General features: G+C 34.3%; 1 protein-coding gene, 1 long non-coding RNA gene and 1 pseudogene across 3 annotated transcripts; 2 read left to right on the forward strand and 1 right to left on the reverse strand.

Moving 5' to 3' along the window:
• Nucleotides 1–6,829: 6,829 nt before the first annotated feature.
• LOC119870085 lies at nt 6,830–38,171 on the forward strand. The gene is made up of 3 exons (XR_005353016.1): nt 6,830–6,957; nt 8,947–9,108; nt 38,045–38,171. It is a non-coding gene; the product is annotated as an uncharacterized LOC119870085 (long non-coding RNA).
• Nucleotides 38,172–69,885: 31,714 nt separating this feature from the next.
• Nucleotides 69,886–146,102, reverse strand: LOC100686966 (annotated as a pseudogene).
• On the forward strand, nt 135,879–230,385 carry CDH19 (cadherin 19). Of its 2 annotated transcripts, none has more exons than XM_038525832.1 (12): nt 135,879–136,063; nt 159,273–159,571; nt 162,825–163,119; nt 176,911–177,021; nt 178,416–178,580; nt 185,017–185,198; nt 185,736–185,989; nt 190,077–190,198; nt 199,491–199,612; nt 221,765–221,882; nt 223,795–224,046; nt 226,698–230,385. In XM_038525832.1, the coding sequence occupies exons 2-12, from the start codon at nt 159,380–159,382 to the stop codon at nt 227,186–227,188; spliced, it is 2,304 nt and encodes a 767-aa protein (XP_038381760.1). In that variant the 5' UTR covers nt 135,879–136,063; nt 159,273–159,379; the 3' UTR covers nt 227,189–230,385. The 2 variants fall into 2 exon arrangements, with proteins under 2 accessions (XP_038381760.1, XP_038381759.1); XM_038525831.1 differs by having other exon boundaries at nt 135,880–136,063; nt 176,902–177,021.
• Nucleotides 230,386–245,298: the final 14,913 nt, after the last annotated feature.

Below are 245,298 nucleotides of genomic sequence, written 5' to 3' on the forward strand. Positions count from 1 at the left end.
CTAATTAGCTGAGATGCTCAAAAACTTTTATCATTAATTATAATGCTGTATGGCAGTTAGGTCACTTTTAAAGGAAACCAAATATATGCACAGAATTCCAAATGACACATGATGATATGAATTGTAAAATCTTCATCTTCAAATTCTTTTCAATCTGACCTTCTAACTTTCCTTCTACTTTTAATGATAAGAAATGGGGGTAAGAGCACACTCATATAACCTCTCCATTCACTGTTTCCCCATCTATAGCTTTACTGAGCTATAACTGACATACAACAAACAAGGAAAAAAAAAAAAGGTGGTGAGCTGATGGAGGTGTTAGCTAACTCTGTGATGGTAATGGTTTTCCATTAATATAAGTATAGCAAATAAACATGTCTCCGCTCACTTTCTACAGAAATAAGACACCTTTCTAAAACTTAAAATGACAGCCTTTTACATCAGTTAGAAAGCCCTTTCTTAACTACATTTATATTCTCTGAAACCATATATTATAAACTCACAAATAGAAGGTGATCTCTGTCTTCAAAAAAAATGTAGCTATAACATATACCAATTTTTTTCATATATGTAGCCAAAATTATACAATTAGTCATCAGTAATTAAGGTTTATTTCAAAGCAAGCAGAAAGATATCTTTCAAAATCTAAATTATATTCTTTTCTTTAAAAAATTATATTACTTAGAATTAATTTAGTCACTGGAACAATTGTAGCATATGTCGTCATATTTTGATAGTTTAAGAAGATATTTGTAGTTTAGGCTTGTGCTTTGATATAATAATTATAAAACAATAAGTTATTTACTGTAGCTTTTAGGACAACACTTGAAGTCAGAATACATTGCCCTCAACATTATTTAAAATAACATCATTGGGATCCCTGGGTGGCGCAGCGGTTTGGTGCCTGCCTTTGACCCAGGGCGCGATCCTGGAGACCCAGGATCAAATCCCACGTTGGGCTCCCTGCATGGAGCCTGCTTCTCCCTCTGCCTGTCTCTGCCTCTCTCTCTCTCTCTCTCTCTCTCTGTGTGACTATCATAAATAAATAAAAATTAAAAAAAATAACATCATTTACTATAGAACACTCAAGTGTACAATGTGCAAGGATCATAGAATTCTTCTGCTTTTAGTCATCAAGAATCAATTATCAAAAAGAAAAACTTTTTGAAAGATTTTATCTATTCATTCAGAAAGAGAGGCAGAGACACAAGCAGAAGGAGAAGCAGCCTCCCTGTGGGGAGCCTGATGTGGGACTTGATCCTAAGACCCCAGGATCACGCCCTGAGCCCAAAGGCAGATGCTCAATCACTGAGCCACCCAGGCGCCCCTGTCAAAAATTTTTATACAGTGAATGTAATTATAAGTTTCAGAAAGATTGTCAATATCAAGTTGAATTTTACTGTCTATCTTTGTTAGTGGTGGTTTGTTACAGATTTTGTGTATGTATGTGTGTAACCAAGTTTGTTCTTTCAGAGAGTCTAATTCAGAAGATCTCTAATGAGACAGGATAAGTCACGTGCATTTTATAAGTTACTCAAGTAATTAAAGTTGTCACAAGTCTGGGAATTTTACTGTATGTTAAAAAGAAAAATCAAGATTACTAGTATTTGTGCTTTCCAAATGTTCAGGTTAATTGAGTTTTTATTTGTAAGCTTTCTTGTATAAACAAATATATTTGATTTGCGGGGAAAGCACTTTTTCTTTACAAAAGAAACTTTCTTTTCCTGCCTTTATTTACTAGGCATGCCTCCTTTAGCCTTGGCATGCAAATTATCCCTCAGTGCCTGAGTAAAGAAAAATTTAGATCTGCATAAATTGGTGAAATATTTTCTTTCATTGGAAAACTTTTGAAGTCCTGAACAAAAGTTAAATGGGGACATCTGATTTGTTTTGAAATTGGTTACTATAACATAGTTGGATTATCAAGAATAAAACCTAGAAAAAAACACAGAATAATTGCATAACTAATGAAAAAAAGATAACATAGATATCTTACAGTTACACCTTATTTTGCCACTAAGGACTTGAGCAGAAAACCCAGCAAGAATATAGTCTCTGCTATCTTTATATGCAATTTGACCCTGAAATGGTTAATTATTGTCTTACCATTTCAATGATAAATTAGACCTTATCCTTTAAATTATAATCTACTAATTTACATTATAATTTATTATTTTAAAGTGAACTATGTTTATCATCTTAAAATGGACCAATAAAAAGTCCACTTAAAAGATTTAGTGTGAAGAATATATGGCAGTGTATTTGGGTGGTTATCACAGTGCCATTGTAATAGTAAATCCTCATTAAGTAGTTATTAAGAACCAGAAAACAGTCATTAAGTTAAATGTAATTAAAAAGAAGTAAAATATGGCTTGTTTTAGAAGAACCCCTCCCAAGAACATAAATCCATTTAAATTGCTATTCTTGCTCATTAATGACTATATAGAGTCATTATATAAGCTGTGTCTGCAAATAAAATATAAGGCACAATATTCAAACAATTTTAATTCATCTTTATTCTATAAAAGCAGGGGAGGGGGGAATAGTATCATTAAGGCAAAACTAGCAAGGTGTTTGATGAGAAAGTAAGTGTAAGAGACAATATGAAATCCGCAGCCAAAGCTAATTACAGTTAAGTCAAAGAAAGAATGGCTCAAAAAATTGAGAGATATAAAAGAAAATGTAACTAATTCCCAATTGACAGTATTAATATAAGAAAGGGATAATGGGAAAAAGAAAAGAAAGGGATAATGGGGAAAGCAGTGTAGGTATGGCAGGAATAAGCACATTATCAATAAAAGATCAGGTTTTCAGGAATTCGGATTGGGATTTTCAACATCTTTTGTTATTTAATATCAAGTATATTTTGTAGTATGTGTATCTGCATGGCACTCAGGGTATTGTCACTAAAATAAAACACATACGAAAATATTAATAACTGTAATGGCTCACATCGTGGGATGGGCTATGATGCAGCTTCCAAGCTCTTGATTAAAAATGCACCACTCTCTCTTTTGTGTGCTTTATTTCTCTTTTTGCTAAAGAAAAGATGAAATACTGCTTTTGGCAGGAAATATTCACTATATCTGCCAAAACTGCACTTGGTAGACAGCAATTCACGTAGTAAGTATATTTTTATGGATAATTAGTTGATTGAATGTGTGAATTAGAGGCTTTTTAATATTCATGACTAATTAGATCTATGAATATTTTATTAATTTCTGTTTTGTTTGAAATAATGATGCTACAATAACATAGAACCCAAATACTTAACATTAATAAACTGTAAGTAATAAGTCAATGGCAATTCTGTGATTAAGTGTCACCCAAGGCTTCCTTGACAAACAATGTAATATGCAAAATACAAATACTGTGGCTTAGGTATGGAGAGATGCAATCTATTATTTTCCTTATAAATCAGAAAACCTAGATGTAGAGCCACCTTCATTATTTTCAACACATTTTATAGAATCCAATGATTCTAAGAAATCAGGCCTGCTTTTTGGTAACAGAATCCACAGATGGGCTTCATCAACCTGCTTTAAGACTGATACACCTATTTTTTAGGTAGACTTTCATTTACTGAGTTCACATATTGCCACAATTAAGTTTGTATTCAAGCTCTAGTGTCAAAATATTGTAATCGTTTATTCACTTTTGTTTTTTTGTTCACTGATCTGTATGCCTTTAAGGACAGACATAGCACATACATTATATTTTGTTTTTGCTTATGTCTTTACTGGTTTAGCAGAGTAAGTCTTATATGAATAAAGAAATCATTTATTCCAAAATTCTTACTGTTCTCAAAGAATCATAAAAGAAAGATTGGTATTTAATTCCAAATACCAAAGCATGGGAGGATTAAATATTATTATAATTACCTAATTTCTTCTAGAGTCCTACCAAAGAATCTTTTGTACGGTAGCCTTCTCTTTCAGATCCATGCCTCTTTTTTTTTTTTAAACATTTTTTTTTTTTAAGATTTATTTATTTACTTACGATAGACAGAGATTGAGAGAGAGAGGCAGAGACACAGGAGGAGGGAGAAGCAGGTTCCACGCCAGAAGCCCGATGTGGGACTCGATCCCGGGACTCCAGGATCGCGCCCTGGGCCAAAGACAGGCGCTAAACCGCTGAGCCACCCAGGGACCCCTCCATGCCTCTTTTATACCTAATTGTAGCCATAGCTTCTCTGCCTTCAACCACAGCAACTTTTGAACTACTGCCCAAATCCGAAACAACCACAGCAGGAATCTAAGCAGGTGCATTTAGTGTGAGATAGGGAAACTGAAGGACATTTTTCATAACAATCTGTTTTGTGCTCCTTTTCCTACTTCTACTCTTGCTTGGACCTGCACCGTCACCCTACTTTATACATGCCTTGTAATGCAAACAGCATATGTTCTCCTTGTGAAGGACTAGGAATTAATGATTTTTCTAGAACATATAACGTCTAAGGAAGGTCCAGTTGAGAATGACTGAAAAGAAGCTATCATATACATCTCCCAGACCAGAGATGCTAGACATCTCAATTCTAGACATCTCATCACCAGACATCTAGACGCCAAGGCCCCCTGGCTCCAAGGAATAATACCTGGGCCCTATTTTTTGTTCTAAGTGATTCATAGAGGCCTGAAGGTATGTGTATACCAAACCACCATCCCTAATAAAACACCTTCAGACCCTGAACAAAGTTGAGACTCCCTCTTTTCCTTCCAAGTCTCCTGGATGCTCAGTCTGTCTGTCTCTCTCTATATATAGATTTCTTCAATAAATTCTACTTTCACCTCCTGCTGGCTCATGTTTGATTTCCATTTTGCACAAACCCAAGGACCCTCTTGGCTGGTCCTGGGGGAACCCCATTGGGGTCCTCACACCTGACCTGCCTGCATTAGTTGTTCCCCATGGAGATGGAATCTCTAGTCATTCCCACCGAATTGTCAAAAACAAATTGTTGAAACATTTGAGGAGTTGAAAATAACAGCTCCACTAAAAAACTGTCTCTGTTTAGATCATTCATGACTGTCAGTATCTACAGCAGGAATATTTAACAGAAAGCCTAAATTTTAAAATCTAAATGGACTAACCATTTAAATTAATATGCTTTAGGTGGTTATATCAATTTTTGGACCCCAATGAAGCTACAAAAGTCACATATTTTTCAACATCTCTTCTCCATTTTGACATCACCTATTGACTAATTCAATCAAAAAAAGAAAATAAGCATGATGAGCAAAGTTCAAAATTAATCTAAATCTTTGTGTCTTACATTTTGTAAAGAAGAATAGACCTTTCCTCAAGATCTGTAAATATTTCTTCAGTTTTTGAAATGGTTGTTGTTATAAATGTGTTGATCAGTAACAGGGAGCCACTCTCTCAAGTCACATTCAATATCCACTGTACATGTTTTATGTTTGGGCATAGTATTTACTATACTATAAACATAGTAAATAAGAATAACGCCATCTTCTTGTGGTGAGTATGGATACAGAATTCTGGTTGATTGCTATAAAACCTTAGTTATTGAAATTTCTAAGATGCTTAAAAAATATAGTACAAATGTTATAATTTAAGAAATGAAAGTCTAAAATAATTCAGTATAAGCTCCTTCTCTTCCATATATTAGTATATAAACAATGTTAGCTATAGTAATCAAAACAGCACATTACTGGCATTAAAAACACATAGACCAATGGAATAAAGACCCCGGAAATAAACCCGCGCATACACAGTAAGCGAATATTTGACAAATCACCAAAAATACACAACGGGGCAAGGATAGTTTCTTCAATAAATGGTGCTGGGAAAACAATATCCACATCCAAAAGACCAAAATTGTACCCTTGTCTCACATCATACACAAAAGTAACTCAAAATGGGTTAAAGACTTAAACGTAAGGGCTGAAGCCACAGAACTCCTAGAAATCATAAGGAAAAAGCTTCCTGATATTAGTCTTAAGGCTTTGCTTTGTTGTTGTTGTTGTTTTTTTTAAAGATAGGACCCCGGGGATCCCTGGGTGGTTCAGCGGTTTAGCGCTGCCTTTGGCCCCGGGCGCGATCCCAGAGTCCTGGGATCGAGTCCCGCGTCGAGCTCCCTGCATGGAGCCTGCTTCTCCCTCTGCCTGTGTCTCTGCCTCTCTCTCTGTGTGTCTCTCATGAATAAATAAATAAAATCTTGAAAAAACAATTAAATATAAAAAGGAAACCTATGAAATAGGCAAACATTTGCAAACTATATATATATATATCACATATATCATACATCAAATCACATATATATAAGATTAATATATTTGGTTATTATCCAAAATATATAAGGAACTTGTATAATTGTTACATTAATTAAGCAAGGAGGCCCTGAGCCTGAGCTGGCTTTAACTCCTCAGGAAGGAAACCCAAATCTCAGCCTGTAAAAAGCCTCGGGGTCAGAAACCCAAACACTAAGGACAACCAATCAAACAAACGGCGTATTAGGATTTAAGCTAGAGCCGTTCAAAAAAACCTTACTTTGCTTCTGCCTTTTTCCCAGAACAGCCTCCGGAGAGGCTCCGGACTGCAGCCGGCCCAGTGTTGATCCAGATGTGCTCATGGAAACTCTTAGAGCGTTTAACGTGCCTCAGTTTATCTCTTCGCAGGTCTGGCACCAGGAGAACACGCCGAACGGGCCCCCCAACCACACCCAGGAGCCGAGGGAAGCAGGTGCAGGCGCCCGGGCCGGAGGGCTCCAGGCCTTCCCGGTGCGGCCTGGATCCCAGCTCACCAGCTCCTGCAGCAGGAACTGGTCTGCAACCGGCTGAAACCGGCTGGAGGCTGACCTAGCCTGAGGGGCTGGTCTGTAACCAGCCAAACCCGGCTGGAAGCCGACCGCGTCTGCTGTGGGACCAGGTCCCGCCGAGAGGCCAGAGGGTGCAGGGTCAGCCGGACCCCTTAGGAAGCGTCCACAGAGCCAGGTCTCAGGTGAGTGACATTTGGATGGAGGCACAGCAGGAGCTTAACCTGCCTCAAAACCCTGAAGTACAGGTGCCCCACCGAGAGCTTCGAACCTCCTAAGAAGCGGGCACCCGATGGAGGCGAACCGGGCTGGAGCCCCACGAGCCAGGCCTCACCACCGAGGCAGAGGGCATGTTAGTGGTACCCACCCGCCCACGTATGGCACCCCGGGAACCTGATGGGGCCACTAACCCTAAACCTGACCCTACCCTGACCCTAACACTAACCCTGACCTGACCCTAACCCTGACCCTGAACCTAACCCGGACCCTGACCCTGACCCTAATGCTAACCCTGCTGGGGCCTCTAACCTGAACCCTGACCCTACCCTGACCCTGACCCTAACCCTAACCCTACCCCTGCTGAGGCCTCTAGCCCTAACCCTAATCCTGACCCTAACCCTAACCCTGACCCTGAACCTAACCCTAACCCTAACCCTAACCCTAACCCTACCCCTGCTGGGGCCCCTAACCCTAACCCTAACCCTAACCCTAACCCTGACCCTGACCCTGAACCTAACCCTAACCCTAACCCTGCTGGGCCCCCTAACCCTAACCCTAACCCTGATCCGGATCCTGCCCCTGACTCTAACCTTAACCCTGCTGGGGCCCCTAACCCTAACTCTGACCCTAACCCCCCTGCATCTGGCACCCGTGGGAACCTGCTGTGGCCCCTGACCCTGACCCTGACCCTAACCCTAACCCTATCCCTATCCCTAACCCTAACCCTAACCCTAACCCTAACCCTGAACCTAACCCTAACCCTAACCCTGCTGGGCCCCCTAACCCTAACCCTAACCCTGATCCGGATCCTGCCCCTGACTCTAACCTTAACCCTGCTGGGGCCCCTAACCCTAACTCTGACCCTAACCCCCCTGCATCTGGCACCCGTGGGAACCTGCTGTGGCCCCTGACCCTGACCCTGACCCTAACCCTAACCCTATCCCTATCCCTAACCCTAACCCTAACCCTAACCCTAACCCTGAACCTAACCCTAACCCTAACCCTGCTGGGCCCCCTAACCCTAACCCTAACCCTGATCCGGATCCTGCCCCTGACTCTAACCTTAACCCTGCTGGGGCCCCTAACCCTAACTCTGACCCTAACACTAACCTTGACCCTGACCCTGACCCTAACCCTAACCCTATCCCTATCCCTAACCCTAACCCTAACCCTAACCCTAACCCTAACCCTAACCCTAACCCGAGGGCAGGTTAGCCGCCCCCCCCCCCCCCCCCCACAATCTGGCGCCCGTGGGACCTGCAGGCAGCCGGGAAAGGGGCAGGACCTGCTAAGGGGAAGCGTCAGCTCTCCTGGGTCTCCATCCTCGGGGCCTGGGGAGGAAGGGAACAGGTCACACGGCCCTTCTGTCCACATTGGCTGGGGAAACACTGATTGGGTCCTGTCTCTCCCAGGGATAGCTGTTGCTTTTTTGTTGTTTTTGTTGTTTTTCTCGTCTCCTCTTGAGAACCTAGCTTTGGCAACTGTCAGCTTAGGGGACCCCAGAATCTATCCAAACAGAAATGTGGTTGCACCCTACTTGGGGCTACGTATGGTTGAGCAGAAATGTGGCTTGCACCTCATTTGTGGTTTGGGTTCTATGGACTATGCCAGCTCTCGGGAATTGTCTGCTTCCTATCTTTGGTTATCTTTAAGAGTAGCCTGGATCTTGGAAGAGTGTCCTTTTCACCCTTTTGGAGGACCCTCTTTGCACCTATGGGTTTGGATGTACTGCCAGGAATATTTACTGTTGGTCTAGGCTGAAACCTAACAAGATACTTGAAGCTTGTTGTCATTGTTTAAAAGTATCTCTACGGTGAAAAACTGACCAAATTGGAAGGGGGTATTTGGGATCTGATGGGAGCTTGTTATTTATTTTTTATTGAGGTATGATTGACCTGTAACATTGTATTAGTTTCAAGTGTACACTGTAATGATTCGCTGTTTATACACCCTAGGAAATGATCACAAATCTGGTTACCATCCACCATGTAAAATCACGATTTTTTCTTGTGATGGGAACTTTCAAGATTGACTCCCTTAGCAACTTCACATATGCAGCTCATCATGCTATCAATGACATCCTGATGATGATCAATGACATCCTGATGATTTATTCTGTAAGTGGAAATTTGTACCTTTTGACCCCCTGCACCCATTTTGCCCCTCCCCCAAATCCCCTAATCTGACAACCACTAATCTATTCCCTGTATCTATGTGTTTCATTTTGTTTTGTTCACTTGTTTTGATTTTTGGATTACACATCAAAGTGAACTCATATGGTATTTGTCTTTCTGTGGCTGACTTCACTTAGTATAAAACACTCAAGATCCATCTATGTTGTCCCCAGTCCCAGGGGCAAGATTTAATTGTTTTTTATGGCTAGGTAAAATTATATATATATAATTAATATATATATTTATTTATTTATAATGTACATATGACTATATAATATGTAATAATTATGTAATAATTATATATCACACCTTCTTTATCCATTCATCCATTAATGACACTTAAGTTATTTCCATATCCTGGCTATTGTAAACAAATAGTGCAATGACATAGGTGTATATCTATCTTTTCCTAATTAGTGCTATCGTTTTTTTAGATAAATGCCAAAAAGTGGCATTGCTGAATTATATTGTTCTATTTTAAATAAAATTAAAAAGGAATAAATAAATAAAAACTATTTTAAGTTTGTTGATTAAAGGCAGGCATACCTTTAGAATGATTATCAGCATTAAATATAATATTTTCATTCTATCTAGTTTTACTAAAAGTCAAATAGGCTTATGTTATTGGTGCAGATCCTATGGAAAATATTATGGAGGCTCCTCAAAAAATTGGAAAAAAAATAACTACCAAATTATCCAGCAGTCTCACTTCTGGGTATATATCCAAAGGAAACAAAATCAGTATTCCAAAGAGATATTTGCACACTATGTTTAGTGCAACATTATTCACAATAGCCAAGATATGGAAACAACCTAAAGGACTTTCTGAAAATACACACATACACAAACACACACAGCAGTGTGAGTCATAGCTCTTCCATATATTAGTGTGTAAACAAATGAAAGTTATCTGTGAACTTCAATTTTCTTCTTTCAACCATGTATGTATAAATATTAAATGTGTATTTTGGGTCAAGTATATTATTTAAGGCAGATAGAAAGATGTATAGGAACGATACATTCTCCAGTCCTAGTCAAACCAAACCCAATACAACAATCACTTTATTTCTTTCAAAGAACCTGAACAGATTTCACTTATTAATTGCTAATTTTAATTCCAGTTTTTAATTATTTAAGTATTTTGTGTATTTTATTTTATCAAACATAACGTGCCGTTTCTAAAGAGAGTTACACATTGCTTAACATTAGAGTTAAGCATTTCCCCAGTACTTCCTTGACAACTAGTGAAAAGCATATTTATTGTGACATTATCATTACCTCATTAAAAGTTTTTATTCATGGTCTTCTAATACTTTGCATAACTGAAAGAAAAACATCAAAATGTACTTGGGGTTAAAATTTCTAGGCAGAATATAAAAATACAGAAATAGTCTATGTGAATATTTAATTTTTAGAGAATGTTTGCCATCAATATTAGAACTATCTATGCTTGAATTTAATGTTGACTTGATCGACTCTGTAAAAGTAAAAACTAAAGCTGATATTAATTTTTTGCTAATTCTGTTATACATGCAATTCATAGATTTCAAGAAAATCTATTAAAGTTACTTTATAAGCATTTTATTCCCCTTTTGTAACAAGGACTTATAAATTCCAAAGCTATGTTTCACATACATTTATAACTGTCTTAATTTATAGAGTTTGAGAAGAGAGATTTTCTATCTACATTTGGAAACCAGGGAAAAATTTTATAGCATTAATCACATTAATGAGTTAAGACTGAGAGGAATTCTGCTTACCTGATTGTTTCATCATGGAATTTTCACTATTTGCATTTGTTTCTGGTCAATATCTGCTGTCTATGGTACTGAGAAACCTTATACAGCCAGTAATGGTCATGCAATGATTCTGAACTGATCCAGAAAATTTGATCCAGATTTTCCTTTGTCAGCATATCAGAGTCAGGGGTATCTCTTAATCTTTGTCCTACATGGACCTAAGCAATTCAAATAACTTTGTTGCCTTTATTTTATCAGAGTTTAATAAAAAATTGAAAATTATTTTCATTTTCTGCCTGCCAGTACTCAGAGTATAAAATATTTTATGAAGTGAGTGGTATAATGCGTCATTTCTCTGTTTTTATGTTTTATAACATTAATCCGGGCAGCCCGGGTGGCTCAGTGGTTTAGCGCCGCCTTCAGCCCAGGGCCTGATCCTGGAGACCCGGGATCGAGTCCCATGTCAGGCTCCCTGCATGGAGCCTGCTTCTCCCTCTGCCTGTGTCTCTGCCTCTCTCTTTCTCTGTCTCTCTCTCTCTCAGTCTGTGTGTGTCTCTCATGAATAAATAAATAAAACCTCTTTAACAAAAAACATTAATCCATGCAAATGCTGGTATTTCAAAATGTAAAACTCTTCTGTAATTCTGCTTGGTAAAATACTGGAGATAAAGAACCTTGGTTGGAGAGGGCGACAGAAATAAGAGCCTTTTTATATCAAGTGCTATCTGAGGTGCTATCCTTAATTTCTCAAAATCTTTCCCTCTACATTTTTTTTCATTGTCAAACACCTGACTATGAAGCTGCAGTTGAATTTTAAAAGTTTTTAATATATTAATTGCAAACTTAAATGTTTATTAAAAGCCTCAGATCAGGGGTCGCCTGGGTGACTGAGTCAGTTAAGAACCGTTGGCTCAGGTCATGAGCTCAGGGTCCTGGGATGAGGCCCCAGGCTGCCGTGGGCTCCCTACTGAGCATGGAGTCTGCTTCTCTCTCTCCCTCTACTTCTCCCCCACTTGTGTTCTTATGCTCGCTCGCTCTCTCTTTCTCCCCCCGAAATAAATAAAATCTTTAAATCAATAAATAAAAACCTCAGATCAAACCATCTTTAAATTAACTGCAGTAGTACAGTTGTTTTTGATATCCAAAAAATTTTGCACCATAAATTTTATCCCTGTCCTCCTGGAAGAAGACAGCTATAATCTCTTTGATTGTTGCTTTCTAATACAAAGTGAAAATTGGGGTTATAATCCTTCAAGTGAACAGCACAGTTGCTCTAAACCTTGATAGAACAAGATCTTACTGATAGTATCAGTCACGTATTTTAGGTAATAGATCCACAATACTCTTAAAATGCTCTATACCTATAAATCACAACAGAAAAAAAAGTATTTCTGTGGGCATGTTTATACTGAGTATATATGTGTGTAGATATGAGGTTATTTGCTTGTTTATGTACTTGACAAATAATCTGGCCAGGCTGCTTCTAGAATTCTCTTGTTTATTTCAAGATTACTTAGGAACAATATGTATCTAATTGATTATGTTCTGCATCCTTATCATTTACAATTGGTTTCCTTTGATAGTTGAATACAAATACCTAGAAAAAAGGAGAATGCTACACTTATAAAGCTTTTCTTCCTTTAGTTCTATTCAGTTACTACCAAAAGACATTTTTCGTACATTATAATGACAGCCTACAATATCCCAACACAGATTTCCGTATTATTTTAGCAAGCATTAAATGTTTGCTTAGTTCTAATTATTTTAATAAGATTGATTCAGCTACTATATCTTTTGTGGCTCTTTTGTTGTTAGATATTTTTTTTTTTTGAAAATAAAGTGCACTATAGGAAATTGATTTCAGTTTCAATAGAAAGGTACCTAATAGATATGCAGACAATGAAAAAGAAAACTAAATTAAAAGATCCATTTTGAAGACAAAGCTTGTCTTTGAATTCCCATTTATAATCCATTATTTTTATAACCCTGTGCCTCTTTAACGAGTCTGAGTAACAGTCTGTGAATTTTGCCTGAAATCTGGTTCAAATGCTTTTCACATTTGAAACATATTTTACAACTGTAGAACTCAGTTAAACATATTTAGCCACTAATCTATATCACAATGTACATTGACCATTAAATAGATCTTAGATAAAATCTGGGGTGATTTTACTTTAATCGGTGATTCTATAAATCCAGGAATTAAATAAAATTGGATTAAACATAACAAGTATTAATAAGGAGTAAGAACAAGTGAAAATAAATTATTAAGGGGAGAGAGAGAGAGAGAGAGACAGTGAGATAGAGTTCTTTTACATTCCAAAGAAGGAGTCTGAATTTCAATAAAGGTGAGTAAAATGTAATGTAGCAAGAACTCTTCACAGACCTTTTAGCATTCAAATTATGACATGCATGCTGCATGGTGCAGTTTTACAAGCCTGCAAAATAGTAACATTAATGGCCCAGCATCTTTAAAAATCATAAGTCTGCAAAATGATTCACTTGCCACGCATATTGAATATTAATAGCATCAAGTAGTTCTGTTTATTAACCTTTTACGTTAATGGTCAGAAATGAAACATGCTGAGAACAATTGCACGACAGAAGGGGCAAATGTTTCTGACGACTGTTGGGTTTCATTTGACAGTTAATAAAAACCATCAAGTACATATTATGTTAGATTAGCCGAGATCTGGATTCCATATGACAAGTCATTATTATTAAAGGCAAATGGAGGGTATTTTCAAATACACCCTGGAGTGAACTAGACTAAAATATGATGGTGCACTCTTGAATGTCAAGGACATTTTGTGCAGTGTATAATGGAAAACCACATGTAATGTGCAGTTTGGGAACTATTTCATGTTCCTCTGAAGACCTCAAAGCATCACACTGAATATTTTATTGGAATCTGTCACACTCTACTATAGGTTCAAGTGCATAACAAATATTTATAGACAATCATCATTTTGATGACAGAGAGAATGTGTCAGAGCTAATAGCATATGAGTAAGTGTGTAATGTCATACTCTTTCTATTCTCTCTTCATTTTCTTTTACTTAAAAATAATCAGCCCAGTTTTACAAAATCTATAAGTCACTCCCTGTTAGAAAAGCAGAGTTATGAATGACTGGGTGATTCTTCAATAATGTAGTCAGTGATAACCTACGATTCTAATTGTGCCTTCCTAAATGTCAGTTATACTCATTAGGAAGTGTGAAGACCATTGGGAGAAGGACGGTTTTGTTTAAAGAATGTAGAACTTTTTAAAGTATGCAAATATTGGTAACCTAAGAAGTAAGTGCTTTGTTACAATACAGAAAACCTAAAATTTGACTGGAGATACAGTATTGTACAAGTATGAGACTTTTTGTTTATAAAAAGAGCAAAGAACTTGGAATCAGAAGACCCAAATGAGATTGTGTTCTCTATCTGCTGTTTAATATATGACCAACCCTAAGTAAATGGCTTAACTTCTCAAAACCTGGTTTTTTTTTTTTTTTCAATTAATCTCAATTCAACCTACCTCACAAATTTGTGCCTATAAATACATGTAAGTGAGAAATTTTATAAACTATTCGAAGTTAAGGAAAAGAAACAAACTGTTATTTTTTTTAAAGATTTATTTATTTATTTATGATAGACATAGAGAGAGAGGCAGAGACACAGGAGGAGGGAGAAGCAGGCTCCATGCCGGGAGCATGATGCGGGACGTGATCCCTGGACTCCAGGATCGCGCCCTGGGCCAAAGGCAGGCGCCAAACCGCTGAGCCACCCAGAGATCCCCAAAATTCATTTAAGTAAGGGATGATTTGTGAGCAAGGGTCATCTAAATTGGAACTCCTTGACTACTAGTTGTGTACTTTACCAACTAGTTGAGTTGATTTACCTAGATAAGTAAAGTTCTGTATTTCCATAATTATATACCTAAGAGGTTCAGTGTTATAGTTCTGTTAAGCCACTAACTAATAAGACTCTTGATGCACCCCTATGAGGAAATTTTAGAACAAAACAGCATGTTAACCTGGTATGTGTATCACTCTGGGTTCTCCACAGAAAAAGAACCAATACGATACATATATGTAGGATTATTATAAGGAATTGGATCACAGGTATGGAAGCTAAACAGTCCCAAGATCTGCAGTTCATAAGCTGGAGACTCAGGAGTGTCAATGCTATAGTTCCATTTGAGAACCAGAATAAGTGATACTGTAAATTCCAGGCCAAGTCTGAGTCCAAAGGCAGGAGAAGACACGTGTCCCAGCTTTTATTTAAAAGTAATCAGTCAAAAAAAAAAAAAGTTAATCAGTCAAATTTTACATAATCCACAAGTCACCCCCTATTGGAAAATTAAAATCATGGAAAAAAAGCAAACAAACATAAAATCATGAACTACTGGGTGATTTTTACCCAGTGAAGCAGTCCACCAATTCAAGTGTTAATCTCATCCAGAAGCACCTCACAAACATCCCTAGAAATAATGTTTAACCGAATGTCTAGGCACCCTATCCGGGCGAAGTTTCAGTCAAGGTGACACAAAAAATTAACCATCACAGTAAGGACAAAAGTAAGAAGAATTTAAGACACAGCATTGAGAGAGGCAAAATAGTTCAGGACTAAGGAAAAACAGAATCCAACCAACAATATATGCTCTACTATCTTCAGTTGTAAATCGCAAAGACATTGCATTTTTAATCTCTCCTATAGAACCCTGCCAATGTCACCACCAGGCCTGCCCATACTACTTAAGTATTGCTGTGTCCCTTTTGATTTTATGTTTACTACCAACACTCTAATTCAATTGGCCATCATCCATTAATTAGACCCAGTGCCTGTGCCTTTGACCTAGTTTCCTGTGTGACTCTTGCTGCTATAATCCATTTTCTAACCATCAGCCAGATTGATTTTTGTAACATATATATCGGATTGGTCAATTAAAGTAATTAGTGCAAGTTCTCCATTGTACATAGAACAAAATCCCATAGTCCTATAGTGACCTACAAGAGCCCTGAATGAACTGGTTGGTTCTTACTTTCCTCTCAGACCCTATTTTATACTTAATAACTCTTGCTATGATAATATTAGCCTTCTCTTTTTTGGGGGGAAATTCTGCAAATTAGTTCTTGCCTCAGAGTAGTTACAAAAGGTGTGCCTTTTCCATGGAATGCCCTTTGCCCCATTCATCCCTAAGCTAACTCCTTTCTATCTTTAAAGGCTTAGCTAAAATGTACTTTTTCAGAGAGACTGCCTATGTCAACATTTTCTCAAAGAAATTTCTTGTTTACAGTTTGTTTATTTTTAAAGGTTTTATTTATTTGAGGGAGAGAGAGAAAGCAAGCCTAAGAGCTGGGGGAGGAGAGAGGCAGAGGCAGAGGGAGTAGCAGTCTCCCCACTGAGTACAGAGCCTGACTTGGGGCTTGATCCCAGGGTCCTGAGATCATAACATGAGCCAAAGGCAGACACTTAACTGATGGAGCCACCCATGTGCCCCTAGTTTACAGTTTTTATTGATCACTATGAGTTAGACACTGTTCATAAAGAGTATTAATTTTTCCAAATTATCACTTGCTTCCATTGCCAGTTTTTGTATATACCCTTTTATAGTCAATTTGGACAGGTAGAAATAGATGGAAACTAGTAAAGGGACACCTGTGCTATAATATCATCTCTCTTTGCTCTGTACTAAGTTGGCACTAACTCTAGTAGCAAATGTAATATTTCACCATTAGTATGAATATTTTGATATGACAGCATGGTCATGAATAAAATGTTGATTTCACATTTTCTTTAGTGTGTAAGAGGCAAAATTTCATAAATATTTTACCATTCATCAAAGTGAATCTTGACATCAATTTATTTCATAATTGAAGTTATTTATTTTTTTTTATAATTGAAGTTATTAACTAACTTCAATATATAGCATTCTAGTAAATTTTCTTATGAAATAAAATCCAAATGAGGAAAAATAACTGAAAATGAGAGCAAATATCTATTCTGAATCCATAATTATCATCGGTGTGTCTAACGGAGCTGTATCTTGTAAGTGCCTTTCTGGAGCTGCTTTTTCACAAATGGGTAGAAGTAAGTGGTGAATGTTCATTGAGACATAAAACTTTCACTAGTAAGAAGTCATTTGGACTCACTGCAAACTCAGGACTTAATTGTCTACACAAAACTATGCACACACTTGATGCCGGCTGGTAGAAATTGTGAACTAGAACCCAGCAGGTTTGTTTATTTAAAGGATATAAAGACAAAAATAATGTATAGGAATAGTTGTTTTAATGGGCCAGGGATTCAATATGAAGGAGAAAAAAATGGCTCTCTAGAAGAGGCACATTAGGATAAAACATTATATATAGAGAGACACACATATATACATACCTGTAGAGTAAAACTCAGTCTGATGTGGATTATATGTTTACATAAGGAAGGTACTTGAGTGATAAAAATCAGTTTCCCTTAATCTTATATTTCAGTTGTCATCGAGGTATGCCCATAGAAAAAGATAGAGTGTATTCCAGTTTGTAATGACAAGATATAAATGATTAACCCTAAATGATGAGGAAAGTTTAGACTATATAAGAGAATAGGAATACTCCAAGAAATAAGTGAAATTTCTGAAGCATAAGAAGATGTTACTTTGTTTCCTATATCAGAGGGAGAAAATCCATTGGTTCAGTTATAAAAAAAAAAGTTCAGTCAATCAGAGCATAACAGCCTTTTATAATATTTATCTCAGTGTGGTACAGAAACAATTTGGGTTTTAGATTTCACAATGCCCATGTATTTTTATATATTGCTATTACAAGTAATCTATTTTGTAACATTCTACATAAATAATAAGCTGTAACTTTAAATTCATTGTTTCCCATACTTGAGTTACAAGTTCTTTTAATTTGTTGATGAAAATTGATGGATCAAAATGGAATTTTGATGCTAAAGCCTCAGGTCATAAAATGCTTCATTTACATATCACATAGAATAGCACTTTCAATTTTTGCATTATTCTAAAATGTAACTGAGTATAACAACATTATTCTTTGCTGCAATGGAAGTAGCACAGTACATTAGCATGATTGTGGATTGATTAGATTTCATTCTACATTGATGAGTCAAAGGAGACAAGCAAAGGAAAGTGTGCTGACTCTGAATTTATGAAATGGTGAGTAAAACACTGTCCGTTAACCAAGCAGCAGTGAAAGTTATTTCGAGTTCCCTGAGAACCCATCCTAAATTCTGCATTGTAACTACCCTAGGACAGTGAACCCTGAATAAAATAAAATCATAAAACTTGTATATCTCAATTACAGTGATGAGGGGGTATTACTTCAAAGAAAATAATGTTACCATTTATCTCAAGGAAAACAAAGTACGTCAGTCAGCTTTACCATGAGATACTGAGACGCTGTGCTAGGAATGTGATACAGAAATCAAAACAGCACGACTGATATTTTGCTGATCTCAAATCTGCATGAATACAAGGCTACTCTAGTTTACATTAACATTCAGTAGTAAATTTTTGAACACTAATATATGCCAGCCACTGTGTTAGGCTCTGAGGATACAATAGTGAGCAAGGCTTTTTTCATATTTTATGTCATTGTCAAGTGTGACTTAATTTCTCAGCAAAAATTGACGATTTTGGCACCTTCTTTTCTATGTTTTTTTCTCCTTTGGCTTCAAGGTCATGGCAATATCTTGTTTCTTCCTCTAATGTCTCTGACTTTTATGTTACTGTCTCAATAAATATTTTCTTCCTCTTCTCCTAATTTTAGACTTTCCAGAGGTTTTTCCTCAGAATAGCTCCCAATAGTCATATATATAGCTTTGGGTCCTGATCTATGTCTCAGGCTCTGATTTACTCTTGATATCTTTACCCAGATATATGACTTAATGGCATTCCAAAAGTGTGTGTGTGTGCGTGTGTGTATGTGTGTGTGTGTATTTCCCACAAAACGTGTTCTTTTTAGTTCTATAACTGGCCCCAGTAACTTTTCATTTGCTTTCAAATCTTCACAATCAGCTTTGTATCTCAACCCTCCCCCATTCATTATTTACTTATAATTTTTTTTCCAGTTTTTTTTTGTTGTTGTTGTTGTTGCTGTTTTAATTTTTATTTATTTATGATAGTCACAGAGAGAGAGAGAGAGAGAGAGAGAGAGGCAGAGACACAGGCAGAGGGAGAAGCAGGCTCCATGCACCGGGAGCCCAATGTGGGATTCGATCCCGGGTCTCCAGGATCGCGCCCTGGGCCAAAGGCAGGCGCCAAACCGCTGCGCCACCCAGGGATCCCTATTTACTTATAATTAATTGTTATGTGTTGTAAATATCATCTAATTTCCACTCTCAAGGACTCTATGCTAATCAAGTCTTAAATAGTCTCACTTCAATATTTAAGATACTAAAATATTAGCGCTGCATTACAGATATTATTTCTTCCACCTTTGATCTGGTCATCTCCACTCTTCATGTATGAAACCCGAAGGTAGGCACCTGGGTAGCTCAGTGGTTGAACTTCTTCCTTTGGCTCAGGTTGTGATCCCCAGATCCTGGGATTGAGTCCTGATGGGGCTCCTCGCAGAAAGCCTGCTTCTCCCTCTGTCTATGTCTCTGTATCTCTCATGAATAAATAAATAAAATCTTAAAAACAAAAACAAAAAACCAAGGTAGTCATGTTCCTTCCCTGAACTTCTAAAATACATTTTTTTTGAAAAATGAACTTATTGGTGCCTGTCTCCTGAAATAAATGCTGTTTTCATTATAGCATCTAAGACCCTCTGTTTTATTATTATCCTGTGTTTTACAACTCACGTTATCAAGAACTGTGAGGAGTCTGAAAGTTTACCCTTATTTCTAGTAGTAAGTTAGCCTGCCACAGTTCCACATGGATGCTGGAAGAAAATGCATAATTCCAGGGTCAGAGAAGAGAACTTATTACTCAGGGCACAGCAGGGAGCATGAGTTATGTTTCTGTGCCCTCCAAGTCCCAGGGCAGAGGTGGACAGGTCAGTTGGATGTTGTGCACACAGGTGGCTTGCATCATAGCAGAGAAACTCTTGAGTTTAGGAAATCTTGAGGTTTTTAAGGAGGAAATACGAAACCTGTCCATACTTTGCCTGAGATAACATAGTGTCTGTCCATCTCAGTTAGAAAACAAATCTGTTCTCTGCCCTCAGTGGGAGACAATATCCTTATCTTCTAAGGATAGTTGTTATATAAATATCTTCAAAGGGATAGGTCAGAACCCAAGAAGTTAAAAGACATGAAGAGCTGCAAGGACCTGCTTAACATTGTCTACCAACACATATATTTCACTCTATTATCTCCCTCTCTGTGAACTCTGATTTTATACTATCAGGGATGCTTGTTAAGACAGAAATTAAATGTGACTAGTGAAGTAGTGAATTGTTGGTGTGATAAATGTAAATGTAGCAGCCAGGGTTTCTTTGTTACTACCTGAGTCACTTGTTTTTCTGTTTCCCTGAAAAGCTTAAAAAAAAAAAAAAAAAAAAAAAGAACAGCCTATTGACAACAAATATATCATTCCTATTTAAAATTGCATATGAACACACACACAAGTTATCCTTTAGTTAATTACAAGGTCATGGCAGGAGTAAGGGTAGAACAAGGCAAAATATGGAAGCCTGATGGTACCAGCAGCCCTGCCATTATCCCCATCAAAAAGCAATGTGAGATTTTGTTCTGGGAGGAGAATGATCAAAGAGACCCGGAAGACTTCTTGAAGAACAGTGATCTTTAGTCAAGTGACAATAGCCAACTTGAGGAAATCTCTATAATTAGGAAAAGGAAAACACATATAAAGCCGTATTATTTACTCTTACCTCCTATTCCCAGTTGTAGATTCCTATAAGCCCAATCTAATCAGAAGCCAGAGGAAATGGGAGCCTATGAGTGCAATCCCATAGATGAGTTGCTCAATCCATAAATGGTAGTGTTGGTTTCGCATTCCAAGGCATCCATGTGCAAAATATTTTCCTGTCACATGCAGATGACCAGCTTATGCACTAAGGGGATGGTGAAATATTGATAGTTCAGTTGTTTGAGTAGTAGACAAATGAGCATCAACCACAAGATCATTCTTGAGTCCATTTATTATCATGCATTGTCTTTTTCTCTGCTACTATTGCCTTTTTGTAAATAGACTCGCTGGGTGGTTGTTAATGGTAACTTGACAAAGCTGTTGACTTAAATTCACAGAGAAGGTAACTATTTCCCTGATTATTATAAGCACCCACTCTTGGAGATGCCCTGTAGGTTGTATTTATGTAAAACATGAATATTTGTTCATTTTATGTTGTTCCAAGAATTCCACCCAATATACTTAATCCACACCTAATAACCGCTTTCTCCCAGTCCCTGACTTTCCTGCCAATCATTAATCATCCATTAGTCAATCTACTGCTATCTGTGAATTAGACTGTTCTCATACATAAAGGGCACAAACAAAATTCTATTCATTGGGAGACCATCACTGTGTTTCAAGGCTATTCTTTATTAAAGCAAAATCAGCACTTTTTCTCTAAAGATTCTATTTATTTTTTGAGGGAATGAGCAAGAGAGACAGCACAACGGAGGGGTGGAGGGCAGAGGGAGAAGGAGAGGGAGAGCCAACTCTGGGCTGGATCCCAGGACCCTGAGATCATGACCTGAGTCTAACCGAAGGCAGATGCTTAACTGAGCCACCCAGGTGCCCAAATCCGCACTTTCTACTGCAGGTCCTTACCAGCATATCATACAGATCCCTCTGTTTGATGTTTTTTCCTCTTTGAACTTGCTCTAAGTATTCAAAGTAAAGTTACAGATATGGGTAAAAGATGATATGTTGAAGTAGTAAGAAAAAGGGTCATCCGTCATGCAATTTGTGGGTACTTTATGGATAAACTCAACTTTTTCCATCTATATAACATGCCTATTTTATAATAAAATACCAGTGCTCTGCATGTCCAAATATGTGGTTCCGTGGGCCAGATGATATCCAATGTGTGATTGACAATTTCAATATTGCATAGTTATATTTTGTCCTATGATCACATGTTCAGCCTCCACTAGGACCTAGGAGTTGGTCTAGAATTGCTTTAAAGTTAAATATTAACCATCAAATGAGGGGTTAGACTTAGGAACTTGAGTGTACTTTGTGATTGTCCTGTTAGGACTCCTTGCCAGGACTTTATTCTGCATTTCTGTCTGCCTCCCACATTGTTGGAACTGTTAGGTCATAAGTTCCAAAAGATATGGAAGCTCATACCAGTCTAGATTTTCTGTGGTGTCTGTCCATGCTTTGGTTCTCATTTAAAACTGGCAACCTTGCAGGTCATTGTGCATGTAGCTTCTAGAAGCAAGTTCATATGTGATATATGCTGCCTTTCAAATCCAAAGAGATCCACTAAGAATTGTGTCTTTCATCATGGTAGGTAGACACAGCAGCTCGGTTCTTATTTTCCAATGGTATCCTAATATTCATACCAGTAGACTCCCTAGAAATGTCACTGGATTTATCTTCTACCTTTGGTCAAACATACATAGATAGGCCCTCTAAAGCCCTTCTACTCTTTGCTGACCAGGTCTAAATAGCATAATGTTATTAATGTTATGGATCAGTGAATTTTTCTGTGGTCTATCTGAATGATAGAAGCTTCTATTAAATATATCATGATGATGAGTAGGAGGGTTGACCTAGCACTGAGTAATATATTAAAAATATACTCTTGTCCCTGTCATGAAAATGAAAGTTTTGTGATCTCATTGTTTGAAATGGAAAAGAAAATACCAGTGGAAAGACTTTATACCAGCTGCTACAAATTGGACTGATTTGCTCCAGTAAAGATACCACAGCTTCAACCAAAGTTGCGATTGGCAGTACCACTTAATTAAGTACTCGATGATTGGGGATCCCTGGGTGGCTCGGCGGTGTTTTTTTTTTTTTTTTTTTTTATTGTTTTTTTGGCTCGGCGTTTTAATGCCTGCCTTTGCCCCAGGGCGCAATCCTGGAGGCCCGGGATCAAGTCCCGCGTTGGGCTCCCGGCGTGGAGCCTGCTTCTCCCTCCTCCTGTGTCTCTGCCTCTCTCTCTATGTCTATTGTAAATAAATATATCTTTTTTTTAAAAAAGTATACAATGATTTGTCATTTTCTTTTTTTTTTTTTTTTGATTTGTCATTTTCTACAACCTATCTGAATTTCCACAGCCTATAAGAGAGAAGTTAAATGGAGTTGTGGCAGGAGTCACCAGTTCTGAATTTTTTAAGGTCTCTATTAGTTTTATTAGTTTTTATAATCAATCTGGACGTTCAGAATAGTTTTTTTTTGTTGTTGTTGTTGTTGTTTACTATTTGTCAGGAGTAGCCAATTCTCAGAACTGCCTCTTAGTCCTTCCCACATTGATAGAACTCGTTTTGAAACCAATAAAATTACTCTGGTACCTATAAAATATATCTATTCCCACTGTGTATTCTCTACCAGGGCACTGACCATAGGATAGGTCTATAGTCCCACTATATCTACTATTAGACTAATTTGGGCCAAGACACAATTAGATGCCTGACCTCTTCCTCAGCCATTTGTCTTCATTAATTGTTCCTTACTCTGAAATTAATATAAGGACAGGCCTAATATTAATATCAATATAGAGTTACCCCAGAGGTTTGTTTATTTCTGCATTTGTAGAAAACACTCATTCTTTTGAAAACTTTAGAGTAAATTCCTGCTCTATATCTTTCCCCTCAGGAACTCAGCCTTCCAATCAATGTAGAATCTAGTAATCTCCAAAGTACTTAAATTCAAGAACTGAGTAAGACGCAGTATATCCCCATTATAGTGACAGTAGTTATGCACTTGCCCAAAAGTCTTAAAAATTTTCCTTGTAAGTACGTCATGAAAATCATAGAAGGCTAGGCAATAATTTAATTTGTAAGTGATCTGAAGAAATATTAGCCACAAGAGTTCCCTGTGCATCCAAAACTCTGAATCCTATTTCAATCCTGTGGTTTATTGTAACAGCCTTGTCTCTGATGCTGAAATACCAGCACCTGTGTCCACCGCTATGGCATGCCTTCATTTCCAGTGAGATCAGGAAAACTAATTCCATGTAGCATCCCTCCTTCCTATCTTTGGTTTATGGAATTCATCCATGAACACAGCTGAGGATTAATTTCATTAAAACTTTGTAATACATACACTCGGAACCTATGCTTTGCTCTTAGCCATATTAGGACTTCAAAAGTTAAAGGTCTCCTTACAAACTTTGTCTTCAACGTCTTTCCTTAACAACTCATTTTCCCTGTGTCTGCTACCTCTGACTACAAAGAGACTGTTGCCTTAAAAACTTAGTACCACTGCCACTTAATGTCACACTGCCTTGCCTTCCAAGTGCTCTTCATTCCATATTATAGCCAGTGATATTCTGAATAATTTTGTTGGCATAGTATGGAATAGATTACATACGTTTTATTTACTGAAGCACAGAGGTTAATTAACTTTCCTTTTCTTTTTTCTTACAGCATTTACTTTAGAAAACTTCTAAGTAATCTGTCTCTTTGAAATGTATGTCAATATTTTAAAAGCTAAATAAGCCTCTTGCCAGGTTAAAGACCCAGAAATACCTTTATCATGGATCTGAGAGTCATGGCTTTGAAATATATCCATCAAAAAAGATAGTGCAACTGCTTTGCCCAGTTTCTGAGGGAAGGTAGGAGCTTGGCTTCAGTGGGATACCTTGCTCCAAAACTACCTCCTGTCATAAAGGCATGAGAAGTGTAATTCCCTTTTTTTTTTTTTTTTTTTTTTTGATAAAGCCATTTAGCTAACACATATGGCCACTCCAATTACCACACAACTATAGGATGGACTGTGTATGGCAATGGTGCTGCTCAATCCTCTTACTTGGGGGAATGGGTATTGTTTATCTTGAGAATGTATAAGTAATGGGCTAAAAGTCAGAGATAACTACTTCCAGGGCATTCAGAGTCTATTTCTTTACCACTCCCATGTTGCCACTGTTGAATTCCCTTAGGCTGGATAATTCTTTGACCTTCATGGATGGGAAGGTTTCAAGACAGACAGTTGACTGCTTCCTAACAATAGGTGGCTGCTCCAGTGAGTAATTGATAATTGAAAAAAAAATAAAGGAGATGTGGACTTATTTTGTACACAGAGTTTGTAAAGTGACCCACACAATCTAAACCTAAAAATATCGCATTTTTTTCCTCTCTAGGCCTTTGATTATATTTGTTCTCTATCTGGAAGGGACTTATATCTCCAGGTTCTTATAACAATGACATTCTTTTATTGATGCAAGTCTTAAATAATTTTGATAATTTTTAATAATAATTAATAATTTTTTAAACATCAAAAAAAAATAATTTTTTAAACAATTAAACTCTATGTGAAGCTTCTTCAGGTTGCCGACTGGGATGTGATCTTTCTAACAAGACCTAAGCATACAGTATAAAAATTATCTATTTACTGCTTTTCATAATCAGATAAAATCAGGCTTATTTATCTTTCTGCATCATGGGAAAAAGTATCCTTAGAGGAGCCTTGATAATGTCCCAGAAAGAGGAATAAGGAGGCACCCATACTAGAGGTTTGAGTTTGTCCTAGGTGATTTTAAGAAGGGAACTGGGAAGCATGAACCAGTTTGGATTAGACAATGCAAGAAGTGGTAGCAATTTATAAAGGGGTATTTTAATTTTTATTCAGGATGCAAGAGGATTAAAGGGGAGCTAAATTTGTTGGCCAGAGGAGGGGCATATTTGGTCATTTTGTGGAATCATGGCAGCCTTGGCTAAATGTCGTTCTGAGCCTAGCTTATGTTCTGCTGGGAACAGCAAGGCCTGATGCTCAACAAGCCTTGTTTTCACTTTCTTTGGTTGTCGGACCCATTTCACCTTCTTAATTATAAACCTCATTTTTGAAATAAGGTATTTCAAGTGTTTAAATTAAGCTCTCATAATTATAATTAGCCATGTTCTTGCAGACTCTATAGTTAGGTTCCTAATCATGATGTCCTTTAGTATGTATTTCTCTCTAGGTTTGCTTTACACTTCCCTGCTTAAACCAACCAGTTCCCTGTTTTTGACATGGTGAAATTGTCCAGATAGTTAAAAAAATCAAAGTTCTGTAATTAAAAATTTTTAAGTAATTTAACATTTATCCTAACTACTTGGACAAAGATCTTATCTTTGTCATAATTGTTAATGTACTCTACATAGGTATAATCAGATATAGTATAGGAATGGTATACTATAGATGACATATAATGTATTCATTACAGCTTCCTGATACCTACTATAGACAAGGGAAAAAAAGATACATGTTCTATTTTTCTGCTAAGTATATCCAACATCTTGATCAGTATAATGGTTTTGGGTGGTTGACAACTTGATTAATCTGAGCAGTCTCTGATCAGAAACACACTCAAACTCTTTTTACTCTGAAGGATTTTCTGTCTCCTTTGTGGATAAGATCAATCAAAACTGGGATAAATTGAGTAGATTTATCATGGAAGAGCCATATCTTGGTACTGAAAAATGCTCTGTCTTTTCCAGCTCACTTTAGACATCTCAGAGAATGAAAGGTAATAAAATACCCTTTAAAATATCTCAGAATTGGATCTATATTCTGTAATTTCATATAGTCAGCAAAAAAAAAAAAAAAATCTGGAATAATTCCTGGTCCTTTCTTATTAATACTTACATGAGAGAGACTAGCACAAAAATATACTATCTTTAAAATATTATTGTATACAATATAAAAACCAAAGGTTTTACTCAGTTTTTTCCTTCAGATAATTTGTTTTGTCCTCTTTTTCCTATTTCTCCTTTAACCACTACATTCTAAAGATATAAAACTGCTCTCGTTTCCTGACCACACCATCTTACCTGTCTGTATCATTCTCATTATTATTCCTTTCTCTGCAGAGCTCCTTTTTCATTTTTCATCAGCCAAATTTTACATGCCTTTGAAGATTCAAGTCTGATATTACCCTTTCAAATGCACAGCCCCTGGATGTATCTGGATATATCTGGTTCTTTCCCTACTGCCAATCGCATTCATATTACCCTGGCATGTTTTGTCGGCATGCTTATTTCTATGCTACATGTCAAGTAGCTTGTCTGATTTGTTTATTAATTTATGGAATCTCTAGGGAGATGCACAGTGCCAAAAAGAAAAAAGGCACTCAGATATTTACACACTTTACTGAAATCAACCTCTCTCAATGCATATTTTACATGCATCTATATGTGTACCTATCATTTCCTCTATTAATATATTTAATTGTACACGTTTCATAATAGAATCTAGTCATTTTTTTTAAGTTAAGGACCATTTTACCAGCATAGCACTTGCTGGAAAACATTGTATGCCCTCAACATATATGTTACATGAACTAATGAGGAAAGATGAACAATGCCAGAATTATTGAAATAATGTATAATTATAAAATTAAAAGCTAAATGAACTGTTTGAGGAATTCAGAATTAAGAAAGAAGCAATACTCAGAATTAATGAAATAATTTTCATGAAGAAAATCAGAATAGAGGCATTTTTGGTTTTGGTTTTGTTTTATTTATAGTTTTTCCATTCCATTTCTTGTTTATTTTCTCTTTCTTCCCCTTTTGAATAATAAATACATGGGAGACAATCAGGAATCCAGCTGTTTGAATTCAAAATGGAATTTAGTTCCTTTGGACGTCAGTTTAATCACCAGTTGAATGAGAGAACAGAAGTAGATTTTATGTTAAGTCCCTTACTACTCAAACCTTCTGTATGTCTTCACCCCACCTCATTTTACCACTAGTAGCTTTGGTAACTGCCTAGAGAGCCATTTTTACTTACAAGAAAAAAGAGAAGAGGGACACATAAAAACTGTACCAAAAAATTCTGGGAAAAAATAGAGAAAAAGGAGATAAATCTGTCTAGGTTTATTTACAGTTAGTGCATTTAAATATCAAAATCTGCACATTTATCTTCCTCTTGACAATTAAATCTTTAATAACACAGTCTAAGCATTTCTTTCTTTTAAGCCAAGTAGGACATCTCTTTCAAACTAATGCTCATAAACTATTCTGGTACATATTTATTCTACTCAAATAAACTACTCAAATTTGCATCAAACTAAAAGATACAAATTTCTCACCCAAATCTTGATCCTAAAATCAACATATTCGTGAACTTTGACTGTATTGGCATCATCTCTTAGTAAAAAATATGGGAAAAATATTAATGACATAATCTTCCAAATATCTTTATCAAGTTATCTCAAAGTTCTACAAATAAAGGCAACTTTTATTTACCTGTGCATATATATAACTTTAGGGTATGGGGAAAAGTTTTGTCAGACTGAGTGTATTGATGATACTGAGGACTACCACTTGACTATGATCTGGTTACTGTACTCCCAGTTTCTGTTTTACCTAAAAATAAGAAAAGCAGATGTCTTTCGTGTTATTTATTTTATTGCCAATGCTTATGGTCCCTCAATATAAAAGGAATGGAAATTAGATTTCTCATCACTAGCATTTTACGATGGTAAAATGGAAGAGGAATAAGAACTTGTCTCAAAAGTGTGCAGCTCCACCGGAGATGTAGGGTTATAGTTTTTCTCCAATCAGGGTAGAAGGGAAATATCAGACAGCTTGTCCCAAAGCAGTAGCTACAAGCTTCACTGAAGACTATGGACTCTATTATATGAAGCAAAAATACAGCCAGTTCTTTTTTTGGTAATACTCAGCTATGTTTGCTTTCCATTCCTTCTGAATCAGTTATACCTATTGAAATGCGAAATCAACATAAATATTGATATAACAAAAGGGATTGTACTAATTTGTTAATAATATTCATGATTATATAATATATACTTTTACGATATGAAGGAGGGATGCCTGGGTGGCTCAATGGTTGAGCATCTGCCCTTGGCTCAGGGCGTCATCCCAATTTGGGGGTCGAGTACCACATCAGGCTCCCTGTAAGGAGCCTGCTTCTCCTCTGCCTATGTCTCTGCCTCTCTCTGTGTCTCGTATGAATAAATAAATAAATATTTTAAAAAAATGAAAGGTAAAGGAATCCAAATTCTAAGGAGTTTCATCTTCAACACTCCTAGAACATCTTGCCTACACTAAGAACGTAGCATATTATCATTAAAACCATGCTAATGGCATGGAGATCTGTGAGTCCTTTTCAGTAGAAAGGGACTTTGCTTCCAACCAATACAATATTGGAAGTATAGGATATGTTCTTGGGAATGAGGGATGGGAATCCTAGTATTGGATCCAGAAAAATAAATGGACTTAACATTAATGGATTTGGTTTCAATTTATATATATATATATAGAAAGTTAATATATATTAAATATATAGTATGTTTAAATATATATAAATTACATATAAATGTTAAAAAATGTATTCATTTTCTTGATCCCATAGATGAAATGTTTTCTGTGGTCCCTAGTGGTGATTTCCTTTAGAGACAATCAAGAGTATAATGGAAAGCACAGTTTAGGAGAAGAAAGTCATGAATCTCATTCTTACATTTCTACCTTTCATTGCTTAGTTACCTTACCAACTTAGTTGCCTTTCTCTACCATGGCTTAAAATGTGTAAGGAGATTATGAATCATTTAGCAAGAAACTATTAAGATTGAAGTAAAACTATATGCTCTATCTACCATAATTCAAAGAGCATGAATAATCAATATGGTTAAATATCATATTTAAAAGGAATTGCATATTTTTCTTGCTTATTAAATATATTGCTTCTATCAAAACCTACTGACTTAGGGAATTCTATTTATTCTTGAAATATTCCAATATAACTAATAGATTTTAACTTCTGATGTCAAAATTCTTCTGTGTATAGTTATTAACACATTCATAAAATAAGAATTGAAAATTATTTTCAGTAAACATAAACAATAATATCAATAAAGTAAGTTAGTATATAGAATTCATATTAAATGTCATGTTAATGATTATAATTATCACATGCACACTTAAATGATAAATGTATATAAGGTTATGAATATTTTGTGGACAAATAAAATACAAGTGAATTTGATGACATAGAATCTGCATGGAAGTATTTTCTAGGGTAAAAAATCCTATAGTTACTGATCAAAAACTGTATCAATATTTCACTAAGACCGTGTATGAATCATATAAGCTGTATATTGAAAATATACAGTTGGATTCAGTGACATCTTTACATGGCACAATAATAGAATAGACATTTACAAACTTGGGAAAATTATACTTCCTAAATTTATCCTTCAAATATAACCTTGCTACCTTCTTTCAGATTTCCAACTGTTTTTATCTTTTTTTGCAAAATCTATTAAATGTGTATTATTCTTTTAAAAATGACTTTATAATAACATTCCTATAATGAGATGCATTTCTTATAATTAGTATGATTTATTCATTACAATTAATATATATTCAAAATGTAATTTATAATGTTGTTAATGTAGTCTTTCATTATTAGTTACTATACATTACTAAAGTTATAAAAATAAGCTTATGAAAGGATAGAGTATGTTTTATCTACTTTTTTGTAAGTTCAAATTGGGAGAATCCTTGATCTAGTATTAAATAAATATTACAAATTAAGTAATCATTGAAAAGGAAAAGAAAATTGCAGTTCAAAATTAGATTTATGATTTACCTAATAATAAATATAAAAGTGCCATTTAAGATACCCATCATTATTTATCTCAAAAGAACTCTGTAAATGGTTATTAATGTCTGTTCTAAAAAGTAAGCCAATGCAGTATTTTGCAGATTTTTATTGTCAGTATCCCTAGACATTAACTGCTAATATCGTTCTTACATTTGTCCCCATTCTTTAAAAGTAGCCTATAATATGAATACTCTGCATACTATAATCAGTATCTTTTAATGACTTAGAATTTCAAACCTATTTAAAATCAAAGAAAGTAGTACCAAGATGATCTGGACTGAGAAACAATAAAACAACAATAAAACAATAAAACAACAATAAAACAACAATAAAACAAAACAAAAGAAACAACTTTCAAACACTATCTTATATTTTTTAAGTGTCTATTTTTACATAACTCCAAAGTAAGACCTTTATAATCCCATGTTCTGATTATCTATTTTTTTTCTAAAACATTACTTCAATATTGAGTGTCTTAAACAGAAAAAAATTATTTTTCATAATTTTTGTTTTCATTTTTATTTTGTTTCATCAAAAGTCTGGGCATTTCTCACATAGTCATTCTTTTGTTCCACATGGCATTGACTGGGGACACTTACTGGAATTCATTTGGCTGATGGACTGGTATAGAGGGTCCAAATTGGCTCTGTTCACATCTTGGATGCCTTGGCAGGGCTAGCAGGAAGGCTGAACTCACTTGGACTATTGATTGGAGTCACTGACGTGACCTCTTCATCATGGCACTCTCAGGATAGTTGGACTCTTTGGCAGCCTTTGGTCTTTGAGCTACTGTTCCAAGAGACAAAAGCTGCCAGATACTTAAGATCTAGTACAGGATATTGACAGTGTCACTCCTATAGTGTTTTATTTGTAAATCAGTGACAGAACCAGCCATCACAGAGAGAAAAATAAAACTCTCTCTCTCAGTGAGAGAAGTAGCAAAAATGGGATGCCTGGGTGGCTCAGCAGTTCAGCGTCTGCCTTTGGCTCAGGGCATGATCCCGGAGTCCCAGGATTGAGTCCCACATCAGGCTCCCTGCATGGAGCCTGCTTCTCCCTCTGCCTATGTCTCTGCCTTTCTCTATGTCTCTCATGAATAAATAAATAAAATCTTTAAAAAAAAGAAGTAGCAAAAATACTGTGACTATTTTAACATAATAGTATCTGCCCACTCGTTATAAATTACTTATACCACCCTCACATGAAAAATAGACTTGGTGGCCTCCAAGCCCCCCAAAAGCTTCATTACATTTCATCATTGGTTCAAAGATTAGGATCTCAGCATCCAAATCAGTTCTAGATGCAGATGAGTCTCTTCAGGTTCTGCTAAATATATTTTTTTAAAGATTTATTGTTTATTCAAGAAAAGTGAGAAAGAGCAATGGGGAGGGGTAGAGGGGAAGAGACTCTCAAGCAGACTCAACACTGAGCACAGAGCCCCCTGTGGGGCTTGATCTCAAGACTGCTGAGATCATGACCAAAGCTGAAACCAAGAGTCAGACATTTAACTGCAGTCAGACTGCACCACCCAGGCACCCTATCAGTTAAATATTCATGAATGTAATCAATTATAATAAATCAAATAAATTTTAAAGTTATTATACTAGGATTATATAACATGTCTACTTTTTCCTAGGTCACACATTTAATACAGCTCAGCAGAGATTCTTGAATGTGGTTATCTATAACATTTCTGAGTTTGTACTAAATCACATATGTGTTTTCTGAGATTCAGTTCCTTGAATACAATTTCTCTTGAACTGAGACCTGCAGATTACAGATATCTTACCTACAGATTACAGATAACCACCCCCCCCCCCCCGTGTGAGGTGGTTTAGTTGACCTAAAAAGTTTGTGGGATTTCTGTGAACTGAAATGTCATTTAATTCATTAGACAACTCCCACATATTTTATTTCACTCTTGACTCTTTTATACTTTGTGCTGATAGTTTAATATGCAAACAACACATTTAGTTACTTAAAAGCCTTTTTTGTCTGTTTAAGATTGGTTTAATAAGCATACTCTTGAGATTCTTAGAAGCCCAACCATGCCTGCACTTCAGTCTTTTCAAAATTTCAATAAAGGATCTTCATGCCTCAGTTTTGAGATTTTAAATTTCAGTCTAGGTTTTATTGGAAGTGCTATGAATTTGACCTTTGTCTTGAAGCCCTTTTTTACTTGAGGAGCTTTTATTAAGGGAGAGTAGTCATGAAAAATTGCTTTAATTTGATCCCATTAATCCCTTAAGTATCTTCTAAATTCTGCTTAAAACTAATCATTTACTTTATTTGGCACATTTTCTGACTAAACCTCTCATATATGCCTAAAATAACTAGTGTTTTCAACATGAACATTTCCTTAGCCAAATCCAACAGATCATCAGATACAGCAGATCATCAGATATATTTTCTACTTAGCATATGCTACAGATGACCATGTTACTGAGCTTCCTGCCCATTTATGTAGCCTCCAGTAACAACTTCCTTACTATCTTCTCAATTCTCATTAAGAATTTACTGAGGCCTGGGCACCTGGGTGGCTCAGCCAGTTAAGTGTCTGCCTTTGGCTCAGGTCATGATCTCAGTGTCCTGGGATCGAGGCCCACATTCAGCTCCTTGCTTAGTGAGAAATATGCTTTCCCTTTTCCCTCTGCCCCTCCCCCCACTTTTGTGCACATGTGCGTGCATGCACACTCTCTCTCTCAAATAAAAAAAGGGTGGAACTCACTTGGACCATTGGTTGGAGTGACTATACATGGCCTCTTCACCATGGCAAATTAAAAAAAAAAAAAAAAAAAAAAAGAAGGAATTTCCTGAGGCCATTCAGCATTTCTGTGGTCTGCTTGACCCGCACTCCCAAAGCCAATGCCTTGCACATTTGTTTTAGTTAAAACAGCACCACACTTCCAGGTAAAATATGTTGTATTAATTATCTATTGATGAGTCACAAATTATTCCAAAACTTAAGAGACTTAAAAAATAGTACTTTCATTATTTCTGAAATAGCTGTTGGTTAAAATTTCAAATTGAGCAAGTTGTTGACTCTAGGGGAATTAACCAAAGCCACTTTGTGGTATTAATCCAGCTGATGGGGTGGTTTAGAGGCCCCTAAAGGGCTTTCCTAACACATCTTGCACATTTACAGAGGTTGTTGAAGACTCCGATACCTTTAATCAATGAAAACTTTTGGTAACATATTTGAGTTTTGGATTAGTGTGCTATCATAGGATTGCCAAGATATATTTTAATAGTCTCTTCTTTACATCCCTCTTAAAATGTATTTGTGAAATTGAAAGTTAGTTTGTGAAACTAACTTTATTTAGTTAAATCACATGTCCTCAAAGACTGTTGAGAGTGTTAGGTCCAAGTAATAATGTGGTGAGTGAGTGATTATGTGAATAAAGGACTTTGACTTGACTTGAAATGAATTCTAATAATTTTTTCCCATACCTGTTTATAATATTTACATTGTTTGTTTCTATTTTTTAAAGTCATAACTAGATTTTGGAGAGAATATCATTTTTTAAAGATATTTATTTGAGAGAGAGAGAGAGAGAGTAGTAGGAGAGACCTTAAAGGTGGGGGGGTGGGGGCAGGAAAAAGGAGAAGCATGCTCCCACTGAGCAGGGAGCAGGAAGCAGGGCTTGATTGCAGGGCCTTGGAATCATGACATGAGCCGAGACAGATGCTTAACCAGCTGAGAAACCCAGGCACCCCGTATTTTAAAGATTCAAAAATGAGAAATCCAGTCTTTTCTCTAAGAGTCAGTACAACAAAAGCAAGTTTCTAAGAAGCACTGTTTGTAGAGAGGAAGCAAAGCCTCACCTCTTATCCACCTTATGTTTTCAGCTGGAGCTCTTTAACAAAAATAAAAATTAATAATAGAAAAATAAGTGGTTTATTAATGCATGCAGTGCACATCATATGAGAGAAACCTAAAAATAAGAATAACTCAAAGTGTTGGCCTGGAACTCTGGTTTATATAGCATCTTCAACAAAGAAAAATACATTTGTAGAAGAATGACTGGACAAAGGGTAGCAATCGTAGGCTTCCATGAGTAGAAAATGGTGGGAAGATAAAGATATAGGATGGAACTAGTGGAGTAAGTTTTGGTTTTTGTTCGTTTGTTGCAAATGAGCTGATAAGAGTCTGTGTCTAATAAAAGGAGAATTCATTTCTATCTTTAGGTAGAAAGAGAAGGTTGAGAGAGGTTTCCTGCATTTTTTGCTTTTCAATTGCCTTTAGCTGAAAATAATTTCAATGCCAAAGTAATGTATTTTTGGGAGTGGTGTATATTCCAATTTTTCATGTTTTTTTTTTCTTTAAACTTAATAACCTATGAAAGCAGTATGTTTTTAAAACAGGTCTTATTCAAAGAAACGAATGAGTTTTGCTTGTCTGTTCCAGAATTTCTTTGTAAGAAGCTCAGCTTCATTACTCTGTATGACAGAAAGCTAGAGTTCTTGCTCTGAAATTTTGCTTTCTAACTAAGCTCTGGTGCTTGTACTTAGATCATATGTTATATATTTGCATGAGTTTCAGCAGAAACCAATAGAGACTATGGAAGAGCATGCTAAATAAAAATAGAAAACAAAACATTGGTACTACACCACTGTTTGAACTCTAGGATACATAAACTACAACAGTGGCAGGTTTATGCCACTAAATGGGCATAATATGCATCTTGTGGTTAGAATTTCTGTATTTGTATATGGCTAGCAGCAAAGTTATGCAAATAATTCAAGTCTCAATTCTTTTCCTGATAACACATGGATTGAATCGTAATATGCATAAAAGTTTTCCCTCAGTCATAGACCTTTCTCTCTCACAAGAAGCACAGAAGCAAGTCTAAAGCTAAAAGGGAGAGCAGTTGGATTGAAAAAAATGATAATCAGAATCAGTGCCACAATGACAGTTACGTATTTTGGAGTTAAAAGGCTACTATGATCTAATAATATGGAGGGCAAAATTAAGCCCTATTTAAAAAGGAGTTAGGTATGCAAATTTGGGGTGCTGCCACAAGCTTGAACAGATGTTTGAAAATTTAGCTGAGTGTGTTTATTCATTCTAAATATGTTTACATAATGTATTGTAAGCTATTTTCTCAAGCACATTTGCATGGAAATGTATGTGTGGCCCTGATTCTGCCATCTTTAATCATGTAAAACTGCCACTGGCTTCTGGTGGAATTATGCACATGTCAGTTGTGGCAATATCTGGCCTATGGAGAGGGTACTGCAATCAGTGGAGCAAATGTGCCTATTACCTCCACGAGTTCTGTTACACAGTAGTGGGTGTAGCCAAAGATTGACAGGGACTTCATAGGTCTGGAAAGGAAATTTATTGAAACTGCTCTGAGTTACTCAAAAATTTAATTATTAAATCATATACACTTGAGTTGTTTCAGGTAATTAATGCCATACTCATTGTTTTTCTAAATCTATTTCTTTTTTTAAAAAAAAAGATTTTATTTATTTATTCATGAGAGATACACAGAGAGAGGCAGAGACACAAGCAGAGGGAGAAGCAGGCTCCATGCATGGAGCCCAATGTGGGACTTGACCCCAGGACCTCAGGATCACACCCTGGGCTGAAGGCAGATGCTCAACCACTAAGCCACCCAGGCGTCCCTCTAAATCTAGTTCTTGGGATCCCTGGGTGGCGCAGCGGTTTAGTGCCTGCCTTTGGCCCAGGGTGTGATCCTGGAGACCCGGGATCGAGTCCCACATTGGGCTCCTGGTGCATGGAGCCTGCTTCTCCCTCTGCCTGTGTCTCTGCCTCTCTCTCTCTCTCTGTGACTATCATAAATAAATAAAAATTAAAAAAAAAATAAATAAATAAATAAATCTAGTTCTTATGCTAAATTTCTTTCTTGGTGTCCTTTCCCTACTCTCACCCACACACATACATCCTATATGTCTCTATTAATGACTAGTAGAAAAAAACACACTGATTTAGAGGATGTCAAAAATACTTATAGATGATTCTCTTCTTTATATTTTATACAGAGCATTGACAACAAAACAGATCACATTTTGGCAAATTTTTCCTCGGATTTCAAGACGCTTACTGTGATAGGTTAAAGCATTTTATCTCTTCACATTCACTTTTTTAAAGTCTGGATAATCTGTACTCTTTGGTGATAATTTTTAGTATTGCAGATTTTTTAAATTGCTAAATTCATTTAGTCAATAAAAAATAGTACCTTCTATGTGCTAGACACTTTTATCCCCAGGGTTTCAGGAATGCATTGGTGAATGAAATAGAGAGAGAGAAAAAAAAAAAAGTCTGCCTTAATGAAGCCTATGATATTTTGAATAAGGGTACAAAGACATGAGACAAATTAACATAAGGAATTATGATGATAAATTTTATGAAAGAAGAGTACAGATGAACTTGAAAAGAATCACTGGGAAAACTTAGTTTGAATTAGGGCATCAATGTAATCTTCTTGATTTAGTGAACTTTAGGCTGACACCTGAAGGATAAATTTAGATATAGACATATGGAAAATAGGTCCAATCTTCCATGCAGATAGAACAACATATGTAAAAGTTGTGAGGTGAGAAAATTCTTGGGGAATTGAGGAACTAAGGAAGCAAATGTGAATTCTAAGTTCACTAGAATGGCCAGAATAGTTAATAATAGATTGATAGACAGCAGCCTTAATACATGTCCTCGTGATCCTGTTCCGGCATCTGAATTTTACCTGAAGGCAATGGAAGCCCACTAACAAAGCTGTTAAGTAGAAATCTGGCACAATTGGATTGTCATTTTCAAAAAAAATATGTGTGGCTGATGTGTTGATAACCGATCTGTGTTTTATAGGATTAGAAGTAGGAAAATCAGTTTGGTAGATATTGCTATCCTAATGATAACTTAAGCCAGTATGTAGAAATAGCCATGAAATGAAGCACATTGAATTCAGAAAAATACTGAAGTGAACGTGAGCAGAGCATAGTGATGTAACAGATAAGATAAAAAATTCAGAAGAGTTCACATCATTAGACAATATACTGCATTAAGCAACTTGGAAGATAAATAGAGGCCTCATTTAGTGAAAAGAGTCAAACGGGTAAAGAGTTCAAACTTAACCATGGTTTCAGTCTGTAATGACATATTGAAGCAAAATATTTTAAAAAAAGCTTAATATGCACATTTGGAGCATAGGAAGACTATCTAGTTGGAGATTTGAGATTTAATATCATTGGCACATAGTGATTGAAAATCACCTGGAGGGAGAAGAGTAATGGGCTGTTTGGGATTGAATATTTGTTTCTCCTTCAAATTTATATGTTGAAGCTTAAATCCCCTATGGTATGGTATTTTGAGATGGGGCTTTGGGAGGTAATTAGATTTAATTGAAGTCATGAAAGTGATCCTCATGATGGAAATAGTACCCTTTTAAGAGACAGGAGAGCTAGCTTTCTCTTTCTCCTCCAGGTGGAGACACAGCTAGCGGCAGCTATGTGTAAGCCAGGAAGAAAGCCCTCACTGGGAACCCAGTAGGCCAAGCATCTTGATTCCAGCCTCCAGAACTATGAGAAATAAATGTCTGTTGTTTAAGCCACCCAGTCTATCCTGTTTTGTTATAGCCACCTCCACTGACTAATACATGGGCCCAGTACTGATTCCTGGGAACTCCAGCTCACAGTGACATTTTTCTATTCATAGAATACTTCTTAAACCAATGTAAATCCTATTTTCCGTATCTTTTATAATATGCACCTACCTTTTATTATCAGAAGATCCTGTTAAATTTGACTTTCACTTCAATTATCACATTACTCTTTAGTACATTATAGTTTATTCCCTTCCCAAAATATCAAATTTCTATGGTTCTCGTCATTCTGATGATTATTTTTTCATAATGAAGCTTTGAGTAGATATGTGTGACACCATTTCAGCCATCTCCCTAACTTGCTTTTTTCAGCAAACATTTTGTGCTGATGTATTTTTTTTTAGTCATTTTTTTCTCTACTGTATTTCATTTTTTCCTCCTCCTCCATTTGTATTCTCCCTGCTTCATTTGAAATCTTAGTTCTCAGAAGGTAAATTTATCATTCTTTAAAATTTTTAGAACATGCCTATTGGTACATCTTTTTAGTAAGAATCCACATGAGGGCACTTAATAAGTAATTTTTGGTTAAGACTTATGGAGCAGCAATACAGAGAAAAAGGCATTCAAATAAAGGAAGATAAAGTAGAAAAAAGTGAGTAATAAAAGAAAATACTTGTATCTAATTAAGTAGAAATGTGTAGCATTCATATGTCTTATCTGGAATTTAAAACTTTATGTGTAGGATATATATCTTTTTTTAAGATATAAAGAAGAGTGATGCTTAATGAAAAGGGATTATTATCTAGAATAATAGACACACAAGGCTTGAAGAATGTCTACATTATTCACCATTATCCTTAGGAAATAGCATACTTATGTCGATGCAAAAAGAAAATTATTTTTAGTTGAATTTTTAATTATTCTTATGTACCTACATTAACCAAGAATTCATAGATTTGTTTAGATGCCGTATCTCCTCACAACAGTTTTAACCATATTTTTTACATTAGCTCATTTGAATGCTTTAGAAAGGAATACTCTTAGATGATCTTTATTTAGTTACATTTGCCATGATAATGGAGTTTCTTTATATACCTAGTTAGTTTACAAGTATTAAGTTTTATTGAGATAACTTCCTTATAGGGATCCCTGGGTGGTGCAGTGGTTTAGCGCCTGCCTTTGGCCCAGAGCATGATCCTGGAGACCGGGGATCGAATCCCACGTCGGGCTCCCAGTGCATGGAGCCTGCTTCTCCCTCTGCCTATGTCTCTCTCTCTCTCTCTCTCTCTCTCTCTCTCTCTGTGTGTGACTATCATAAATAAATAAAAATTAAAAAAAACTTCCTTATATTATTTGAAATAATCGTACAATTTTTCTCTTTGCTCAGAGGTTGTGAACTTATGTCCTACCTTCAACCCTGCAAAGGTAAAACAACAAAGTCTTTGTCTCTATTAAAGAAAAAAAGAAGAAGAAATAAACCAAATGAAAACCAAAAGTTAAAAAAAAAAAACAAGCAAACAAACAAACAAAAACTAACAAAGCAAAACACAAATATTAGATCAGTGTATAGCCAAGTCATACACAATGACCTAGCCATTCTGGGACCTTCATCTACATCTCAGTCCTCATCTCTCTAAAAACCAGTATTTTATTTCCTAATGTTCTCTCAAATTTTGTTTTGGCTATAGTTATTATTTATTTACTCCAGACCATTGTGTGTGCATGTGTGTGTGTGTGTACATAAGTGCACATTCCACCGTGCTGTGTCCTGGCTCCTGCTTATTTCTTTTAAAAGTCCCTGTTCCCCTTTTTCTAAAGTTTGTGCAGAATAACTATTATGGATTACTTTGAAATGTGAGGTGAGAGTAAAGCACAGATTAAACTATTTGATCATATACTCTTATTCCAAATTAATCAGACTATTTTGAAGATTAACCATGTAAATACTACAGATCTCTAACAAAATGTGTAGTTGTATATTTGATTAATGCAAATACAGTTGATTTGGGACCTTAATTACATCGGCATAATCTCTTCCACTGTCATATTCTAAGGGCTAGAAGCAAGTTACAGGTCTGCCCACATTTAAATGAGGGATGATAGGAGGTGTGAACACCAGGAGTCAGGGACCAGAGGCCATCTTAGAATCCTGACCCTCACAATGGATGAGAACACAGGGTAATTGGTGGAGTTTCTGTCTGGGCCAGTTATTCCCCACTTTGCCCCAAACTTGGTCAGCACAGTAGTTTTCCCAGGTCAGGGCATGCTCCCCAAAATGAGTAACTTTTCCATCAGATGGCAGTTACTTGATTTGATATAGAGCATGGAAAACTCCTTGTCCATAGGCATTGGCAACAGGAGAATCAATCTCAGTGTCGAAGGGTGGGAGAGAGAAAGCCAGTATCTCAGTGAACCTGAGGTGGTAGCTTTGGTTGGACACGCAACAATCCAGAAACTGGATAGAAATTTAACAGGAAGAGCCAGGAGATGAGTCTGCTCTAAGAAGCTGGGGTAAACTCACTGCATAGACTTGTCTTTTGAAAGCTGCATGCTCATTCGGAGAATAGATTGGCCCACTGTATACATTCCAGACTGATTGTGAGAATGTGAACACATGCAGAGGAAAATGAGAGGAACCAGCAGAAAGTAAAACTGGTCAGTACTGAAAGCCACCTGGTCTTTGAATAGGCTCCCCACACCACACTTGCATCAGTGGGAGAAGAGGAGGGATACAAGAGTTACTGGCTCAGATGTTTGAGTAGACAGCTGACAAAGCTAAGCAGACACAGGGGAGACTCCAGGAAGACACGCTTAAAATAGTAGCAAGAACTTTCCAAAACTGATGTATGGCATAAGTGGATATACACTGAAGAGAGGACACATTTCACTGGTTTACTCCAGGCAAGTTACTAAATAAACAGGCACCCAGGCTATCAAATAAACAGCAATGACAACAACACTTAAGAAGGAAAAAGGAATGCAAAATTGTGCTCACATAGTGTTTAAAGTGTCCAATTTTCTACCAAAATTACAAAGTGAACTGTTTTTAAAAAAGATTTTATTTATCTATTCATTGAGAGACACAGAGTGGCAGAGACAGAGGCATAGGGAGAAGCAGGCTCCATGCAGGGAACCCAATGTGGAGCTCAATCCCAGAACCCCAGGATCATGCCCTGAGCTGAAGGCAGACGCTCAAACACTGAGCCACCTGGGTGTCCCACAAAATTAACTTTTGAAAAAAAATTTAAAGCTATCAAAAATGCTATGGAGTAAGGAGAGAGTAATTGACCTCCTTAACCAGGGATTTTTCTATTAAGAAACATATAAAGTAAGAGTTATAAAACACAGGGCAATCAGACCACCAAAAGAAAGATTAAAAAAAAAAAAAAGGTAAAATAACATAAAGAATAGGCTAATATAAATCAGTCATTAAAACAAGAATTGATTAATTTCCAATATTCAAATACGAAATTTTTCATATAGTTTAAAAAGCAAAAAATATGTACGGTTTTTGTAGATATAAGATGTATATACAGGGATGGGGTATCATATCTTTCTACATGCAAGCCATCATATATATCTACATACATACATATATACACCAGATAAGGGCTAAATAACATGCTTAATATTGATTAGCATAGTTAGCATGATTAGAATGTATGATTAAGAGCATTAAATAAAATAGAGAAATAGATGAGATTAAAAAAGTCATACTTCTATTGTTGACTCTCAAATGATTACCAATCGAAACACATTGATGTAGTTAAGCCTGTTAGACTTACTAAAATATGGAAGAAAACCAGCTGACGTGGTCTCAGTAGTATCTCCAAATAGGAAAATTATGGGAAGGTTATTATAGGATTTTAGGACTTATGTTGGGTTATTTTAAGGTCTTGCAAGCCAGGAAATTCATTGGGATTGGACAGTGTATATAACACAACATCTTTGGATTAAGACAAGTCTTTAAGTCTTAAAGAGCAAGATGTTTTAGTTTGAATCAATCTTCTAAGCAAAGTGTTTCTTGAAGCAAGAAGGTCGTATTTTTATGCTTAGACCTTCATACAATTGAACTTAAGGACATAAAAGTATGGCTGGTACCAATTTGTGTAAGAAAGGAGTGCTGATTTCATTGCTCACTACAAAGAAGCTATTAGATATTATTAAATTTTTGTATTACTAATTTTTTCCAACTGAGATTATATAGTCTATTGAAACATTCATTGAAAACTAAAAAAATATTCTTAATTTAGTTCAGAAGGAAAATACATATAATTGTTTTTTAAAAAATTCTAAGCACATGGGGATCCCTGGGTGGCTCAGCGGTTTAGCGCCTGCCTTTGGCCCAGGGCACGATCCTGGAGTCCTGGGATCAAGTTCCGAATCGGGCTCCCTGCATGGAGCCTGCTTCTCCCTCTGCCTGTGTCTCCTGCCTCCTCTCTCTCTCTCTCTCTCTCTGTCTATCATAAATAAATAAATAAATAAATAAATAAATAAATAAATAAATAAAATCTAGTTCATTTAAAAAAATTCTAAGTACATTATCAGAATACAATGCAAAGTTAAATACAAATGTAAACATCGATTTACAAAACACTGAAAACTAAAACAGGCAAATCACTCTCCTGGTGAATATTTAAATATAAAGAGCCCCCATAAATAATACCTCTTTGATTAACAGGAAGTTAATACTAATTCAAATAGTGAAAGAGAATACTACAAATCGAAAACTGAGCTCTGACAGTTCACAAAAACATGCATATACCTAAATTAACATTTCATAAAACAAATTCAGAATATTTCCTTCTTTTATGTTTGTGTTTCTAAGAAAGAGTGGAGAGATTGCTATGAAGGCTTTGGATTAAAATTATTTAGATAATAGTAAAGATATAAAGTGATTTCAGAAGCATTTAAGTTATAGATTATGTATTATATATCTATCCATCAGTGTGGACATATTTCCCCAATATTGGTATCTCTAGCCCACCAGCTTTTTGTTTTTTTAAAGATTTTATTTATTTATTCATGAGACACACACACACACAGAGAGAGAGAGAGAGAGAGAGAGAGAGGCAGAGACACAGGCAGAGGGAGAAGCAGGCTTCATGCATGGAACCTGATGTGGGACTCAATCCCGGGTCTCCATCATCACGCCCTGGGACGAAGGCAGGCAATAAATCGCTGAGCCACCCAGGGATCCCCACTCACTCAGCTTTTATGCTTTTGTAATATAAATATGATCAAAACAATGAAATGTAGAGAGATTCTATAAAGCATTCTGAAAAGTCCATTGGCTTCATGAGACTCTTGGTATCTATTTACTGTTCTGGAGCCAAATCCAAAGCGCTTTGAGTGTGATGATTTCCTCATTTCCCCCCCAAAAGCAAGGCTCTAGTTACCACCTGGATGTCCTACAATTTAGCCCAATTCTGCCACTATCTACCAGAGCATCAGATTCCATAGTTTAAAAGGCCAATCTCTCAAGACTGATCCCTTCCCCCAATTCAGAAACCAGCTCTTTTTGGGTTTTTATTGAGGTTTCATTTTAAAGGTAGGATCAATTAAATCACTATCCATGGGCAACTGATTCAAACTCCAGTCCCACTCTCTTACCTGAAGGTCTGGAGGATGGGACCCAAAGTTCCAACCTTCTCTCACATAGTTGGGTCACCTGACAGCCAGCCCCTTCCTTAGTTGGAGTCCACAAGTCATCTCATTAACATAGCAAGAGACACCTTTATGGTTCTCCCTCAGAAGGTAACAAAGGCTTTTAAGTACTCTGCAAGGCATGGTGGACAAAGACCAAATATATTTATAGTTTAATTCTAATTATAAATCAAAATATCACACTATTTTATTTTGCTCACAGAATGAAAAATCATAGTTTTTTAGTAAACCTTTTAAAATAAGAAAGAGCATATGGCTAAATCATAATATGAACACATCTCTGAAATGTTTAAAAACACTGAAATGACAATGATGTTTATATTTTATTTCAAACAATTAAATGAAACAATTATTTCTAATAACAGCAGTCTATTACATTTAATTTTAAGTAAACAGCAAGTATGGTACTGAATTATTTTATGAGACTATAATCCTGTTCCCAAACGGATATTTTAAGAAGCTGAGGACAACTCAACTATCCTGGTTAAGAAAAAAAAATGATTCCCTTATTAAGTTGTACAAAGTGTTAATATGCTTTCAAAGCATGGGGTTAGTTAAATGGTAATAATTGAGAATAAGTACATCTACTATTAATATAGAAATACAATATAGATATATCTGTTGAACAAAAAACTCTTAAATTAATGCAAGCATGTCTCATATCTATCTGCTATATGGCTCCTCCATGTCCACTACAGACTGGATTGGATTAGAATAAAAAAGGGTTAAATCTAACAATTATCCCTAGGTTTCTGACTTCCCAAAGATCAAATGGAACTGAGCACTAGTAAGCAGGTAGTTGAGGAGGTGAATTTACAAGAGAACAGAAAGCCAAAGATAATGTTGAGTCAAATAGACTCCATCCAATTCATTCCTATTCTTTTTGAGTGAAGAGTTTATAGAAATGACTTAAATTAATCTGTTATCCTTGGCAGCTGTTAAACTTCCCTTGCTCAAATAAGGGACATTCATGTTAATTTCCAGTTCCCTCAGTGATTTTGTGGAACAACTACATTCTCCTTTTGCTGTCAATAATTTTGAAAAATTGTTAATGCTGAAGAAGAATGGGTACCATTTTAGACACTTTTAGGATTTAGTTTAACAAGGAGCACAGAAAAGCATAGAAATGGAAAGGAACAAAGATGTGTTGAATATTAGGGGGGAATGGAACAGGATATAAAGAAAAAATGCTCAAAAGGCAGTATATAAAAGATTGCCATGCGAAGTAAGATTAAACAAGAAGAATGCACAGTATTCTTTTACACTCTTTATCTGTAATATAATATAAGGAAATACAATTTACATTTGCTGGATTAAACTTGCTGCTTCAAATGGTCAAAATCTGAAATCTGAGATCTTATTTTTTGTACAATCCTTTTTCCTCCATTCCTTCTTTTCATTTTTAAAGAGACATTTTTAGAAAATATAATGGACTGTTATATTTTGTGAATTCGTAAGTGTGTTCTGACTGAAGGTGGCGTTATTGGAGTAGATCAACTCTTTTTCTGATTCCGAATAAAATATTTGGCATACTAGCCCAAAGTGAATGTAGGAAAATTTTGCTCTGGGCCCTTTCAGAATTCATCTTTGGTATCTACTCTCTGGGCTTTACAGGACAAGTTTATAACAGAGAAGGAGCATTGTACTTTTCTTTCCAAGGTAGAGGAGTTAAGGGGCATGCCTGTAGGTTCTCTGGTTTGGGACGTCATTAACTTTATATAGGAACTCTGTTACACATAAGGTTTTCAGTTTTTTTATTGTGATAATCAAAGATAGCAAACATTTACCAACTTCATTTTTTAAAGGAAATGTATTTTTGAAAATTCAAAATAATAAATAAAAGGAGTAAAATAGAAACGATTTTTATAGCTAATTCATTTTTGAATACACATTGAAATTTAGGAAAGATAAACTTACAAACTTGAAATTAAGGATGGCTCTTTAAATTGAATGGCACTTGACCTCGTGCTGGGTTACAATTGCCAGATAAACTATGGAACTCCAGTTAAATTTGGATTTATGTTCAACATTTGGAACATATTTATGCACAAAAAATATTATCTGGTCATCCTCCTCTATTTTTTATTAAATCTGACAACTCTACTTGGAGTGTAATTTAATCATGCACCTACCAACCTTTATTTGCAGTTAAGCATTTGAAAATGATGAAGATATAACACAAAGCAGAACTAGGCAGATGAACAGTCAACAATCTTACGAAATGATTGACATTTTTTTCTAAAATGATACCTTGTATTCCCAAATTTCTCTCTTTATATACATTTTGAACTTGCTTTTCATATTATTAGAGAAATTACATTTTCTAAAACAAATAGCTGAGAAATGATTCGAAATAAGAATTTAGTAATATGATCTGATATAAAACAATTATATAAATCTATTTTCAAATTTATCTTAAGAATAAATGTAGACAAAAAATAAAATAAGTAAAAGAATAAATGTAGACAACTATGAATTGAATTTTGAAAATATTCCTTTTTCTTTACATCCTTGCTAACACTTGTTTTTTGCATGTTTTTATCTTAACCATTCTGACAGGTGTGAGGTGCTCTCATTGTGGTTTTGATTTGCATTTTCTTGATGTTCAGTGACATTGAGCATCTTTTCATGTGGTTGTTGGCCATCTGTATTTCTTCTTTGAAGAAATGTGTGTTTACGTTTTCTGTGCTTTTTTAATTGGATTTTAATTTTTTGGTGTTGAGTTGTATCAGTTTTCTATATATTTTCAATGCTAACCGTTTATCAGATATGTTATTTGTAAATATCTTCTCCTATTCACTCAGTTGTCTTCTAGTTTTATTGATTGTTTCTTTATTTTTATATAGTCCGAGTAGTTTATTTTGCTTTTGTTTCCTTGCCTCAGGAAACGTATCTATAAAAATATAGCTGTGGCCAACGTAAAAGAAATTACTGCCTGTGCTCTCACTTAGAATTTTTCTGATTTCGGGTCTCACATTTAGGTACCTAATCCAATCTGAGCTATTTTGTGGATTGTGTAAAGAAGTAGTCCAGTTTCATTCTTTTGCATGTAGCTGTCTATTTTTGCCAAGGCCATTTGTTGCAGAGACTACTTTTTCCCATTGCACATTATTGCTTCCTTTGCTGAAGATTTTTTTTTAAGATTTTAGTTATTCATGAGAGAGAGAGAGAGAGAGAGAGAGGCAGAGGCACAGGCAGAAGGAGAAGCAGGCTCCATGCAGAGAGCCCAACGTGGGACTCCATCCCGGGTCTCCAGGATCACGCCCTGGGCTGAAGCTGGCGCTAAACCACTGAGCCACCCAGGCTGCCCTCCTGGGGAAGATTAATTGATCATGTAATTGTGGGTTTATTTCTTGGCTGTTTTTCTGTTCCATTGATCTGTGCCCGTTTTTGTGCCAGTATCATACTGTTTTGATTACTGCAGCTTTGTAGTGCCTCTTGAAATCTGGGATTGTGATACCTCCAGGTTTGTATTTCTTTTTCAAGATTTTTTCACTATTTTCTTTTCTCTTGATGCTTTTAAAATTCACTGCTTTTTGCTATTTTAATTGCTTTGTGTCTTGGTGTGGATCTGTAAGGGTTGATTTGGTTGGGGTTCTCTGGGCCTCTTGGATCTTAATTTCTCTTTCTGTCCCTAGATTTGGGAAGTTTTTAGCTATTATTTCTTCAAATAAATTTTTCGCCCCCTTTTCTCTCTCTTCTCCCTCTGAGATCCCAAGAAAGTGAATATTACTGTGCTTGATGGGGTCACTGAATTCTGTAAGTGTACTTTCATTTTTATTATAACTTTTCTCTCTCCTATTCAGCTTGATTGCTTTCTGTTGCTCCATTCTCCAGGCCACTGACCTGTTCTGTTTCCTATAATCTACTATTTATTTCATGATTTATTTTTAATTTCAGTTATTAAGTTCTTCATCTATGATTGGTTCTTTTTTATTTTAAGATTTTATTTATTTGTTCATGAGAGACACAGAGAAAGAGAGAGGAAGAGACACAGGCAGAGGGAGAAGCAGGCTCCATGCAGGGAGCCTGACATGGGACTTGATCCCCGGTCTCCAGGATTGGGCCCTGGGCTGAAGGCGGCGCCAAACCGCTGAGCCACCCGGGCTGCCCTATGATTGGTTCTATTTTATGTTTTCTCTCTCTTTGTTAAGGGTGTATTTGAGGTCCTATACTCTTTTCTCAAGTTTAGTGAATATCTTTCTGACAATCACTTTAAATTCTCTGTTAGGTATATTATTTATCTCCATTATGTTTAGCTCTCTTGGTATGATTTTGTCTTGTTCTTTCATTTGAGACCTATTCCTCTGTCTCCTCTTTTTGTCCAACTCTCTGAGTCTGTTTCTATGTGTTAGGAAAGTCAGCTATGTCTTTTGTTCTTGAAAGTAAACAAGGCCTTATGAAGAAGAAGTCTTGTAGTGCCATGCAGTGCAGTGTCCCGTTTACAAGAACCTGGTGTTGCAGGGGTGTCTCTTATGTGTGTCACTTTGCCTTATGGGTGAACTGCTTTTGTCTTCAGTCTAGTTGTCTATGATGGGCTTGTTTTGCCTGTTGTGGGTAGGCATTGGTCCCTGTATTGTTAGTGGGACAGTCTGTGCCTGCCTTGGACTTTAGTTGAGTCAGACCAGACATTTGCCATAGATGTAGTTGCAGCCAACTGCTGGGTGCTTTGCCTCTGTTGTCCCCTGAGTTTTTGTCACTGTGTGGGACCTGTAGTCAGACCAGATGTCTGCTTCCAGCCCACTATTGGGGCCACAGTTGGACTAGTTTATGTGGTTATTTTACCATCTCCCTGAGACAAGAGGAAGTTTGGAATCATGCTGGTCCCTGTTGGAGCTGTTTGCACCCTGACAGGCTTTTGGCACAACTTTGGATGGGTTCCAGCCAAGGCCATATTGGAGGAGGCAGGTCTACAGGAGAATGAAATGGGGGGAAATCCAGTGTTAGCTAGATTTGTGCAGGTCTGTTGTCGGGGGATACCTGGAACCAAGGCCTGGCTGGAGGGGCCTGCTAGCAGAACACAGGGATAGGGTTTAGTGTTAGCAAGTCATTTCAGGGAATGTTAGTACTGCACTGGTGTCTCACTGTCTAGGCTGGGGGCCAGGGAAGGGAAATGGCACCAGGCAGTTCCTTCATTCCTGAAAAATCTGCCATCAGTCCTGGCCCCTCCAGCATAAGCCCTGAAATTACTAGGCAACTCACTCTCCCATATACCCCCTCGTGTTTTTCAAACTCTGCTTTTATGCTATATCTCTAAAGTCCTATTTGTTGTATTGTCTATTTAAGGGAGGAGACTCAATTTCCTATTATCCTCCCGGCTCTCCCAGAGCCAAGCCCACTAATTTTTAAAATTCCAGGTTGAGTTAAGCCTTGCAGATTATAAGAAGTAGTGAAATTATGCCACTGTGATTTTCTTGTGGGTTCCTAGTGCTGAGGTGCTTTGTGTGAGGGTCTGGTCATTTGCTTTTCCATGTTCAGGGTATCTCTCCCTTCTGTAGATAGTCCCACGAGTCCATATGTCTCCTGAACTACATCTCTGCCCTTCCTATCCTCTTGGATATGGCCTCTTCTCTACATTTAGGTATGGAGTGTCTGTTCTGCCAGTCTTTGGGTTGTTTTCTGGGTCATTTACTCTGACATGGGTGTTATCTAGTTGTATCAGTGAGACAAGGTGAGCTTAGGGTCCTCCTACACTGCCATCTTCCCGGAACGTTGACAGATACGGGTTTTGTTTTGTTTTGTTTTTAATAAACTAATAATACTATGAAAAAGGCAAAAGAAAAGAAAAGTCAGAAGCAAAGAGAAATAATTTTAAAAGCTAAAATATGCTCAATCTTTTTAATAGTAATATAAATTCAAAAAATTAAAAATAATAAAATTATAAAATTAATAAAATTTTAAAAAATAAAAAATAGTAACATAAATTTAAAAAAAGACTTTGGTTTCATTACAGTATGGGGAGAGTTATCATATATTGAAAGAGCTCAAAAGGTGGGGGATACATGCTATTAATGTATTCAATAGATAATTTATACAACTTATATTGAAGATGTATCTGACAATAAAAACAAACAATATATGCCATTCAACTCACAAATACCTTATCTTGAAATATATCCTAAATAATATGAAATGATGTACCAATATACATGAAAATAATATCCATTGAAGAGTGTTTATACTAAACATTGAATAGAGGTTTTATTAATTTATTAAATAATTTGCAATATCTTTTTTTAATGATATTGCATGCAGACTCTATAAAAATTAGAACTAAATGTATTGACATGAAAAGCAACTGGTGACATAGTATATAGTCAGATACAGATAGACAGATTGAGAGTAATATAATATATATACCAGACTTAGGTTGTTCAGTTGGGTTGGTAGAGATCTAGTAAACAGTAGAACATGCAAAGGATGCACATAAAATTATGTTGTAAGTGAACTAGTGCAATTTCCCAATTCTTTTCAAATTCTTCAATATGGTGGGCTTCAATTTTGGTGAGCAATGTCTTTGGAAAGAGAAGAGGAAAGAAACCACATGTTTATAGTTTCACAAGTTTGGGCTGGTAGTGGAATAAACCTAAGCATTTAAGTATCTCTCTGCTGATAAATTCATATCCTTTTGGAGTAATAATTTAATAGTTCTGTGTACTGTGCTTTCCCTTATTCCTGTATCATTAGTCATAGAAATCTGGCCAATGGCCTTCAGCAAGGCTATATTTTTATTATTTTGTTCAAATACCAAGTGATGCATTTGGCTAAAGTCTTCTTTTGCTCCAGAGAAATATTTTTGAGTCTATTATTCCTTTATCTTTGGTGGGGGTTATGTATTTGCACCTCAAACATCTTTTGGTTCCTCTTTCTCTGCTGCTATGAAGGATAGAATAAACTTTGGGAATCATGTTCCAATAAGAATCATTGGTTTTGCTCCGCAGAATGAGCTGCCCACTTGAGTGCACTCAGATTTTTTTTTTTTTTTTCACTTAACCAGAGATCTGAAGACTCAGGCATCCCACTCAGGGGCTGCTTTCCCAATATCAGCTGTCATTCAGAATATGCATTAATTTTCAGCATTACAGTCTTCTATCATTTCCTCAAATGTGTGGTCTATTAATTTTCATTATTTTTCTTTTTCCCCTCCTGAGCAAACTATTTTGTGACTATTGACAAACATATTCTAAATTTATCTGGAGAGACAAAAGGCTCAGAGTAGTCAACACGATATTGAGGGAGAACAGAGTTGGAGGGCTGATGTTATCAGTTAACTTCAAGACTTCAAGTTAACTTGAAGTTAACTTCAAGACTAAGAACCGGTGGCTCAGCGGTTTAGCGCCACCTTCAGTCCAGGGCCTGATCCTGGAGACCCCGGATGGAGTCCCACATCAGGCTCCCTGCATGGAGCCTGCTTCTCCCTCTGCCTGTGTCTCTGCCTCTCTCTCTGTGTCTCTCATGAATAAATAAAATCTTAAAAAAAAAAAAAAGACTAAGAAGCTACAGTAAACAAGACAGTGTGGCATTGGTAAAAGGATAGACATATAGATCAATGGAACAGAACAGAGAGCCCAGGACTAAACCCATACAAATACAGTCAAAGGAGCAAAGACGACAGAATGGGACAAAATGGTCTCTTCAACAAATGGTGCTGGAACAACTGGACATATACATTTAAGAAATGAATCTAGTCACAGATATTGTGTGTGTTACCAAAATAAAATAAATATAGATCACAGACCAAAATGTGACATTCTGAAAAAAGACAGCCTAGGAGAAACCTAGCTGATCTTGAGTATGGTGATGACTCTAGGTCCAACACCAAAGACACAGTCCATGATAAAAATAGATGAGATATACTTCATTAAAATTGAAAATTTTTTGCTCTGCAAGAACCATGTTAAGAGAATCGGAAGACAAATCACAGACTGGGAGTGGGAACCTTATTTGAAAAAGAGACATATGATAAAGGACTGGTATCCAAAATAAAAGGAACACTTAAAACTCAACAAAAAGCAAGTTAAAGATGGGCCAAAAACCTTAAGAGACACCTCACCAGAGATGACACACAGATGGCAATTAAACACGAGAAGATGCTCCATATCATATGTCATCAGGGTAAGGCAAATTAAAACAGCAGTGAAATACTACTGCACACCTTTTAGGGTGGTCCAAGTCCAGAATGCTGACAACACCAAATGCTGGCAAAGATGTGGAGCAATGGCAACTTTCATACATTTCTGGTGGGAAAGCAAATATCACAGCCATTTTAGGAAGAGTTTGGTATTTTCTTACAAATCTAAACCTTATGATCCTGTAGTTGTGCTCCTTAATATTTATCCAAGGAATTGAAAACTTATGTTTACACAAAAGCCTGCACACAGATAGTTTATAGCAGCATTATTCAAATGTCAAAACTTGGGAGCAATCAGGATGTCCTTCAAAAGGTGAATGAATAAACTGGTACATCCAGACTGTGGGATGGTGTTTAATGTTAAAAGGAAATGAGCTACCAAGCCTTGGAAAAAAACATAGAAGAACCTTAAAAGACACACTACTAAATGAAAGAAGCCAATCTGAAAAAGCAATGTACTAATATAATTCTAATTACATAACATTTGAAAATTTAAAAAAAAATGGAAACATGGAGACTAATAAGATCAATGATTGTCAGGGGTTAAGAGGGAGGAAAGGATGAATAGGTGGAACACAGATGATTTCTGGGGCAGAGAAACTACTCTCTATGATACTGTAATGGTGGAGATATATATATATATATATATATTTGTCCAAACCTGTAGCTTTTACACCAAGAGCGACCCTGAATGTAAATTTTAGACTTTGGGTATTAGTGATGTGTCAAGGCAGGTTCATAAATTATAATAAAAGTACCACTCTGCCGTGGGATGTTGATGGTAAAGGAGGCTATGCATGTGTGGGGGAAAGGGGTAGATGAGAAATCTCTGCACCTTCTCTTCAATTTTGCTGTGAAGCTAAAATTGCTTTATAAAGTCTTTAAAAGTATATTAGCTATGGGTAAATTTGAAGAAAAAAAAACTAGAAAAATGTAAAATAAGAATTTGTGTTAGATTTTAGTTATAGTGTCCAGGAAAATTAAAAAGAAAGAAAAAAAAAACACCTGGATATTTGGGTAAAGTTCAGAAAAACATGAGAATACTTATAATGGTAAAAATACTCTTCTAAGAAGAAGAAACACAATACACCAAGGCTCTAAGATAGTGGCTTTCAACAAGAAACTACTCTTGTTGAAACTCTAGGACATTTGGCAGCGTTTGGATGTAGTTTGTCACAGAACGTAGGGTAGGGCTTTCTTCTAGCACCTAGTGAGTACAGTCCCCTATGACAGAACAGTCCCCTATGACAAAGAATTATCCAGCCCAAATATCTAGTGAGTAATGCTGATGTCGAGAATTCCTGCCTTCAGATGATAATGTGTCTGTCCTTCTCAAAATAGCAAGGAGACTGGTGGGGCTGGATCAGAGTGAGAGGAAGAGTGAGAGCTCTAGAACATGAGAGAGAACATTGAAGGAAAAGGAAGCACACCCTCTTGAGAGAGGGGCAAGGACTACACGGTTTGCAGCAAAGTAGTGCCATCAGCCTACACATCAGCCGACACAGGATCCATGTGCTGGAGGAGAAAGTCGGCTGTGCTAGGTGGCAAGGGGAAATGTGGGCAGCCTATGTAAGAGGCCATCTACAATAACCCAGGCAAGCAGTCATGGACCATGCTATAGCAAGGGGGAGATGAGACGTGGCCAAAATTTGAATACATTTTGAAGATGGAAAAGATTCCTTACCATATTAAATATGGGGAGAGAAAAAGAGAGAAAGAAATTGAGATAAGGAAAGAAAGAACAGCAACAGCAAAAGCAAATTTGCTGTTGCCTGAGATAGGAAAGCCTCTGATGGAGGTACTGACTGTCAGAAACTCAGTTCTCTGCATTAGTTTTGAAATCAAATCTATCTTTACATCAATATTTGAGTTCCTATGATTGTGCCTGTTTCACAAGTTTGAAAACATCTAAGAAAGAAATTTGGGAGTTGAGTTGGAGTGTGGGTGTCTAAATTATTTGTTATAAATACAACAGTTGCAGAAACTGGAGATATTTAAATAGTGAAATTAGAATCCATAGAAGAGAACAGGTAGATGCCTCTTGATTTTGATAACCTTCTATTTGGAAAAAGGACAAAAATTATTCAGGAGTGTCCCACAAGACAGACTTTAGAACAATGGGAGGAACTTATAAGATGGCAGATTTTGACTCAAATATAGTTAAAAAAAAATAAGAGGAGGAGGAGAAGGATGGGAGGGGAAGGCGAAGGGAAAGGGGGAGAGGGAGGTGCTTAAAAATAATGGGACAACCAGTTAGTGAGGTCTTTGTTTGCTATTAGTAGTTCATGCTAAATGTGAATGATTGTCTCTCACAAATATTCTTGGATTGGAAGAGATAGATTTTTAACATCCTATTCACTCAAAGTATGAAATAGAAAATACCTTTTACTGCCATTCACTATTGTGTTTCCAAGCCTTACTATTAATACAATCTACTAATGCACCACACTCAGGTCCTTGGCTGTCAGTGAATGTGGAAAATATGCCAAATTGTATTCAACAGTATTTATCTACGCTGAGATTTACTACATGTTAGTATGAGTTCCAGTTTTAGCAAATGACTCAAGTTCAATAAACAGCATTAAACTATCTTTTCTTGACTCTTAGTGAATTAACACAAATCCTTTTATTCATAAATATGCACAAAGCAATGATAATTTTCACCCCAATATAATTACTAGTGCAGTTCTTTTCCCAGGTGCTATTGTTAGAGAAAGTTATACCTTCTAGACTCAGAACTGTCTGAAGAAATCCATTTTGTTAGTTGTCTCTAGTCAGCAGTATTTAATATTTTTGGTCAAAGATAAATATTATCTGGAGGGCATTGTACACTTTGTTCTTGATTTTAAAATGTGCAAATATCACAAAAAAAAAAAAAAAAAAAAATAAAATGTGCAAATATGAGAAGCTAGTGTCTATTTTTTGCAATTACTAACTTTTTCTTGAATGAGAAAGATATGATTACAGCTAAATTTCCTAACATTGTCAGTTAGGAATTTAGGAATGCCTGAAGCAATCTGAAACTACTTTAGCTGCTTTGGGCTATTTTAGAAAATAATTTGATACATTTTTTTGAGCATTCCAGAGGGGTATGACCTTTTTCTTTAATGGCTGCAACTTGAATTCTTACCTGTACTTTGGTATGGAGTTTGGTATAAAATATGAAGAATATGTGAAGAAATTAATAATTAATAACCATCAGCATTATGATTTTCTTTTAACACTTAAGAGTTAGTGGTAAAGCGGATCTAGATTAAGAAGCTATTGCTTCCATTATTTTGAGGATGTTTCTCCTTATATTATTTCCTGAGCATCTTGATCTGCACTTAGTTTTTCTTCTTTAAAATCAGGACTATAGTTGGTGATAATAGAAAACTTCAAGCATTTTTATCAGCTTACACTTTGGCAGGACAGGCTGCTGTGACAGGTAAAGATCCCCTCCCAAATGCTGATTCTCCTTGCACAATTGGTTCATCATTTTGACAGAGAAATCAACCCAAAAGGCAAGAAAACTATTTTTGGATGGTGCTAACTTTTTTTTTTCTTTGACAGCACATACCATCATTGTTGTCAAAACTGCTTGGAAACACAGACACAAACCTATTGTATATTTTTGTTTTATTTGGCAGCGTCAGAATAGTTGATATTTTACAGTAGCTTATATCCCTAGCTTATTCCAGTAAAAACTTCTCACAACAGACAGTAAGCATTCACATTAATAATAACTCTACAACCGGGAGTTCAAATTCTAACTTTTTCTTCAAATATGGAATTTTAAACAAAAAACAGTGAGTAAAGAATTGGGCTACACAACTTATACACTAAGCAAAGAAACTTTTTGTGGACTTGCATAGGTAATTCACCTCTCTGTGCCTATTTTCTCATCTGCAAAAAGGGATAGTCATACTCCTTCTGTTAGTCACAGGGAAGGAGCACACAAGTAATCATATGTGAAGGTGCTGACAAACCAGATGTGTCTTTATGAATATAAGTTGATTAGCCATTATCAATATATTACTCTATATGATATCTCTCTTTTCATTAAGCCTAGACATAATTCTAAGGACAAAAGAGCCTTTCTCGTTGGGTCAATCTTTGGGCCCCCCTTTTATGCATAATGGAGTTAATAAGGGGACCCTGAAAAATAGAGAAACCCAAGACAACATATTATCCTACAGCTAATATCACTTAAAGAAAAGAGGGTCAGGGAGAGAACAACTTAAGAGGAATGGAAGGAAAAGTGGGCCGTGTGTGTGTGTGTGTGTGTGTGTGTGTGTGTGTGTGAAAGAGAGAGAGAGAGAGATTGACTTGTGGCTTTGTGTGTGAGGGACGAACTCAGAGCAATAAACAGGGCCAAGTTGAGGGTCTTATAAGGGAAAGGAGTTATGCAAGTGTAAGGTCGGATCCTGTCCTTAAGTAACATTTCAATATTTTGTTCATCATGGATTTTTTTGCATTAACTTTGATTTTTCAAGACTGCATTGAAATAAATAGGATGTGTGTTTATTATTGAGATTTTTAATGCCTATTTAAATTTTTTATCTGAAGTCTTGACTCTTGCCTCCCCCTCGTCTCTGCCTCAATTTGGCAAACGGAGATGCGGTAGGGCTTTGGAAGTTTGTTTTTTTTTTTTAATGCATACAAGTAATTGAAAACTCTGCTTACCATTTTCTCATGGACTTAGATAAAATTTTGTTTCAGATAATTTTGGGGAGTCAGGCTACAATTTCTTTGAATGTGCCTCCTTTTAAAAGTGAGGTCATAAACCAGCTTCTTGTTGTTGTTGTTGTTTTGTGTTTATTTTTTTGTAAGAATTTGCATAGGCTATAGTAAAAACTCTAATTCAGAAATCAGAAGAAAATCAAATGCTATACTTTCAAGTTACATAATATTTTTTGGTTATTAAAAGCTAATTGTGCCTTCTGAGAAAAAGAAAGAAAAGAAAAAAGAGAAGGAAGGAAAGAAAGAAGAAATGAATTTCTGTAGACAAAGAACTTTATGTGATACAAAAATATAACATAAAAATTCAGAAATTAAAGTTAGAAAATCATCTTCACTATTCAGGCAGTTGCATTAATGACCAGCTCAACTGGAGCAAGAGGTACACATAAAAGGGGTCTATGATAACATATATATGAAAGAGAAATAATTAGGATATTTCATATTTTTATGAACAACTCAAAACCCTAAATGGTGATCTGGAATTAAAATGTTGAAGGTTGAAAAATAATTCAAAATATATTCAGGAATATCTCCAATTATCTTGATTTTTCTAATACATGTTCACAACTGGCCAAAGTCTCAGAGAGAAGATAGAGATCTCTATCCATAACGGAGTTCATGATAAAGGGGTGATAGCACAGAGATCACCATGCATCTTCTCCCCTCTTAGTCAGAGCTACACATTAATGATTTAATTTCTCAACTTGTAGCTGGCAACCCATGCAAGATTTCATTTTTAAAAAAATCTTCCCTGAATCTCTTCGTAAAAGCTGTATCTTTGAAAAAGTTCAGGATTGTCCCACGATATTTCATTTTAAAATTTGAATCATGCCATTTTTCAATTTCTTTTGAAGTATCAGAAACTTGAAATAGATTGTACACACATTTATTTTGTTTAATTAACATGTGTGTCCAAAAATAGCATCAGATGAGAAATTATGCAATTGCACAGTTAAAGGACATATTCTATCACTCTCATTCTATGAGTTTCACAAAATGTTGAGACATTGAATTTATATTTGGTTTAATGCTATTAATAGCACTACTTTTTCTAAGTTCTTAAAATAGACTCATAAGAATCTAAAATCTCAGAGATAAATATTAAAGTTTAAACAAAAAAGAAATTGCCCAAAGAAGCTATCTTTGATCAAACATAGTTTTATTCTCATTTGAAAGACTAAATAAAAGAATTACAAAGGAATACAGCAACAGACTAAATGGAAAGAATTTAACAAGGGATTTTATTTCCAGTGGGTTTGAAGAACAAAGGATGGAGGTGTAAGTTTTAGACATTCCTTTGCTGATATCTCATGATTCATTTTTTTTCATGTGGACAAGAGAGATTCTTTTTTTTTTTTTAATTTTTATTTATTTATGATAGTCACACAGAGAGAGAGAGAGAGGCAGAGACATAGGCAGAGGGAGAAGCAGGCTCCATGCACCGGGAGCCTGACGTGGGATTTGATCCCGGGTCTCCAGGATCGTGCCCTGGGCCAAAGGCAGGCACTAAACCGCTGTGCGTCCCAGGGATCCCGACAAGAGAGATTCTATATGATTCTGACTCATTGCAAGACTCCTATAATTCCATGCAGAGCATCCCATGACTCTAAGCAGCCCTGTTCCTATCCTGGCATCACCAACAAAAGTAACACACTAATAGTTATGCCTCAATTAAAAGATGAGGTTTGAAAACAGCCTTTGATAGATTTACTGAGTTTCTAAAGGGACTCTTCAGTATATTTCTTGACTTTCTAAAGGAAAGATGGAGAGAGAAAGAAGAATACAGTGGGAAAGAGGATGGGGAAGAGAAGAAACTATTGGAAAAAGATTGAGGGGGGAAAGGCAGGAAAAGATCAAGAGATGAAGAAGGAGACAACTGAAAAGTAAAATTAGTTTCTTTAGCCATCTTGGATGTTTCATATGTTACTCTAGAATCATTTTTGACTTAGCAAAAAGGAAAAGTCACTAATTGTCAGAAAGAAAGAGAGAGGATGGAAAGAGAGAGGGAGGAAGAACAAAAAAAAAAAAAAAGGAAGGAGAAAGGGAGGGAGGAAATTCTTCTCTAGATGTTCACCAAGATTAGATTTAAAAATTCAAAAGTAGTTGGCTCATTTTGTCCTCAGTTGAAAGCTTCAGTGTTTCAATTCATTTTAGAAGAAAGGAAAACGAAAGCAGGTAGTAGGATTCAAGCAATTCTGGATCAAAGCTCCACCTCATTATTGACAATGGAAGTTCAAGGTTGAAATGGAAATAGCTTATAGATCCACCCCACTTTCTTATCACATATTCTGTATGGGGTGTGTGTGTGTGTGTGTGTGAGAGAGAGAGAGAGAGAGATATGTTTGATAACAGTCTAAGAAATAGATAAAAACTGATACTTTTTTTTTAAGATTTTATTTATTTGTTTATTCATGGAGGGGGCAAAGGGAGAAGCAGCCTCCCTGTGGAGCAGGAGCTGAATGCAGGATTCGATCCCAGAACCCTGGGATCATGATCTGAGCCAAAGGCAGATGCTTAGCCCAGCTGCTTAGTCATCCAGGCACACAAAAGCTGATAATTTTCAAGTTCTTAACATTAATTATTTAACTTTAAGAAGAAGGTAAGAGTATTATCCCCATTTTATAGTCAGAGAAATTCAAGTTTAAAAGAAATAACTTGTTCATGGTCACAGAGTTATAAACTATCAAACTAGGCTTTAAATCTAAAGTTTTCTGACACTGCGTTTATTTAGCACTGCTGCACAGTTACATTTTCATTCCTATATCCAACGCACCTTTTTCATTTATTAACTGGCATTATATCTGCAACAGGTGCATTGGTGGATCATGTCCTCCTTCTTGAAGCCCTCATTTCCCATGATTGGCTTAACATTTTTCTCTCTTGTGAGTTTCTTTTTTTTTCTCTCTCTCTCTTTCTTTCTACCTCTAGGCTTTCCACCCCCAACCCCATGGCCTTTGTTATGTTTATTTTCACTATAACCCAGGATTCTCTTGCAAGCTTTTTTTTTTTTTTTTTTCTCTTTCTACACACACTATTACTTGGTTGGAGATGTATCCCCTTCTACAGTGCACATAGAAGTGCAGTTATAACTCCCATGCAGAGATTCCTGACTCTCTAACTATAGTCCATTTACCTGTCCAATATACTAAAGTTCTTGAATTTGCTTTCTTAGGCATCTGAAATCCAAACATCAGTGGAGTTATTTTTCACTCTAAACCTTTTGTTGCAGTTACATTCCCTATATCAATGATGGCTATTAGCTCACAACCAAATGTGGGAAGTTGGCCATTATAACTTCTGAATCTTTCATCCTAGCAATCTTTGGTGATTTTATTCCTTTGTAGCCTTAAAATAAGTGCTCTTTTGAAAGGCATAGTAACCTCTCCTAATTCCTATAAGGACCAAAGGGAATATTTCTCAAATGTAGTATGTGACCTATATCATCAAAGCCAAAGGAAAACTACTTTTCTTTTTCTTTATGGGTTTTTTTGCAAACAAAATTGAAGTGCAGACTATGACTTAAATGAAGGATCTTTGTAACAGCTGGAAAACTCAGTAACTCAAGAGAACAGCAGTTTCACCTCTGGTTTCCTCAGGCTGCCATTTGTTGCTTGGATACATGCACATCTTTGTTTCTGACTGTGCTCTCAATGTGAGTCTCCTGTCTAACACCCAGCATGCAACCAAGAAATGGAAATGTGGTGCTAGCATTCCAGTAGTGGGGTGATATATAGAACTAGTGTCTTTGACTTTCTTAACGCTAATTAATTTCTTTTTTAAGGGCAGTTGTAGACTTTATAGAGCCTGAAAACTGCTTTTCAAAATGTCCCTATTTCATTGATTTGAAAATCTAGAGAAAGCATAACTCATACACACAAACACACTCACACACTCATCCTTCATCTTCCACCCCCTGAGCCCTACACACACAATTGCTAGGAAACAAAGAGTGAGTAATATAATCAACAATAGACTTGACTTCAGGTAGTTGAAATTATCTAGGGTGGCAAGCTGTGTTTTCAGTATTGGCTGGTGTATCCAGTAGGCATGGGAAATATCTGGAAATCATATTAGCAAGGAATAAATTGTTGGTGGGATGGAAATGCAGATTATTTTTATGACTTGCTCCAAAATATTTCAGTAGTCTAAGAGTCAGATCTGTTCCCTAGTCATGAAAGCTCACTCCACAAGACAGAGCAGAAGGCAGCATGCCATTCTAGCAGATGTCTTACTTCTGCAACAAATATGTAGTACGAACGTGAAATAGGCCTTGGGAGGTATCCTGATACTGCTGACAATAAAAAAAAAAAAAAAAAAAAAAAAAAACTTTGTTCTGGGAACACACATGTTTCCTTATTTGGTTAGGACCAGTTTCTGTGAGGATTTGGTGGTCTGGGAGGAAGTGGCTAATACCGCTTGCCCATCAGTTCATCAGATGTTTCTCAATATCACCTATGAATAAAGTTTAGATTCAAGCTGTGGTTCTCAACCCTGATTCCTGGCTGCAGCATTTGACAAAATTAATGGAATGTTTGTCAGTATCCTCCGTTGGACCATATGTGCCTTGATGATGGAGACTGTGCTTAATTAATCTTGGTGTTTCTAGAATCCATTACAATGTCTGAAACACATTTGGCATTCAACAAATATTGCTATCCAAGGACATTAATTCAGCTGATGGGAACTTATTTTCAAGCAAAAGTTTTGACTTTTTTGAGTTATAAATAACTGCAATTATTTAAAAAATAATGCAATTATTTTAACAATAAAAGGGTTATTCTCAGCTGAAGTATTTAAATATTGAGGAAAATTAAGTAGTGTATTAGTTTGCTAGGAACGTCAAAACAAAATATCACAGACTGGTTGACTTAACAAATTTATTTTCTCACAGTTCTGGAAGCTGGAAATCCATAGTAAGGTGCTGGCGGGTTTGGTTGCCCCAGGACCACTATCTTTGGCTTATTGACAGCCACCTTGCTGTGTCTTCACATGGTCTTTCCTCTGTTGCACATCTCCCTGGTATCCTTTTCTTATAACAACACCAGTCCTATAGATTCAGGCTCTTCATTAATTAAACTCAAGTAACTTTATTCCCTTTTAGAGACCCATCTCCAAACACAGTAGGTTTAAGGGTTACGGTTTCAGCACATGGATTTGGGGAGAACAAAATTCTGTCCATAATAAACAGGATAATATATTGCTCTTAGTTTGCTTCAGACTTATTTTTTATTATTTTATTCATATTTACATCATGCACAAGTGAAATATTTTTACCTCTCTGTGTAGAGGTAGAAAAAATATGCTTCAAAAACTTTCCATCTGAAGACACTGTATTTGCTACAGTTCTTTTATCATTTTATAATAAATATGGTTAAACAAACACATTTAAATCATAGGAATATGTGATGTCCAACAGTGAATAAAATTTCACAATGTCTATATTTGGTAGAGGGGATAGAAACGAAAGGATGTGACATTTTAAATCCAATGTATCCCTTTGTTAAAGATGCTTTATATTACTTTTCATAACATACCCTCTTGCCAAAAAAAAAAAAAAAAAAAAAGCTTTATCTTTGTCCTGAGTTCCACATATAAAAAAAGGTCTGCTTAGGTATCTTCAAATGTGACTCATGCTATTATTTTGTGATATCAATGATATGTGACATGTTAAATTGCATAACACTCAAAGCAAGTTTATCTTGACATTTATGAGTAATGACATTTACAGAGAATAAAAAAATGAAATAGCTTATTGTTTTGTTTTCTCTGATTTCAGAAACATTATTAGAGACTTCTAAATCAATATAAAACTGGGAAACACAGACATTTAGATATTGAAAAATCTAAATGGATTTAGTATGCTTAAACTACCAAAACATGTATTGCATCCCAGATTGTGTTCAAACAAGAAATTGTGGCTTAAAAAAAAAAATACAAGCAACAAATGTACAAATGGAAGATCCATAAAAACTTTAATTTGTGATAATTTTCAATATATGTTCAGTTGCAATGTCTTTTTAGGTGTCATTCAAACACAGCTATATCTAGTCATTGGTTTGTCAAATTTTGCATTAGGTTTCTTAATTACTTCTTAGGGATTTTCAGAGGATTTTTTGAAAACTAAATAAAAGTGTGCATGAGTGAGCTAATTTGTAAGAGAGAATTTTCTAAGCAGCTATGTAGTTCTCTAGAAGTAAACTAGATCACTTTGGAAATAATTCACTCTTGTGTAGATGTATGAAATCAACCCAATCTTAAATCTATAATAAATAGATTAAAAATAAATCTACAAGAAAATCTTAATGCAGCAATTAATAGGCATACTCTAGAATCATTTCCACAAAATGAAAGGAAAGTAGATGTTTTTGATACTGTCCTAATCAGTATTATATACATTATTACATTTTCTATCTGCAACAATCTTTTAATGTAAAATGTAATATCCTTAATTTGAACGATAAGACATCATGGTAAATGTGATTCTTAAATATCAACTGCATAGCTTATGGAAAGGTGAATTGAGAGTCAAACATATCAAACTGAAAAGGCAGTGCATTTTATATTAATTTTAATATATTTATGATTTGTGCTGGGCAGATTCGATAGCAATATGGCTTGGCACATGACATACCATTTCAGAGAATTAGACTGACTCTCTGGAAAGCATCATATTCCTAACCAGCAGCCCAATGCCTGTCCCCAGTTTTAGTAGAAATCACAGTCCCCAGGAGAAAGAAAACAGTGTGCAAGACACAATAAAATAGCAAATAAACAATTGTATGTATCTATTGCCTTTCCTTAACTAAACAGTGAAATTCTTCTCTCAGTTTAGCATCTGTTAAGAATAATTAGTTTACAGTGAATACAACTTCCATTCCTATGTTTCTATCTTCTTAAACGCATGTGTCTCTTCCTTGCTCTAGCACTCCTTTGTAGTTAAAAAATTATTTACCAGTATTAATAGTTACTTAAAATATTAACTGTCTTGGTTTCTTCTTTCAAGTTCAGAAAACACGATCTTCCTAAAGATTTAAATTTGAGCCTTTAAATCAAGGATATTATTCTTTTTTACTGGCTAGAGATTATTATGTACATAATCATTGAATTACTAGTCTTCATATGTGGTAATTAGAAAACTATCTTTTTTAGAAAAATGATACCTGATGATCCTGTTATATCTTACATTTCACAATAAGATGAAGTTGATTCCTGCCACTGTTGAATGATAAATAACCTTCCTGAAAAATCAGGATCCTATTTAACAAGTGTTCCAGATGTCATATGTTGTCTGAACAGGCAAGAAAAATTGCATTTTCTTTTTTGTTAGGAGACTTCAGTGGGATGATACTGAAGTTTTTAGCAACATGAATGTAGCTTATGAGTTTGGAGAAGGTAAAATTACTAGGCAAGTGTTTTATAAAAGAAGAGCACAATGCAGCCTTTGAGGAGACTGTTGTGAACTGAACCTGAATGGCTCTATGTTCCTAACTTGCTGATTTGGAAGTATAAGGGGTTTAGATCACAAAAATGGCATTTTGAAACAAATTTGCCTTTATACTCTCTGGTCATAGCCTTGGGATATGAATCATTTTCCAAGCAACATTCCAAAATAAGGGAAGTGTTCACCACAAGATGGAAAACAGAATATAAAATGAGTGGAATGATAGGAAGATGTGTTGAAAACATCATTTTGTGGCTCACAGCCTGTTATATGGTTCCTCTTTTCTGTCCATGTAAAACATAAACATATAGACTGGAAAAAATATGCCCCCAAATACTAATTAACTCTATGCTACCTAAAAGAGAATGATGTAACAAAACTGATGATTGAACATTAATGTAGCAAAAGCAAAAATAATAAAACCCACAAGTGGAAGAGTGTGTGGGTGGGAGAGTTTCCTCATGAATTTCCTGAGCTGCACTTTTCCCACCTTTCCCTTACAGCCTGTCCTTTCCTATTAGTTGTCTTGACTTTTCTCTAATTTAGGGCCAAACCTTTGATATTAAAGAGAGGGAAAATGAGGCTGTATGACAATGCAGTAGTGTGGAATAATGGAAATCACATAGAGAGTAAAATGAGAAACTAGAAAAATGTTTGCTAAGTTATCCAGATTTACCTATTGACTGGCTAACAGATTAATTTAGAATACATGGGTCTTATTTCTAATTATTTTGCCAGCTAACACTGGGAAAACTCCATGAACCTCATCAACGTCATTTTTTTTTTCATCTGTGAGTAAAGAGTTAAAGTTATGGTCCTTGAGATTCCATCCAGGGAAATATTTTATTAAGATGGCAAATAACACTATGAACCGACATTAATTTGAAGTGTGACCTATATTATGGAAAATTACAAATTCCACTAAAAATAGTAAGGAGTGTCTCAAATGATAAACTGAAATAAACAGAAATATCTCAGAGTACTGTGTGGCTCAGTGGGTTAAGCATCTGCCTTCAGCTCAGGTCATGATCCCAGGAGCCTGGGATTGAGCCCCGCATCGAGCTCCCTGCTCAGTGAGAAGTCTGTTTCCCCCTCCCCCCTGTGCCACTCCCCCTGCCTGTGCTCTCTGTCAAATATAAAATAAAATAAAATAAAATAAAATAAAATAAAATAAAATAAAATAAAATAAAATAAAATAAATATCTCTCTTGTTTCCTTTATTTAAATATTGCTCTGAGGAAAATAAAGGTGAAATCTAAATTATATTCTCAAGAGAGTACATTTTATTTTTATTTTTTTTAAATATTTTATTCATTTTTAGAGAAGGGTGAAAACAAGAGCATGTGAGCACAGGGGAGAGGGAGAGAAAATCTTAAGAAGACTCCACCCTGAGTGGGGAGCAGGACATGAGCTCAAGGTAGGGCTTGATATCAAAACTCTGAGATTATGACCCTGAGATCATGAGCTGAGCTGAAAGCAAGATTCGGATACTTTAACCAACTGCTCCACCCAGATGCCCCCAAGTACATTATAATCAGAAATTATTTGAGACCTTAGAGTAGCCAGAGAGATGGACCAGGAATAAACAAAAGATAAAGTATGATCATAGCAAAAGTGATCTTGATACTATACATTTCCCTAATAAAATATTTTGCTAAAAAATTACACAGGTTGGTGGATGGGTTAGGATAATAATCTCAGAAATACTGCATCATAGGGCTAGACATATAACAACGAATACCAACGACAAAACATTTTCTGAAAGTGGAGACAGAGTTTTATTTTTTGCATGTATTAGCTATACTTTGGTTTCTTGACTGTGACAAATACTTGTGGTACATCCAGTCTGGATGTATTTTGAGCATAATGTCTATTACAGAAATGTTCTGTTTTGAAATACTGGTGCATTTATAAAGATGTCAACACCAACTACATGTTCATTAGTTGTTCCCCATGAAATACTATTCAAATCCTTCAAGAAAATAGGTGTGAAAAACACTTGATACAGGAAAATAAACTTGAATGTAATAAAAATATAGAAGGTGTTTCATCATATGCTCAGTCAGTGGTGTATCTTGCATTTTTCAAGGCAAGAACCATTGTCACATACTGTTCCCTTTGCCCAGCCCCCATATTGCCAAACTGTGCTTGTTTCTTTCTATATCCAATTCCTGCTCTGGAGACCAGAAAATCATCATTGTCCTCAAGGTGCCTTCATATATGTAGACTCTCAGCTACTTCCATGACAGTGTCCTTCAAGAGTATCTTGATCTTTCCCTAGGGACTGCATGGACCCTTTTGCTACTAAGATTCTTTAAGTCTGAATATGCTTTGGTATTATTTTTGGGTCACCTTGATCTGGGCTAAAAAATCAGATGACTCATGATCTCTTAGGCACAATACAATATCTGAGAAATCTGTGAAATTTGCAACCCATTTTTCAGTGTTAGATTTAGTTTTTATTTTCTCCATTGCCGTTGTTTCCCTTGCATTTCATCATTTTCTTTTTTTATTCTTATGGTCACATATATCACATATTCTCTTTACATCTAATATATTCATATACACAAGCACATATACATATATAATTAATTAAATTTATCGTATATATTAATTTTCAAAATCTGCTTTCAAACTCTGAAGCTGAACTTGTGTTCATCTTCACAAGTATATAGTGAAACACCTCTGTACAACTCACTGAAAAAAGAATAGTCGAGATTTATTGAATCTTACCCCATGTGAGATGTGTACTAAGTGATACTATTGCCAGTTGTCAGGTCGAGTAAAGCTTTGCTAATGTGGCTTAAGGGCAGGTGGCTAGTAAAGAGGAAGCAAGATCTGAATGCCATCTGTTAGACTTCAGGCCAGGACATTTCACTGATGTGCAAATATAAATCTATCGCTTTATATCATTCTGTATATTTATGTGTCAAATGAAAGGATCAGAAATACAGAGACCACACTTAACTTGGTTAAGTTTTGTCTTGCTTTTTCTCAGTCATTGTGAATGTGTGCTTCTCGATTTATGGTTTGTTCTAGGTTTTGTGTATATGAATTTGATCAAAAGTGCACAACCTAACATACTAGCAATGTGAATGGTTATCACCAATGCACTGCATATATGAATGCTCTGTTTGCCTACGATGTCTAACCATTAGTCAAACAGTGACCAAGATTTTGCTCCAGTCACACAGAAGCCCTTTATTTGCCTTATCAGATTCCTCCATTGCCTACTTGTGCAAGAAAAGACAGATCAGAAGAGGACCTTGACTCCCAGTGACTCAAATCTGTTAGGAAAGAAAAGATGAGGCTGTAGATAGATGAAGGAATTAAAAACAAAACAAAACAACAACAGGCACAAAATCCACAATAGAATAGTATAGTAAATGCCTTGGGGGAAAAGCAGGTCCCCAAGGCCACACCCTCATCCCTCATCCCTCAGGCCCTTGCCCTGGATATTTCAATTCTGTAGTGTCTGACACTGCTGCTCTAATTCCCACATTCATCTCCTGCCATATCCTGTTCCTGAGTGTAGAAACTATAGCAGAAGCTATATTTCCAACCACTCACTTTGAACTATCATCTCAATCACACGAGCATCTTATGTCATTTCATTCCACCTGTGAACAACCATCCTAAAATAAATACATCAATAAAATGCTAGGCTAAAATAAATTAAACTAACATAGTCTGTCAGGCCCAGCTTTGGGTTGGCAAACTGTCTTGGAGTGTCTACCCAACCCCGATCTACCCACCCTGGTAGAGTGGCTCAGGTTCTGGCATAGGAAGTCTAGGAATCAGATGGGTGAAAGATCACCAGGGGCCTTCAAATGCACCAGTTTACATGATCCCTCTCTAACAAGGGCATCAACTTCCCCCAATTATCTTCAGGAATCTTTTTTTGTCATAGCAATACTTAATTATCATTATGCTTAAAACACACACCTTTATTAAAACTATTTGTGTAGCAAAATATTATGCTGGGGTTACCCTCAAAGCTTTCCTTTTGGTTAGATCTAGTAGATTCTCTCTTTTGTGTTCCTCCCATAGGACCTGTCTCTCCCTGTGTGTATGCCAGTTGTGTCATTTACCAAAACATAGTGAGATCTTATCTGGCCTGAATTTCTTCCTTTGTAAAAAGGCTTTGTGGGAGTAAGGACGACTTTCATTCATTTTTGCATTTTTAACACCAAGACCAGTGCCTGTCACTTGTTGGGTACTCTAAAAAGCTTGAATGAACTATACTTGAATTTAGAAGGAATCACTGTTATCTTCATGGTATTTCAGAGACTCCTCTCAGTTTTTAATGTTTGCTGTGATTTTTAAACTACATTTCAAAAAACTGTGACAACTCTGTTCTTCAGAAAAAAAAAAAAAAAAAAAAGAAACTTCTGTAAATCCCCCATCTTCTACAATAAACAGCTGTTCAAACAGCCTTGTGAATGAGCTGCTCCTTGAGCTTTGCTTACGAAGCTGCCTACCTTTGGCACACTCCTTGTATTTCCACTCCACTTCTGATTGAGATGTGCCAGCATGAACTATCTCCTCTTATTGAGTCCCAGCAGTTAACAATTATGCCACATGGCTTGATTTTTTTTTTTTTTTTCCAGTCTTCTGTCCAGCTTGTAAAACTTCAGGACGGTACTTGCTGAAATTGACTGTCAGTGATATGTCAGTGATAGCTTCACTCACAAGAAATAGGAACAAATGTACTAACCTCTGAAACTGTGTTTCTGACTCACCTGGTTTTTAGCGTTATTGTGAATTTCGTTCATTCTGGAAAAAAAAAAAAAAAACATGAGCAACTGTAGTGAATTTATGTTTTTGATAAAACATTGCTTACTTCATAGGAGAAGGCATTTTCAGTTAAATTATTGTCATATCTTCATTTAGAATCTTTGGATAAAATGACATGGGAAAGGATGTTCTCCCCTCATAAAGATTCTGACCACCTATTGACAGTATAACCTGAGGCTGAGAAGACAATAAAACAATATTAATGGGATAAAGGGAACAGTTATTTTTCAATGTAGCAAATATTGACTTTTTCTATAGTTGTACTGCTTTATGTATCAAATAATGCATTCACAGTTCCATTTCATTTTGCAATTTAGAGATAGAGATATTGTAAAAGTTTCTCAAAGGATACAGGGAAGCCTCCTGGACCCCTCCTAGGCTCCCCTCCTAGGAGAGGTTTCCCACCTCTCCCCTACTTCCCAATCCCTGCCAGAATTTCATCCTTTCTGCTTTGTACATGGTCACATTTTATAAGACTCATGATTTTCAGTTTTCCTCAGTGTATGCTCACCTTTCAGACTAGAGTTCCTACTATCCTAAAGGACCTGGGTAAATTCCACCTCCATTCCATCTACAGTGTCAACTTTACTTACCATTAATATGCTTAAAATAGTTTTAAAAGGCAATGATGTCTCGCATGCTTAAAGTTAGAAAAAGCTCTTCCTAAATGCTCATATTTCATATATTGGGCAGATTGAGGGAATAGTACTCATCAAGACAAATGAATATGACTATTAATATTGAATAATATGGCTTGTGGAGCATAAAATATTATAAATTCATTAGTTTTCCATTTTCCTTTAAACCTTATTTAGTGAAGGAAACACTTAATCCTCTCTCAAATGAAATCTCAGCAAGCCCTGTGAATTTATAGCTCAGTCTGAGATAAACAGGATGAGCTGTTTCTCCCAGTTTCACCTCCAGTTTTGGGAAGTGAAGAAGGTATGATGAGATTCAGCTCCTTTTCACTTTTTCCCCTTCTTGCAAAGGGCTGTTTCAGGCCATTCTGGGGTAAAGGCAGGGAGAAGCATGGTGAATGTCCAAGTGTTCTCTTTTATGCCTACTGACTGTCGGCTCTAAAAAAAAAAAAAAAAAAGATAATTTAAATTTTAAATTATTAATTTGTAATGCTTGCATTTTCTATGTGTCTAATATTCACTGATTAAAAAATAGTAGATTATTTCAAAGATTAATTGTGCCAAACATTTCAAAGAAGAAAAAGTAAACACTGTATCTTTCCTTTTACATTTAGCAAATTCTTCCCTTATTTTACTGTCCCCCCACTCAACCAGTGTTTCTGTGTCCATTCTCCTTACTTAATTTTGTTTCAGACCTCAGTTGCTTTTATGGCTGTGGCCTTTGTTCCCTCAACTAGAAAATCACTCTCCTTTTCTCTTAGGCTCTTTACCCATGTGTAAAACTTACTGGCATATGGCCCAAGAGTAGGCTGAGAGATTGCTTCTCAGAAGCACTAGATAAGATAGGATGATCCGTGGTAGAATGGAACTAAATTGGGGTGTGTCTCAGAAAAATGAAAATAGATTATATTTAACAGACAGGCAATAAGGAGCCATTCTACATTCTAATGCAGGAAAAAGTTTAATCTTCTTAGATTTTAAATAGAACTCATTGTTGAACCCTTATTCCTTGAATGTTTATAAGAATTTACTTTTTTTAAAAAAATTATTTATTCATGAGAGAGAGAGAGAGAGGCAGAGAGAGAAGCAGGCTCCATGCAGGGAGCCCGCCCAACATGGGACTCGATCCTGGGTCTCCAGGATCACCCCTGTGCTGAATGCAGCACTAAACCGCTGACCCACCAGGACTGCCCTAAAAATTTACTCTTAGTAATGATGTTAAAGTTCTATTAAAAAAAAGACTTTGCAGCCTTAAAAAAAAGTACTGACAAGAAACAAAGACCTTTATTAAAAATGTATGATGTCTAGTGAAAATTTTATTTTATTTCATTATTTTTATTTTTGGATACCATTAGTGTATTATAAAAGAAATACATGGATACTATTTACATGATGAAATATTTTACATATTCACTGAAATGGGCAGCTTCCTGTGATGCCATTTCAATAATGATTTATTTCCATTTACATGCTTTCCAAGAATGTCACCATCTCTAAATAAGAAGTAGTCTTTGCCATCTAGAACTCATTTGGTGCTTCCATATTCTGGGGGAACTTTATCTCCAACTCTCACACTAACTGTTGATCTCTCCCCCACTTTCCTGTAGAGCCCTATCCAACAGCTACTCCTGTTGCCCACAGTACCTTTGCTTGAGATTTTTCTGGAAGCATAATGCCTCCTTTGGCTACAGTTTGGCTGCATTCCTTTAAACTAAAACTCCGTGAAAGATGGGAAGAAACTTTCTAAATATCTGTCCTGCTATGACTCTGGAAGCCACAGTTTGAACTTTGCGCTGGAGCTGTGCCCCCCCACAAGGTCCAACTTGTCTAGTGAAAATTTTAAAAGGTATTATGACATGAAGTAATTTATAAAAGGTAAATGCAATTCCCTGATGCTGATTGTAAAATATGCAAATTATAAAATCCAATTTCTTTTCTATTTTACTGTTACTTCAAAGACACAGAAAATAGATTCATGAATTATGAGAAGTAATTATGAATCTGCTCCTATAATTAAATAAGCTCCTCCTATCTTATTTTTCTTGACTACAAAACACATATAAATCCACATAGCCATTTATTGTACCCAGAAAAATTGACACACACACACACACACATCCCTTTGTATAGTTTATTGAAAACATCTCATGCTGCATTTGTTTTTTTTTCCCCAAAATTCTTACTAATGATAAGATCATTACTTTTTTCTTATATTCTATAAGAATTTTGAAAGGTCTCTCAGGTTTAGAGACTTTGCTCATTCTTTCTGTGTCCTGGTAAAAGAAAGACAATCCTATTTATTTAAATGAGAATTCTGAGACCTCAAATAAAATTGTATAATTTCAGTCTCAGCTTGATTTAAATCCATAATATTCATTACTTGTTTATTTAATTGGTTTATAGTATTAATGTATTGTACCATACTATGTGATCTAAGCACTCCTTAGGTGCTGATATTTACATTTAGAAATAAATTTACTATAGAAGGAATATGAGGAGTGGTCAAGGAGGAGAGAGGGAGAAGTCACGTGAAAAAAACAAATGTGTTCATTTAAAAAAATGAAGGGACTCTACCTCCTTCAAATTCTGCTAATGGATTTAATTGAGATGAAGAATGCAAATTTCCCATTGGATGTGGCAACTGGTAGAGTTGCAGGGGAGGGTAAAGGTGGGAGAAGGCAAACCTGACTGGATCCAGTTTAGGAGAAAATGGGATGAAATGTGCACCAAGGGTAAAGGCAACTCCATCAAGACATACTTACACAGAGAGAGCAGGGCACTGGGCAGTATATGGAGGGAGATGTCAGGTCAAGGGAGGATTTTAATATAATATTGAGATATAGCATCCTTATATGCTGATTTGAATGTTCTAACAAGTGATAAAGGAAAAATTGTGGCTTATTTCTGGAGTAATTTTTTCTTATAGATGATAATTGAAATCCATTGCAAAAGTGCAGTACTTAGCCTTATATATGCAGGACAGTTATTCCATTTTAACAAGAGGAAAGACAAAGTATGTGAGTCTCAGGCAGAGTGGGAGATTTAATGAACCATTAAGATGAACCATTGGCAAGATGAACCATTCCCTTTGGTTGCTTCTCTTTCCCTAGTGAAATATATCAAGGACATCTGTGAAGATGAAAAAAAAAAAAGAGGCTGTGATGGAGAGTGTTTTGACTAGAGAAAATTAGTAGGCCTATTCACCCACACTGAGAAATTCTGGTGATAAATTTATAGTGAGATAAGGTAGAATGGTTAACATTCCACTTTGAACTCCTCAAATACAGACATTGAGTAAATGGAGGTAACTTTCAAGGTAAATGTAAGGGGGAGGGGAAAAGGAGTTGAAGATGTATGAAAAGGAATGATTTAATTTCAGAAGGCTTGGAATCCCAGATAGAAAGGAGGACTATGGATATATAGTAGGAAGGAGATGAGCAGTGAGTAATGGGTAGGCCCGATGGACTACAGGTCCTCACAGGGACAAAGAATGTCGAGAACTTTGTTATTTGAATTAATTTTAGCACTGCATCTTAATTTTCTGTTGACTTTTTTAGGTATGACGGTTGGCATTAACTTTTTAATTAATTTTAATTTTAGTGATTCTTCTAGGGGTGTATTATGCATTCTTAGTACCAATTCTTAGTCCAATTACAGTTTTTATTATAATATTTTATATAAAGTAGAAAAAACTCAAAACAATAGTTTCTGCTTTTCCACCCTACATACATATAATATGCACATATATGTATATATAAAATGTCTACTGTAACTATTGTGATATAGTTATAATATTTTCTTTCATTATTTTATGTCTAAGAGTAGCTTTCTTTCGAGATATGTCCTTGAACTTTTGTTAGGTAGCTTATGGTTTTAACCAAATTTGGGAAATTTTTAATCATTGATTCTTCAAAAATTTTTGACCTCTTATCTCTTTCCTCGACTTCTATTGTTCATGGAGGCTTTCCTCTTTTTTCACTTCAATCTTCTATTTTTTCTTTTTTTCTGAAAGTCAAATAACATCCATTGGCCAACCTTCATGTTCACTGAGCCTATCTTTTGCCATTATTTGTCTGATCTTAAGCCCTTTCAGTGAGTTTTACAGCTCAGATATTGTAAATATCAGTTTTACTTTTTAAAAGATTTTATTTATTTATTCATGAGAGACACACACAGAGAGAGGCAGAGACACAGGCAGAGGAAAAAGCAGGCTCCATGCAAGGAGCCCGATGTGGGACTCGATCCCGGGTCTCCAGGACCAGGCCTGGGGCTGAAGGCGGAGCTAAACCGCTGAGCCACCAGGACTGCCCTAGAATGTTCATTTCTTCATTTTTTCCTTATCACTCTCAGATTCCCCATCAGTTCCACAGCCATATTTTCTTTTTAACTGTTTAGACAAAAAAATAAATTACTTCTAAGATTTTGTCTGCTAATTCCAATATCTAAATCATCCTGGGGTTGGCTTCCACTGAAAATCATCTGTCTCACTTCCAGAATTTGTAGCATGTGAGAAATGCTAGAAATATACAACTACTATTCCAAAAGTCCTTCTGGAAAGCAGTGTCCTAGGACATTTGCTATTAAGGATGCTATTTTACACAACTTATCAAGAGTTGATAAGTTGAAGGTTTTGGATCAACAAAGAATAGGATTCTTAAAGATTTGTAAGGGAAAGGATTGGTTCTGATGGCATGGGGAGAAATAATCAGGACTATTATAGTTTCCTTTTCTTGACCATGTTCTTTTCCAATATTTGTAATTTAGAAAACTTACTGTTATAATTCCCAGTGACTTCATGACATGGAAATTATGATCACACTGGCTGACTAAATAGCAAAAGTATTTGAGTTCTTAAGCAACAAAGACCTTACTTACATTGATGTAATTGCCCTTAGTAGGAAAGAATGGAGTACTTTGTAGGACAAGCATTGTTTTCAAATAAAACCAATGAGAAAGTCATTTACTGACATATATAAATTAATGGCTTCGAAAGTACAGTTCAGAACATGTTTTGTTGAGAAACATTAAATGACATTTTTTGATGTTTTAAATAGATAAATTTCAAGTCATTAGTTCACCTAATTTGGCTGATATAATTTTCCTTGGGAACTTTGAAATGTTGTCTTTAAAATCAAGAGAGAAAAGAGATTCATTTTTTTCTTTCAAACTCTGTTATAATAAATAAACAAATTCATACATACATATATGGAGTGCACATTTGATTTCTCTTCATAAAGAGCATTTTATTATAATTCAGATACTAAATGTATTGAAAAACACATGCAGTCATAATTTTATAATATAGAAGTTAATATTATGAGGTAGAATTTATGCTTGAGTTTATAGAATCACAAAATTTGATGAATATACCTCAAACTTCACATACTATCCAAATATGTTTATAGTTGTCAACCTTTAACAGGGAATATATTGGTTGATATAATATGTAAAGAAAAAAATAATAACAACAAAGAATCTTTCTTGCCAATCAATGTATGTAAAAAACAAGCTCTTACATTAGAGAATAGAAAATGTGAATGAAATTTTAAGTCATCTTTGCTTAATTAATGAAAGGAAAAAATATTTTTAAAAAACACTAAAATCATTTTAATTTTTACCAATGTGTTATATATATATGTATAATAAGTATGCATATATATGATTAGAAATATATAGATGATTAGAAATATGAATACCTGAATATAATATAATATTGTGAATATGTGTATTTTTATGGGTAAATATTAAGGTTTTAATTATAACCCAATAATGTATTTTTCCATTTCTTAAAAATGTTGCCCCTAAAAAAAAAAAAAAAAAAAAAAAAAAAAAAAATGTTGCCCCTATATTTCTCAATACTCCCCCTGTGAATTAAACTATAACAAAGAAATAAAATAAACACTACAAGACTTTAGGTCTTATATAAAGAATGTACTTTAAGTCACTTTGTTAAAATGATTGGGGAATGTAAATGTTGTTAACATAAGTAAACTCGATTGTTAATATTTGAAATGAAACAAAACGAACAGTAGTATCACATATTTTAATGCCCATTAGAGCCAGGAAAGATATTGAAAAAAACTTGACAACTGCCCTGGCAATGGCACCAATCAGATCAGAATTAGTTCACCATCCAATCAATATAGACACATGAACTGATTAGAGAAGATGCTGGCTGGCAAGAGGTGGCCAGAATATCCTGGTTTTTCAGCTGTAATTTCATTACAAAAGTACTTAAGTTATAGATTCTCTTTACAAAAACGTGAAAAGACCAGGGAGCATACCCAAGAAATAGTCCATTTTTTTTAAGCATAGAAAGATAGAAGGGAATATTTAATAGGAAATAATCATTCCTAATACTCTATATTGAAAGTTTAAGGTTTTGTTTATTGGCATCTCTGATTGTCAAGTCAATTTATTTTAAATATGCAAATATATACACAGATGAATATACATATATATATAATTTATATTAATTCTCCAAATTCTATTTATATAAGCATATGATCTGAAGAGATACTGGCCCAAAAGAACAAGGGCTGGCTGCAAGTGACTGGAACACCTCTGTTATTATTTATTTATTGAATATTAGCCTAGTGCACTAGATATAGTTACTCATGTGTACATAAAGCAGTTAAAACACATGAGATAACACTAAATGTTACATAGGGGACTATGATGGGGTGATGTGGTAGCAAGGAGTTTGAAGGCTAAATGAGGCCAAGTGGTCAGGAAAGATCTCAGATATGATGTATTTATAGGATGTTATACTCAGTTCTTACCAAAATTTATTTAAAGACAGTACCTTGTCACTAATTGCTGAGATTACCAAGACTATCACCTGAGACATCACCAGATTATCTTTCTTCAGTTCTGAGACTTTATATTGGCACATAATCGTGAGTTCTGACATTTGTTTAATTGCTTTTAACTGTTCACCTTGACTGCAAGTCCCAAACTGGACCTTCTTCTAGGATATCATGTTGGTTGTACTTGCTCTCTGATTCTGGACACTACCACCTTGTTCATCTGCTCCTAGTTCTTTTTTCATATATTATCTGTTACCATTTCTGTCTTTATGCTGCAGCTCAAAATCTCTTGTCTTATTTTATATCCTGAAGTACAAATCTATGAAAATGCAGAGTTCATGAGTTAATAGTGAGGTTGTTTTTTTTATTGCTTTTTTTTTTTTTTTTTTTTTCCGTATTGGATTCAGTCATAAGTTTGCCTTTTATTTTGGGAGTTCTTTGTAGAACCTGAATATTTTCCCATTCTTACATGACTCACACAACCAACTACTTTCTGCAGTAAAATGAAGTATTTACAAACACTTTCTGACATTCTTTAGTGTTTGTCTTCTTATAAAACTGATGATTTGGGCTTTGATTGAGAACATGTATTTTGCAGTCTCCTTTTGAAGTAACTACCTTCCTGGAAAAGTTCTACTCATTTATGAAAACTACTCAAATATAACCTTCGATCTAATACTGTCACTTAGTGATACTGAGGTGATTCTTACTTTTGTTTGCGTGGTGCTCTGTAGCTAGTAATGTCCTACTTCAGTTATTTCATTGTCATAATTGTTCATGTCTATCTCTTCCACTCTTCTGTGCTACCCTAGATGGAAGATTATATTGCCTATTTATCCTTGCATATCCTTACTACTGTATGAAGTTGGAAAATCAAGGCTATTATTCCTCTTCATAAGGCTCACTTGAAAGTGCATTCTGGGTGTGGGGGGTGGGAAGAGTGTTATTTTATATTCATGGAGATGTTCTTAGCAAAAAATGGAAACTCAAATACCACATCATCCCAATGTATATTACTGGAATTTCATGACTATCTCTTTTTTTCTTTGGTATGAAAATTTACAAAGATATTTTTGAGTGTTCATAGTAAGTTATACAACATTGGAAAATCTATACAACATAGCTAAAATTAGACAAAACACTTAGTAAAGAAACACAAAAATGTAGAATAATTGCTCTTCTTGTTGTTGGTGTAGTTTTACTAGCACATAACAGACTAGACTTTATTATAATAACAAAAAAATAAGGCTGCAAAAAATAATCTTATGACATGTTTTGGCTACTTAAGATCATTTATTTTTTTAATTAATTTTTTTAAGATTTATTTTTATTTTTTTATGATAGACATAGAGAGAGAGAGAAGCAGAGACACAGGCAGAGTGAGAAGCAGGCTCCATGCCAGGAGCACGACTCAGGACTCGATCCCAGGACTCCAGGACTGCACCCCGGGCCAAAGGCAGGCGTGAAACTGCTGAACCACCCAGGGATCCCCTCTTTAAGATCATTTATTATTTGATTCCCAAGATTGTTTTTATTTGCTCAGAGGGAACTTAAATTTAATTACTCCAAATTCAAGTTTAAGGAATAAAAAATAGATTAAAATGTGCCAATTACTATTAATTTAGTATATATTAATTATATGGGTCATATTTAATTTGTAGTGCTTTTAAACTTTATCATAGAAAATATATTTAATTCCCTGAAAACTTTTTCTAGCAATCAGGTATTTTCTAAGTGTTCTGGGTAAAAAAGAGGAATGTAGAGAAGAGATAATTTTAAATTATGATTTTACCATGTTTGAGGGTTATTAACGGTCTATCAAGATAGTTATGTACATTTACTACTTACCACTAAAAAGTGCATTATCAGAAAAATAGTAGATGCAAAAGAAGAAAACTTATTTTTAATACATTTAGCATCATGAAAGATATGCAGATAAAAAGTTATTTAGCATCATGAAAGATATGCAGATAAAAAGTAACTAGTATATATTTGCTTTGTTTTAAGCAGTTGATGTAATGCTATTTCTTCTATCTGATAATAAAATTCACAGTTTTAGCAATCAAGGTCATTATTAAAATCACAATAATAGTATGTAGTGAACTGAATTAGTGCATAACATGTCACTATTCTATATATTTGTCAGATATATATGTCAGATTTTATATATTTGTATATGTGTACATATATATAATTATTACTTTAAAAATTTACAAGTTACAATTTATAGTCTCTCTATAGTACTGGATGTTTAAAAAATGTTATTTACTTTACTGGTATGTGTTATAGTACTTCAATGTTTAAAAAATGTTATTGATTCTCTAAGTACTTAACCAGGAAACAACTTTAGCATTGCTAAGAAAGCAATTTACTGAAATTTTCTGCAAGAACCTGACTGAATGACATGAAGCCAGTGGATCCATAGGTGATGCATTAAAAGTCTAAGGCTTTTCTTATAGTTGGAAGTATAAGCATAGCTGTTGGAAAATCTTGCTAAATTAGGGCAACATAGAATATTTTTTCAAAACAGCAAAACCATGCCCTACAAAAATATATTTTTGCTGATAATATTTAAATGTACATTTAAACATTTTTTCACTTTCTTGTTAAACAAAAAATAAATAAATAATAAATGGCACAAAATAAGAATTAAGCTGTCAAGCCATGAGAAGACATGGAGGGACCTTAAATGCAAAGGAGTAGTGAAAGAAGCCAGTCTGAAAGGCAATGTATTGTGTGATTCCAACTACATTTACATTCTGGAAAGTCAAAATGATGGAGATAGATCAGTTGTTGCCAAGTGTTAAGGATAGGGACGATGAAAAAATGGACTGTAGAGGATAGTTAGGGCAATAAAACTACTCTGTATGGTATTATAATAGTGGTTACATATCATTATACCTTTATCCAAACTGAGAGACTATACAACACCGAATGAACCCTAATGTAAGCTGTGGACTTCATGTGATAATAGTGTCAATGTAGGTTCATCATTTATAACAAATATGTGTACCACTCTTCTGGGGGATGTTGATGTTGAAAATACTGTGAGTGTATGGGTCTAGCAGTAGATGGAAACTCTATACTTTCCATTTAATTTTGCTATAAACATAAAACTTATCTAAAAGGGGTGGGGGAGGAATTTACAGAATGGGAGAGTAAGGAGTTTAATTGGCCTTCTCCAGCTCTACCTCAGGGCTTTATTTGGGGCAGAAATGACCCGGAAGATGGGGCTCATATTTCCTTTCCAGCTTTCAGTATGAGACTACATTTTACTTTGTGAGGACAGGCTGTCTGCTTTCCTCACCCACTCAGCCCCATGAAGCAGACTTTATGTCAGTCAATCATGATTGAAAAGATTGTGTTTCTATCTCTCTATCAATCCGAGATAGATTTTAAAACAAAAGTTTTGCTAGAGATAAAGAAGTGTATTTCATAATTATGTGTGTCAATCATCAAGAAGTTACAATTATAAACAAATATGCATCTAAAAACAGAGTCTTAAATGCAGAAAGCAAAAACTGACAGAACTGAAAAAGATAAACACAGAAATCAATAATTATCATTGGAGACATCAATACACCACTTCCAATAATGGAAAGGACAATGTGGCTGAAGATTAACAAAGAAGAAAATGCCTTAACACTATAAACCATTAAGACATAAAAGACATCTGTAGAATTCACCACTCAAAGCAGCAAAACCCCCATTCCTCACAAGTGCCAATTGAACATTCTCCAATATAGACCATATGCTAGAACTTAAAAGAAGTATAAATAAACCTAAACAAATTATATTTTGCAAAATATATCCTCTGACCAAAATGGAAATAAATTAGAAACTAGTAACAGAGAGATATTTGGGAAATGCACATATATGTGGAAAATAAATACACATCTAAGTAACTAAAGGACCATAGAAGAAATCGTAAGGAAAATAAGAAAATATTTTGAAGGAAACCAAGAGGAAAACACAACATACTAAAACTGATGATATAAGGAGAATTTGCCTTGCAAGGAATTTATAGCTCTAAACATTATATTAAAAAGGTTAAAGGTCTCAAATCAGTAACTTAACCTTCTAAATTAAGAAAATAGAAAAAGAAGAGCAAACTAAACTCAAAGGAAACATAAGGAAGAAAGTAATAGAGGCGAAATAAATGAAGTAAAACAAGAAAAGCAATTGAAATAAATCAAAAGCTGAATCTATAAAAATCAATAAATTGACAATCCTGAGGTAGGTTGTGCAAGAACACAGAAGAGACTCAAATTGCTAAAATCAGGAATAAGAGAGGTGACATCACTATGGAACTTACAAAAATACTAAAGGATATGAACAACTTCTTGCCAGTAAAGGAAAGCAAAACCAAACTAGAACAGAAAATGCATAAAACAGGAACAAATGCTTGGACATTTGAGTTGGGCATGCAGGCTCTGTTCTCTGTGGCTTAACTCTAATAACTACTTAGATACAAATGTAATATTTAGTCCTTGATAAGCTCTACCTCTAACTACCTACTATGACTTGTACTGTCACTCGGTTCCCTCTGTAGACTCACTATTGCCAAACTCACATCTAGTTATTGCTAGATGAACTTAAAGTAGGCTAATAAGATAAATATTTGATGTGTCTGTCAAAACAGGGCATGTTTTGGGGTGTGAAAGTCATTGCTATCAAAAGTATATGGATTCTATGAAAATAGCAATGACCGTTCCAAAAGCACTTATCAGCAATGAGTTTCAAGGCAACCTAATTGTGTAATTATGGGTTAGCCAAGATGATGGAAATGTTTATTTAGGTGGACTTTCTGATAACTATTAATAGTTTTAACTACCTTCTTCAGTAGGCACTGAACTAACTTAACCTCCCTATTTTCAACCAGGGGTAAATGATTGGAGCAAGTCTATGCTCCATGTTGAAAAGAAAGAATTGTATTAATCTTGTACGAAGCTAGAGAAATTTATGTAAACTCATGCATTTAAAATGCTGAAATAGCACTCCATCATGTCCTCTGCTTGCAACCGAGGCATAGATTCAGAATCTATCAAACTCAATAGCATACAAATAGACACAGACCTTTAAGCTTCAAAATTGGTGGAAGTACCAAAGTATTTCTTAGCTTTAACTTTAAATAAAACTGCATTATATCTGCTAAATGCCAGGAATCTTTGAAATTCCTAGAAAAATCAGAAGTTCTTTCAAGCCTGTGTAGAAAAATATTATGCTTTAAGAGATCATTTTTCACAGTCCCGAATCCCCCAGTGAGATGCTGTTTTCTTCAGATAAAATTCTAATAATGTGTTCTCAACCTTAAAATTAGCTTCCTTCAATGAAATTTTCTTTAAGTAATCATACTAAACAAGGCACAATGAGAATAGAAGTGGATCATACATAGTTATATGTGGCTTGTATTTTATGTGAGTCAGATACTAGATAAATACATCATATCTTTTTCTTTTCATATATGACCAATGCTTTTTCATCCCAGAAATCCTGACATGTGTTTTAATACCTGGTGGTATCTTTCCAAACACACTTTTGAACTGAGCTGCAGCTGGAAATCTTTAAAAGCAAAAACACAGACAAAAACTTTCCTTAGAAATGGCAGGTACCTATTTTTGCTTTTAAAATTATTTAAATTTATTAAAGTTTTATCAACCCTTCATTTTCGTGTTATGTGAGATATCAATTGTGAGAGGATTTGTGAAAGTATGCAAAATGATTGGCATTTGTAAAGGGATAGACGTCTCTTTGCTATTTGACATTGTGGTTGTCTTGTGATAACAATTTTTATTTTGGGACTATATAAAGCATAAGTTTAAAGCATCCAAATAAATCTTTACTAAGTATCTGTTTCTTTCTTTCTTTATTTATTTATGATAAAGAGAGAGAGAGATAGAGAGAAAGAGGCAGACACACAGGCAGAGGGAGAAGCAGGCTTCCTGCAGGGAGCCCAATGAGGGACTTGATCCCAGGACCCCAGGATCATGTCCTGGGCCGAAGGCAGGCGCTAAACCATTGAGCCACCCGGGGATCCACAAGTATCTCTTTCTGAGATGAATACACTTAGATATTCTAGTTTCAGAGACGAGTGGGTCATACTACTCTTGGCTGAAGAAGGTGCATTAATGATATGAGTGAAGATAGATTAAAAATCACTTTGCAGTTACTATTTCATTCCTTTATTATATATTTACCAGACGCTATGGACAGTTTTTTGGGTACTGAGTATATAAAGTCAACCACAGTAAATTACATCTTAATTAAGAAAAACAAACAATAGGCAAATCTTCAGAGACATAGATATAAATAAAGAGTAGCATTTATGAAAATAAGTTTGAAGATAGACATGGAAATATGAAAACACATAGAGGTGGATGTAAAATAGAAATACGATTTTAGTAATGGTGATTGTCAGTCTGAAAGACCAGAGAAACATGGAAGTCAGTTCTATTATGTTTAATAATTTTCCTTTTCACAGAATTTTTTCTTTATTATGAAGTTAAGTGTTGCCAAGGTGAATTACTAAAGAGAATTTCTAAAAATATTACAAAAGGTCAAAGAATAAGTGAATCATTCATATACACATTTGTCATTTTTTCAAGTTGTGCAAAGATGGTATAACCCTGCTCTTTTAAGTAGTTGTGTCGACTTTTGCCTTTCACTTATTTAGTCTTTATTATACATTATATTTATGTCCTACTGCTCTGCCTGCTTCCAAGCCATAGGAGCTTTTTTGACCTTTACATCTCATCTGTTTTAAATCCTATATCATACCTGTTTAGCACTGAACATGTTTTATATTCAACGAATATCTGATGAATTTAGTCAAAATGATTTTAATTAAATCTACAAACCTCATTATTACTTGAAACATTATGGAAAACAATTACAGTAAGCTTGGAAAATACACATAAAACTCGTTTTTTATTGGTTATATAAAATATTACTTCAAGTATTAAGGAAATTGTAAATTTAGAATTAATTTTAAGCAGCCATTACTTCAGATTGGTCCCCAAATTTATTTCTGAAAACATGGTGACATTTAAGCAACACCATTGTCATCCTATAAAGTAAGTACAGAGGGGCATCTGGATGGCTTAGTCCGTTAGGTATCCAACTCTTGATTTCAGCTTAGGTAATGACCTCAGCTTTGTAACACTGAGCCCTGTGTCCAACTCCACAGTCCATGTGGAGTCTGCTTGAGATTATCTCCTTCTCCCTCTACTCCTCCCCAACCCCCTGTCTCTCAAATGAATAAATAAATGTTTAAAAAAATAAGTGGAGAAGTTTGTCCTTTAATTGCTTGTGATTAACTTGGGACGTAAAGCCTGGATAGCTCAGTCTGTAGAGCATTGGAGTCTTAATCTTTAAGATGTGCTGACACTATTGTGTAAATCAGAGAAGTCAACCATATGCGAAGAACCAAAAAATATTAGTAACCATAATATCATTGAAGATGAAAATGGAAGCTATGTTCTTACTGTGTTTACTATTCAGGATTCAAAAGAGGGTGCACAATTCTTTAGAATAACATTCACCCATATCATCTCTCCTGGCAGTGGAGAGGTGGAGTGTACAAAAATTAAAAAGCCATTTGTTACCAGAAATCAACAGGCATGAATAACATCCATCAAAAGGAGAGATGCAGGATAAACCAGAGCTGGCAGAAATAAAGTTCTGCACAGATTGTTAATGTTTGTTATTAAATGTGTTAGCAGTACTATTTATTTTGCTGCATTTTTATTTTTTACGTATTTGAGAACAGTAAATATAAACAGAAATGTTAGTTGAAAATCTATATGTTAAATATTTTTTTAAAAAATAAGTTACTTATAAAGCATGTCTGGCTTAAAAAAGAAAGAAAAAGTGTACCATTAAATAGATATCAGTATTTTAGGAAATCATGGAAAGAGATAAGGATCTCTGCTTTTTGTTTTCAGAAATCAACCTTGCTTTTACTAGATTTAAATTTGTATTTCAGTGTTGCTTTTATTTTGAGGACTAGGACAATAACATTGATTTGACATTTTGCTCAAAAACTTCAACTTCATCCCATAAGTGGAGCAATGATAGAACAGAGTGATCCTGTAGCAATTTAAAATTGAGTTTAAGAAGGGAAGAGAAGGAAAAATAAAGGACTGCAAATAGGAAGATAAAAAGAGTTGAGACAGCTGAACATACCAGCTGACCACCTTCATTTCTAATCTCGTTATAGATTTTTGCCTCTGAAATGAAAATCCCAATGAAACAAAAAGCAAGCAAAATAATGAAAACAAAAACCATTTATTTTTCATGTGACTGACAGAAATCTAGCATTCCTTTAGGAAGTTCATGAATTGCCACTAGATCCAAAGGCAATATTTTATGTAAAGGGAAGGATAAGTCACAAACGTGGCTTAATCATCATTTTCATATGAATAAGTGGCTAAGGCATCATTTATAGTTTTTGAAGTATGTCATACATATGAACACTTCTGTGATGGAACTGTATGAACATGTAAATGGTTCTAGAGAAGAATTGCGAGAGGCATCAGTAGACCTTAATATATGTTACCGGTCCACAGATCTATTTAATTCTTTGCATAATAGGACTGTTTGTGAACATGAAACAGAAGACAGATCTCCAATAAAGAGAAAAATAAATCATAGTAGTGAAACCAGTATATTGACATAAGGTTATACTTCCTCAGTTTAGAAAGAAATTAAAGCATTTATCTAGGATGATCTCTGTGTCAAAGATCTCTCCATTTCAGGAAAAAATCCAGTGTCACAAGTAATCCTAAATCACAATCATTGTTATATGTATACTGAATATTTCACAGAAATTATTTAAGATTGTTGGATATACAACAGCATTATTTCCAATTAATATCTGAAATTGAATGCGGTATGTGGAAGATAAATAATACTTCTCAAATAGCTTAGAAATTATGCTATGGGGATCCCTGGGTGGCGCAGCGGTTTGGCGCCTGCCTTTGGCCCAGGGCGCGATCCTGGAGACCCGGGATCGAATCCCACGTCGGACTCCGGGGGCATGGAGCCTGCTTCTCCCTCTGCCTGTGTCTCTGCCTCTCTCTCTCTCTCTCTGTGTGTGACTATCATAAATAAATAAAAATTTAAAAAAAAAAAAAGGGAATGATGCTATGTTTCCCTGGTTGAAAATTTATGCAAACTACCTAGCTTGTCTGACTTGGCATAGATGCTTACTGAATGTTAGTCCCTTCGTGTTAACTTGCTAAATTTAGCATGGATTTCAAACTTCATGATTTGTGTCCATCAGTCTTATGGCCTTATGCTCTATTCACAGAATCCAAAATACTGAGCTACTTGCATCTGTATTTATTCAGTTAAAATTAGGGAACATTCATGTGTCTGAGAAGGAGAAACTGAGGTAATATGTTTAAATTAGAAAAGCAGGAGTTGAATAGGTGGATTGAGGAGGGGAATGGACTTTTGTAGTGGTATTTATAAGCAGTCAGAGGGCACTAAACATTAAGAAGAATTATACCTAAAATGTAGAGCCAATTAGAATGAATAAAAAATAATTTATTCAATGCACGCATTTGCATTTATTAGCTTACTGTGTCAGATTGGTGTGAAATCTGTTACTTTATATGTGATCATTAAAAATGGGAAATATATCAGAAGAGTAATGAAACATGTTGATTTTCACCAGGCAGGGTTGGCCAGCATTGTGCCGAATTATGATTTTCATTAGGACAGAAATCACACAGACAGCTAAAACACTCTTAGCACTGTTTTATGATAAGAAATGCTAAGTACCTGCAAATGGAATCTCTCCCCCAAATCTGGCACCTGAACCTTGTTGGTCTGGTATGTACTTCCTTTAATTTCAGACCCCAACTTGGAGCTTTGATTCATTTGCCTTGTTTCAGGGCTCTAAGAAACACATTGCCAAGATTTCCACCTTTTTGCTTAGCTTAGTTTGAATATCTGCATTAGCATTCTCCAATGTCTTGAAGAAGCTCGAGTGACTTCTCCATACACCAGTTGTTGGTGTTGGTAGTGTTTTGGTTGGAATTTTTCATACGTTTGAGAATTTCAGATTTTCCACTCCAATTCCATTTTGCCCATAAGCTTTGCATCCTGAATAGGTTGCAGATAGGTTGTATCTGAATTGCAAACAGCAGTAACTCAATCAATGCCTTTGGGCCCTTTTGATCCACACTCAAATATGATTTAGAAGTATCCGCAACTTGTACTCATGTAGATTGGAACTTATAACAAAAGTCTATGAGTGTCACCACTCGGCAAGGTATTTAGCATCTAATTTGTTTTGCTATTTTATTTTATTTTATTTTATTTTTATTTTATTTAACTTTTTAACAGAATATGTCCAGGTACAGTGGTGTGGCCCAAGCCATTTGAGAGACAGTTATTTCTATTGATTATTAATTGAAACTTCTCATGACTGAAATGTATAATATAATCTTGAAACCTGAAGAATGCATAGTCTTGGGTGATGCTAGAGAAAACTCTAATAAAAAAGGTGATGGTCCCAAAGAGCTCCATGATGAAATGGAATTGCTTTATATAGGAATGTGCTCCAGGACGAAGGCAGTGAGGTGCTCATTATATATATGAGCAAGCTATTGACTTTGGAACCACCTGAGGAGCTGTTTGATCCTGTTGCCACAGTGGAGTTTAGCTTTCAATTGTTCAGTCTGAGAGATTTTTTTCAGGAATTTATTTAACAGAAATGAAAGCGTTTTTAAGATAGAATTAAAGAAAATACATATAATATAAATATGTATTTAAATATGTATAATATAAATATATATTTAAACCCCAGAGACTCAATAATATATTGCTCTTTATTGAACTTTAGGAATATCCTTTTTCTAAAGACGTCTTCTCCTTATCATCTTTTATCATTTGCATGTTAACCCTCAACTTTGTCCTTTACTATGGCTTACTATTACATTTCTTTTTAGCTTATTAACAATAATAAGATACCGGGGGAATAAAAGAAGTTTAATATCTCCCAATGGAGCTTATAATACTGCTTAAAAAGTACTGTGTTCCATCTCTAGTTCACTCATGCACTCATTGTATTCATATCCTGTTCCACCAGTTACCGGTCTCCACCCTCCAGAGGACCCCATCTAGAAATTGTTCAATATGAAATTTAAGGATTGTAGATAAATAAGAGATAAAACTAGCTATTAATTTAATTATTCATTAGACATTTCCTTTTGGATGTTGGAAATACTGAGAGGTAAAGAAAGAAAGCACATGTTGACCAAAAATATTGGCAACCTAACTGCTATCAACATACTATGAATTTTGGACATTATGATTAGTTTCATCTGCTGAAGTAATCTAGCATTCTGTGACATGCAAATGCTAATAAATGAGCCATTTATTTTTCTCAGGCTGCCACGTGCATACTGACAAAGAACATTTGCCATTATTCTTTTATTTTTTCAAGATTCTTTGCACACAAAATGCCAAAGGAAATAATAGTGCTTGACCAAGAAGTTAATTTTTTTTTTTTTTACTTTGAAGGGATAAGACAAAGCCAATAGAACTTTTCTTATAATTAATGTAATTACAACTCTAACTGCTTTGATATTCTTGGGCAAAGCAACAGTGACCCTACCAGAATTATAAGAATGTTAAAAAGTTTTATATGCTGGCCAACATATACTATTACATGGAAAAGAGAGATATATTTGGGAGAGAAAGAGATTCTTCAAGTATTAACCAAACTGTTTTAGTTGGGCAAAGAGCAAACTCAAAAAAAATTTTATAGGACAAATCAAAATATCTATTTTCCAATTTAACACTTTTTAAAAATTGGTCATTGTACCTGCAAAAGAAATATGTGTTTTTTTTGTAATAATACAAATCTCCAAATGTAGCATAATTTGGAATTCATCTTTTTCTAAGTCCTAGATCCGAGAGCATTAACTATCCTCTTTGTGATTCACTCATGTAAATGCTGTTCACCACACCGAGGGAGCTGATCTATATGTCTGGTTCTGTTTGTATGAGGTCAAAAAATTTTGCATCAATTATGCATCTTTAAAGCAGCACCAATTTGTCCATTAGTTCACTGGTCTTTTATTGCAATAGGTACAATACATTTTAGGGAAGTTTAATTAGTAAAATCGCAAAGAGCATTTTAATGAATCGTCCAAAATATTATATTTAGATTGCACAGAGTCTCTAGAAGACAAGTAAAACTGGTAGTTAGTGCATAAACAATTTAGTGACATCTGTGAAACTATACTCTTATTTTCTTATACATGGTAAGGCAACAAAACCCCATTAAAATGGATTATAGTATCTTGTGACTCAAACTAAAGTTTACTTTCTGGATTTCTTGCTCAAAAAATAATTGGAAATCTAAACTCTGGAAATGTTCATTTATAAAACTAAATATATATATATATACATATATATATATATATATATTTCTGGGACATCTTTTTCTATTTACTCTTAATTTTTTAAAGATGTGGGGTTGGGATCCCTGGGTGGCGCAGCGGTTTAGCGCCTGCCTTTGGCCCCAGGGCGCGATCCTGGAGACCCGGGATCGATTCCCACGTCGGGCCCCCGGTGCATGGAGTCTGCTTCTCCCTCTGCCTGTGTCTCTGCCTCTCTCTCTCTCTCTCTCTCTCTCTCTCTCTCTGTGTGTGTGTGACTATCATAAATAAATAAAAATTAAAAAAAATAAAATAAAGAAGATGTGGGGTTAAAGATCAAAAGCAGCAAATAATGTTCTTTTAATAATAGCTTTACTGAGTCACACTCTAAAAGATGCATAATTCCGTTTGAAGTGTGGAATTTAAAGTTTTGTTTTGTTTTCTTTTACTGGTAATTCATAGGGTTGTGCAACCATCACCCAAATCAAAGTTCAAAACATTTCTGTCTGCCTGAGAAGAAACTCTGTACCCATTACAGTAATTCCCCAAATCCTCTAGATTCCCAGATCCAGTCCTAGGCAATTAGTAATCTTTGTACATCTGCCTATTCAGAACATTCTCTATAAATGGAACCACACAGTAAGTGGCCTTTGTGACTTTCTTCTCTCACTAAGCATAATGAATGTTTTAACATTCTTCCGTGTTGCATTTCACTTACATTGCTGATTATGTATGTATGGGCATATGACATTTTATTTATCCATTCTTCAGTTGACAGTTATGAAATACACTATGATCATCATGCCTCTAAAGGTGTGTGTGTGTGTGTGTGTGTGTATGTGTGTGTGGACATACCTCTTCTTTGTCTTGGATGTGTACCTCATATTGTAATGCTGTGTTTAACTGTATTCATTTTTGAGAGACTATTTCCCAAAGTAGCTGCACCATTTTACATTCCCCCAGCAGTGTAGAAGTGTTCTGTTTTCTCCATGTCCTTCATAACACTTGCCATTTCCTGTCTTTTCTATTACCACCCTTGTGTGTGGTTATGGTTTTTACTTGCAGGTCCTAATAACTAGTAATGTTGAGTATTCTTTAATGTGAGTATATAGCATTTGCATATCCTATTTGGAGAAATGTCTATGCAAATTCTTTGTAAAATTCTTTAAACATTCTTTGTTTAAATTGGGTATTTGTCTTTGTTATTGAGGTGTTATTTATTTTTTGTCTTCCAGAAACATGTTGCTTTTCAAACGTATGATTTTTTTTTTTAAGGTTTTATTTATTCAGGAGAGACATAGAAAGGCAGAGACATAGGCAGAGGGAGAAGCAGGCTCCCTGCAGGGAGCCTGATGCAGGACTCATCCGAGGACCCAGGGATCACCATCTGAACTGAAGGCAGATGCTCAACCACTTACCCACCCAGGTGTCCCCACAAACTTATGATTTGCTAATATTTTCATCATTCTGTTATTTGTCATTTCATTTTCTTAATGGTATCTTTTGAAACACAAAGTTTTGAGATTTGATGTAGTCCAATGAATCTGCTTCTTTTGTTTCTTATTCTTTTGTTCTAACAAACAATTGTTTCACTTCAAATCACAAGGATTTATTCCTGTATTTCCTTCTATTAGTTTCATAGTTTTAGCTCTTACATTTAGTTGTTTTATCCATTTTGAATGAATTTTTATTTTTTTTAAATAGGATTCTCTCTTTTTTTCTTTTGCACATGGCTATCCAATGGTCTCAGTATCATTTCTCAAGACTACTTTACTGTACAATGAACCGTTCAGCATGCCGACCAAAAATTAGTTGGCTGGCCATAAATGTAAGCGTTTTTATTTGTGGACTCAGAATTTTATTTCATTGATTTATATGTCTAACTTTGAATCACTATCACATAGTCTTGATTACTATAGCTTTGTAGTAAATTTAGAAATAGAAAGGTTTGAGTCCTCCAACTATGTCCTTTTCAGGAATGTTTTAGCTCTTCTGGATCTTTGCATTTCCCTATGAATTTTAGGATGAGCTTATATTTCTGCAAACAGCTGGGATTTTGATAGGAATTTAATGAATTTGTAAAACAATGTGGGGGAATATTGCCATCTTAATATTAAATCTTTCCATCTTGATGGGGTTGGCTTTCCATATATTTAAGTTTTCTGTAATATCTTTCAACAATGACATAGTTTTCGATAGGCAGTTATTTTGTTGAATGTATCCCTAAGTATTTTATTCCTTTATATGTCATTTTACATGAGGATTTTAAAATTCCATTTTTAGAATATTTATTGTTAATACATGGCAATGAACTATGGGAGGCTTGAGGAATGCTTTCACAACTGCCCCATATTCATCTCTGATTGCTTTCGAGTGGTTGGAGCCTATCACAAACAGTGCTCCAGACCCCCAGAGTTGTCTGTGTTCAAAGACAGGCAAGTCTCTGCTGACTCTTTTTCTGATTTCTGTATTAAACTCCTCGGTGCTATCTTTAGCATTATCATAGGGCTACCAGGTTCTCTTAATTGCTCTATAGTGATCTCCATTGTTGCCAGCAACAGTCAGGCTAGGAGTTTTTAATTCTCTGTTACAAATAGTCCCCTCAGGCAGAGCTGCAAAGCTCTTGTTCTCTCTTTCAGCCTTTGCCCCAGCTGCAGGGGGTGGGATGAGGCCAATCTTGTGCTAAGCTTGGATTGACCTGCCTATTCCACCCTATGAGTGAAGGGCTGGGTGGATGAAGTGAGATGTGGAGATGGGAGACAATTAAAAATACCAGCAGCCTGCTTTTTCTTTGAGCAAAACTTTAGCCCCTAAGAAGACACTGTGTATGAGAAAGAGCACACAACTAGCCCGCTTGTGCCCACAGAGGAGTATTCTGGGGATAGCTTTAGTAGCAGCATTTTGTCGTGGAGGGTGGTGAAGCAGCATGCTGTGAGTCACATGCCAGAAGTTCTCATTGTTCTCATGATTCAGGAGATTTTCATCAATGAATATTTCCCTATTTATTGTATGCCATTAGGACAATTTCCAGAGACTTTAAATGATTGATTTTTAAGTTAGCCTAAGGAAAATATCTACTGGGCTTCTTACTCCATCATTTCAAGAGTACCACTGTTTCCCCTATTCTTCTCTAGGGGAGTTTATTTAGATAAACTGATACACTGACAAAACTGTCAGGGCTTATTTCACACCCACATTTCAGTTGGGATGATTTCCACACAGAAGCCACAGAGAGAGTAGCACTCTCTAAGAGATTTTAAAAGAGGCAAAACTTTGGAGACACTAAAAAGTCAGCTGTCCCCAGGGGTTAGGATAGAAGAAGGTGTATAGGCAAATCACAGAGAATTTTTAGTTCAGTGAAACTACTCTTAAGATATAATAATGATGGATACAAGTTGTTATACATGTGTCCAAACCCATAGATTGTACAACACTGGAGTGAACCCTAATGTAAACTATGGTGATAATGGGTCAGTGTTGGTTCATCACTTGTAACAAATGCCCCATTCTGGTGGGGATGTTGACACCGGGTGAGGCTGTGCCTGTGGAGAAGCAAGGGATATAATATAGGAAATCTATGTACCTTTCAGTTTTGCTGTGAACCACAAACTGCTCTAAAAATGTTTTTAAAAGGCTATGTCTGTATAAAGAATTATAGGCAAATATTCATAGCAACTTTATTTATAGTAACCAAAACTAGAAACAATGCAAATATCTGTCCATAGGTGAATGGCTAGAAAAATCCATAAAATGGATTACTACAGGGCAATAGGAACTGCCGACATATGCAACCACATGTATGTATCTCAAATTAGTATTCTGAGTGAGAAAGAAGCCAATTGTCCCCCATTTGTCTCCCCAAAATAAATCCAACATGATTTCATTTATATGAAATTCTAAAAATTTAGAATAGCCTGCAGTGAAAGGAAGCATATTAGTGATTGTCTGAGCCTTGGAGCTGAGGAGGTCTGAGAATGATTACATTTTGGGCATGATGAAGCTTGGGCTTGATGATATGCTCATCATCTCAATTATAGACTGGCTTCATTGTATGTATGTGTGTAAATATGCATATATCCGTATACATGACTATAATATATGCCTTAAATAATACAGGTTATTGCATGTCAGTTTTACTTTGATTGAAAATAGAACAACAACAAAAAAAGCAGAGGGACACGGACATTTCATTAATGTTCTTTTAGATTCTGAGGTTCTTCTTTGCCTAAATTGAGGCTATGGAATTAAACACATGCCTCTTTATTTGGCTCCTCAAACAAAAGTGGAACTATCTTCATTCCACTGATGATCTTGAAGTAAGTTGTGGAGGCCGAGAAAATTAAGGCCATTCCACTTTAAGTTCAGCGTTAGCACAAGTACAGCCATTCCAGGCCCCTGTGAATAAGAGCTGAACTTTACCTTACTTCAGTTACAGGAAAAAACAGCTTACAGCTTAACGCCCTAAAAAGCCCTATATTAGAATGAGAACAGAGCCCAAACCAGTGGAAGGAAGCCCCATATTAGAATGAGAACAGAGCTAATGCCCTTGAAAGCCCCATATCAGAATGTAAACAGAACTTGAGAAATTCCTCCCCCCCTTCTGCAGGTCCCCTAGACCAGCCCCTAACACTCACCTGGAACCCACCTCGGGGTCCAAGTCCCTGCTTCGCTGTGTCGGGTATACTTGGACCCAAGCTCGAGCTTGTAAATAAACCCTGGTGTGTTTGCATCGGTGTCGGCTCCTTGGTGGTTTCTCGGATTTGCAATCTTGGGCACAACAGAGTTAGCTATGTTCTGAGGAGCGTGGGCCTCTAGTGTTCTTTTAATTTGGCATAGGCTGGATGACACAGATGAAGGTTAGGGAATAACAGGAACATGTGGGAAGGTCTCACCCCTGCAAACTGAGAAATAAAAAAGGTGGCACTGAGCCTTTGGCTAATCTTCTAGCCCTATCCCTGTATATGAGGAAGCTCTAACTTGAACAAGCTCATTATTTTAATCAGTATCACAGAAGTATTTAGAAAGACTCGTTAGTAGAGCACACTTCCTGTCCTAGGACGCAGGACCCTGTCCACACCGGTGACTGTACCGAGAGAATGACTACCATTCATTTTGTGGTATCATTGACAATGTCAACTGCCAGCCACCATGCCCTTCTATAAACAAGAGCTGTGTTTTGTTTCCATCAATGAAGAGGAATTGATGGTGTTAAGCTACATTGGGAAATAGAAAGGATTTGAAGTCAAAAAGTGACCTGAAAAAAAGTGGTGAAGAATAAATGAAGGGAAGGTTAGAGTTATCAATACTGTGTCCAGAGGATAAATGAATGTTCCATTGATGGGTCTGACCAAGACCCCTGAAGGACAGATGATCAAGTTGAACCATCCCACATTCTGAAATCTTCTGAAAATTCTCTTTAATTTTCTGGACCTTGACCTGATCCATCAGACTTTAGAAGTTATAGATGGCCCTGCCAAGTAGAAATCTTTAGACTGTGGTATAGCCCTAGATGTTACTTGAAAAAAAAAAAAAGAAAAATCACTGCCTCCTGAAGGACAAGCATTTGATGAAAACCTTTGACTGATTTTATGAAGTGGAACATGGCTATCAGAGACTCAGCCTTCCTTCCTCTTTTGCTTGATGGTAATCCATAGGGAGGCATCCGAGTCTTGGGAAGTCTTTGCATATGTAGCAGAGATCCTGCAGTGCTCACCTTACATGTGCTCACCTTAAACTCCTCAAAAAGCATAGCAAGACTATGGCTGTAACACAATTATTTGGCGTTCAATAGAATTTTATATAAATATATTCAGAATCAGTGTTCTAAAAGCGTATGTATTTTTCTGTATTTGGAAAATTGAGCTAAATAGGAAGAAATATTTAATTACCTATTAACATGCGAAAAATGTCACCTTCTCCGAGCTTGTACTTTTTACCATTACACTGCTAACATGGAACAATGTGAGACTTTAGAAGTGTCATAGGGGAGTTCTCACAAATTAGCTGTTGACTCATGAGTATTTCAATTGTATTTCCCATATACTCAAAGTGAAATAATTGCTTACTTCAATAACATAATTTAATAATGTCTTATGATTTTTTTATTAGATTGTTCCTATAAAATTAAATACCAGTCAGATCTTCCTAGTTAGTTATAAGTTTAAATTTCTTGACAAGTTAAGAATTAAAATTATATCATGCTTTCTTTAAAAGCCTTTGAAATTTAATTTATTATCTGTAGACACATTTGTCGCATGTCTGAATCAGTGATATATGTTCAATTAATGTTATACATATAGTTATGCAATAAAATAAAAATTAGTCACATTACATTTCATTGTCAGACATTGATTTTAATATATACATTTTAACATTTATTACAAATCAATAAATTCTGCAGTTGATTTAGAGAAAATCTAAATTGTTTTAACTAGACAAAATAAACTTCATGAAGTAAGAAAACATTATATGGAATATTTAAAAAGTTAATGGAAATACCTAATGATTTTTTTTCTACCTTAAAATATGATTTTTTTCTACATAACTGGACATTATTCTGAGAGACTTTATTTTTATTCTGGGAGAATTTTTTTTTTTCATTTTATTTGTGGATTAGGTAAAGGACATGTAAAAGGTTACAAGAGGAAATTTTCATCTCGCTGTCCTAGATCTAACTCGTCAAGCATTTAACAGATACAAACAATGGAAGGAGGCAAAATTATCCTTTAAAACTACAAACAGACTCTGGAAAGACAATGCAGAACAGTCAGAGCCTCAGCTACTCAATCACTGTGAACACATTTCAGTGCTCTCCAATAGTCATGAGATCTACAACAAATGTCTTAGCCAGATTATTTATCATTCTTCTACAGTACAGAAATCACTGTCCATTAAGTCAACAAACTGGCCATGCTACATTTAAATAAATGGATGAATGAATGGATGAATCAGTAAATAAATAAAAAATTAAAGACCAAAATAATTGATAGGGCATTCAACCCTCATTTTTTTTTTCCTTGCCTCTTGTATCATGAGGCTTTTGCTTAAAGTATAGTATCAGTATTTTGATTCCAGCATGTAAATCTAAAAACAGCACTTAATAGCCCCTGGATGGGGCAGCCCGGGTGGCCCAGCAGCTTAGCATCGCCTTCAGCCCAGGGTGTGATCCTGGAGACCCCTTATCGAGTCCCATGTCAGGCTCCCTGAATGGAGCCTGCTTCTCCCTCTGCCTGTGTCTCTCTGCCTTTCTCTCTCTCTCTCTCTCTCTCTCTTTCTGTGTGTGTGTCTCTCATGAATAAATAAAAATAAAGTCTTTAAAAAAAAATAGCCCCTGGATGGACCAGGAAATTTGCACTAATCGAGCATATATGATCATAGGGTTTGAGTAGAGGAAACAGCTAATTTGTTATCTAATATTAAATTAATTCACATCCTTGCCTGTAGAACATATAGGAAAGAAAGAGAAATTGTGGTCATAAATGATGAATATACATATATTGGTTTATGTATGTATATAGATGTATATTAACATATATAAATGTAACTAATATGCATAAAATCAATATAGAAAAGTTAAAGTTCTCAGAATATGTTCCTTCTTCCCCACTGATCAGAGAAAAACCTACTCGTTTGAAATATTAAAATACTCTCCCAATGACTATAAATATATTTTGTCAAACACTTTTAAAATAAATCACAAAATCCTTTCATGCAGCAGTATCCCATTCATATCTACCATTTAGTGACTCAGACCTGTGTTTTGAATACTCATATTACAAAATACCAGATGAAAATCTAGCATGGCCAGTGAGTGAGTTACTAAAAAAATTAACTTCTATGTTTTATGTGAGAAATATTGCTTGCTCCTTTTCTGTGTGCTACTCTCTGGGAGAGTTTGTTTGTTTGTTTGTTTGTTTGTTTGTTTTCCCTTAATAAATAAGAATATTTTAAATGATGGTGAATATTAGTTCTGAAGAGAAAAAAACAAAACAAAACAAAACAAAAATTGAAGGAGTATAGCTACTCCCAGGAAGATTTTCAGCATGAAAAAGCCAAGAGGGATTTTGAGAAGACAGCTGATATGTATGTGATATAAAGAAAATGGGAATAATTAAATAGGAGATAGGCATGTGAAATGATGATTTTTGAGTGGTCTGCAGAAACACTCTGTGGCATTCTAAGAGCATGAGTTAAATTGTTGGTTTTTATAATATTTCTGAAGATTGATTGTCTTCTCTCTTGATAAAACAAAACAGACAAAATTGATTATATATTTATGTTTAGATTTTGATACAGGAGTTCCACTCAGTGTGTTGGGTTTCATATAAGGTGAAAATTTAGTGGAAAGTCATCAATATAACTAACCACAAGTCTCTGATAGAATATGTCTCCCCTTAATTACACTTACCACAGGCTATACTTTAAGTCTGCAAAGCAAGTGTCACAGATCTATTTCTATGGCTGCATTGTTTTGAGCCTGAGTTTCCTGTGTTCACATTGATAACTGTGCTGTCTGGGAACAGGAAGTCCTCCTCTGCTGCTTGGAATTGCTCTAATTTGTTCTGGTAATGGGCACCAGATGTCAGAGTATAAAAGGAAGCTGGACCAGGCAAAAAGATTGCCATTCTGACCTTCTATTGAATTCCAGAGCTCTTGCCCTTTTTTGTCTTCTGTGAAAATCAAATATTCACAAACATACTGAACAAAGTGGGACAAGCAGCCTCCCTCCCATGGAAGCTGCCACAGCGGAAGAGCCATGGCTGCTTGGCACAACCCTGGAAGGCACAACATCTGCCACAGTTCTCAGCCATCCTTCTTTTTTTTGGGGGGGGGGGGGTTGGGGGGTAGAAAGAGGAGAGGCAGAAAAAAAGCATAAGGAGGGAAGAAAAGAACCTGCATCCTCCACATCCACAGAGACATCCTCTGTGTAAAGACTGCTACTTCTTCAAAAGTACTTTCACTCAACTAGGTCTTTGGCATCTCCTTTTTAGTAAAGATGAGGAATGGGTCTGGGGTTTCATTTTCTTTTGCCTTTTATTTTTCAATAACTAGAGTGCTAAAATTCTTTTTGCTCATATAATGCATATGTAATTTATTGCATTTGTCACTCCATTTGTCTTGGTAAAATGGTTTAAATCTGGAAAAGTCTCTACAGAGTAAATCAAAGTGAATATAGTCAGATGCCTGCTGCTGTTGATAAGAGTACAAAGTGGTGATAAAGTCGATCAGCTAGTATGGGATTTACATGTCTGAGCATTTAAATCTCATTTTTGTTAACTGATTTTCTACAGGTTCACAGGGTTCCATGCTATTCATTTTCTATTTCTAATGAACTTTATATTCTAAAAACTTTCAAACGGCTGGTTTTTTTGGTATAACAGGGAAATTTCTGTTTCCAAGTAGTGTTCCTACAGCAGACGATTTTGTTATCTTTTATCAAGGTATAGTTGAAGGAAAGAAATGCCATCCTTTAGGCATTTTGTTCTTCTCAGGAAAAAAAGGTAATAATAGAAAAAAGGAATTAACTGTTTACTCTGTTTATTGACCCCTTGTCATCTAAGAGCATTTAATAAAATCTGAAATTTCAGATAAAGATCTGAAATTTTAATTAGCCACTATTTTTATCTTAAATTAATTATCCACTACTTTCTTCTTAAAAGGAAATTTAAGGGTTATGAAAATGTTGCTGTTCATATAAAATACAGTACACTTTCTTTAATGAGGCTTGTCACAGTTGCTGTTTTCCTCTTTAATTTTTTCTCCCAAATGTCAGAAGATTCAGGTATATTTTAGTTTTTCCTGAGGTTTTTAATAGTTTTATAATGTGACTTCTTTTCCTATAGTAACTTGTTCTATTTAGGATATCTTGGAAAAATAATAAATATTCTCTAAATAAAGATACTAAAAGCCTCTATACAACACAATTATCCCTGTTGTAATGCGAATAGTACTCATTGATAATGTTGTAAAATTGTAATTGTTAATTATCATTTAGTAGACCCCCACAACATCCAGCGGCACCTCCTGTAGCTTGCTCAGCACTATTCCTGTAAAACAAAAACAAAACAAAACAAAAAAAAACAACAGCAACAACAAAAAACTAACCCATGTGAAGGGAAACACAATGGAGTGTCAGAGCCCTGGCAGGATAGGGATAGGAGCAAAACTGTTCCCAAACAGTTCTTGTTGCTTCCTTGACCTCTTTGACACTAAAATTTCCCTATCTTTAACATAAGACTAATATTTCTTATTTTGTAAATATTTATATGATATATTTAGAATGTGCTTGCAACATAGTATACACTCTAATGAATTTTATTGGAAAACATACTATATTTCAGTGCATTAGCTTAGTGATCTCAGCCTATTGACTGAATTGATACTATTAATTTTGTAAACTTGATAAAAGTTTTAATGGCCATAAGTGATATGTATACAATTACTTATTGGGCACTTGGGTGGCTCAATGGTTGAGCATCTGCCTTTGGCTCAGGTGGTGATCCCAGGGTCCCACACTGGGCTCCCCGCAGACAGCTTGCTTCTCCCTCTGCCTATGTCTCTGCCTTCCTCTCTGTCTCTCATGAATAAATAAATAAAATCTTAAAAAAATATATTTAAAAAACAAAAAAATATTTATTAACAATTACACAGTGTTACACCCTTTCTTGCATCTCTTAAAGCACATTTAATTGACTGAAATTAAATTCCACACCCAGAGGCCACACTGTCTCTTTGGAATGCAAAGAGAAAATGGAAAAAACCAACAGATTTCCCTTCAGATTTCATAGCAGACGGAGCTTCCTGAATCCAAAAATTTTTAATCATTTTAGCCATAAGGGAAGATCCACCGAAGTAAAGTTAACCCGGGTTTTTTTTTTTTTTTTTTTTTTGGCTCTCATTTGCACTATTCTACTTTTTTTGACTCATCTGCACACCATGTCTGCCTCTCAAACACCACACACAGCATTCCTGGAACTGACCATTCCCTATTCCATGCTTCTCAGGTCTTGCCAGTAATTGTTGTTGAGTGGGCAACTGGTGTTCATCACCCTGTATTTTAGACTCTTTTTTTTTTTTTTTTTTTTTTTAATTTTACTCTCAGGTAATGATTATTTTAAGAGGCTTGCTGTCTGTCCCAGGTTTCTCTCACTGCAACAAACAGACCAACTGCAAGTAACCTTGCTTGCTTATGCAAAGAGAATATCCATATGTTGAATATGCTTTTATGATTTTCCTCATTTTTCTCTCCCATTAACAATCACTTCTGTTGGGAAGAAGAGAACCAGTAGGAAACAACTAACTTATACAATAAATTTATTGCAACTAAATTGATCTACTGAGAAAGAAGCCATAGATCTTCAAGACTGACATAGAAACAATGGAATGTAATGCATAGATTTACACACATACAGAGATGCTAATTTCACCAGGTGGTATCTTGGGAAAGTTTCAAAATAATATAAGGTCGGGATCCCTGGGTGGCTCAGCGGATGGGTGCCTGCCTTTGGCCCAGGGCGCAATCCTGGAGTACCGGAATCGAGTCCCACGTCAGGCTCCTGGCCTGGAGCCTGCTTCTCCCACTGCCTGTATCTCTGCCCCTCTCTCTCTATGTCTATTGTGAATAAATAAATAAAATCTTTAAAAAAAATAAAATCACATAAGGTCATTTTGGTAAGGGAGCATTTGGGAGGTGGCAAAGGGTCATTCACTTAGAGAGAGTGCTTTTATTTATCACCTGCCTTATTCCCTTAGTGCCACTTAGTTCTAAGACCAATCATGCAATGAAAATTTTGTCTAAAAAATATTAACCATTGTTTCTCTGCCCTGTCTTGTTATAGTCCTTTATCTCCTAGTTATTTTTTTTAATTTTTTTTTAATTTTTATTTATGATAGTCACAGAGAGAGAGAGAGAGGCAGAGACATAGGCAGAGGGAGAAGCAGGCTCCATGCACCGGGAGCCCGACATGGGATTCGATCCTGGGTCTCCAGGATCGCGCCCTGGGCCAAAGGCAGGCGCTAAACCGCTGCGCCACCCAGGGATCCCTATCTCCTAGTTAATTGAAAAAAAAAAAAACAAAACAAAGCAAACATAGAATAGTAGTAAAAATAACTGATATGTGAAACTGCATCTGCTTACCAGTGACAAAAACACAGCGGTTTCTTCTCCAGCTTCAGCACAGAAAGATCTACCATTAGCACTGATTTCTGAATTCTTAAAGAAAAAAAAGATGAGACTACTTCTAAAAATACAATCGCTCATTAAAATTGAAAAAACACACTATATTATGTGTGTAGGAGCAATCTGATTCAGAAATTTTCTCTTACAAATAGTGTATGCAGCAGAAGGCATTGGTATAGATAAGCAAAGTGATAGAAATTAACCATCGTTAACCCTGTGTAGTGGAAACAATAGTAAGTTTGGATTCTGGATTCAGCTATAAAAACCCTAAGTGTATGCTCTTGAACACATTACACGAAATCTCTGGTGAACATTGCTTCATATGAAAAATGAGAATGTTAACATTCATCCTTCCCTTCTCACAGCATTTGTTAGTATCAATTTACATAATTAATGCTTTAACTTTCTGTGTTTTTTAAAAATAATTTGTTTGGTTTCTATAGCAATACTAGTTTAATATAGGGGGCTATTTTATTTGTGTATAAGTCTGAAATAATGCACTTAATTACAAACTGAGTCATAATTAAAACTGTCATAGGGAAAACTTGTCAGAGAATCAGTAGATTAAAAATTTTTTTCTCTATTTTCAGTAGGAAAATGTTCCCCAGTTAACCTGTACTTGGCAATTGCCATGTTTTCTTTAACATAATACTTCTTCTTAAAACCCTGTTTCTCATTGCAATAAATGCTTTACTTCTAACTTTCATTCTCCTTTCTGTAGGCAGAAATATTCTTATGATTTGAGGACTTTCTCTAAACAAACACAGATATCCACTGTGTGGATATCTTCAGAATAATGATGGAGGAAATTGCTACCTTTGCATAAAGATTTTTTCCTCCTCTCAGAAGGCTTAGTTATAATGCACTTTTATCATATAAAGGGTCAAAAAAAATCATATAAAGGGTCATAATGATCTATTAATGTTTACTGATAATGGTTTTATAATCAACTCAGATAAGGCATTAACACACAATCAGGAAATAATCCAGTTTTGCGTTTTGGCAATCACTTTGACTCGAAGAAAAATGCATGGTTTTGTTGGAAGATGTGAAACATGGCCTATACCTTAGAACTATAACACATGATATAGGGGGAATAATAATAATGCTTCTCCCAACCCATCACCATGGAAATAAACTGAGGAATGGATATGTAAGAATTGCATTCCTTTTTCAGGATTTTCTAGCTTGAGTTTCTTGTTAAAAAAGAAAAAGTAATTTTAATTTTCTTGCAATGACATTATAAAGTTAACATGGATGTTGTTTGTGGCAATATTTTTTCACCTTCTCCTACACTCATACACATAAAAAGACATGTACTCCTACCTGCAACAAAAGAAAATGGGCACAGCCCTCTGCACCTCCCCATCCCCATGCCACGACCCCCCAAAAAAAGAAAGAAAGAAAATGGGCACAATGCCTCCAGAAACAGAGATAAAATAAAGAGACTTCTAATTTGGGCTCCCAAGATAAGGTCAGCTTCACTTCTTTCTTTCCCTTTTGATAATAAATTACATAACCTTGTCCTACTTGGCTTTCCATCACTAGCAAAGTAATCCTGAATAGTTCATTTTTAGACAAGAAACTCTGCTGCATGCTTGGAAAAACAAATATAAAAGGCCTAACTTTTGGTGTTATGTGCTCATTAAAGTGATTATTTATAAAGATTAATTGTCGGTATTTATGTCCTTGGGTAAGAGATAAAGGGAATAACGTTGATGCTTCACAAGAATTAGAGAAAGCCCTGAGTCAGTCAGGAGCCTCTGTGGAAGATGTGGGATTTTATTTAAGCTGAAATGATGTGAAATATTAAGATTAGAAAAAAAGGAAAGATTTATCTTATTCTTGAAGTAGGACACTTAGGAGTACAGTCTAATAATAGTATAGAAGGATTAGGGATGCTTCACAAGGATTCCATGGCAACCATGGCATCTGCTGTAAGGAAAGCCTGAGGGAAAGAAACCAAATATTCTTATACAAGTTTGAGGTTACAGGACTCCTCCTCAGAAAAGATGGGCCTCTGTGGAGTTTTAAGGATCTCTGCATAGCCAGGGAGCTGTGGATATTTACCTTAATTGTGAAAGAATTGGGAATAAGGACTCTCTCCTGGAAAGGTACTGCTCATTAAGGCACTTGGACAATCTTGGCTCTTCTTGAATGTGAATATATAGCCTAAGTTTGTTTTAATGAAGGGCATTCAGGATTGCCATGGTGCAAGGCCAGAGTGCAAGCAGAAGGTAAAGCATATGGGTTAGAATCGACCAATCAGGGCAGAGGGATGCAGATGGGACCAGGTACATCAGGTCTAGCTGACGGAGCACAAGTCCAGAATGAGATTAGCCCTTTTGATTAGTTCACAGGGTTATGCCACTGAATTACTCAGTGCCAATAAACCAGCTATAACTCATGTCTCTCTTTTCAAATGGGAGATTCTGAAATTTCTGTTATCTCAAACAAGTATACTTGTAATATTTGATAATATTAAACTTTCTCATAGTATATTCCCATTTGTGAACATGCCCACATATATAATTACTGGCATGATATATACATGTATATTTGGTTGTGTTATGTTAATACATAGACAAAATCTGAAGGCCTTTTTTTAAAATTTTTATTTATGATAGTCACACAGAGAGAGAGAGAGGCAGAGACACAGGCAGAGGGAGAAGCAGGCTCCATGCACTGGGAGCCTGACGTGGGATTCGATCCCGGGTCTCCAGGATCGCGCCCTGAGCCAAAGGCAGGCGCTAAACCACTGCGCCACCCAGGGATCCCCTGAAGGTCTTTATAAATATATTAGTAGTGAGCTATGAGAGCTGGAATTATGGGTTATTAGCACTGTATTCTTCATAGTTTTCTCTATAAAGAAAATGTTTACAGTAAATATATATTATGTTTACTGTCATAAAATATATTCTCTTTTCAAATCTGGCAATATAATTAATCTTTTAAAAAACATAACTAAAGAAATGCCTGCGTGGCTCACTTTGAGTGTATGCTTTTGGCTCAGGTTGTGGGTCCTGGGGTCCTGGGGTCCTGGGGCAGAGTCCCATATCGGGTTCCCAGCAGGGAGCCTGCTTCTCCCTCTGCCTGTGTCTCTGCCTCTCTCTCTGTGTCTTCCATGAGTAAATATATAAAATCTTTAAAAAATAACTAATATTAATGATGTGCAACCTTGAGTCTTGAATTTGCATTCATTCATACCTATGTTTTCCAGTAACTTTAGAGATTCTCCAGCATCTCACAATAACACTATATATAAAATTCCAGTATGTTATCTAGCACTTAGTAGGTTCTCAATAAATATCAGTTGAGTCTATTTCCAAATAAAACTGTACTTTTAGATATAACAAGTTGCTTTTTTCTTAACTTTAGGTTCATATCTAGAAATTGCATAATCAAAATTGATATGTCTAAAATACATAGAATCCATTTATTTCTTCTATGTTACTTCACGCAAAATTATAGCTCCCAGTCCTCTCTGCAGCAGTGACTAACATCTGGAACAGGCTTTCTCTATCTTTCTGCATTATTGGAGCTGCCATTTCAAATCCCATCTAAAACCATATCTTTTTCTTTCTACTTCTATTATTGCATCCCATAATTGCATTATTTAACTCTGTCAAATGTACTAGGATACAGTTTTCTATGAAAATGGCTTGCACACAAATACAATGCAGTAGCATACTATTTTGAAATTAATTTCCTAGAAATGACTCTCCCAGAGTTAGACATAATCTTGTGTTTATTAGTATTCAGTAAACTAGCCTAATGCAAGACAAAATATTTTAAAAGATAGATTTTTTTTTCCGAAACACTATACAGGTGAAAAGAAAAGACACATTGCTTAATCCATAAATGTTTTTGATATAGTATTATGTTGATGTGTCTGTGTTCTGACCACATACATCAGATATTCATTTGGTACTTAAAGATAGAACTTCTAATTCTAGACTGAGAGTATTTAGTTTTGAGAGAAAACACAGAGAATAAAAGAATCTCCTTGTATTCCTTTTATTGTTATATCTATCATATTGTATGAATTTTATCCAAGATAAATACTTTTCAAATCATTAAATTTGTAATGTGGGAATAAACAAAAATGATCCAAATGAGGAAAAAAATAAGCAAAGGCTATTCATTCAGAGCTTGCTATAGCAAGGCAAGTAAGCCATCATCATTTGCATCTGGCAGAGACCTTAAGGTACATAGGGTAGTGGATAAATTTTATAGGAGCATAGAGTGAAGGCTCCAGGTATGCTCTGATTAGAAATCATGAGGAAGCTATAGGTGAGCTCACCAGAGCAGGACAATCATTCTAATGGCTGGGGGAGCATACTTGCCTTTCTCTGGTTGGTCCTCAGTTGGAAGCATGACCAAACATCAGCAAGCTGTCAATCACTGGCCATGTTCTAATCTTCTGGATAGATCATTGCCAAGGTGGTTTGGATTCCCTGCTGGCTGTGCAGAAATTGTGGGTTGAAGTTTATTATCATATGTGGTCTGGCCATCGTATATTAGTATATTCAGCCTCTCAATTTTGAATATAATTGAGGAACATACCAACTTTGAAAATATCAAATGATAAATATTAATGTTTAAAGAAGGCTTTTCTTGTGGAAAGTATTTTGAGTTCATATTTGAAGGAATAGTAAGAACTAGCAAAATTAAGGGAATTGGGTCAGGAAATGGAAAGGAGCTTTTGAAACAAAGTGAAGAGTATTTGCAAAGACTGTGAAATAAGAATATGCATGGAATGTGAATAAGCAGAAAAGCCTCAGAGTCATATTTACAGCAACTCAAATTTATCTCCAGTGAGGTGGCTGAGATGTGCTGGAACTAGACCTCTTATGGCATCCTGGTAAGAGGAAGAGTCATGCACAGCAGGATTGTAAGCATATGCCTAAGAGTACTGAGAAGCCATGGAAAGGACTGGACAAATTAAATATCTTTTCTTAAAAATAGACTTTTTTCTATTCTTTGAAGAGTGGATTGAAGAGGAACATATAGAGCAGCCCGGGTGGCTCAGTGGTTTAGTGCCGCCTTCAGCCTGGGTCGTGATCCTGGAGTCCCACGTTGGGCTCTCTGCGTGGAGCCTGCTTCTCCCTCTGCCTGCGTCTCTGTCTCTCTGTCTCTCTGTCTCTGTCTCTCTCTCTCTCTGTGCCTCTTATTAATAATTTTTTTAAAAATCTAAAAAAAAAGAGGAACATGTATTGAAAGCATTTAAACTCTTACAGAACATTTGACAAAATATAAGAGGCTAAACCATTACTAGTGGAAAGGAGAGGGATAAGTAACTTAAAATAGTACTTCTTTAATACCAGTGGAAATATGAATGCACTACAGATGTTAAAAATACAGATTCTGTTTGGACAGGTCTGGCAGAGGGTCCTGACATTATACATTTCTAACAAGATCCCAAATGACACTGATACTGTTGATCCAAAAACTAAACACTGGTATTTGAGCAGCAAAGGATTCTGAAACAAAATTCACTGATAAAATAATCTATCAAAACATGCACAAAATTTTAAGTGAAACAATAGAATGCCCTTATAGTAATTACAAGAGGGAGAAATAAAAGGAAAGCTAATTGTAATCAAATATTAATTTCAGTATGAACGTATTTGGATATGACCACGGTAGAAGACGTATCATCATTCTGTACTAATAGTTAAAGTCAGTGTTATTGTCAGTTACAAACACAGACAGAAATAAGCATGCTGTTTTCACAATAAATAAAACCTTCAGTGTTGCCATTATTGACCAATCTTTATAATAGGTGTGGGACATTCGATATATTTTGCACGTCAGAGGCAAAGTCTTCATTCTTTGTACTGCAGACATGGAATATCCATGACCCTAGTCAGATATTCCATTACTAGCCTTATTTGTGGAGACTTTGTTTCCAGGATTTTGTTTTGTGTGTGTGTGTGTGTGTGTCTGTGTGTGTGTGTGTGTGTGTGTGTCTGTGTTTGTGTGTGTTTTAATTGCTAATACAAATAATACCGCACAGAAAATTGAGAGCACATATTTGCTTGTAGCAAAAATTGCTTTGTGAATGTGACAGATATTGTCAAATTATTCCCACAAAGTGGTACCAATTTATGCTTCCATTATCAAACATTTTATATTAGAGGACAGCCTTTATAGTGTTTTCTTTTATATGTGGTCCTGTAGCAACCATGACGATCAGGGAAATTGACACTGAGATAGGACTTGGGACAAGTGGGATATTGAGCCATGTCACGATCCAGAGAAAGAACATTCCAACAGGTTAAAACAATTGCAAAGGCTCTGAGGTGGAAACATGCATAGTGTGCTTGAGTAATAGCAAGAGGCAAGAGTTAAGCTGGGTGAAGGAGGAGGGAGCATGACCAAATGGAGGTTGTAAATTAGGCAGAGCCAGGTCTCTAAGGTCTTTGTAGGATTTGAAAAGGACTGTGGACCTTATTCTGCATGTATTGGGGAACTAATTGCTTTGAATGTCATCATTGGCATAGGAATCACCAGTACCATTCTTAATATTTTTTTTTCTAAAGTCATTAAAAGTCTTTTGAGAATTTTGCTTCTAATTATGAAATCATAGGTCTTACTTTTACACATTAATATTATTTACACTTACAAAATTTCTTGATTTTATTATTAAAAGCAAAAACATTTGACAATATTTTTTCAACTCCAGGTAGCCAACAATTCACCCAGAAAATGTAAAGACTCTTGATAATATACAAGGATTTATTTTTGGTACCCCCTTAGGCCCATGTATAACACTACTTCATTTAGCTTGTACAGAGTTAACATAAAACTATGCAAACTATTATGAACATATTTTATTTACTTTTTAAAATAGAAATTTGATACATGCAACAGAATGCATATTATTTTATAACTTTTGGGAAATAAAAATAAAATGAACATCAGTAATTTACAACATAAATTAAGAAAATATATCATGGATTTTCACCAGGACCTCCATCTGATTCTCTAGCTCACTAGAATTTTTGTCATTCTCTATTTTCCTATTAGTTTTACAACAAATCTTTTATCTATTATAACCATGCTTTTTATTAATATTTATATAGAACTTTTGGGATGTGCTATCATATTGCACCTTGCTTTTTCAACTTAATATTAAATATCTAAGATTCAGCAATGTTATGCCAGTTTAGTTTTCACTAATACAAAAAGTTCAACATGTGGATCAGTGAATATGTTATGAAAAGTTAGTAAGACCACTTTCATTAAGTTTTCTGGAACTTTTGTCTGTTTTAGATGGTCCATAAATACCAAACACCTATCAATCAGAAAGCTCCTTTTCAATGCCTTACTAAAATGAACAGATCTGCCTATGTGAGGGGGGCTGCAATTTTAACTTTCATTCAATGTCAATTTAATTTCAGATTCCTTCCCACACCCAGTTTATGGTTTGTACAAATTACAGCATTGATGTGTTTGCTAGGGTAATGGTGATGATATGTCATTAATTCCCCAGAGGGTATCATATTTTCTGAACACATGGTGTAGGGAAGGTCACATTGAATTCATCCATCTTGCACTACTAAAAATAAGCTATCGCCACTAAGCTGCTATAATAGAGAGAGGGTACAGAGCAAAGCTGTGAGCATACTATCATGAGGATTATATTTATGTCCTTTTATAACTTATCACAATTAGTTTGCACTTAGATGATAACTTCATAAAATAGGGTCGTATTCAATTTTGATAATTTAAGAAAAGTAGGATAAAGAACAAAGAGCATTGACTAATAAAGTTTTCTCACTATATTTTAATATTTCTCTACTTAGGTAGAAAAAGACAGAGTGACTATTTGTCACTTGGGCTTTCAATCCCAACAACAGCAGATCTCCAGTTATGTCCACAGGACTGCTGAGTTTCTCTCCTGGTCAGAGTCTAAGTTGCTTATGCATTTGGCATATATAATATATTGCAATTCGGGAATTTAGGAGGTCCTTGTTGGCTTGCACATAGATATGATCTAAGTTCAATAAAGAGTGTTTGAAAAAAAAAAAAGAGAGTTTGTAATGGTGCCCCAAGAACATGAATTACTGCAATTCCCCCCAGGAGTCGTAAATGTGCCCCTGCTTCCCCTAGAGATTAAGTAGTAAAATTCTTGGTCAGATTTTCTTCTTAAGATCGAAGTGTATGACATTGGGATTACACTGTTGCTCACATCAGAAATTTCAGTGTTGGCCTCCAACTTACTCCTCCCTCACTCAACTTCAGACTTCAAGGATTTTGAAAAACTGACAATTTTATCCCCAGTTTTTTTTTTTTTTAAGATTTATTTATTTAGGGATCCCTGGGTGGCGCAGCGGTTTAGCACCTGCCTTTGGCCCAGGGCGCGATCCTGGAGACCCGGGATTGAATCCCATATCGGGCTCCTGGTGCATGGAGCCTGTTTCTCCCTCTGCCTATGTCTCCGCCTCTCTCTCTCTCTCTCTCTCTCTCTCTCTCTGTGTGACTATCATAAATAAATAAAAATTAAAAAAAAGATTTATTTATTTATTCATGAGAGATACAGACTGAGAGAGAGAGGCAGAGATACAGGCAGAGGAAGAAGCAGGCTCCTCACAGGGAGCCCAATGCAAGACTCTATCCTGGATCATGGGATCACAGCCTGAGCCAAAGGCAGGCACCCAACCGCTGAGCCACCCAGGCATCCCTCTATCCCCAGTTTTTGAGAAAACTGGAGCTTATTGGATACGAGCAAATGAGGATATACTAGGAGGCTCGTTTTAGGTGTGAATGCTATAGCTTCAAACTCTACTTGGTGATGACTATAGTGTGATACAGGCGGTGTCAGTGTGGTGGTAGTGGCTCCTAATACTTCTGTGGCCATTGTAGGTCTTTTTGTCATTGTTTGTGCTGGTCTTCCTTAATATGAGAAAGCAGATATTTAAACCAACTCCACACTATTCTGCTGTTATCCATGCAGTGTCACCATGGATAGCTATTCTGGGAGATGTAAGGCTTACACTTGTCATGGGTACTGTGAACATAAACAATCCTTGGGCTCCTTTTTTTGTGAGTCAAGTTTAGCTTCCTATTTAGGTTGCCCTGTCTCAGCATCCCCATGTCTTGTGGTGCTCAACCAGGGAAAGCCTACCATTTGCAGATATGCTTGTGTTGATGGTGTCTCTGTGAGTACCAAGGAGAGCTCAAGTGTGACTCAGAGGTAAGGAAAAGGATCAGTTGAACCACAAAGCCAACAGAGAGCAGGTGGAGACAAAGAAATGATTGAAATGGAGCCTGGTGTTTGGAAAATAGAGTGATTCAGGTAGAAATACAGTTTATCTCAGCAAACCCTAGGTGGCAAGGGTATTTATCCTCTCTGGTTCTGCAATACCCTTTTGGGTACTCTACCCACATCCCATGAACTAAAAATTTTCCACCCTGACTGTTGGGACACAATATCTTCCTGACCTTATGTGAGTCCTGTGCTCCTTGTGGGTTATTGTCTATCTGGCATTAGGACATTTCTGGTCACACATACTCTACAAGTCCTCAGCTAAAGATGCATGAGAACCTCCAGTAATAAAACTGGGCACTGTTAGAGCTTACCTCAGTTTTTCCCCTCTCTCAGATATCACTGTCCTGTGTTGCCTGATGTCTAACATCTGAAAACCTTTGTTTTATAGAGATTTGTCCTTTACTTTTAGTTCTTTCATGTGTTATAATCAACCCAGCTTCTATTACTTTACTTTGAAATATGTCCTAGAATAGAGTTTAACATATTCTACTTTGGCTTTAAAACATTCAAACTTTGCATTTTTCCAAAGTTTAATAATCTATGTTATAAATATAAACAAGAGCAAGACATATCGCATGCCTTTGGAAAAAAAAATGGAACATGCTATCCAAAAAATAATTTATTGGTAAAACCTGCTTTTCAACATATATTTCCAATTCCTTCATGTTCATTTTAGGTTAATTCATTATCATTTGCTTTCTGAAATATGTAAATACATACATTTAATTTTTGACTTATTTCCTTCTTAGTTTTGCATGCAACATATACATTTAAATTTTCAATATAAATAATTTATATACCTAAATTAAATTGGTCAATAAAGCAATAAGAGGTAGTCCAGAAATGTAATCCTCTCAACTATCTATAACATGGATTATCAATAAATGATTTCAAATATTTTATATGTTATTTTTATGAATCTTAATTCCAGATTAAATATATCTGTATCAATTTTCAAATGAATAAGACACATGTGGGAAACCTATGTCTGTTTCAGTTGCATAAATTTAGAGTTTATTTTTCCATGTTATTTTTGGTATCCTGAATATTCTTCCTTGATTATATTCCTCTATAATATTATATCTTTCATTAAACATCTATTGTATCCTTGAAAATAGTCTGTTAAAATATTACACATGCATGTATTTTCAAAGTTCAATCTAAGGACAAAAAAATAGTGCTTTAATTGTTCAAATATTTAACCCCCTTAAATATAGAAATTTATATAGTGAAAGAAGGACACCTGGGTTGCACAGTGGTTGGGTGTCTACCTTGACTCAGAGCATCATACCAGTGTCCTGGGATAGAGCCCCACATCAGGCTCCCCACAGGGAGCCTGCTTCTTCCTCTGCCTATGACTCTGCCTCTCTCTCTCTCTCTCTGTCTCTCATCAATAAATAAATAAAAATCGTTTTAAAAAAAGGAGAGAGAGAGAGAGAAAGAAATTTAAGAAATAATGCATATGCTACATCATGAGGAAGGTATTACTCTAACCTAAGCAGTGGCTCTTACATAAGAGTGATTTTGCTCTGCAGATGACATATGCAACATTTAGGGAATATTTGGTTTTCATAATTGAGGAAAAGAAAAAGGTGCTACTGGTATTTGGGATAGTGGCCAGTGGTACTTCTAAGCATTTAACAATGCCAGGATAACACCTACAATGGAAAATTATTTAACCTCAAATGCCAGTAATGCAACTCTGGCTTAGCACAAATAAACAGTAGTTTACAATCAGTTATAAATATGATATCAAGTGATTAAGGTTAAGTACTGCTTGCATGGAATTTACAGTTTAAAAACGTATTTAATATCTGTTAATTTATGAATTTATCTTAGCCTTCCGAAGTGAATATTATTTTGGTCGTTTACACTGAAGAAATATTATGAGGAACTGTAATCCAAACTTAGTTTGAAAAGGAGCAAATTTTTGATAATAAAACCCACAAAAATCAAGTGAAAGAAAAATGCATAAGTGGAATGGTTCTAGACCTATGAGAGAAATTTAACTTAGTTAAATCACTCCCCAAAATGAAAATTCTATTGACATATAATTTCACAGGCAAATTCTTATAATCACTTATTATAGAAATAAGTTAATCCTACACAATCTTTTTTTTCTGAATTCTGACAAGGAGAGAACACTCCTCCGCATTCATTTTATTTGATTGTTATACCATTACTGTAATTCAGTAACATTATTTTGGACATTTTCTTAGCATTTTAAAAAATATCTCTGAGAACTTCTTTTGTTTTTGTTTTTGTTTTTGTTTTTGTTTTTGAGAACTTCTTTTAAAATAGAGAGCAGTCTTGGGGCACCTGGGTGGTTCAGTTGGTTAAGCCTCCGACTCTTGATTTTGATCCTGTGATGGAGCCTTCATAGCGCTCGCTAGGTGCTAGGTGCAGAGTCTGCTTGAAATTCTCTCTCCCTCTCCCACTGCCTCTCACCTTGCTTGCATGCAATTGCACATTCTCTAACTAAATGCATACATACATACATACATACATAAAATCTTTAAAAAGTAAATGAAGTAGCAGTCTTACACTTTTAAATAAATTTGTGCTCCTATTTAATCATTGGAAAGCATCTATTTACAAGATTTCAGTGAGTCAAGAATATTAACTGCTGAACTTAAGCTCACAACCTGATTGTACTAGTGATGGAATATATTTAAGTTAATGTTTCATATGATCCATATTTTCACCATGTTTATTCTTAATATGTTTAAGTATATTTTGTCACAGCCCTCAGTATCTGGCTTAATTTACAATTATGTTACGGTTCTGGTGTGAAAACATGGTCAAAATTATCTACTTTTCCAATTTTATTATAATTGGCAGCAATAATGTTAAAGATAAAATACAGAAACCCAAAACTCTATCCCTGGTTGAAGATCAAATATAAAACTAAATAAAACCCTGCACTAGCAATATATTTCCTTATACAAACTCACACAACAGTGATGAGAATATTAATAATAACGCAAGTAAGATCAGCAATTCATTCTTCTTGGTTTGTTAAAATTTACATTTTCTTCACTACATTTGGAAAAAAAATCTGAGTAATCTTCTAACAATTGTATTGGTTTCTGGTAATAGCCATTCAACTCTTTAATTGCCCATTTATATAAAATCATTTGCTACCACCCACTGCAACTGTTTTAATAGACATTCAGTTTTAATTATTCTCTGAAAAAAAAATGTTTTCAGAATTCTGCCTACCACATGGACCTGTCATGGTTGGGGTGAGAAAGATAAAATAGAAATACACAGCAAATTTAAGAATTCTATTTAAGAAAGAACTGTGGGTGAACTTACTGGCTTGTGGATCTAAATAGAATCAAAGAGAGCACATGTCAACTTTGGTTTTGAGAGAGTTGTAGTGTTATAACATCCACCAGCACCCCTCTCAAGCCAGCATAAACTGTGACTATTTAACACTTAAAATGTCCCTTTGATCTCCAGGTGACTAGAGGCAACAAATGAGCCAAGAAAGCCGCTCTGTCCCATGCAGGTATATTCTCCAATCTAATTGAAACATGGTCCGGGAGAATGATGGATAAGAAGAGACTGCTAGGGTATGATGCCAACATGTACAGGAAAAAAAATCTGATTGGTGATCTCCTACCTAGGGGACAGAATTAAGATCTAACCCTGAAGCATGTCCCATCTCCAGGTTAGGGCTCTTGTCATGCCCACATGGGAGAGTTCAGCATATCAGTAACTGCTCTGTGCACCTATTATTCTTTCCAAAATCAAGAGTGTACTGCGGGCTCTGTGTCTATCCTATCATTAAATATCGTTTCTTTGAGCTTTGAGGAAACTTGTCTTTCTACTGTGTAGGTCTCTATGCTAAGAGGAGTCCCATTTGAATATGATTAAAAAATTAGATATCACTATCATTTGAACTGAAAATACAGTAACTGGATAGAATTTTGCATTGTTTTTTAGAAGAATGAGTGAGTGTGTCTGCATATACTAGGGAGAGGAACCCAACTTTGGAAGCACAAGGAGACAGCCTGTGGTAGTCTTTAGGGCTGTCCTTCTGATATTACTGACTCTTCTTCTAGAAATCTAATATGATTTCACTGCCCTCTTCATTGAAGGTCCATAAAGTGTAAGCAGAAGTGACATTTGTCAGGTCCAGGTGGAAATTTAAAGAACCAGTTGGACAACCTATCCATCTTTCTTTACTCAGCCCTGACAACGGTCATCGATTCAATATAGTGTCTTCCTTGATAACTTGAGTTCTGGAGTAAATATACACAAAGCAGAGTCCCAGCTACCCTTTAGAAAATGTGGGTTTCAGAGAAAGAATCATTTGTTTTTAAGCCACTGACATTATACAGGTTGTTAAAAAAAAAAAAAAAAAAAAAAAAAAACAGCCTGATTTAATCTATCTCAATAGATACAACCATTTACTGAAAATTACTCACTAAGCCCAGGAAAAGAAAAAAGTACATATCTTTATTCAATGTGCTATTTTCCATGTTAATTAATTTAGGCATTAGTCATAGGCAGGATGACTTTTTTAATCCAGTATATATCTCTTTCATTATCATCACATGCAGAAGAAACTGTTAACATAGGACCCATTATTTTTTGTGATTTATATTAAATGAAAATACGGTTTTAGTAAAGGGGAAATTTCCCTATGAGAAGAGGCTTAGCATAGTGCACTGTGGGCTCGAGTACAAACAAGTATCCCTGATCTTATGTATACCGGTGCAACTTCGCAAAAATATTGGAGTAATACATTTTGCATATATTTCTCCCAGTGACAATGTTGTTTTAGACACAAACTACATAGATAGTGCATTTCCCATTTAAGTGTGTTTCCCAGTGAGAAGCAATCAGTGAAGCAATTGTTATCTTGTTGCAAAAATACCTACCAAGAGAGTTCAGAGCAAAAAAATATAGCTTGCATTGTAGCTATCAATTTCATTGGTGAAAAAAACAACTACTATTCATTGGTTTAGGTTAGAAATGCTTTTGCTACAGATTTTCTTAACATGAAAATGTTCTTGGGATTTTCTAGAAGATGTATTAGAATGGAAAAAAGTAAGCGCTTGGACATAAATCAATCTCTACAAGTTAAGTTGCTTCCTAGGAACTGAATCTATTATTTATAGTATATAGTGGAAGCAAAAATTTAGTAGGACAGATCAAAACAGTTATAAGTAGTGAAGATAATTTACTTTATCAGACTATCAGCTTTTTAATTAAAATAATATGTTTCTCCAATAAAAGCATATACCAAATAATATTTTAATTGACCAGATATATAACATTAAAAAGTCTTCAACTGCCCTCTGATTTAGTATATTACAATTACATGTGCATGAGGTTACAATTCAGTAGCATTACATAAATTCACTGCCATGAATGTAATTAATATCCCAGATTTCATTTTTTCATATGGACTAAACATCAATTTTATCTGAACATGAAAGGGAAATGTGCTAGAGAGTGTGTGTGTGTGTTTCCCCCACAACTTTGAAATAATTTTCTGGAGAATAAATTTTATTTTGATTTTGAGTATTGACATTAGATATAATGTTAATATATGATTACTTAAAAACAAACAGAATGTTAGGAAGCCTCAGAGTGCATTATGTTGGATTACCCTGTGATGTTTCCCTGTATAAATGCTCACATGGCCCACTGCCAACCTTATAAAAAGTAGTGTTATTGCTTGTTACACAGAACTGCCTTTATCACATATTATAAGCTTTCATATTTTGGGTACTTTATTGAATATAAAATATTCAACTAAGTCAAGTGCCTCTTATTTAGTGTAAAGTTCAAGTGTAAACATCAACACTAATGAATTAAGACATTCATTCTCATATGCAGAAACTTTGCTTTGTGTATCTTTGTGAAGTGCACTGTAATCATTTTAATATGAAGTGCAAGTTGTTAAAAGTACCATTGACTTCAGAGTGAGTGCTTTTGACAATACTTGCTATCAAACAAAATTACAATAAATATACAATTGCAGTACAGGCAAAAAGAACTTGGAAATAAAATCTGGATCAGGGAAGCCGGGTGGCTCAGTGGTTTAGCGCCACCTTCAGCCCAGGGACTGATCCTGGGGTCCCGGGATCGAGTCCCGTGTCGGGTTCCCTGCATGGAGCCTGCTTCTCCCTCTGCCTCTGTCTCTCTCATGAATAAATAAATAAAATCTTAAAAGAGCTGGATCAGAAGTGGAAGAAGCATAAGATGGCCTGTTTAGAAAAATCTATGTGCTTCTCTTCCTGAGATTCAAAGAAGATTTTTAGATTTGTTAAGTTTATTGTTCCAAAATTCTAATCCCATAGTAAAATTTCTCTTTAGGTAAAGACATTTTCATAGCTTATACATCTTTTATTTTAGTCTTAAAACAGGCTTAACAGGAAACAGCCTTTACTGCCTATCCACCTCATGCTTCAGCAGAAAAAGTGTGTCAACCCTGTTGATGCACTAGAGTTTTGAATTGAACGTGATGATCAGTAGTAGCAGAAAGTAGAGGCAATAAGGGTGGGAAGTCCCACTCTCCTGATGGAATTTTCAGGTGAAGATGATGTGTAAGATAGAGGACTATGAGAATACATTCTGGTTTCCCTTTTTTAGGCCATGTTACTCAAATCGTAAGTCAAATAGTGATCAAGTAAATGACTTGATTTTTTGAATATCTGCCATAAATAATATTTGATATTTAATACTGATATTTAATATTTAATTTGTGAGCTATACATTTTTGATAGGGGGAAATAACGGGCTTCCTGCAAACTCTAACTCTATTGTGGTGGCTGTGAAAATCCCCCATATGATTTCCTGCTGTGCAGGAACACAGTTGACTGGAAGCCCCCACTAAAACTCTCTGGGCTCTGGATCCACCACCATATTAGTGTCAAGTTCATGATTATGTGAGGCTACTCCCAGCCAGTGACTGACCAAGGCAAAGCTCCTAGTACAGACCCATTTTTGTAGGGCTCCATTTGCAGGCTGTTCTGAGTCAGAGACCTCCCAGGAGCTCAAGCAAAACTTTGCCAGAATGGTCCTGCAGTCTTCAATTTTTACTATGACAGTAGTTTGCTAAATATTTGTTAAGTGCATGAATAGAACAATTATGACTGTGGGCAGCTGAAAATAATACAAAGACCCAAACAAAGGGGAAAGCTAAGGAACTTAAGGGCGTGTACTTAATAAAAGGTTCTAGAGGCATTCAAAAAAATTATCACTGAGAAACCTGTGTGGTAGTATGGGGAAATATTTAGGATATATTAGTAGGTTAAAAAATTCTGTGTAAACTTGGATTGCAACTAGGCAAAGATACAATTCATACAGCCAGAAATTAGAAGTAAACAAAGAAATTTGGAAACTTGCTAAGGTAGTAGGGACTGTGGGGATTTTGTTTTTTACTCTTTAGAAAAAAAAAAAAAAGGTAGTTTTCTTTTATTGAGTTTGGAGTGGTTTTTTATGCAGCAAAATAACCTGGAAGAAGACAAGGGAAATATTTCATTTATCCTGCTGCCTATGTTCAGTGCGCCAGAAGAGAAAGAATAGAAGTTAGTAGTTAAAAGAGTTATTTTCTCCTACTATCCCTGGTGGGTGTTGTTTGCAGTGGTAAATAGAAATGGAAAAACAAGACACTTTTGTACTTTGAGAAATTCACAAAACTCTATAAAGCACATTTTGGAAAAGGGAAGGCCCCATCTGGCCAATGCATGTTATTCTCCATTGCTGCTATTTTGGACACTGTTAATATAGTCAATGTAGTTAATTCAGGCATTGAGTGACAAGACATCATGTCCTGGCTGATTTCATATAAAGTCTGACATTTGAGGCATGGCACACAAACTGATACCTAGAAGAGTGTCAGGAATTAGGCAACTGCATGGAAGAATAATTTTTGCTCAAGAACATCATCTTATTTTTCACGGTCCTGAAAATACTGAAGATGAGTAAGATAACTTTCATGTTCATAATGACACAATGAACTTTCAGGAAAAGAAGAGGGTGGGCTTAGGCTGGACACAGGGGGACTGCACACATCATGGCCCTAGTAGGGAGACATTTCACTTTGGTAATGCACTGCATGTTGATAGGGAACTTCCAACCTATGGTTGTATGTGAGGATATAACATAGGAAGTTCATGTTTGAGGGTGTGATCTTGTTAGAAAGAAAGATCTCGGGGCACCTGGGTGGCTCAGTGGCTGAGTGTCTGCCTTTGGCTAAGGGTGTGATCCCAGGGTCTTGGGATCGAGTTGCGCATTGGTCTCCCCACAGGGAGCCTGCTTGACCCTCTGTCCATGTCTCTGCCTCTCTATGTCTCTCATGAATAAATAAATAAAAATAAAAAAAGATCTCAAGCTCCAAGGGGCTGGTATCTGCCTACCCTTTAGAGATATAACTCAGATCTACTTACATAGCCAGAACTGTTAAATGACAATTGTGAAGAAGATACTGAGCCTTGGTATATATGTTTCTCTTCAACTCAGAAGCCACATTCCTGGATGTAGAGCATTTTTTTTTTTTTTTTAAAGAAGGCCCTGCAATATAGTGGATTCCTTCTTAATCTGTCAGTAAATGGAACTAAGTGATTTAACATATAGTGAATCTCACACATTTCCATTTTAAGTATATAACTATAAGGAGCCTCACTGTCAGTCTAGTCCATTCTGTTCTTTCACTCACATCGGTTGATTGTACCCTTCTTTTGCTTCCCATTTCCTTCAAGCTACCAACCCATTTCTTCACTCTGTAGGCAAAATTCCTCAGAAGATGCACTTGTAAAAAATAACAATAATAATAATAATAATTAATTAATTAATTAATTTAACAAAAGATGCACTTGTATTTACTCTTCTCTTATTCAATTCAATTGACTGACAGGCCCACTACACCATGAAACTCTCTTGACATCATCAGGAATCCTTTTTTTTTTTTTTTTTAATGTTTTATTTATTTGAGAGAGAGACAGAGACAGAGAAAGAGCACAAGCAGGGGGAAGGGCAGAGGTAGAGGGAGAAGTAGGCTCTGCTGAGCAGAGAGCCTGATGTGGGGCTCCATCCCAGGACCCTGGAATCAGGACCTGAGCCAAAACCAAAACAACTGAGCCACCCAAGCACCCACCCAAGCACCCCAGGAATCCTTCTGATGTATGTAGTCTATTAATAGTGTCTGACACTGTTTTGTAATTCATTTTACTCTCAAGACCCTACTCTTTTTAACTTCTAAAAAACTCATTGGACACTTGCCCTCAGTATTCCTTGCTAGATCTTCTAACCATCACATTCTCTATTGTTGGGGAGCCCCAAATCCCGTGAATCTCTTTTCATCCTACATTAATTTAAAAATGTATCTAAAGCTACAGAAATAGGTCAAGTCAGAATAGGTTGCAAGTGGGGCAGAAGGATCATACTGTTTGAATCATGGTTTACATAATATTCATAAATCATGTTCTTTTTCTCTCCCATGTCAGCTGTCTTCCTAGCAGTGTTGTTACGTGAATTGAATTTGAGGACTAAGCAAGGTGACTCAAATGATGGACAGTGCCTGGGACTAACATACACACTCTTTTTATCAGAGAGCTTCAGGAACTTGCAAACCTAGCCTTAATGGAAGGTGCCAATTAGCTTGTACTTTTGTGTGTCTTGAGTAGAAGACAATTCTAGAAAAAAAAAAAAGTAGATTCTCCTAAAAGATGGCAGATTTCAAACATCAAGCATTTGGAGAGGGATCCCTGGGTGGCACAGCGGTTTAGCGCCTGCCTTTGGCCCAGGGAGCGATCCTGGAGACCCTGGGATCGAATCCCACGTCGGGCTCCCGGTGCATGGAGCCTGCTTCTCCCTCTCCCTGTGTCTCTGCCTCGCTCTCTCTCTCTGTGTGACTATCATAAATAAATAAAAATTTAAAAAAATCTTTAAAAAAAACATTTGGAGAGTCTCATATACCTCATATATAATGAGTACCTCATGAATATTGAGGTCTCTGGTGTCTCAGGACACTTAGTATATTATCAATACTAGGTCCTTATTGGTCCTTACATTTCTTATATCTGGGGTCAGCACATATTCATATACTACTTTATTTCACCATCCAGGTCTCAAAAGTTACCATTTTATCATATCTTACATCCTCCTCAAATTATTCCAATAACTCAAAGCAACTTGCTGAATTTGTTTTCATGCCTGTCCTTATTTTCTTGTCTTCTAAAGAAATGAATATTTTCACATAAGGCAGTAATCACATATTAAATCTTTATTTACATGTTTTTTCAGATACAAACAAAACATAGCTTCAAAATGATGTTTTCTCTCTCTTTTTTAAATGCTTTCTTCTATTTATTTTATAAATCTTTCTAAACTGGAAGCAATAAGAGTGAATGTTTCAGGCTATGAGTTTGAATAAGTGAACATAAATGATAAGATTTGCAGGACTCTTCAGGGAAGTTAGCCCTTCAGATTCATTGAATCATCCATTCAACAAATATTGGCTTAAGTCCTACAATCCAAAGATGTGGCTGAGATAGTATAAAATGGAAGGAAAGTGAATTGGATATATTCTCTCCTTTGAAGTTTGGCAGAGGTTAATATGCTGTGAATCAACCACATTGTTTCCTCCTCTTAGGAATACAAGGAGGCTATGCTTCCCAACCTCTCCAATTATGCTGGGGCCAAGGGACCAAGTACTTAACAATGAATTGTGAGCGAAAGTGACATGAGCCATGCCAATTCCAGGCCTTGACCCTAAAAAATATTCTGCAAAACCATGTATTTTCTCTTACTCTTCTGCTATATATATAACTTAAGTTATTTAAACGTTTCCAGAAAGCAGAGATGCAAGATGGAAGCAACTTGGAGTCTTGAGTCAGTGTTTGGAGAAGAGCTGCTTAGGAGAGCTTTGTGAGAACACAAAATAAATCCTTCTACATTCAGAAGAGCCTCGTACTAAATACGATTACCAATAGATATGTTAATGCAGTAAAGAAATTGAAGTGCAACAATTCTGTGTAGAAACAATACTGGCGAATTGAGAGCAGGGAGACTGCTCTGCAAGATAGGACTCAGATAAGAATACATGGAGAAGATGTCATTTAGAAGTGTGTTTGACAGATTTGGACAATAGAAATGGGGTAAAAAGCAATGCAGACAGTTAACAGTATGAAAAAAAACAGTATACTGGAAAACATTAAATATACTGGAAAACATTGAAGCTTCTAGGAGTCAGGCAATTGCAAGGAGATACGTGTAGAAGTTGCAAGTGTAGTATTGAATCCCAGAGTATGCTTTTACTTTGGATTTTCTAAGCATGATTAGGGTGGTATTGAGAATGTTTGAGTAAGAGAGTGAAGATGTCAGAATTATAGTTGGCCATAATAATCTCATACTCTTAGGATGAATTATCCTATTTGTGGGACCCAGTGAAAAATTAAAATGCAGATCTTCTTGTTCAAAGATTATTGATAATTTAAAGATGGCTACAGCAGGCCACTGCACTGAGTTTGAGATCTTTCTAAGAAAAGGCCCCGTGGGACTGTACAGGTTACATGTGCCTGAAACCATGTCTGCACACTTTAATTACTAGCTATGGTGGGAGGGGGAATATGATGTGTGTAGATGGAATTACAGCTAATGTCAATGCATATATGTAGAAACTTTTCACAAGTCTCAGAGAAAGAGCAGTATTTATTAGTAAAAATTATTTGATAAGCCACTGGACATGAAAGATGTGGCAAATAATACGAAAGCCAATGTCTCAATATGAATTTTTACTACCAGTGTAAAAAAAATGTTTCTAATCCATACATATATGCTCTCCCCACAGTGGAAATAAAATCCATGGCTTTAATATGGGGAGAATAAGAACTACCTGCATGCTACAGGTATAAAATAGAACCTCTAGTTTCAGCGTATTTAGATTTTTACTTTGAGTTACTTAGCTGATTAACTGACTACTGAAATCCATTTCATTCCTTTTTTTTTTTTTTTTTTCATTCCTGTCTCCCATGTTTGTCTCAACTAGTAAATAGGAAATTCTACAACATTTATAAGAGGGTCAGAATTGGGGGATCCTTGGGTGGCCCAGTGGTTTAGCACCTGCCTTTGGCCCAGGGCGTGATCCTGGAGACCCGGGATCGAATCCCACATTGGGCTCCCGGTGCATGGAGCCTGCTTCTCCCTCTGCCTGTGTCTCTGCCTCTCTCTCTTTCTCTCTCTCTATGACTATCATAAATAAATAAAAATTAAAAAAAAAAAAGATGGTCAGAATTGGTGAGAGTTGCTTTGATACTATGGGATGTCCTGAAGATAACCCTTTGATGTCGTGAAGGAAAGTTCCTATGATTATCTCTTACATTATTATCATCCCAGATGAATCTGTGGGGCTAGTCATTCCAACAGACAAAAATCTAGCTCCACTATGAAAATAAAGTATTGAAAGGAGAACATACATATACATTAGAGTTTCTTTTGTGCTTTACAAGAGAATATTTAATTTGGGTTTTTGTTGTTATTGTTATTTCTTGATGTATCAGTCTTACAAAATTGTATTTTTGTTTTTTGTCTTGTTGTTGTTTCTTTCTATATCAGTCTTGCAAAATTGTATTAGGTGTGAATAATGCAAGAACTTAAAAATATAACTTGAGGTAAAATAAACATAATTTCTCCATATGTCCTCAATCCATCATAAAAACAAATATAAGGTTGATCATATAAATTGTTAAATGAACAAATCAATTCAGAGGAAGTATGCTTTGGGCAGAGAAAAACATTATAAATATTAATATTTTCTACTGCCATATTGAAAAGTCTTACGTTAGCATAAGGTTCCTTATTTTTATATTTTAATTCAAAATATACTTTGAATTCTTTTGTTGTTGTTGTCATGACATCTTTCATTTCTGTCTCAATCACTAATACACTATCATTCTTTGATAGTATTATGGCACATAAAAAATACAGAAGCCAAAGGGCTGAATGATTTCCATTTTTTTCCCAATGCAAAACTTCATGACATATAAAAATAAAAGTTCCAGAAGCCTTGCATTTCATTAGGATAGATCCAGTAGAGCAATTAATAGTGACGTTTTTCTTAACATCTAGCAACATTTCTGAATATGACTTGATAAAAATTGCCATAATAGGCAAAACGGTAGCCTTTTTATTCCTTTTATTCCAAAGTACAAGTCATCTTACCTACAAAATTACTTCTGGTGACACATGTTTGTCTACTCTCCAACAGACTCTGACACAGCACATTTATTTCATCAAGATTGGCAGCATAGTATTCTGGTTTGGTCGGTGATATTGAGTATTTGCTCTCTCTCTCTCTTTTTTTTTTTTTTTTGACACCTTTTTTAGAGAAGTTTTATTTTCATAGCAAAATTGGGAGAAAGATACAGAGATTTCCCATATGCCCTGTCATTTTACATGTACAGCATCCTGTGCCATCAGCATCCCCCACCACAGTGGTATGTTTGATACAACAGATGAACCTGCACTGATGCATCATGATTACCTAATAGCCACAGTTTATAGTAGAACTCACTTTTAGTGTTATATTCTGTGAGTCTAGACAAATGTGTGATAACGTATATCTGTCATTAGAATATCCAAGTATTTTTACTGCCCTAAAATTTTGTGTGCTTTCTTAATGTGAGCTTATGCTCGCTTCAGCAGCACATATATTCTTAATGTGAACTAGAAGAAATTGTGAGGACTATTTCTTCCTTATTTAGGGTTTTACTTCTTTTGTATCTACAAAAATATTGTTTACTTTCAGTGTTAATTATGAAAGAACGTTGTTTTCTCTCCCTCTTCCATTCAGTTTTATTTAGTTAAACTTATAGGACAGTGTTTTTTCATTGTGTTTACCCAATACTTGGCAATTGATCATGGGAGTATGTTATCCTTTGTAATATTCAGAATAACTGAAAATACTTTCTTATGTCAATGCATCATCTCTACTTCCAGAGCCCTACTTTTGTAGTGCAGTTTAAAAACACAAATGCTCCAACAAAGACTAATACAGAAGTGAATGGGCTTATCCAAAAAAAGTTTTTCAGATGGTGAAGATTATATTAAAATCTAAGGAGATCTCAAAAAGGAAAAAAAAAAAAAGAAGAACCAGTGGTATCTGATAATTAGACAAGACTTGGGCCTTATGGCATGCTCATACTCTAATGTCAGGTAGGATAGAACTAGGATTTATATTGTCAAATTGAAAAATAAATCCAGACTTATATTTAGAGAAGACTTTACTAAAGAGTAGGATTATAGTAGTAAAGAGCATGCTCTGATTTTAGAAATTTGCCAGTGTCTCAAAATCAAAAAGAAAAAGGCCTTTAAAAGAGAAAAAAAAAGAAAAAGTAAAAAGAGATAAGGAAAGATTAACAGATATTTTTCTGGGAAAGTTTGCTAGCCAAGGGGTATGACTCTTCATTGTCAGCACAGTACTGTACAGAGTCCTCACAGTACACACCCCAAGAGGTATTCAGAGAAATGTTAGTATGAAAGCACCCTGAAGTATCTATTATACAGTCTGAAAAACCGTATGCAGTAGCTTATCTCTAACCATAGATACATAAGAGGAAGTCTGTGTTTAAAGACACAAAACTAGTTTTAGATATATGTAAATGGTACTTAAAAGGTCTTTATTATCATTGTTATGATTATTCCATAATTTACTTATATTATTAATATCCAAATCTAGATTTGTCTTCTATCCAATAATTAAGAGTCATTTGAAAGCAAACCACTTATGTCTGTCCTATTCACTCTTGCCTGCGCATGTGTGTTTTTAACTCCTTAATCACCCTCTACACAATCTCCAAACATTTTGATTACCAGTATCGTGCTTCCTAAGCTTGAATTCTGATTCTGTCATTTATACCCTCTGCAACTTTCAGGATGTGACTTGACCTGTATTCTACTCAATCCTAACATGGGAAAAATGTCTACCTAATAGGGATATTATGATGATTAATTAAAATAATTACATGCAAGGAACACATAAGAGCAACTGAGGTAAAATAAATATTAATTTATATCCTCCCTATCTGTAGGCTCATATCATTTAGCATATAAATGCAGGCAAATTTCAAGTGCCAGGATTCTAGTAATTTAATCCAACATTGAATAGTTGGGCAAAGCCTGCAAATAATGACCGTTAACTCTAAAATTAGAATAAATACATAGAAAATCAGACAAGAGATTTGAACCCCAAAATAAGTGACTATAGAATATAAAAGTAGAATATGGTATTAAATGTTCATATTGAAAAAGAATGAAGGTGTAAAATTAATGGTGTAAGTAACCTATTTAAGAGATCCCTCTAGGGCTCCCTGGGTGGCCCATTTGGTTAAACGTCTGACTCTTATTTTTGGCTCAGCTCATGATCTTGGGGTTGTAGGACTAGGCTCTGCACTGGGCTCCCTGCTGGGCATGAAGGCCACTTAAGATTCTCTCTCTCCCTCTCCCTCACCTTGTCCCCTGCTGCTCACATGCAGTCTCTCTCTCTCTCAAAATAAATAAACAAAATTTTTAAAAGATGAGAATGATAATCAATAAAATAGAAACAATAAGGAAAATCAATAGAAACAAAAGCTTTTTTATAATATTGGTAATATTGATAAACTTCTATTTATAATGAGAGAAAGAGAGCATAATTTCTATAATTTATATTACATTGGAGAAGAAGAAGATACGTCCTTAGAGATTCTTTGAATAGTAGATAGATCATGAGCATACCTTGAATGCCAACAACAAAAAACCGAATGCCAACAAACTTGGCAACTTAATGAAAAAAATTTGATTCATTTCTCTAAGTACACAGATTATTCAACCTGGATTGAAAGGAAATAGAAAATGTTTATAGTTTTATATCTACCCTTAGAATAAAAATTTACCCACAAAAAAACTTCACACTTATATAGGCATCAAAAGATTGGTGATTTTTATCAAACAATTAGGAATAAAGTGTACCAATTATGGACAAGTTCTCTTTCCTAGAGAAGGAATGATCAATTAGCAGCTCCTTTTTTGAGATCAATTCTACTCGTGATAGGAGAACATGAAAAAAAATCACAAGAAAACAACATGACATTATCATCGATAAAATCCTTAACAAAATGTTACCAAATCAAATCTCTCAGTATATAAAAAAAATCTTACTCCATAATTAACAAGTAGGATTTGTCCTAGGTCTGCAGTTTGTTTTACATTGGAAAATCAATACATGTAGCTCATCATGTTGAAAGAACTAAAGTAGGTTAAACATTTGATCATTTCAATGGGTACAGAAAAAACATGTGGCAAATTACACCGTCCGTTATGGTAAAAACTCTCAGCACATTAGGAATTAAAGGGTACATCTACAACTTAATTATGAAAAACTTAATATTCTCCCCTTAGACTGCAATATGACAAGAATGTCCACACCCAGAATTTGTATTCTTCAGTATACTGGCTGTCTGACAAGTGTAATAACGCATGAAAAGAAATAAAGTATTCAAAGATTTGAAATGAAAAAGTACAAATATATTCACAAATTAATCATTTATGTTGGAAATTCTAAGACATCTACAAAAAAAAGCTATGAGATACAATGTCAGAACTATATAACTAGTATAGACAGATTTAACAAAATATATTCAAGACTGATTAACAAAAATCGCTGAGATAAGTTAAAGAAGTCCAAAGAAATGGGGACTTGTGCTATATGCTCAGGTTGGGAGATCCAGTGGTCAGTGGTGTTATAATTTCAGTTATTCCCATGTTGATTATAAATTCAGTGACATCCCTTCCCCAGCATGCCATTCCCTTCTCTTCCTGCCTCTTCTATTATATTTTCATCTATCCCCATACTGAAAATGTAGTACTCCCAGCTGCCCTACTTCATTTCAATTATTTTTGTCACTCTTCTCACAATTGGCCAATCTAGGAACTTGTGGGAAGCCAGTCTACCTCTTCCTCTTACTTACCTACATCAGTAAATCTCCCATTTGTAAATGATAACTATCTTCCCAAGTTCTTTTCATCTCTTTGACTACTGTCTTCACACAAGTCTTTATGTTTTACCCATTCTGTGTGGGAATTCCTCCATGTTCTTCCTCTGTTTATATTTTCATGCTTAACATTTCTCAACATCTTAATATCTGTGTGCTATTTTTTTAGACATTCTATTAAGATATTATTCTTTGTCATGGTTTTATACATTAGATTACCTTTCTTGATGTGAGTACGCTTACTTGTTCATCAAGCTTAACAGAAGCACCATCTCTTTTGGAAAGCTTTCCAGACTGTCTCCATACTCCATCTGGAAAAAAAAAAAGTGTTAGTAGATTAAACCATATATTTATTGTTTTTGTAGTACTCTATGATAAATCTATTATTAAATCTATCACAGCGCTTATCAGAGCATAAGAAATGCAGGACCCTTTAACTAATAGATGCCATGGTTCTTTATTTTTATTTTCTTAACTTACAGTGCTTTATTAGTTTTAGGCATGCAATATAGTTATTCAGCCATTCTATATGTCACCTAGTGCTCATCACAAGTGTGCTCCTTAATCCCCATCACCTACTTAATCCATCACCCTAGCCCCCTCCCCTTCCAGGTAACCCTCAGTTTGTTCTCTATAATTTAGAGTCTGATGTATGGAACTTTTGAATCACTGTATTGTACACCTGAAACTAAATAACACTGTATGTTAACTAACTGGAATTAGAATTAAAAACTTAAATAAAAAGTGTCTGTTTCTTGATTTGTCATTCTGACTTTTTCCCCCTTTGCTCATCTGTTGGGTTTCTTAAAGTCTACATGTGGGTGAAATCATATGGTATCTGTCTTTTGCTGACTTATTTTGTTTAGCATTATACTTCTAGTTCCATCCATGTCATTGCAAATAGCAAGATTTTATTCTTTTTATGGCTGAATAATATTTCATCTTTATCCATTCATCCCTTGATGGGTGAATGGACTGTTTCCATAATTTGGCTATTATATGTAAAAGGTGCATGCATTCCTTTGAATTAGTGACTTTTGTGTTCTTTAGTTAAATACCCAGTGGTACAATTGCTAGATCATAGGACAGCTCTATTTTTAACTTTTTGAGGAAACTCCATACTGTTTACCAGAGTGACTGTACCAGTTTGCATTCCCATCAACAGTGCAAAGTGTTGTTCCCTTTTCTCCACATTCTCACCAACACCTGTTGTTTCTTGTGTTGTTGATTTTAAGCATTCTGACAAGTGTTAGGTGATGTCTCATTGTAGTGTTGATTTATGTTTCCTCGATGATCAGTGATGGTGAGGCTCTTTTCATGTCTGTTGATGAAATGACTCTTGTAGGGAATTGGCCAACAAGAGGATTTTGGTTTGTTTTTATCTACTTACAGCACAGTTCAACATACATAGTAACACTCAATAAACACTCTTTCAATGAATGAATGTTGTCTATTCACTTTCACTCACAAATATAAGACAGTGTGATAGAGTGGAAACTGTATCATTTCTGGCATCAGACAGTCAGAAGTTTGATATTTGGCTGCAAATCATCTAACTGCATGACATTCTCTGAGTTTTAATTTCCTCATGCCTTTTAAGAGGATAAAGAGAATAGCAGCCAGCATATATCATGACGCCTGACAGTTCCATGTCACCTAAAAGTGTCATAGCATCCTTTAACCTGCTCCTGCTGGAAGGGGATGCTCTGATAATTACTGTTCATTGGGTACAGCACTGTCTACTCATTTTATCACAGAAATTCAGACAAGGAGTATGAGTCCAAAGATAAGTGACTACAGGATCTTTGATGATGTACATAGAATACATAGAAATTTTAGAATTCAAATATTTTTTGAAGATTTTATTTATTCATGAGAGACACACAGAGAGAGGCAGAGACACAAATATTTAAAGTTTTCTTTAGTAAAGGGGGATTGTGTTACTGTAAGTACAACATAGACTTTGAGGAAGTCAAAAAATACTCTGACTTTTCAAGACCTGGCTCTGCTGTTTGTCTTGTGCTTTTCTCAAATGTAGTGAGGGCCTACAACTACTTGGCAGAAATGTTTTGAGAATTAAGTAAGATTATATATGTATTTCTACCACAGTAAAACTATCACATATGTACTATAAAATGGAATAACTGGAGTTTCCCATTTCTTTTGCAAAGTGGAACCCTCTGAACCTGATACAACACCCTCTAGTTCATGAGCACATTTTTGCTCTTAACCACACAAAGGGTCAGCCACATTTGTTTGCAAAAAAAAACTATTTGTGCCATGGTTTCTTATTATTGAAAATATAGATCAACAAAGTATTACAAATGACATATGTCTGAAAGGTACAAGCCATGTTTTTTCTATTAAATCTAAGATAAATTTTGCAGAAATATTTATTAAAATAAGGTGTTAAAATGCAATTAAGGGTATGAATGAAAACACTTTAAAATAGATATTTAAAAAATCAATTAAAACCAAATAGGGAAAATTTATGTCCATACAAAAGCCTGTACATATATGTTTATAGCAGCTGTATTCACAATTGCTGAAACTTGGAAACAGCCCAGAGGTTCCTAAGTAGGTGAAAGGATAAATTAGGGTGCATCCAAGACAATAAAATGTTATTCAAGGACAAAACAAAATGAGCTATCAAACCATGAAAAGACATAGAAGAATCTTAAATCCATATTGGTAAGTAAAATAAACCAATTGAAAAGCCTTCATACTGTATAATTCCGACTGTATAACATTCTAGAAAAGGGAAAAATGTGGAGACATAAAAAGATCAGTAGTTGCCAGGAGTTAAAGGGGAAGGAAGGATCTAAAAGCAGAGCATAGAGGATTTTGGGGACAGTGAAACTACTCGATATGATGCTGTAATGGTGGGTACATATTATTGTATATTTGTCCAAACTCACAGAATGTACAACTCCAAGGGTGAACCCTAATGTAAACTATGGGCTTTGGGTAATTATGATGTGTCCGTGTAGTTTCCTTGATTATAACACCTGTACCATTCTGGAGAGGGATGTCGATAATGGGAAAGACTGTGCATGTGTGGGGAACCAGAGGAATATGGGAACTCTCTGTATGTTCAATTTTGCTTTGAACAGAAAGCAACTCTAAAAAACTAGTCTATTATAAAAAGGATTTTTGCACCTCTATGTCTCCACATTTCTGTAAATTCTCTCTTTGTTCTTAAGATACAAACTGGAAAACAGACACATGATGAATATGCTTTATGGAAAAATATGCAGAGACTCATTCTGAGGGTATTAGTTCCAAGAAAATGCCTTGACATCCTACACTGCAATATTTATATATGTGTATATAATATACACATATATTTTAACTACATAGAATATATTTAAGTTATTTTTAAAAACTGTTTTATTCCACCATATTAATTCATTAACTCAGTGACAAAATAGAATGATTGCTACTACATAGAATTTTATATATTTATGTGTGTTTATAAATACATTTATTGATCAAGTATACATAATTTAATTTTAAAGTAAACAGTGTAAACATTTGAAGTCACTGTATCACATGAATATAAAGCAGGAGTTGCTAAACTCTTCCTGTAAATGACTACATAGTAAATATTTTAGGTTTTGTAGGTCAAGAATCTCTGTTGCAAATACTCAACTCTGCTATTGTAGAATGAAAGCGGCCACAGACAATTTGAACAATTTGTAAACAAATGAGAATGGCTCTATTCCAATAAAACTTTTTTTGTGTGTTTGTTTGTTTTTAATGAAACTAGAAGGCTAGGCAGATTTAGCACATGGCTCCTTAGTTTACAGATTGTGATGTGAAGAAAGTGTGTTGTTTAATTAATATTAAAATAATATTAATTTCCAATGACTAGGTTACATTAATTATTTAAGATTTATTTATTTACTTTATGGAGAGAGAAAGAGAGCACTTGCATTCATGCATGCATAAGCAGGGGTAGGGGCAGGAGGGAGAAGGAGAGAGAATTCTCAGGTAGACTCCCCACTGAGTGGTCAGCCCAGTTTAGGCTCAATCCTAGGATCCTGAGGTCATGACCTGAGCCAAAAGCAAGAGTTGGCCACTTAATCCAACTGAGCCACCCATGTGTGCCTAATTTAAATATATATCATTTAAGCAGGATTTTTCTTTTCATAGATACATGCAAAATCTTTCATAAATTGTCAAAATGTCTTAGAGATACTATTATATTTCAGGGAACTTTAGCAATACAAGGATGTCTAGTTGTATAGTAAAACTTAGTCTGCAAACAGGCTGTTATTTTCTAAAATTCTCCATAATCAGCTCTTGACAAAATAACGCATATTTCACATTTCATCACGTTTTCAGTGAAGCTTGATATTCCCTGTTTTCCCATGTGCTTCTATCAGGTTTTCGTTTTGGTTTACTCCTGCCTGATGCTTTAAAAATTATTTGTGCTTTTTTATTTTCAAGAAATGATTTGGTCAGAGCCTTATTTGCCTTTGTGCAACTATAACCTTAACACAATATCTTGCAAAAGTAAAAATGATAGATGATTAACTAATAGAGAGACATAGAGCTAGGAATCAGAGGTGATGATTCTACATTTCTGGGATTATATGTCCATATTTTAGGTTGTTGATGTAGTGCCAACTAAGTATGTTTTTTTTTATAGAATGGGAACCTTTGTTATTTATGTATTTATTCATTTGCCAATTTTCTCTGTTTCGATTTATGTTATAGTTTAATCAAACAAAATTACTCCTTGGATGCAGAACTCCAAAGCAATGTCTGCTCACAGAAGAAAACAGTAACAAAACAAAACAGAAAACAAAAGAAAAATAAGAAAATATGGATACATATGAACAGATAAATTTTAATTATATCAAAGTAAGGGCTGCTGCAACTATAATTTAAAGGATAAATCTTCAAAAAAAAAATAAAGGATAAATCTTCTAAGGCACTACAACATGTTACCATATTCAAAAAAAATGTTTCTTTACCAGGAGCCAAGTTTTACTGAGTTTGACAAAAAAAAAAAAAAAAAAAAAAAAAAAAAGTTATTATTTGAAGTATATGGATTAGCTAATGTCTTGTTTATGTTGTTTTAATCATTATTTCAGTTTCTCCCATTTATCATTGTGATATATGCACACTCTTCAAACGAGAAGGGAAGTATAGCAGATTAGACTATTAGTAAAGAATAACATCTATAAATCATGCGTAGCAGAAGTTATTGTTTTTATTTTCAACTTTTTACACACAAGTCTATAGTGAATACCATTGGTTGCCAATTACCCCACCCTCATTGGGGGAAATTACCCTGTTTCTCATCCAAGTAGTTCTTACTACCAAGTGTGGGAGTTACTTAATGGTTCTCAGCATTTCTCTTTGGCATAATTTGTTCAGATATGAGGACAAATAATTATTTTAGTCAATAGGACAAAAGCTGAGTGTTTTAGGGACTCTTGGGAAAAGATTACTCTTAAGTGTAAGAAGAGAGCAAACAAACCTGGAAAACTAATAGTGTGAAGTCACCAGGTCAATTAACCCTTAGTCTACTTTATCTTTTCTATGTATGTGTAATATTTCTTTACTATTTAACCCTTTTTGGACATTTTCAAATTTTTTCTATCTTCACGTATCCTGAGGTTTTTTTTTTTTTTTCCAAAACCATCATGAATAAAATTTAATTTGAGAAATGGTATGCCCCAAGATGGTGGTGATGATGATGTAGACTTTATATGCTACCATCCTGACCACAGCTGATTGGACTAAGCCTACCTATCTAATTGGAGGGACCTTAATAGAGTATGCTGTGAAGTAAATAGATCTGGTTCATCCTCTAGGGACAGGTCAGAATCTGAATAACGTGATTTTCATCTTCTCTCTACTGTTAGATCTAAGCTTCATTAGCTGATCCATTCTTTACTTAGTCAATAGATTTACATTACTTAATTATTTGGTTTAAAAAAAGAAATCAGAAAAAAAATAAAAAGAAGAAAAGTAATCAATAAATCAATGAGTCGCTCTTTAGAACATTGATGAGTTGAAACATTTTAATTCAGATTTTTATTTAGATTAACTCAATGCAGTCCTGGCTAACAGCATCTGGAACATCACGCTCTGTTTCTCAGCCTGCTGGCAGAAGGCATTTGTAGACTCTACTCAGATTGCATGGGAAAGCTGTTAATTGTTTACCAGAATGTTTCTATAAATTTCTTTTTTTTAAAGATCTTTAATTTATTTATTCATGGGAGACAGAGAGAGAGAGAGAGAGAGAGAGAGAGAGGCAGAGACACAGGCAGAGGGAGAAGCAGGCTCCATGCAAGGAGCCTGATGTTGAGACTCAATCCCGGAACTCCAGGATCATACCCTGAGCTGAAGGCAGTCACTCAATCGCTGAGCCACCCAGGCGTCCCTGTTTCTATAAATTTCTCAGAATGTTTCTCTATATATGAAACAGGATCAATGTCTCAGGCATTATCCACCCCTTCCTCATGCTTATGCTGTGGTGTGGAGAGCTCCAGTAATCCAAGTGTAATGGCTTTGACTCTCATATGGGTAATGATGCACTTAATGCAGAGACTCTCCATTCTTATACTGTCATGTTCCATTCAGTATTCACAATTTCTTACTCTTTCTACATGTGGGAAAGATTTCATGTACTTTTCTTCCTGGTATAAGAAAAATGCACTTCTGGTAATCCCTGAGTTTTTATGGTGACTAGTCCCATCAGTCCAGCCGGTATACATTCTTGGTTGTGGCATAGATATAGAGACTACTCGATTCCAGCTAATCTGATGTTAATCCTTCTTACCCTCCAGGGAGGACAAACATTTCTTTAGTAATTTAAAGAACTTTGTCTCTAATTTTCTCTTTCCTTCTCCTGCTGCCCCTCCCTCCAGTTCCTGTTCTCTCCCTCCTCAAAAAATGAAAAAAACAAAAACAAAAAACTAAAATACTTTGTGTCTATATTAAAACCAAATCTAGTTGGTCACTTTGCATAGGTGTTTTATGATATATCTTCCACTTAAGAAAATTGCAAATCTATGTCAATGGTATTCCATTTGAAAACATGTAGTTCCAAACCCTACATTCTTCAGAAAATTTAATCCTGTTTCAGTGTAACTTCTGCCATAGTGATTATCCATTTACCGATACAGCAAGCAGCATAGCCAATGCTGACTTGCACTTGCACACTTACACCATATCATAAGCCTTGGATTGTGATGAACATACTACTCTCAGGTTGAAAAAGTATAGTTGCAACCCAAAGCAGAACTTCAAGTGATATCAAGACAGGAAACAATATCCATAAAAGGTTAGATTTGTACATAAACACTAGAACACGGGTGAAACTAGAGGACATTATGCAAATGATAGAAGTCATTCACAGAAGGATAAATACTGCATGATCCCACTTATATGAAGTTTCTAAAGTTGTCAGACTCATAGAAGCAGAGAGTAGAATGGTGGTTGACAGGGCCTGGGCAGGGAGATATGGGGAGTTGCTCAAGGGGTATAAAGTCACTATGTAAAATAAATACATTCTAGAGATTGGCTGTACAACATCTTGTCTGTAGTTTAGTATACTGTGTTATGTACTTTAAAATTTAAGAGGGTAGATCTCATGTTAAGTGTTCTTAACACAAGTTTTAAAAAATGCTTGAGGGAAAAAGCTTATTTTTGGTTTTGACTCACGTTACAGAGGCATCTAACATGTATTTAACACATGATAATTAATTTTATTTTTGTGAACTTAAATATGAGGTAAGCAAAGTAGACATCACATTATCAAATTAGTTACCACTGGGATTAGTTATAATCTCTTTCCTCCTATCCTTCCCTTGTTATGATAAAAACAATGAACATGTATATGGTCCCAATACTGTAGAATGCAAGTATCCTTCTGGAATCTGTGGTTGTCTCCTCACAATAACTGCATATGTAAACCTTAAAAATATTGAGTTTTTGAGACATAATCGTGGATGTAGCACTGTTTTATGTTAGGTACCGTTCATGTATCTGAATCTCTCTGATTTGATACAAAAATAATTTTAACTAAAAACAGCTTTGGTAATCAGCAGATAGCTTACTATTATGTATCATAATAAATAAAATTATAACATAATTTAATTACAAATTTGATTATAAATTTAATAAATTATATAATTTAATTTTATATAAATGTAATAAAATAAGTCTATTTAGGTAATAAATAAACCAAGGAAAAGAAAAGGATTTTCATTTAGACATTGCCCTCTCTTTCTGTATTTTCCTTGATTCCTGAGTAGAAAGACTGAATTAAGCAGCAGCCAGAAGGCATAGATGCAGAGTGGAAAAGCTCTTCTCTTTTTTAGTAACTTTTGTGCCTGTTTTAAATGATCATTTGTTTCATCAGCTAATCCCCAAGTAGAGGGCATGTCCTTTTCACTTGTAGGATTCTCTTACAGAAGTTGAATTCCCTCCTTATCACCTCAAGCCAATAAGCACTTTATTTTCCTTTTGCTTGTTGTTAGGGAAAAGGAGAAAAAAAAAAAAAAAGCCACTCATACCACTTGCTGGAGCTCTCTGCATTTTAATCCCAGCCTATGAACGGACATCAGAGTGCCCTTATGATATTTTGCACAAAAGGCTCAGTGTTCATGGCTGTACTCAGAGGACCCAAAATAGCATTCTGTAAGCAGTGACATACTGGTGGTCTGGTACTAAAAGTGCAAGCCTCTGTAACTCAGAGCAGTGTGACACATGTCAGCTTTGATGAGGAGTCTGTGAGGCAAAATAAGAACCCTCTCTACTACTCTTCCTCATGTGTTTATCATGAATTTTGAATTTCAATTTTTGCAGAACTCCTAGAACTTGAAGATACACAGGTAAGAACGGCATAATTAGGCCTATTTAAATATATAAATTACCTCAATGAATATAGGGCCAAAAAGTTCTTGAGAAACACTTTGTTAGTTTGTGCTTATAAGGGAAAAAAATTCTAAAAAATTTTAACTCACAATGTGTATATTAAACTATCTCTAAAACAAATATTTGTGAGAAAAACTTGCCATATCTACAATTCAGATTGAAGAAAATAAAAGTTGCTCGTATCCAGAATATTTAAACACTAAATTTCTTGAGAAGGATGTATCACTACTGTTTCTTTTTTTTCTCTAGGATTTTGATTTTTGACTTACTGTGTATTTATCTCTGTACTATCGGCTGCTCTGAACAATAAAGTCACCTTAAAAATATGTGAAAAATATAAATATTTTTAATGCAATTAATTATTTACTTCTTGGGAAATAATATTCAATGTGGGGCTTTCTGCATATCTGAAGAAAGTTAAATGTTCTTTGAAGGACAATCGATTCTCAAAGTTGATATAATTATTTTATTTTCTTCCTCTTTGTCAGTTGTTTTGACTATCAAACATTTTATTGAATTTAGAAAAGTCGGAAAGCAAAAGAGCTTAAGTAATTAAGAATATAATAATAATAATAATAGTAAACCTTTGAGCATTTTATCAATATAGACAAATACATATTCAAACATGTTCACATATTAATTTGCAATGAATTATATCCATCACATGTATTAAAAAGGTTAATTCATCAGACACACAAAATATGAAAGACACAAAAGTGTAAATAAGGAAATGCAAATTGTGAAAGATATTTAATATTGTTTCAGTTTTAATTTATTACAAGTAAGTTTAATAGGATTACTAATTTTAATAAAATATTCCATGTAAATTTGCCAAAAGGATTTAGTAAATCTGTAACTACCATATAAAAAAACACATGAAGGTAGCAACAAATATTTCTAAGTAGAATGGCAAATGTTTTCTTTATATAAATTCATATTTTAGATCTAGGAATTCATTTTTGAACTAATATATCTATAGAGAAGACATCGTTTATGTAAAATATTTACAAATGTAGTAATATATTTTTATTTTGGATAAATTTGCAATATCAAGTAATGTGGTAATATACATATAATTTCCTTTATTCCAAATTCTAAATACTTTAGATGTTTAAGTATCACACATTATAATTTTTAATTTGAAAGTATTGAAATTTTAATATAATGTGGACATTTCTGTTTACCAGTTGTGTAACCAATAAGCATATTCCCAAAAAAGAATAAACATTGGGATCCCTGGGTGGCGCAGCGGTTTGGCGCCTGCCTTTGGCCCAGGGCGCGATCCTGGAGACCCGGGATCGAATCCCAAGTCGGGCTCCCGGTGCATGGAGCCTGCTTCTCCCTCTGCCTGTGTCTCTGCCTCTCTCTCTCTCTCTCTCTCTGTGACTATCATAAATAAATAAATAAAATTAAAAAAAAAAGAATAAACATTACAAAAGGAAAAATCTAAAATTATTCAATTTTTACAAAATAATCATTTTATGAGATCTAGAAATCACCTCTAGATGACTTATTCTACTTAAATGTGTTTTCTGCTTTACCCAGGTTTTTTTTTTTTTAAGATTATATTTATTCATGAAAGATGCAAGAGAGAGGTAGAGACATAGGCAGAGGGAGAAGTAGGCTCCCTGTGGGGAGCCTGTGTGGGACTCGATCCCAGAACTCTGGGGTCACATCCTAAGCCGAAAGCAGACGCTCAACCACTGAGCTACCCAGGTGCCCCTTTACTGAGGTTTTATAACAATGACTGAAATGTCTTATATTATTATGTAAATTATATCTGTATTTTCAGTTCTCAATTTTAGTAATTCTTTATTTGTGCCCCAATAAAATATTGAAATATTTATACTTATACTTTTATGCTTAAACCCACTTTCTCTCTACCTTTCTCTCTCTCTCTCTCTCTCTCTGTTTCTATTTCACACACAAACTGTAGAAGTGTTAAAGAATATGTTATCTATTTATATGTTTTGTTTTGGTTTGTTTTCCCCTTTGGAATCTTTATAATGTGCTTTTCCCTGGGAACTTTTTAAAAAATTAGTTCAATTAAATTATCATAAAGTAAGATGCTTGAGAATGATTTGCACAAATGCTTCCCATTCATTCTTAAGAAATCAGACCCATCCTCCAGGAATTTGCCATAATCAAGATATGTATAATTTGATGAATGATAACAGATAAGTAAATATAAATTGATATTGAGGGACCCCTGGGTGGCTTAGTGGTTGAATGTCTGCCTTCGGCTCAGGTCATGATCCCAGGGTCCTGGGATTGAGTCTTGCATCAGGCTCCCCGCAGGGAGCCTGCATCCCTCTCTGCCTATGTCTCTGCCACTCTCTCTTCATCTCTCATGAATAAATAAAATCTTTAAAAAAACCTAATATTGAATTTTTTGACACACATGCTCTTAACACGAACCCTTTAAATATTATTATATTCAAAGTGTTACAGAGTGGTATTTAACATGTTATTGAGTAGTAATATAATAGAAATATATGTATCACATGATTTAATAGGATATATTGGTCTTTTCATATACCTTTCTTTCAATTGAGTATTTATTGCTACTGAGAACCATGATCATAAATATGAGAAAATGGAACTTTTATATTTTGTGGTCATGACAATTCCCTCTGATATTTATGATCTTCCAATACCTGTATCTTTGCTTTGGCATAACAGATTGAGGATGAAAAATAAACAAACATGAAACTTAATAACCCCACATGAATCCTTCCTTTCTAGCATTGATTTTGACAGCTCTCGGATTTGAGAAATGAGTGACTTTTGCTAAAGTGACCAGAAAGATGTTTGACACTTTTTAAAAAACCTATGCCATTAGTTTTCAACTCTCATCACCACTCACTAGAAAAAATCCACCTAAAATGCTCTAAAACTACCTTTTTATAACTTACAACAAATCAGTTTCCTTTTGAAATGATGCATTCCATCTTGAAAATTCTGATATGATCCAGTAAGAGCATTCATGTCTCACTTTAAAAACCACTTTAGAATTAGTAAAGCAGAAATGTTTTTGTCAGAAATTCATTGCACTACTCAATAAAAGACATTCAGAATCATCAAAGAATGTTTTAAAATTAAAGGAAAGCATATAGTAGTCAGAGATTTTGCTTTGACATACCTAGTCAGGTTTGAAATGTTAGTATTGGACAATGACGTATCAACATACAGGATCAGCATATCCACGTTTTATTTGTTCATTCTAAGAACTTACATGATAAATGAACTTTGTAAATTTGTAGGGTGTATATTAAAGTGGGAATAATTTTGGCAGTCAATTATGGCTTAAAATAACCTAGGTAATTTTCTCTATGTGCAAAATTTAGAAATGTCATTTCTGTGGAAATGAACAAATTATACATAAATCATAGAAAAGAAAAATGCCACCATTTTTTCTGTCTTTAAATTGTACTATAGCTACATTGTTTCCAAAAGTTTCAAAAGTTTGCCACTTATTTTATTTTTTTCGTCTCTAGCAGAGACTTTTTAAATCTCTAGTGAAGATTCTATGACATTTTTTTGATAAACAGAGAATTCTACTAAATGCAGAGAGAAACATAAAATGTAACTAGAACATTAAAAAGATAAAGAGAACAGGATATAGATGCATCTTTCTAAAAACTTTTTAATGGTATTGCAGTTTGTTATTGAAGTACTTCTTGATAATGCTTGAAAGTGCTTTTGAATTGTAAAGCAAAATATAACCTATTATTTACCTATAATACTGGTGAAAAATAAAGAGGCCATAGCACCACTTTTCAGGTGGATATAAGTCTCCTAAATAAGGCTGTTGCCTTTGTGTCTATATAAGACATTGGTGTTTCTTTGGTATTTCCTCTCTTTTATCCAATGTCTGTAGAGTATAACAATTCTATAGGCCTATCAGGATTTGACTCAAAATGATTGGTTAGTAATAAATGAGCATGTATGATAATACAATATTACTCAGCCATCAAAAAGAATGAAATCTTGCTATTTTCAATGACATGGGTAGAACCAGAGTGTATGATGCTAAGCAAAGTCAGTCAGAGAAAGACAAATACCATATGATTTCACTCACATGTGGAATTTAAGAAACAAAAGAGATGAATGTAGAGGAAGGTGGGTAGAAAAGAAAAAGAGAGGGAGGCAAACCTTAAGAGACTCTCACTAACAGAACAAACTGAGTGGTAAATGGAGAGAGGTGGGTGGAGGATGGACTAGATGGGTGATGGGTATTAAGGAGGGACTTGTGATGAGCCCTGGGTGTTGTATGTAAATGATGAATCACTGAATTCTACTCCTACTCCTTAAAACAAACAAACAAACAAAACAGTTGTGCCAAATTTTTGACCCAGTAAGCCTCTTTTCTGGAACTTTATCATATTAAATAATCTAAAAGTACATAAAGAAGAATATCTGGAACAAAAATAATTATAAATGATTGAGTAACATAACATGCTCTATATCTTAATAAAATAACATATAGCCATTAAAAATACCTTCTTAAAGTCTGTTAAAAATGGGTAAATGTGTTTGCATGCACAGATATATGTGTGAGTATTTGTTTATGGACAGATTTCAAATATATATATATAAATTTGATTTTTTTATAATATAATAATTTTAAGACCACACTAATTATTTGTTAAAACTCCATACCATTTTATTATTTCTTGTCCCTCATATTCTTATTTTTAATTTTTTAACATTTTTATTTTTATTACATTTAGTTAACATTTAGTGTTATATTAATTTCAGGTATATGATATAATAATTTAACACTTCCATAAATGCTAATCACAAGTGCATTCCTTAATCCCCATCACCTATTTAACCCATCTCCACACACACCTCTTCTTTGTAACCATCAATTTATTCTCTATAGTTAAGAATCTGTTTCTTGGTTTGCCTCTCTCTCTCTCTTTTTCTCTTTGTTAGTTTGTTTTCTTTCTTAACAAAACCACATATGAGTGAAATCAAATGTTACTTGTCTTTCTTTGACTTATTTCACTCAGCCTAATATTCTCTAGCTCCATCCACATTGTTGCAAATGGCAAGATTTCATTCTTTTTTTATGGCTCAGTAATATTTGTGTGTGTGTGTGTGTGTGTGTGTGTATCACATCCTCTTTATCCATTCATCAGTCGATGGACACGTGGCTATTTGCATCATTTGGTTATTGTAAATAATGCTGCTATAAACATTGGGAAGCATACATCCCCTTGAATTAGTATTTTTAATTCTTTGGGTAAATACTGGGCAGTTGTTGGATTGTAGGGTAGTTCTATTTTTCATTTTTTGAGGAACCTCCACACTGTTTTCCAGAGTGGCTGTACCAGTTTGTATTCCCACAACAGTGCAAGAGGGTTCCCCTTTCTCCACATCCTCGTCAACACCTGTTGTTTCTTCTGTTGTATGACATTTCATGTAGTATATGATACATATATAAAGTTACTTATATAAAATTTAAATTTAAACTATTTTAAAGATATGGAGCAATGTTGTCATTGTATGAGTATGTGTATTAAACCAATGTTAAAAACATGCAGCTCTTAAATCATAAATATTATTTCTATGAAATTATGTGACTTTGTATTATCATTGAGCATTTGAATTATAGGGAAATAGAAACAAACAATGCACTTTTAACACTGTATATATGTGAGCTAAGTACCCAAATTTTAGTAAATTATTAATTAGCTGCTTTCTACATATTAAGAAACAAAATGATGTTAGGGTTGCAGGATTAAAAAATATAATGAGGGATTATTTCATGTAAGAACATCATCTCTTCACAGAACATGTTAACTCCTTCTACACATTAAAGGGAGTGACTCATAGTCCACATAATATAAGTTTCAGGGAAAAAAAGACATCTTGTCAGTCAAAAGTCAATTCATTCATTCATCAGATTATACTGAATGCTTTTACATTTATCTGAAAGGAAACTTGTCTATCTTCTCTGGAATCAATTACAAAGGAATAAAAAATTTAAAGAATCTATTTCAACATGCTTTTTAAATCCATTCATATCTCAAATTAATTATATTCAAGTTGATTTTTCTTCCTGAAATGTATATGTATTTTAAACCCATCCCATCTCTTGGAGATACACTTTTTTCTAGATTTACATATGTATCTCTTCTAAATTTTCCTATATACATTTTATTTAGAATTAAAGTGATATACCCAATCTCTTATTTTGGGAATTAGGGAGTAGGAGTTTATCTACTCTGTAAGCATGACATTCATGTTAAAGGGATGTAAAAAAAAATCTCCCTCTTGAGATGTTTCCAATATTATATTTACTAAAGTACATTACTTGGCCATTCTTTTTACACAGCTAATAGCATACAATCATAAAATGATATCCTCAGAATGTAAAATAGTTGATCAAATATTCTACTAAACTAGTCCATCTGGTTTGAAATTTTGTCTTCAAATTGTATTCTTATGACCATAAAGTCTAAATAAACTCAACAAGATTAACTTTAAAAATGTGAACTCGTCAAAAATAATTGTAGTCTACTAAGTTATTTTAACTTACATTCCGAAAGCAAAAACATAAAACAAATGATATAGATTTTTTTAAGATTTATTTATTCATGAAGGACACAGGTAAAGAGGCAGAGACATAGGCAGAGGGAGAAGCAGGCTCTCCATGGGGGGGCTTGATGAGGGACCGGATCCCCAGGATCCTGGGATCACGCCCTGAGCCAAGGGCAGATGCACAACCACTGAACCACCCAGGCATCCCTAGAATTTTTTATTTGTATGTTTTATATAAAGAAACTAAGAAAGCATTGAGTTTTTTATTATACAATTTGAAACTCAATTCCTTTTTCACAGAGGTGTCTGTGCAAAAATATTTTGTTCCAAAATAATTATATATTTTCATTTATTTTTTAAAACCTGTCCTTTGAAACATACAATCCATATTATGATCCAAAATTTATTATAATTCTACTCCAAACTTTTTGTGGATAACTATTGAAATACTAAATTAAACTCCTTACCAATTCATTTTTTTTCAGTTTTGAAATTGATTTGAGTATCATCCTAACACATGAAACAATCTAAGAGATTAAAAATGTGAAATTTCTTGAATTTATTCTTTTAATTTTCAAGTCAGTGAAGTGTAAGGAAATGATTATATTATTGCTATTGATTCATCACAATGAACAGAATTTATATACTTTGGTGCTTGGTCTATTTTTTTCTTTGCAACATCTTTGCTTATTGCTCATTTGTCCAACAAACAGAGTCTCAAAAACTGCATTTCTATCTTAAAACATTTTTCCTTAAATCCAAACTGCCCAGTGAAGAGATCTCTGCTTTTCCTCTGTTAAAATTTACTTTGAATGACTCATCTATTTTTCGAACTCATCAGTTCTAGGCTCTAATCACTCTTCAACCCACTCTCTTCTGCTTTAATCCCTCCTAAAACTTCTCTTTAGCTATTCAGCAAGATGTACTACTTTTTGTTTGTTTTCTTTTTAATTGACAAATAGTATAAAAAAAACAAATCTGGGCACTTAGGGTGCATGTTAGTTTTGGTTATAGGTAAATTACTTAACAATATTGGTATGGCCTTTTTTCAAGACAAGTTAAGAACGATAGCTATTTTCATGTGCATTTGTTAACATTGATTTTTTTAAAAATTAGATACACTCATTATGGAACTCTCCTTTCCCGATACCATGAGTGTTGTCAACGACTAAATCTTTCTACCATACAATTCTCATTGTCATAATTCTGTCTAGTCTCTTTAAACATTTGAGTATGTCAAAAATTAAATAGCTTCAACTATTAGTTTATATTTTTATGTGATAAATAATACATTGGTAGACAACATTTTGCACCAAATTTTCTAAATTCCAATTTATTTCCTTAGTATAAAATTTCAGACATGAATTCAGTAGATAAAATGGTGTGAGATCTTTAATGCTCCTGAAACATATTTTCTAATTTAAAAATATCATTTAGTTTATCTTGCTGGTATGGGAAACAATTCATGAGAAGAAGTCATGGATTAAGAACTTGGAGGTTATAGGAAGTGAGTGCATATATTTGCGAGACTAAGAGGTAGAATTGACCATAGATAAAGCTTGAATATGTACAGAAGGTAAAATAAAGAGAATGTTGAAAGGGGATTCCTTATTCAAGTGTCAGTTTTTGAGTGGATACTAGTTTCATTCAGTGAGAGAAAAAAACATAATGATGAACAGGAATGAGCAATAAAAGATAATGGTTTATTTTTGGGGTATGGACTTTGAAATGCCTCTTGGAAAGTAGGTCTATAATTAAAGAAAGAGATAAATATGAACTGTTGAGACTCTTTTGCGATATTTTAGCATATAGAGATTAATTGTAGACATAAAATCCGCAGATATTATCACACATATAGAATGGGCAAAGTATTCTGAAGAATGGAACTCTAGTATTTAAGGAAGAGAACAATAAGATGAAATAGAGATTCTTGAGGTGAAAGAGGAATTGAAAGTGTGTAGAGCTTTCCAAGCCAAAAAAGAGAGAAGTTTTAAAAAGGGAGTGCAGTTATGATGAAGGTAACAGTGTGCTATGCCACTATAAAGTTGATTTCAGAAAGGAAAGAAAAGATTTTATTGAATTTTGTTAAAGAAATAAAGGGGAGCCCTCTTGACCTGGATGGATGAGTGAATTTTAGTACTGGGGGGAAAAGCCAGGTTGCATTTTCCATAAATTGGATGAGAAAATGTGGAGAGAGTGAATGGATGTTTATTCTGTAATAATATTTCCTTTCCATATCTTTGAGTTTTTTTATGTTGTGCCTTTTGAATTAGTCCTCTAGTAATCATTTTTATCATATTTTTTTCTACCTATGCCTTCTTTCTTCTATTAAGATTTTTCTTCAAAGTTACCTTTCAAAATTTCCTCCTATACACACCTTTAAAAAGTAGCCAGGAATTACAATTCCTGTTCTCTAAATACTCTTTCAAGCTATAATTCTTTCATCGAGGAAGTATCTTTTATTTATCTAAGGAACTTTTGGTTTTCTTTCTTTTTTCCTTTATTTCTTTATATTTGTTGTTGTTGTTGTTGTTGTTCTCAACCTGGCATTTGTTTCTGCTTATTTTCAGTTATATTTTTATGCTTTGTATTTGACTTGGACTTTTTCTTTCAACTGGAGTCTTTTCCCAAAAGGAACCATAATAAGTAACGTGAAAATTGTTGGGAAGTCTTATTGTATGAGTGGGGAATAGAGACTGAATACTTTCAGACTTCATAGATATTTTTCTGGCAATGACCAAGGTGATTGATTTAAGGATCCTCAAATATCATTACAGTTTTTGTCTTGAAGCTATATATTTCTCTATTCAATGAAGTTGAAAGGTAGACAGGTAGGTAGAGAGAACTTCAAGTTATAAGATGATAGAAATTAACTTTTCTATATTTAGATGTGACAATGGACTTATAATGGTTTTATCCTTCTGATATCTCTGAAGTGTCTTAGGTCCTGTGACTTATTATGCACATTTCTACTCCTGTCTCCTACCAGATCCTGGCATTTCACATAATAGAAACTGTACACATTAGCCTTGGGTGTATTAACCTGAAATCATTTGTAATCGTTAGGAAATGTTTCCCATTCCCAATTGCTTTGAGTCAGAAAGAGCTTTATCCTGAATGATTTAAGCATAATGCATATTGACAGTTATTCCTTTGATTTTTTATTCTTGTAACAGTGAGGACTTACTAGTGATTCTCTTCTGCACTTTAGGAGGTGATGAATTAGAATTTTCCAAAGAAATTTGAGATTAGAAATATTTAAATAAATGCCATGTTTTTATGATATAATAATAACTACCTTTATTGAACATTTAATATGCTCCACATCCAGCTTGTTATTTTTGTGTGATTTATCACAGCATACCTAGAAGTTAGGTATGTTATCTCATTTTGCAGTTGGAGAAACTCAATCTGAGAATGTTTAAGTACTTTGACTAGTGCCATGCCGCTATAATATTATAAAGACACAAATCTTTACATTTTATGCAGATTCTCCTTAATGCTAATCGTTAATTTAATATTAAATGAAGATTTAACTAAGTAAAATAATTAAGAAAAAGAACCAGATAAAAATTATACTGTTCATTTGATTTAATTCCTATTCTCAATATGTATTACTTATAAGAACCATCTATTGCAGGTATAATGCAACAACCAGAACGTTACTACCATAAGATCAGGGCATAAAGTAAAAGTCTGTCCAAGAACCCATGCAAATTGTTCTCTTGAAGAGAGAGAAAAACAAGTTAAGGTGGGAGATATGAAATTAAGTAATCAAAATGGCTATGTTATGCTCCTGCACTTTGCGAAGCAGTCTCCAGATAGGTGACTCCCTCATATAGTGTCCTATAGGTAACATAGAGTGTGCCCAGGACCATCAACTGAGCTGTGGCAAAATATGAAAAATTCTATTTATGTTGATATTTTACCTTATACTCTTGTATTTCGATTTTGAGTATGTTTTTATGAAATATCTTTATGGTGGTAAAAGTTGTAGATGTAAATGATTAGCATATAAATACATATTACAACATTGAAGTTCATCCTAAGCATTTTTTCCATATGAGAATAAATATGAAAATTTGGAAACCCTGGCCAGCATCTACCCATATATTTCTTTTCCAAAATGGTATCCATATTCTAGAAAATGGTTCCTGCAAAGTTAAGGGTACCAGCTCTGGAGGAAGTAAACTGCTTGGGTTTAACTCCAGCCTGGCAGATTCTTACATGACTAAGCAAATCGAGTTAACTTCTATTTGCTCACTCTCTGCATTTATCAAAAATAATGGAACATATACCATAGAAGTATTGTAAGATGAATCAGTTAAAAATGGCATACTCTTTGTAAAGTAATAATCAAGAAAAAAGCTCCCAATACATGTTAGACAAGATGATGATGATGATGATGGCTGGTGGTGGTGTTATCCTTGGACTACTTGCCTGGAATCACTTTGGAGCTCATTATGATCACCTAAATGGTGAATAAGAATCTGTGGAGTATGGAATCTACATTTTATTTGGCTTTTCAGTTAATTCTAATGTGAATAAAGTAAGTAAATCATTTCTCAGAAATTGAGGGACTGAATCAACCAAGTTATTATTTATTCTTATTTAAATAACAAAGAATTCTCCATATGCATAATAAAAATTTTAAGTAGAAAAATGTAATCATGTCTAGCACGAAATAATAGTTTTGTCATGTTTGCTCATGTTTTAAAATAATAATTATTACTATAATGTTTGCATGGTAGCTAAAATGCTTTAATATTTTAATCAGTTCATATGAATCAGGTACTGTGTCATACATTTTTAAATTTTGCATTGATTCCACACACACACAAAATCGAGTGTATGACTTTAAAATTTTTCCATTCACTAAGATTTAGGTCTTTAAAAAGTCATGTTTATATTATGCGTTTTTCAATACAAAATTATATTTTCCACATCATTTGGCAGTGGTGCTTACTAAGTATTGCTTTTGACGGTAGAATACATTTATTGCTATTAGAGTTATAAAGAATATGTACTGAAAACAATTGATAATTGGAGAAAGGAACATTTAGATGACATATTTGACGCGGTATTATGTAGCTACTAATACAACATCAGCAAAAAATGTCAAATACGGTGCAACTGTGTCTTTATTTACTGTAGTAAGCAGTAGCTAAAAAGATTTTTAACAATTGAAAAACAAAATAAGATATGCAAAATGGAAATTGAAGACCAAATAAATAATTTTATAATAAATTCTCAAGGTGGTAAAATGCATTGTTGCTAAGAAGAAAATATTTTTTTCTTGTTTCTATGGTGATATATAAATTCAATTTGCCAGATATCACTTATGTGATGAGAATAATTAACTGATAGGATTTCATGTTTATCCAAACAATGTTTTGGGAGGAAATGCTTCATTTTACTGTGATTGTGGAAATTTGCACTCTACGTACATGGTAACTGGTGATTTTGTCAAACTGCCTTGATCTATTTCTGGATCAAGAAATCTCCAAAAGAGGAGTGTCTGGGTGGCTCAGTCAGCTGAGCATCTGACTCTAGATTTTGGCTCAGCTCATGATCTCAAAGTTGTAGGATTGAGCTCTTCATCAGGCTGCTTATGATTTTCTCTCTCTCTCCATCTGCCACTCCCCCCACTCTCATTCTCTCCGAGATAAATAAATAAATCTTTTAAAAAAAGAAAGAAATCGTGAAAGTGTACCTTATTCATCATTCTTTGAAATTTTTACTTTCCTAATTTTTTTTAGTTAATTTTAATTTTGAAAATCATTACTTATTGGTTCTATACTATCTGAAAGCTGTGACTTCATTCGAATTAAACTGATAATAAAAGAAATGTGATATACATATTATATTCTAATTGGTCAATCAGTGGTACATCTGCATGAATTATAATTTAGTCTTCAACCTGTATAGAAATCACATATACACACAGGCACACACCAATGTGCGTAAGTCTTGAAATAAATGAATTGTTTTACTTATTTAGACAAATTTTTCGTTTGTGTAATGCAACTTTGATTACTTCTAGTCATAAAAATTAAAAATGAATCAGATTCAACAATTATAAAGATAAAATCTACTTGGGATCATCTAAAACTAAATCTACTCTCATAAAGCATACTACGGTGACCCAAGTCATGACAATTTCTCAATTCAATTTATGTAGATATAAGATCCTAAGGTCTAAAAAGATGCTGTCGGAAATAAACAGTAGAATAGTTTTGCATATGATATTAACTGGAAATCATCATATGCTTTATAGTCTATATTATGTAGCTTATAATTTATATTCTGTGTAACATATTTATACTATCTACAACATATATTATAGAGAATACATAATATATGAATTATACTTTATATATTAAGTTTTTATTATGTATTATATACATAGAGAGCAGTGTGTATACACTAGGAATGCAAGAATGTCTCAATATTATTGAATCTATTCACTCCATTCTGTACCTTATCAGACCAAATGAAAAGAAAGACACCTTGTGGTAATCTCAATTCATAATCTCAATTAAAAAAAAAAACATAAAACAAAAACTATTTTCTTCATTTTAAAAAATATTTATTTATTTATTTGAGAGAGAGAGAGAACATGTAAGTGGGAGAAGGGGCCAGAGGGAGAGAGAGAATCCCTGAGCAGACTCCTTTGCTGAGCATGGAGCTTAACATGGGGCTGGATCCGAGGACCCTGAGATCATGACCTGAGTTGAAATCAAGAGTGTGACACTTTAACCAACTGAGCCACCCAGACACCCTAACAAAAACTTATTAAAAACTAGGAATAAAAAATAACTTATTTGGCTTAGTAAAGTATATGACAAAGCTCACAATATCCCACTTAATGTTTACTAAAAGCCTTTCTATGTGAAAATTGGGAAAAAAGTGAAATTTTTGAAATTTTTGCATGTATGTATGTATGCATGTGATGAACTTTTAAATTATTGATAATTATTTATTACTTGGTGTTGTGAGATTAGAGAGTCCTTGGTTATCTCCCACTGGATCCCTGTGCCCTTGACTTTCCTTTTTTAAGATTTTATTTATTTATTCATGAAAGACACAGAGAGAGATTGAGAGAGAGAGAGAGAGGGAGGGAAGGAGAGAAACAGGCAGAGGGAGAACCAGGCTCTATGCAGGGAGCCCGACGCGGGACCTGATCCTGGGTCTCCAGGATCACACCCCAGGCCAAAGACAGGTGCCAAACCACTGAGCCACCCAGGGATCCCCTGCCCTTGACTTTTCAAAGTTTCTTCTGACATACAACTCAAGCATATGCTTATAGGCTCTGAGTTTAAAATTGGAAATAGAAATCTACAGGACTGAACATACAAGTGTCCACCCATAATAATTCAACTAATCTTTCCTGAATTAAATAAGCTGAATTGAATCTATAAGTCAGATAATTATTAGGAGATTACGATTTAACGGTTGGGTTAGTGGGCAGGAGAAGGAAGAAATATAATTACTAGTACTATTGGAGATTTAGGTCTATCTATGCTTTAGTCTTTAGACTATCAACATTAAAATGTAACAACTGGCCAATATATGAATCACAAGGAAAAATTAAACTCAGTAATGAAATATTTTAAGTATTTGCTTTAAAACTCTTGAGGAGGGAACCTATGTGGCTCGGTGGGTTGTGTCTAACTCTTGATTTCAGCTCAGGTCATGATCTCTGGATTGTGAGGTCAAGCCGAGTCGGACTTTGTGCTCAATAGGGAGTCTGCTTCTCTCTCTTCCTCTCCTTCTCCCTCTACTCCTCCCCTGCTCATGCTTGCACTCTCTCTCTCTCTCTCTCTAAAATAAATAAATAAAATCTTAAAAAAATATAAATAAATAAAATTAATCAGAAAATGGTCAATAAATTTAGTACCTAAAACTATGGAGCAAATATCCTAGGAAAATCAAGACAGTGTTGAACTAGAAGGAAGAATTATGCAGGCCATGGAGATTTGTACCTTATTTACCCTTAAAATGTTACCTTGGAAATGGCTTAACTTGGGCAGCTGTCTGGAATAATGTTTTTGAAATTAATATGGAAATGTACTTGTCCCTGAGCACATCATATTTCTCCTCAACTCTGACCCTATTCGACTTCTTATATTCTTTCAGGTTAGGTATTTTTGCCTCTTTTATTACTCTGACAAGACTTTATTCCAGCTATTATCTGTAGCTGGCCTTTGTGAGTCCTTTTTTCTCATTAGTTTATATAAGCTCACTTTGATCTTTCTTCTCTTCTTAAATGGAGGTTAATAATTAGTTTTTCACTGAATTACAAAGAAAATCAACAAGAGAAAACATGAAGTACCTATGAGGGCTCCAGGAATATAGTTGGGGGTTTTATTAGGGTACTAGGCTATGTAGCCAAGTAACTACCCAGTTTTCAGTAACTTCACACCACAAATATTTAATGAGAGTTATGGGGGTACAATATTCAGTTCCACACAATTGCCAGTGCCTTAAGCTTTGAGTCTCTACTGTCTCATAGCTACAGCATCTGATTGCCAAAAGAAGGTAGGGATAAAGACAAGGCCTTTCACTGCTTCAGTTCTGAAGTGATAACCATCACTTTTACTTATAAATGGTGAAGAAGCTAATCACATAACCCTGCCAAATTGTGGGAAAGGTATTGGTAAACAATAGTATGTCTCCTACAGTGTTCAAAAATTGTTACTTCTTTTTATTACTCTCTTATGTCTCCTCCATGCCATTTCAGTTTACTAATCTTCCAGAAAATAGGTATGCATTAAGAAATCCTAAAGAATTAAAGGTAAACTTTTCTTAGAGCAACAGGATGTAAGGGAAGATACCATGATAACAATGACAATTCTGAGTATGGAATCACCAAGTGCCCACTTAGAATCTTCACCTATAAGTTTTGCCAATAGATACCTCAGTATTTCTAAACCTACCTTTGACATTCCCTACACAGACAATGTGTCTCGAAATTCAGCTGGCCATCAAGTTTTGTCAATGTTGTTTCCATGTTATTTATTGATTCTTTTACTTGCGTTATCTCTTTCTATGGGCCATGATTAGTCCGAGTGCTGGGATACATCAACACCCATAAGTGAGTGATAAACAGCCTGGGCCCAAGGCAGTAGACCCAGGGAAGCAAAATTTCAATGTTTAGAATTGCAAATGTTTTTAGCACTGATGAGAAGATTAAAAATATTTAATTAAAAGCTAACATAATATTAAATGATTAAAGTAAAAATATATATCTGTATAAAATTAAATATAAAGATAGGCATGAATGTGGGAATTAACATAATAGGCAAGACATATTTCCCAAGATATTTCAACTGAAGCAGTTCAACGACCTGTCATTTTCCAGCATTAATATACTTGCTTTTGTTAAGTAGGTAGACAAGGTTTTTTTTTTTTTTTTTTTAAAGATTTTTTTTAAATTTTTATTTACTTATGATAGTCACACAGAGAGAGAGAGAGAGAGAGAGGCAGAGACATAGGCAGAGGGAGAAGCAGGCCCCATGCACCGGGAGCCCGACGTGGGACTCGATCCCGGGTCTCCAGGATTGCGCCCTGGGCCAAAGGCAGGCGCTAAACCGCTGCACCACCCAGGGATCCCACAAGGTTTTAAATGGATTTACACAAATATACAGTACCCTTTGAGGCAGTGTCTATAACATAAAAAAATTAGACTTTGAGGTTAGTCTGTAACCTGTCACCAACCCACCCATGCCACTGCTCTAACAGTAATTATAAAGGGACTTATGGGATAAAAGAGGACTTTTAAGAGACATTTCAAAACCTCCACTTTTTTTCCTTTTAGAAATATATAACTCCTTGAATTAAGAGAGAAAAGAATCCCTAAATACTTCCCCTGTAATAATTTAACCACTCACAGCTCCAAGAGCTGCATTTTACTATTTGTTTCACACTGAAGTTTTATAAAATTTGCTTGCTTCACACATTTGGATCTTGATATCAGAAGTTAGATGTGCTTGTTTGAGTAAAGAACAAACTGAGGATTGCTGGAGGAGAGGTAGGTGGTGCATGGGCTAGATGGGGGATGGGCATTTAGGAGGGCAGTTGTTGGGATGTGCACTAAGTGTTATATGTAAGCGATGAATCACTAAATTCTACTCCTGAAGTCAATACTACAGTATATGTTAACTAACTAGAATTCTTAAAATACTTAAAAATATAAAAAATATATTGACAAAGAGAAATGTTTTACCTTACTTTTAAGTAGCATTTTAGAAACCATAATTTTGAGAGTTTTCCTTTATTCCCCAAGCTTTAGAACTTCCCGACCATTGCAAATTATTAGTCTTTTGATACATCATTTTGACCAAGCCACTCACAGTTTTCTAAAGATGGAGACGTTATATTAATTGCCATCTGTTTTTCTCTGTGAGAAGCTCCTTAGTTGAGCTTAGTTTTAGCTTTCCAAAGCCTTCCAGAATATATTATATTTTTATAAGTTTTCACAGATGGAATAATTATCTTTATGTAACCAAGAGGAGGTCATAGAAAAGACAATTCATAATTAGATTCAGTTACAAACTGTATAAGTGCATAGATTATAATATTTTTCATCCCTTAAGTCATAATTAGTCTTCTTTGAAAGCATAATTGTTCTGAGTCACACTGGGATCATTTTCAGCCTATATATGTCCATGCAATATCACATATTATTTCAAGCATGACAATGTTTATTTGTCATAGTCACATAGTCATGCTAGAAAAAATGACATTTAAATCATTTGAAAATACGTGTGGAACACATGCATTAGGGGACATGTATCCTACACTATTTGTAGTAGTTATTTATAAAGTCTTTTTTAATATGTGTGTTGTTTGAAGAAATAACAGTAGCTGAATATTTAAAGTTTAGAAATAAGTCATTAGATCTCCCCCCTGCACTTATAGGTAGCTATTTTTGCGTAGTTCAAAACACTTACTTAACACTTAATGTGTGTCAGACAGTATCTAGGCACATTAACTCATTTAATAAGATAATTCCATGGGATAGGCACCAATGCTGACCTCATTTTTCAAATGAAATGAGTAGGTACCCAGAGGTCAAACCTTTTGTTAGATCATACAGCTAGGGGGTGGCAGTTCTTCCGTGACCCCTCACTCCACCAAGCTGCCTATGGAACATTTCATCTCAACAAATTTGGGAGGGTAACCCCAGAGAGGTAGTTAGTAGTGATCTCTTGATCTTCACTATGGTACTAAATAAACTTTGCTTTCATAAAATAGTTTGATAATTTTTATATAATTATGTGTAGACATGTATTAAATATTAAAACATGTAATTTAGATGAGGAAAATTTTAATTCATTTAGAATTTCTCGATGCAGGTATCTGCATTTGAGGGCATCCTCTTTCAGGCCTTCTCTGCATTTGTCAACTTTTTGTTTTTTTCTAAATTAGTAGAATCATTTTCTTTGTATTTATTTCTTTCACCTAACAAAGTGTTACAGCCATATTCCTATAACATTAAGTGCCTTTACAACACCACACTTAATGGCTGAGTAACATTATGTTAATACGAATTTTGAAATTTGTTTTTATTCACTTGTTTCTTTGTTAATTGTAAGACCAGTTTTCTGTGTCTCTCCAAAAGAATAGTTTTAAAGTGTTCAGGGAATTCCTGGCGTGTTTAAGTTATACAGTGAAACTAAAAGCGTGGATAAATATATCTGGATTTACCTCCTGGAATGATGAAGTGATGTTAGAATACTTTAGATATTAGAAATAAATTATTGCTTTCTTTTTCTTTTTTTTTTTTTGCTTTCTTTTTCTATGTTATTTATTTTTACAAGAACATTAAGAGCAAAAGATTTTGCTAAAGAAAATATTTTACAGGTTTGACTGCAATCACACAGGAAAAATAAGGTCAGAAATAGTGTGTGGACATGCAATGGCCAAATTAAAATCATCATTACTAAAGTGGCAAAGATATAATTAACTCCTATACAGATTAATTGCATTGGCAACGTATAATGAAGGATACTATCCAAAAAGCATTTTAGGCAAATCTTCAGTGCAGAAGCAGGTAGTGATTTAGCCTTGAAATAATGAGAAATCGTGTTTTGGTAACTTGTGGAAGGCGGAAAATAGTGGGATACCAGATTTTTTAAAGTGATATTTTGCCAGTGGGTGTTTCATCAACTGGAACCTGTCTCTTCTCATTCGGGAATATTTTCACATTCAGGCTCAATTTTGTCAATGCTTAGCACTGAATACAGTGCTTATTAATCCACAGTCCTCTCCACCGCTGAGAACAGAGTTCACACTAGCCAGCTCAGGGATGAAATGGCACTTTTTACTCCACATCTTAGGACCTCTCACAGTGAGTAGGGAAGGCTGTAATGCCAGAGGGGACTTGAGAGGCTTTTACACAGGGATTCTGACTTTATATTGCTTTAGTGGTAGCACAATGCTATCATTTGTGCCAGTAAATATGTAAAATATATGTTTAACGAGAGTTTATAAATGGGATAGAGAAAGATTGTTTTGCATTCTATGTCTACAGAGAACGAGTTGGCACATGGTTTATTACAAATTTTAGTCCAGAAATATTGTTTCTTCTCACTTATGTATGCAAGCTATATCCACGCACATTTCTTTCTATATTTCCTATTAGCGATTCTGAGAAAGCCATTTAAAAGCCTTTATGTATGGTGTCACTCTATGAGGATGCCAAGTTTCACTTGATTTTTAAAAAGATCACAAATAGGATTAAGTTTCTATATTTATCCCATCCATGTTTTCCTAGCTTCAACTTTTATCTTCCTCCATACAGACACCAAATCCACCATTCTGACTTTTTCTTCCCTGTATTTGACCTCAAGAATCTTTAGAACAAGGGGAGAAAATGTTCTAAAAGGAGATAATAGAAAACATTTTATTATGTCTACTTTCAAGACTGGTTCAGACATTAAAGTGCAATTTCTATGTATTTAATCCATCTAAATAAGGTGAACTATCAGTGACAGATATCATGCATGTAGTTAGATATCTACATGTTTTCTTTCTTCCATTCAGTAAAACACAGCATATATTCCATGCCCTTAAGTCTGTATTTCCAGTCTTACTTCTACTGGTAAATATCTATTTGTTACTAGACAGATCACTTAATATGCCTCAATATAAATTTCTTCATATGTGAAGGTAATACATTACAGACAATACATTTTCTAATATTAAAATTATATAATCCTATTTGGATATAATATCTTGATGCATTTTTTAAATTTTTATTTATTTATGATAGTCACACAGAGAGAGAGAGAGGCAGAGACATAAGCAGAGGGAGAAGCAGGCTCCATGCACCGGGAGCCCGACGTGGGATTCGATCCTAGGTCTCCAGGATCGCGCCCTGGGCCAAAGGCAGGCGCCAAACCGCTGCACCACCCAGGGATCCCCTTGATGCATTTTATAATAGTGTTATTCAAATATTATTTTGTAATTTTGTGTTAATAGAAATGTCACTTAATTTTTGTATGTTAAGTATATGCAATTATGCAATTAAATATAGTTCACTATATTTTATTTAATATTTTTAAATATGGCTAGTTATTGGCAATGAGGTTAAATCTAAACAAATTAACATGAGACACACTGTTAGCATTTTTTCCATATTGAAATATTTTGCATGCTTATATCCATACATTCAATTCATCTAACTGGAAAACATAACCAGGATTGCAGATGCAGGGTGGAAATGCCATTGCTTTTTTTTTTTCTAGGGCCCTTTTTAGACTAATTGATAGCATTTTTCCTTATTAGCTCAGACTCTGCCTGAATATTTCTCAGTCTGGCACTGCTGACAGCTGTCAACACTCTTCAATCAGAAGTGGACCATTATTTGAAACATTTTTTCCCTTCCCCTGAAATGTATGACCATTATAGACAATTTGGCATCTAGAAGAGTATAAACAAAGCCATAATATTTCAGAATTTAGACATACCTACTTCTACCATTTTTGTTTGTGTATTCAAATAAAAGGATACTCCTATCTGCTTTGTAATGATTTAGGATTGTAAAATAATGATAGTTTAACTTTTAATTTTAAATTTAATTGTAAAATATTTCAGTTATATGCTTATTCTGAAAAAAAATCTAACATATGGTAGAAAAATCACTAGGATTTAATGAGTGTTATTATCTGGCATATTTACTTGAGATTGTTTAGAGGGAGAAAAATGTGACAGATATTTCCAAACTTCAATCTTTAAGCCATTTTCTCTCCCTACTAACATGGTAATTACCATAATAAATTTTGTATATCATTTTTCTTTTCCTAGACTTATTTTACAGAATCTATGATGACAAAAGTTTTATATGGCACCATCTTATAGTTTTGAGACATTTTATAATTGGTATCCTATAGTACTCTGATTTGAACTTTATTTTTCCATATATAGTTTTCAAATTACCGAATTTATATTTGCCTCACGGGGACAAATGTGAAACTTTCTCTAGGTATAAAGCAGTAAAAAATTAGCTGTTAGTTTATAGATTCAACTAATTTTTAAATTTAGTAGATTTGGCAAAACTATTCCTCAAAATGATTGTTCAAATTTTCAATTTCATCAGCATTGTATAGGGGTTCTGTTTTTTTGTGTGTTCTCATCAATAGTTGATATTAAACTATTTAATTATTTTTGTCCACCATGGTGATTTGAAAAATACAGAATAAATTGCTATTTTTGTTATAATTTATAAATTTAAAATTTATAAATTTTAAACACAGGGGAAGAATAAAATAATAGCTATGCAAGTGCTCATGACCCAATTTCAAAAATTAATTATCAAGCCTTTGCCTCATGGTTCCTACTGTTTCTGAAATGTTTTTAAAAAAATTCTAGATGTCATGTTATTTCCAATACCAACATGCTTCAGTATACATGACCAAAAGTAGGGTATGTAACTTATATAACCACAAAGAAACTTCTGTAACTAACAAAATCCATAATATTTTCTATCATCTCAAGATACTGAATCACCATATTGGAACTTTACAAATTCATGAAAAAATATAAATATAAAAATAAATTTGTACAAATTAAGTTCTAGACAATGTTCTGATTTTACACTTGTTCTTGTATGTTTAAAATATCTTTTAATCTAGAGCAATATCTTCCCTAAAACTCCTCACTTCTTTTCTAGATGAATGAAAATATCATAATAGAAAATGACACAAATGCATTACCCAACATTATAATTATACTTTACACTACTGTTAGTGAGAGTTTTACATGTTTATTTTTTTGAGTTTTACATATTTATACAAAATAGCTTTCTCCTTAGAAAACTGAACTTATTTTGAATATTTTCAATATTTACTATCAAAGGTATATTTTAGCAATTTCTAAGCAACAGACATTATTTGAATTTCAAACTCTCAACATAAAGATGAGATTCATCTTCAATTTTCACCTCAGTTGAATTTCCTCATGGTCTTCCTTGAAGGAACTCAGAGACACCATGGAATCCTGATTTATGACAATGTGTCCTTTCTTATTTAGGTATTTTTAATGACTCTTTCTAACAAGAGTCAAAGACCTAAAATATCTCTTGGAGGTTGTTCAAAAATACGTGGAGAAGATTCAACGTGAGATTGTAGAGAAAACTAACAGTAACAGGGATCTGGCTTTTCTGTCGATTATGTAGTATTAAACTACATCGTAGATCTGACAAAATTATTTTTCTTCATAAGTCCCAAACAAACAAATCCAATTTGATTATATGGAAGTGCTAAGTCAGTGTGTTAAATGCAAAGCTATTCAATTTCCTATAAGGGGGAGAATTACCGATCATTTCAAAGAGAGTTGGTATGATCAATATCAGATAAATGGAAAGTTTTACATGTAAAATTCAGCGGTTGAAGTTTCTCTTTTAAGATTTCAATAATAGAAGATATCTTTTATCTCCATCTTATATATTATAAATGATCAGCCATTTTTTCCCAGGCACTATATTTTGCATTTATTTCCTAAAAATAGTATCATCTCTTTGTTAGATGAAAAGCATTTCTATTCATATGTTTCATAATATAAAATGGTAAATATCTTACATGGGCTTTCTATTCACAGTGTGTTTTATAACATCAGTATAACTGATTATAAATCCCCCAGGTTTCAAACTGAATTGTCATTTTGTCTATTTAATACTAGATAAAAATAATATAAATTGGGAAATTGGATTAGGAAATTTATTGCTATTTAAAAAAGGAGAAAGGTCACATTTTTTCCTTTGGACTGACTATTGAGTTTTACAGCGATAGAATGGAAGAAGTAAGCAGGTTAAATTAAAGGAAAAGAAAAATCTATCTCAGTGTCAGCTATCAATCAAGGAGATTGCCAGACCAACTTTTCAACCTTCAGGCAGATTTATGGCTACAGCTTAAAATGGACAAGACTTGACTAGAAGTTTCCAATTATACAATTCAAATTATTGCTGAGCTACAAAATACAACTAGCTTAATTGGAGGATAAATGTATATTCCTTTTTTATGATTGCAAAAGTTGCACCCCTTCTTTGGCAATTATGTAAGAAAATGTTATTTTTAAATGTAAAATTTTGTTTTGTTTCCTGTTCTTTAGGACTATGAAAGATACCTAAGACTTAAAAAGATTCAAAGAAACATACAATTTTTGTTTGCAACTACTTTTTCCTCTGAAGAATACCAGTTGGAATAAAAAAAAGCAGAATGAATTATTGCTTCCTGCTACCTTTAATGTTGGGAATTCCTCTCATATGGCCTTGCTTTACAGCGTCAGAAAGCTCTAAAACAGAAGTTAAGCACCAAGCGGGTTCTCATTTAAGAGTGAAGCGTGGTTGGATGTGGAACCAGTTTTTTGTACCAGAGGAAATGAATAAGACTGATTATCACATTGGTCAGGTACTGATTTTATGAAGGTGTTACAGGAAATAACATTATATAACTCTAAATGAATGGGTTGAGGAAGTTTTAGGGCATTGGATGAATTCTACATTTCCTCAGGGGAACCCTTAGAAAGCTTCAGACATGGGCCTAATTAATTGTTTCAGATTTTCAAGCATGTAAAATATTTGCAAAATGTGAGGAAGAAGAAAAGCTCTGATTTTCAAATTTCACCTTTGTCTCTCACATGGAAATACAGCCTGTATTTATCAGCATCTGGAAATTTGATGGTGTTATTTTTGGTAATGGATCAAAGCAACCACACTGAGAATAATAACATTTACCAACAGTATTTAGCCTGATTTTCTATTATGCTCAGTAGGTGTTGATTTACCCATCATTAATTTTTCATGAAGCAGATTAATACCAAATCCTTTACAGCTAAGTAGCTTCAAGAGCCTACACACTTCATTTGATTATGAAGTATAAAGAATAATTATCTTTACTTTCTTGTAAGAATATATATATATGTTTTTTAAATACATATTTTAAATTTCCTTAGTGAGATAGAGAATCTCCTATTTATGTTTTTGGTTTTTATTATTATTCAATTTTCCTTAAACAGAGGTAATTACAATTCCATGTCCTTTTCTGTGAGGATCTTTCTCTAGATGAATGATCTGAAATAAGTTTAACCGCTAATTAACTGGCACTAAAATTTAATTGGGCCCAAAGGGTGAAGCACTCAAAATTCATTAACTCCCATTTCCTAGCCCTTTCAGGAAAGCCACCGTGTTAGTGTGATGTCCACATTCCAAAGGAGTTCATCTATCCCATCCAGCAAATGTACACATGTATGTTCCACTGAAGGCTTAGATGAGGATCTTAGGCAAACAGATTTCAAACCTTTGTATATGTATGTGTGCCTGCTATGAGTCATATTTCTCATCTTTTTATTCTCTAAGATGACTGCAGGTAAATCAGAGGCAGGGTGGCACAAATGAGGTCCATAGTTAAGTGTCTGCTAGTGAACTGAGTCTCTGTAGCCACATTTACCGTGAACTCCACAGAGCACCATCTGCTCTCCCATCAATGAGCGGGGTGACAGACTAACAGAGCCTGGTGGCTTCTAGTGAATAAGGCTCTCCAGGGAAGTGCATCAATACAATCAGAGCAGAGACTACCTCCCTGGCTGACTGTCACATTTTCCAGTTTTTGTTTTTGTGCTCCGGGCACATCTCCTGTTTTCTTCCTTTCACAGAGTGATTGGTTTTGCCTATTTCTTTCATTCTGTAAAAATACTTAGGAAAATATCCTAACAGATGGTTTCCCCTGAAACAATGTCATCAGTCTTAAATAACATACAGATAGCTGGTTTAAAAGAGAGTAATAATGAATATTTAGGTGTTGTAATTAAAGAAGTGGTAAAAATAAAAATGTAGCTCATGTGTCCAAGATGACTTTCTTTTTGAACTATATGTTAACAGAGATTAAGTTTGCAAAGCACAGTTAAAAAAAAAAAAAGGCATATTGACTTGCCAAATCAATAGTTAATTGCCTAGTTGAAAAAAATATTTTTGAATAGAAATATAGAAAATATCATTAATACAGAATTTGTGAAATTAAAATGTGTTTAACTTATGTGTTTTGTGACATTAAGTGGCTCGTGTTTAAAAAGTAAGTTAATGTATATATGTATATATACACACATATATATATATATTGCCTTAAATCTGAGTCCTAAAAAGATTAAGTTCACTGATCTATGAACATTATACTGTGCATATACTTGGAATACATTTATTCATTACTAAACTTGATTTATCATCATTCTAATATTGAATGAAATTTTTATACCATAATCAAAATTATATTTGAAAAACATAAGCCATAACTTGACTTTCGTTTGATATACTTATTGGAAGGGACATTTGTTTCCCTTAATATATTATTAGAAATTTGTAGAAATTTCTTTTTTTTATTATGAGTAATGAAGAATTATCAAATTAAAAGAGCTATAGCTCTTTTATTATCTCTTTATTATTATTCCCAATCTGTTTCTTTCAATGAATAGCAGTTTTATTCAACATATTATTAAAATAAGTTGTTTTAGATGTCTTCAAATGTTCTATCCAATCACATAGAAATGTATTAATTGGTCTGTTGTACCTTGAGCTATCAAAAAAGTTATGAATTTATTTAAGACTGTAGGTCTTTGATTACCTTTGTAAATTTTCAGAGAAGCTCTTACTTTGAAGAAGGACATATTCATAAATTATGAATCAAGAAAATTGTGTATTCACAAGAATTAGAGGATTATGGCATACTTCTCTTTATGGAAAACCAATTTAGATTTGAAAAACCAGCCAACCAATGCTACCTGTATCATAATAACCCTTGTTTTTATATATAATATTCAAAATTCCATTAACACTATGAATGAACAAATTTGCTTTGCTTTTAAAAAAAATAGTAAAAAATAAAAATAGTGAGGGCACAAGAAGAAAAGATATATTTGAGAATTGAATAGAATATGTTGGAAAGAAAGAGATCTAATTTGGCAAAACTCAGAGCAGTAGAGACTCTGGGGTTAGGGCCTCTGTTGTCCAAACCATAAACCTATGCAAATATCATGACTCTGTGAGAGTTTTAAAAAATTTCAGTCTCTCTCTGTATAAATAATTATATCAATAATATATTTCTCATGATGTAATATGGATTAATTGGAAAATCACATATAAAGCAACTTGTAGATTTTATGGCATCTTATAAATGCTAACATGGATGACTGAGGCTCTTCTTATCTTCTCAACATGCTCCCTATTTTCTTGGTAATATTTTCATATTTCCTATGTGTTTTTAGCCTAGAGACAGAACATCATTGTTTAAATTTATCCTATCTGTCTCTAGGTCCCAATCTAATACAAATATTTGAGAGTATGGTTTCAGTGACTAAGAATAAACATGAAACAACTTTGTCGTGCATAATTTATGTAAGGTACTTTGTTTTTCAATTATTGTAGTGTCTAATTAGAATAATCTATTTACAGTAATAAATTTGTATAATGATTTACATTGAAATTTCAGACTCATATGCCTGATGATAAAATTTAATCTTAAAATTAATATTTTACCTGATTTAATATACTGTGGGAATTATATGGAGTTATTAACTTGGGGAAAAATTAAAAGACATGAAAATAAAATCGTTAAAATTGATTTGTCCATTTAACATGTCTGGAAACTAAATTATCCCTCTTTGTACTTGCAGCTAAGATCTGATCTAGACAATGGAAACAACTCTTTCCAGTACAAGCTTTTGGGAGCTGGAGCTGGAAGTATTTTTGTCATTGATGAGAGAACAGGTGACATATATGCCATCCAGAAGCTTGATAGAGAGGAACGATCCCTCTACACTCTAAGAGCCCAGGTAATAGACAGCACTACTGGAAGGGCTGTGGAACCTGAGTCTGAGTTTGTCATCAGAGTTTCGGATATCAATGACAATGAACCAAAATTCCTAGATGAACCTTATGAGGCCATTGTACCAGAGATGTCTCCAGAAGGTATTGCATATTAATTTACATCAAAGATATATTAACAATGACAACAGATTTAGAATTTTGAGCTTATGTTTTGGAAGTGAATTATTTAATTATTCACCACTTGTACTTCCTTCTACAAACGTGTTAAGTAAAATAATTTAAAAATCAGACTATCATTTAAATTTTATAAACGATGGTACTATATATTAATACATTATTTGTCTTCTCAAAATACTTGTCTTCAAGGCAATAAAAAAGCATTAAACAGGGCAGCCCTGGTGGCACAGCGGTTTAGTGCCGCCTGCACCCCAGGGTGTGATCCTGGAGACCCAGGATTGAGTCCCAAGTCCAGCTCCCTGCATGGAGCCTGCTCCTCCCTCTGCCTGGGTCTCTGCCTCTCTCTCTGTGTCTCTCCTGAATAAATAAATAAATAATCTTAAAAAAAAAGCGTTAAACATGTATGTTTTAGTGATTTATAAAATTCTTTCACTTAGTCATTTATTAGTTTCTCCATTTCAAAAATTTATTTTCCAAAACAAGATATAATTTTGCATCTTAAAAAAAGGCACATAAGGTCAACCTGAAAAATATGTAGGTGCAAGTAGTAGAAGCCAATTTGTAAGACACAAATACTATATGCATCAAAATCATGGAATATAGACTAAAAACAAAGTGGTTGAACACCTCTGTGCAACTGTATTTACTTTCAAAGTTCCTTTCAATTCCAATGTTATTTTTATAGATATTTTAAATATAATGCATATAGAAACAAGTGCTTTCCATATGACATAAGAACTGAAAGCACTGAAAATAAAAAAAAATGTGTTTCTAGTAGACAGGAAATTATGGTGTAGCTATGCAAAATTTGTCCAATCATTGAGCCAGAAAATTTTGATAGTACAATATATAATAAAATTAACTTCATAAAATTACTTAAGTGTGATAAATTCTATTCAGTAATGGTCATTTTTAATTATGCTAGCATGCTTTAAAATTGCTTTACCTAAACATTTGATTTATTAGCCACCAAATCTAAAAATGTATATTGTATTGTATATTTTTCTGATTCTTATTAACATTTCAAGAAGCAATTTAAAGACAACTTTCTACATGGGTTCAGAATATAGATCTTTGCGGCATAAACAAATTCAGCTGTGAATATATATCAGGACCAATTATCATTAGATGTAAATGACACGTTAATATTGTTCTATTTGGTAACTAGGCAATGAAATATTTCTTATTTCTACTCCATCCCCCTCCTCCTCATTCACTTCCTCATGCTACTCTTCTTCCTCTTAGACAGCATACAACATGGACCTAACATTTACTAGAAAAATTTTTGAATTGTAACTTTGGAAATAATTGCTAGTACGAAACTTATATTTTAGTTAAATCACACAAACAGTAACTATTTTAAATAAGTTGATATTTGATACTATATGTATAAAAGTTAATTATGGGTGAGGTATGATGATGATTAACTGACTGGAGGAAGTGGAGACATTTTAGGAGATGATATTTGATTTGAAGTTGATTACAAAGAGTCCAGTCATGTTATGTTCTAGGAAAATATTCCCATACAGTATCAGGAAGATTGCATATATTAATATGGGAGTTATTGTCCTATAGCAAACATGTAGGCATAGCAATATATGAGATTCCCATATAGACATGGCAATGAATGTAAGCAGAAAAAAAGCATGCAGGATGAGTTAACTGTTAAGCAAAAGGGGATTGACTGGTAAATTAGGATGATTGACCTTGGCCAGTGATGTGGGAAAAAGAAAGACATGAGAAGAAATGTTTCAAAGGAAGACATCCTGCAACCATATGGAATACTGCTGTGAGGTTAAATAAAATCAAGAAAATGTGGTGGCTTTTGCTTTGTCAAGCTGAAGGCTCCTAGTGATTTTGGTAAGAGTCATTCACTTGAATTTATGCAATTGCAATATTTTGGAGCTCATTCTGTTGCAAGAATGGATGGAAAAGAGGAGGTTACAATGAATTTAGCCAATTTCAAAAGATGTTATACTACAGGGAGAACATAGAGATGTGGGTAGAGAGAGATAAAGAAAGAGGATTTTTTGTTATCATTAATCATTTAAAAATATGAGAAGTTTAAAAGCACAGTTATATACTATAGGGAATGATCCAAAAGAAAACTGTTTTCAAAGCAAAATAAGAGAGCTCTAACTATTTTTGAGAAGGGAAAGACCCATGGAATCTAGAGCAATAGTAGAGAAGACAGATTTGGGTAGGTTAACACTTTGGTTGATAATAACCAGTTAATAAGTGTTTCTATCCATTAGGTATGAGACAAAGGTAATAATTGAGAGCAAAAGGGGTAGATTTTTAGATAGAGAAAAGGGAAAAATAGCCATTTTTTATAGTTGGAGAGTTGAACCACAAAGGAATTGCAGTATGTGCGGTACAGTTTTTGCATCATGGCATTGAGTATAGTCACAGGACTGTGGGTTGATTCAACAAAGATCACAAAACATTGGTTTGTTCTATTTGGTGTTTGGCTAACGCAGATCTCTTTGCTTTGTAATTCAAGATTCATGTATGTATTAACCTAGTTAACTTGTGTAATTAAGTACATCCTGTAGGACTGCCCTCCGGCTTTGGGCCACGTATGGAATCATACTAAAATCAACAAGCATTTTTTATTCCTTTCAATGGGCGGAAGTGACCAACAGAAAAATAGTCAGCTGTTATTAGAAATGTTATCTTATATAGAAATAGAGGAATACCCCATTGCTCTGAAAACTATGGTGTAGATGGTTTCCCTATGAAGCATTCCTGTAATTATAAACTTTGTTTTGAAGAAATCAATATTATATGTGATTTTTCTGTTTTCCTAAATCTCAATATTTATATAATGAATAATATGAATTGTTTTACCTGAATATATAGTTAACTTTTCATGCTCTTCCCATATCATTGCCATTTTGTAAGGTCTTCAGTGTTGATCTTGCTTCCAAATACCCTACCCACCTATCTTATCCTTTACAAAGCAACAAATGTGAACATTTTATTCTCTGTTGTCTTAAATATTTTATATTATATTGTAGTCAACTACCAATTATTATATTTGAATCTGTGCTTTGAATGTAGAATTAGGTAGAGTACTGAAAGGAATATCCATTTAAGGATGTCATCAGAAGAGAAAACCAAGAAAAGCACGAACTACTTGTTGCTTGTTGAATACATATTTATTTACAAGTAACAGTGGGCTTTTACTGAGTATATTTATATTAAAAATGCAATTACTTTCAAAACAAGAACTACCAAATATCCAAATGGATAAAGCATTGTTTTTCCACTTGTTGGTCTGGAATTACAAAATTATCTCTTTTCCACAAAAAAGTATAAGATCGAATAGGCTAGGAGTTACACAGTGCCTGAAGTTTGTGATGATTGAGTTAAAGAATGAGTACATGAATGGGTGAGAAGCTATAGATAAGGATGAGAGATAAACAGAGGATATTGGTGGATATAAAATCCAGGGAGAGTCTGTGGGTGTGAGTTGAGGCACAGAGTAACCTGAAGTGTTGCACGCAGTCTCTGAATAGTAATTCCTGAATTTTAAAATTTCCCAGTGCAGAACTTCTAGAAAATTTAAATTTCTAGAAACATATAACCTACTGAGAATGAATCATGAAAATCAGAGCAGACAGATTACTAGTAAGATTGAAACAGTAACTGAAAACATCCCAACAAACAAAAGTCCAGGACTAATTGGCTTCACTGGTAGGTTCTACTAAATATTTTAAAGAATTAATATTAATCCTTCTCAAACTCTTTCAAAAATGTGAAGAGGATAAAACTTTTCCTAATCATTTTGTAAGGTGGGCATTGCCCTGATACCAAAACCAGATAAGGACACCACAAAAAAAACTACAGGTCAATATCTCTTGTGAACATAAATGCAAAAATGATCACCAAAATTCTAAGAAGCCCAATTCAACAGCACATTAAAAAGATCACATACCATGATCAAGTGGGATTTAGCTCCAGGATGCAAGGATGGTTCAACAAAAGCAAATCAAACATGATGAAATATTGCCATTGATGACAACATGGGCATACCTTGAAGGCATTAAGCTAAGTGAAATAAGTAAGACAGATAAAGACAAATACTGTAAAATTTTAGTTATATGTGGACTAAAAAATAGTTAAACTCATAGAAACAGAGTAAAATGGTGGTTTCCTGGGACTGAGAGGTGGGGAAATGAGGAAATGTTGGTCAAAGGGAACAGAATTTTAGTCATAAGATGATGAAGGTCTGGAGGTAAAATATTTGGTATGATTTCCTTAACATTACTGTATTACATATTGGAAAGTTACTAAGACAATAGAACTTAACAGTTCTTACCACAAGAAGGTAAAATTCTAATTATGTGAAATGATGGATGTTAACTTTATTGTGATAATCATTTTTAATATGTTTGTGTGTATTAACCATCACATTGTACACCTTAAACTTACACAATGCTATATATCAATGCAATCTCAAAGAGGCTTGAAGAAAAAGAAATTCACTTTCATAACCAAATAACACTAAATAACATATCACCCATTATTAAAAAGGGAGATTGAATTCAATTTATGAAAAACACAAGCAAATTTAGATGTCACTTTTTGAATCCATAAATTATAATAAGCATAAACATGAGCAGATATTTCTCTGAAAAATAAAAATCCTTAAAATACATCAAATTTGAAAATTATATTCGATGAAACTTATTTCTTTAGACATGTGACTTGAATGTGACTGAGATTGGGATGGATTAAACTCTCTGAATTCTCTCTGAACATACTGTTTGCTGTTTTAAACACAATCTATTTATTTGACTTAAATTCTCTCACATTATGAAAAGTAGAGGTGTCAAAATGTAACACAAGAATAATAAGAATGACCTAATTTTCAGGAGATGGTAGACAGTAAAAACAAAAAGAATATTTTGCACATTTAAGGTGGCAAGTGGGCAAATATAATATATTTCTTGAGTTTCAGTTGCAAGTTCTAGGTTGTAAAGTAATTGCATTTCAAATATAAACACAGGAGGGGGGCGCCTGGGTGGCTCAGTGGTTGAGCATCTGCCTTTGGCTCAGGTCATGATCCTGGGGTCCTGGGATCGACTTCAACATCGGGCTCGGGCTCCCCACAAGGAGTCTGCTTCCACTGCCTATGCCTCTGCTTGTCTTTAGTCTCTCTCTCTCTCTATATATATATGAGGGATGCGCCAATCCATCCCTGTAAATAAATAATAATGATCCTCAAACTGATAAAATAAGTTTCCAGTGTGAAAGAATGAGCAGATGCATGGATTAAAACCTTATGTTTATCATGAATTTGATCTCAGAAAATTATAATTTTACCAATTTACCTAATATATTTGTTTTAATGTCAGAAAAATCATGGACTCAGAGCCTAGGTCAAAATACTATTAGTTAATTTGAGCCTCTTTAAACTTGACCATTATACAATTCAACATTCTCTCAATAAAGTTGCTTCAGAGTAACCAAAGTGTACTTGCACTAAAACTGCATGTAAAAATAGCTTTCCTATTACAAATTTATATCTTATTCTAAGAAAAGCCTGTTTAATATTTTTATCACTGAAATTAACACAAAAAATTGCATACTAAAATAAATGAATCATTTTGAAATCTGCAGTTCAGATCTTGGCATTCAAACATATATTAAACTAAGATACAGTGTTTATTTAGTATTCTATAATGAATGGAAACTTTACATATAAAATGTTCTTGTCACAGGTTGCTGACTTCTCTATTGCCTGCACGATATCTAAATTAGTCTGCATATCAAAATTTATCACTCTTTTACATATTTATGGATGCCACCCATAATCACTAGAAAGAAGATAAAGCATTCAGTATGAAATATGAGATATCATTAAATAAAGTTTTGTTACTAATATTAAACCTAACATTTAAGCGAGAATCATTCAGTCCTCTGTATACTTGTGGTTAATATTAAAATCCATATAAATCAATATTGATGGAATTACACTCTTCTTACATTAGGTTTTACTCTTGATGGGAGTTTGTGTCTAATGTTTGGGAAATCATTATTCATGCTGTCAAAATGCTTTTGATCTTCAGAAATTTTATGTAGTTTTGTAAGTTTTAGCACTTATTAACAATGCCACAGAAAGTAGAATTTATATGTAATTTCTTACATGTAATAAATATTTTATCTTACATTAATATACCATTATCTCACTATAATTTTGTAACTTGTAGTCATAGCAAATGACATATACTGGCAAATTGCAGTTTCCAGTTCCCATAGTCTAGACTACTAATCTATGATTTTCCTCTCAAGAATTTGGTATGTTTATATCTTATGTTACCTACCTAATAATAAGCTTTTGCAATATAATATTACAGACAGAATGGGTGAAGTAAAATATTGTCTTAAATGTTTCATAAAGTCCTTCTGCAAAAAATAGCTTTAAAAATTCAGAATCTATATAGAAAAACAAAACTGATTTTAAATTTGCATTTATGTAAATCTCTCAGTAATATAGGCAAACAGTATCAACCATCAATGTAATAATAGAACCCAGGATTATTATCTTAAATATTACATTTGTATGTTTATTATTGGAACAAGTAAAGTGAGATATTTCTCTTATTAAGACATGATTCTGAGGGGCTCCTGGCTGCTTCAGTAAGTAGAGCATGCCACTCTTGATCTCTAGGTTGGGAGTTCCACCTCACATTGGGTGTGTAAACATTATTTAAATATAAAATCTTTAAAAAAACTATGCATGATTCTAAGAGAATAATTTTTTGTAGTTAAACTTTTGTTCATTCACTGGATAGATACAAATTGATTTAAGAGGATCTTTAGATTGCAAGAGTCTAATTACATATTCTCTTTTCATTTCTATCTCTGATCAAGCTATAATGACTCAACTCAGAGATGCATGCTGACTTTTGGACCTTTCAGTCAACAAAAGACAGTTTAGAAGCTGATGCCCTATTTTGGGTATGCACCCTAGCAACTGACTTTTTAGTAGATACAGCAAATAAAAAGAGTGGACACTTCAGATAGGATGGCTTATTGCTAAGGATGCTAGATTGCCTTTGAAAGACAGTGACTTGGTCAATACCGTAACAGCATGTCATGTGTGTTCTAAACAATGCCCAAGGCAACTGCCAAAGGAGTCTGTGGCCTACGCAATGGAGTTTCCAATTGTTGACAGGTTGGCAAATTGATTATATTGGCCCCCAGTGAGAATTTTAAACATGCCCAGTTTTGTGTGGAAACAGCTTCCCCTTGTCACTGTGTGAACCAGGCTGCCACTATTAGGGTCTTCGAGAAACTGAGTACTATATATGGGTAGATCATGATCAAAGGTCTCATTTCAAAGGTCATGATATGCAAGGCCAGATTAAAGAATTTGATTTTAAATGGAGGTTCCATTGCCTCGGTAATGCATAAGAAGCAGGATTGGTAAAAAGAAAAAAAATGAAATATAAAGCAGCAGATTAAATTACTAACAAGTAAAACCACTTTGGCCCAGTGGACTAAAGTACTGTCCCAGGGTTTCATAGATTTGGAAGATCAACCAGTAGAGTCTGTTGCCCCATATGCCAGACTGGGGATGCTGGTGAGGCAGCCAGTACCCTAAAGGTATGGATTTTAGGGAAATCATCAACTGCCCCAATTCTGCACCTTGAATTATTGTTCTGTGCTTCTGAGAACACCAAGCCCCATCATGCCTGGGAAAAGAGTTATTTACTAGACTTTGCAATGAGATGTCCCACCAGGATGAGTGAGTCACTTCACACCTCTAGGTGAATGGAAACTATTCACTCCTCACTGGAATCCCATTGTGCTGCTGCAACTGAACCTGTTGAAGCAGAATATCCCTGGAATAGAATACATATACAATTACAAGAAAGGAGAAGATTTGGGTCCTGGTCTGGCGTATCCTACCCCCCCTCCCGTCCTTGGAATGTGGATTCCACTAGTGTTCTTCTCTCCCAGAAGCTGCCACAAGCACCCAGACTTGAGATAGAAATGTGGTGTTGAGGCTATTTGGATGGTATATATGACTGAAGCTTAATTAAGGTCTCTATAACTTTCAAGGCTTAGTGGACAGAGCCTGAAAGTTAGTCATCTTACAGCCACCCAGAACAAGTCTCAAAAATCAGTTCTCTTGCTCAATACAGCTACCATCTACCAATCTAGAGTAAACTGCCTCTTTCTTTGGTTTTCTCCTATTCTCCTTGTGAGGGGCCAGATCCAGATTATAGCTAAGAAGATATGGAAGATTTTGTGAACTAACAGTGATAAGATCTCCAGTTTTACTCAGGACAGCCATGTTTAATCCTATTTCTTTTCTGGCATTTTGTATGGAAAGCAGTTGGCCCTGATTTTTTATTTTTTAAAACATTATTAGTAGATGCATTATAATAAGCCAGAATAAACTTGGGGGACATCTAGTTCCATGGGGTGTGAGAAATAGTGTATGAGACATATGGGCATTGAGTAAAATGTCTCCTTTTAAGGCATGATTAAAATTGAAAGAGGGCTAATGATAAACCAGGGCACTGTTCATAAAAACAGAATTAAACTAAGAAGCTGATTAAATAATGCAAATACATGTGAAAAATATCTGTCTGGTGATAGATTTAATGTTAAAATAATCTATATGAAGCATTTTTCTTTAATGTACATATATGTCATTTGTCCTTTAGAAATAACTTTATTAGTAGCATAGTTTAAAGAAACTTTAATTTCTGATCCACTAACGTAGTTAAACCAACTTTGTCAGCTTTAGTGAGAGCACAATAAGGTGTTCATGAAACAAATGAAGAGGCTAAACAGGCTGGTTCATATGTGAAGCATGTACAATGCTTCATACATTGGTTGAGGAATGCACCATGAAAGGTAATTTTCTACTAAATGCCATTTCAATAGTGTAAGAGCAACCCATCTAGGCTGACAAATGAGTATGTCTAATAAACAAAAACAGGGATTTGGATATTGGACAAATATCAGGTTATCAGTCACTCAATCCTGATAAATGTTGGCTTTTGTTTTCTTTTCTCCCTGATGTTATACAAAAAAATTCCTATTTTATGGAATTTTCATTATTCTGTTATATTTTTATTGTGTATCTTTCAAATTTATATCTACAATTTATTTTCTACCAATTTTTGTGAATGGTGTCAAGCATGTGCCAAATTCTACATCAAAAGAGAAATAACTGATAGATGAATGTGTAGATGGATGGAGATATCCATTTGACCCTGCAGCTTTTATTGAAACTACTCTCCAATGCCCAACTGTGCCACCATTGCAAGAACGAGCTCTCCATATATGTATGATTTTGTTTTTGAATCTCTAGTCAGTTTTATCTTTTGTTGTTACAGGGACTAATGCTATATTGTCTATTGCTGTGGTTGTGTCATAAACTTGCTATCTCGTTAGTGCAAGTCCTTCAGATATTGTTCATCAAAATTATCTTGGCCATACGTGGTCCTTTGCATTTCCATACATATTTCATAATCATCTTTTTAATTTATCCAGTAATACAACCTGCTAGGATTTTATTAGGATAGCATTTATATCATGGATCTATTTGTTGATATATGCTGATGTAGTCCTCTAATTCATAAACCCAGTATTTTTATCCATTTTGATCATTAATTTCCATTTGGTTTCTTTGTAGAAGTCTTTAATAATTTTTGTTTAGATATACTTGGGTATTTTTGTTATATATTATGCATTTAATTAAAATAATTTATAAATATATGTTTCTGGTATATACAACGATGGATTTTTGTGTATCTTTTTTCTTAGGACCTTGCTAATCTAATTATCCGGTAAAACTTATAGGTATATTCTTCTTGATTTTCTGACAAAAACACTGTTGCCTTTGAATAATTATTGTAATTTTAAAAGTGTTTTCAATATTTATGTACCTACCTACCTACCTACCTACCTACCCATCCATCCATTACATATGTATCATTGGTCTATCATCATCATAATCTTTAATCATTCATTTTGGTATACATGGCATTGCCTCACTGCATTTTCTAGGAAGTACAATACAATGCTTTAAAAATTAGCAGTGGTAATAAACTTCTTACTTTTTAACTACTTCAGAAGGAAAAGTTCTAACTCTTCACAATTAAATATGATTGCTGTCAAAGTTTAAAAATGCCCTTTATCAGATTTAGAAAGCTGCCTTTTCCCCCCTAATTTTCTGAGTTTTCACTGCAAGTAGAAATGGAATATTTTCAGATGTGTTTTATATATCTAATGACAATTTTTTATTCTTCTTTTTTAAGCCATTAATGTTACAAATTATATTTGTTCATTTTCTACGTTTAAAAGATCCTTAAATTTTAGTAATCAAAAATTCTAAATGCTTTCTCCTATGAAAATAAACATTTTAAAATATTTCAATAAGTATGTTTGACCTTAGCCTGTATTAATTATGTTCTTGTGTAGGATAATATTCACTATATTTTAGAATCAGCTTCAATTTATAATGATGGATGGGTGTTGTTAGGGACTGGGATGACCAGGAGACTGGAGCCACAGTTCCCATAAAACTGTTCAGAGTGATTCTTACAGTAAACAAAGATCATGTCATAAAAGCAGTGATTATGTAAGCCTAGAAAGGTGCTTGAAAAGACCCTCCCTGTGCCATTCATTTTGATTCAAAGATGAGTAATGCAGCTCTGGGATTACTGATAAATGACGGAAGGGTTACTTATGTTTGAATGACAATGAGTAGAAATCAAACATTTGTTTCTTTCAACCATGAAGTGTCCCTTTACCTATTTAACTGGTAATAGGATAAGGGGGGAAGGGGACTGTGGAACAATTATTTTTTTCATTGAAGGACACATTATTGGTCCTATAGTGATTGTTTCACTTTTGTGTATATATATAGCCAGTTCCCAACTGCAAGTGAATGTACAGGTGGATTTTTATTTTTTTTACAAATGACAAGGAAAACATAAATGGAAAACATAAAACAAATCATATCAAAGGGTTTTGTAATTCTTGACTACTCTGATGTTTATTGTTACAGTTTATGTTACTTGACTGTTTCTTAAAGATTTGTGTAGTATTTAAGTTACTGAAGAGGAAAATATGTAGGTTTACTTATGTCTTTTGATTTTTTGTTTTAGAAAAGCCTTTAGAAAATATCTAAAAGGATTTAAAGTTGCTTAACCTATATTTAATGAATTGTGATGTCAATTAAAAAACAAGAAAAAGCTAAATAAAATAAAACAAAGTCAGATAATTAGAGGGATATAAGAAGTGAACATTGCTAAGTTCTGAGTTTTACAACCAATAATTTACAAACCATAAGTAAGAATTAAAAGCAAAACTATACGTAATTTTTTAAAATTCTGTTGCATATTTTTATCATCTTAATTTATTTTATATTTCTTTCATGGTAACTTTATAATAGGATAGACATGTGTAAATGCTCTCTCTTACACACATACACACACAAATATAAGGAGTAAATCACTAACAGTTAATGAATGTCCATTAACAATTGGCTGCCATTAAAACACTGTAGAATTATCTCAATTCTACTTTCGATTTAAAACAGTCATAAATCTCACAAGGGAAAATAATAAATATTTCCCAGAAATTTAACTTAACAAATTCACATTAGAAACTTATTGTGAATATTTGTAATATAATATTGTTTTATCCACTTAATTTCTTAAGAGTTTGACTTTTTGGATTTTCCACACAGAGAAATTATTTTATGTGACTCATTAATATATTACATTAGGTTTTCCATTTAGTAGAGAGCAAGGGAGTGACACGTTAGAACATTGAAGAGGTATATTCTGCTTAGAAGTAAATAAAGCATCAATTAAAAATATCCTTGAAAAAAATGGGAAAAAAAAAACCCGACTTTGTAACTTGTTTTTCTATAAATGAAGTGCAGGGTGATCTGTGAGTCAGTGTATTTTCATGATCTTCCTGGTACTAATTTGTATAGTACTAGGTAAGGAGGTCTAAAGTCTTAATACTAAGAATTTCTTTTGATCAACAACTAATCATATAATGATTTTTAGTATTGCTTCTGAAACTAGATACAGGTAGTGTAGTTCTGGAATCTAGAAATGCACTCCTATAGAAAGAAGTGAAATGGAGACATAGAGAGGAAATATACAAAAAGTAAATGGATGTGTACAAAGAGAGTAGTTAAAAGAACAATTCTTGCCCAATAGAAACTGATTGAATTGATGGTCTCTAAGAATCCTTTCCTCAGAATGACTCTACAATTGCTACAGAAATGCTATTTATTATTTGTTGATTCTTTATTGATTTATTATTATATTGAGATATAATTTACATATAACATCGTGTTATACATTACAATATGTAATGTACCTTGGCATTAGCTAGCATTGTCATCACATCATATATCTTTTGTGGAGGGGGGAGTATTTAAGATCAAATCCCTTAGCAGCTTTGAAATATACAATATAATATTGTTGACCATAATTGCCATACTGTGCATTAGCTCTCCAGAACTTATTCATTTTCTAATTGCAAGTTTCTAGGCTTTGATCAACATTGACTGAATTCTCTTACCTCCAGCCCCTGTTAACCAGCAGTTTACCCTCTGTTTCTACGGGCTCATCTTTTCTAGATTCCATATATAAGTGATATCTTTGTCTATCTCTGTTTAGCATAATGCCCTTAGGCTCCATCCATGTTATCACAAATGGAAGGAATGTATGGTAAAACACTTGAAACTAAGGTGAATACATCTTGAGTGGTTATACAGTATACAAGTGTTAAGTAACTAACAAAATACTAAGACAAAAAAACAAATAGAACATACATTTGAGAGCCACAGTAAAAGTTAACAATTTTATTACGCAGGAAAAGAAGGGCTTCCTTTTTGAGTGTCTCCGCTTATAAAGTTAGATTGTATTGAAAATATTAATGATGCTAGTTGTAAAGAAAATCACATAGGCTACTTGACTCTGATGTTCATGTTGCCATCCTTATTGACACAGAACCATGATGTTTCAGTAAATACGGATTTCCAACAAGATCTATAATGCTATTCCACGTTTACATGAAGATGATTTAAAAGCTAAATGCTTTTAAAGAAATATGGTTAAGAATGAAGTTTAAATGTACAAATACCTTATGTTTTATTGATTGTTATTGAGAACACTTTAGGTCATATCTAGTAGATTTTGTTTTGTACTTAATAAAAAAAGAATTTTTCAAAGTAAATCAGTATTTTATTGAAGGGAATTAAACAGGGAAGATAATTATGCCCATCCTCAACTTGATACTAATTCAAGCACATTTCAATGATTTTTATTAATATTTTATCAACATTCTGTGACTTTTTTTTAGTTATAGGTCACAATATAATTTTTAAAGTAAACTGCTTCCAATTCTCTTTTGATTCTTCCGCTAATGCCAACACCTTTGAAAGACCCTGAATTATACATTATAATGGATCATTTAATAGTTACATTTCATTACAGCATAGATCTACATGTTTAAAATTCTACATTGCCTATAGGAATTAGGGCTATTTTGCATGAGGCTATATTCTCTTGTTTATATAGGATAATATTCGTTTTATAAATCTGAACAAGGAGGGCTCCTCTTTCATTGCATATCATCCACTTGCTTGCTTAAAAGAGAATGCTATATAGAACTGTGTTGTTCAATAATACCACGCTGTTCAATAATATCATAGTCTTAATTTCTTGTTACTATTTATATTTTCTTGAGGAACATTAGTCATCCAGGTGACAGCAACTGATGCTGATGATCCCGCCAGTGGTAATAATGCTCGTCTCCTGTACAGTTTACTACAAGGCCAACCATATTTCTCCATTGAACCAACAACAGGTATTTCTGAATGAAAAAAAAGTGCCATTCAACAGGATTCTACATAGGCAAATGTCAGAGCAAAAATTAATCTGTATATAAACATGTTGTACAGTACACCTGATGTTTCAAAAAATAAATGGGCTGTACTTTTAAACATTTAAATCCTTTTAGGCTTTAGCTGATTTTTCTAACTTTCAGAGATTGAATTTTCCAAATCTACACCACTAGAAAAAATCTGTCTATATGATATAAAACATATGTAAAGAGTATGACAAATCAATTGGAAAAAGAAAAAAAAAACAATTTAAAAACATACTAAAAGACATTTAAAACAATTGGCCAAAAATTTGGTATACAAAAAGCCTACAAGATTAATAAAAATGATTAACCTCAGGAGTAATCAGGAGAATGCAAACTAAACTAAAACCACAGGAGATACCCAATTCTCTATGGAGTCAACACCCATTTCCCTCTGGAGTCAAACATAGGGAGATATTAGCAGTGTCTGTTTAATATATTCACTGTATTCTATAGTGATTTATATAACAGATTATACTTGTAAATCACTTTAGTCCACAATTAAAATACCATCACAATATGGTCCAATTTATCCTTTTGTGATTTTACAGATCTCACAGTCTTTTAATGAACACTTTTCCCAGACACAGTTGAGGACTGGCCATTCTCTTTCTTTGTGTTAGTGTTCCCCAAATTTTTAGGCCAACATCCTCTGTCCTATGCACCACCTTAAATTTCTCCTAGTTTTATTTTTTTCAGTGGTAATTAATTACTTTTTCACTAGTTTTGTAGAAAGTTGATATTTATTATGATCCATCTTGAGTTTGAAAATCTGTGTACATATTTATCTCTATTGGTAGATTATGAATAACTGTTGGTCAAAAACAAACCCTTCTTTATATATCATGACTTAAAATAGACTTTAACATCACAGGTGCACAATATTTTTTGCATAAATTTGGTTTTGCAATTTACACATTTACTTATAATTAACTTTCTTCAAATTTAAGGGAGAAGTTTAAAAAAGGGAGAAGCTAATTGTAGCACATGAATATTATGTTAGGGAAGATAGCAGAAAATAATTTGAGGTAAAAATAAGATATTCTTCTTTTCTACCTGCAGATTATATTAACATACTTATTTTCTTAAGGGTTTACTGGTGTTTTTAGTATTCTGATGATTACTTTAAACTCTAGACAGAGTTGGCATTTATTGTTGTTATTATTATTGTTAATTAATATTATTATTATTTTCTCCAAGACAGTGTCTAGCATATTGTAGTGACTTAAAATGTGTCAAAAGAATTATTGTATGATTGAATTCTTAAGAAATTAACTATGAGAATACCATGATTAATATGAAATAATAAATTATGTTTTATTACATTTTTAAAGGAGTTATAAGAATATCTTCTAAAATGGATAGAGAACTGCAAGATGAGTATTGGGTAATTATTCAAGCCAAAGATATGATTGGTCTGCCTGGAGCTCTGTCTGGAACAACAAGTGTATTAATTAAACTTTCTGATGTTAACGACAATAAACCTATATTTAAGGAAAGTAAGTTGAAAACATCTTAAATTCTCATTAAAACATAATTATACTTACGTTAAATATATGCAGATAGTAGGGTTTTGCATCTAAAGCACTACAACAGCACTAGAATTGTATAAAATAAATTTGTCAATTATTCTATATGTGATTATTTTTATTAGTGTGAAGAAACAAATATAAATAAAAAACTAATGTGGCTTTTTAAATTGCTTCTATAACAATTTCCGCAAATTTCATGTCTTAAATTATTACCTTAATGAAACCTGTTGTAGGTGTCACCATATTAAATTCAAGGTGTCTGCAGGGCTGTGTTCCAAGGATCCAGGGGAGAATCCATTTCTTTGGATTTGGTTGATGACAAAATTCAGTTTTTTATGTTTGTAGGATTAAGGTCACTGTTTCCTTGATGGCTGTCAGCTGAAGGACACTGTTAGCTCCTTAAGGCATCTTTCTGATTCTTGTATAAACTCATGCACCTCAAACACAGCAAAAGGTGTTACATCCTACACACACTGTCATCTCTCTGACCTGCACTTTTGCCTCTTCTTCACTTTAAGGACTGATGTGATTAGATCAGGCCCACTTGGATAAACCAAGACAATCTCCATATCTCAAGGTCAGCAGATTAGCAATATGAATTCTACCTGCAACATTAATTACCTTTTTTCACTTTATGTTATATATTCACAGGTTCTGAGGTATTAGAACACAGATATTTTGGGGGATTTATTGTTTTGTCTACTGTGAGTAATTATCTCAAGTGATACTATTTTATTTTTTAATTTTAATTTTGTTTGATATTTTAAAACTAAGAACAAATAAAAACAATTCACCTATTTCTATATTCACCTATGATTTACGCATATGAATATATACACACACACACACACAATCTTTCATATATAAGAGAGATCATATGGTCTTTGTCTTCCTCTGACTTATTTCACTTAGTATAATGCCCTTGAGGTCTATTATGTTGTTGCAAATGACAAGATATCATTCTTCTTTATGAATAAGTAATATTCCTCTGTGTGTGTGCATGTGTGTATATGTGTGTATGATAATTTCTTTATCCATGCATCCATTGATGGGTATTTAGTTTGTTTCCGTATTTTGACTATTGTGAATAATAATGCAATGAGCATGATAGTGCAGATACCTTTTCTAGTGTTTTCACTTTTTTGGATGGATACCCAGGAATGGAATTGTTAGATCATAAGGTAGTTCTATGTTTAATTTTTCGAAAAACTACCATACTGTTTTCTACGATGGGTACACAAATTTATTCCCACTAACCATGTACGAGGGTTCCCTTTTCTCCACATCCACACCATCACTTCTTATTTCTGGTCTTTTAAATAATAGCCATTCTAACAGATGTGAGGTAATATTTCATTATGGTTTTGATTTGCATTTCCCTGATGATTAATGATATAGAGCATTGTTTCATAGATCTGTTAACCATCTGTATGCCTTCTTTGGAAAAATGTCTGTTCAGGTCTTGTGTCCATTTTTAATATTATTATTATTATTATTATTATTATTAGATAATGAGTTGTATGAGTTCCTATATATTTTGGATGTTAATATCTTATCAGATATATAATTTACACATATTTCCTCTCATCAGTAAATTCTCTTTTCATCATTTTGATGGTTTCCTTTGCTGTGCAGAAGCTTTTAGTTTGATATAGTACACTCAATTTTTCTATTGTTGTTTTTGTTTTTGATATTAGATATAAAAAAATCATAACCAAGACCTAGGTCAGGGAGCTTACTGCCTATGTTTTCTTCTAAAAGTTTTATGGTTTCAGGTCTTAGTTCAAGTCTTTAATCCATTTTGAGTTAATTTTTGTGTATGGTGTAAGATAGTGTCCTGTTGCATTCTTTTTCATTTGGTTGTCAAATTTTCCCAATAGCATTTATTAAAGAGACTGACATTACCTATTGCATATTTTTGGCTCCTTTGACATAAATTAACTGACCATATATGTGTGGATATATTGTACTTTTGTTGCATGAATAGGCCCCAATTGCTCTGATAAGTAATAAGTACAAGTTAAATCACGTGTTGTGTTTCAGAAGGAGTTTCTTGTGAAAGTCTGGGAGAAATTATTTTTTTCTTAGGAGATTCCCCTCACCCCAGGGGATTCTTTCTTAGCAACAGAAATGCATTTACAAGCAATTCTAGAAATCATGAGCAATTATCATGATAGGTGGAATATATAAGCAAGTATCAAAGAGAAAAGTAGATCACGCACTGACATACACACACACACACACACACGTCCCCCTAAGTGATGCAGACATGATGCAGTTCAGCTAATTTGTGCAAAGCCCAGAGTTATTAGATCTTCTGACTTTTCAAAAAAATTATAAATCTGGATGTATTTCTGGACTGTTGTCAAATTTAAAATTTTTCAGTTTAATGTGGCCATTTTTAAAAATAAAAATCATATAGATTTAAGGTATGCAATATGAAGTTTTGATATCATATACATAGTGAAATCATTACTAGACAAGCTAATTAACATATCCATCTCCTCACATTGTTACGTTGTGTGGGGGTGTGTGGTGAGAGCACCTGAGATGTTCTCTCAGAAAATCCCCATTATATAATACAGTAGTATCAACTATAGTCACCAAGCTGTACACTGGATTTTTAAACTTATTTATCCTACATCATTGCAGCTTTGTATCATTTGAGTCACCGCTCCTGATTTCTTTATAAGTCAATGAAACAGCTCCTCTTTGGATGGAATTTAGGTAATAAGGCAGCAGTTTGTGACCTTCATCTCCACGTTATAAATGCATCGTGTATATGACTATCTCTACAAAGTGTGTGTCCTAAAGACAGGAAGGTGATGTGTAATGTAATCTGAAATACTCAGGACTTTATGAAATGACTGCCATATAATAAATACAGAAAAATATATTGAATAAATCTAGTCTATGTTTTATTCAGATGAAGGTGAAATAATAAGCTGAAGAATCTGGAAGGCAGTACGCCCAAAGAATGTTTGTTGAGACAAAAATGCCCTTGAAGTTTCTGCTGCCATCCTTATTTCTTCTCATTTTTCTTAACTTTAACATCATAAACATTGATAAACATAATATCTATAAGTATAAATAACAATGTATGTATACATTGACATATATCTGAACAAATTAGAATATTTAAAATAGTTTCTAAAATTCTTATAGCTAACCACACCCCTCATGTAAAATGATAGCATTACTATTTTCAAATTTGAGTGTGGTGAACATGATTCTAGTACCATAAAGTTACCTCACTCTTTAAAATAGTTTTCTCTGTTTCCATGCCACACTATAATCATGTGAATATATGTGTATTGGCTGTTGTTCCAGAACAGAAGCATGCTGACCTCCTTATTCTTTAAACTATTTTCCCTGATTTTAATCCTATTGTCCTCCTCTCATTTTAAATATTTAATACATATCTCCTCTGAAATGTACAACCTCCCCTCACCTCTCAATCAAGGGCATCTACTCTGCCTGTTAATTACTATTAACATTCAAACATGTGGTTGTCATTGTTTTCATCTTAAAGACAAAACAAAATAAATACATTATTGATTCACTTCTGTATCTAGCTAATCATGCTTCATTTTCTTTTCCTTTAGAGAAAAGAATTTTTAAAATGTTGAGGGGTGCTTGGGTGGCTCAGTTGGTTAGGCATCTGCCTTGGGCTCAGGTCATGATCTTAGGGTACTGGTTTCAAGCCCCGTGCTGGGTTCCCTGCAAGCAGGGAGTCTGCTTCTCCCTCTCCCTTTGTGCATGCTCTTTCTCTCTTTCTCTCAAGTAAGTAAATAAAATCCTTAAAAAATATGAAATGTCAAACTCATTATCTTATTTGCTGTCTTTTAAACTCTCTGGAGACCACTCCAGTAGAGTTTCATCCACACTGCTTGGCCAAACTGATCCAGTCAATTCTATCAATAATCTATGTGCAATCAAATCCAATAAATTATCAGTCCTAATATAGTGTCATTTTTCAGCAAGATTTGATAGGGATTACTCCATTCTTATGTGCTTTTTCATCTATCTCAGTGGTCACTTTTTAATCACTTTGTGTATTTCTACTATCAGGCCTTAGAATATCATTTCTCATCCTTTTTCATTCACTCCTTGATATTCTCATCTGGCCACGTGACTTTAAATGCTACCTCTATGCTGACTCTCCCAGATACATACCTCCAGTATAAACCAACCCCTGCACTGAACTACACATGTGTGTATATACAACTGTCTACTCAGTATCTTCATTTATGTGCTATATATATTTAAACTAGACATATATTTGAGTTTCTGATCATGCCTATCTTCTCCTCTAAAACTCTTCTTTTCATAGCTTTTCTCATTTCAAAGACTATCAAATCCAGCCTTTGTATTGCTCAAGGCAAAATCTCGCCATTCAATTCAATTTAAACAACCCAACTTTGATTACACTGAGCCAAATCTACTTCAATTCTAATTTCCAACTCCGACTGAATTGATGATCAATTTTGCAAAATTCTTGCTAGTCTCTGATTTTCAATGTTCTGTGACTGCATGTGCACATGTGATCTCTCTCTCTCTCTCTCTCTCTCACACACACACACACACAAACACACACAATCTCTCCTAATAAAAAACAAAACTTATTTGTTTAAAGATTTTGAAGTCACCTTCCCCTCTATTCTTTCTCTCATATCCGAAATTCAGTCCTCTGCTGATAACTGTGGGTTCTATCTTTTAAAAATACCCCTAATCTATTTCTCAACAATTGTATTTGCAACTGTAGTTCATACTACCCTCTTAATTTGTCTCCATTATTGTCATAGGCTTCCATCTAGTCTTTCTGCTTCCACCTCTGTTCTCCTCTGGTCTACTTCCAACACAACTTGAGTGACTTTGCTGAAATGCAGGTCAGATTATATCACTCAAATGTCTTACCATGTCACTCACAGAAAAAGTCACAGGCCTTAATATAACCTCCATTGTCCTAAACAATTTGCCATTATCCAGTCCTATTCTATTACTTCTGGGAGCTCATGTACTAGCATTCTACCCTTTTTTTCATGGACAAACCAACACCAGGCAATTGATCTACCTAGGTCACTGGAAAACTTTAACCACTGGTTTTGTGGCCTTTTGGCTTGCACTTCCCTCTTCCTGAAATTCTGTTTTCTATAGTATGCATTTTCCCACAATGGAAAAATCACACAACCACTTTGCAGCACAGTTAAGCTGTTGCTTCCTGAAGATTGTAAAAATATTAGCAACTTTTAAGTGACATTTCTCCCATTTTAAAAAAAGAGAGGATAATCTCACAAGGCAATCTGTGAAGTGACTTGCTATATTCTAAGAAAATCAGTCTCTTTAAAAAAAAATTTTATTACATGTTCCTTTTTTAAATTCTACAAAGTTTCATTTCTTTTGTTATAAAGATGTATTTATTTGAGAGAGAGAGAGACAGACAGACAGAGAAAGAGGGCATAATTGAGGGAAGGGGCAAAGGGAGAGGGAGAAGCAGACTCCTTACTGAGACAGGAGCCTGATGTGGGGCTTGATCCCAGGACCCTGAGAACTGGACCTGAGCCACAGTCAAATGCTTAACCAAAGGAGCAATCCAGGGCCCCCAAGTTTCATTCTTTAGAATAATGACATATATTATTATTTCCCACATTTTAACATAAATCACAAATAATAACTTACAAATGGCTATCAACTTTATGCAAGTTACTTCTGAAAAATAAAGGAAGCAAAGCTAATTATTTACATCTATGTATTTCAAATATAAGTGCCATTGTTTTCATGTAACCAAAAGGATGGGGTCATCTGATTTCAGCATGGTTTTCAAACTACTACATCCATTCACTAAGTCCTGTGGATCCCGCCCCCCCTTTTTTTTTTCATTTCCACTATGGCCAATGCACTCAGGCTCAGAATCTAAAATCAGACTATTACACTTACACCTCACTTATTTATTCTCTCCCATCTCTAATTCACACTTACATTTACTAGTAACTTTAGGTATCAGAGTGAAATTGAAAACTATTTATCAAATTTAATTGGGATGGTTGAAGGATATAATAAAAAAAAATAAATCCAAAAATATCAGCAAAGTATACATATGAATAGAAGTTTGGAAAATATATGTACTGGTGATAGGACTTCCTAAGCTATATTTGAGAGAGATTAATAGATGCTCAAGTAGGATATTAGGGAAATACAAAATACAGATTACAAAAAGAAAGGATAGATAGATAAATGGATAGATAGATAGATAGATGTTAGATAGATAGATATTGATTTGGGAAAAGTTAACTGGTAGAAAGTGAGGGTATGGATTTTCCCATAGTCCACAAAAAAGGGTGCTAAAATTGAGAGTTCCTTATGTTTATTATTTGTGTGAAGTATCTGCATTTTGTTTTTAAAGGGTTATACCGTCTAACTGTTTCTGAATCTGCACCCACTGGGACTTCAATAGGAAGAATCATGGCATATGATAATGACATTGGAGAGAATGCAGAAATGGATTACAGCATTGAAGATGATTCACAGACATTTGACATAATAACTAATAATGAGACACAAGAAGGAATAGTTATATTAAAAAAGGTAGATATATTTATAATATTTACTTCACAGAATGATAAAAATCAAATCAGAAATACATATAATTATTTTGTATAGCCAGTTAGTTATTGCTTCATTAAGTAATTGAAATGAGAACTGAATTGAAATGTGATTTATGGTTTAGGGAGCAAAGGAACTCAGAGATGAGACAGAGGTATTACAGAGTCTCAAATTATTTGTAGAGTAGTTTTTTAAATTATTTTTTAAAGATTTTTAGAGGACAAGCTTTTTGGAAAGATCTTAAAATTAATACTCAATCCTATAGGATATTTATGCCCAGAAAAGTATAATTTTAATCCTAAAATCCAAAACATTTTGTAATAGATATAAATAACAAAACACAGAGATTTGCTATGCGGCTGCTTAATGATAATATCAGAGGGATCTAAGCAAGTACATGAGAAGCAAAATGTAACTAAAAAGCAACTAAGACTTAATAACCCAAACTTTTTTTTTTTTTAAATAATACCTTGGGTTAATGAAGCCGTTTATTCTTCTGCACACTGTATTTCTTTGTAGAAAGTGGATTTTGAGCACCAGAACCACTATCTTATCAGAGCAAATGTTAAAAACCGCCATGTTGCTGAGCACCTTATGGAATACCATGTTGAAGCTTCCACCACCTTCGTAAGGGTCCAGGTAGAGGATGAGGATGAGCCTCCTGTTTTCCTCCTCCCATATTACCTATTTGAAATCTTGGAAGAAAGCCCACATGGATCATTTGTAGGCATGGTCTCTGCTACAGATCCAGATCAGAGGAAATCTCCCATCAGGTATGTGTGCAAAGCAGCTTTGTATTAATAAATGAGTGATTACAAGTTAGCCTGAAAATAAAATGTCATAGAAATGTAACAAAGATAAATCTGTTATTCCTTTATGTGGCACTTATTAAAGGTGCAACAGTTTAAACCAGTTAACTATTGATAAAGTTGTGGTAAAATAAGCAATTATGGCTGTACAGTTGTCAGTCACCAACCAGAATTCAATGAAATCAGTTCTATTAATTGGGGTGAGGGAAAAGAAACCATTGATTATGCTAAGTCAGAAGCAAATCTGAACAAAATATGCTCTATTTAAATACTACTAAATTAATATTTAAAAATTGAGAAAGCTTTCACAGGATACCCCTTAAAATAGTAACATGAAATTAGTCCACTTGGTTAGGAACAAGTTTCTGTGTTGCAATTAAATAATATTTACCATCTATTAATCTAGTCTGTTATTTTCAGGTGCTATATTTTCATATTTTTTCAGTATTTGACTGTAGACCTGGTCAGACAGGAAAACAAAACCTGTTACATGTCTCCTTCCACCACCTTCCCTTATTCCTCTGTTCTCCATGCTTCACAGTTCTGAGAATTTTACAAACTTCCATGTATTTATTAAGATGTGGCTATTGCTTTGTATTTTGTAGGGGCTTTGATTCAAAGAAGCTTCTTTTAAGTTTTTGAAACAGAGAAATGCTCCCACTTTCCCAGTGTAATTCCTAGTCATAAAACACCGCCTTCTGATATTTAGATATAGTTCCCACTTAGTAATAGTACTTTCTGTAATAAATATAAGTATATTTGTCATATTTCATGTATATAATTATAACCCAGTAATTAGATTTTTAAAAGTAGTATATATAGTCACCTATGTATTTTGAGAATACTAAGGAATACATAATTCTAAAATAATGCCTTTACAGATTAAGATGTTTATTATACTATCATTTATAATAATGAAACATTGGAAACAATTTAAATATCTAATCATAGTGGTATAAGTAGGCGATGGATGATAAATGCTTGAAATGATGCTTATAAACATAGCATAATTTAAAAATAATACAAAATTACTAGAGTTGTGTGTTTACTACAAGTAAAAATATTACCTATCTATGAGCCACATAAGTGAGCCACACCCAAATATTAATAGGTGTTATGCGTTTTTTAGTATCACTATTGGTGGTTACTTGATTTTCTACCAAGAATATTTTAGCTAATAGTTTTTCCCTTTATACTGAAATTAATCACTGTAAACATTTTTTAGTGCCTATCAAAAGAATGCTTTTAATGTCTTTTATGGACATTGTTTCATTTGGAGATGCCTTTTTAAAAAAGATTTATTTATTTATTTATTTATTTATTTATTTATTTATTTATTCATGAGAGAGACACAAGAGAGAGGCAAAGGCACAGGCAGAGGGAGAATCAGGCTCCTTGCAAGGAACCCAGTGTGGGACTTGATTCTGGAACCGGGATCATGCCCTGAGCCAAAGGCATACATTCAACCACTGAGCCACCCTGGTATCCCTGGAGGTGCCTTTTATATAAGACTGCTTTTCATATGTTTGTTAGGATGAAAATAGCCATTGAACACATTTCAGTAGGTATCCACCCACTGTTTTTGTTTTTATGGTTTTTTGGGGGAACAAAAGATCCAGAAAATGTTTGAAATCCAATGCTAAATGAGTTCAATTGACTTTTAGTGTGATATATCTTCCTTAATACTCACTTGCTACTACGTAGCAAGACATATAGAAACCAAAGGAAATTAAAGGGCATTCTATTTTGCCCTCAGGGTGTTCCCCATTTTGAGGAAAGAAATTAACATATAGAAAACAAATTGCTTTACACCTAATTCAAATAACTCATATTAACTTAGTTTTTCCCTCCATGTAAGAATTACCTGATATTTCTCCAAAGTATGGAGATTCTCAGGCTCAGTTTCAGCAAGTCTTCGGTGAGATTAACTGGTTTAACAAAGTATTCTCACCATTGTTGTCATTGTTAAGTGCAGAAAAGCTTGAGAAAATATCCCTTGAACATGAATTATAATAATAAGGTTTGTGGTGAATGTCTAAGAAAAATGGGGTGTAGATATTAAGAAAGAATGCAATAATTAGACCTGAAATTGGTCAGTCTTCAGCAAGACAACTGAGGGCAGGGGAAGAATAGACAAAAATTAACATTATCAGAAAGAGCATAACTTTTGATCCCATAAACATTAAACAATATTATAGGGAAAAGCCATGAATGACTCCAAGTCAAGAATTCAGACCAATTCCTTAGGAAAGTCCAAACATTCACATAAAAAGATAAATAACCTGGGTAGTCATGTATGTGACAAATAGGAAGAGCTTTGTGGGTTTTTGGGAATATAGGAGTCTTCTGTGGAAGAGGTTGTCATTAAACCTCTTTCATCTGTGTTCTAATGGAAGCACTTAAAAATCCTTGAAACACCTAGTAGATCTGCAGCCTACTTGGAAAAATCCCCATTTGTTTCTGGGGGTGGCTTTTGTGTGTCTCAGTTGCTTTATCTGTGAAGTGGGAATAGTACTTTCGTAGAGGCATATGAGGATTAAGAACACGAGGCATAGACATCTGGAGAAGCATGCGTGGAAGAACCATTTGTTTACCATTCAGGCAAGAGCTGTTGGCAATGGGAGAATGTGGGCACATTGTATTCATTCAGCATTTTTGTAGGAACGAAGAGTTGCATAAAAAAGAAATCCAAAATCAACCAAACATCAAAACTTCACATTTTAAGCTTTTGGCTCAAGCTCTTTCTAAAATGTATTGCACAAAACTTTCCTTTCTTAAATAGCGCATATTGACTATTTTAAAATGTTACTGATGATGCAAGGTCATGATCCTTAAAAACTTTTATTTGAAAATTACTTCAAACATTTGATTGGTTTTACTTGGAATGATTTATTATAGAAACAGCCTATTCTAGTTGCTCAATACAAGATATTAACGATTAAACTACTATTGCTCTTTGCCAACAGATCTGCTTTGAGTAGGAAATGTGACCATTTGTGGATATGGCAGTAAATTGCTTATAAAAGTTTAAAATGGGATTGAATTGAAACCAAATTCCTTTAAAGCTGAATTCTCTGTAACTTCTATTTTAATTCCCCCCTGAACACCAGTCTACAAATCAGTGTGATATTTTTAGAGACCTGTCAATTCAAGATTAAAATATTCTCATCTTGCCACATAATTATGGCAAACCTCATTGATGTCTCATCAAAGTCTTCAGGAATATATGTGCAATGAGAAGTCATCATTGAACCCAAGTTATTACTCTTCTTTAATTTTTATTATTAATCATTTGCAAGTAGATAACACATATTGAGTACTTCAAAGGCTTCTTTCATTGTGAGTTTGAGATCATTTTCCAGGCCTTTGCATGAGGGAATTTTATCTGGCTTCTTTCCATGCATGCTCTAACAGCATATTCCATCTACTATCTTACTTTTGGAGGATACACACACACACACACACACACACACACACAAAAAAAAAAAACCAACATCTCATTTTTATTAAATATTATCAAAGCATTTTTCTTTAAACAAACAAAACCAAACAGTTCTCATATGTCAGCAATCAGGTAATTATAGTATCATGCAGATTTAGCAAGCATCTATATGGGTAGGAAAGAAACTCAGCAGTTTAGGGTGAGGATATGCTTTACATTGCTTCAAAGGAGAAAAAAGGGTTAAGAAGCATTAATTTTTACTGCTATTTAATTGTACTTCTCTTAATTTTGCAAATGACATTTTTACCATTTCTTTTTAGCTAAATCCTTCACTTGTTAAAATTTTCTCTTGGGATTGAGAATCAATTACGTGTTTAGATTTAGCATACATCAATTTAAATCTGAGACCATTTTAGTTTAGTTCTTTTCTTTTTAATCCTCACTGAGTGGAATCTTGAATATATGCATGCACCTTTCTAAAATTGTTCAGCATTACATTATCTATATGGAGTACGCATTTAATTTGTCTAATTGCCTCAAAAGGGTTTTATATATCACAGTTATACAGAGAAAATAATAAAATTAAAGAGTCCTTTTTCTTTGGTGCAGGTATTCTATTACCAGAAGCAAAGTGTTCAGTATTGATGACAATGGTACAATCATAACAACTAACCCTCTTGATCGAGAGATTAGTGCTTGGTACAACCTAAGTATTACAGCCACAGAAAAATGTAAGTACTCATTTAGGACCACACATTGGCTCAGCATATATTTTCAACCATTCAATAATCTCCAAATGTAGGGAAAGAAGCTAGCTTAAAATTTATTGGAATTGGAGTTAAATTATATATATATATATATATATATATATTCATATATGTGTATTTTATTTTATCATTTTAGATTACCAGTGTCTATTCATTCCTTTTATAGCTTATTTATATACTTACCACTAAATACTTTAAGACTTTTTATTGTGAAAAAAATGAATATAAATTTTGCAAGATTTTTAAAACTGGGATATATTTAATATATATTTTCTATAGGTTCTCTTAGAAGTTATGAATTTAATGAAAAAAAAAAGTCTTATGTACATCTCCCCCTTCAAATTTCACCCTTAAAAAATACATATAGGTGGAAAGAAGTTATAATATTCATTTCATAGGAATCTTCCACTTAGAGAAAAATTTCAATTTAGAGAAATGTTTAATTAATGTTATACATTTTTACTACTATCCAAGGAGTAGTAAACCTAATGAATGGGACTTAAAAGTAATTTAAAAATGTCTAGTAATATCATACCATTTAACCATAATCAGTTTAGACTGACTGTATGAGTTCATGAGGACACTATTCTGGAAATAAAATACAGAATGCCTGTGCCTTGTTCTATTTCTGGATCAAAGTGTTAGCTATATACTTGGATATTAGGGATAGGGTAACACTCCAACACAGCCTTTTAAAACTTCAGGCATTTACATATTTCAATGAAATTATGGGAAAAATATGAAGGAGTCAAACAACTAAAATTCATTGGTACATCAAAAACAGTAATCATAGTCAAGACATTTTCAAATTAAGCTTATAGTGGAAGCTGTGCTAACAGTCACATCTTCAGTACTCAGTGGGGACCAATTGTTATTGTTATTTATTTGTCTTTATTTATGTTTTTTAGTTTTGGGGTTTTGCTTCCAGAATTAGGCAGATGATTCCATTTTCAGATTGTAAAAAGTAGATAAAATTGTCCTAATTTACTACTTGTATAGTGTCTTCAAAATTATCAATTAATTTGTTATTAAGTCAAACATATTAATTAATTCAAGCTCAAAGGAATAGATACAATACAATATAAAAGATGATCAAGATCATTCCCTTTATTTAATTGATAGGCTTACTTTATATGGTTCAGTAAATAATTAAATTTTTGAATGTGAAATATTCTGGAATGCATCCTTTATAATTGATTTTGCATAAATTTTAATTTACTTTTCTGGCTTGTGTGGTTTTTTTTTTTAAACCTTTAAACATATATCTTATTTCTTACTTTATTAAGCAGTTGACTGGGGATATGGTGGAGTGGAAAGCATCTCCTGCATATTTTTTTTTGTCATGCATTGAATAGCTCTGTGTATGGAAACACTGCAGGAGGACTGGGTCTGGGTTTTGAATTTTCCATTTAACTTAACAACAAAGAATAATAAGCAAATGTTAGAAGGAATAAAAGTCTGCTGTAACAGAAGAAATGCCAAGGCTCTTGGTGTCAGAAAACACAAAGATGTGTATTCTAAAAGCAAGAGGTTTATTCATTGGGTTTTTTGAGAACAAATTATTTACAATATCACTATTTACAAAACTATTGAGAAAAAGAATTCAAATCAGTTCAAGGGAAGGATAGACATCTTTGAAAATACGTTTCTCTATAAAATGCTATTTTATCTATTACAAGAGCATGTTTTAATAAATGTATATAAGCTGTGAGCTTATTTTATATTCAAGGGAGATTTTTGTGAGAATATATCGTTTAGTTTGTGTTAAATTAGAGGTACTACAATGTGAGTTATAGAAAGCAGAATCTTTAAGATGTATTATGTGTGTTCTGAGACACAAAGCATTCTAATATTTTAAGAATGAATAGAAAGAAGGATGAATGAGTAATTGGTATGAAAGGTTGCAAGATAAGTCAATTATGCAATTCCCATTAAAAACATGATTATATCAAAAAGATGTCTTGAAGATCTCTAGAGAGACACTGAAATATTTTTGCTTGGCCCCCACCCTTTTTTGGAAGACAGTGGAGTTAAATTGTAGTGTTACAAAATAAAATAAAAATAATAACACAAATCTCTGGTTGCAAGATAGCTGCTGTCAAAAAAATATTCATTCAACATACATATGTATATTTGCATATATACTACAAAGTATATTATCTATTCCATTTAATTATGTCACTACATACTGTGTTCAGAGGTGATATTCAAAGACTCAGCGACCCACTCAACAGAAATAATCAGATGAGACTTAAGATCTTACTGACGTATTACTCCTTACCAGTTGATCAACAGGCTTCACTTTATTAGAAAAAACAATGGTCCCAAATGTTCAATATAATGTACTTACATATGTGGGTGGGTGTGCGAACAGATAATATTCAGGAAATTGCACTGTTTCAACTATTTACAATATTACTTACTACATAGGTTGCACTAAGACCATAGATATTATAATGTGTATATATTGAGGAAAATAAAAAGAGAATAACAATGACATTAAACAGTGGGTACCATTTATTATTCATGGAGAAAAAATCTGCTATGTCATTTCTTACATTTTTAGATATTTGCTTATAAAATACAAAATTTGCAAAGTGGCCATGAGTATTGGTGAGTTTTCAGGAATTACATTGTATTAAATAGATTACTTTAATTGCACATAGTTATGTAAATATATATATGATTATAAAAGTATATATATATATGAATATATTTTTTGTGTGAAATTCTACATTTAGTAGCATTTTTACAGCTCTTAATAAAAATTTGAGGCAAACATCACTCCTATTTCAGAGAAGATGAATCTGAAACTTAACGCAGTTTATTTGCCCAGCTGCTAACTGATGAAACTGGGGATAGATCACAATCCTACCAGATTCCAAAGCCTATGTCTTAATCCTATGCCACACTATGTCACATTGTCTCTTACTGAGAATGTGAAAAATATTTGCTTTCGATGTTTTCTGATTTAAATATATATATATCAATAATCTTAACCAAGTTTCATTTTACATTTTTATTCTTAAAAAATAAAGTTTAATTGCAAAGTTACTGCACTTAGTGACTCCAGTGTAGGATCTAAATCAATTCATGTTGTCTGACCATGTCAGGGTCCAACAGTTGATAATCTCTGTAAGTATGTTAGCTAAATTCTACTTTGATACTTGTTCTGACTGTGCTCTGAGGTGTGCTCATCTCATTCTGTTGCTGTCGCTTTGTCCATGTTCATTTGTTGATGAAAGCATGTGTACTAGTGATGTGATAGTCATTGAAATGGAAATGATTAATATTTTGAATAGATTTTAAAGAACAGTGTCCTCTTGTGAAAAAGTATGTTAAATACATGTTTTTTAGGGGCACCTGGTGGCTTAGTTGGTTAAGCGTCTTACTTTTGATTTTGGCTCAGGTCATGATCTCAATGGTCAGAGGATGGAGCCCGGACCGGGGCTCACACTCAGTGGGGAGTCTGCTTGAAGATTCTCTTCCTCTACCTCTCCCACCTTGAGCATATGTGCATGTGTGTGTATGTGCACATGCATGGTCTCTCTCTAATAAATATCTGTAAAAAAGACATGTTTTTTTAAAATAAATTTTCTCTTGAAACTTTAAAGCCATAATATATTTATATTAAAGCAATTGTTTTACATTTGAAGAGAGAAAAATAAAACATATGTAACATTTAAAAACAATAGATTTGGGGCACCTGGGTGGCTTAGTCAATTGAGTATCCCGCTCTAGGTTTGGGTTCAGGTCATGATCTCAGGCTCGTGGGATGGAGCCCCAGGAGCTCCATGCTAAGCAGTCTGCCTGAGGATTCTCTTCCTCTCCTTCTGCCTTTCCCTTTACTCATGAGCACTCCCTCTCCCTCTCTTTCTAAAATAAATAATATATCTTTTTATAAAAATAAAAACAATAAATTAGTGAACTTGACAACATTTTAATTATTTTGAGGAAAAATAAATTAGGTTGCAAGTAAATTCAAGGGAAAATAGAATAAAACAAGAAGTTTAATAGATATGTAATTTTAGATACAGAATTTCATAAAATGTGATTGAAGTTGGTCATTTGATGCAAAAAAGTATCAATTTATAAATTTTTAAACCTAAAATCTTGGTGATTATAAAGTATTATATTAAAACAAATAATTTATAGGGATGTCTGATTGGCTCAATGGATTAAACATCTGATTCTTGATTTTCCCCCAGGTCGTGATCTCAGGGTCCTGGGATCCAGCCCCTTATGAGGTTTCTTGTTCAGTAGGGAATCTGCTGGAGAATCTCTCTCTCTCGCTCTTTTTCTGTGTCCCTCTGCCCCCTGCCCCACACTCACATGCACATTTGCCCTCCCTTCCTCTCTCCCTCTCTGCCCCCTGCCTCATGCTCAAGTGAACTCTTTCTCTCAAATAAATAAATAAATATTTAAAATAATAATAATAATTTATAAATAAAAGAAGACTAAAAATGCAATCAAGGAAAACAAACTTGCAAATGCCTGTGAAAGGCAAACTGAATATAAACTGAATACATTTATTTTACACAGAATTTAATACTTAGGAGTTAATCACTGTTTCAGAAATAAGTGATTAGAAATGTTACCAGGTACAGGAATTATACAGTTCATGCTGTTCTGCTTCTGGCATTTTAAATCAGTTTTCTTAGAATAAAAAAATAATACTTTTAGATAAAAGAGATGATATTCCCTCTGTTATTATTTATTATAAAGCTGAGATTTTAGAACATTGGGAATGAAATTCCAAAATAAAATATAATTAGATAAACATTTTCAGAAAGCTGCAAAGTTAATGTATATTTAACTCATCTTTAAAGATTTTTTAAAATTTTTGTTTCATTTTAAAAAATTGTCTAGAAGAAACTTTTGTAACACCAGGTAACCAATTTTTATGTACTTTTTCTCTCTCTGGGATTTTTTTTTCTTGTTCATTACATCATTACATCATTAAACTCATTTTAGAACAATTTTGGAGAAAATATTAGCATGTGCCAGTTTCTTATTAATATGGTATCATCAAAAATAATTGTGTGAGGGCACCTGGGTGGTTCATTTGGTTAAGCATCTGACTCTTGGTTTCAGCTGAGGTCATGATCTCAAGGTGATGAGACTGAGACCATGTTGGGCTCTGCGCCCAGTGGTGAGTCTGCTTGAGATTCTCTTCCTCTCCCCCCTCCCCTGGCTCATGCTCTTTCAGTCTTTTTCTCTAAAAGAAATAAATCTTAAAAAAAATAATTATTTCACCATATAAGTCTCAGCAATATTATGAACAAATAACCTGAATGGTAGAAAACTGGGAATCACATGATTGTTACAAATACTTGCTGCCCAAGGTGAATAAATTGAAACCTACAATGTAACAGGTAGGCTGATTATAGGAAGGATCTTTTCTGTTTTAACATTTGTTTCCCCAGGAAATGAAGTTCATCATGCTTTAGTCTCTTTCCTGGAAACCTTCCCAAGTTAAGCACCAAGCTATTCATCAGCATGTCAGCTAAGTGAATAAAACTACTAACTACCTTTAAATGAAGCTGTGAAAACATATGCATGTTTTGTACAGTCATACCAATTTTAATTTAAATTTAAACAGATTTTCCAGGAAGATAAAAAGATAAAACCTTTAAATGAATTTCCTACCACGTTTAAAAAACATTATTTGTGCCTGAAATACTTTTTCCATTTTGCTTACTTAAGTAAAAATATTGTTCTATGGGTACATATGGTTAAACGATAAAAAATATGAGCCTGAATTTTTGAATAATTCTATCCTGAAATCTTTAGAAATAGCTATATCTTATCTATTTTTATTCTGAGCATGACACAATGGAGAAGAGTCTCAAGATGATAATTCTTAAGATACATCTTAAGATTATAAATATGAAAGGCTAGATTTCTTGGTATGTGATAAACCTTGCAAATTATAATGTTTAATCAATTGGAAGTTACACTTTCTATCATAATTGCAACTGTTATTTATTGGGAAAATAATGATAAACACAGTCTCATCCTGCCCCAGAAAACAACCCCATCATAGTGGAATAGAAAAAACAGTTTTTTCATTGAAAAGCCTTAAACCAGAATTTGATGTGCATTACAGGAATCTGCTGAGATTTCCAAGTCAGAAAGAAAATTCACCCTATTATAGAATCAAGCATCATGTTCTCAGGATAAACAAGTACTAGCCTTCAAGTAGGAAGACCTAATACCACGTGTCACACAGAGTTCAGCAGGTCGATGGCATGACCATCTGCTTTTGCTAACTGGCTTTCTCGTAAGGAAAACTAAATTTCTCAGATTTTTATGACAAGCGGTAGCTTTGGACTTCGGTCAATGCCCTGGCTGAACTAGATTCCTACTCTCCAACAGAAACTGGGAGTAAGGAGTACTATGTTCCTTGATAATTATATATCAGATTTGGCTCCCCGTACTTGATAAAGACAAGCCTGGGTTGTAAAGTTGGCAAGACATTTATTCGATTTTTAAAGGGTTTATATACATTTCAAAAAAAAAAAAAGAAGACAAAGAACTTAAACTATAAGCTTCCTAAAGTACATGCTTTAAGAAGAGGAAAAAGTGAAAGTCTTTTCCCTTATTTTAAACAGGGAGAATTAGCCTTTTTTTTTTAATGTACTTTCAATTGCAAATATAATGCTTTTCCAATAACATAAGAACAGGATATTATAAATAAAGACATTAAAACAACAACAAAGAAACCTTCCTATTCTGACTCTTTAATTGTATATACCTTCCCACAGTATTTTTTAAATTAAAAAATTAAAAATGTTATGCAAATACACATTATATTATGCTACAACTTGCTCTTTTTTATCACTTTGCAAAATGTCGTGTATAGCATTGCTGGTTAGTAGATGAATAAAGTAGTAATATTTAATATTTATTGCTATATTTATATATATATTTATATATATTTCTTGTATACCCTAAATAATCTTATACATGCTTTATATGTTTTAATTAATTTAATCTTTATAATAGCTCTATTAGGTTAGTTACTAGTGCCTTTTCCATTTTGCAGAGGTGACTGAGACAGTAGTTGGGCATTTTGTCAAATTGAGAATCAAGATTATAATCTATTTTTATTTTTTAAATTATTTTATTATTATTATTATTTTAAGATTTCATTTATTTATTCATGAGAGACAGAGATAGAGAGAGGCAGAGACACAGGCAGAGGGAGAAGCAGGCTCCATGCAGGGAGCCCGACTCGGGACTCAATCCCGGGACTCCAGGACCAAAGGCAGGCGCCGAACTGCTGAGCCACCCAGGGTTTCCCCCTATAGTCTATTTTTAAAGCTCACTGCACTCACACATTTATTACGTAAACAAATTCATTTTTAATAAGCACACACAATTTCATAGTGTGGTGGTTAATTTATTTCTCAATTCCCTTTTGATATGCATTTGGGTTATTTTGAGTTATTTGAAATGAAAAAATATTCTGGAATAAATAAATTGGATCACATACTCTTTGCAAATATTAGAGCCTTGGACTGTAGCATAGGCTTCCCAAAGGAATTATGGGGCCAAAGATATGTGTAGTTTATTTCTTACCATCTAATGATAGATTAGGTTCCAAACCAGGTTAAGGTCCCTACTATTTCTCAGTACTCCACCATCACTATCTCTCTTTTTCATATTTAACACAGAACCCACAGACTAAGTCATCATTATCTGCACTTCCGGTGAGCCAGAGTGTTTGTGAATATTGTGATGGAGCAGCATGTTTCAAATATGGGCTTTTTTTTTTTCACTTTCATCATGTCTTTTCTCTTTCTTTCTTTCTTTCTTTCTTTCTTTCTTTCTTTCTTTCTTTCTTTCTTCTTCTTCTTCTTCTTTCTTTCTTTCTTCTTTCTTTCTTTCTTTCTTTCTTTCTTTCTTTCTTCTTTCTTCTACTTTCTATTTTTTTTCTTTTTTTTGAGAAAATGAATGGGAAATATTCAAGAGTGAGACAAAGCATGAGAGACTCCTAACTCTGGGAAATGAACAAGGGGTAATGGAAGAGGAGGTGGGCGGGGGTATGGGGTAATTGGGTGACGGGCACTGAGGGGGGCACTTCATGGGATGAGCACTGGGTGTTATACTATATGTTGGTAAATCAAACTCCAATAAAAAAAGTATACAAAAAATGTGGGCATTTTTGCCTCCTAATCTCTTTGACCATGTCTGAAGCCAATTTTTATGGTCACAGCTAGTGCAGGGGATGCTTTTGGCATTTAGTTACTGGAGGCCAGGGGTGCTGCTAAGCATCCTACAATGCACAGGACGGCCCCCTGAAACAGAATTATCCAGTCCAAAATATCAATGGTGACGAGGTTGAAAAGCTCTGGCATCGATCATTTCTTTTTCATACATGAATTTCTAGTTTGTGGTTATTTCTCCAAATTGTTTTTTTTTTTTGTATCAACTGTCAAAATTTGAAAATTAGAGCTATTTAAATTTCATCTTATGATACAAACATTTTTCCAGATCACTGGTGTCTTGTTGTGGCTTTTTCTTACTTGTTTTTTAGGGGTTCAGGGAGGGTGGCATTTTAAAAATTCATTTAACCATATCTTCCCATTCCTTCATGGTTTCCATATTTCTTGGCTCACTTAAGAAAATCCTCCCAACTAAATGTATACATAAAAATTCACCTAGATTTTATTGTATTTATTTTATTTTAAAATGTATTTAGATCCATATTCTCTATTTTTGTTTTTAAAGATCTTACCAAATGATGCCATCATTAGGAGCACTTACTGTCAGATTCTTAAACCGCCGTTTCTATTTCAGCTATAACTTTAGACAAGCCATTTATCTATCATTTGTGGGAGGAAGTTTTCAATGTTGTTATCAGTAAAGCTAGGGAGGATAATAATACATAGATTCATCAGAATTAAATGTATTAATATACAGATACTCAATAGTTGCTGGATTTTATAGGATGGTGTCCTTAAACCTGACCATCATTTTCATTACTTTTCCTCATCAGCTCTATCTATAGTCTTTGGCAGGTAAAAGGCACTTGATAAGTATTGGCTGAGTTCAATATATTGAGAACATTTTCCCTAGGCTGTACTGTTGATAAATATATGAATGATATAGAGATCCTGTGCTCAGGTAGCTTTTACTCAAGGAAAATAGAAATATGCCACCCGTTCTCTAATGCAATTTTCATGACCTTGTTTCCCCTTAAAGACAGCGTTAACATTCTTTATTTTCATTCTGTTTATTCAATTTGTAGACAATGTGCAACAAATTTCTGCTGTTCCTGTATATGTGCAAGTTCTTAACATTAATGATCATGCTCCTGAGTTCTCTGAATACTATGACTCATATGTTTGTGAAAATGCAGGCTCTGGTCAGGTAAGGACCTGCAATAAATTGCTAATGTCTAAACATTGCCATTTGTTGTATATAATCACTTTTGCTACTATTCCTCCCATTTTGAAATGATAAAAATAAGCTTCTTTTAACCATGTGAATTACTGCTTTTATGTTGTGAGTACTGTAATATTTAAATTTCTTTTTTAAAAAATAAAATGTAAGCTTCAATCATTCCACTTTCAAATTCCTCAAATGTTTGAAAATCTGCTAAAACTGGGGATTCATAGTAAATCTTTTATACTTTGTCAATACAATAAAGAAAAGTTCTGGGCACCTGGATGGCTGAGTCGGTTAAGCATATGCCTTCGGCTCAGGTCATAATCTCAGGGTCCTGGGATCAAGCCCGGCATCAGGCTCCTTGCTCATCAGGGAGCCTGCCTTTCCCTCTCCCTCTGCCTGCTGCTCTGCCTGCTTGTGCTCTCTCTTTCTCTCTCTGTCAAATAAAACCTTTTGAAAATAAAGAAAAGTTTTCCTTTTGGTAATTCTATAGAGTAAGTGATCATATTTCAATTAATGTTTAATTTTTCATTCATCATAAAGAAACATGATTTATAAACATAAACATGAAGAGAATGAGCTGGAATTTTTTTCCTGTAGCTTATAACTACTCTATCAGACATATCAATTAAAAAAAAAACCCTAATGTCGAATGGATATTAAAGAATTTAAAGATATTAAAGATATTTAAAGAATAGAGAGCACACTTATTTTGAAACACATCACCATTACTTTACAATTTTTCCTTTCCTTCCTTCCCTCCTCTCCTCCTTCCCTCGCTTTTCTTTCTTTCTTTCTTTTTCTTTCTTTCTTTCTCTTTCTTTTTTTCTTTCTTCTTTCTTCTTTCTTGTGGAGCTCACTTTTCATCTGTAAAATAGAGAGCTTAAAGTAGATCGTTCTTTGTTTTCAGTGCAGTCCACAATAACCTTACATTTTTTCTTAGGTATCATTTGAAATCATAGAAGCCTATTAAATGTCATAAAACATCTTTAAAAATATATAAACTGGTTTTCAGAATGCTGCATGTGTGTATGTATGTATGTATTTATAATGTATGTATAGGAATTTATGTGCATATATATATTTACTATGAAATCAGTTATTCTCAGTAGATTTGAATTTATCAGTGAAGCTAGTTAAAGATGATTTGGATTTCACAAAATGGAAATTCTAATTTTCTACCAATAAATAATAGTAGTCAACATTATGCTTTATTTTCAAATACTTCATATGGTAAGAAATAGGCATATTTTAAGAATGAAGTATATCTGAATCGTTATGGATTATTCAATTGTAACATAATGGGAATCATTTGTAGCTCTTAAAATGTCTTGTTAAATTTATTTGGCCATGTTTATTTTAGAATACATTGTATTCCAGAAATAATTCTGAAATCTTGTCTATAACATTACGTAATTTTAAAACAATAGTAAGATTATAATAAATATGCAAATGAATTTAAACTTAAGCTACTTAATTTGAATTGGTTAGGACCCAGGGTTTTTGATAAAATAAAAGGTTAATATAAAACTTTCAGAGACTCTCCATGTGGCACTGCCTCCTTGATCCAAAATCCAACTAATTTAGAAACCTATGGACAGACAAGATAGTACAAAGGAATCACAAAAACAGAATGCAAATGACCTCCTACGCACGACTCCTATGGAAACTAACTTTAAACGTTCTTTGAACTTGGAATTATAAATAGAAGATATACTTAGAAATCTAGCATATCTGATGTTCTCAAACTTTTCAGACACATCTGTCTACCTGGATACATCAACAAATATAATAAGCTTAAAATTAAAGTAATTTTGGACATAACTTCTCTAACAGTTTTCTAAATCTCTACATATTATATTTACATGCTGAAGATAGCTTGTATTTTGATAATTACCAGAAGAACAATTATATTTTATAGTTATTAGAATGATATGTGTTAAATTTGTATATTTTATAAGCATTACATAAACATGAATGTATTCAGAGTGCCCCCTGATGAGGCGGCCTATTTTCAAACTTAAAAAATAGGCTTAATTTACTTCATTTCCTATACACTTATTTTTATAAATGTCCTGTGTAGTAGGTCCACTTACCCAATAAAATTGCATGTTCAATGGTCTTATCTGGCTGAGGTGGGCAGAAGATTTGGGAAGCAACACAGTTTAAATAAGAGACCTGACACCAGATATGGTAAACACTATTAAGGATGATGCTACCTAGTTCGGTTGATCACATTGGAGCTTTCATTTTAACTCCTCAAATTGTTCATAACAACTATAATAAATCATGTTTATAATAACCTTTTTCAACTTTTGCATCTTGTGAAAAGATGGAAATCTACATTTCTAGTAGAAACTAGAACTATACTATTGATTATATTAGAATCCACTCGTATCTTTACTGACTCAGTGGATCATTCATTCTTTTCACGGATTCTGGCTCATAGGCAAGAACTCAGAAGTTGTTACATTTGGAATATTGTGGAATACTTCCTTTTTTGATAATGAGATTTGTTTTTTCTACTTCCTGCTCACTGACAGTGACCATGGGAGGCTTCAGGCATTAGGCAGAGATAAATTTACAGCAAAGGGCAAAAAAGACTAATTTCCTACAGCACAGTTTTCTGACTTTCATGCTCAAAATCTTCAGTGGATTTTCCAATACCAGCATGGAAAAATACAAAATTCACTAGCCTGGGATTTAGCACTTTCTTTGATTTGGTCACAATTGTGTCTATCTTGCTTTAAAAAATATATATCCTTTTCACACTTTGAATTGCTTGTCTTTCAACATGCAAATTATGGTTTCTACTCTGGAGTTTGTTCATATCAACCTTTCTTCCTGAAGTGCCCCCGTCAATTCCTATTGGAATTTTAACTATACTGCAAAACAGAACTCAAATGCCACATAATCAAATGATTTTAAACAAATATATATTTACAACATCTGAGACATGACTCTAGCAACATTATCAACATTAAAGCAATTCTCAAAAATGCTCAAAAAAAATTGTGAGGGAACTCTATCATGTGTCTAATTTTCCGAGTGAAGAAACTGAGGCGAGGGAGTGCTACTTCCTAAGTAAGGACAGAGAGATATTTTATCCCAAGTGCTGACATCAGAATCCATGCATGTTACTATTATATTTTGTTGCCTCTTTATCCATAGTTTGAATTGATCTTACATGTTTGTGAAATGAGTCACTTCTAGTTTCATGTGCTTTCTAGATTCCGAGATACTTGTGAACAATGAATGGGTTTATTTTTATATTCTTGACAACATGCATTGCAGTTCCCAATAATAACTAGTTGAATAAATGAACAGAGCATGAAGACAGTAGTTCTTGAAATAAAGAGTATTTTTTCAATAATTCTCTGGAGATATGTTTGAATTTATTAGCCTTGTAGTTGATATTTAAAACTTTGCAATGTGATGAGATTTCTTAGAGAGTAAGGGCAGAGACAATCAATCCATAGATTGAGACCCAGATACTCCAATATTAATGTTTGGGATTTGGGACACACTAGGAAATAAACTTTGCAAGGAGCAAATTAGGAGAGTATGGTGGCATGGAAACTAAAAAAATATATTCCAAGGAGGAAGGGGTATTACCTGTTTTATTTGCTGCTTTCAGGTCAAGTAAAAGCAGAAAAGAAAAGATCCCATTAAATTTAAAAATAGAGATTTTAGACTTACTGGAATATTTGTAGGTAATATTTGTAGTGTATGTAATGTCACCCAGGAAGAAAATAAAAAGTGTGAATATGAGAGAACATAGGACAGAACCTTTGGGAATAGCAATATTTAAGGAGTCAGTAAAGAAAGAGAAGCTTGCAAAGTAGACTGAGTAGGTGGGACAAGTAATGTAGGAAAGAAACAAGAGTTTTGATGAGAACATGCATGAGTATAACAGTTTTTGAGGAGGAAGTGTCAATAGACTTAATTCCCACTATTCCAGGGAAAAAAAATCATCCTCACAGTTTACCATATGGTCAAATTTACTCTTTAAAAATATGTAATTTTGTAAGTAATTCACAGCTATATAAATAAAATGACAGTGCAAAACAACTTGACTAGAATGTGGCAAAGAGAAATTTCACTGGACATTTGTTAGGAATGGCAAGGAAGATGTTTTCCAGATTGTTGAAATAAAAGTCAAGACTACTGCAATAAGGGAGACAAATGAACCCAACTGTTGAAACAAAATTCAGGATAGTTTTTGAAACCTGGGCTGAGATAGTGAAAAGGGACTAGAGGACATGTGTGGGGAGGGGGAGGTTGGTCAGTGTGATTAGGCCAGCTGTGTAACTGGCTCATAGAGAAGTTAGGCTCTCACCCTCCCATATTGACTGAGATATAGGGGTCCCATCTTACTTGATATCTACATTTCAAAGGGATGGTTTTCAGGCTTTTGAGAAAGATCATCATGCATCACAAAATTGGAAGAGTTTGGGAGATCAATCTACATTACAAAGGGGCAGGGAAAGAATTTGCAATGAGAAATTGTCTCTTGTAATTGTTCAGAGAAAATGGAGGTAAAGAGCTTCTAGTGACGAAGAAACCTGTCTAAAATTGAGTCTTGGTCAAATGTTAACAAAATGTGAACATGGCAAATACGTATTTGTCAGTATTTAATACTTTGAGAAGTTTAAAATATTCTTTACAGCTCGTATTTTTGTTGAAGGAAGAAAGACTGTCTTGCTCTATGATTGCAAAGCATTTAATCTTTAAATTTATAAACAGCAAATATAATAATCTAGTTAAAAAGAAAAATCCCATTGCATTCCCTTCCTTCCGGTTACATTTAGATACATTCTGCCTTCAGCAGTTTTCCATTTGCAAGATAAATCAAGTAGATTTTGGTGCACAACATTTATAAAAGAAGAGAAAATACTGACACATTTATTTTTAGCAAAGCAGAACAGCCCAGATTCTTATCGCAAAATATCGTGTGATGAAGTCCTTCCTGTTGAGTGACTAAAAAGATGATGACTATATTTTTCCTTTATCCTTAAAATCATATTGTTCATTTGCTGATTCTTGATTTTGAGAATATTCATCTGTTTCATCTTCATCTGAAGACTCCGTCTCAATCCTTTTTTTTTTACATGATCAGTTTCACCATCATCTTGAGTCTGTAGTGCTGGTTTCTGCTTTTGGTTTTCATCTTCTATTCACACACTACTGTGAAATTACTTCCTCTGTCAGTTTTTTTCTTCTGGCATTATGAATGTAAAATGAAAAATCTTGAATTTTCAACTGTTTTTAAAGAAAAAATAAAATCAAACTAAAAAGATAGTGTATCCATTCTTTGATATCTTTTTGAATGATGATGTAATACTTTAGGCAACACATTTAAAAAGAGGAAGAAGACAATGATGCAATGGGAAAGATTTATTTTGCTATTATGTCATCTTTCTAGGCCATTCATCCTACAAGTTACATATAAGTCTTTTAAAAGCACATTAGGAGAAATTTATGAGTAATAATGAAATGATTTTTAAGATGATGAAATAGCACGATGCTTAAAGCATAAAAAAGATTATATCCCTAGGTTCCCAAAATGTATCCTAGATTTACAGAATGTGCCCATTCAGTAACTGAAGGTAAGATTATTTAATAATAAGTTAATATTACCTTAGTATCAGGAACACATCCAAGAATTTTAAAAAATGAAATAACAATGTTTAAAAAATAGGTAGAACTGCTCAAAAAGAAATTCAAATGCTAATTTTTGATGCAACAAGCTTTAAAGGCACATTGAGAGTTGAACTTTGCTGAGGAAGAAAAATATCTATTGTATGCAATGGCATGGAGTTGTTGTGTGACTTGCTCAGAGTTTCGTATGAATCTCTATGGGAAATCTATGACATGCATCATAGTTTTACAGATGTGTGTATTATGCCTCAAAAAGTTTAGGTAACTTTTTCAACATCATATAGCTTATTAGTGAGTAAGGATTATAATTTGTATCTCCAAGAATGATGCTTATTTTAACTATGCCCTGATAAAGACTAGCTATTCTTAGATTATTTGCACAATACAAAAACAAATAAAAAAGTTTTTTTTTTTTTAATTTTGTACTGATAATGAATTACACCTACAATTTTAAGGGCAAAAATAAAAATGAAATCAATATGATTGAATCTCACCTCATTTCTGGAATGTGCATAGCTCAAACTCAGAATACATTACACCTGATTAGTGTTGTTTCATAAGGAGCAAGGCCACAAGTCATCAAATAACTCAAGGGACACATAAAAGTCACTATCAAATTTAGAAGTTTGTCTAAGGTCTATTAGTATCTGAAAAAAAAAAAGATACACAGTATGGTTACCTATAATGTTCCTCCACTCTGATCCAAGGGCAATCCAAATATTCCCACTTACATTGCTGAATACACTATGGTTTATGAATTGAAATCAATACATAGATTATTTGAGTGCTGCCAGTGTATCCAATATTACCATAGACATTTTCTTCTCGACACACAGTGGGTGATGCCTTATTTAATGGGTGGGTATTAGGGCTCTCGTGGCTCCTGGATTGTCATTGGTTTTGTACCATGTTTCCTCAGATGTTACATGTGGAATAAGATTGAGTTAGGCTCAGATTTCTGGTTTGAAATTCACTTGATAGGCTTCCTTCAAGTACGGGTGAAACCAAGAATTTGCTATCAATATTTACCTCCCAGAATGATAGTAAAAACTTTCAAAAGTGCTCTTACTCTTTTACTTGTTCCTAAGACTTAGGTAGTAATGTGTGAACATTGCAACTCAATAATCTGTCAAAAATATTTGCTTTAAGAGATAATAAAGTATATCTTGTATAACTGAAATGGTTTTTATGCAGCCAACATAATTATTTTTAATTTAATGATGACTACAAGCAAAATGTTAAGACCATTCTGTGTAGACATTCAGAGGAAATGCATTTTACTCTGTTTAAAAACAAGGAATATATAGTCAGTTAATAAAATAAGAAGGCAACTACACCATTGAAATACAAATTGGGAAATATACATGTCACCTAGTATGAATTCTTTTATTTTTTTGAGATTTATTAATTTACTTATTCATAAGTGACACACAGAGAGAGGCAGAGACATAGGCAGAGGGAGAAGGAGACTCCATGCAGAGAGCCTGATGTGGGACTCGACCCCAGGATCCCGAGATCATGACCTGAACTGAAGGGAGAACCTCAACCATTGAGCCACCCAGGCACCCCAGTATGAATTCTTGACTAAGCTAAGGATAGATGTAAAAACAGTATCTATTTCTCCAGAGTGCAAACTGGAAATTTGGGTGTGGAAGCAGAGAGGAAAGAATCTCTTCTCTGGACTGAAGAATGAAAAGTGAATGCAATGTAAAGAAAAGAGGAAACTTCTATGATGTGCCCCCTGGCCTGAGGTACCCCCAAGTAAATTGCTAAAATTAAATTAATTTAGAAAATGTTGGGGTAGGGAATATAAAACTTCATAATAGCAAAACCTGAGGGAGCCTTTGTGCCAAGGAAGATGGAATTTGGTATGAATGTGTTTATATTAAGCATCCCAAAGTGAAGATCCCTCTTTCTTCTCCTACACTCTCTCTTTCCCCACAACACTCTTTACAAAGAACAGGCATCTCTGATGCCCCCAAATCCCAACACCATATAGTTTAAAGCATGCATACATGTACTCACCCACACATACATACACATACACAAGAAGAAACAAAGGAAAAAAATGGAAGCAATCTACATCACAAAGAGAATTATAAATGGACAAAGATTGGTGAGAAAAATAGATCTCCAGACATTCATATCTGTTTTTGTGTGCTTTAGATGTGACTTACTAGTCTTTGATTGTTTTCATCATTTTTGGTACAGCAATATGTTGTAGGCTTTGCCACTTACTCATTTACTGCTTTCTGGCTTCAGTTCCTCCTTAAAAAGTACCTGTTCCTTGATCCTGTGAGAACGGATTGATCCAGTTAGAGCATTTCTTTTATTGTGAATGAAATGTTGAGCCTTGTCAAAGTAGGGCACTGGATGAACAGTGAAGAAGGAAAAGTCTTCTCTTCCTGATTCTGTGTTGAGCATGTTTGTTTTCTCCTTTCTCATCCTGCACAGTTGGCCGGTGTGAAGATACACATGGTGCTTTATCCAGCCACAAGTATAGACCCAGATGCCCCAGAGGTACATTCCCAAGGCTACCATACAGCTCCATCCCAGGCCTGGGAGGTCTTGCAGCCTTCCCAATGTGAATGCTGTGAGCTCCAGGCCCTGCAACCATAGTAGCCTCCCAACTTCTTCTGCCTTTCTGTCCACCCACATGCTTGCACCCTGGAGGACTGTTCTGCTTGCCTGGAGAATGTGGACTAGCTCCAGCCCAGGCAACCCAGTGAACTCCACTGTCCTGAAAACAAGATGCTGCAACCAAACATTCCCCAAGGAGATCTAAAGCTCATCTTGGGGAGAGGGCTTCCTTTCCACATTTGTCTGTCTTTACTGTAGATAATTTCACTGTACTTCTGAGTACTCTTTGCAGTTCTCATTACATCTTTACAGTTACTCTCCTACTGTAGCTTAATAATTCTTTATATTAATATTCTTCCTTTTAAATTACTGTGTGCTTCCTATCCCTCAATTGGGTCCTGATACATATGCTCATTTTTAATATTTTCTGTCTCAGGTTTGGAAATAGTCATTTTCCTAAGATTTTGTGATATTTTAGTGGGGTACTGCAGAAAACACAGAATGGTCAGTAACAAAATTGGGATACCAGTCCAGAAAACCAAGAAAATCCCACTTTCTCTTTCTCTCTAGCTCTCACTTTATAGCTCTCCTGTTCTCTCTTATTTTTCAATAATGTAGAAGAACACTATAAGGGAAACTCCAACACAGTTATTTCTTGTTTATTTTCTTTATTTATAATTAATGTACATTAGAGAAACACAGATATGATAAATTTTCAGGTTTTTTAAATTAGAACTATTATATGTATCCAGAGGTAAATAATTTTCCCTCAAATTGCAAATGATAATCCCACTCATCATTCACTAGTTGGACTACCTCTGTTATATGTATGTGCATGTGTGCATAAATACACATGCATATGTATAAAGCTACGCAAAGTTATTTGTTTTTTTGAAACAAATACTTTAAATTCCCAAAAGAGACATAAATCCTAGGAGTAGTAAAGAACTCTCTAACCTTTCATATGATTGAATTAATATGAACAATATTTAAAGGTAAGAATACCAAAAATATTAAAAAAAACTATCTTAAACATGAGACACTATCATAGAAGACAAAGAATGCAAAAGCAAATTATATTAAAAATACAATGTTTGTAAGCAGTGCCAAATTTAATAAATCTTTTCAGTTGCATACAAACCAAAACTACAATGAGATACCACGTCACCCCTGTCAGAATGGCTAACTTAACAACACAGGAAAGAACAGGTGTTGGTGAGAATGGGGAGAAAGGGGAACCTTCTTACACTGTTGGTGGAAAGGCAAACTGGTGCAGCCACTCTGGAAAACAGTAAGGAGACTCTTCAAAAAAGTTACAAATAGAGCTACCCTACAGCCCAGCAATCACACTACTAGGTATACTAAGATACAAAAATACTTATTCAAAAGGGCACATGCACCCTGATATTTATAGGAGCATTATCAACAATAGCCACATTATGGAAAGAGCCCAAATATCCATTGGCTGATGAATATATAAAGAAGATGTGGCAGGAGTGCCTGTTCGGCTCAGTCAGTTATGATTCCAACTCTTATTTGGGCTCAGGTCATGATATCAGGGTCATAAGATCCAGTCCTGTATTGGACTCCTCAATGGGCATGGAATATGTTTGAGATTTTCCTCTCCTTCTGCCCATTCCACTCCCTCTTAAAAAAGAAGGATATATATAAAATGGAATATTACTCAGCCATCCAAAAGAATGAAATCTTTCCATTTGCAATGATGTGGATGGAGCTAGGATGTATTAAGCTAAACAAAATAACTCAGAGAAAGACAAGTACCTTATAATTTCACTCATATATGGAATTTAAGAAATAAAGCAGATTAATTAGGGAAGGGGGGAAAAAGAAAGGGAAGCAAACCATAAGAGGCTCTTAACTATAGAAGACAAACTGAGGGTTGAAGGAGGGAGGTGGGCAGAGGATGAGCTAAATGAATGATAGGTATTAAGGACAGCACTTGTTGGGATGAGGACTGGGGATTAAAAGTCATGAATCACTAAATTTTACTCCTGAAATCAATATTACACTATATGTTAACTAACTAGAATTTAAATAGAAACTTGAAACAAAAATCTTTCCAATTACAAATAGTTATATTCATATACCCTACACATTTATGGTTTTATCATTAATTTTTAATTAAAAATAAAGACGAAAGATAGATGGGGAAATAACTATCTGAAAAACTTGAAAAAGTCATTCTGTTATTAACATACAATAGTACTTGCTGTTTGATAAGAAATTGTTTAACAGCTGGTTCCTTGGTATTGATGTAGTATGTGATCTTTCAAAATACTATGAGAGACCTTGTCAATGAAGAAGTATTCATGTGCTTTATAACCATTACAGATGACATCTTAATTATTTCTTAATGTGAATGCTTTCTGTATGTTGATCTTATTGAGTTTCCCAAATAATTTTCTATAATAAGCTTTCCTAAAAATTAGCATAATTTTTATTTTTATCAAGAAACCGCATTCTATTAGTCTCTTAAAATAGAATATTAAGCTAATAATATTCTTAAGGAGTATTTTTGATAAATTGCTTTATAAAATATATATTTAATAAGTTATTTATGGATATAGAAATCCCAACTACGTATGGCAAAATGAGTATAAAATGTGAGCATGTAGATGACCTTAATTTAGGAATAAAAACCAAAGTAAATGTTAGTTTGGAGATGTCATTTACCCAATAAAGCACCTTAAACCCAATAAAAAGAAAAATAGTCTTTCAAATTCGCTCCTAGATTATTAGAACAACCAGAGTAATGAGTCTTGAATCCATGCAATTTGAGGCAATTAGATTCTTGAATAATCAATATTATTCTGTAAAAGCAACATTCTCCTTCACTACCTTCATTTTGGCATCAATGTTATCAGATTTTTAAAATTTATATTTCCAAATAATAAGGGCAAGACACTTTGAATTCTGAAACTTGTTTTTTTAAAGCTCATGATATGTGTGTGAGACTGTAAGATTGTCCATGAGCCATGCTGGTTCACTTTTTATAATATAAATCCATAAATAAATGGGGAGGCCAAAAGTGTAATGTTTTAAAACAATTTAAAATTTTCAAATTGCATTTCAGAAGACCTGTATGTCTTAAAACAATGTTCTATTATATACAATATTCTTTTTATTATTTTAGATAGGATTTTGCTTGTGTCTTCCCAAAATGGTAATATCTTTCCTTTTTTTTCAAAATGGTAATTTCTTAATGATAAATTTATTTGGGGATATTGGACATTGATTGAATACATTAGAATATTAGAAAACTAAATAACAAGTCATTTTTCCAGCTAACTATTATTCTTCACCCCAAAGTGACCAGTGTTAAGGAAAAGATCAATATTTATTAACTCAGTCTATTCTCTCTCTTTTTGAGTGATATTATCTACTAAACTTCTGATTTAGTCTCAAGCAATACAAAGCACACAGCTTTCCAACAATAACTGAGTGTATCTGTGTGAAGTGATGAATTTGCCTCTACCATTTGAGAAAAATTGAAAGAATAGGAAAAGAATTTTTATTCCTTTTATTATTCTTTAAATGTCCTTTAGAAAAAAACTGATTTGTCCTAATTTTTAGAGAGACGAAGGGTCCTTTAGAGAGGATTGCAGTAAACATTTGTTTCTGGTATTAATTTGGGGGCATTGTATAGATTAACTGGTATTCTTTATTATTGTGTAAAAATCATGTATGTAGAAAAACATGAGTTTTAATTGAAATATATTTCTTCTCATTTAGGAATGAAACATCAAATCATTAGTATACAGCAATAACACAAAGAATGCCTGGTACAATTACAAGAGAATTTTACTATCACCCACACTTCCCAAATTAGATGATGATCCCGCCACACTGAATACCAATCTGCTCATTTGAAAAAGAAAGATATCTTTGCCCTACAATTCCTATCTTATTAGGATTTAGTAAAGATAAAATTCTATTAAGTGAGAAAATGGGTAGAATTGGCCTTTGTTAAAAGCAATTTTGTCACTGTTAAAATGAACAGATAAGAGTCATCTTACAAGTTCTTAACATGGGGCTCATTCCTTTCTAAAGAGATTCTAAATGAGCTATAAGGAGTGTGTGTACACTTAACATTGCACAGAAACAAAACTATCAATGCAGATAAAGGTAGGAACAGAGTAATATTTTTTATCCCATGCTTAAAGGAATCCTATGACTTATAAAATAACAATAAAAAAATTACAAACTTCAATATAAACATTAATTGAAATTGGTTTTGTTTCCTTACTGGGAGTTTTGATTTTGTCAGATTAATGTTTTATTTGGATTGGTTTGAAACAGATGAAGTTGTTGCTCCTTAAATCTCTGTAGCAATAACTCAATAAATTGCATTTGCCACTTTTTTCTTGAAGTAATTAAATAGTTCTTTCTTTGTTGACCAGATTATTTAATTTCAAAACCATTATTTGTAGTACAAGAAAAAAATGATTCCTCTGAATATACAAATCAAAACAAAAGAAATAAGAATTAGAACAATAGGAGTAAAAAAAAAACCCATATTTTATAATAAAATATTTGTATGTTGTAATAAATTTAAAAATCTGAATGGCATGAATAGTACTGGAGCAAATGCAAAGATACATATAAATTCTCTAGTCTTTTCAGCAAACTTTGCTGGAACAATTGGATATTAATAGGGAAGAAATCCACCTGAACCTCATACGTCACACAGAAGTTATTTAGAGATGTATCACAGATTTATACCTAAACTTAAAACTGTAAAAACTTTTAGAAGTAAATGCAGAAGAAAAAAACTATTCTTTGTGACTAGATAGAGTTTTTAGGTATATCACTGAAGGCACAATCTATTTAAAAAAAAGTATTTGACTTTATAAAAATTTAAAAATGTTTAATCCCTGTTAAAATGATTAAAGAAATGACCTATGAATTAGGAGAAATTATTTGAAAACCAAAGATGACTTAAAGGATTTGTATCTGGAATATCCAAGGAACTCTTAAAACTCAACAGTAAAAAAAATAAGAATCCAATTATAAAATGAATGAAAGACATGACAAATATTATATGGGAAGCAGAAGAGCACATGAAGAGATGTTTAACATCATTAGTTATTTGGACAACGCAGTTTGCAATTACAATGGGCTATTACCACACACACTTTCCATAACAACACCCATGGACATCATCAAATGCTGGGAGGAGAGGGGATGGAAATAAAAAATGAATAATAATTTGGCAGTTTATTATAAAACTAAATATATACTTACTGTGCAATCCAATAATCACTCATTTGGTCTGAATGTGGCATCCATGTCAGAGAAAAAATCATGTTCACATAAAAATATTCATGGCAACTTTATTCATAATAGCCAAAACCAAAATAATCCAGATGTCTGTCCCCAGGGGAATGATTACATAGTATGATACGTCCATAAAATGGTATATCACCTGGCCATAAAAGGAAGAGGTTATTAATACATGCATAGCACAATGAATCTCAGAGGCATTATGTTTCTTGAAAAAAGGCAATACCCTAAACCTTACATGCTCTATGTTTCCATTTATAGTACGTCCTCCAAAAGTCAATACTGTAAGAGACAGAAGGAATTAGTGGTTGAAGGATTTAGTGGTTGCCAAGGAACAAGGGTAGGAGTGTGGATTTAAGTGTGACAAGGAAGAGTAGTATGAAGGACTTCACATGTGTGGTGATGAAACTTTTCTGTATTCTGGTAACACTAGTCTTGACATGAGACCAGACTGTCTGAGTTACACGTAAACATGCCAACACACACACACACACACACACACACACTCACACAGATGTAAGAACCAGTGAAAACTGAATAAATTGCATTATCTATTTAGCAGTATTGTACCCATTTCAGTTTCAGAGAATTGATATTGTACTACAGTTATGTAAGATGTAACCACTGGGTTAGCTGAAAGAAGTATTTAGTACTCTGCCCAGTTTTGGAAATTTGCTTAGGGGCAGCCTGGGTGGCTCAGCAGTTTAGCACCGTCTTCCACCAAGGGTGTGATCCTGGTGACCCAGGATCGAGTCCCACATTGGGCTCCCTGCATGGAGCCTGCTTCTCCCTCTGCCTGTGTCTCTCCCTCTCTCTCTCTCTCTCTGTGTCTCTCATGAATAAATAAATAAAATCTTAAAAAAAAAAAAGAATTTGCTTAGAATCTACAGGTATTTAAAAATAAATTTAAAGAAATCATTTGCTGGAATAAAAGGTAATAAAACACAAAAGATAAAATAAGAAAAATAAGAATAGAGATTTAAAGGATAATCATTAATATTATTGAGAATATTTTAGGTCAAGAAATCAAAATTCTTAGTGACAACTCCTCATACTGTATAAACTTCCCCAAAGTATTCAAAACAAGGGCGGAGGGGTGCTCCTCAAATTACTTTATGTAGCCTTCCTCATAGTAGAAAGTGACAAAATTAAACACCTTGCAAAAATAAACATGAAAAGATTATTAAAAATGTGCTGTAAGCATTATATGTAAATTATAACTAAAACAATTTATGAAGGTATTAATGGTGATACACAGTACAGAAAGAAGTTTTAGAATTAGCAAAACAATATTTTAAAATCTATTAATATTTTCCATTACATCAGTATCTGAAAGGAACAAAAAGATACACATAAACTTTTCATTTGATGATGCTAAGAAGCCCTTTGACGAAATTAAAACTCAAATCCAGGGTAACAAATAAACCAAGACAAAATGCAGCCATAATAAATATAGTAATAATAAAATGAATACTAGCACTCAAATAAGTAGTCAAAATCTCATTTAATACTGAATCTCGTGTGGTAGCATACTTTAAAGCAATGATGAAGAAATTTCTGCTTTCACACTACAACTTCATAGTCTTCTGAAGCTCAGGTACATAGAATGAAATATAAAATATAAGTTATTGAAAAGAAGGGCATTTACTTGAAGAAATGAGATCTAGTGCATACTGCCAAATAAATATGATGGGATTTTAAATTTTCTTGAAGTCGCATTTAAAAAATATAAAAATGGAGAGTTGGTGTTCAACAGGTATAAAATTTCAGTTATATAAGATGAGTGAGTTCTAGCCATCTGCTGCACCACACTGCTTCTAGTTAACAAGGTGGTATCATGCACTTATAAACGTGTTAAGAGGGTAGATCTCATATTTAATGTTCTTACCAAATTAAAGTTTAAAATTTTAAAAGGAACATAGAATTAATTTAATGTGTATCTACACAATATGTACAAAATGCTATCATTTTTACATGTAATAAATTAAAATCAGTAAGGAAATATTTTATATGTTTTCTCATACTGTGAAAGCCATTCCTTTTTTTTCAAGATTTATTTGAGAGAGAGAGCGCGCACATGAGTGGGGGGATGGGCAGAAAAAGAGACTCTTCCAGTAGACCTCCCGCTGAGCTCGGAGCCCAGAGTGGGGCTCCATGCCTGCTCAATCCCATGACCCTGAGATCAGAACCTCAGCCAAAACCAAGAGTCGGGCACTTAACCAACTGAGCCATCAGGGCATCCTGAAATGAAGATCATTCTTGATCTTATTTCCCACAGGCTTAATTGCTGGGCAAGATGACAAATTAAAAGGTGTCTCTCTGCTTTGGAGAGATAATACATCCATTGTAGAAAATCAAAATGCCAGAAGAGTTGTGTTCCATTCTGGAGAAAATCAGGCATTTCTTTAATGATCTACATGGGTAAACAGAATTTTTGTTTTTGTTCTTTGCCTGTAAATGCTTAGGGTGGGGAGAGGAGGAGGGAGAAAATACTCAGTGGTTTGCAGAATATGAGTATAATAAATGAGCTGACATTAGGGCAATTTGCCTTTCCTGTTTGGTGGAAATAGTTCTAATTTTTCAAATTAATGATTCCCATTATCTTGACTGATACCAAATATCTTTTCCAGAAGTGAAGTATAATATCAGCGATTTTTAGATTATTTCATATCAATATTATAATGTAAAGACATTTACATTATCTCCATGTAAAATTTTCTGTTGCCTAAATTCCATGATCCTGCGTTATAAACTGTTTCTTCTTACAATCCCTTTTCTCTTGTGTCCTGTCCTTTTAATTTTTTTTTCAAAATCACCTCTCAATCGCTCTTATGTCTTAAAGTCCATATTCAAATGACTTATAGATACTTATGCCCATTCTTTCTCCTGTATTTCAAGGTGTATATCCAATTAACTAGAGATATCTAACTATATGTCCTAAGATTACACCAAATTTTCTTCCAAACCTGCTCCAATTTTTTCAATATCTCTTGCAAAATTACCATAACTCACCAACTTGTGTGAGGACGTGTGGACATCATCCTTAATTTATTTCATTCTTCATATCCAACCAGTCATTAATTCTGTTGGTTCCATCCCCTAAATACTCCTGTAGTCTGTCAATTTTATTCTATCCTCACTCTTGCTACCCTACCAGGGACCTAGCACATCTTCTGAAGTGAACCATGAACCTTCTGTTGAAGAACGCTCCTATAAAACCCAACTTCTCATCCATCTCACAGCCCACATGCAGGGACACACCACAGCTGTTGCTCATTAGTTATCTTTATCAGTCAAGTCTGAAGGCATATAGATAATTTCCATGGAAATCAGTTTTTAGTGGTGGGACAATAGTCAGAAGAATGGGTGTGTGCCCTCTTAGAAATGGTGAAGTGTTACTTTGAGCCTGGGAAACCATATCTTCACCTGAGAGTGTGTTGTTACCATCTTCAGTTATATAAACACTATAGCAATTTCCATGTAATTTCTCATTAAAAAGAACTCACATTCTATAACTGGGATTGTGGTTGTCTTTATAGAACATATCAGGAGGTTTTCAGTATGAACCAGTTGCTCCCCTGGATTATGGCAACAGCTTGTTAACTAGGATCCCTATTTCCAAATTCACACTAAGGATGTCTTCAGAATGAACATTCTAAAATGCAGATTTTCCCCAATCATTTGGATTGTGGGATTCTAAATGAAAAATAAATCTTTTTTTTTCTATTTAGAACTTGTAAGTGGACCTCAGAATTAAGTACAAACTCTGTAATATGCCCTTCATGATGTCACCACTGCTCCCTTCTGAAGTATAATATAATTTTAGGTTAGAGGCCAGGTCCTCTGACCTCCAAATATTTGTTTTAGGTATTATGTACCTTGGGTGTTTTATTCTGCTCTTTTATTCTTTACTTTAGGTATTATGTCCCTCTACTCCACTAGAATGTGAACAGTGGTGACAGAGACACTTGCTTCTGGCCACTGTTGCACCCCCATCTCCTAAGATCACTTGGCATGTTCCAAATACCAATGAAATATTTGCTAAATGGATACTTTTGGGATATTAGTCAGATAGTTTTATAATTTTTGTTTATGATGATTTTATATGACTTTTTAATAAAAATATACAGTATGGTTTAAAATTAATTAAATTAAATTAAATATATACTGAGATAAAACTTACTAAAGCAAATTTTTTATCTGAATAGAAATAAATATATATAAGTAAATGGCAAAACGTTACATGTCTATGATACTCAAATACATTTAATTTTGTAAAAAGTCCTTTTTGGAAACTTAGAGTATCTCTGCTTCTGTCCAGACCATAGTATTAGAATACCATGAGCTTCCCAACATTTTTCTCCTAATAACTTGCTAAACAAAGAATGAAAACTGGCTACAAACTAGATTTTCTTGTTAGCTCTAATTCTATTATTGTATTAATTAATACTCTGACCTTTTGAGAAGATATTCTTTTATTTAAGATTTTATTTATTTATTCATGAGAGACATAGAGAGAGAGAGAGAGAGAGAGAGAGGCAGAGACACAGGCAGAAGGAGAAACAGGCTCTATGCAGGGAGCCTGATGTGGGTCTCAATCCTGGCATGCCAGGATCACACCCTGGGCTGAAAGCAGGTGCTAAACCCCTGAGCCACCCAGGGATACCCTTGAGAAGATATTCAACAGCCTTTTTGAATCCTTTGTCTAAACAAGTCTAATTTTGTATTATTTCCTCAGTGGAGTGGTACAAAAAGTGACAGTCTTCTTCAAATTTGTTGACAATATATCTTGATGATGGGGGTAAGAATTCACTACTGTACCTTGATGCAAGATACAAATACCTAGAATAACTTCATAAGCAAGAAATTTAGTTGAAATTTTAAAAATCCTTCCCTGTATTCATTTATTGCAATCCTCACTTTTTGTTTAACATGTATTTGATAGGTATTGTTTATTTGATAGGTATTGTTTATTAAACACATCCAAGGAATTGATAACTTGTATCAATACTAAATACTTGTACATTGACTTACAGTTCATATTTCAATTTATAATATGTAATCTTATTCAAAAATTTAATCATCAACTAATCCTGAAAGTAGATTTCATTTGTATCTGTTGTTCAGGTAAAAAAGCAGACTCAAATGTATTACCATTTGCTCCAAATCCTTGCCTAGCTATCAAAAAATTGCATGTTTAATAGAGGTCATTCATACCTATATGTTGTGTGAAAATGGATGTTGTACTGATTTTTTAAATCAAAATAATAATAATCTAAGAATGACATTTAGTAAGCTGGCCCACACGTGCCTCCTTTTTTTAGAAAAAGAAGTCATAGTTATTGATAGACACAAAATGATTATCTTTTTTCCCATGATTATCTTTAAAGTCAAATACTGTTTGTAGTTCCATAAAATGATTAAGTTGAAACTTATGAAACGGCCGATGTTTAATTATCTTTGCCCTAAAAATGCAAATTTTGTTTATTTCTACCTAACAATATATTATCTCTGTATTCATAATTTTCACTGGTATTCTTTTGTCTGAATCACACTTTCCCCATTAATTCATATTTTTTACTCACGTATTAGCTCATTTGCTTAATTCTACTTTGGAAAATCATTTCCTAAAATCATTAATACTCAGATTATTATCGTCTCCTTTTTTTTCCTACCATTATTTTTGGTCTCTATTTATTCTATAGAAATTATATTACTTATTTCTCTGTATGTCTCTATCTTTAATGAGACTTAGTTTTGTTTGCTTCTTGTATGCTACATCCTTTTGTGTATTTTTTTTTAATGCAAACTTCATGAACAAGAACAAAGTCTAGGGCTTGAACAATGTGTCTAGGAGGAATAAAAAGTGGTTGCCAAGGGCTTGAGGGTGGGGGATATAGGGAAAGGTTGGTAAAAGAGTATAAACTTTCAATTATAAGATGAATAAAGTGTAAGGACCTAATGTATAGCATGATGACTATAGCTGATAAAACTCTTTGCATAAATTTGCTTAGAAAGTAAAACTAAAAAAAGGTAAGTATGTAAGGTGTTGGATATGGTAATTAATTGCACGGAAATAATCTTTTCACATGGTATGTGTATATCAAGTATCGTGATTTATATTTTAAACATTTTTCAATTTTATTTTTCTCAATAAATCTGAAGAAAATGTGTTCTGGGGGCCACCTACACTACTCATTTTACCCTGTTGTAGCCTCAGCTTGCATTTAAATTCTGACCCAGCCATTTTACTTTCCTAAGATACTTAGGTGACTTGAGGCTTAATATAAGTAAATATAAAATAGGGACAATTTATGATAATATATAGAACGATCCCAGACCCTTAGGTGAGTTCCCATTGAAAAATGGTTACTCTTAGATTTTCTAGACTGTCACAATGTATTTCCATTACACATTTTAAAGTTTAATAAATGGAAAGTCACATGTAGTGGTTCAGAAAAAAACTAGACAAAACTTTACCCAGGACGAGGAATTTAGAAATCTAAGCTCTCATAATTTGTCATAACATGGCCATTCTTTTTCTACTCCTCACTTTTTGATTTGTCTTTTGCTCCTCTCCTCAATGTCTACAACAGTGATAGGCCCCTAGTAAGTAGATGTAAGAAAATAGTTTAGAAATCTATTCAATGCAACAAGATTTTTTCTTAGAATTTTATTTGAAAATTAAAACAAAAATCTTTCCATTTTCCAATGAAAAGGAAAAATGTACATTCCTAGTCAAGACTTTTGTGTTCTTTAATGTTGGTTCTTTTTTAGAAATTTGTGTTCTCAAGAATAGTGTACATGTTCAGGGTTACTTCAAAAGAATTAGTGAGACCTCCTCTGTGACTGATTCTATTTTGTCAGTGGCTTCCTATTCTTGTAAAAAAACAGGGTTTTGTAAAAAAAACCATAAAGCATATGTAAATTCAATTTATAAAGCAAGTGTAAGTGGCCGTGTGTACATTAAAAGGGAGCCAGGATATTGAAACTTATGCATATTCACTTTACCTATATATATGTAGAGAGTAATTTAATTAAAATTATTTAAAATGTATATACAAAGCCACAATCTTAGCAGTGTTCTTAAGCCTCCATAGGCAAAAGGAAAACATTTATAACATTTAGTCTGATGCATGTATTTCATACAGAAAGTCAGGTAGTGAGATAAATTATGCTTTGTCTAAAAATAAAAGACTGCATATGTCAATAAGGTAAACAGAGATTTTTACAATTTGCTATCAATCTTAATTACACAAGTATACATATAATGTAATTAAATACAGTATTCAAGATACCATCTTATTTATGCAGATCCCAACAAGACTATACTTTTATGAAGAAAACACCTTAAGACATGTACTAACTGTATCACAAGCAGTTTGATGAGCTATGGCATACAAATCTAAAAATCATTCCTAAAAGTTAAGTATTAGTATCTCCAATTTTTTAAGAATAAAAAACTGGTAAGTGGCAAAGCTAGAATTCAAAATATCAGAGTTTCAAGTCTCCCATCCTTCACCCTGGCTATTATGAAAATCCAAAATAAAAGCATTACCTGAATACAGTGCACGTTTATTATTGTAGGAATGGATTGAATGAAAATATGTCTTATTAGATTATTTAATTAACACTATATGAATGTAATTCAATTAGGAATGTGTTATAAGGAAAAAGAAATCAATTTAGAAAAATAATGTATAAACTATATCAGTCGTACAAGACTATGCATATAGAGAGATACCTCTTCTTTGAAAGTATAACCTTATAAATCTGGGGTCTGTCATTTTGCAGACACATTGTTAAAAGCACTTTAATTCTAGAAAATTCAAAACAATAACTTCTATAATCAATTTAATTTCCAGAATTAATCACAATCTCACTATGCGATCTTGACAGCATATCTCTTTTTTTGACAAAAATGAACTACTTGACTGACACATTCATGTCTTGAAAGAAAAGAATTAGTTGTGAACTGATGTGTTCATAACTGTATTACTTCACTTTTTTATGCTCTGAAATAGGAATTTATTGGATATGAAACACTTTTGTTATAATCTTTACGGAAAAGGAAATCATATACACTGCCCCTAAGCTCTAAATGCATTATTTCCTCAAATCAATTAAAAAATTAATTAGTTTAGCTAATACTTTAGTAAGACAATAAGTTTACCCCAGTTATGCTCTCAAGTGAGCAGGGAATATATAACTTCAACAAATAATAAGGGCTGCTATTCAGATAGGGAAGAGAGAGGAAAAAAGGAAGAAGGAGCAATCTAGCCCAGAGGATGGGAGGAAATCTTGATTTGTAGCAGCAATATTTTGAGAACTTTTAACAAACTTCCATCCACCAACAAAATTTTATTACATAATATCAAAACACTCTTTTGAAAGGGGCAAGTAAACTTACTTTTCACCTGAGACAATATTTTAACATTCTCCCCAAATTTAAGTTATCCTCTGCAATATACATAAAAATTTGGGTAAAGCAATTTTGATAAAAGCTAATACTAATAATGATAATAATCTTTATAACAATAATTATATTCCTGAATCAAAAACCAAGCAACCTACTTCTATTTTTCCTAGGTAATTCAGACCATCAGTGCAGTGGATAGAGATGAATCTGTAGAAGATCATCATTTTTACTTTAATTTATCTGTGGAAGACACAAAGAACTCAAGTTTCATAATTATAGATAATGAAGGTAATGCCATTCACTCATAATGACTTTTGATCCTTTCTTTGAGAAATGTGCCTGATTTCAAAGGAAATTTTATAATGTTGCTTTTTATATGGTCCTTGTAATATGATAATGTTGAGAAATAGAGCAATAGTGGCAATGAAAATGGTAAACAAAACCCAAAGTCAAGTTCTGAAAATACTAACCCCATTTCTCACTGGATTTCTCTAAATTAGAAACACTTTTTCAAGTCATCAGTGGCTATAAGACCTTGCAAAAACTAAATGACCCTGCAAATACAATGGCAGTACTGACACAGTGGTCCCTTTCATGTCCTTGTAAAACTCAGACTTCAATCTATGTCTGGGGAAGAAAATGATATATACTTATAGTCATGTTAGCTTGATTGATTCACAGATATTTGGAGTCATTAATTAGAAGCTATAAATATATAAAATTGGTTTAAGATTATTCTCTTTCCTTCAAAATGAAATGATTATATCAATCCAAGGACACAGTGTTCCAAAGGATTCTGTGTGGAGAGACAGCATATCTTATCCTTCTATACAGAAGTGGATTGATTTTGCATAAAGCCACTCTGTTCTTTTTCCTTTCACTTCAGTAGAAGATTTTCTTGTCATCATATGGATCTGTTTTAATTTTACTTTGTATCTTAAAGATAAGAAACACTATAAGATTTATTACTCAAGCATCCATAGCCAAATACCTGGTTCGATCTAGGGGAGATCTTTTGTGGGAGGATAAACGCAGACATGTTCTCTCCTTTTTCTCCTTGTCAAATTTCTCAGTGAAAAAACCTCAAACTTAGGATAAAAAAATGCAAATATCAATATAAGAAATAAATTGTAGCTTAGGTTTGTTTATGTTAATATAAGTTACTGGGACAAATTAAGTTTATTAAAACAAAAATAATTTAGTTTAATGTTTATAATTAAAAGTAATCTGACAAAATATGTATGGAAAAATGTAAACTCTCTTAATTTTTTTTAAACTCTCTTATCTTTTCAATCTGTCTAGTAAATATAATCACAAGTTTTATAGGTTCCAAAGCATGATGGACGATTTGTTTTAAAAAGATGATTTAGGAAAAGTGGTTAACAGGCACGCATTTTGAAACTTCATTTATTTGTGTTTTACTCTTTCTGTCTTCTAAGTTTTGATTGCTACAGAAAATTTGGGAAGCTATAACAACACACACAAAAAAAAATACGAAAATAAGGACTCTGGCACAAGAAATTGCACTAAAAAGTTACTTAGAATATTTTGGGATTCAGGGGAAAACAACTTCAAATGTGTCATATATTGTTCATCTTTGTTGATTTTTTTAAATGTTCTTCCTATATGAGTGAGGGGTACTAAGGTTTAGCTGTTATCTGAATTTTAAATAGAAAATGGGTTAATAATGTCAAAGTAAAATGAAACATCCCAATAGAATTTTTCCTACCAAGTAAATCTCATTAGTAAATACATGATTTGAGATCACTTGCTGTGATATTGGTGGATGACAGAAAGTCTTGTGTATTTATGGTATTTGTGAAAAGAATGAGATTCTATTAGAAAAAGCATGTGTCATCGGTAAATAATCCAAATGAAATTCATACTGTCATCATAAATTTAATATCAGTAGCTTCTATAAAATATTGAGATCTGATTACAAAGCTGTTTTCTATGCTCTACTTTCTGTTTTCTACCTTTATCAAAGGCGTTTTGGAACGGACTCATGTATTCATCTAATTATGTAATTAGGGTTAGGGCAATGCCAAACCAATAGAGAGTTTTTGAGTGGATCTTTTATCTTTTTATCAGAAATGTCTTTATTATTTAACCTTACTGGATATATTTATACTATTGCCTCTTGTACATATGAGTTTCATTTATAATATTGAAAAATTATGCACATGGATTTTTGTTTTAGATAACACAGCTGTAATTTTGACTAATAGAACTGGTTTTAGCCTTCAAGAAGAGCCTGTCTTCTACATATCTGTCCTAATTGCGGACAATGGAATCCCATCACTTACAAGCACAAACACCCTTACCATACACATTTGTGACTGTGATGACTATGGCAGTACACAGACCTGCAGGGACAAGGACCTTTTGCTTTCCATGGGATTCAGAACAGAAGTCATACTTGCAATTTTGATAAGCATTATGATAATATTTGGTAAGTAGTACCGAACTGAACCTAACTACATTTACTGAAAATAATGTGATAAATATAAAAAATGTCAATTCCATTATCACAGCATGGAATGGGTTTTGCATGTGTGTGTGTTTAATTGCTCTTCTGAATGTGTTGCAATTCTTGAACCAGTGGAGTGAATGAAAAGTAGAGTGATCACGCATTTCAAGATGAAAATCAATGATCCTTGAATTCTGAATGTGTCAGCATGTGTGTGTATATTTGTTTAGGAATGTTTTTGACACTGCATTGCAGCATATGCAGTTATATAACAACTAGTAATTAATAATAATAATAATAATAGCCTCTGTGGAGTGCTCATGACACTCCAGGATACTGTCTTGAGTGTTTACATGCAATATGCGATTTGATACAATAATCTTATGGAGTGGTAACTACTATCGCCTGCATTGTTAGAATGAAGAAAGTGAAACTCAAATAATTAAGTGCTCTACATAGGGTCATGCAGCTGGTACATGATGTATTAAATTTCTGTAACTGTACAACAGTCTAATCAACCCTATGCTGCAACTCACTAGAGTCCTAGGACCACTACGGAAGTTAACAGTCTGGAGGAATGCAAATGGAGGGTTTTTACTTGATCAAAGTGCTAACCACAAGGGAAATTTAAGTAAAATTGCTGTTTTTAAAAAAGATTTTACTTATTCATTTATTTATTTATTTTAGAGAGAGGGAGTGCAAGAGAGGGGCCAGGGGCAGAGGGAGAGGGAGAAAACCTCAACCAGGCTCAGCACTGAGCACCTTTGGAGAAGGGCTGGATTTCACAGCTCTGAGATCATGACCTGAGCCAAATCAAGAGTTGACTGCTTAACACATGGAGCCACCGAGGAGCCCCAGGCTTCGTTTTTGCTTATTTGTTGTTGTTTTCACAGGCAAATGTTATACTCATTTTACGGATGAGGCCAATGAACCCCAAAATGTTTTAGTCAGGCTTCCAAGACTACAAATAATTCATTTAGCATAACCTTTTCTCTTTATTTAACATACTAGTGTATACAATCCCATCACTTACAAGCCTCCTTACCTTCCCTTATAAGGGAACCCTATCTTGCTTGCCTTGTAACTTCATGTCAAAAGTCAACACAACTCTATTGAGTTTTCTCAGCCACTGTTTCTATAATCCCAAACTCATGCTCAAAATGGCATACATTTTTCAAGGATTGCTTTGCCTTCACTCTCATCTTTCTCAAAGCTTCAAAAGTCATGCATTCCTCTTTACTATCCGAATTACCATTCTTTCCTACCCAGCCTCAGTTTTTAAGATGATTTTTTCATGGCTTTTGATCATAAAAGAGAATATAGAGCTGCATAGCTGGGTATCAGAATCAAGTGCAGTAAAAGCAGTGTAGTGTTTGGAGGATGACAAGTACTGATTTACTAATAAGTACAGACCTAAACCAAGTCCAAAAACCCTATGAGTAAACCAAGGACAGCTTCACAGTCAAGGGCAGTAATAAGATTTAGAGGGTGGAAAGTGTGGCTCGGCTGATAGTTTTCTTTGAAAGTGTCATGAATACTCTCTCCAATTCATAGATTGAAAAAATTATTTATTAGCTCCCTTTCTATATCAACCATATATCTGAGCTGAGTTTCACAGTACCTGGATTCAAACACAATGACCTTATTTCAAGAACACTAGTTCAATTTTTTAAAGATAAGATTTATACAAAACATTGCCTAATGCATTTCTCTATATGATAATATTAATAACATCACTTCATGTCTCAGTTTCAGTTCCTATAGATTAAATTCGTTCCAAGGCTATGAAAGGGTTGGCTGTTCTTGATACAGACACACACACACACACACACACACACACACAATTTTTTCAAAAAATGGGGAGGAGTGCTTTGAAATCATTCTATTTCTATGTGGTATTAAAATTATCTTATGTAATGAATATTGTTTGTGGGCATACCAGTGTTATGATTTTAAAAAAAATGATGGTTTAGGCTTTCTGAAATTAATGTGGTATCACTGTGCACAGGTTCTAAACCAACTGTGTGGTGGCATATACTTGGTAGTCAATAAATATTAACTTAGAAAATAATTTGCCTCAGTGGGGAATTTCAAACTGCTCTGTTGTGCTTAACTTCTCTTAACAGGGATTATTGGTTACTAACATTGACAAATGCATATGGATTGGAAAATTCTCCCTTATGCTCCTCTTCTTTTTGTTTTCAATATGTAAAAAATAAAATTTTAAATTATCATCACAAAACAGTTCACTCTATTTTTATGATGTTTGTCTACTCTAAATCATCAGGCAGAAAGATTGCTATACTGCCTTGTCATTCTGCATGATCCTTTTGTAAATTTTCAATAGCCAATATTGTAATTAAGTTTTGGAGAGTTAAAAGTTATACAGGATATTCCACTGTGCCGGGGATGATGCCCCCAACCCCTGCATTGTTTAAGGGTGGACAGTATGTTTTCTTTTTTTCTTAAAATCATAAAATCTAAGCTCATGTCTTGAGCTTTTAACAAAAGCAAGGATTGTAAGGTTTGTTATAAGTAATATACAACATCTATAAATATAAACTTATATTAATATATTATGCTGTATTTATTATATTATGTTAACTCATACTCTCATATGCTTTCTTTGTCAGGGTTTATTTTTTTGATCCTGGGTCTGAAACAGCGAAGGAAGCCAACTCTATTTCCTGAGAAAGGTGAAGATTTCCGAGAGAATATATTCAGATACGATGATGAAGGAGGAGGAGAAGAAGATACAGAGGCCTTTGATATTGTCCAGCTGAGGAGTAGCACCATCATGCGGGAACGCAAGACACGGAAAACTGCTGCAGCAGAGATCAGGAGCCTGTACAGGCAATCTTTACAGGTTGGCCCAGACAGTGCCATCTTCCGGAAATTCATTCTAGAGAAGCTGGAAGAAGCTAATACTGATCCTTGTGCCCCTCCTTTTGACTCCCTCCAAACCTACGCTTTTGAGGGAACAGGGTCATTAGCTGGATCCCTGAGCTCCTTAGGATCCGCAGTCTCTGATCAGGATGAAAATTATGATTACCTTAATGAATTGGGACCTCGCTTCAAAAGATTAGCATGCATGTTCGGTTCTGCTATGCAGTCAAATAATTAGGGCTTTTTTATTAGTAAAATTTAAAAAAATGCTAATATGTTTGGGCAAACTGGTAGTCTCTTGGTAAAGAGTTGTGTACTCCAGTTCTTGGGGTGGGGGTGAGGTGGATTATAGCATCTTCTGATTTCCTTGAAGTAAATGCCCCTTGTTTATTGCAAGCTACCCACATGTTGTCCCTGAGCGCAGGCGTGGAAGGATGCTAACAACCAGCTCTCCTGTGCCAGTGCAGGCCAACTCTGACATGTAGCAAATAGTCCTCTAGCACTTTTTTTGCTACCATTCAATACAAATTCTCTGAACTTTTGAATTTTTCGTGTGAGAAAGGCCCTGAACTAAATCAACTTAATATTATTTCATTTAGCCATTTTTTAAAAATCTTACAAAGTGAGAGGAAAGTGTTTATGTGTTTTAAGTTCCTGATTCTATATGGAGATACACATCTAGGAAAATCTGGGTGATTCTATAAAACTTTTAAAAGCTGTTTTTTTATGAATAAGCAAGTTTCTGATTCAGATTCTATGATTCATAGTCGTTTGATATTTTAAAATCATTGTCAAGACCATACTTGAAAACTGATTTCAAATTTAGATACATACTTGGTATGTGTTAATTAATCAAAGATACAGTGTAGATTTGTATTGTCTTTGATCTTACAGATTTGTATAAAAAGGGAGTATGAAAATATGTCTGGGAGTGTTTTATGTTATTTTTTTATGTAACCAGAGTATATCTTCATCATTACAATGCAATAGCGAAATACGTGTCAAGGTTTACTCGACATTAAATTTAAACTTTATGATAATCATGGAAAGCATGAAAAATTTTAAGTAAATTTTTATTGCCACTAAAAATGATAGCAATAAATGAAATAAGTATTTGATTCAAAGTTGAATTAATATTCATCCAAAATATTATGATCAACCATACTGATTCTTACCACACATAGAATAAAACATAAAATTCTCAGCATTTGTATTTTATTAAGAGCTTAGACTATAACTGATTCTTTACTGTCATTTTTTTTTATGATGGGTTATAAAATTAGGTGCAATAGTTCCTTTTATTGTAGCATTATGAAGGAAGTATGCTAAGCTCCTGGACATGGTAAAATCCATGATAACATCCACATAACAAGCTTTATGATAACATCAGATAATAAGATAATAAAACACTTTAATTTTAATCAACATCTTAAGAATGATCTTTATTATTCTATCCAAATCAAAAAGGAATTCAAAATTCATAGGTTGAATGGAAAGAAAATGGTGAATACAATGTTCTCAGAATTGTTTTATATGTTCATTTCTTATTAGCAGCATGTGAAAATGAGCTGAACCAAATTGATCGTATAGGCTTAGATAAAATATTTTTAATAATTTTTATTTGAATAGCTACAGCATTTTTTCCCCTCTGTACTTTGAAACATAAATACCACATGTAATAGAAGAGAGGCTTTCCATCAATATCAATTCAGGTACCATTTTGTTGGCAACATAGGTATCATCACTTCACAACAGCCCAAGACTAGAAATACAACGATTTAGGAGGCTATTAAAAGTTGATGAGAAGTCATAAGCTGTAGAAAATCCTATGCATTCATACCATCATTTACTTAGGGAAGAGTAAGAATACTAAACCAAACAAATTGTTAAAAGAGAAACACTTGACAATAAAATAAAAAATGTATGAATTGAGAGAATATCTATCACATCGACATAAAATTGAGAGTATAATTAGATATATTTCAGGAATTATTCCATAAAGGTTTATTCCCTGTATTTAAAAGATAGTGCTGTGAAATCTTGGTTGAAGAATTGGAAAGTATGATAAACAACAGATAAATCAATCCATGGAAAATAAATGAAAAAAACAGAAATAGGGTCTTCTGAGGACCTAGTAGGTTCTGTCATGAATGAAAGCCTATGAACAACTTATCAATTTGGATAGACACTTTAAAAAATGCACATCTGCATCAGTGGGGTTTCAGGTTGGAGTCCAGTGACACTAAGCAGATGTGTTAAATTCTGATAGGATTGTTAATCATAGGTACATAGGAAAAGAACATAGTGGTTGCATATCTATTTGCTAGTCTAAAAAGTGTCCTTTTAAACTATATAAAAAATAGTATCTGAGTTTTGTATAGAAGATGCAATTTCATAAAAATCATACTTGGTTATATTTCAATAACATTTGACCTTTTTGTAGTCGCTTGGGTGTTACAAGAATGCAGCTATATCCTAAGCTAAAAGCATGACATTAAGATCTCATTTTTGTCAATTTTAATAAAGGCTAAATCAATGCAGATATTTATGAAAATAGCACAGCTTCATATTAACACCTGCAGTGCTTAAATATTACCCTTAGTTAATTCGCAGGTTTGTGTGTAAGTCTGGGATTACTAATGGTTGAAATAAGAAAATACTTCAAGTCCTTTAGAGGGATCAGAAACTGCTAGTGATAATAGGTGTTCATCAAGCACCTGTGCTTGAGCCTACCAGCCCTGAGTGTGAATTAGTGCACTATTGTTCGAGTACCTGTGTGAACTCTGTCAAACTGTCTACTCTTTGTAGATCTGAGTTTCTAATCTGTAAGACAAGGTCCAGGGTACCTAATTCACATGGTTGCAGTGATGAATTAGTCAAACAAGAAGCACAAGCAGTGCCTGATTCAATAAAGAATTACATGACGATGGCTGATGTTATTCCGCTGGAACATGCAGACTCCTTTTCCTTCTAGTCCCAAGTGATCTCCACGGCTTCACAGCATGTTTGTCATGCAAATCAACTTTCTGACCTGACATAGAAGGCCATGTAGTAATCTGCCTTGCTCATTTCTGCATTCTTAACTCTTCCAGCCTCATGTTCCAAGCCGGAAACAATCTGCCCCCAAACATTTCTCTTTTTCATTCCCTCACTTCATTCATGTCTGCGATCAACTGTGATTTCCTCAAGAAGGCCTATCTGATCACTGTCTTACACTGTGGCCCTAGCTCTGCCTGGCTTGTATTCAAATCCCTTAGCCACCTGGCATTACAACGTATATGTGCTTTTTTTTTTTTTTTTTTGTGCATCTTTATCACTTATTAGAATGTAAACCCCAATGGGCAAGGAATCATCTCTCTTGTTCACTTGTTCTTGTCTAAGATTGTTTGTACCACATTAAGTGGACCAATAAATATTCCTTAATGTAACAATGAATCCCAATCTATTTTACCTGGTCGTGTATAGAAGAAGCCATATTGAGTTTGGTTAAATAATCATATGGAATTAATATATTTTTCAAAATAGGTCATTGCTGGGTAGTTCTCGGGTACAATAAGATTTTCAAAATATATCTAGTAATTATAGAGTTTGGTATTCTTACTAATTATAGAGTTTGGACATACTGGTATTATCCCCAGGGGTGAAAAAAGGTAATGACTTTAAACTATTCCATCAAAAGAGGTCCTATGGTAAATACTGTAGAAATTCACATGTGAAAAAGTTCCCAGGAAGTGTGATGAGTATGAAAACATGTGCAATGCATGAGAATTCCACTTCCTGTTTATAACACAAAACTTGGTAACAAATGCATTGTTAGATTTACAAGGCTACGCGAAACCTACAAACCACACTTACACAAGTAAATTCATGTTCTTTTTTAATGACGTAAGAGGACATTAGATAGCAAATACACTAATGGCTGGGAGACAAATTAGAGAATTAAATGGAGGAAAGGAATATGTGTTTTTTTATATATATTTCTGATTATGTCTGCTTATCTATCTATGTATCTATTGGGATAAATTGTGATTTCTTGGAGGAAGGGAGACTAGCACCTCAATCGCACAGCAGATCCTTAGGACCTGTTAAAATGTGTTGGTACCTTCTTTCTTCTTTTCCTAGAGAACTCTGATGATGGGAAGCTGAAGAACTGGTCTGAAATGGTGGACAGACAGAGAGGGCAGGAGCTGGACCAAATGCAGCTCGTAGCTGTTGACAAGGCAAAGCTGCATGAGTTTCCCATAGATTAAGGAGGTTGCTGCTATAGAAATTTTGCACAGAGGGAAAAAACTGAAAGGGAGCTTAAACTAGTCATCCAAAGAATATGTCACAGAGGCTAAGGAAAAATAGAGACCTCAAGTCCTTAATGTGTCTCCAGATACCCTCTCCATTAGCCCACAATAGAGCGCCAGCAGTCAGATGCCTGACATCTCAGAGGACTCTAGCTGTGGGATTATGGAAGTGCCAGATATGTTTATTGTGCCCCTTACCTCCGTCTTCAGACACTAGAGGTCCAGAAACAGCAGAATAAGTGGGAAAGAGTGAGAGAGAGAGCCTTACATTGGATGTAAGGAAAAAGGATTTTAAAAAGTGTTTTTGACACTGACCAGAAGCTGTGCAAACTGTCTGGGACTTGGCCAAGGTGTGCATCAGAAAGATCAATGCAAATGTGTATGAAAACTGAATACTATAAAACATTTTCATGATATTTCTTTCAATTTCAAATGAGTCAATAACCTGGATACATTAATATGTCAATTCAATTTGGAATTCCATATATTTTAAATGATTCAAAAATCAATTCTCGTCTAAAACCAGAAGCAAAATACAAAAAAAGTAAATGTAATTGATCATGTTCTTAAAACACTTGTGAGCACATGAAAACAGCTTACACAGTTTTATTTCACGTCATTCTTTTGTGCTTATTCATGTTCATATTTAAAATGTGATATGTTCTATTTAAAATGTGATAGTTCTGCAGTGCTAAGTGATTTATCTCAGCTCCGCATTAGGCTGAACATTGAAAATACCTCATATTCATGCTTACATAGAGGTACAAATCTAGGACGTTTTGTCTAGAAAAGGAAGCTGATATAAGTATTTACATGTTTCCATAATATTATCACCTCACTTACATGCTAGTGAGAATAAGGGGCCTATGAAGTACATTTTTAATTGTTTTCCAGTTGCTAACATTTCTTTGTTGTGTAAACTTTGGTGAATAATTTAAAATGTTCTTTTTCAGTACTTTAATTTGTACAATGGGGTATTAAAAATAATCAGACTCTCATAAGAAAGTTAACTAAAATAATATATATGAAGAATTGATTATTCTCTAACATACAGAATGCATGACATTTTATCTGTTATTATTAACAAAACATTTATTGTGATATTAAGTTTATCTTTAGAAATGCTCATAGACCAAGCTCATTACTCTACAATTAACATGGACAAGAAGAAAATGAATTAATGCAGGACAATAATTAGCTGGCTGTTACTTACCGTCTCCCCACCTTGACCCTTCCAGGGTAATGTTCCATTATTACCAAAGGAAAAAATTAATTGCTCAAGTAATGCATTATGTATGAGATGTTCTGATTGAAAGTCATCTCCCTATGACATTTATTTGGGGGGAAAACTCTCTTAAGTAATAACCACAGATCAGGGCAATTTTTTCTAGGTATGGATATCTTAGGGGAAAAAAAAACTATCAAAAAAGAAAAAGGTTTGTTTACTTGGTCACTAATACACAAATTAATTTATTTCTCTATTAGATTTACATGGAAGAAATAAAAGAAATATGCTAACAGCTCCAAAAGAAAGCTTTCAAACCTGTGGTTAATAACGTCTAAAGTTATTAATTTTATATTATAAAGTTCTAATTTTATATTAGGAGTTTAAAATTAAATTACAAAGCAGATTGTTCTCATCACCTCTGACAATACAAAATGAAACTCTGCACTCTTGGCTTTTACCTACGTTGGCCTATCCTCCTCTTTTTAAAAAACAAAAATTAAGAACCCATTACCATATGTTCTCTGTTGAGTAAATTTTTATAATCTTTCCCTTTCTTTTATCCAATCATAAGGCTCGGGCAAGTTCTAAGCAGTTGTCCAGCTCATACTGACACCTCAGTTTCCAGACACTTCTTTCTTACTCCAGATGACCTCTACATCATTCTGGGAGCTTCCTCTGCAGTACTAATTATCTAATTTTAACTTTCATTAAAATTTAACACATACTTGAACTTGACATATTCAATTCACATAGAATTTCACCTGATTTTTAAAAAACAGTTTAAGTTTTACTAAGTGTATGAATTAAGTCAGAAGTGAATAAATCAGACAGTATATTCATCCATAGCAACTTATCATTATCACACATTGATTAATAGTAACATGGTTTTTAAGAACAAAAATGTCTTCTTTATAAAATATTCTCTACAATCATGATACTTTATTTTTATACAAATACCTGAAAATGAAATCTATACCAAGACACAGGCTAAGAAAAATTGTGAACTGTAAAGATTCTAAATATTTCTCCCATTAAGGTCACTTATTCTCAATAAGTAAATGAACAAATATTGAAGGTAATAATCCAATAATAAGAAGATAATAAACCAATAATCCATGTTTCCACTTACTGAGGTTAAAAGCAAAGCGAAGGTTCCCTTTGGTTCCCAGAAATTCATGGTATAAAATGAACATATTGGCAACCACATTAATCACCCAATCATTTACACATCTGAATTGTGGCTGATTTCTTTTTGAACTTCCTACCAAAATATTGAAAGGTGGTATTGATTTTTAAGGTGGTGGACATAGAATAACAAAAGTCAATTTAGTAATATGCATTTTTTTTCTTTTTTTTTTAGTAATATGCATTTTTAACTTGAAATTCCTTATTTAAAAATGTCTTCTGGTCAAACTAGGGTCAAATCACACAAATCTTTAAAATAATAAACCCAGCGAGGATGAAGAAAGAAAGAGGAAATAAATCAGGAGCCAGGGATCTGGATCCATTTTAAAAGGGCAATTGTGCTTAACTGACTGCTTTCCATGCTCTCTTTCTACTTTTCTTGGTGAAAACTAGTAAATTGAAATCCTTTTTCTATAGTATTTTAGAGAAAAATATTAAAACCTAGAGTCATAAATGTATTCCTTCCTAGGCAATCAAAATGCATTGTTCCTACTGCTAAACTGAGGTTTGACTCTTGGCAAAGGCAAGACTGACAAGTCATAGGCCACCATACTCCCACACAAGACACTGGACCAAATGTGCCACACTCTTTCCTCCACCCTAGTGCCTCTGGCTCTGTCCCTAAGGGCTGATTTCCAAAGTTCCTGCCATTGCCCAAGGAGGGAAAGTTCTGAGCAATAAAATTTCTTAAATAAATTGGAAAAAAAAAAAAAAGAGCCCCACATCAGGTTCCCTGCATGGAGCCTGCTTCTCTCTCTGCCTATGTCTCTGCCTCTCTCTCCCTCTCTCTCTCTCTGTGTCTCTCATGAATAAATAAATAAAATCTTAAAAAAAAAAAAAAAGCCGACCTGCTTCCACTGCTAACTCACTTTATTATGGAAAGACCAAGGAGACGTAGAGGGGACATTAAAAACAAAAAATAAACAAAACAAAACAAACAAACAAACAAAAAACCTCCAGCGAGAGGTGCGTTCTACCCACTTTTACTTAGATGGAAGACTGCCCTTCTGTATTTTGTGCCATGGCAGATATTACCATTATCAGCTCCAAGTGAGGAATATAATGGAAAATGTATAAGAGAGTAGCATCAACTGACACAGAATTGCATACTACATTAAAATCCTAAATTTCTTATGGTTTCTAAGTATGTTTTCTTTTTTTTTTTTAAAGATTTTATTTATTTATTTATGAGAGACACAGAGAGAGAGAGAGGCAGAGACACAGGCAGAGGGAGAAGCAGGCTCCATGCAGGGAGCCCAACACGGGACTCGATCCTGGGTCTCCAGGATCAGGCCCTGGGCTGAAGGCGGGGCTAAATCACTGAGCCACCTGGGCTGCCCCAAGTTTGTTTTCTTATTGGTTTGCAACATTAATAAAAATTGATAGATTTAGTGAAATAGGGATAACTTGAACTGAAAATCATAGCTTAGACTTTTATGAGTGAATCATTCTAGAGTATTTAACATTCCAGATTGCAAAAGAGTTTCTGCCCTTGTAAATCATTTGCTACTTTATAACGTGTTCTCTTTTCTAATTAAACTGATTGCACAACACTGGGGGAACCTTGGGATTTGAACTCAAAGAGTATTATGGAGGCAGAGCTATTCATTTCCAAGCTGGTTCTCACTTTGTCACATGCCAAACTATTCTAAAAGCCAAGTGCTACTTTCTATGGCATGTCTGCTACTCCCTACGGCAGATTTCAGCCCCAAATTTTCCCTTCCCTAATCACTTCCATTTATTTTTATACTGTATATAACATTAAGTAAATCAGAGTATTCCATTATGACCTCTAATTGCTTTTCTGAAAGGTAGGCTTCTTAAATGTATTAAATATGTTAAACATGGCAACAGTCCCGCTGAGAGACATAGGGATCTCAACAACATCATCACCTTTATAAAGCAATTGAAGATGCTTCTCTTTTTCCAGGCAGTTCTTTAATTCAAGTAGAAATGATCTGAGATGTGGCTTTTATAATTAGCCTTTGCCTTAAGACATTGCCCCAGAAGAGAAAAGATTAGAATAATAATGAATTTTTAAATAACATACCTACACTGCTTTGCATTAATAATAGAAGAGTCAACGGATATCGGTTTGAAATACTCAAGTATTTAGTAGAAACCCTTTGGGGAAATAAAGTATATGGTTAGCACTGTTAATCTTTTCAAAAGTTAAATCTCACACAGTTAAACCACTGTTAAACTGCATGTAAGTCAATATATCCCTAAAGTGACCCTCAACTAAAAATAACAAGAGGTGAAAATGCAAATTTTAGAAGATACTTTACTACCTAAGCAATTACTTTTATCAAAAGATCCACTTGAAGAATATCATTAAATATCTTTAAAATATGGTATCTATACGATTCCTATATAATTTCATGTTTAGGATAAATTGGTTCTAGTATACTAAGTGACATATACGTACACATACACATGCAAAAATACTACACTGAGCTGTGCAATATAAAACACTGTTATATACATATAATAAAGTGCAGAAGTCACACCATAAGATAGTGAGAATCACTCTGCTGTATTCTCATTCTAGTTTCTTTCTAATGACACAAAGCCATCCCACCTATTCAACTTCCATTTTTAATCTCAAATAGCAAATATTTGAGTGTCCATTACACAGCAAGCATTTTAGCAAATGCTGAGAAAATCACGGAGAGGGTTGCCTGGGTGGCTCAGTCAGTTAAGCATCTGCCTTCAGCTCAGGTCATGATCTCAGAAACCTGGGATCGAGCCCCACACTGGGCTCCCTGCTCAGTTGAGAGCCTGCTTCTCCCTCTCCTTTCCCCTCACTCATTGTCTCTGTCATAAATAAATACAATCTTAATTAAAAAAAATAAAATCAAGGAGAATAACACAAGGTCTCTTAACACTAAAAACATATTCTAAAAGGAGACACATGCACAGCAGTACATTTATCACAATCCAGAAACTATTGGAAGTAAATATAAAGTGGGTTGGGAACATGGTGGAGGTGATATTTGAGCCTCAATTTGAAAAAGATTGATGAGGATATCGACATTCACACAATCTTTGCAGACACTGTACCATACCTCTTACACATGTACCTCCCATGCAGTGGAATTTTTTTGGATGTTAGAACTTTCTTGGGACACCCTGCTCCGTTTGTCAGTACATAGGAGTTACCTCAAAGCTAGGCTTGCACCAAAGACACAGTAGTGAATAGCAGTCATGTTGCAAAGGCAGACACTAGGTAGGGAGCTTAATCCTGCTGTAGAAAGCACTGTATTGCACAACTCAAGGGGTGCCATTCATTTTTCAGTCGGTATTGGATAGTGTTTGTTTTATGAGGCAACTCTGGCCACAAATGTCATCCTCTCAAAAAATTTTTGAATATTTTTAAAAAATAATTTTAGATTTACTGAAAAGTTGTGATGACAGTATAGTCTTCCCATAAAACACATATCCAGGTCCCCCGAGTATTAACATTTTACATGAGGGCAGCACATTTATTGTATTTATATATTATATTTATATATTTATAATAATAAAGATATAATATTTATAATAATATATAATATTTATATAATATTTATATAATATTTATTATAATTAATGAACAAATAATGATATATCATTACTAAAACTCAAAATTTGTTTGAATTTCCTTAAATTTTACCTGATGTCTCTTTTGTTCCTATCCAGGGTACTTACCACTTTGTTTTCACACACCTTAGGCTCCTCTTATCTGCTGTCTCAAGGCTTTCATTGTTTTTAAAGACCTTGACTGTTTTGAGTGGCTCTAGTTATGTATTTTGTAGAATATCCCTCTATTGGATTTTGACTAGTGCTTTCCTAGTGGTCAGACAGGGGTTATGGGCTTTGAGGAGGAATACCACTGAGGTAAATTGCTATTTTCATGGTATGGTAAATCAAGGGTACCTACTGTCAGCATGGCTTATTGCTGCTAACATCCACCTGGATTATCTGGTTGGGTATTTGTCAGTTTTTTTCCACTCTAAAGTTACTCTTTTTTCCTCCCTTTCCATACTATGCTTTTTGGAAGGAAGTACCTATGTGTAGCCCACACCTAGAACATGGAAAATTATGCATCCCCTCACCCCCTCACTGAGGACAGAGAAAGTGTGTAATTTTCAGGATGTTTTTAATGAAATGTGTGTCTATTCTCCCAATGGATTTACTTATTTGTTCATTTATTTTTTTGTTCATTTATTTATATCACTGTGTCCTTACGGATATTTTTGTTCTATTTTGGGTTATATTACAATATTACTATATTTTGTTGCTCAAATTGTTTCAACTTTGGTCATTGGGAGTTCTTATGTTTGGCTTTTGTGTCCTTATTACACATCCCTCTGTATGTGTGTGTGTGTGTGTGTGTGTGTGTGTGTAGCACTCCCTCACTTTCTAGCGCTACAACATGCTCTGGTCCTGTCTTGTATATTCTTTGCTCCACTCCCAGAAGCAGCCATTTCTCCAAATATCCATGGTGAATTTTACTGGAGAATGATGTTGGAAACCAAGATTTGGGAAATGGGTGTTGTTATTGCTGCTGAGATGCTATCTCTTTCCTAATAGGCCTTTTCAGGTGACAGAGCAAGGAAATATATTTGCGTTTCTACTGTTACTTGCATATACATATATCTTGATCATATCATAAATATTTCCATACATTACTATCTGCATATGCATCAATCAAAATATGAGTTTATACTCATGTTTCCAACACTGATCCTCTAGCTCATGGATCATTCTAGCCTTCTACACTTTATTATATCTAAACTATGCTCCAGCAATAAGAAAACTAGCTTCTCAAACCTATTTATATAGTTAATTATTCAATTCTATATACATTTACAGCAGTGTCAAGATTGTGAGCCAGTTTCCTCTTTGAGGCAAAACTTTATACCCTAGATTAAAGGGCTTACGTACACTTTCTTTTACCTTAAGTTTTACAGACTCTGGTTGTTTCCAAAGTTACTTAGATCAGCTCCTTCCCCCACCATCTTTCAGTGAGGTTGTTTCATGGATTTATATAGTTATTTATATACTACAGTTATATTGTTTTGTTACCTTCTGCATTCCATTCTGGGATTCCCTCAACCTCCTAAATATTTTTATTTGCACATATTAAAATTCATTCTATGCTGTCAGTTCAATGGGTTTGAAAAAGTGTAGTGTTATATAATCTCAATCACATTATCATACAGAATAGTTTCTTTGTTCTAATAATGTTCTAATAATGTCCCTGTGTTTTTCCTGTTGAATTCTTTTTCCCTTTCCCCGCCTCCCAAATCTGGTAGCTATTTAATTTCTGTATAGTTTTGCCTTCTCTAGAATATTTTATAATTTGAGTCATATAACTGGTAGCCCTTTAGACTGGCTCCTCTCAAACAGCAATGTGTTTGGAAGGCACCCTCAGTCTTGTAGTGGTTTGATAGCTCATTTATTTTATTGCTGGGTAGTATTGCATTATAAAGATGTACACACCTGGTTTATCCATTCACCTATAACAGAACATCTCAGTTGCCTTTTTTGGCAATCATGAGAAAAGCCCATGTAAACACTCCTCTACTGGTTTTTGTTCAAATCAGTCGTGTAAAAACCTAGGAGCATGATTGCTTGATCATATGGTAAGACTATATTTAATTACTGAAAAGACACCAAACTGTGCTCCCAAATGTCTGTACCATTTGAGTCCCCATCAACAGCGAATGAAAGTCCCTGTTGCCACACCTTCATGAGCATTTGGTATCGGGAACTTTTTGGATTTTAGCCATTCAAATAAATCTGCAGTTGTATTTCATTTTAATTTGCATTTTCCTAATTATAAATTATGATGAGCATCTTTTCATATCCTTATTTGCCAACTGTATATCTCCTTTGGTGAGGTGACTGCTCAGATCATTTGCCCATATTTTAGTTGAGTTGTTCATTTTGTTGAGTTTTAAGAGTTATTTCTTCTATATTTTGGATAAAATATAGGAAAAAAAGAGAACTCTTTCTGTATTTTGGATAAAATATAGTTTCCAGATATGTTTTTCAAACTTTTAATCTCAGTCTTTGGTTTGTCTTTTTATTTTCTTAACAGTGTCTTTTGTAGAGTAGGAGATTTTGTTTTAATAAAGTGTACTTTATCAATTTTTTTCATGGACCATGCTTTTGATGTTGCTTCAAAAAACTAATTAAACAATCCAAGGTCATGTAGATTTTCTGCAAAGTTCTCCTCTAAGATTTTTATAGTTTTGTGTTCTCTATCTATGTCTATGTTCCATTTTGGAGTGAATTTTGGGAAATTCATGATGTCTTTGTCTAGGTTTATTTTTTCACATATGTTCATCCAGTTGTTCCAAAACCATATGCTGAGCAGACTATTCTTTTTGCATTAAATTCCCTTTACTCCTTTTTCAAACATCAGTTGAGTATATGTGTATTTCTTTCCCCTGGGTTCTCTATTCTGTTCCATTGATCTATGATAATACCATGCTGTCTTAATTACTATAGCTTCAGAGCAAGCCTTGAAATTGGTAGCGTGAATTCTCCAACTTAGTTATTTTTCTTCAGTACGTATTGATTGTTCTAGATCTTTTTCTTTTCATGTAAAGCTTAGAATCAGTTTGTCTACATCTACAAAATAACTTGCTTCAGTTTGTACTGGGATGGCACTGAATTTATAAATCAAGTTGGGAAGAATTGCCTTTTTAACAATATTGTACCCTCTATTCCATGAACAAGGAATGCCTAATTATTTAGATCTTTGATTTCTTTCATCAGAATTTTGTAGATTTCCACATAAGGAATTTTTCGTGTTAATATAAATGGTAATGCAGTTTAGTTTCAAATTCCAGTTGTTCAGTATAGGTGTGTAGGAAGGCAATTGACTTCTGTCTTTTTAAATTTTGTTGTTGTTGTTAACCATGTATCCTGCAACTTTGCTATGCTCATGCACTAGTTCCAGATTTGTTTCTTTATTTTTTAATTGCTTGGGATTTTCTACATAGGCAATCTTGTCATCATCAAGTAAACGTATTTTTATTTCTTCCTTTCCAAACTGTTTACTTTTGGTTTTCTTCTTTGTTTCTTTCTACTTTCTTTTGTCCAATTGCAGTAGATAGGAATTTCAAATGATGTGGAAGAGAAGCAGTGAGGGGGAATATCCTTCTCTTTCCCCAATTTAGGTTAAAAAAAGCCTAGTTTTTCACACTACATATGATGTTAGCTGTAGGTTTTTTGTAGATGTAATGAATTGCTGCTCTCTTTTTTGTTTGCTGAGTTCTTTTTTTAAAAATTATGAATAGATGTTGGATTTTCATATTTTTAAGCAATAATTTCTATGATCATTTGGTGTTTCTTCTTTAACTTTGTTGATATTGTGGGTTGCATTTATTGATTTTCAAGTATTGAGTCAGGCTTGCATTTAAGCAATGAATAAACCCTACATGGTCATGGTGTATGATTCTTTTTTACACACTGTTTTTACTAATGTTTGTTTTTACACATTGGTTTGCTGATATAATGTTTAAGAAATTTCATATTCATGTTCATGAGACATACTAGTTGGTGGCTTTACTTTCTTGCAATGTTTTGATTTGGTTTTGGTATTAGGGAAATATTGGCCTCAGAGAATGAGCATAGAATGAGTGAAGAAGAGTTGTGGTTTGAGCCCCACATTGGATGTAGAGATTACCTAAAAAAAAAAAAAAAAAAAAAAAAAGACTTCTCTTGCTACTACCTTTTTTTTTTTTTTTAGAAAAGAAAATAGAGAATTGATATCATTTCTTTTTTAAATATTTGATACAAAACACAAATGAGATAATCTGGACTTGGTGTTATCCTTTTTGTAAGATTATTAATTACTGATTCAATCTCTGTAATATATAGAGGCCTACAGATTATTTTTTCTTGTGTGAATTTGGTAGTTTGTGTCCCAATGCATTGGTCTGTTTGATCTAATTTGTTAGATTTGTGATCAGAGTTGTTCCATGTTCACTCATCATCCTTTTAGTGTTCATGAATTAATACTGATAACTCCCCTTTTACTTCTAATATTTATAATTTGTGTTTCCACTGTTTTTCTCTGCTTGGTTGTCTGTATAGATTGTATTAACTATATTATCCTTCTAAGAAATCATCTTTTGGTCTTACTGATTTTGTCAATTGCCTTTATGTATTTTTTTCAATTCTATTGATCTTTTTTTACCTGATTTTATGATTTGCTCTCCTTTGCTTGCTTTTGTCTTATTTTCTCCAATTTTCTAAGATGAAAACTTAGATTATTGATTTTGAATCATTTTTATAATACTTTAAATTTAAAACTGTGATTTTATTTCACTTGTTTTAATTTTTTTGAGATTTAGTCTTTGTCTCATATTTAATTAATTAATTAATTAATTGATTGATTAATTAAGATTTTATGTATTTATTCATGAAAGACACAGAAAGAGAGGCAAAGAACAGGCAGGGGGAGAAGCGGAGGGAGTGGAACTCAATCTTAGGACCCTGGGACCATGACCTGAGCCAAAGGCAGAAACTCAACCACTGATCCACCCAGGTGAGCCCCATATATTATTTAATGTGTTCTATGGTTTCCAAATATTTGGGGATTTTCCAGGTATCTTTCATATAAACTTCTCTTTTAATTCCCTTTTGGTAAGAAAATATGCTTTGTAGATTTCTTTTCCTTAAAACTTGTCAAGGTGTTTTGATCACCAGGATTGTTGTCTATCTTAATGAGCATTCCATGGGGGTTTGAGTAGAATATGTATTCTGCAGTTGTTGGGTGGAATACTCTGTAAATGTCAATTTGACTGAATGCTAGTGCTGGTCAGGCCAACTGTATAATTTCTGATTTACTGCCTGCTTGAATTGTCAATTACTGAAAGAAGGTGTTGAAGCCTCAAACTAAATAATGGATTTGTCTATTTATTCTTTAAATTTTTCCCATTATATTTGTGCTTTTTGTTAGATGCACACACATTAAAAATTATGCATAGATATAGACATATCTATCTGTATCTCCCTCTTTACACCTCAAACCTTTCCCTGTTCTAAAATCCACTTCTTCTGAAATTTATATACTGATTAAAGAGTTTATTATTATTTTTATTAACATGATAGATCTTTCCCATGCCTTTCCTTTTTTTTTAATTTTTATTTATTTATGATGGTCACACAGAGAGAGAGAGAGAGAGGCAGAGACATAGGCAGAGGGAGAAGCAGGCTCCATGCACCGGGATCCCGACGTGGGATTCGATCCCAGGTCTCCAGGATCGTGCCCTGGGCCAAAGGCAGGCGCTAAACCACTGCGCCACCCAGGGATCCCGCCTTTCCTTTTTTTTCATGCCTTTCCTTTTAACTTGAGTCTTTGCATTTAAACATATAGTAAATTATTTTTATATCCACTCTTACAATATGCTTTAATGATTATATTTTTACCATTCACATTAAAGTGATTACTGATATATATTACTATCAATGCTAATAGCTGTTTTCTATTTATTACTTCAAATTCTTCTGTCCTTTTTGACACCTTGCATGGAACCCATGCTTTGTGATTATTTTATCTATAATCCACTTTTACTGGAGCTATGATGACGATGTGGTGATAAAGCGTGAAGGAGGGGAAGCATTCTATAATGTTATAATTAAACTTAGGGTATTATTCGGACGCCTGGGTGGCTTAGTGGTTAAGCGCCTGCCTTAGGCCCAGGGCGTGATCCTGGAGTTCCAGAATCAAGTCCCACATCAGGCTCCCTACATGGAGTCCGCTTCTCTCTCTGCCTATGTCTCTGCATCTCTCTCTCTGTGTCTCTCATGAATAAATAAAATCTTAAAAAAAATAAAATAAATTTAAGGTATGACTAATATTTTTTCATGACCCTGTGTCCCTGTTCTGTGACCTTCACAAGTATTTCTTAGCTCCTCTCTCCTCTCAGGTGAGAGAGAAATCTGGTGGGAGCTAGAGTGACATAGCCTTTGTCTCCAGGTGAGTATGTTTCAGGTAAGATCTTCTTAACTGGAGAGTAGACATAGAGCTAGACTGTTCCATGGGCTCATGGAGAATATTCTGAGTATATGTTCACATTTCCCACTGCCAGAAGTACAAGAAACCTTTCTTTCTTTCCTTCTATTCTTCCTTCTTTGTTCTGCTTTTCCTTTCCTCTTCTGCTGCTTTGGTTCTTTACCATGAGAACCTGCTAGAATTCCAGAGAGGAAATCCACAAAAAAATGCAGCTCCCAGGACTTTTTTATTCTTCAGCAATTCTTCCCCTTACCTGCTAAATCCTCAAGGCAAGCAGATGAAGCTGTGTCTGACTGAATTCACCTGTCTATGGATTTCAGCATGGCAGCCTGTTCTGCAATGTTTCCTGCTAGGTTATCAGTTCTCTGTATTTAAGAGAAGTCAAAGGTTTTTAGCTTGTTCCTTTTTTGTTGTTACTATTGTAAGAATGAGGATGACATCTTCCAAACTCTTTACACCTTGTTGTTTATGCCAGATTCCGCCCCCCCACAAACTTTTAGCAAGGCAGAGGAGAAGCATAAAGTTGGCACCAGCTGGAAAGAAGAAAATGGTGGTGCCCACCAGCTTCCCCCTCTGGAGCATATCCACAGGCCCTGATCCTCAAGCCAAGACTTGAAGGTTAGCAAATGAGTTTCTTTCGCATAAATTCTGGGTGCTTTTCAAATGGTGTTTTGGGCTGGGCACTGGGGCCTTTGGGCCCTGTAAGAGAGGTTTTTAGTTCACTGTTATCTCGTGAGTCTTGTGGTGGTTTTCAAAGCTGGATATCGTGGGGGCACATCACTCAGGTGCAGCTCTTAAACATTGGGGTGTCAATGTGGGGTTTAAGCCATTCACTATTGAGGGACAAGCTCTGGGTTTTGAGTTCCTTCCTTATTACGAGTTTCTGCTTTTCACCGCTGTTGTGTTGTAATTTGAAATTGTCCGTGACTCTTGTGGATCCCAGGCACCCGTCAGCAAATCTTTCTTTAAAGGACCAGATAGTAATTGTAATGGGCTTGCTGTGGATATGGTCTGTATTGCTGCTTTTCAGCATTTGCTTTTGTAGTGTAAAACAGCCCTAAACAATATGTACATCAGTGAGTGTTGCTATGTTCTAAGAAAACATTACTTGTAAAATCAAGCAGGCCATAGTTTTCCAACCTTTGTTCCCGGATAGTCTTTGGAAACACAACAGGTTTACGGCTATATATCAATACCTTACTACTTTATATAGAGATTTCTTTTCAATATTCTAGGAGTTAAACAATATGTGGAATTTGTCTCATTATGATTGGAGAACAGGTTCTGGTGTGGGTTCTATCGGTATGACCAGGTAATTTAAATTCTCTACTTCAGTTTATTCATATGCAAAATCAAAGATAGTCATATCTGAAAGGGGAGAACTGAAAGGAGGAAAACAAATTAGATTGTCATAACTCTTCTGTGCCTATTTACAGTTCTTTGTTGGGATTCATTGAACACCTCTGCTTTACATACTTGCTTATTTTGAGATCAAATAAGAAAATGTATCTGAAAATATACTGTAAATGCTAAGATACTAGATACTTGAGATTTATTATAATTACAACTAGCGAACATATTCTGTCCTTTACATGCAGGTAAATATTATCTAAGCTTGTAATTGG

Source organism: Canis lupus, chromosome 1 (genome assembly GCF_011100685.1).
Source record: "Canis lupus familiaris isolate Mischka breed German Shepherd chromosome 1, alternate assembly UU_Cfam_GSD_1.0, whole genome shotgun sequence".
NCBI lineage: Eukaryota > Metazoa > Chordata > Mammalia > Carnivora > Canidae > Canis > Canis lupus.

Coding starts and splice junctions, on each gene's coding strand:
- CDH19 (XM_038525831.1), top strand. CDS start 159,380: ATGAATTATTGCTTCCTGCTACCTTTAATGTTGGGAATTCCTCTCATA. Junction 178,581..185,016: donor TAAACCTATATTTAAGGAAA/GTAAGTTGAAAA, acceptor TTGTTTTTAAAG/GGTTATACCGTCTAACTGTT. Junction 199,613..221,764: donor AAAATGCAGGCTCTGGTCAG/GTAAGGACCTGC, acceptor TATTTTTCCTAG/GTAATTCAGACCATCAGTGC.